This window comes from Syngnathus floridae, chromosome 1 (genome assembly GCF_059516105.1).
Source record: "Syngnathus floridae isolate MCC-2025c chromosome 1, RoL_Sflo_1.0, whole genome shotgun sequence".
NCBI lineage: Eukaryota > Metazoa > Chordata > Actinopteri > Syngnathiformes > Syngnathidae > Syngnathus > Syngnathus floridae.
In genome coordinates this window covers 4,507,005-4,795,362 of record NC_142413.1, presented here as the reverse complement: position 1 = coordinate 4,795,362, position 288,358 = coordinate 4,507,005, and the positions used below count along the sequence as shown (strand labels likewise).

At 42.3% G+C, this 288,358-nt stretch overlaps 8 protein-coding genes and 3 long non-coding RNA genes across 42 annotated transcripts in view; 2 read left to right on the top strand and 9 right to left on the bottom strand.

The window, feature by feature from the left end:
- Window positions 1-13,070, bottom strand: part of elavl2 (ELAV like RNA binding protein 2) — a 24,723-nt gene extending 11,653 nt beyond the window's left edge. The window contains exons 1-3 of one of the 5 annotated variants that reach the window (XM_088375432.1): window positions 13,040-13,070; window positions 1,566-1,641; window positions 1,106-1,146 (exon numbers count right to left, since the gene is read on the bottom strand). The gene's annotated coding sequence lies outside the window, so the exon portion shown is untranslated. Of the gene's footprint in view, window positions 1-1,105; window positions 1,147-1,565; window positions 1,642-13,039 lie in introns of those variants that run through there. The other 4 variants (XM_088375387.1, XM_088375370.1, XM_088375379.1 and 1 more) reach the window with 4 other exon arrangements.
- caap1 (caspase activity and apoptosis inhibitor 1) lies at window positions 13,040-36,625 on the bottom strand. Of its 4 annotated transcripts, XM_088375474.1 has the most exons (8): window positions 36,448-36,625; window positions 36,067-36,249; window positions 35,850-35,934; window positions 35,722-35,782; window positions 35,264-35,331; window positions 21,080-21,241; window positions 14,857-14,939; window positions 13,040-13,175 (listed from the first exon to the last, which is right to left on the bottom strand). In XM_088375474.1, the coding sequence occupies exons 1-7, from the start codon at window positions 36,550-36,552 to the stop codon at window positions 14,878-14,880; spliced, it is 726 nt and encodes a 241-aa protein (XP_088231600.1). In that variant the 5' UTR covers window positions 36,553-36,625; the 3' UTR covers window positions 13,040-13,175; window positions 14,857-14,877. The 4 variants fall into 4 exon arrangements, with proteins under 4 accessions (XP_088231600.1, XP_088231582.1, XP_088231591.1 ...); XM_088375456.1 differs by lacking the exons at window positions 13,040-13,175; window positions 14,857-14,939; window positions 21,080-21,241 and adding exons at window positions 34,242-34,425; window positions 34,502-34,687; XM_088375465.1 differs by lacking the exons at window positions 13,040-13,175; window positions 14,857-14,939; window positions 21,080-21,241 and adding exons at window positions 34,242-34,422; window positions 34,502-34,687.
- A 3,495-nt stretch (window positions 36,626-40,120) lies between these two features.
- Window positions 40,121-87,922, bottom strand: LOC148403500 (phospholipid-transporting ATPase ABCA1). 3 transcript variants are annotated; one of them, XM_088373445.1, is made up of 50 exons: window positions 87,587-87,922; window positions 85,851-85,980; window positions 84,076-84,169; window positions 83,859-84,000; window positions 83,642-83,769; window positions 82,885-83,012; window positions 82,592-82,786; window positions 80,931-81,017; window positions 80,664-80,853; window positions 78,853-78,992; window positions 78,661-78,777; window positions 77,063-77,260; window positions 76,480-76,685; window positions 76,093-76,269; window positions 69,442-69,664; window positions 68,759-68,980; window positions 66,092-66,296; window positions 65,907-66,017; window positions 65,309-65,480; window positions 64,657-64,788; window positions 63,875-64,014; window positions 63,324-63,461; window positions 62,192-62,346; window positions 61,643-61,727; window positions 60,929-61,131; window positions 60,798-60,849; window positions 60,616-60,678; window positions 60,466-60,498; window positions 59,613-59,752; window positions 57,607-57,734; window positions 55,220-55,318; window positions 54,637-54,826; window positions 52,441-52,535; window positions 52,217-52,322; window positions 51,424-51,498; window positions 50,774-50,943; window positions 50,539-50,716; window positions 50,355-50,470; window positions 50,117-50,261; window positions 48,482-48,605; window positions 48,144-48,273; window positions 47,954-48,074; window positions 46,366-46,428; window positions 45,151-45,257; window positions 44,801-44,942; window positions 44,123-44,257; window positions 43,923-44,026; window positions 43,761-43,853; window positions 41,556-41,799; window positions 40,121-40,391 (listed from the first exon to the last, which is right to left on the bottom strand). In XM_088373445.1, the coding sequence occupies exons 2-50, from the start codon at window positions 85,914-85,916 to the stop codon at window positions 40,272-40,274; spliced, it is 6,627 nt and encodes a 2,208-aa protein (XP_088229571.1). In that variant the 5' UTR covers window positions 85,917-85,980; window positions 87,587-87,922; the 3' UTR covers window positions 40,121-40,271. The 3 variants fall into 3 exon arrangements, with proteins under 3 accessions (XP_088229571.1, XP_088229579.1, XP_088229587.1); XM_088373453.1 differs by lacking the exon at window positions 69,442-69,664 and adding an exon at window positions 71,357-71,579 and having other exon boundaries at window positions 87,587-87,921; XM_088373461.1 differs by lacking the exons at window positions 84,076-84,169; window positions 85,851-85,980; window positions 87,587-87,922 and having other exon boundaries at window positions 83,882-83,996.
- An 11,774-nt stretch (window positions 87,923-99,696) lies between these two features.
- Window positions 99,697-190,199, bottom strand: LOC148403499 (adhesion G protein-coupled receptor L3-like). Of its 10 annotated transcripts, none has more exons than XM_088372967.1 (28): window positions 189,836-190,192; window positions 175,547-175,614; window positions 168,960-169,025; window positions 159,647-159,817; window positions 154,262-154,475; window positions 145,474-145,583; window positions 142,436-142,450; window positions 140,272-141,072; window positions 133,444-133,788; window positions 132,475-132,578; window positions 131,031-131,216; window positions 130,031-130,069; window positions 124,974-125,157; window positions 123,384-123,506; window positions 121,962-122,167; window positions 121,709-121,885; window positions 118,414-118,623; window positions 117,439-117,659; window positions 114,679-114,745; window positions 112,015-112,106; window positions 110,316-110,357; window positions 108,711-108,737; window positions 107,409-107,577; window positions 107,212-107,334; window positions 105,295-105,391; window positions 103,020-103,145; window positions 102,419-102,436; window positions 99,697-101,344 (listed from the first exon to the last, which is right to left on the bottom strand). In XM_088372967.1, exons 4-28 carry the CDS (start codon window positions 159,699-159,701, stop codon window positions 100,455-100,457), a joined length of 4,641 nt encoding a protein of 1,546 aa, XP_088229093.1. In that variant the 5' UTR covers window positions 159,702-159,817; window positions 168,960-169,025; window positions 175,547-175,614; window positions 189,836-190,192; the 3' UTR covers window positions 99,697-100,454. The 10 variants fall into 10 exon arrangements, with proteins under 10 accessions (XP_088229093.1, XP_088229085.1, XP_088229100.1 ...); XM_088372959.1 differs by having other exon boundaries at window positions 189,892-190,192; XM_088373021.1 differs by having other exon boundaries at window positions 101,129-101,344; window positions 102,385-102,436; window positions 189,892-190,199.
- Window positions 190,200-192,179: 1,980 nt separating this feature from the next.
- Window positions 192,180-214,072, top strand: mpdz (multiple PDZ domain crumbs cell polarity complex component). Of its 2 annotated transcripts, none has more exons than XM_088357468.1 (44): window positions 192,180-192,341; window positions 194,350-194,436; window positions 195,804-195,970; window positions 197,174-197,293; window positions 197,383-197,522; window positions 197,685-197,835; window positions 197,901-198,023; window positions 198,388-198,579; window positions 198,649-198,760; window positions 198,849-198,937; window positions 199,475-199,685; window positions 199,908-199,985; window positions 200,106-200,188; window positions 200,446-200,592; window positions 200,666-200,836; window positions 201,546-201,713; window positions 201,778-201,987; window positions 202,885-203,019; window positions 203,663-203,887; window positions 203,954-204,050; window positions 204,134-204,332; window positions 205,056-205,097; window positions 205,325-205,429; window positions 205,508-205,588; window positions 205,771-205,948; window positions 206,021-206,131; window positions 206,916-206,972; window positions 207,110-207,181; window positions 208,396-208,582; window positions 208,744-208,940; window positions 209,000-209,091; window positions 209,334-209,412; window positions 209,930-210,044; window positions 210,122-210,267; window positions 210,343-210,426; window positions 210,575-210,768; window positions 210,896-210,910; window positions 211,116-211,263; window positions 211,328-211,414; window positions 211,478-211,544; window positions 211,621-211,784; window positions 212,724-212,828; window positions 212,891-212,988; window positions 213,460-214,072. In XM_088357468.1, exons 2-44 carry the CDS (start codon window positions 194,421-194,423, stop codon window positions 213,728-213,730), a joined length of 5,529 nt encoding a protein of 1,842 aa, XP_088213594.1. In that variant the 5' UTR covers window positions 192,180-192,341; window positions 194,350-194,420; the 3' UTR covers window positions 213,731-214,072. The 2 variants fall into 2 exon arrangements, with proteins under 2 accessions (XP_088213594.1, XP_088213510.1); XM_088357384.1 differs by lacking the exon at window positions 210,896-210,910 and adding an exon at window positions 202,642-202,800 and having other exon boundaries at window positions 199,875-199,985.
- LOC148403498 (uncharacterized) lies at window positions 202,926-206,177 on the bottom strand. Its single transcript, XR_015853410.1, has 3 exons — window positions 206,014-206,177; window positions 205,737-205,920; window positions 202,926-203,035 (listed from the first exon to the last, which is right to left on the bottom strand). It is a non-coding gene; the product is annotated as an uncharacterized LOC148403498 (long non-coding RNA).
- Window positions 206,463-221,564, bottom strand: LOC148403495 (uncharacterized). 3 transcript variants are annotated; one of them, XR_015853378.1, is made up of 3 exons: window positions 221,412-221,564; window positions 215,045-215,169; window positions 206,463-206,708 (listed from the first exon to the last, which is right to left on the bottom strand). It is a non-coding gene; the product is annotated as an uncharacterized LOC148403495 (long non-coding RNA). The 3 variants fall into 3 exon arrangements; XR_015853383.1 differs by lacking the exon at window positions 206,463-206,708 and adding an exon at window positions 214,516-214,938; XR_015853395.1 differs by lacking the exon at window positions 206,463-206,708 and adding an exon at window positions 214,516-214,932.
- lurap1l (leucine rich adaptor protein 1 like) lies at window positions 218,367-221,414 on the bottom strand. The gene is made up of 2 exons (XM_088357728.1): window positions 221,058-221,414; window positions 218,367-220,110 (listed from the first exon to the last, which is right to left on the bottom strand). The coding sequence occupies exons 1-2, from the start codon at window positions 221,253-221,255 to the stop codon at window positions 219,718-219,720; spliced, it is 591 nt and encodes a 196-aa protein (XP_088213854.1). The 5' UTR covers window positions 221,256-221,414; the 3' UTR covers window positions 218,367-219,717.
- A 309-nt stretch (window positions 221,565-221,873) lies between the features above and the next one.
- Window positions 221,874-226,081, bottom strand: LOC148403494 (5,6-dihydroxyindole-2-carboxylic acid oxidase-like). The gene is made up of 7 exons (XM_088357598.1): window positions 225,603-226,081; window positions 224,818-225,140; window positions 224,014-224,218; window positions 223,782-223,949; window positions 223,235-223,414; window positions 223,011-223,157; window positions 221,874-222,942 (listed from the first exon to the last, which is right to left on the bottom strand). The coding sequence occupies exons 1-7, from the start codon at window positions 225,958-225,960 to the stop codon at window positions 222,755-222,757; spliced, it is 1,569 nt and encodes a 522-aa protein (XP_088213724.1). The 5' UTR covers window positions 225,961-226,081; the 3' UTR covers window positions 221,874-222,754.
- A 4,482-nt stretch (window positions 226,082-230,563) lies between these two features.
- Window positions 230,564-256,959, bottom strand: LOC148403493 (uncharacterized). 4 transcript variants are annotated; one of them, XR_015862136.1, is made up of 3 exons: window positions 256,814-256,959; window positions 256,428-256,506; window positions 230,564-231,310 (listed from the first exon to the last, which is right to left on the bottom strand). It is a non-coding gene; the product is annotated as an uncharacterized LOC148403493 (long non-coding RNA). The 4 variants fall into 4 exon arrangements; XR_015862132.1 differs by lacking the exon at window positions 230,564-231,310 and adding an exon at window positions 233,524-233,895; XR_015862123.1 differs by lacking the exon at window positions 230,564-231,310 and adding an exon at window positions 236,794-239,753.
- A 620-nt stretch (window positions 256,960-257,579) lies between these two features.
- The window catches only part of ptprda (protein tyrosine phosphatase receptor type Da), a 196,149-nt gene continuing 165,370 nt past the window's right edge, over window positions 257,580-288,358 (top strand). For all 8 annotated transcript variants that reach the window (XM_088394236.1, XM_088394226.1, XM_088394216.1 and 5 more), the window contains exons 1-4: window positions 257,580-257,669; window positions 258,611-258,751; window positions 258,862-258,972; window positions 259,062-259,101. The gene's annotated coding sequence lies outside the window, so the exon portion shown is untranslated. The remainder of the gene's footprint in view (window positions 257,670-258,610; window positions 258,752-258,861; window positions 258,973-259,061; window positions 259,102-288,358) is intronic.

Sequence of the window (288,358 nt, the reverse complement as noted above, 5' to 3'; positions counted from 1 at the left end):
CTTTCCGCGATTGGCTCCGAGCCGCCATAAACCACCATTGGTCGGCGCTGCTGTCACTCAACCTTCGGTGCCCTCCGAGGTGGGCGTTCATGGTGTTCTGTCACCCCCAGGCCCCCGAGCCCCAGATATGTTACAGGCCATAAAATGTGACCGCGAAAGTCAATATAAAATATGCAAAGTGATTTTCTTTTAGGGGGTGGGGGGTGAGTGCACAGAACCATGGTAAAGTAATTTTCTATGTAATTTTTTAAGGGGGGGGGGGGGGGGGTCAGGGTGCACACAACTATGTTCATGCTTGCATCAGTTCAGCGAGCAACAGTAGATAGATATATACTATATATATTTAAATTGTCTGGCTTTGACTAATAAATATGTCTTGCGTTATGATTGACTAACAATGCTAATATTCGATTCATTTAAATGTCCGCATTTTGTTAAAATTTTATCTTGCTTAATTTTCAAATTTTACTTACAGATTCCAAAAGATTATTGGTTGGCTATGAATGACATCAGCATATTTTACGAGACTGTGGTTCAGGTTCTCATCAACGTGCTTTGCTTTGTTAATGGATTAAAAAAAGTAAATAAAATTAATTTGGACAAATACATCACATTTAAATAATATCAATTTATTAATATAATTTTAAAATTACCTTCGATTGATTAATCAAAACAATATTCAATCAGATTAAGCCTAATTTATTATTGACATGCAATAATTCCAAATGAATGTGGTCTGAAACAAAATCCACCCAAAGCACTTTAGTTTAAGTTCAAGAAAAGAGGCAGAAGAAAAGTGAGAATTTCCCCAAAAAGTTCACCTGCAGGGTTTCCATCTTAATGACAGCCCAAATTGAAGTCCCACTGCCCTGAGAATTAGTCATGCCCAAAATGTCAATTAGTTGATTAGCATTTAGCAGAAATTAATCTACAGCAGAAGCTTTTGTGCACATTTCCCATGGCAACATGGACATTTGCTTTAAAGTTTGTCTAAATTCCAGAAAATTATACTGAAATCCAGAAAGAGAGGAAAAAAGCAGAACTTGTTTTGATTTGTGTCATTGTCTGTAAGTGACATCCCAACTGCCAATAAAACTAAGCTTACCTTGGTCCACCATGTTCCTCACGACCGCCACCTGGATTGGGCTAAATAAACAAAAAGGCGAAAGCACGTCAAAAAAAGATTCTCTCTCTCTCTTTTTCCCTCTCTGAGTAATGTTATTTTAAATAACACTGGAGAAAAACATTCAAAATACAGCCTGGCATAATGTTTCACTCATTTCCTCTTCCTGTTAGCAACGTCATTAGCCTAGCCTTGCACGCCTGCTCGCCCCATTGGCTAACAGCCTGCAACATCATGACAGTGTCTGCATGGCACAATCATTTTGGCCTCAGTGCTCTCAAATCAAAGTGTTTTCCCCCACCTTGCATTCACCTTTTCCTTTTTTTTTTCCAATTAATATTATTGATACAAAGACATTTGAGTGCTAGAATGCGACAAGTAAGCAACCATGTAGCAGGTGCACATTTGACATAAGTACAAACAACAAACTAAAGCCTTGCACCTGTCGAGTGTGGAAACTGCTTCCTGTCTTGGAGTGGGCGGGGCCTGAAGGGCGAGGCCTTAAAGGCTCAGCTCTGCTAAAATAAACAAATACAAAAAATATTGAGTATTTTGCATTGATTTTTTTTTTTTGACATTGGAAAACCAGCACATTGAAAATTTACAAAAACTAAATTAACAGAAACTTTGGAGTATAAAATGCTCAACTAGCAATGTGTTGTGCCTGTATTGATTTGGCAGACAAACTAATAATCAAGAAAAAAAATCCTTATTAAAATAATCTTAAAATAAGACAAGAGCTTATGATTCAGACAAGTAACCATGCAGTTGTAGAATCATCTTTTGACACATCCCAAGGTGTTGCTGACCTTGCATGTTACAAACACATTAACTGTGATTTATATGCATTAGGCCAATCAAGAGTCAGAGCAAACGTGCCGGGCAGATGTTTTCCCTCGCGTCAACTCAAAGATTTCCTACAGAGCCAAGGGTAAATGTTTTTTTTTTCCTTTCATGCTCAGGTCAAACAAACAAGTAATGGCAACATTAACTATTCAGTGGTGACTGTTTGCAGAGAAAATGACATTCAATAGCTAATTAACTGCTCTGCATATACAATTGGATTCATCTCTCAGATGTGATTTTAATTTGGATCAAAATTTTGCAAGTTCATAAAAGTAGTTGAGATGTCCACATCTGCCAACAATAACATTGTTTCATTAATTTTTGATCAAGGCAAGTCATTTTTTTGTTACATTTATAGACTTGGGAATGGGTGGCTACAGAAACCAGGATCGATATCGGGCCGATATCAGGAATTGTATCGGGCTGATACCAGCCTTATTGGGTACTTGTGGAGGCTTCCGATACCAGCTACCTAATACTTAAAGCCACCTTCAATTCTGTAAACGCCTAAATTATTTCCACAAATTAGGCTTAATCCTCACGGAATGTTTACAACAAAAAAATTCCCAGACATTTCCAAAAATAAACTGAAAAAAATAGGACGTGTCAGATATTTTGGCACCCTTGACAATGGGTGACCGATAAATTGCGCAGCAGTATGTTTAACGTCGTCTCACACAAAGGAACTTGACTAGTGCGGCCGCAAATAAATACATACTGAAAAGTAGAGCGGAATGAGTCAGATATTTTAGCAGCCACAATGGAAACTTTTCTGATGTTGAGCTCAAAGCGCACAAAGCTTGACAGTTAGTTGCCCGTCACAACGTTGGAGAGGACAAGAGAAAATCGCTTTTCAATTTTCCGCCTGGGAACCTTAACAAGAGACCTTGAGGATAATCCCCACCGGTCTTTTTTTTTCCGCCAGCCAATCATACTTGCTGCGTGCGATTACAGGGAGGACTCAATTAACGTACACCCGACAGGGGGGACACTTCAATCACGGAGGCAAACATTGGCCAACATCGCTTTCGTGACCTGTAACCGCTGGGCCGTCTTAGCTCCATTGATTGTGTTCAACGAGTTTAGGTCCTGTCTGGATTCGTCTGAATCTCCAAAATCGCTTCCACATTTTTAAGACAAGTTCCCTCCTGATTACAAAACAATGAGATTTAAAATCTGCCTTCGTTGTCAAAATTCAAAAGACAATTATTGTGACTTGAATTAATATCGGACAATTCGCTTTAAAGATGACCTTTACCAAGATTTGTGCTTTGGTATTTAAAGTGTAGCCATTGATTTAAATTTGATCAGAAATGCCATGTTTTCTCTGCAGAAAACAAAAAACGGGAGCCCGGAGCTGCTTTCCAGTATTCCGCTCCAGTCAAGTAGGTCAAGGCGACAAGCTTGACTGATTCCCCCACTCGACTGTTCTTTCACCTGTTTGACACAAATTCACCGCAGACTCATGGCGCGGAAACTCGGAAGGTTTATTTGACTCTTCCTGCTCCTTCACATGGCTTCTGAAGAAATCTAATAGCCGTATTTCCCATGAGAGAACAAATACGGAGACCTATATAATACCTCCAATTCATCCCTTACCCTAACCTTTACTAAACAGTGACCCTCACACCTAACCTCCCCAAAGCGCCTTCAAATGGCACTTTCAAAGAGGACGAGTCTCTCGAGAACAACACAATAACCCCTTCCACAAAAAAGAACCGCCTAATGTGAATGGACTGTGCCACTAGGAGGCGCAAGAGCCTACTCTCAGGTGAGTTCAATTCAAAAGGCAAAGCTAATTTTAGCGCGTGAGTCACGTCTGGTTTATGGAGGTGTTTTCACACGACGTAACCTTTCTGACGTGTCGCCGTTAACTTATTTGCCAACTGGCAGAAAAAGAATGAGCTGGAACATGGTTAAAAAAAAACACCTATTAATTATTCAACATTTGAGCAGCTAACCCCTGAAAGCTAAAAGCTGCGTCTAGACACAACATTATTAGTCATGCGTGACTCGATGTATTAGTTATGGTAGCGATACTGTACTGTGCAATCACATCTTCATATCGTTCAACTTTTCTCTACCACAAAATTTGTTCGAAATCCCATTAGAAATATACGATACTGTATAGCAGGGGTGGCAAACTCATTTTTGTCGTGGGCCGCATCGTAGTCAGTTTCCTTCGGAGGGCCATTATGACTGTCAACGCCTTAGACACAACAAACTGATAACTAGTTTTGAAATCACAGACTAATCAAAACAGTTTTTTAAAAAGATGAATAGTAATAAAAAATTGTTAGCAATTTCTCTATTTTTCAAAAGTGAAGGCAATTTGTAATTTTAGTATTGACATAAAGTCCGTGCAAAATTTGTCTTTGCGGGCCACATAAAATGATGTGGCGGGCCGTATCTGGGCCCCGGGCCTTGAGTTTGACACCTATGCTGTATAGTGTGCGGTTTGTGTAATGCCGTAGGTCGTAGCCTCGAACAAGACTGCATGAAGCACGCAATGAACATTTCAGCTGCTCAGGCTGCTGCACTGCGCAGGAACAGGCACTCTCCCTCCAGATGGCGGCAAGAAAGTCAATACCCACTCGTGTCGCAGTCACTAAAACAAGTGGCGCTCATCTCTCTGGCAAACAGACGCTCCCCAGAGAAGATGAAAAATCCCGTGCAGGATTGGAAGAAAAAAGTGTGGGATTTAAAACCAAAACAAAAAAACGGATCAAATAAATTCTTCAGCTAGCTATGTAGTTAGTTTTCGTTTGTTTTTAGAGCTTTTATTTTTAGATCATTTTTTATTTTGTTTATATTAGATTTTGTATTAGTTTTAGTTATTTTATATATGGACAACTACAACACGAAACTAAATTCTAAAAAACTAAAACAACAGTTTGACCTTATTTAGCCATTTCAAAATAACTACATTTAATATGAGCTAACATTAGTTGACAAACAAAAAAATACATTTTTTTTTTTTCTTTTCTATAACTACAATTAGTTTTAGTTAATGTTATAAACGTAAGATATAGTTTCAGTTGGCTTCCCTGTTTTTAAAAGCATTTTTTTTCTTCAATCTTAGTTTGGGTTACTTCATAAGTGTTTCTTTAACTGTAATATGAATAATAACTCATGTTGGCCGATCCCATGGTGCTGCCAGATAGTAATTTCCAAGGATATTTGCTTTAAAGGAAAAAGAACAGGATTTGTTTTTCATACCCTGCGTGTTAAACATCAAACACGCTTCCCTGTATCACTACTCGAGAATGTTAAAATGATCTTAAGGGTTCATTCAGCCTGACTGCATGAAACAGTCGAGCTTAAATGCATTTTTTTTTTTACTCAAAATCTAAGCTAAACTCAATTGAACTTAAGCAGTGATTCATTTGCAAACAACTTAAAGGCTCACGCGTATCCCAAGCGGTATTCGTAGCACACTTTGAAAGTAATTGCCCTCCATGAATCAAATAATTTAAAAATGAATTCATTTTTTTTTAAAAAGTGAGTGTAATTGCAAAAGGGGTGCGGCTGCAAATGACCGTCGATATGTCTGCTCGTAGTGTTGATTGACAACAAAGCTAATTTGCAATAGTCAGAGCACCCCACCCTCTTTATCTCTCCGTCTCACTTCTCCATCATGGTGGAGACGCCATGCACGCACACGCACACCCTCCTCTGGGAGGCTCACTGATCTCTAGTGCACATCCTGAAGAATTAATGACTCCTAATGTAGCAGTTAATGCAGGAAAGGCGGAACATCCATCATAACTGACAATTTAATGGCGCTTTCACAGACGGGACGCTCACAACGCTTCGATATTCCTCTTTCGGCTTTTGCACGCGCATGCCGGGTGAAAACAGCCAGATGCCCCCCCCCTCTTATTTTCGGGTGCCTTAATGTTGTCCATTAAAGATATACATATCATTTAATATATATAATTTGAGCGACCCTAGCCCCACCCCAAACATCAATGTCTTCAATCGATACACATAACTTAAATTATGATGACATTTACCGTCAGGGAGATGCTAGCTTTGTTTAGCTATGTCGTTTTACATTATATGTTAGCATATAGCAGACTTTTTATTCAGTGCCATAGACGACTATAGACGCAAAAATCCGAACTGGGAGTGGCCAGCATATAGCCAATACAAAAAACGACATTTACCATCAGGGAGATGCTAGCTTTGTTTAGCCGGCCTATGTCGTTTTACATTATATGTTAGCATTTTGCAGACTTTTTATTCAGTGCCATAGACAACTATAGACGCCAAATCTCAACTGGGAGTGGCCAGCATACAGCCAAAACCAAAAAAAATAAAATAGTGCAATCTGCATTGAATCAATATTTGATGGCTCTCCCAGCTTGACTGCAGAATTGACTTTGTGTATTCAAAGTGCTTGGACAAGCGTCGATTGCCGCCACGGGACCGAAGGAGGCCGTGCAACATCAATGCAATCTGCGCTAGCTAACTGTAATCATAATAAACAGGTTAAAAATGAAGGATTAGCAACGCCAACATGCTGCAATGTGGCACTCTGTAAACGTGTGCCTGTGGATAATCGTTCAGCAGCGGGAGTCACATTCACAATTTCTCCTTGAACGACCGGCCGGGCTCTCGAGACGCATCTGTGAGTGCACGATCTCCAGCGTGTGGGAGGATCTTATCTAACCTTTCCTGCTTCATGAAAAATTCAGCATCCTGGCCACCAATCTCCTCCGTGTCAGGATGCTGCGTCCAATATAAGGCTTGCAGTGCCTGGAACAAAGGAGGAAATTGCTTTCACCCCCCCAGCCCGTGATCAGTGGCATCACACTAGAGTGCGTTCTACACGCCTCTTGTTGAAAGCGAGCTTTGCTTTGGAAGACTTGTTTTGGCAGCTTAGCTTACGGGAGTGGCAAACCACAAAAACGATACTGCTAAGAAGATGTCCATCATGTGACACTGATACTGTTTTTCTTCATATATTTGGGCTTTCTTTTGGAATTTATGTTCTTTTGTTTCATCTTTTTTTTTGTTGCTAAGTACTTTGCCAACATCAATATTACTTTTTTTTTTTTTTTTGATGATTGTCTTATTTTTTTTAATTTTTGCTTTGAGTATTTTGGGAACCAAAACCACTAGATAACAGTAGCAATGTTTTATTTTTCTTCTATTTTTTTATCCTTATCTTTGTTATTTTTATTTATTTGAATTATAGTATATTTATTTATGGATTACAAATTCAAACAATTATTTTGAAAAATTATAGTAGATTCAGTTATGTTATCTTGTTAGTTATGAGTGTTTTTTCATTTTTTATTTGTGTATTTATAAGCTAACAGTTTTGTCTCATATCTATAATAAAAAAAAATAATAAAAAAAGAAATCAACACATTAGTTGGCAAAATTACCAAGACTTACAATGTCCGTTTTAGAAAGCGCCACTGTTGGCGATTAGAATATTATTTTAAATAAATAAATAAATGCTCATTGAAGCAGCACTGAAGGACATCTTCCAGATAACACCAAATTCATCACAGTCCCACTGTGATGCATTGACAAATTCATCATTTGGAATTGGTGGGAAAGTTATCACTGTTACTATATATCATATCTGTCATATCCATATGGCAACAAAAACCTAACTTTTGGTGGTGGAAATGAATGAGTTCATTTATCTCTCTCTAGCCTGAAAATGAATGGCGGGAAGAAAAAAAAAATTACAACACCACGGGGGCATATTTATTTCATCTTAAGGGGAGCTTTCGGGTCATTCTTCAGTCCTTCCCTGGTGACATTTTCCCAACTTGACATTTTGTGACATTTTCTGTTAAATATTGCTGCTATTCCTGCTGTGGAATTAAAAGCGTGTCTTGAAGGGACAGCGCCTTTAAAGGCGACACAGGGCTTACACATACCGCCGAGCAAGCATGCGTCGCCAGGTATTATGAATAAATCGCTTTTAATCCGTAAAGAATGAGCCCAAATTCGATCGTGAGCGAATCTACAGGAAGAGCCTAACTTCAACTGGCTTCAATTTCAATTCCTTTGAATATTTGGCAGCAAGTCACAGTTGAGTTCAGGAACTGCTATCGTTATCTGTCACGATATGGCAAAATCGGAACATAATGGAAATATTGTCGTTAAAAAGTGGCTTCTGAAAATCCCTCTGAGGACATAGCGATTGATCGCAATGAAAACGCAACGTAAACTGGAGCGCTAATAGACTGAATAGTTTATTCGTCCGGAGAGGTGAATCCATTTTAAAGGATTGACCGAGCTATCCTGAAGGATTACGTCCGGGTCGAGAGGTCAGAGGTTGGTCGTATGCTCGGGCGGGGCTCGTTCTAGCAGTTTAGCATATATAAAGAAAATTAACCTCGGGGAATGTCACAGATTGGCAAGTGTGACGCAGCAGGGCGGAAAAAGTCATTTTCCTTGTGTTGCTCTCAACAAACAAAATAAAGCACACGTATTCAACCTTACACATACTACAATGTAGAATATGAAGACGGCAACCTTAAGTGGACAAAAGTAATACATTAAGTAGAATGCAAAAAGATTAACAAGGTCAAGAAATAATCACATAAATATGCAATCATTATTTTGCGGATTTTAGTTTGAGGCAAATCATTTTTCTTCCTATTCTGTCACGTCTTAACTTAGCGTATCGATACTGAGACAAAGACACCACACATTACATGTGACTGAACCAAAGTGAGGAATAATGACGAAGATAAAATGACTTCAATCTGAAATCCATAATGCTGAAAACTACGAAAATGTGAGAACAGGAGACAATTCCCCCACCCCAACACACACACCTTTCCACTTTTAGCTGCAACAAAAAGATTTTCCGTGGAGACAAAATGATCCACTTATGCCTCATCATGACATAAGGCGGGAATGCAAGGTGTCGGATTGGATTCGCTTTTGCTGCAATGCATCAAAACTGCACTCTGCTTCTCGGATAATCGAGATTCTACGGCCAAATGCACACGATGGCCAGCGAGAACATATATCTTGGTTTCTGTATTGGCACGTAAAAATTTTGTCTCGATTGTTGGTATCATTGGTCGAATATTTCCCCTCCATTGAGTTCTTCAGGTGGCAAACAAAATGAGAAACTTTTCCAACGAAATTAGCCCAATCAATGCGAGCCTTCCGCTCGGCTCATCAAAGTAACGACAATTAATTAAACTGTTCGGTCATGGATGAAACGCCTTCAGTTCCAATGTCAGCAGACAAAAAGGAGGGTCAAGGAGGTGCATTTTAACCCGAGCCGCACTGTCGGGAAATGATTATACTAAAAGTGTGGCGTATATCGCCGCACCTTTACACTGAGGTGAAGAGAAACACTCGATGAGCACTACGTTTTCACATACCTCTTGAAAGCCATCAACAGCGAGAGGTCAAAGGCCCGGGAATACGTGCCGGGATTGCGACCACTCTAAACAAGCACACTCAAAAATAAATGGAGAAGCTACGCTGTCAAATGCATTTGCGGGGGTTGGCCCGTGGTATCGAGGGATATTCCTTTTTTTTTGCCGTTGGATTTGTCATCTAATTACAAAATTGCAAATAAGTTGCATCAGTCCTTCCTGTCAAAGCTGGGAAATTCTCCAATATGATGAGCCAAGATGAACATAAATACAGTCAAGACTTTGTATGTATGGCTTATTCATAAAAAAACAAGCCGAAATGTGACAAAATGGCAAACCAGAAGTTGAGATCTACACAACAATGCATGTCCACCAATCTGACCGGCAAGTGTTTTTTTTTTTCCCCCTCAATGCACCTGCTTCCTGTTCTTTGAAGACTCGGTCACGTCAGGCCACGTCGCATCAAAACCAAGGAAGGATGAAATGCCAAAGATCTTCCTGTCCATGCCCGCTTCCCACGTGTCCCCTCAGGCTCAAGTGCACGGGTCATGAGAACACACGTTAACCTTCAGGATTCTTTCATAACGTCTTTTTTTTTCGAAATAAAAATGAGGGACATCTGCTTCTATTGATTTTTGTCTGTTTCTGAGTAAGTTTGGAGAGCGTTTGCTATGTTGATGGATGAGCATTGTACCGATACAGTGGTGCTTTGTAATATGAGCTAACATACAATGGCAAATCCAATTCATGTGCTAATCGTTAGCATCAATACTCAACAAACAACCAGACAGAATAAAAATTGGCACCTCTGTACTTTAAAAAGTGTGTCAAGGTTAAATATTTTTAAAGCTTTTGAGAGAGGTGAAACTACAGTGTTCGGATTCATGTTCAGAATATAAATTAAACATGAAAACTGTTTTTACCTCAGGGGGTAGCCATTTTGCCACTTGCTGTCGACTGAAAATGACATCACAGGTAACAACCAATCACAGCTCACCAATTTTCTGAAGCTAAACCGTGATCTCATTTTCAGTGGACAGCAAGTGGCAAAATGGCTGCCTCTGAGATAGATAAAAATTTGTGAATTATGCTGCTTAACAATATTAATCATAATGCTGTGTTTAGACTAGTGGGGGCACAGACAACATTTTATTGGGTTGACTTCTTTTTTTAAAAAATACTACGGGATGAATCCAATGCCATTAATGAGACTTTTATTTTGAAGCCCTCGCAGGCTGACCTATGACGACGCACATTCAGTCACAGCACTGATTTGCACTTTAATGACAACTTTGTCCTTCTCCCACATTGTCTGCCTTCATAGACGTTAACTTTAAGTGCAGAATAGCTAGCTTGTGACGCTACACTAAGTCTCCCTTTATGGTTGTTCATAAACATTGTCGGCAAATGCACATTATGATAGACATTTTAAAGGGTAACGATTTATATTAAAAAAAATTGAAAAAAGGCCATTGAGATGGGGAAACCCACCAGTAATAAGTCAGAATTTTAAGAGAACAAAGACACAATTTTAAAAGAATTAAGACGCAATATTATGAATAACCCCTGTTGATGCGGGAACAAAGTTGTATGTTGTTTTATGAGACTTAAGTGACCATAAAGTGGTTAACAGCATGAAAATATTACGAAAATAACGTTGCCTTTGCTCAAATAAGACATATTGATTTTTATGAGAATGACGACTCCATTTCAAGATAATTAAATGACAAGCTGAAATTTGTAATTTTACAAAATAAAGGCACATTTTTATAACCCTGAAGTTAGAATATTAAGAGACAAACAAGTCTTGCTCCTATCATGCTTCTAGTGAGAAAACAATAAAGTGGCAACTGCTCCCGAGAGTAAATTCACAATTTTACAAGAATTGAATGGCATTAGTGGGACAAATTAGTTTGAATATTCAAGTGATAATATTACAATGTGTCCTTTGTTGGAGTTTTGGAAAGCAAAAAAAAGTACATTTGTCCTCATTGCAGTGCGTAAAGCGCTTGTGATTGATGTGTTTTGCTCACTGAACTGGCAGCCGACATGCAAATAAATGCAGAGCGCTCATGTCTGAACGTTTGACGACGCCCCGGCATCAAAGGAGGAAGGAGGGGGGGAGGGGGTGCTCATTTAATCCTTTTAATAAATTATGGAATAAATGCTCATCGGAGACATTTTCAGAGAGAAAAAATATTTTGAAAGTGCAGAAGAGGAACAGCCGTCTCTTTTTATTCGAATTTCAGATTGGAGGTTGATTACAGTACAGGTTAGTTTTAGCTTCAGCTAATTTCGCAACAGCTTCCGCCATAACAAAGCGCTTTACAGAATATAAGATATATTTGTCGTGAATGAATTATTTTCACACAAATTAAGTGGATTTTCTGCGGTACCCCCAAAAAATGGGCCTAAAATAGTCATTTAATTTGGTGAAACTTTCAAATAAAATACACAATCTAATATGAGATACGTACACAACAAATCCAGTGAGTTGTTTGAGCCAAATCAATTCACTGTATTTTTTAATATTCACACTATTGTTTATTTATTCTTATTTTTGTGAATTTTTGTGACTTTTATTTTGTGAAAATACTCAACTTAAAATTAGATCAAAATTTCCTGCCTGGAAAATGTCGACCTCATCCATTTGTTTTGCACTGTATAGGCGAAGCATTTTTTCTGTGTGTTGAAAAAACGAGCACATGGCTTAGCCGTGTGTCGTCGTGACGGTACAAGAGCAGACCACACCTTAACACTATTCAGAAAGGACGTTAGTGTCACGCCATCGGGGGCTCGGAAAACAAGCTGTTAAAAAGCACTCGGGACTCCAACATTCCTAGCCGCAAGAGATACGAGCTACTTTGTCATTGCTGCTTTCCGACTTTACAAAAGTCAAAATCTCGGCATCCCTCGCAAACGGTATTTAAAATCCTTCATAGAGCAACCTTAAAATTTCTTAAAACTCCGCATTGCAACTTTTCTAGGACAAAGGCCGCTGTTCCAATTTTTCACAAGTGATGGATGATGTTCAATTCTCACCTGCAGGTCGGTGAAAACCGCCCCACCCCCACCCACGGGTCACGTCCATTCGCCGGCTAGCTTGCCGCATAGCGCCAGTCCGCGATTAATGACAGATGGCCAGGCGAAGACCACGTCCTTGAGCCGCCAGGCTTATTGGCACCCGGCGCTAATTGTATCACATATAACGCAACTAAAAGCCTCATAAATCTGGGAGCAAACCAAATGCTTTATCCAAGCACCCCCGCCCATTTTTTTTTTTTCTCCCTCCCGAGTGGCAAATTGCCATTTCTCTTGAAATATTGGCAACCTTTTGACACCCGAGTTGCATTAGCTTAATGAGCTTTTTGCAAAGAAATGGCGACGGGAAAAAGGGCTGTATAGGTCTGGCGGGTGATCTTTACGCTGATTGATAATAATCTGATCTGATGGGTGTGGGGTGCGAGAAGGTTTTAAAATCATGATGGGCAGAATCAAAAAATTGAGATGCCTGGTAGGTCAGTCGCTAGGCAGGTGTTGCGAAAAATACAAATTAGTAATTTCATAAACTCCGTGTGAAAATATTGGCAATTTTAAGAGATGTTAACAAATGCTTTGCTAAAATCTGCTAAAACGTTCACAAACATGACAGAAATTCAGATCTAAACATCAAACGTTCATTCATTTGACCACTCCTCTGTACCTGTTCCTGCTGTTCCATTTGTTTCCAATCAAGGAAGACTTTCCTTGGCCTGATTCCTGTTGGTCCTCTCAGAGGGCGTGCGAACCGTTGCGAGCACACGTGCACGGCTCCAGTAAAACTGCAAGCAGGCTTTGCGCTGTAAATACAGAAGATTACCTGAACACCGGAATAAAGACAACGGCCGCAGGAACGGGGGAAAAAAACAGATGGGGAAATCAATATGAGAAATGGTCTGAAGGGCCCCGCATTTCCTCACCGGTCATGAAAAGGTTATTTTACACCCAAAAGCATGTATTGATTGCACGCACTCGGCGAGGCGGAAGCGAATATCTACTGGGGGAATTGATGGGGGTATTTATTTTTTGCATTAGGATTAGGGTGGGCGGCGGGGACAATCAATGCTTGTTTAATGTAGCTGCAGGGACCGAGGCATGAATCACGGGGCTCCGGGGCGAGGACGCATTATTTGCGATTGTCACTGGCGGGAGCATGAGGGACAATTTTACAAATAGCTTGCAAGATATTACCTGATGAGCTTGACTAATTTGAAATGTAGAAAAAAAAATTTGAAAAATGAATTTAACAAAGACATTTAAAAAAAACAAAAACAAAAAAGAATTATGAGGATTTCAGAAAATGGATTGATGGATGAAAATTTCACAACCGCTTGGAATAATAATAATATTTATAATAATAATAATAATAATAATAATAATAATACAAATGGCAATATGGAAACAAATAAATAAATAAATAAATAAATAAATAATCAAACAAACAAATAAACATAACTTTCATAATAATAACTTTCATTTTCTTTGAAATTTAAAAATCACACATCCACTCACTTTCAATCTACCAACAGTTGGCAAAACGTCTCCCATTTCCCTGAAGGACATTTTAAATATTCAACGTCAATTATATGCAGGTCAGTCACATTATACAGTATATGGTGTATATACTTTGCAGTACCACTGCGACAACACAGGAAAACCCAGCCTTGCAAAAAAAATGACCATCGTATTTCTGCTGATGCGGAAGAATCGGCTGCGGTGGATCGCTCTCACTCGTCCATCATCGTGGATTCGGTCGGACCAAGCCCAGAGCGGGCGCCATGTGACACGGGCCGCGGAGCCAAGCAGCGGCCCTGTGCTTCACATGAATAATTCAAACGGAACCAATAAGCCAATGTACCGACGCTCAGGCTGTGACACAAAAACGATTTTGCTCCCCTGCCCCCTCCCACCACTTATGTGAGTTGAAATGACCACGCTTAATGGGAGCACACACATACGTGCCAAAAACACCACCGGGAGCAAGATATTTACCATCAACTAGCAGCTGTGGATGAACCGACTGAACCAAATGAAGATGTTTGTATGTCAGGGGAAAAATAAAATCTTTTTCATTGCTCATCATCAATTCATTCAAAACATACCAATAAAGTGAAAAAGCTTTTCAATACATATTAAAAACTAACCATACAAAAAGTTGTTTATGCGCTGTATAGTCTTTCTAAATTCAGTACTTTTTATTTCTTGACTTTCAATGCCTTTAACTCCATTGATTGTAACTGCTTTTAAATGTTGTACTTTGACTTAAAACATTTGACATTTTGTGAAAATTCCCTGACTCGAAATTTCACCCATGCCGATTGTATAACGATTTGCGAAAATGTACTCAAACCAAAATTTTGGTTTGAAATGTTTTCAGATCGTGATAGTCTAAGCCTTAGACTATCACGATCTGAAAACATTGGGAAAACCATTTGGGGAAATTTTGTTCTCTGGTCATCAGAAGCGGAGTGGTTCTCGTACCTGACTTCCTGGCGCCATATCCTAGTCCAGGATGTACATGGTCAGTCGGATTGGACTCCAGTCCCTGCTTGATCCTAAGCATCCTTTAAACACAAAGTAATGACAACTTCAGTACCGTAGCTCAGAACAGAGCATCCGATCCCTACCGGCCCCAATCAATACGGCTCGCTTTCTTGACAGCGAGTGATTGATCACAGGGCCGGCGTGAAGCCTCAAGATGAGAGCACCAGGTGTCTTCTCTGGAGGAGCAAGTGAGCGACGCAACTCGCCGATGAAACCGACAGGCCAGCGGAGAAAAACCGTACAACCTCCGTTCGCCCACGCAGAATACGTGACTAGAAAGACTTGATTGGGGAGTCTTGTGAAGAAGAAGAAAAAAAAAAGGAGTATGGAGAGGTCTGGTGACTCATTTGTAGAGCAACACACCCTGACCGACCTCTCTGCAAATTTCAAAAACACTAACTTAAACACTCATTAACTGCCATTGACGCCTATAGACGTCAAATATCAATTTTAACTGGGCTTTTATTAAACGGGATAAAAAAAATACACTGCAATGTGAGCAACACTGCCATTGACAAAAATTCACAAACTTTGAAACTCCCGACTTGACATCTCGCAAACCCCTTGCACAAAATCCATTTGGCAGTTATACGAGAACTCAAGCATGTATGAAAATAAATCAGAGCACGGGTGACTAATCCTCTCTCCTGATTACATACAGTCGGCGATGTGCCTGCGGTAAAAATTGTTCCCCCGTGTGTGCTCATTTGCAGGTTTTCCATACGTGTGAACTCCAAGCAACCCTTTGGAAGGGTCAACAGAAACAACCTCGTGAGAGTCTTATAGATCTAATACATTAGAGGAGTCGGGTTGAAGCAGGAGATGAGTCCCCACATTGAGATCCTCCTTCTCCCAGACAGACGGACGGACGGAATGAAGGTTGGGAGGCAATCCAATAAAGCTGATTCGCTGTGTTGCTTTAATAAGTGATCTCAGAGGCGGGAAAACCAGAATTCGCCCTTGATAAACTTGGCTACTAATGATTATGAAGGACTCTGAAGGTAGTGAGGAGATATGCTGATGACATCACTTCAAGGTGGGAATTTCAACAGGCCATTAAGGCACCCCTGAAAACACAACAAGTCTTCTGTCTCGATTGGAAGGAGCCATTTTAGGGTCTTTTCCATTGCTGTAAATTTTTAAACAAGTACAGGTATGTATGCTAATAATACAATTAAAACTAACCGAGCAAAAACTTTTCCATTCAAGGACATTTCAGTTAGTCTGCAAAGATTTTTTTGTAAATACCCCAAATTCTTCAGAAAACACTGATAAATATTCATTACATGTTCCTTTCAGGAGATGGGTGGAAATATAAAAAAAAAACTTCTCGGAAACATTGTAAAATACCCAAAAGTTAATTATCTGGTTTGGCAACTTGGGGGTCCAAGCATATTTCAGGCTGGGTGGCAGTGCCCCCACTGGCCCCCCTTTAGCTCTGTCACTGGTTGGCAAGATAGATGTATGACACTGCAAAACATTCAAATTTTCATCACGGAATTTAATGATTGCATCCAATTCCCTTCTAAATCTGAATTCATTGTTACTCACAGCTTTAATTTATTTTGAAAGCTTCCAAACGGCTTTCCGCTCAGCCGCGCTACGACATCTCCCAGAAGATACAGTTATAGCCCAACTAAAGTGGAAACTTCTGCCCTTTCTCCTGGATAATTTACATGTCGTCCTGAGCTAATCTCGGCTAAATTATGGTCCAAACTCGTAAAGGTCACGGATGCCGCTGCCTTGTGAGCGATGCTACGCGAGGAAGCGCTCGCCTGTCCAAGCTCATCAGCACTTGGCGCACGGGAGGTGACACACAGCAGGGGGGTGGGGGTGGGGGGTTGATCGATGTGCCGACAGCCATTAGGTAAGTGGGGCTGAAAGGGCAAGTGTATTTAAGTGAGCCGCTAGGGGGTTGGGGGGTTGGGGGGGGTTGAAGCGTGCCTTTCAATCACTTAAATGGAACATCAGTGTTGAGATTAGCGGGCGGTTTGGTGTGTTTGCAGCCGCAAGTCAAAAAGTGGAAGGCGACTCGTAAGTTATCTTCAAGGTTGTTCCAAGTATTTTTTCTTTCTGGGTTTGTCATCTCTTTAAGTGCCGCATAATTGTCTTTGAGGTGGGCGAGCCGATCGCTATATTTTAAAAAAGGTCACACGGATGGAAAAGAGTCGTTTGGCCAAGTTGGCGACGGAGGTGAGGTTGTTTGGTGAAGATGGCGGCGTTTAGCATTTTGATAATCTCAAATGGTCATTTCTGACCTCTCACCTCCTTTCCGCTTTTTCTATTTTGTGGCAAATAAGATGTGATCAAATGTGACTTTAGACGGGGTGCGGCGTCGCTGGGAACGGCCGAGCTTTCACTTAATCCGATAATTGGCCTGCCCCAAAGATCGGAAATCACAGCACGTCATAATGAACGGAAATAATTTGACATTTGGCCTTTCCTTTTTTTTGGGCTTCCAATCCATTCAAGAATGAAAACCTGAGCAAGATGATAAATTATTATAGGCTGTCATTTTACTTATTAAAACTGTCCAGTTGGATTTGTGAGCCACCATCATAAAAATGGATGTGGAAAGTGGTACGAAATGGCTAAGGAAAAAAAAAAAAAAATCTTATGACAGCCAATCAATTTAGTGACACCGGATATTGCTCAGACTCCTGTTCTGCTATACTGCAAAAACTTAAATCAAACCATAATTAAGTATCTCCAAACCAAGCAATTATCAGGTAATTTTTTATAAAAATATTTGCTTCAATTTAAATATGCAAACTTATTGAACTGACTAAGTTTAGCTCAAAATAAGAAAATCCTTTCATTTTTGTTTGCAAAACTTGGTCAGAATAAAAAATCTCAACAAGTCAAATTTTCCTGTTCTACTGTCGAGATATTTTTTCTCAATTTAATAATGTATTTTTTAAACCCAATGTTTGCATGTTGTTGCTAGGCAGATTATCACTGACAGCAAGTTCGGTCGTGCTGAGAGAGGCACTTTCCCTCGTTGATTCTTGATCCGACATGAGGCCGGACAACAAACAAGTCAGTTCCGTTGGAGGAGGTGCAGGCTTCCCTAATCCATTCTGACCTTCCCTGGATGCAATTCAGCTTATTTTTAGTCCGGAAGAAGACAAGGAACGCAGACGGCCGGCTGACACTGAAAATATCGGAAAGGCTAGCACGATATTACAGTAAAAGTCTATAATTCATTTGCAAAAACGATTTCATGTCATGTGTAATTGATACGGCGTCATGGCGTGAACGCTAATTTGACCTCCAGCTATGATGCAGTTCTTTTTATTGGTTTAAAAATCATGATAATTAACATCTCTATCACCGTTAGTGTACTTTGTGGCCATCTTGGATTAATATTTAGTGCACGTTCCACTTGGCTGAGTTGCCAAATCGAAATAATTCAATTAATATCAGAATGAAAGCAGCCGCCATAAATATAAAACAGAGGGCTTGTGGTGGTCCTGTTGGACTCATTGGATAATCACCCCCAAAATAAATCAAGTTATAAATATTATAACAATTAAAGCCTCCTCCACGATTTGCACATCGTTTGGAAATGCGGTGCCTTTGTCCTTTTCGAGCGTCTCTGCTGCTTTCAAGTAGAGGAGAAAAGAACCAAAAAACGGCGGGTTGGGTTAGCAGTAAATGTTAAAATTATCATACTGACGGATGTTACAAAAAAAAAAAAGGGGCTTCACAGTTGAGCAGAATTTTAATTATGCATAATCATAACGGTCAATCGGTTTTGTCGACTTTGCACAATGGAATGAAGACGATGTTACGGACTACCTTGTCAGCAATTATTACCGACTGAACACATACATAACAGTGTCAACTCAATTTCATCTATTGCCAAGGAATAACTAGTAGTAAAAGAGCAGACAATTTTTTGGGGTTGATATTTTGCGTTTGCATAAACTACCCACAGATAAGCCGCCACAAGTTCTCAGCTAAGCGTCTCCATAGCAACACCTTGTCACCTGCGCTTAAGTCAGCGTTTTTCCGCAACCTCAGCACCAATCACAATGTACAACTAAACTCCTCCCGAGGATCAATATCGGAAATGTACAACCGGAGTCACGCATTGTTTATCAATCAGCTCCGAGTCAATCTGTCAAGATCGATCGTCGTTTTTGCTTTGTGAACAAAATCGCTAGCATGCCACTTTTGTACATTTAATTCCAAGAAAACGTCTCATCCCAAAAGCAGAACTAATCCAGATCTTCTCATCATGCCAACGACACCAGGCGCAGGGCCGTAATCACACATGCGCGGTAAATTGTCGTAATGGGCCGTGGCATGTAGCTCAGTGAAGGCCGCGTGACCGTGTCCGAACGGATGCCGCTCAAATCATCCCGCAATTACGTCGTTAGACGCCCCAAGGAATAAAATGCCAGTCGCTGAGGATAAACGCGTAAATATGATGGAGGTGAAATCAATCTCACCTTTGGCAAAACATATTTGCTGTGTTATTTAAGGCAGTGTTTCCCCCCCAATCTATGGTGAGTCAAGGGACATACTCGACAGGCCAAAAAACTCACAGCACACCAAAACAAAATGTCAAAATAAATTGTCAAATAGGCATAAATATAAAAGATTTCAGAATTTTTGAAAATGGGGATCAGGACGGAACGCATATGACTACCGTTTTTTTCCCCCTCTATTTCCAAAAAAAAAAATAATAATAATCAACTGAAGCCTGTTAGCATTTGTTCTGCCTGTCACATTACGTTGTTGGAAAGAATAGAAGAACAGACAATCAATTAAAATGAGTCGATTTCCAACCTGATTAGCTCTCAGATTTCTTTGTTGATCTATCTCTGCCAGTTAGTATATACAATGACAGATAAAACAAATAAATTACAATTACAAACGGTACAATTAACCTTTATATTCAACTTTACAGGCCCAAATGTGCCATTAATTTAACAAGATCATCCTCATTTTAGTATCGATACTTTTTGTGACATTTTTCGTTTGGTGGGTGTGCCAGGAGATTTAAAAATAGTTCTTGGCTCAAAAAAGTCTGAGATTTCAAAATCCCGACCATCTTGTCTTTGAACGGGAAAAAAAAGTCAAGTGAAACGAGCTAACACTCATCCAAAATCTACAACTAAATTTGGCAAGAGAACCAAACCAATCTTTCTGTCCGTGTGTTACAAACTATCGTCTGTTATAAAACGACAAGTTGCTTGTTTACTTCCGAGATCAGATGGTGGAAAACCCGAGCGACGCCGTGCATGCTGCGATGGTGTGATTACAATTTCAGAGCTCCGGCTCGCGTCATCTATGATCCCACTACCGACAGACAATCTTGCTTCTCTCCTTCACCTACTCACAACATGAGCAAGAACAGCAAATACAATTCTGTGCTTCCTCCCTAAGTGACCCTTGAGAGGTTTACCGTACTCCAAAACGTCTGTGAGTGACCCCGCAAAGAAATTGGTACAGTCGCAACCCCCCGGAATTAATCTCAAGCTTCCTTTCTGAATATGAAAGACAGGAACACACACATCGAAAACAAAGGCCGTTTGATAATCCTTTGATACCATGCGGTCGGGAGATGACGACGAGGTCCGCCGATAATTCAACCTTTTTGGTGTAAACACATGCGGCGCTCTGCTGTTTGGAAGCAATTGCCGCGCCGTTTATGCTAATTTGCATCACTTGACAGGAGATAAATAGCAATTAAAGCGGAGATAATTGAGATGAGCACGCATACCCGCCCTCACCCTGCGTGTTGGACAAGTGGAAAATGCTTTTGGGACACGTTATTCATTGCGTCTGAGGTGACACTCTTTTCTAAATAATCCGTCGGTTTGTAAATAGGACACGATTACGCGGAAATTTGAAAGCCTCGCAATTAGCTTTGTTTTAATTTACACGCTACGATGAAAAGGAAAATGTTTTGCGTTGCTGCATTGCACATTTGGTAGCAATTTGGTGATAGTCAAATGAATACAAAATGGCTGACTTCCCGTGGAGGTTTTTGATACGAAAAGATAAAATTTTAAATAGATCACAATTCATTGCTGTCCATCTGTTTAGCATATCGATTTAGCAACAATCAGATAAAATCTTGGGTTTGTCTTTGAAGAACAAAAAATGGATGCTCCAATTTATTCTTCCATATTCTTCCCCTACTTACTTGAAAGCACTTGGGACGGATGGATGAGGACGTTATGGAAGGTGGCTGTCGTCATTATGCCGGTGATTTCCTTTTTAATGTTTCTGCCATTTGGAATCGCAGCACTGTTGGACGGGCGACGAGCGTGGGCTGGTGAAAGCCACATCGGCAGGGGGGTGATGACTGATAGGGAGTTAAAAAAACAAAACAAAATAAACCTTGAAAAAAAAGTCCTGCTATGTTGATTTCTAAGCCAGTGCTTGAAATACACAGTATGTAGCCAACCACTCTGAATTAGTATTCTCCTTTTCAGACTGAACATTGCCAAGGACTTGATGTTCTACCCACACACAATGAGGGAAAAAACCCACAAAGGATTTACAATTTTGTGCTGCCAATTGGTCTTTATGGTTCAGGAGAAATCATGCAAAATCTGGAAAAAAATATGAATACAATTTGGAAATGAAAAACACAAACGAAAATTACCACAGTGTGGGTCTGATCACATAAAATGGCCGCTTCTAAACCAAAATGGCCGACTTGCTTCCGGTGAAAAATGGCAAAAATTTGGACGCAAGTCCAAAATTTTGTTTTTGGAATGTTTATATCCAAGTATCTCTTGGTGTTCCCATATTTTAGAAAGTGACATGAGCCTGCAGAGTTTACCAAGTGTATCCAAAGATCCATCTTTCAGTCGCCGCCAGGTCATGAAAACGAACACTTGAAAGTGGCCAATCCACAATTCAAGATGTCTCCCTCTGTGACGGACGTAAACACACACACATGTCCACCGTGGCCCCTCGGTCCACTCAAGAGAAAACAGTATGAGCGAATCATATGAGCGAATTGCCTCGAGGCACAAGCTGGGTAGCGAGCGCGTCAGGTTGCTATATTGCCTGCGGGAAAAATAAAAATGCTTTTTTCAAAATAAATTGTGCCTCCGAAAAAAAAAACCGAGCCCATTTGACTTCTTTCAGATTTTGACGGTCGCCTGGCAGTTAGGGGACGACTGTCTTAAATGCCTCATGGTTTCTCAAATCCACCAAAGACAATATAGCTTGATGCTAACACCTGAAGTGTGAAGTAATGAGAGCTGGCGGTTATCCTGAGGTGGGATGAAAACGACGCTGTCACATTGAATCAAGGTACCCGCGACACCTGGGCGATAGACGGGCGAATGTGTTGAAAGACCCCGAAGCGACATTCCGGCTGTAACCTTTGCAAAGATAGTTTCGCGCTAAGAACGTTTGCCACTCAAGTTCTGTTCAGATCTTGGCGATCAAAGGAACTCTAGTTTTGTTCAGACTATAAAAATACTTTTAAAAGTGGGCGAGTAACATTTCAGCAGACTAAGTTATGCATTCTATATATCAATGTTAAATTTTTTAATCTTTGAGAATGATTGGGCTCAGAAAAATAAAGAATGTGCAGTCAAATAAAGATTATGACGGACAGCGAAATCACTCAATTGGATGCTAGGAATTTATTTTGCTGAGAAGCCGACATTTGTTTGTCCAACACGGCCCGGAATGTTCTTTTCTTTATTTGACTCTAACAAACGTGATAAAATGATGAATAAAAGAATGATCTTTTTTTTTTTAAAGCAAGATTGGATTTCTAGGGGGCAAAAAAAGGAGTGTGCTCGGCGCCTCTTGAGGAACTTCTTGACAGCTGTTTGTTTTCCAGGCAGCGTGGCGGTAATTTATTTATTTCTCTGACAGATTGAGGATATGAAAGACGTTGTTTTTCCCGCTTTATATTGTGGTTTTAGAAACCCCGGCAAGAAGCAAGAAAGGAGCATCCACAGTCATCCAACACTTTTGTTAAAATGACTCCCCTTCTACCGCTTTATCAATTAGCTAAACAAATGAGTTGCGTTGCGACATCATTTTGCTTGATTAGGAATGAACTGATTGTTTACTCCCAAGCCTTGGAGACAATCTGTGACTAATGAAATGTGGGATGGTGGTGGACACATCCTATGGAAAAAACTCAAGAAATCAATCTTTAAATAGAAATCACAGCAGGAGCCTGAAGCACGACCACCAGATTTGCACAAAATTAGCCCAGCCCAACCCAGGACTAAAATGTCAGCTACGCTAACCGCTATGCTAACGTACTCGTTTAACAATCGCCAGTTGGTGGTGTAAAACACAACACAGTGATGGCATCCAGCTCAGGCGTCACATTTGCCATTTGGAATTAGCGGCGTTATCAAAAGGTCTCGTCATAAAATCGCATAATTAGCATCCGGACACAACAACTGCCTCAATGTCACACACCGAAGCGGCCGCGTCCATAAATACCACGTGAAACACAAGCACATTAAAAGCATCGTATCAAATGATAAACCCGGTGCAATAACACAAGCTTGCACATAATAGGAAAAAAAAATCTGATTAATAATACAGCACATGGGTCATTTGTAAATCAATGGAGGGGAGGCGCCGGTCCAGTGAAAAGGATGCGGGATTTATTCAGATTACAGAATAGCATTCAAAGTCAATTTACAACCTGAAAGGGAGAGCGAGTCATAACGAAAGCCAGCCTGTAAAGATGTGCGGTGAAGAATACGAGAGATTGTCATTTTATGCGAAACACAAACAGTACTCGCTAGAAATCCTCATACGCTACAACATCAAGTTAGGAAAGGCTCTTCCCCTCATTTTGTAAAAAAAAAAATAAAAATAACAAATCACACTGGGAAAAAACACAACACTTAGCACAATGACTAGCTAACGGTTAGCCAGTTAGCAAACAGTTGCTATCCTATGCTAACAAAAGACAACGCTAACAATTTACTGGCCGACTCCCACGTCACTCACCAGGCTAGCCCTCACCTTGCAACACAAATTCTGACGTTCCACTTGACGGTGGCCCACATATCGATCACGTTAGCGTCGTAGCGCGTGATCTTCCTTGACAGCATGAAAGATTAGTGACTCCAGTCAGCTGCCTCTTTAATTGGTGTGTCTAAATGTTTTATGAAATCAAGATAAAATTTAATCAAGTCCCGCCGCAAACTGCTGATTCATCCCGAAACCGGCGACAGGCAATTTTGATTTATTGGAATAGCAGCATAGGTGATATGTGCTCGAGTGGCAACAGCTGAAGGTCAAACGACATCATTTTTTTTTTGCCCCATGACAAGGAAAAGCCCCTGTGAATGAATCTGTTCATTCACGACACCATTGAAAGCTTCGATTGAAATCAGCCCAAGATTGTCAAGCATCATTTGTTTTTCTTTCCCGCCTGCTGCGACGATTGCTTATGAAGTGTTGTCCTTGAAAGTGCTTGTAAACGGCGCGGCAGTCGGAAATACGAGAGTTGGGGGCCATATTTGTTTTTCACTACAGATTAATCTACACTGTAATGGCCCAAACCGCCGCTGCTTCCGAATTTGTCAAAGCCGCAGCTGAACTTCCAAAGGCCAATTCTATTTTGAATCCTGCGTAATTTTCCCTGAATTTTGAAGCAATCCACAAAATTGGACAGACCAAAGAAGTCCAAAGAAAACCTAGTTCATAATTTCCGTTGATCGCCGCCACCTCTTAAAAAACAGCCAGAATGAGGATTTAATGATGCTTTAATGGTTTTTTTTTAATTGCAGGTAAATTGCCTGTTTTGATGGATGTTTTGATTCCAATGAGATTGATTTCTTATTAAAAGCTCATTAAACAAAAACGCCAGCAGACGTACAAGTCGGAACGGGTGCGTTTGATCTATTTCGCCGTGAATATTTGTCCACATCTGAAAGGAGGCAACGGCTGTGACACAAAGCCATTTCCTGCTTGTTCCGTCGTCTATTGTACGGCCTCATCGGCGTTATCTGTCAAGGCACCCGGCGTGCACCCTATTATTTCAAGCCATTTGACTGTCCCCGAGCTGGCGCCGCGCTGCACTTCCCGACGCGCCATGTGATCAGTCGCATTCCTTTGACAGGAGTATCGAGTCATCTGTAATGGCGGTAATACTTCCTGTCAGAAAATGGTCTCGGGGAGAGCGAGACAAAGCCGACGCGAGAATAATAGACTGATAACGGCAACCTTCCGGGGGAAATATAGAACCGACTCAGAAGTTACTAGCGGTAAAGCAGGTGGGTGAACTGGTTTAGAGTTTGGGGCATTGGCTACTATGGTTGATAAAAATACCCGCAGTACAGGCAGGTCAGTAAAGTTTCAGGACGGTGGTAAAAAAAAAAAAAAAATTAACCCATTCAGTGCCATTGACGGTTATAGACGTCAAAGATATTAAGAGGGTTAGCAATGAATGAGTTAATGAAGAAAATAGTCCAAGATATTAAATCAGTTCGTTGTCACATAGCATCAATAGAATGCTACTCCTTCTGGTTTGCCCGCCTTGTCCACCAGGCAAAGGTATAAGACGGACGGACGGACGGACGGACAGACAGACAGATGGATGGATATCCTGTCCTTGAGGTATCATTATGAATCTCACTCGAGAACTAAGCTGTCCACCAGCCAGTCATACTGCGATGGGACTCGTAACAATATCTGAACTTTTCAAGCTCGTCAGTACAGCACTAATATTGCATCAAATTTCTGACCTTTTTTGGGGAGGGGACAACAGACCTGAAAATAAAATTGGTTCATCCCGTTCAAAATGTTGGCATGTCATTGGTCCTCGAACGCAACCTCACAAAACTATTATTATTATTTCACCCTTCTGCTGTGATAAAAGGCTGCGAAGTGGGTACGTTCATATTTGCTTACACTACTGTTTTATTGGGGGGGGGAATTAAATAAAAAGCTCTCTTTATTTCTGTCAGGAATAAATATATATATATAGTATATCCCTAATGGGGATCTAATGTGGCTAGATTGAGTTCATTATCGATTAATGCTCCTTTAAGAGCACGGAGCGCGTTCAAAGGAGCCACGAAAAAGGGGGATTAAGGTCAGCCGCTTGGAATCAAAGTTTCATAAGAAGCCGTCTGCCTCCGAGCCACTTTGAAAGTAAAATGACTTGTTTTCATTTAGGTCCGCTTGGCAGCATATTTTCAGATGAAACGCACAAATGATAAACTCCCCCCCCACCACCACCAAAATGTACAATCATCCTCATAATTAGCCACACTAATTCAAAATCCCCACGTTATCTGGAACTTGCCTGTGGATGGAAACACAGAGCAAGCTTGCAGTGATTATTCGCAGTTCATTAAAGAAATACAGATTTTTTTTCCCATCTCTGGAGATGTGACGCCAGTTTGAGTGTTGGATAACGATGCTGAAAACAATCTCCATATCTCAACCATCTGTGCGGCTTTGCTTGAGAGAAATGGAATCAACGATTTGTTCTTCATCCGATGAAAAAAGTGCAATAGTGAGTGAAATTGCAAAAAAAAAAAAAATACGGCAGTGCTGATGAAATGTCATTATCGTGAGCAAAAATGATTTATTAGTTATTAACATTAGTTTCAGTTGTCAGCTCAACATTCGGGCTGAGATTTGCTCAGTGGCATTTAATAAGCAGCAAACAATGAATTTATCATGATATGCAAATATTGAGAGAATTTTTGTATCTGAATATTTGTATGCTTTTCTTAAAAAAAAAAAAAAATCGGTGTCCAATAGTAGATGAAAACTGAACCTCCGAGAAATGGTCCCAATGATTCGCCATGAGCAAAACGACGCTTTAAGAACTTGGTGTGAAGCCGCAGTAACACTATCATCATACCTCCATCAATTCTATTTAAGTGCTCATTCTTGCGTTCCATCATACAAATGGCCTAAATAATGCAACAATTACTCAGGGAGGCAAGGACAATGTTTTTATTTGACATTTACCGTGATTTAATCCACCGGGGGAGGTGTAATTGTGCAATTTCATATTTGTGGTGTATCTCCGTATGCCGGGGCTGTAATAACAGGGCAGTGGTTTGGTTTTGGAGGTCAAAGAGGGGGACCGTCACAATCCGAGCGTCATGAATATTTCATCCGCTCGAGATGGAGGAAAAAAAAAATGAACGGCTGATTCAAAGCTAAGTGAAAGTCAGACGATCGGTTTGAACCGGTTGGGTCATTCATTTTTTCCATTGGTTCTCAGACGTGAGGTTAACCTGGGCAAGCGTGAACATTGATCCAGCCGCGACCTCTCTTCTCGCAGGGTGTCCGACCCTCTGCTGCGACGCAGAGTAAAAACCCCGATGCTGAACATTAATTATTCCACAAGCCGAGGCTCCTTTGACTAATCGGTAGTTAAGGGACCGGAGGGGCTGAAGGGTGTGGGGGGGCGGTCTCCTGAGTGGCAAATGCCAATATCTACTCTGACGGCAAGGACAAAGGGAGGCGTGACTATAGATCAGCGAGCCAATATGGAAGAACTGATCTATCATTTTGTCAGCCTGGCGTCCAGAGGGCGAACTTGCGCGTTTTGCCAATGAGACGACACATCCAGAAAGGGATGGGGGGGGGTAAACAAACCACGGCGCTCAATGTACGACCATGCACACAAATGCCTCTCATGGCTCTTAAGTCAAACGAGGAGGAAGCAAATGTTTCGGATTGACAACCCCAAAAAAAACCCCAGGGAAGGTTTCCTCGGAATTTCAATCATTTTGTCCGTCAATCAGAATTGATTTCCATATAAGAGCATCGGCTAGAGGGAGAAACCAAAAACAATCAATTTGCAGAGCGGTGGCGGGAAGGCCGAGGAAGGAGCCACAAAATTTGACGAGATCAGTCAACCATCATTGTCTCAAAACAGTCCTTTAAATGACGCTCAAATCGTCAAAGACATAAAAAAAGGCGCAAAAACGATTACCCTCTTTCCTAAAAAAAAAAAAAAAGTGATCAATTGCCGCTTTCCATGTCATCTAAGCGTCGAATTCACCAGGAGCTTTTAACCGATTGCATTATTTAAAAAGCCACCCGGATGCACAAAAGCAATTTGAAGCCACGCGGTAAAATATAGCTTTCAGCTTTGAGTCGTGGGCACAAATTGTTTTGCGGATGACAGCTCCTGTCCTCTTGTCAGACGAGCCACCCGCCGCACTCGACGTTCCCGTCGCGCCTCCAATTGCAACCCCGCTCGCATCAGGTGCCCTCGAACGCGTCGACTCCTCACCCGCAGATGGTTCTTTATTTGAATTTAAGTTGACTGAAAAACAGCTTTTCACCCAAAAAAAAAAAACCCTTTATTGTCGGTCTTCTTGAAAAGCGGAGCGCCGAAAGCATTCACTGCTATGTGCGGCTTTTCATTCCAGCAGAGCATAAAATGGTGGAAAAAAAAGAGGACGATTGCGTCAATCGATGGACTTTTTCGATCTGCCTTTCAGCCACCATGTTGCCATGTTTTGGTAGTTCATTTGTTTTGTGGGTTTGCTTGTTGTGTGGTTTGTTGGCTACGTCTCTTGGTCGACGTTGGTCAGTCCATTTGTAATTTGGCTAGCTGGTCTGTTTGTCAGATTTTTTTTCTCTCTTTCGGCAATCAGTTTCGCAGTTTGCCGATTAGTCCGATTGTTAATTAATTGGTTTGTTTGGCTTCTTTGTTTGTATAAGTCATCATAAATGGTAGAAGGGGAAAAACTGCCAAACCCTGCTTGAACCACCCACCTCCCCAAAAAAAAAAAAAAGAAGCGCAACTAATTGAAATGCTGAGACGGTGCAACCTTCAGCGTGAGCGTAGCTTCTTCTTCTTCTTGCACCACCAAATTAAATCAGGGCGGCACGAGAGACGCGCTCAATATCTACTATGATTTATCTCCTCCGACAAATGAAATCACTGTCAGCTCCTACTTGCCAAAAGAGGTTTCACGATCCTTGTGAGCACACACAATTTGGATTCAATTTGATATAGTCCAAAAAAAAAAAGAAAAAAAATCAGCCATGGTAGCAAAAATACATCATCGCCGCAGCATCAAGATGAGATTCAAATATTTAGGCCGCAAGATCAGACTCACCTCCATCAAGTTTGTGTTTAACAGCCCTGTTATACGATTTCACACTAGCTAAACTTGCCGTTATTTGTTAGCGCCGGCGGCGGTGGAAGTTTCAAAAACTGCTGACAAGGAGACTCCGGTTGGGGCTTTCAAGTTTTCCAAATGATGCAACTGTTGGTTTACGGAGAGCTTTAAAAGACTTGAAAGCTTCTTGGATGTAGCTGGCTCCAAAATGTGACGGGAGATAAAGACCTCGTTGGAGCAAACCCGCCTTTGGAAATGAGTCATCTCCGACACATACGAAGCCTTGAAAGATTGACTGACCTTTTGTTCACTGGGAAGCCACAGATGCTAACAGATGGGATTTCAAGTGTGCTCCCATCCAATCCCCGACCCCCCTCCCCCTCCCACCCCTATTTGTGTCCTTTACTGAACAGCATCCTCAGTGGCCCGCATCTTTCGAAAATACTAACAAAGATAAATGCGCCTTGAGTAGTCATTTACTTCCCCCTAAAAAGAATAGTGGCGCATTAAGCTAAGTGGCTGATTTATGAACTTGTCCACTCGTGTTAAATACGGAAAAGGGAAAGGCTAAGTGAGATAATCACCATTTTATCTCTGAAAGTTATTTTAACCTCTGGATAAAAAAAAACTCACTAATATCACCAAAATATATTTTTTTTCTCTCCCCAAGGGCTGTTTTTAGTATACAATGCTTAGTCATGATCACTACTGCGGTTTTTAAAATCTAGACCTCACCACTGGGAAGTCTCCACCGCTTCCGTTCACTTAACTGAATTTTTTATGAGGTTCCGATGCCAGTAAATGCCGTAAGGTTCCGGGAAAGCTGCGGCAATCGTAAAAAGTTGATCCGTGTCGTTCTTTCACTGATTTCGACGGCCTTTCTAGAATATTGATCATTCCCTGCAACAAAATTGTCTCTGCTCAAATCGAGAGCACTTTTACGCCCCCCCTCCAAAGTACTCAAGTTGATCTATGTAAATCAATGCCTCTTAGCTCCTGTGGCGATCCTTAAGGGATAGCGGGAGTCCAAAATAAGGTGGCAGCCTAAACAACTCCTGCAGCGCCCCCTCTTGGCCATTTTGCCAAGCTCAAAATAGCCACAAACATATTGGTCGGAACTTTATAAATCAACTAACCTGTTAATTGATAGAATCGACAAGCTAATGTTAGCACTAGCCTACATAAAACACATCTGTAACGCACGTTGTAGTACAATTGTGTTGACGGGATCAGCTTTATTCATTTTTTTCCTTTTCTCCATGCTGATGTTAGCACATTGGCTTTTCGCCACGGATTGCCTTTCATGTCGACGTCAAACACACGGCGGGACAAACACCGGATGAGCGACTAAGAAAACAATTCCCCTGCTGTTGCGCGCCTTCCTCTCGCTGTACGTGTGCGAGTCTATTCTCTTGACACCATTTCTTGGCGCACAAAAGCACACGTAAAAAAAAGGAAGGGGGGAAAAAAAAGCCTCTTCACGTTGTGCTGTTGGCATCAGCCTGTCTGAATTGTCCGAGGAGGCAGCGGCGCGTGAAATTGAGTTCAGAACTGTACGCCGTGCGAGAAGGCTACACACAAAGAGCGCTTGTTTTTTGTTATTTATCCGTATTGCGGCGGAAGCTTGGCGGGGAAGAGTTGCTTCAAGATGCTCAGAAATTAGATTGGATGCCAAAAGGTTGTTTTCTTCACGGTGACATACATGTATGATCAATAGGTTTTGAGGTGTGTGCCAAAAATCATAATTTGGTTTAGAGGTCACAACAGTAAGGGGACAAAATGATCTTTTGGTGCAAACAAACACGAATTAAACAAGAGCAGTACTTTCTTGATCAAAAAGAGCAAATTCACAATTAAAATACGAGGGAACTGTATTCAAGCGGTAATACTTTAGTGTACCACTAGAGGGTGTCTACATATCACGAGTGCATTTTGAGGATTCACTGTTCCGATTCTGGGTGGGCGTGACTTGGTGGATGCAGTTTTTGGGATTGCCATCGACGCTGCACTCAAAGCAAAAAGGTTCCTTTTGAAAAAATTGAATTCTTCGCAGCACATAAAAGCACCAGCCTGCTTTTATTTGCAAAGAATGAACGATGGCAAACGTTTGAGGCGTTCTCCCGAGATCCAATCAGCGCTATTACCCAACGTATCTTTCTTTTTTTTGCTGCCCTGTGATGAATGTGTTGCTTCTGGATGATGTATGTCTATAGATTGTCGGGGATAACTGCTGTTTGGAGTAATAGCTTCTCCTTTCAAAACCGGACAACGCTTCTTTATGTGAATGTGATTGATCGCGTGGTTGTGCTTTTCAATGCTACTTGCTTTCCAAACTTCTTATTTCAAAATGCGCCACCAAAATGATATCTTCTCAATGTAAACACTAAAAAGGTTTGAATTTTCCCACAGAAACTGAAAGTGGGATTAAAGCCAAAGATTAATATTGTTTTGACATAAATACCAAGCACCAAAGAACATGAGCGGTTAGCGCCCAATGCTAAAAGGAAACGGGAAAACAGTTGAGGCCCATTCTTATCAAAAAGCCTTTTGCGTAATGAGCCCAGACACGTGGAATATAAAAGACATTCCCCAGTAAGCAGGTATGACATTTCAATGGGCTCCTTTATTAAATCTTCCGGCAGGCGCTAATGTGTCGGAAATGAATGTGACATTCCCGATACCAAAGACTTCAGTGAAGACTCCCGGTGGTTATAATTAATGAAGGGTTAATGAAAAGAGCCGGTTGCAAACTTGTGTTTACACTTTTGATTGACAAGGTAGCACATTTATGCGTTACTAACAGCTATAATAGGCACAATTGGATACTAAAGTGCGGCAGCTAACCCGCAAGGGAGCGGGGGGCCGCTAAACAAGATGAATGTCTTCTCCTCCATCTTGCTTTGAGTTGAAATCTGCCCCCCCCCCCCCCCCCCCAATCGTTTTCCGCTAAGCGCCGCTGCTTCGCCGATACTCCCCGGAGAGCGGCATTGAAGCGGTGGCCACGTAACCATGGGAACGCTCCCTTAACATAAGCCCATTTGCAGAAGCAGACACTTGCACATCAATTTGGCGCACCGTGCGGGCAATGATTCCAAGCCAAACCCAATTCAGGCCAATTATGGCTAAAGCTTTTTTTTTTTTTTAATTCAGATATGTATTCCAACCCTAATCGTCACCTTGAATCCAAACACCACATTCTTTTCTCAAACACGACGTTGCTGACTTGTCTCATCTGACATACGGCAAAACTCCAAAAAGGACAAACTTGCTAAAACTCTGCCGATTAACTTCCCAACATGCTGAGCATCATCGGCGCTGCAGTCCATCACTCACCGAGCCTGATTGCGCTCTCTGACGCATCGTTACTCACGCTCCTTAATGAGTCGCTTCCCGATAGTCTGCGGTTAAGGTTATCAATACTGGACCATTGCCACAAATATATCGGGCTTGACACATGATGGATCTTTCGCTTCTCGGATGTCAACTTTCCAAGTGACTCATCACTTTCACGTGACCTTTAACCACTGAAGCGGGGAAAAAAAATAATAATTGTTGAATCTTGCGGCAAATTTGCTGGATTGATTAACGTGAGTGGCTTTGGCTCACCTTGATTAATTCAGCAGAAATTGTTTTACGTGCGGCAAACTATTTAGCCACTGACAAATAGTTCATTTCCCGAGCTCATTAATGCCACTCGCGGCACAGATTAATTTGACACTGAAGATGCTGCGCCAAATGCTTGTTTGTAACGGAGAGCCACACAAATACGAAGCAAACTTAACTCGTCTCCAGAGAAAATATATCGCAAAACATCAGCATACCTCAGGCAAATTTGTCTAATCTCCTCGCCCCCAACTCTAAATTTCAAACTATATTCCCGAACTAAATTTCTGCTAGTTGTATCTCACACTCGTAGCAAATGTTGGTATTTTGTCCAGGTTCCTAAATAGTTGCAAACGGTTTTTTTCTTTCTCAGCGCACAAAAATAAATTTGTAAATAAGAAAAATTATTGAGAACTATTAAAACTTGCCAAATGTCTTCACGACCTTGAACGTAATCTGATTAAACATCAACATTCGGGCAATGCGCAAAACCTCGTTGTTCAGGTTTTGAATCCCTCATAACCTTAACCATCAAAAATTCCTGCACGACAATCTAACTCAAACTGCCTAAAACCAAATCACAATCCAGGTTGAGTCAAGTCAAAACCTGACCACTAAAACCTAAGCCATAAAAAAAAAAAAAAAAAAAAACGGGATGTGAATTCTGAGAATTGTTTGTTGGTCCTGTTGCCAAACAGGAAGTGAGGGTGATTCGTTGCACTACGGCGATATTTCATTTGATTACGTCAATTCGATTGAACGAGCGCATCCGTCCTGCCTGTCGTCTCACTTCAAAAGCATTTTTCCTCACCGGTGTCTCAGCTGCTCGGGTAGAATTTTAATGCTTGTTTGACGATGTAAATGTGCCCGCCATGTCAATGCACAAGTTGAGAGGTGGGAGTTGCGAGAGGAGAATAGATGGAGCTCATTTCTCAAGGGAAAAAATAAAAAATTACATTTGCTTTACTTGGGCTCTGTCGCAGGATTTAATTAAAGCAGTGGGCAAGTGGTCTTAGCCTTGGATAAGAAAAACACCACGTGTCACAAAATGAAATGTGGCCACTGAGTCACTGAGTTATTTATTGCCCGTCAGCACCGTCATTGGGTGCATTCAGTTTTGTGTTGGAGACAAATGACACACAGGAAATTTAAAGACAATTATTTATAAAGCAGAAATAATGGGTATGGCAACAATTCAACAAATTACTCAATTGATCACCGAATCATCAATTTATTCTTGTACATTTTCTGCAATGTCAGTTACAAGTGTCTTATTTTTTGAAAAGGGGATGGACACTTAACTTTTTTTATCTGATATACTGATTATTTTGAAAATAATTGAGATTAGATTAACAAATGGAATAATGGTTACCGCCCTTATTTATTATCATGCTGATTGGTTAGTACGCTACCACAAATAGCCTATTCAAGTATGAATGCAACTTGTACTGTTTAAGTAATGTTAAGCAATATCAACTATTTTTAGTATTGTCAAGAAATAAAATGGAGCGAGACCAATTATTGAAAGCATCACTTGCAAAGCAATATCCAACCAACTATGAATGAAACGCTTCCGAAACAGCAGCAGCATATTGATGACGGAGTAACACTGCCACCTAGCGGACAAGGTGAAAAATACACTTCACACTGTCTGACTTAAGGTTGGCATTCGTTTATTTATTTACAAGACAACACAAGATAAGATGACAATTGTGACATTTGACCTCTCTATGGGTCTTTTCTATGACTGGCCTTCATGAGTGCCTTGATGGCGCGGGCTCTCATCTCCAGCTCCAAAAGTTCCAGCTGCTGAAGGGACGGCTGACATGGTGTGGCGGCGGCAGCGGCAGCAGCAATGGCCCGCTGCTGGACGGCAGCAGCAGCTGCCGCCGCCGCCGCCACCTCGTCTGCCGGCGCCAAGATCTCACTCACGCTTCGGTCGATGTCTCTTTGGATGTCTTTCTTGGCCTCGGTGGGCTTGGGCTGTTGGCCGCCACCGTCATCGGCCGCCATCTTGACCGGGGGCTCCTCTTTTGGGGTGTCGATGTCACTGTCGGCCGCATTGATGCTGAGAACGTCGCTTTCCTCGCTTGAGCTGCCCCCTGTCAAGAAAGCCACGTATAGTCTCAATCGGGTTTAAGTCACAACATCGGCAAAAACAAGCAAACCGCTAAAACGTAACATCATTCTCAAGTGTATTATTAAGTTTAAAATGGAACATTCTGCATTGTCATACAGTATTGCCACCGTAATAAAAAATGAGAAAATCTATAAATCACGCCACAATCAAACAAATATGAAAAGTCTACACACCCCTGTTGAAATGATAGCTTTCACTTCATTTCATTCTGTATCATCAGCTAGCATAACGTTTATCACAAGAACAACAAGAACAAAAAATACATTAAGTGACAATACCTTAACTTTGATACTAAGCGAGGATGTGTACGTTGACACGTAAATTCTTCTCTTGCTCTTCTCCAGGATGAGGATGCTTCTTCTTTGTCAGCGAAAATTGCGTCGCGCATCAAACAAAAACAAATGTATCGCAGATTCCTGGACGACGAGGTCTTGCGTGCCGCGATACGTGAACCTTTTCCGTAGTCGACGGTTTTTATTATATAAAAGGTATTATTGACTTTGAGGGCAAATATCAACATTATTATGAGATAACTTACCTTGCTGGGGTTTGTCCATTTTTTCCAGTCCTTCGTTGCATTCTGTGGAGTCCACACTGTTGTCCTTCCTTCAACAGACGAATGCCAAAAAAGATACTTAGTTGCCGTAATAATAAAAAACAATGGTGAAAATAAAAGTGAGTAACAATAAAACCAGCCAATGCAATTTTCCTTTTGCAATTATGATTTTAAAAAGGCAAATAAAAGTTACTGCCCCAAAACAAGGAAAATATTAAACTGGGGATGAAATTATTAAATGATAGAATTTAAATTCTCCTGTAAAAGGGTATTTAGTTGCCAGAATAATAAAATAATACCATTATATAACCTTTAACGTTGCTGATGGCACCCTCCAATATGCCTTTTTCAGGATGTCAAAAGGACGCAAACATGCAATTTAGTCGTGAGAATTATAAATGAATAAGAATAAAATGTGGGGAAACAGCTGAGGAACTCACTGGTTTTCTGAGGCCTGTTGTGTGCTTTGGCTAGCGTCGTCATCTTTCGTCACTTCTTCCCCTAGAACACAACAACCGTTGTGATCGTCCGGTACAAAGTGCAAAGATGCTCGACGCAGTCTCGCTACCAGACAAGATCTGCATGATGTTTCTCTCCGAGATTGGGTCGAGTTGCTCACAGCACACTTTTCGGATCTCCTCCAAAGTGCAATCCTGCGGGTCAATAGGGTGGTCGAATTTTATGACAATAGTAAAAAATAATAATAATAATTACAGCCCGTAGGGTATTTCCCAGCAATGTATTGCACTACTTGGTTCTGTGGTGCAATCGGTGGGTTCGTTCACCTTGAACATCTCGGGTAGCATCCTCCGGAGCTTCTTCTCGCCCAGCACGCCGAAGCACTGCTCCAGCATCGTCTTTTTGTCGCTCACGTATGCGCTGATGGGCTTGAACGGCACCGAAAGGTCCAGGCCTCCTTCCTCGATATCACTACCGACCCTGTCCAGCTCCGGGTCGGCCAACTCGTCCTGCAAGCGACGCCAATTTTGTCACGCTCAACCGTCCGACGTCGTCACGTTACAAGAGAATTATTAAAGGAATTGAAGACATTTATAATTTACAGATTGTCACAAAGCGCCACCATTTTGACACCAATTATGTCAGAAGTGTCACCACTCCGTTACTTTAGGCCACTATCTTAACGCCAATTATGTCAAAAGTCTCACCACTACGTTAGTTTCAGCGCTTCTCCGCTTACTACTTCGATGCCGCTCCTCCGACGGAGGGTTTTTCCTTTTCTTTCCACTACCACTTGACTTCTTTTTGAGCATTTTAGATTAAGATAAATCAAAATATCTGCCAAACTCCGTTCGAAAAGGCCGCTGAGGCGGAAGCTCGTGTGTCGCTTACTAGTGACGTCGTCAATAGGCAGTTTCTTCTTCGGTTGGTTTTCGGCTGCCTTTGCAAGATCCTTTGCTGCCCTCCAACGGCAGTAGCGTATCACTTACCAAGTTAAGAACAGTTAGGAAATTTATTTACGAGTCATAATAAGATAATTTATTATATTAATAAAAATATATATAAATATTTCAAATAAAATTAACAGATAATTATAAAAAACCAATAATAATGTTATATTGTTAAAAAGTCATCATCATAAAAACCTTTTCTATGACTACATGTTTTGTAGCAACTTAGATAATTTAATTAAAATAAGTGTAAAACAGCCATTTAAACTAATCTAAACAAATGATAAATTTTGAATATTTTAAAAACAAACAAATCGTTGTATACTACTCCTAAATTCAGAAAAAAATGTTTATAATTAAATATATATTGAAAAAATATCGATCCATGTAGCTGGACCAATGAGGACACTCCTAACACTCATCCACTAATTTGATATCCACTAAAATTAGACCTGCCAGGACATCTCTGTTGTCATAGGTGCTCTTGTCATTGCAAAGATTATGCCAATCCCAATGTTAATGGACTATCCAGGATACTTGAAAAGCACATTGCAAAACTGTTTTACCAAAACATGCAGAATAGGAAGGAGGGGCCCCCTGGGTCCGGCGTTGGTGACCCCCGTTACTCTGTAAAACAGCGACGTCTGTTGGCCAAGATGTGCCATTGCTGAAGTAATTTGCCTTGAAACAACCATTCTTGCAAGCACCTACATTAGCAAGTTCATAGCTAGTTAGTCCAACAATATTAATGACTAAAAAAGTAGAGGATTAAGGTAATTTTAGGATTGCCACTAGCACCAACACAATTTAAGGTCCTAATATTGTTGGACCAGCCGGCCCAGGACACCTCTAAATTCTATTAGTTGCTAGCGTCAATGCTTACATTAGATGCAAATATTGTGCTGGACTGTCTCTTTCAATGACATTGTATATCCATTCTACATTGACTTTGTTTTGGTCAATAAGCGAATGACAGCAGCAGATTTTAGCAATAAACCCGCTTGCTATAAACCTTAAGTGCATTGACCGGATTCCAGCTGTCATTAAACATAAAAAGGTAAATAAATGAGCTTTTTATGAGCATCTTAAATCATTCCCAATCATACTGCGCGGGCCTGAATCCTCAGCATGTTGTTGCAAAAGAGGGCCACTGGAGGGCAGCGTCGCAACAGAAGATCAATTCCATACATGGACGTGCACATTGATGAGGTTCTGCAGCGTGGGGTTCCGCGGTGGGATCCTGGCAACGCTGTTGGATATCCGGCAGCTCTTAACCTCTGACTGTGGCTCCACAAGTCTTTGGAAATGTCAATCATGTGCCCCTTGGATACCACGTTGAGAGGGGGGCACTGCAGCGGCTTGCTCTTGACCTTGTCTGTGCCTTAAAATCTTCAAAAAAAAATAGTCAGGCAGACATGTTGGCACTTAACATGGCCGTGAATGAGTATGACCAGAAACATTGTCGTAGGCTACCTTAGCTTAAAATATTGTCTTGTCTTCTGATGATTACATGATACTCTAACTATTTTTCAATTTTTGGCATTTCCTTGGCTGTGTCACATTTTTCCAACCTTTCTGGCTACACGCTAGTCACTTGCGGTGAGTGTAACTATTGTTTTAAAATTTGAAGGTTTCTAGGTCACGACATATTTTCTCACCTTTACCCTTGCTAGTTGGCTACATGGCTTACCCCTAACCTTGTGCCATAATTACACCAAATTGAGACGTTGACCTTGGTGGAGGATATAACAAAAACAATGCCTCCCACTGATAGTGTGGTCCTGCATCTCCATCTTATTGATGGTGGACCTGTCACTCAAGGCACCCGCCACCTGTCCATCGCAGCGCTGCCTGTCCCATGAGTGACCCTCATTATTTGGCGTGGCAATATGGCGCAGAGCTGGAGCCTTCCCTTCAAGCAGATTGCACACACAAAGAGGTCACCTCTCTTTCGATCTCATTGGCTGACCTCACAGGGGAGCGTAATGAACATTTTTGCCTTTAAAATATTACTCAACATCACCAGTAAGTGAAAGAATTCCTAACTCGATGGGGCACACGAGCAAAAATGCCATTCCCACTGTTTTGGGGATTTTGTATCATGAAGTGAAAATCCTGCACTTAAGCTCACTGTCTGTCTTCTGAGCACAGACTTTAGTGAGTTGTGCATCAGAGTGAATCCAAAAGTGCTTGGTGGGACTCGCGAGCTGTGCGGGAGGGTTAGCGGCAGGCCTTTGCCAGTATGGAAGTAATCTTTGAGGGCTTTAATGCGGCTATCTGCTCAGTGTTTACCTCGATCTATGAAAGATTGTCACCAAAGAACAGAACCTTATACACTGGACCTTCATGGACGGAAAATGGCGGTGTCATCATTAGCCGTATTTTCTCTGAGTGTTTACCCATTTTGATTCCCCCCCACCACATGGTGGCGCACCTGGCAGCTGTGCTGTGCCCTCACCTACCTGCTATGGCACAGCCTGGGAGGGCACCCCATTATTCATTTGGACAGGCTTTTTATGAGCCAGCAGGCTTGTTGCAAGGGCCCAAGCAGATGTGTTCGTCTGTCATTGTTAAGAGCTCCATGTGTAAATAAAGACTACGCGGTGTCCCCAAAATTTACTCACTCTTTGACTGCCCATTACTCATGTTTCGTTTTTTGTTGCGGGTACAAACAACCCATAGTAATAATAATAATAATCATAATAATAATAATAATAATAACCAAACCTTTGTTATCAATTGCTATGCAATCTATTAGGATTATGGTAATCGTATTTTTTTTATATCGTCCCTCATTAATCTTTGTCATTAATATTATAATAATTTGACTATCTTTGAAATGCACTTTATTCTCTTGTAAAAATTCTGATGGTAGCTCTTACCCTTATAACCCAAAAGTTTGAGACCCATCCAACTTAAATACAGTCAAATGACCTTTGACCTAAGCACGAGCGGAATGCAAAGCAGGAGTGACAGTTTAAAGCTGGAATTGAGCATCAGCGTATTTCTGCATGTAAGGACAACAACAACTAAAACATTTTTTACTACCCTTTGCTGAATCAGGGGGAACGCGCCCGACATCGAAGAAAAAAAGGCTGACCTTGAAAAATTCTTCAGCTGGGTCGAATCCCTCCAAATAATGCGCTCTCTAAATTGAGCGCACAAGAAATGTATGCATCACCTGCTTTGTGGCATCCAGGCACCGATCGATCAGCGAGGGGCTTAATGGCTTCGGCCAGGGAGCACTTTTTGGAATTTTAATTCTCTCTTAACACTCTCCAGTCCTCCCCAGATGATTCTCAATAGTCCACCGATTTCTCAAGCTGCGGGTGGTCGTTATACGCAGCACTGACCGAAGCTTTTTTTTTTTTTGGGGAATTCCTCGAAAAAGACGTCAACTGGAAACAAGCTTAACAACGCTGTAGTCACGTTATCGTTATCAAATATGTTTAATCAAGAACTAGTCAGCAATAATATTCAAGATGGAGGATAATTGCAGTACAGATTTGTTATGTGAAAATAAATAAAAATATGGTTGAGTGCAATGAGCACAATGTGCGAGAAGTTTCATTTGAACAGTGCTAGACCTTGTAGGAGGTCTCGATCGACTTGATCGGGAGCTCGTCGGAGGTGTCCACCTGGTTGTCGTAGCTCGGGGAGTCATCCTCGCCAAGTTGGCGGCTGGCAAAATTCACAAAGACCTGCGGAAAGAAACAGAAGAGAGAATGAAGGGGTGCGTGTATGCATTTATTTTGGCCCAACCCATCATTCAAAAATTTTAATCACAGTGTGTCGTGTTCAAAGTCCTCTAAAAGAAAATCAGATTACATCATATGGTTGTATTAATTATAATAATAATAATAAAAAATATTAAAGAGAAGTCATAAAAGAACATCGTGGACAATGTAGTTGGGGTTGCAAATGTGTCCACATATAAAAGTGGCTGAAACGACTTGACAAGCTGACACCCCAAAAGTACTTAAGATGGGGCCATTTTCCTTTCAAACGGTCACTTTGCTTTTTGCCGCCAGAGCCTCGGGCCATGTGGATCGATATTAATTGCAGCGTGAGCTCGGCATTCTACACCAGGTCAAGGATCCTAGTGATCAATCACCCGCTGAGAGGTGACTGTCGGGGTCCTCCACGCATCACTTGGAGACGCTTGCGTGTTGTGTAAACAGGAGCTTGCCGACATACGAAATATACAGGAAAAAATTACTGAAACAATTCAAGCAAAAAGAATTGTAGTTTTATAAAATGTATTTATTAGTATTAAGTATGAATGAATAATTTCCCAAAAAGGCATTACATTTTCTATTTATTTACTTATTTATTTATTTATTTATTTATTTATTTATTTATTTATTAAGTATGAATGAATAATTTTTCCATTTATTTATTTATTTATTTATTTATTTATTTAAATGTTAGAAAAATCCATCCATCCATTTATTTATTTATTGGATAATGGAAAGGTTCATGTTTGTTGGTTTCAACATGTTCCTCCAAGAGCCTACTGGGGGTCCGCCAACCTTTGGTGACCCCCACAGCGGTCATCTTGACTTGGTAGCTGCCAATCGTAATCTGCTGCGCAGCTAATAGCAGCCTCCAATGAGTGTGCACACTCGCCGCTGAGCGTCTGATTTGGTTCGGCTATAAAGCCGGCTGCAACCTCGGATCGATTCGGACGGTTGCTGGGTGGACAATGCTGGCTGGTGGGTGGGCAAATGCGTCACTGGTTCTCATTGGTCAGGAGGGGAAAGAACCAGGATGGCGTTTTCAGACAATTCACAGTATTTCAACAAATAAATTGCAAATTCCAATTGGTTATAACAACAACATGGAATTGAGAATGAACCGAGTACCTGGTCCAGGGTGGTCTGAGACACGGAGTAGTCATCCACGCATAGCGTGTGCCGCTGGTCTGTGAAGTGTCGGAAGATGTTCGCCAGCACACCCTGGCCTGCCGGCAGCTGGTACTGCAACGTGTTGTGATGCTTCTCTTTCAGGACGCTTCCCGCGAACGTTCGCTCGATAAAGTCCTCCACGGGCTTCAGGTGCGGAGGATGGCCGCCCACGCGTACCGTCACCGTGTAGCCGTCGCCGAACCTGCCACGGCAAAGCTTCTTTGTAAAATTTGATTCGAGAAGAGGACCCACTAGAATTTTTCAATTTCACAGAAAAACAGTGATGAGATAATGAAGCTTCAAATTTGCTTCATGAACCAGTTATTTTATTTTTAACTCCTCTAGATGACACTGTTGTTTTGGATAAAGAGGTTTAAGTCATGGTAATGTTGAACAGAGTGCCATCTATGGGAGGAAAAAATATACCAACTGGTTCATGAAGCAAATTTGAAGCCTCATTATCCCATCAATACAAAAAATGGACATTTACATGAAACATTTTACAGACTAATGGGCAACGAGAAGGGCCAACATTTTTCGTTTAGCATTCAAAAAAAATGTCCCGGCTCAAAATCTTTTATTGAGACACTTTCAAGTTTTTCAGAACTTGATAATGCGAGTGAAGGTGGTAGAAAACAAGCACATGCTGGAATGAAGAGCATCCAGGGAGAGTGAGCATGCAAGCAGAGCAGCGGGGGTGGGCAAGATGTGAGCGCCGCCCCCCATGGTGATTCGCTACATTGCTGAGGGCAACGAGATGGCGGCATTGAGGTTGGCCCACGTGGATGCACGCAACTGCGGGCAAAAGCTTATTTCATATGGAGCTCATTTTTAAGTTTTGACAAATATCACACACACGTTAGAGCGATGAATAGTTTTTGTTGTTAATGCTACAAATTAACCAGAAAACCACAATAGTGGGTTTTTGATATTACACCGGTAAATATTGTTTCAAAAATTAATTTGGAATATCAGCAATTTTTTTATACCGGTAAATATTGTTTCAAAAATGAATTTGGAATATCAGCTTTTTTTTTTTTAAATCATTACATTTTTTTCTTGTAGCTCTGTCGGATTGAAACTGATTTATTTAGTTTTCCTATCATTGAAAAATTGGCAACAGATGAGGAATTTGAAATGATTCTTGAAAATTGCCCAATTTTAACACAAAATGGGTCAACGAGAGGATCCAATCGGATGGACAAACGCAAGATGGTTGTGACACGGCACGTGGCGAGTGACAACAGACACGACCTCGTCCTTAATTGCCTTTTCCGCTCATTAACGGGCTGCCACGCCTCATGAAACATTAATCACGGCGAGGAGATGCCGACGCTTAATTAGGAATTATTTGCCACGCGGCGGGTTCAAATAAATAAATAAATAGCTAAATGGATCGCGATGACGCTGGCGGAATATCACAAGGGTGGCGTTCAGTTGGGAGGATGGCGGCGGAACAAAAGATGCATTAAGAAACACGTTTACAACCCCCGTATAAAAAAGTGCGCAAAATTGCAGTCATGTCGTAAATGCACTTTACGGCTCCAAATGGACACGATGATGCAAGGCTGAGCCGCTAAAACGTCCGCCTGCCACCACTTTGGCCAGCTCAGTCAAAATGTCGAAACAAATAGCAACATTTATTGCCATGTGAATGGAATGGAGACTTGTCTCCAGTATTTTTGGAGCTTTCAACCGTTGTGTATTGATCGGAATTTTTTACTCAACTGCATCAAGGACAAAAAATATTAGACAGGAGGCATTTAGTGCTTGTTACAATAAATCAGGGAAACGTCATTTACAAACATGGTTTTAGGCAAAGAAAAAAAAAAGTAAGGTTATTTTATCTAAATAAATTATATATATATATGTAAAATTTTAAAGAAAATTAGAAAGAATTTCAGGAAATTTTAAAAGAATTTCTATACATAATTCTCAAAAAAACAAATTATTTGTACTGAGAATAATAACAATGCAGACTCAAAACCTCACAGCAAAAAAAAAACTGAATTTGATTGCATGGCTTGTTTTGAACGAAGTGAGCAGAAATCAAGGGTGGGCTGTTCAAATTCATTTCTTTCATATAGAAAGAAAAGTCCCTTTGTCTTGCTAGGCGAACATATTTGTGCTTTCTGATCTCAGTCTGAACAGAAGGTCACTGACCTGCTCTTCAGATGCTGAATGCTACCGAGGCATTTGAAGTGTCCGTTCACCATGATGGCCATGCGCGTGCACAGCGCTTCACACTCCTCCATACTGTTTATACGACACGAAAATGAGTTCAATGACTTCATTATTCCATTTTAATGACATTAAACGGCGTACCTGTGTGAGGTGAGAATGACAGAGCGTCCCTCCTTGACCACGCTCATGATGCAGTCCCACAGGAAGCGCCGAGCTTTGGGGTCCATCCCGGTGGTGGGCTCATCCTGCCAAAACATAAATGCCAGAGCAGACACACAATCTAGCCTAGTTTCCTTAAAAGAAACTTTTTTTTTTCCCGATTTTATAATATGTGGGCTCACCAAGAAGATGAGCGGAGGACAGCCTATCAAAGCGATGGCGGTGGAAAGTTTACGCTTGTTGCCTCCACTGTAGGTGCCCGCCGGCTTGGTGGCATACTTAATCAGGCCTAGTTTCTGAATGCCCCACTCAGCCACCTTTTGGGGACACACACAAGCACATGCAAACATAGCCTTTGTGACAAAAACTAATTATGCATAATCATGAGGAAAGGTGACTGTCGGCCAATCAAAAACTCTGAAATACAGGACTGTCTCAGAAAATTAGAATATTGTGATAAAGTTCTTTATTTTCTGTAATGCAATTGAAAAACAAAAATTAAATTAATAAAAAGTCTTGCAATATTTCAGTTGATTTGTAATGAATCCAGAATGTATGACATTTTTGTTTTTTTAATTGCATTACAGAAAATAAAAAACTATCACAATATTCTAATTTTCTAAGACAGTCCTGTATACACCAATGTAAATAAGTCATTAGGTGGTGCAATACTAAGTCCCGCCAACAGGGACGCTGTCTATATACAAAATTCATTACATAAAATTCATTTAAATAGGACTTATGGGAACATTTGCTGAAACTACGACATAAACTTAAATTATTACATCTCGACTTAACTAACGTGATCTTTTCTTCGCACTTACTCCATTTGAACAAACAAATTGGCGGCGTTTGTTTACCATGGCGACCTCCTTTTCCGGAACCCCTCGAAGCCTGGCGTAGAACTCCAGATGCTCTCGGCCGGTCAGTAGGTCGTTGATGGCATCAAACTGGGGGCAGTAGCCCATGTTCTGGTGCACGGCCCTCATTTCGGTTCTTATGCTGAGAGAGAGAGCATTTGTAACGTTAGAAATAAGGCGTATTAAGAAATCTCCTCTCCTGCCCCCTCGACTAAGATCAGTGACCTTTTGTTAAATTTACTAAACGAATTAAATTCTTTAATAAATATCCCTTATTCCTTCGTTAATGCTTGTCTTGCAATTAATCTTTTGACATTTTCTAAACTTGATTTTCAAATTTAGTGGCTCACCTGAACCCGTTGAGGAAGGCCTCGCCACTGGAAACCGGGATGTCACCAGTCAGCATCTTAAAGGTGGTCGTCTTCCCGGCCCCGTTGATTCCCAGCAAGCCAAAGCACTGGCGGAGGAAGACATTGTATGATTCACTTACATTGTTAATGACAGCGTGAATAGGCTGAAAAGACAATAAGGGAGTACTGCTCGTTACAAGAATTTTAGAAATATCCTCCAAAAAATTTAAAGATTAGATAAAAATAAAATATCTTCTATTTGTTTTATTTTGTAATTTTTTTTATTAAATATTTGTTCCAGTTGTGATTTTTTAATTGCTTTATAATGTGACCGTTTGCGACCCTGAACAAACTGATGAAAAATCAACATTCAGGCCATGCGCAAACCCTCGCTGACCTTTGCAGCTTTTTGAAAAAATTTACAAAATAGCAGACAATGAACAGCCACCTAAATTTAAATTTCACTACAGTTAGGTAGAATTGTAGAAAGAAATTGAAATAATTGTACGAAACAGAAATGTAAAGAACTTTGAAGAAATATTTAGAATTTTAAACACATTTGAAATTCTTAAGAAAACTTAAGGATAGAAGAATTTGAGGTTGACGAGAAGTCTCACTTTTGAAAGCCGCTTACTTGTAGCATTATGACAAATACACAAACATAACAATAGACTCAAAGTAAACATGGCCGACAGGGGACTATTGCATCTTGAGTGAATCCGCAGGGTCCTAGCGTCTGCCACCGGTATAAATATTTGATTCCCGCCACTCATGAATCTCACGATCGGTCCTTGGGAACGTGTAGGAGATGGGCTAAGCTGCGCGTAAATAATGCATGGAAATGTGTAGCGGCTCGCCGTGAATCCCAATTCCGAGTTGGCATTTACACGGCGCCACTCTGTAAACAGCGGTGGCGGGAATTGATGCGTCCAATCACGGCCGCCTGTCAGCATTTGAGATTACGCGGCATGCTAGTTGAGCGGTCGCTGCTAGTGCTCGCCTTGTGTAATCGTTGATTTCTACAAGCAGAATGTTATTCATGCAGGAGACATATAAGACCCTCTTCTGTCTTTGAAGGGGAACTGAACCCAGAATAAAATTTTCTCGTGCAGCAGGACCGGTCGAAACACAGTAACAGCTTAAGTGGTTGCTAGCCGCCATCGAAACCCTCGTTAATGCAAATGTGATCATGAGATGAAGCAGCATTTGGCTCACCTCTGCCGTAGGAACGCTCACGCATAGCCGGTCCACGGCGGGGATGCGCTTCCCCGGATACACCTGTAGAGAGCACAGCCGGCGAAACAATGAGGTCGCCAATGATAATAGCGTGAAAAAAATAAACAGCAGCGGGGAAGAGTGGAGGCGGGAAAACAGCGGATAGTGTTTGGAACAATTAATGGCAGCCCGGTTGGGGGTAGGGGAGAGAGGCGTCAAGGACACCTTCATCACACATTCACTTGAATAATATTCCAAATATATTTGCGGCATGAGAGGACTCGGCTTCTATTATCCAGACTACTAGCTTAAGCGCTTTATTTGAAAACGTAGCGCAGTGTTGACGTGCCACCGCATCAACCTACAAAGAAGTTTTCCTTTTTTAGTTTAAAATAATTCGCAATTTCTTGCTGTACAGAGGTCAACAGCACAAGCCAGAAAGTTTTTTTTTATGGGCAAAGTTTCAATTAGTGTTGTGTCGTATCAGCTAGCTAGTGCTAACAATATGCTATAATGTTTTTAACGGCCGATATGAATCTCACTTTTGAGTTACCACTGATACATACACAGCTCTAATACAAATATGGGAGGCCTTTACAGAATTAATATTTATCAATAGAATTTATACAAGGCTACTTTTAAAATATTTTTTAAAAAACATTTAGATTTTAGTTAATATTTTTATTTTGTTAATATATTTTTTTCAATATTTTTTGGAGTGGCGACCACAATTGGATAAACTCCAAGAGATGACACAGCAGTTTTCTGACTCCAAACAAACTTTCTCCAGTGCCATCTGGCAGCGCCACTCAATCCGCCTCAGACGGAGCTCTACTTTTTAACGTTAGATCTCGCATCGCTAACGTGCCATCAAAGTGCGACGTATGGCGAGGACGGCAAGCAATTAAAGAATAATCACGCCACGACTGAAGCGTAGCCGCAGCTGTCTCCATCCAAAGGCCGCTCGTTTCATCAGACAAGACAGGTGAAGTGGCGCCGTGCAATTTAGTTGGGAGGTAAAAAAAAAAACAAAAAAAAATAAGACTTCAAACTAGGCCTGTGTATTTCGAGGAGACCCTGAGAAAGTAATTTATTTCTGTCCCAAATTTGTCCAAAACATTTTGTCCAAATACGACTAAATATAAAAGCTTCCATCTTCTTGAACTGAGAGAAAGAAAAAAACAAAAAGACCCAAGAAATCGGCCATTTTGGACTGAAGAGGAAATTGGCCATTTAGGATTGAAGAAAAAAAAAAACAGCCCTCAAAACCAGTTCGTCTTAACAAAACCACATTTGGTAGACGTGTCTATCAAAAATAACATTGGCCTTTAAGTATTTTTCGATGTTTTACGGGATCTTTTTTCCTCATTTTAACCACCCCCGGAGGGAACATATAATGAAACTTCATCCGCATTTTCTGGAATTATTTTAGGGGTTGTAAAACTCTTATTTTACGGACCCCTGAGATATCCTTGCCCTCAAATGGGAAAAATCCTAGCTCCATCAGCGGTAGGGATGTCTATCATTCATAGGGCCACAAAAATGTCTCAAAAACCAAAAGTCAACATTGACATAAAACAAACATCACCTTAGTCAGATCGTAGAGCCTCAAAAGGTCGTTCTGGGCCTTCCCAGCGTACACCCGTTCCCGTTCGCGAGTTACATCCACGTCTTCTTCCTCCGTGGATAACGACTTTGCTGAAATAAACCTGGCGAAAGCAACGAAAAAAAAAAAATTATCTCTTTCTCAGTGGATGGAAAGCTGGTCTGGTTTTCACCTGGGTTTACAGAAGAACTTGTACTGAATGAGAAGGGTGATGGCAAACATGACAGCTCCTTGGATGGACATGGCGCACAGGTACTTTCCCACCATCTCCCAGCTTAGCGGCTCCTTGAAGCGATTCTCGCCTAATAACAGAACAAAAAAAAAAAAAAAAAGGACGGTAAGACGGTAAAGAAAAAGGATCAAAACCGAAAAAGTGTCTTCTTGGCTGCCAAGTCGATTTTCTCAGTTCTTTGAGGTATTTGGGTGTATTGCTTGGCAACAGTTCAACATGCCACTTAGCCTTAAAAATATTTTATGAGCACTATGTGGGTCCTTTTTTGATTTTCTCACCAAAGTTGCTGAAGAGGTTGGCCATAGCCTGGTTCTTCGCCATGTCAATAAGTCCTCGGCCCAGACAGAAGTGAGGGAAGATGAGGAGCACTTGTTTCACGATGTCGTTAATGAGCGTTATGTTCTGGGGGAAAAAAGGAAACACGGGATAGGAATGATATATTTTTTTCTGTTTTTGGAATCGTTCTGCAACGGACAAACCTTAAAACAAAGTCATCGCAACGCAGTGGCGAGAGCTAATGTGAGATCAATAGGTGAAATTACAGCTCTTCTCTTGGCCGGTTATTCATCACGCAGATGTGAGAGATTTCTCCTCAACGATGATGAAACGCTCAACACCTCCCCTTTACGCCCATTAATCATTCACCGAAAGCTTTTCTAGGCGCAGGAGTACGGAGGCTCTTATCTGACCCACCGCCACGTTCCTGTTCCCGTGCCGTGCCTACATTCATAAGCGGGAGGGGGGGAGGGGGTTAGGGTTGTATACATACACACATATATATATATACACACCGTGATTTCCACACTATAAGGCGCACTGGATTATAAGGCGCACCTTCATTGAATGGCCCATTTTAAAACTTTGTCCATATATTAGGCGCACCGGATTATAAGGCGCACCTTTAATGAATGGCCCATTTTAAAACTTTGTCCATATATAAGATATATACATTTGGCCTGCGGGCCGGACTTTGGACACGCCTGCTGTAGTGGCTCCATATTGGTCCATATATAAGGCGCACCTGATTATAAGGCACACTGTCGACTTTTGAGAAAATTGGAGGTTTTTAGGTGCGGAAAATATGGTGTATATATATAAAATTTACTGTATTTTACATATATATATATGTGTGTGTGTGCGCGTATATTGATACACTCTATACAAGGACTACTGTCATGGTCTATTACAAAAAAATCTTGGCGTGATTGACAGACGATGCTTTGGCAGAGATTGAAGCAACTCATGGTTTGCAAATGAACAGCGGCTAAAAGATGGATGCGTGACGACCGAGGCTATCAAAGAGAATGTGGGAAACCGAGTGCCTTTGAGGATGAACTCTGTTAAGACCACCCCCTGCTGGCTTCGCACCATTGTTTGACGCTAACTAGCAATGACGCTTCGCACACGAGCGCTTGCACAAAACCAACTAACACTTCATAGCAGGTCTTCCCTTTTATACATTTATAAGTGTTATGTAAAACTATTTATATACGCTGTGTTGCAGAGGGCTGGTGGCACATTTTATGTACGTGATGCTGTACTATCTTTAAGGTACAATTTACAAATGCTATGCATACATTATCCGGCAGATACTATGTGGCATATTTCCGAAAGCCTCAAAGCAAATGCTATGCGGAAAATATTATATATGATGTGACATTTTATGTACGTTACGTGGCAGGTGCTATGCATTTAGAATTTGCTTTTTAGCAGATGCTATGTGGTACCTTTTATACACGCTACGCGGCATATTCAAATCATGGTTTGGCAAAATATCTATATATATGCCTTGGAGCACACTGCAAACATGCCATGCAACACATTTTATATACAGTACACCTTGCGAAACTGCACATTTCCATTCCCGATGTGTCTCATTTTCTAAGCGCTATGTGGCCGATTGTAGTGCTTACGCTATCATCAAAAAGCTCCATCATGAAGGTGGCCACGCTGCCGTTGATGCCGATGAAGAGGTTGACGCAGGTGAGCACCACGTAGGCGGTGCTGGGCACGCTGAATACGAACGACGCCGGGTACATCATGGGCGTGATCGACCACCTGTGGCAATCGGGCAAGCGTCGCCGTTACCTCACCGCTACATGTTTTTGATTTGCTGTATATCACATTTTCTGACCACCATTGGTAGCATACCCGTAAAAAAGCAGCAGCAGAATCAAAGCGGGCAGGTTGGCCGCCGAGACATATGCTTCTTGTTGAAAGCACAGGAAGATGATGATCACGATGACACAAGGGACGGCGTAGTTGCACTGCAAACACCGCAAACTCATTGTCGTCTTGCCCGATCGTCAAATACTGCAGTGACGGCACCACGTACGGCATCCCAGGCAAAATTGGACAACCAGTAGACGGTCGGGTTGACGCCGCTGACGAACTGCAGGTGCTTGCTTTTGCTCACTCGCTCCTGGATGAGGAAGAGGACAAAGCTGGCGGGGATGAAGGACATGGCGAAGATGACGCAGATGGACAACACAACGTCGGTGGAACTCGAGGCCCTGAGGGGAACGGAGAGTTGAGTGACATCTAAGGAGGCTTATCTATTTGCTACTCACAAGGCCACAAAGGAGAGTTGCTCCTTGGTAAGGTTAAGAGGGTGACTGGACGCCGAGATTCCGTAACGCCGGGCGTCCGCTCCCGCCGGCAGGCCCGCTCTCAAGATGGCATTGTTAGCCACGTTGAGGAAGGACACCAAGCTGTGCCACGCCTGGTTGTAGAACCACACCTGAAGCCAAAAAGCGACCAATCACATCTCCCTCTTTCTTTTAAATTCAAGAATCTTTCTTCTTCCCACTAAAATAATAAATAAAATGATCCCGTCTCAAGGGGGTAATGAGTTAAAGCAACATACACCGTTGCTATACATCCCGATTCCCATTTTGCGTCCACTCACGATTCAAACCGCGTTTAAAAAGTGGGTCAAGAATCTGTTGCGGTTCTGTGAGCCCGCGTGGTGCTTGGGGGTGCAAAGCGACAGAGGAAAAAAAGAGAGAGAATGGATGAAAGACAAAAGGCGGAGGGAGCGGGCGCCCCGCTGATGCCACCACACTAATTAGGAGCGTGCGGCGCTAGGAGTGTCGGCTACAAACACTCGCTGGATGGCTTTTGTCGGCTCGCTCTCGCTTTTTCTCCGACTCTCAAACACAAACGTGTACACACACACGGTTACACACTCTCTCGCACAGGCACGCAAGCAGAAAGCTACCTTCAGATAGTGTTTGGTTTCCAGCCTCTCGAGCAGCGTCTCGGCTGTGTCGAGGAGCTTGTCCGTCACGTTGGCCTAATGAAGACGAAGCAAAACACGACTTAATTGGACACAGTCAGCAAACTCGGACTATAAGGAACCGGAATGCGGCGGCAGAGGAGCAGCCAGGTTAAACATGACCTCGACTCAGTTTGGGGCCTGGCGGGACACCAGGGTCGAGGAAATGACGAGCTGGCGATTTCCGCCGCGACGCCACACTGTTCCGAGACGATGGTGCAACAGAGGCGGCCGACACATTGCATGTGTGATCTAAATGCAAATGAGCCCCCCCCCTCGATGGAGCTCAAATTGATCATCAGCTTGACAGCAATGGCGGCATGGAGTGCGGAGAAAAGCACCAAAGAAAGAGTGCGGGCCCGTCCGTCTTTGCTAACATTTCTCGAAAAACAGCTTTCAAAAAGTCCGAGCCAGTTGATTAACTTCGAATAGTAAACAATTCACCCCAAAAAAGGCTTCATGCTATTTGAAGCCACTAAAGTTTACTGTGAAACTAAATATAAAATTAAAAAAAATCTGTAGCTTTGCCTTGCAAAAGTCTGTTAGCTTAAGGCTAACAAACATTGCAAAATGATATTGACATGAGACCGTTAGCATTGATACTACCAATATCTAAACCTGAGTAACACATGTGGACATATAATCTGACAATTGTCGAGGCAGATATTCTTTATCGTCTACGAAAAATGATGAATAAACCACTTCAATCACCCAAAAACCTGATGGGGTTTCTTACATGGGAGTAATTGAAGATATCTCTCAGGTTCTGGAACGTGGCTTTGATTCCTGCATCGTTCAGGCGGACTTGGGAGTTGACAACACCAACCGAGATCCCACCATACCTTATAAAAAATAAAATAATTATATAAAATAATAAAATAAGTAAGTAAATTAAATGAAAAACACTAACTTACTAACTAACTAACTAACTAACTAACTAACTAAATAAAGACGAGAGACCTGGTTTTGCCGGACCGTTCAAAAGTCTTGACCAGGAAGTCAGTCATATTCCGTCCCGTTAAATTCAGGAGCGTGTCGGTTGTGTTTTGTATCCTCTGTAAAAAGTAAATACATAAAATGAATAAATAAAGCATCTTCATAACAGTCAATTAAGTTCGGCTACAAGGGGGGGGGGGGAGGGGGCGGCTGATGTCAAAGGAGCTTAATTAGATGCCCTTCTGTGAATAAATGGTACATTGAAACCTCCAATTAGGAAGACACTCCGCGATGTGGATTCGCCACGCTGCTTGAACCCGTGTGTGTTTGGAGAGCGCTGGCACGATACTAATTAGAGCCGTGACCAACCGGTCGAGATGCGCCGGACGGAGCAGTATTGTTAAACTTTTCTGTTTCACGGGATCCAACTTTTGCTTAGCTCACAATGAAAATAGTGCAAATTTTCACAATGTGGTATCACTCAATTTTCAGGACCAACTAGAATTGAATATGAATCTCCAAGAAAACATTTCTAAGTGAATAATTTTCGTGAAAGTGAGAAGAACGGCATGAGTGAAGTTCCTTTAAAACATTTTCTTGCTGAATTTTTTGAAATTTAAATTGATGGCTGTTGTTGGGAAATATCTGAATTGGATTATTTATTATTATTATATTTATTTATTATATTTTATTTTTTTATTCTATTTTTGATTATTCTATTATTTTATTATTTTATTTTGTTTAATCGAAGAACATGGTCGCCAGATGTTCTTAGATTAAAACGGGGAAATTAAAAGTTATCCATAATGTTTTATTATGGTCCATTTTTTTCACTCAAGATTTATTCAAGTACATTTTTATTTTTTTCTTGAGTCATATAATTCAACAAGACTCTAATTGACTACAGTTTTTGGCCACTCTCCCCAGCTCTTGTGTCAACTTCTAGCGGATTTTTGCATTTCGCAACAGGTTTCGGCCCCGAGCCCCAAAATATCATGAGGGAACGCCGTAAACGTTGCTTGTCTCTGAATTCAGAATTTCCCAAACTCCTTCCACCGCCACCTGTCTAGTAAGCAGAACAACGCCGGCTTTCATCCATCAGAAGAAGAATATGTCTTATGACGGGACAAAGAAGAAAAAGACAACTAGGCATCTGGTTTAGCAATCAGGCGACAAAGCAACCTTGACTTATCTGAGAACAAACACGCCAACGAATGCAGCGTGCCTCTAATGATATTGGCCGAGCTCCGTGTGACAACATCTGTTGTTACAGAACAGCTTCACGCTTTGCATTCAACTTGTGCAAACTTGCAGGTGTGTGAGGGTAATGCAAAAAAAAAAAAAAAAAAGCCAGCAGTAATCACATCTTCCCCAACCAGATAAGACCACGGCGGCGTATTGCCACGTCGCACCGAGGCAAAATTCAAATGTTATCTACGCAAGGGGAAAGAAAAGTCTTTAACATTTAAACATGTTCTGCTCGGCTTTGTGGTCAAGAGTTCTTGCGCAGATAAGCTTTGTCTCCTGCGTTTGGTAAATTGCTTACGAACGACGGCAGTTTACTGAAGCGTGCAGCTTGGGTTACGTTTCCATGGCAACCGCTCACCTTCAGCGGGGCAATATTTTTGGGGCAATGTAGGAAGTCGATTCTCAATTGAAATTCGTCTGCCTTGATTCGAGCCCTGAAAAAATCCTGCCGGCCCTCCGAAAACTTCACGCACGCAGCGTGGCACGTCCAAGCTCAGCTCAGCAATTTGCGAAGAAATTCTGCAGCTGTCTCTTCATCTACGACGGCAAAGTCAATACCTGGCAATTGATGGCGGGGCTTAGCGCCGCCTGCCATTTCCATGGAAACGATGATTTCACACCTCCTGCGGTGTCTTTGCTTTTTTCTTGTCTTCACTAGAGTTTCTCAAGGACGGCATAGTGAGGACGGGTAGGATTAAAGGAGCCAGTGAAGAAGCGGGCACACTTTGTCATGATTTATTCAACAGGGGGAAGCTTTTTGAAAAAAAAAAAAAAAAAAGTGTGTGTGGGTCAAAGGGAATTCATCTTGGCAATGTGCTTTGCTTTGTGTGGGTGGTCTCTTGTCACTGAAGTACATTCAGTCATGCCCACATTGCTCCCCGTAATCCATTCCTCCTCATTGACCGTCTCGGCGAAAACAAATAGTTGAAGACCAAAGACGAATGATGATTAATGCCCGTCAAATGAACGTACCTGCGGAGGCGGGAGCCCCCCTGCGGCGGGCGGACATTCGGGCAGCATCATTTGGCGTTGAGGAGTGCTACACTGGCAAGAAGGGGAGGGGTTGGACATGCTCCAGTTGCCCTCTAGAAAGACGTCGGTCACCGACTGGTCCACAGATGGCGTGAGCCAATCGGAGAGGCGGGAGACACAAGGTAACCCCCTGCAGGGAAATGTCAATGACACAACATTTTCAGCAAGTATTTATTTTGGTGGCTAAAAGAATTTGATATTGAGCAGCCGGGACGGAAATGTCGATTTTGGTCATTTATGCCAATAAAGACGTACAATTAGAAACGATCCCAGTGAGGCTCGTCCAGTTTCGAATTTGACATTATGGATTCATATGACACACAGCGAGTAGGATACATGAACCAGGATAGTAGTTCATTTTGGCTTAGCGATCAATTTCCGGTTTATTGGCTCATTATTTTTTTCCTACTGCCAATGCTTGAGGCAAGAGTGGCTTTTTACTGCTGCTGCTGCCACACTCATGTTGGATATATACATATCTCACTGATATTAAACATCAACGTGGCACTGAAAGAACACTCACGGGATTGGGTCGCCGTCCATGCAACGTGTTCCGAAGCCGGGATTGTTCACCAGGGTTTCTACCACTTCAGACACCTGAGGATTTCCTGGTGCATCGTTACTGCAAAGAATAGCCATTTAATGTCATCTGGATAAGTATCTCAGCTACAAGCCATAGTCTGGGAAAGGCAGGCAAGTCTTGACTTGGTGGAAAAGGATTCCAGTCTAAGGTCTCATCACTATGAAACCTCTGAGTTCCAGAACTCCAACATTTTTTTCCCAGTTAGCACCCAAGATATTTTCCCGTCTGTCCATTTTACATAACTTTGGGGCTTAACTGTAAATCTGAAAAATGTATTGTGCATCTGCTTTTAAAAATGATCTGTGTAGATTCTGTTCAGGGTGCGAGATTTGCCTGCTGACCAACAGTTTCCCCAACAGAGTTTCCGAATGTCTGTGTACCCAAAGCTTTCCTCAGGGACTTTGTAGAAAAGATTGTAGCCACTGTAGCCTGGGAGTGGCAGAACGTCAACGAATTGACCCCCCCTCCGTTAATCCATCAAAGAAATCCATCAAATGGCCATCGGTCATGATAGAAAGACTCATTATGCGTAAAACCTTTGTCCCTCGTGTTGGCTGGAGCACACACTCTTAAGTACATACCGCAGGTCCATAAAGACCTCAGATATGGCTCTCGGCCAACAATGACCACAAGCAAGTCGGCCGTGTGGATTATTATCATACTCATTGTCTCATTTCGAGGCATCTCCATGAAGGTCGTACGGCCGTTTCCTTAGCCACCAGTGAGAGTAATCGAAGTGGTCCCGTTGTAAAAATGGATTATGTGCAGCCATCTGTTCTGCAATTAACAATGGCTGGGTTACCACAGTGTTCCGAGGTAATAAAAACCGGACTCGGGCATTGCGTATGTACACCGAAAAGGCGGAACTAATGAATCCGGGCACCGAGCGAGAGCTGAGCTATTAGAGGGAAGCTTTAGGAAAGCGCAAGGCTAACATACAGTACTAACACAGGCTAGCTGGGTTCAGAACCTCTTCCATCTTAATCACTCATCGGTGTGAGGTAAACGGGACGGTTTATGAGGCACGCCTCCGTGGAGAGACGTGGCGCGTGGATCGCTTTTAAGTGGGCACTTTCAAGGTCACTCGAGCGAAAAGACAATATTCGGTAATTGTGAGAGCGAAGGTCAATGGAATGTAGTTTGAAAATTACAACTATGGAAAAAGTTATTGGAACAACCGGGCCAGACGGCCATGTCGAAGACAAAAAGGGGAAGGCAGCACGGAACAAATTTATTCGAGCCCCATGTGAGGATTTACTTTCAAATATGAACTCACCTCCAGATGGATTGGTGGGTGTTTTAGAATAGATTAAATAGATGAGATCTATTACTGGACGGACATAGATAGATAGATAGATAGATAGATAGATAGATAGATAGATAGATAGATAGATAGATAGATAGATAGATAGATAGATAGATAGATAGATAGATAGATAGATAGATAGATAGATAGATAGATAGATAGATAGATAGATAGATAGATAGATAGATAGATAGATAGATAGATAGATAGATAGATAGATAGATAGATAGATAGATAGATCACTAGCTAGCTAGCTAGCTAGCTTGATAACCTCTAAGCGATGAAGAAATGCATCAGAAAGACAAGATAGATAGATAGATAGATAGATAGATAGATAGATAGATAGATAGATAGATAGATAGATAGATAGATAGATAGATAGATAGATAGATAGATAGATAGATAGATAGATAGATAGATAGATAGATAGATCACTAGCTAGCTAGCTAGTTAGCTAGCTTGATAACCTCTAAGCGATGAAGAAATGCATCAGAAAGACAAGATCAAGGCTTACTGTGCGGAACAAATAGATTGCAGACACAATTGGCGAGAGATCAACACGTACAATCAACGTCTATTAATCTGACATGCGTCGGTGCTGCTGTCTTGTTTAGCAACTTCTGGGCTCGGCACAACAGAACAGAATGAGCTCTCACTACGCCAGAGAGCTACAATTTTATTATACAATATGAGCCAAGGCCGCAGTTAATTGTGTTAAGGTAACATCAGGGGAAATAAAATACCTGCAGGGTTGGATAGATTATCTTTTAGATAAGAAGTTATTCTTTTAAACAAGTGATTGGCACTGAGTAATGTCGGAATCCTTTGGGGGTAGACCCTGGAGAGTTGAGTGCAATGAGTCGACAGTAATATGCTAATCCAGTCCTCCAAGGATTACGCACGAAGTGTTGGAATTGTGAACTGATTGAGATGTCAACGCAAGTCTCCCAAGGCCTTGTCACTTATTGTGAGATTGCTGATAGAGATGCCATGTAGGAACCAGTGAAGAAACAACGGTTACCTGAAGAAGGTGGTCTGAGGCAAGCCGTACATCCAGGGTTGCAGTTCCAGACTGGGATATTCGGAGAATGGCGGAACGATGAGTGAGACGATCAGGGAGAGGCACACAAAAACGGCAGGCAACACCACCTAAAATACAAAAGCAATTGTTGGAGATGTACGAGATCGTAAATTTGGATAAATCAACACTGGACTGGACTTTTTTTTTCAGCCTCAGCATGTTGGTGAATTGATATTAAATCTTACGAGAAAACGATTCACTACATCAGGATAGTTCATGATAAGTTTTTTATATTCTTTTTTAGGGGGTTCTTTTTGTTTCTTAAAAAAATCCAATTCTCTCAGACGTAATTCGTTTTTCCTCATTTCATTGTTGGGAGCCGGCTTATAGGTCAGATATCTTTAAAGCTTAATCACTTGTATGTTTGGGGGAGAGCCGGCGTACGCATGATTAATTGGCCTTTCGCGCAAGTTTGCAAATTTCCGCCTCTGGAAATACGAAAACTCACGGTACCGCCGAGAAGCAAGATAAAGAGCGAGTGATGACTGAAAAGCTTAATGACAGACGCTCCTCTCTTTCTCTCTCTCGTTCTCTCTTGTTCTCCCTTATTCTCTTATTTGACAGTAATTGCAGGTGACAGCTGGTACTTCTCCTATTGAGAGCGCAGCGAAAAACAAAGTCATTAAGGCTTCGTAAAAGCCAAAGCACTCGCCATGAACAATGCATGAGTTTATCGGGGATTTCAAGACGTGGGTGGCCAAGCTGGACCCGGATTGGCTTTAAACACAAAAACAGATTCATTTTATGATGTGGCTCATCATCATCTCAAGTGTATTTCCAGGATGAATATGCAAAAATGTAATGTCTCTTCGTAAAACAAAGATAACTGCTGATTTTTATGCCAAGTGAAAGAATTTAGAAGCCAGGGAGTGCCTCAGGGCTCTGTTCTAGAACCCTTGCGTTTTCGGTCTTTTAACTGAATTGATACACAAAATTGCACTTTTGATGCAAATGGTGTTGTGACTACATTATGAAATTGTGAGAGGTAAAAATCTTGACCAATCGCCATCTTGGGAGGAATATTAATCACCGTTTTTGTATGCCAGCGGCCTGAGGGTCTCATATTGGAACAAACGTGACACAAGGAAGTTTCAGTGTACCTCAGGGGTCCGTCCTAGAACCACTACTATTCATGTTTCATCCTTCTTTATATGTTACACGTGAATTAATACACAAAGTTGCACTTTTTTTTGATACATTGGGATGTTTACTAAAGCCGCTCCTCATACCCTATTATTATTTTTGAATTAAATCTTCACATGGCAGCTGTCAGAACTGATGACATCTGATGGCTTGCCGCACTTATTCTAATATTTTAAATAATTGCCATACCTTGGTAACCGCTCCTTGTGAAATGAATTCTGACGCTTCGGAAATGTACGCTGTTTATTGGTTTTGACTTTGGAAATTATAGAGAAGAGAAACAATACAGAGGTCCATTTATTGGGCTAATTGCAGCCTGTCATCTGTGCAATTATGGCGTGGTTGTATTTAATATGCGACTAATGAAAACACATGATTAGCATGCGACATGAAATGGAAAAAAAAAAGTTTGCCTTTTGAGTGCCAATCACAGACGCGAGGTGGGCGGGAGCAGTCAGCATGACCATATGAATGCATTGCCAGGGGTGACATCATCGTATCGACATTTACCGATTATTTCCAGTTCAATCAAATTAATGCCCACTTAGATGACCCCATTTTCCCAACCTCTAAAATACACATCCGTGGGCGTTGAACAACATCTCTGTCGATATATATCGCGATACTGATATTTTGTGTGTAATTGAACGGCGTCAGTTTAAGAGCTAGACAAGTATGTGATCTTATGAATGCTGTAGGCTTTTTCCAACACAGACCGATTTTTCTGTATAACACAAGATCCTCCGAAACATCACTCTCGCGTTCCACTTTATTTCATCAATATGACAGACGGAGGCCATTACCTGGGCAATGAGTCCCTTGCGGCTCCTCCTGGCATGGTGGAAGCGCTTGATGAAGAGAGCCAGGAACTGCCTCCTGATCAGCTGCCATCCGACGATGACCGTCGAGCCCCTACCGCCGACAACGGTGTCCCTCTGTAAAACTGATGTGGACACGAACCCCCACCGGGATGTTTATCACGCCCACAATGACAAGCGTGTGGAGAGTAGTGACCTGATCAGGTAATGTGTCAAACGTACCACCTGCTCCTTGTACATTATTTGCCGTGGTCATTTCTGGACTAGTTTTGTTTAAAATTATGATAAATACAACTATGTACCTGTCATAATTTTTTATCATATATATTTTCTTTTACTTTAATAATTAAGGTATGTCAGACTTTTTAAAAGTATTGTACATTTTGTAATTCTGATATTTAACATTAAAATTTTGGCAGAAAATCCCCATTTTATGATGTAAAAGTTTTGTAGCTTTTATTTTTTCACTTAAAATAGATAGACCAAATATTTTATCACATAAAATAAATGATTATGATTTCAGGGGCCATAATGTTCTGACAAAACAACAACAGAAAAAGTCATATGCTTACAAAGGGAATTTTAAGAAAAACAAAAAAATTTAGAGGCAGGGGTGTGCCTCACAGCCCTGTCCTAGAACCACTGCTACTTTGTTTTAAGTCTTATATACTTCATGTGTGAATCAATACACAAAGCCCTGAGCCCATTTTGTCTATTCTCATACAAATCCAGGGAATAATATTTTTTTGATGTGTTTTTACCACTCTTGATCAACATAGCAATTGCTAGCATATTAGCATTTTCAACTAATCAAACATTTTTGGAGGAACAAACTTACCTTCCACTTGACTGCCAAACATTTCCATGTCACCTGCACGGAAGCACAGAAAAGCAAAAGCATGCCAAGTGACTTAGCTGCATTATTAAATGGATCCGCTGCTCTTTTCTTTTTTGGTTCATATTCTGAAATAGATGCAATGAGACTTGCCGCTCGCCTCCTTTTGCTTTTCGGGATGGACGGTGGCGGCCGAGATGCTGTTCCTCTTTGTTGCTGTGGGAATTAAAAATAAAAGATGCTGTTTTGGCCTGACCCAATTTGGGGTTATAAATAACATTTAAAAAGTACATTAAAAAGGCAGCACAATATTTCTGCTAATAAAAGGGACTTACTTGAAATGTCTTCTGCATCCACTCCTGTGTCTTCAGCGACTTTTAAAAAAATCTGAAGGAACAATTGTTTTGTTTCTTTTAATGTAAATTTTGTTTTAAAGTTAATCGTCTGTACTCCCGCTTGGCCGTACCTCTTCCAGAGTGGTGTCAGATATGCCGTAGCTGGTCAAACCCAGGTCGGCCATGGCTAGGTCCAGCTCACGGAAAAGCCGGGCAAACGTTCCATCGTGGGCGCCGTCGTAGGGCAGGATGTAGGTGATTTCATAGCCGATGCGCTCCAAGAAGAGCGCCCGCGGGACGTGGCGATGTACCAGTTGACCCAGCATTGTCAAATCTGCCCAGAAAAAAAAAAACAGAACAAAAAAACACCAATTGTGTTTTTTTTCCTTATCTTTCAACTCAGCATACAAGTCTGTCCTTGTTTTAGTGTGGAATTTGTATTAATTGTTTTGATCTTTGTTCCGATTAGTTTTAGGGTTAATTGTTGTTTATTTCATTTTTATTTATATGCAGTTGCAATTGTACTTGAAATTACTCTAGTTAAGTATGATTGAGTAGCGATTAATTGGAAAAAGATGAAAATGCATTTTTTAGGGAGACAAGTCAATCATATGGGGATTAAATTATTATTGTCATTAATATTATTATTTTAATTGAAATCATACAGAGACAAATACATTTTTAGGTGAAAATAAGTTGTGATCCTACAAAGATCAAGTGCTCGAATTGTAATTTTATGTGCATAGGTAAAAAAAAACTGATGGAAAAAAAATCTGACAGGTAAACAAATCATATTTTGAGGTTGGGAGGAGTGAGCTTGATTTCATACACGATGTTAATCTCACCGGTAGGATGGACTCCTTCGTAGTTTCGGCTCTCCATGGTGGTGTGGTCGTGGGCGCTGCTTCTCCTTGAAGGACGTTCCTGCTCCTGCCAGAGACACAATTGGATTACAAACAGACAGCCTCAGGCACTTAGAATGATGAACAGCCACTCCTCGACAACTCCGGCCTCGCGCTAACTGAATAACGGCAGGCGCGTTTTCCACTTAAGGCCGCTAATTGAAGCGGAATGTGCCAAACAAGCTCGTTTTGATCCCAATTAATGGTGGCGACCGATCAAACAAGAATTCAATTGTTTGTTTCAACTGTCTCTTTTGAGAATTTTTTTGCAGAAAATTTGTAACTGTCTTTTTTTGAGAATTTTTTTTTACAGAAAATTTGTAATTTTATGAGATTTTTTTAGACCACATATTGATTGGCGGGTTTGTCCGCGTGTGAGTGTTTGTGTGTGAGGTGTAGTAAACAGCAGCTTTTTACCATTTTTCTTTCACTTCACCCAAATTTGAGTCCAAAGCAAGCTTCAAGGGTTGTTTGTTTATCAAGGGCATGTACCTTGACCAGCGTGAGGTAGTAGCCCGTGCCGAAGCGTTTCTTCAGGAACAGGGACGACCCGCAGCATCGCATCCTGCCATTGGCGATGATGGCGATGCGGTCGCCCAAGATGTCCGCCTCGTCCATGTGGTGCGTGGACAGGATGATGGTGCGGCCTGAGGAGACGGGGCGGAGGAGGAGGGGGTAGTTTTAGCCACTAATCGCCATGGCAACAAAGCAGCACAGAACACGTGGGCAGGAATTAAAATCTTGATGGAGACCAGGGTTACCATGCAACAGGCTGGATTATTTTTAGCTCCTTTTCTTTTTGGGGAGAATTGAGAGGCATCAAACTGAGTGAGCAAAATCACATTATTAGCTTTGGAGTGGAAGCGTCGCCAATTTGAACGGATTGATGTAATATTTGGTGTAAAAATTAGTTCAGTAATTTAGCCAAGAAACAAATAGGGAAAATGTCTTTATTATTCCACACAAACTGTATGGGAATAAAGATTACATTGAAAAATTTCAAGGATAAATTTCTAATCTTAGATATAAAAAAAAATCTAGGAAAAAAAATATAATCACAAAAAAGATTTAAATTTCCATGCATAATCGTAAGCCAACGAAATTGTAAAAAGAATATTCATATTTTGTTGACAAATAAATAGTTTTTAATTGTACAAAAATTCCTTTGTATTTTTTCAAGAACAGTTGTATGAGGATACCGAAAAATTTTTTTTTCAAGTTGACCTGATTTTTATACAATGAAGCCTTTTATTTTTGTTCAAGTGCATCTTTGCTTCATTTAGAAAACCACACGTGTCCTTCCCCCTCCTTCCCCCGTCCTCAGATTCCCGCCGTATGTGCTAATGAACACGTGTGGCAAGCTACGACGTGATAGGAAACCCACCACCTTTGCCATTGCGCTCACTGTGATGCCTCTTGAATCCAAAAAACCCATGTTTCGCAATATTATCTAAATATTAAATGAAAAATCGTAGAAGTGGAACATGATTCAAATCACCCTGCTGCCTGATCAGAACAGACGTAAGCTTACGCGATGAAATACCCGACGGTACTTTTTATAAAAAAATTTTTTACAGTTGTGAAGTTCAAAGGCCTGGGGCATTTGAGCTTCTGGCGGGCGTACCTTGTTTGTACTTGAGGAGCAGCTCCCAGATCCCCCTGCGGGCGTAGGGGTCGACCCCTGCTGTGGGCTCGTCTAAGATGACAACTTTTGATCCTCCGACAAACGCGATGGCCACCGACAGCTTCCTCTGCATGCCGCCTGGAAACATTCATCTGCATGTCGGTGGATGTATGCGAGAGCGTGTCAACATCAAGTTTCCTTTCATAATAAGAAAGGTGGTCCGCCGTCACCCGCTGTGAGTTATTTCAGTCGGCGCTCATCATAACACTTTCCATCAACCTCCAAAGTAAGATTTCAGCTCGTCTGGCACCCTAGTACTGATTTTATCCAATTCACCAACCCGGCACGTTCAAAACTAACTGAATTTGTGAATGTAATTATGTGAATGAACTTGATTTTAAATTAATTCTTCCACTTATATTAGGAAATATAACCGTGAGTTCCCGCTATGATATTTTGGTATTATTTACATTATTAACATGGTTTTATTTCAACTTCATACTCGTAAATTTAAGAGTAGGAAAATGCTTCTGGTTTGGTTAGCAACACACCTGACAGGTTCTTGGCCAGGTCTCGTCTCTTGTGCGGCAGACCGACATCCCGGATCATCTGCTCCATCTCGGCGTCCACCTCGGCGCGACTCAGTCCCTTCAAACGGCCGTAGAAGTAGATGTGCTCCTCTACCGTCAGCCTGCCGATGGAAAATAGCAAAACAGTCTCCAAATAAAGCTATAAAGTATGATAGAAATGAAGTAGTAAAGAAATGTGACAAGGAATTTTTCCAGGGGATGGTTATAATATTGTGCAAAAACCTTTAATGTTGAAAACCTCAATGATGAAGTTAAATATAATAGTCAAATGATAATTTTTTTGAAAATACATGCAAAAATTTTGCGCTGATTCAGAATCTGCTCTTGTTTTTTCTCTAACACATCTGATTTTCATAATATGATAAAACTAGCTTATAACACGCAATATCATAATATATTTAGTAATATTTATGAATTAAAAGTTATGTTCAGCAACAGGTAGATATTTTTCTGAATGGTCAGAACAATAATATACAATGCATGACAAAATTTGTGTTGCGTAAGCTTTTCGATATTAAAGGTAAAATAAATTTAAAAAAAAACTAAAACACTAGAAAAAAAGTAGATGTATTTTTTTTAATCAGCATCAAAAATATATTTAGGTATATATAATGCCATCTCTGATTAAAATTTGCTGTTGATCAGAGTAATTGTAATCGAGTACAGTTGCAATATTAGAGAAAGAAAAAAAAAAGTCTACCCTCATCTTTACCGGAAAAAAAAGGATTAGGGTTTGCTCTTACTCGTCAAAGAGGACGTTATGCTGGGGGCACATGCCCAAGTGCCGGCGGGCGCCATCGATGTCGGTGCAAATATCGGAGCCGTTGATGACTGCCGTGCCTGACGTGGGCGGGAACAGGCCCGTCAGAATTGACCTGCACGGAAAGACGCGTTTAGCACCGGAGAAAAGAAACGCCAGGCCTTGTTTTTCTTTTCAGGAAAAAAAAAAAACCCATATGCATATTAGTAATTTGTGGTACACCGAGAAAGAAAAATCAGTTCAATTTTTATTTGAGGGAGGCGTTAATTTGCTGCATGCATCATCACAAAAAAATTAACACCTTATTCAAATAAAGGGCCTTAATTTTTCCATTCGAAAAAATAGGTAGGAACGGCAATAACTTCCATTTAATACAATTATTCCGTTTGATGCGCAACACAAAAAGCTGAAAATGTAATTATGTTCCTATACTCATGTCATCCATAAAATAAATACCTCTCTCAAATAAGAGGTCTTCTGTTCCTCAGTCAGGAAGAAAATATTGACATTAACAATTACATCACTCCAATCGACACAGAAGCCCGATTACACTCCGCGTGATCTATAAAAATAAATAAATGCCTCCTTCAAATAAGCTTTCCCTTTCCCCAATCAGAAAATTCTCGTAGACTTGCATGGTGGTGGTTTTCCCGGCTCCGTTGTGGCCCAGGAAGGAGGTAATATGATTTTCGTAGAAGTCGACGCTCAGCCCGTCCACAGCCAGCTTATTTCCTGTTTTGTAGATTTTGACCAGGTTGCGTACCGACACGCCGACTTTTAGACTGGGGTCCGATTTCTCCAGATATTCTTAAAACGAAACAGAAGAATGAGATGGATTAAAATATTGGGTACCGTATTTTCCGCACTATAAGGCGCACCGTATTATAAGGTGCACTGTCGGCTTCTGAGAAAATTTGAGGTTTTTAGGTGCACCTTATAGTGCGGAAAAGACGGTAAATACAGTGTAAACTAATATCACACAAAAAACATCTTTTTCATGATTATTATGAGAGCCAAGTCGGCATAAGGTGAGGGAAAATTGTCCTTTCCTAAGACGCAAGTCTTTTTGTGGCAAAATTACCCGATGGAAAAGGCTAATTGTATGCAGTTGAGGACCCAAAACAGGCCAGAATGTTAATTGGAACAAAAGTGCCATCATCCCCTGACGCAACAAGGAAGGCACTAATGTTAGTCACCTGCACATCTTCAAATGTGTGTGTGGTCACTTCTTACCGTTGTGCAAGGAGCTGGCGGCGTCCTTTTGCAAATCAGGTGCAGAGGGGCTGCCACACCAGTAAGAAGCTGTGAACGGGAAGTACCAAGGCCTGGGGATTCCGTACTGGCCTTGGTTGAAAAAAAAAAAACAACCTCGTGACTGGAAATTCAATGGCGACATGTCTAAACATGAAGTCCTCTACCTGGGAAGACACTTTCGATGTACCAAGTGAGCGTCCAGTAGAGGGCGGCGTCAAATAACATCATGCCGATGGACACGGCGAAAGTGTAGCGCTCGCCCTCCTCGGGACTCCGGCCCATGTTGGACCACTGGATACCGACGCCTTGCACCTCATATTTGGAGAAGCTCTCGCAGCCAAAACCGAATGCCACGCAGGACAATAAACTCTGAGGGAAAACAGAAAGCCGACGCTTGTGTGACTGTTTACAGGCGGCAACGCACACAGGTACATAGTTTGTTTGATGCCGTGTTGCATTGTGGAACACCCATAAAAAAAATATGCTTTTGCATAGCCATTCAAAACAAATCATAAATCCTACACGGAGGGGGAAATTGCCAGTGACGCTTTTGCCCATGAAACATTAGCCGCTACCGCCTATCGCTCTGCATCATCGTGTTGCTTGCCAGCTGCCGCCTCACGCCTCATTTGCTTGCAACATTTGTGCTCCGGAAGAAGCATTTCCTGCGGCTTCCGAAGCAAACCGTCACCGATTCCGACTGCGCTTGGGCGAGCGGCTTCAATGGCTCGTCGTTGCGGCTGTTATACCCTTAACCCTCCTTTTATGTTTGTTTCTTTGGTTGTTGTCAAGTACAACAGAAGAGTTAAGGCCCAGTGATGTCAAACTCTGGCCCGTGGGGCAAATTCGGCCCTTGGTGTAATTCTATTTGGCCCGCGAAGACAAATTGTGCATCAACTTTATGTGTCAATACAAAAATTGCAAATTGTCTTCACTTTTAAAAAATAGATGCTACAAGCAATTTTTTATTCTATTACCGTTCATCAACAGTTTTTACTCGTCTCTGATTTCAAAACTAGTTATCAGTTTGTTGTGTAGTCTATACTGAATAGAATATAAAATGTTCATACATTTATTTGGGCTGACAGTCATAATGGCCCTCAGATAGAAATTATGACTACAATGCCGCCTGCGACAAAAATGAGATTGACACCCCTGGGTTAAGCGGTACAATGGATTATCTCTTGGGAACATACGAAAAACAAACCCTAAATTAATCCCCCAACAACAAACATTGCAAAAGAAGTAATCAATATTTATCCCTATTAACTACTAAATAACGTTAACTCTCGTGAGACTGAAATAGACTCAGGACAGTCCAAGTTTGACCCAGAAAGCAATCCGATCTTTCGAATGTAACCATTTTACTTTAAAGCAACCCGAGGCATTCTGAATAATTGGGTAGAAGTTTCCATATGAAATTGCGAGGAAGATGCATAGAGGGTATTCTTGGACATGAAAGGATTCCTACCTCAGTTGGAAGAAGAACAAATGCAAATATGCCTGGAGCACAGGTTTGGCACACAGCCGCCATCTGGTCGTTGCATTTAGGTGGAGAAAAAAAAAAAAATCCACCCCGATTAAAGTCTTCATTATCAGGGACAATGTAAGGGGAGAGTGTGTATCCCTTGACACGGTGTAATATCTACCACACTCGAGGAGAGAAGAAAAACCTCCGGCCTGATAAAGTGCAGGCATGATCTGGATAGCAGCGCGGTCAGGGAAACATTGCTTATGCTAATTAGCGGGCTAAAAGGCTATCCGTCTTGAAGAACCAGGGGAGAAAATAAGATCTCAGCACTTTTGGGTACTATAAGGCATTTGGTGTTAAGTGAGTAGGAGAGTTTTTGCTAAAGGCTAATGGTGAGGAAGTTAAGCTCCCCTTGTATGCTGCCACTAATAGCAATTAAAAGCTAATCAAGCTTGATTAATGACTGAATTGAGCAGTGGAAACCTTAATGCTAACCCCGAGCATATTTTTCTTCCTACGGAATTCTGCAGCAAATAAAAACCTAACATTGACCTCAAAATTTAACCAGAAATGCAAAGACCAATTTGTAAACCTACCTAAATATAAAAACACAAATACTAACCTTGAACCCTTAACCAAAAACTCCAGTCCACGGTTTGTGAAACCAACAACACCAAACCATGACCTCCAACTCAAATCTCCGAGGCCTCAACCCAAAAATGGAAGAGTAACATAGAACCCTAAACTCGCTAAATCTAAAAATTTGAATCATAACCATCACCTCTAACTTCAAAACCTATCCTACGAAAACCTTAACTTGACCAACGGGACCAATCATGTTTTCCAATCTGGAAACGAGTCCATCCATCCAAATGTTTTTCTCAAATGACCGAAGATTCAACCTAGGAAGTCCTAGGTAGCCCGACTCCAGATGAAGGATGAAAGCTACGTCAGGTGCCAATAAAAAATATTACTGGCTGTCAACACTGATTGCTGCTATTCAATTGACTTATGAGCAAAACGTCCATGTGAGTTGTTGAATCGGGCAGGCAAGGAAAGACGCCTGCACTGACAATCTCTCTCCCTAGCGACAGTAAAGATTGGCAAAGTCATACGTCTTTGCCGACGGAAAGGACATCTTAAGGACAAATGATGGCGGCACTGTCATAAAGGTCACAGAAGAAAGACTGAAAGTTGATCAATGGTTCATCGTACACGACGGGCCCCGTGGGATGGCCGAGAGTAACTTCAAAGCTTTTATCCGAGTGACAATCAACGATTTTGCTTTTTCCGTGTCAAACATATTTTTTTCCATGCGCAAATCCATAGGAACAAGCGACATCACTCCGGAGGGTCTTACCGCCGCAACCTTGGGTCCGAAACCTAGGACATCCCTCCAGGCGTAGCAAAGGATGTGAGGCAGGTAGAGGACAAAGTAGATGAGGCCGCCGCACGCTGCCGCCAAGTTGGCCTTGGAGAAGAAGACGCTGATGAAGAAGCACTGGGTGACGGTGGTCAGGCAGAACACCAACAGGAAGACAAAGATGAGGCTGGGGTCGCTGTACTGCAACACTTTGCCATACTGAGGAAGAAAGAAAGAATTGCCAGACGTGATCGTGGTGAACATGAGGGATCGTCTGGCTCATCAAAAAGAGTTCATTCAAAGGACGAACCCCGTGCCTGATTTTTGAGATTTGTAAGAGAGAAAACTGGCATGATTACAAAGACTGAATGAAACCTGTAGGACGCTTGTCATTTTTTTTGAAGCATGGTCAAAGGGGTCAATTATATTTCCATAAATTGCTGGAAAAGAAAGAATTGGATTATGAAGGTATGGTTCAAATTTGGAAGGATTACCTTGGCATGATCACGACTGGAAAACCCCACGGGACCAAAGACTAAACCGCTGTGTAGCCTTTAGCAATCCCATTTGTCTGTCAGGCTAATTACAAAATGCATTCATTTTCTCTCACTCTGTCCCAGAATGACTCTAAAATGAGGCATTGGCTCCTCCTGGATTCATTTTAAAATCAGCGGGATCACCTTGAGTATAAGAGCAAGGAGCAGCGAGCTGATGGCCAACGGCAGCGCGCTGGACACGGCCCAGCTCAGCCAATAGATGGCGCTTCTCAGGTCCATCATCCTCACCGTCTCCTTCAGTCTGGCTTCTTTCTCGCCCACAATACTTTTAACCACCATTGCCACCGAGTAGATCCAAGCCAGTGTCATGTATAAAGGCAGCGAACGCACCAGAGCCTGAAGGAACCTGAAGGGGGCCACACCAAGACCGGAGGTCAAGCTGGAGGTTGACTTGCGAGTAAAGCGGTGTTGTTCCTAACGTCGGGATGCAGTCGTCTTTCCGGTGGTTACATAAGTCCTTCAATGTTTTTGATAACATTGTGGAGGACGCGGACACGTAGACTTGTGGTTCAAAATAACAGAAAACAAGCAAAGTTTAACTCCCGTGAATTTTTCGGATGGACCCAAAGACTGTCGGTTGTTGACCACCCTTTGTTTGGATCACAGGCGTCAAACTCAAGGCCCGGGGGCCAGATACGGCCCGCCACATCATTTTATGTGGCCCGTGAAGACAAATTGTGCATCAAATTCGTGTCATTACTAGAATTCCAAACTGTCTTCACTTTTTATATCTTTTTTTTAAATATTTGACTAGTTTTTACTCATCTCATTTGAAAACGAGTTATTTTCAGTTTGTTTTGTAGCTTTTACTGTATATAATATGAGGTGCTCATACATTTATTTGGGTTGACAATCATCATGGCCCTCCGAAAGAAGCTATGACTACAATGCTGCCCGCGAAAAAAATTAGTTTGACACCCCTGGTTTAGATACTCAGCAATAAAATCTAACTAGCTCCTGGTTTAAAATTTAGACTTCCGTGACCAAAGAGCAGTTTGTAAAATGGAGGCAAAATCCAAAACATCTATTTTTGTATCCTTCCTGTTTCGTTAACACACACGAACGACACATTTCTAACATTTTCTCCACTATCATCTCACTTCAAATGAAGCCATCACACAGACCCCCTCACAGCTTCTTATTACACCGAGCGACGACACCCTCGTCTCCAACCAGCACCGACCGAAAAATATAAGCACTTAAAAAATGACGACAGGACCGGTTGTTGTCCCACCTAATCCAAAAGCACCCTTAAAATAATGACTGCTTAACTCGCCATTATTATTAATGCACTGAACCGGGCTGTGAAAGGATCATTTAAAACCCGTCATTTGAATACGCATCGCTCCTCCAAGGCACTCAGCTAACTGGATTTATTGTTATTAATGTTTACACATTCCGTCGACGGGAGGGAATTGCATCGCACCCAGCTGTTCAAATACCCGTTTTTATTTACCAGACACATTTCACAATTACCTAGCAAAATAATTGATTAGCCTGACGCCAACAAACAATCATCTTTGAATCATTAACAATGCTTCCCGCAACACAAGGATGGGCTCTACTTTGAACGGGACATAATGACTCTGTCGCCGTGAGCGTTTTGCGCGTCCGTCTTGGCTTTTATTACTCGGAGCGCCGACACCGAGGCCACTGTTGCTGTGCTAACACCGCGCGGTGAAATAGCGGCGAACGACCCGCTGGCCTTCAGATAATCAACTCTAATTGCAATCACGAACGCATGCGGTGCCAAATATCCATGACTCTAATTGCATAACAGGAAGCCTGTTTGAACGCAAAGGTGATGCAACTGTGGGAAATAACAAACGCCACTGCTGTGATCTTAATTTCAATAAATTGCACTTTAGGGTTGCAAGAGAGAAATGGATCATTGGTGGAAAAAATAATCATGGGTAATTATTTGACCCCACAGCCCAATGATTGGTGATTAGCAAGGGTATGCCCAAATCACAACAAAACACAATTTAGGAATTCGGGTTATTTGGAATCCGATCTGATTTGCCTCGTTTCCACTGACCTTGACCATGACACTAAGTAGGGCGCACGGAACGGCGAGCAGAAGCACGTTCTCGGCGAACCTCGTCAGCCAAAGGGCGCTGTCGCGCACGCCCACCGCTCGCAGAACCTCCTTGAGCCGAAGCTCTTTCTCCAGAACCAGACTTTTGATGATCATGCACGTGGTGTACATAAATGCCAGCACCAGGAACATCGGGAGGATCCCGCCGATAGCTTGGATGAAGCTGCAAGAAATTTTTTAACAAGTGTATCGAGAAGTGGGGGTAGCACACGTGATAATATCCCGTGTTGGAGAAGAAGAATAAATCGCTCTGCAGACGGCTGTTATTTACAAGGTAAGACTGATCTAACCTTCATAAACTCAATCAAAGCCATTTGCAAGTTAGTTCATGTTAGCCGGCTGCCATGAGTGACTCGATGCTGTTACAACAGCAATAAGGCCGTTCATAATGCCAGCAAAATGCCATGTCAATATCTTCGGCTCCTGCCTATATAACAAAGAGCTCCCTTGTCTTTATTAGACAGTGACTGAGATGTCAAAGCTACTCCGATAAAAATGATTTAGTTCAGTAGGCGGATAAAACGCCACTATCTTATCACGACAAGAGATGTAACAAATTAAATGAATACCTCAATACCTTCCTCTCCAAAAATCCTCATGCACTCAACTGGGAAATTAGAAAAAGATGAGGCCCCAATGCTAATTTCTCAGATTGACGATACACAAAAATTTCCCACGACGGAAATCGGCCATTTTCTTTCGAAATACACATTTTGCACAAATTCTAGAGTTTATACTTCAATAAAATTCGACATGAGGATTCGTCAAAACGAGCCTGAATGGGAACACCAGTTTCTCTGTGCAAAGAAAAATTGACTTGATGTCAAATTTAACCAATCAGCGGCCCGCGGGCCACATGTGGCCCACACCCAACCTTTTTTCATGGCTTGAAATTGTCAGCTGTTTAGTGGGAGCCTACTGTGCATGGCCCAGCTAGATTCTTGATTTAAAAAATTGACGTTAATGTTGAAAAAGTTTGGGAACCCACGTACTAAAGTGTTTTTTTTTTTTTTTGCACCACTTTCCTTGACAAAGAGCCTTTGTAGGGATTCGACTTAAAGCAGTTACCATATCACATATGCAAAAATTGCCTTTTGGAGCTGGAAAAGTTGAATCCTCAGTGAAGCAAAAGCCGTTTTATAAAAGCGAGGCGAAAGAAGCCACGCAAATGCTAATGCCAGAATCGTCTCTGGAACAGCTGACGGCTTTCCGATTGCGTTAACTCCTTCCACGGCGATTCCTCGCCGGGCTCAGCTCGCCGACACCGACAACCTTGCCACCAGATGCGCTTGAATTATGCATGGGAGGTTCGATCAAAAGGTGCTTAAGTAACAGAACTCTGTTGCGCGGCTCTCATTACAGTGGCGGTCTGACCTAAATTTAGGGATGCTGTGTAAATCAAGAACTAAAACCCTAACCCTAACCCTAACGACTTCCAATTCACAAAGCTAGATACTGGATAACCTATTAAATTAAATTCATAATATTATTTTAATTAATAACTATTTTAACTGACTTCAAGTAACTATATAAGTCAATATTAAAAACACCAGTTTAATGTTTCAACCGTAGTTCATGTTATTCAATGGCTCATGTTATTCATTGACAAAAATTCAAAAATAGTTTCACGGTCAAATTATATCCTGTATGTATCTAACCAAATGTTCATTTGATAAAACGTGTCCTACAAAATTATTACTTTGCTTACATTTTTAACAATCCCAATGAACCAAAAACTATTTAACATATTGAATTGGTAATACAATATAACGTATGCTTTCAGTTTTTTTTAGCTCAATGGTGAGACCACTTAAAAAACACTTATAGTGGTGTACTCTAAAATAATTACAATGAATCCACTATTATTTCATTTAGAGCACCATACACAGAAAGTGTGATTTCATTCTTCAACCTGAATTTGATCCTACCTTTAATACAGTTCAAACGAATGCCAAACTTTTTCCCGAGTGGTAAAATGCTGGCTTGGCAAATAAACATGAATGCATAGTTTACACGCTGATGGCACTCCCCCCCCCGTAATATTAATCACCGAAGGAAAAAAAACATTAATCTAACACAGCTAGCCCAGCATGTAATGGAGAGCATCTTCAGATGTGAAAATGTTTCAAGCCTATTGATGGAGATTGCAGCCTCGGGATCCAAACGAGAGATGCCTGTGATTCCTGAACGTGAGGTGACGCGGGGGCCGCTGATAAAAGACGTGTTTATGTGCTATCAGGCCCCACGGGGGTCAACATTTATCCCGCGGCATCATCACAGGCCTGGCCGTGTGGCGGCTCAATGGGGAAAACAGCGGGAGCTAATACACTTTGGTTATCTCCAGTGCAAAATGTCACCATGGTGTGTGTGTGTGTGTTGACCTCTGATTGGAAGAACAAACAATCTCAAAACAGCCTAACATCAATTTGCACTCTTCTATAATATGATCTTGTTTTAGATTATTTGATTGTTTTTTTTCTATCAATATAACGAAGACTCTCCATAACAACCCAGGCTAAACTCCCCAATATGCAAAGATCCTAAAAATATTGAGATGCACCACTTCATCACTTGAGGACCGTTGCTTTCGTGAAATATAACCCTAAACTATCAGCTTCAAAACAAATTGGCAAATTCCGTTTTGCTTTCCAGGCATGTGTTCTTCTCGAGTTGTACTTTTGAAGGACACCTGGAAATGTGGAACCTGGATCATTTGTGTCGCTCTGATCCACCAGCCTATGTCGCCACGAGTTCCATTTTCAGTTGGGAATTATCCCATCGAAAACAATGCAAACAAGCAGCTGTTTAAATACATCAAGGAGAGCTTTCAGTTCTTGCCATCCGTTTGACAAAAGTGTGTGTGGATGAAATAATTAGCATCACAGTCCTTTGCCATCTCTCTGTTTCAGCGCATCTTCCTTTGTCTCATTCCTCTTTCAATTATTCATGAATGAAATAGCAATTTTCAAGGGTTAATAATTTATCGGATTGCCTGCGTGGCGGCACGGGCGAGGGAGTAAATGGTGTTGGGACTGAGGGTATTGCAGTGCTTTATGGCTTCCATTTATCTTCTGTAATTATTAATCGGTCCTCTCGGGAAGATGGAACGCTGCGACCGGCGGGGCTGGCGAATGTCCGATTTGCGACGGTTTCGAATGTAAAAAAGCCCAATCGAAATGAAACGCAAATCAGAAATTCCTCTGTGATTAGACCAATTGAGCCCATCTGTCAAGTGGTCCAACTTTTTTTAGTTATAAGATCAACTCTCTTGCCCCTGAAAACCAATATGACCCTGACATAACCAATTTTGTGACATTTTGTGGGTTTCTGAGACCGTTTATAACATGTCCATCGATTTTGCATAAGTAATAGCCACTTTGGGAAGAAAAATATGAAATCATTAAACATCAACTAATGAATTTATAAATGGCCGTTTCCAACCGAGAAGATAGACTTGGTCAGTTCTCATGAGCAATGAGTCATCATCAATGCGTTATAATTAAACACCCAAACAAAGTCGTCAAATTCATCCTAGCTACCCAAACACCATCTAAAGATCACTTGATTGAAAACTCTCGGCGTTTTAAAGCACATAATACTCTGAAATTAGATTGCTAATCTCTGGAAATGGCAGTCCCAGTGGAGCTGAATTTTCTGTGTTCTGCTGTACGGTATTGTTAAATCTCCCCTGTAATTATCTTTGGGCTTTTTGTTTTATTAGCAGAGAGCGTAATGTTGTGATGATGGCAGTCGCAAGATTTCCTCCAGCGATACGCCGCTTACACGATGAAACGCGATTACAGTCGGGCTGTGTTATGTACACTGAGCTGTTGGGAATCCAATGCCGACCTGGATAAATAATTCAGCATCCATCAGCTATTAGGGTATTTCCTGTGGTTTGTCTAAAATCGATAGTTTGGACTGACTGCATTCTTGGTCCCTTGTAAGCTTGATTAAATGCATTTTATTTATTTTTTTGGGGGGGGTTTGTTTTGTTAAATTGATGACTCGCATAGATGGCGGTTATTCATTTAGACAAACACAATCGAATCCAGAAGTTTTTCTCAAGGGACTCCCGGTAAGTCACGTAGAGATTTTCAAATATCAGGGAAAGAAAATAGGGGAAGAAACTGCAATGATTGATCGCTCACAGTTAGGCAAAACAAAAGTCTGTTCAAACGCTGTTGCTAACAAAAACAGCAGCACCGATCGGATCACGCTAACAGCTGAAGTGTGGAGATGCTTTTGAAATAAGTTACAGGGGAGGAAATAAGTATTTGATCCACCACGGATTCTTCCGGGCAAGATTTCACCTTGTGGAGTCTCAACCATCATGAGAATGATTAAAAACTACACAGGATGAACCGCTTAATAATCTCAAAGGCAGCTGCATGGTCAAGAAAACATTTTAATACACTGAGACGCAAAATCCCTCTGCTCAAGAAGAACCATATCTAGGCCTGCCTCAAGTTTATGAATGAACATATTGAAATTCATCTCCAAAATTGATCTATTTGGCCGCAACTGGACTTGTTTGGGGAAGGAAATCAAGCATTGAAAGAAATATGAAACAATACCGTGCACCATGAGTCAAAAAGGACCATGATTCAAATCATTCTATGGTATGTATCAAACAAACAAAATGATTTTACTCATCAAAACAAGTTTGTACTCACGTGTCATCCACATAGCAAGGGTAGGGCATCTGTTGAGCGAAAACACCAAGGGGTTGACTGCCGGACGTTTGCGTTCGCACGATGCCGTGCTCGATCATGTCCTGCACGTAGGCGAATCCTCCCCGTATATAGCGTAGGTCGTTAAAAGAGTTGTCTCGAGCCCCCGGAGACCATGACCTTATTAAAAGCAAACACATTGTCATCTGTGCCGGCAAAGGCCAAGTCATCGTCAAGTGTGGCCGTTTTAGACACCAACAAAAAAAGTGACACATTTTTTAGGTGATAACATGATGATTTTGAAAATAAAAAAAAAAAAAATCTAGACCTTTTCAAAAGTACTAGAACAAAAACAGCAGTGACCGTTAAAAGGTGTGGTTCGTTACGTACCGTTCTTTTTTTTTGTTGGTGCGCTCCACTTCCTCGATGTCCATGCGGATGGTGTAACGGATGTGAGGAGGGACTCGGCTGGCGTTGGGTGGCAGGTTGACAAAAACGACGCCGGCCCAGTAATTGTCAGTCATGAGGAGCTCCAATGCTTTACCCACCAGCTGGTCTTCATTGGAAGTGGCTTCAAACTTGTTCAAATCCAAACACTGTCACAGAAGTGAAATCCTCAACTTTCCTAAAATACCCCCAAAAACTCTGAAACCCTAACTTTATCTGAGAACATGACTCCACGAGAAGCAGTAATCAACAAACCTAGCTTTGAATTGTGTGTGAAAATCGTCTTTCCACACGTTTGATCACACTGAGTCGAGAAAATGGGCTCTCGCTGCAAACTGTGGCGCAGATCAATAAATCAACCGCTAGCGTGTGCTTGTGCTGTATTTGACGTCATTAAAACTTGGCAAACAGTGAGGCCTCTCACGAAACAGAAATGAGTGGAAAAAAATCTATTTCGTGCGCTGAATAAACAGAAAAAATATCTCCAACACAAAAGCCACGGAGAGATACTAAAATGGATACGTACACCAAGGACCTTGGATAGAAACTGGAGAATCTCCGTGGTGGTGTTGTAAAGATCCCGCCAGTCGTGGGGCGGCGCCCCATCGGGTCGATCCGCCGGGGGTCCGTTGTAGAGGAAATTGGCGAGCAGAGCGGCGGTCCAGCCACTGCCTTGAAGACGCTGGTCCAGGGCGGCGGCAAAGACCGGATTGGTCAGCAAAGTCTGACAACACAAAAAAGATGGCTGAGGACATAATCACATCTTGAGTGGTTCCTAAGTATGTGTCATACATGAAGACCATTTATGACCCACTCAACTTGGGATCTATGTATTTGAAAGTTTGGTAGCATAGCTACCAAAAAGCCGATTCAGATATCATCTAAAGGGGAAACAGGTTCCTGACCCATGTTCACCCCACTGGCTTTTTAGTGCCTCTGTTTACGGCCTTTCTTTTCCACTGCGGTCCTCAGATGTACTCGTCATCTGCGGTAATTGGTCCATCAAAACTAAAACACATCTGCAACCTTGAACGACCTCCGCCAGTGATGACGTAACGCCTTACGAGCCGGTGGCCCGGGAGGATGCGCCGGCGGCGGCGGAGAAAAAAGCAGAGCGCCGGTGCTGGCGGAGAAAATGAAGACAAAGGAGGAATGCGGGCCCATTTGTGTAAAGGTTAGGGCTAGGGTAATGAATACCGCGGCTATGTGGAGCTCCCGATGTCTGCTTCCCTCCAGCTGCCTATAAGCTCATTTGGAGTGACACTAGAGTAATGTCAGTGTCAAGGAAATACTGCAAGAGAGAGAGAGAAGGAGGGAGGGAAGGAGATAGAGGTGGAGGCAAAGTGTCCATGTCCTCTACTTCTATAGATAATCCCTTCTGCCAGGATGAAAATTATCCCGTACTTATCCATAATTACTTCCATCCCTGGGTTCCCATACTGAACAGGAGACTTGAAAACCGTATGCTCTCCCCTGCCGTGTGTACACATCATGAGTCATTCTTTTTCCGCCAAAGGTTGAACTTCAAATGTCAGCATTCTTTGCTCACCCTTGTCTGGTTTCTGACTATTGATGGATCTGCAAAGTCCCCGTTTGGAACTTGTTGGTTTTGTCCAAGGAATCACTGTTAGACCCAAGAAGCCACTCGAGGACCACTGCTTTGGTGGAATATTATTTTATTTTGCATCGAAGGGGGATCAGGCTATTTATTTATCTATTTTGGGAGTCTCAGCTTCATTTGACATAATTTGGATGGGTAAATGATTCACAAAATTAGCTGGAAAATAAATCAAGTCTCAATAAGAAATCAATTTTATTTTTAAAAATGTTACAATTATTTTTTCCATTTTTGCGGACCACCTGCAATATCGCCGCAGACCACCCATTGACTATCCCTGTGCTAGAAGAATGAGACAAAAGTTTTCCAGCGCATTAGAATCACGTGCTAAACGATACCACGTGTCAAACGGCTAGCTAATGTTGTTAGATTGAGTCTCAGTTATTTGTCTCTCGACACAACATGCTCAAGTGTCAAACATAAAACAGAAAAGCTCACTCAAAGTTTTCTTGCTAGAACTTGTTGATTGATTAACAAGAGGCAGCGTCACAATAAATCAACCTTACCCGTATTACGCTGACTTGCTGGCTGTTCTGAAAGAAATCCCAAACACGTGGACCCAGTTCATCCCAAGCGTCGGCCATTTCTTTTAGCATCGCCAAGGCGTTGAAGGTGCTGTTAGCCTAAATAACACAAAAAGAAGCCGATCAAAATTCGGCCGCATCGAACACGTCGTTCAGCACCAGTGTCTTGTTTACCTCTTTCACGATGAGTCGTGTCGCCGGGCTATCGGGTGTAAAAAGGATTTTTCCTCGGAAAAAGAGCTTGAAGGAGCTCCAGATGTAACGGAGACTCGGGGTTCCCTCAAGCGTGTCAATGAGGGTTTGACAAAAAGAACCTACAGAAGCCAAAATGATAAAAGACAATTCGTGCTTGCAAACAATATAGACATATAAGACCAGGCATTAAATACAAAGTTTCTATGATTCACCGCTAAATACTGTCCAAGGAATTTATTTCCACAAGAGTCCACATATTTAAAAAAAAGTTTTTATCTCTGTGCGAGTAGCAGTGTCATTATTAATTCAAATGCGCTGCCTATGTGAATAGCGTCAGGTTGGGAATGCCGCAAGCGGGTTAAGTGAGGACCAGCTGGATTCCTTTCCAGCTAGCATGTAGCCTAACAAGCTAAACAATCTCACAAGCTCCTGAAAAGGATGCAATCTCGCTTTATAAGTCAACAACATCACAAGTGTACATCCACCCCTAAGGTACAACAATCTCCATTTTTTTTACATCCTTTACGTCTTATTTTCCTTTTGGATTTTTTTCCCCGCCATCGCCCCTGAGGCGAGATGTTAGCAGTCATTTTCAGCGCAATTAAATGTGAGCACTCCTGCCCGCTCGCCGCCTCTCACAGGTGCTGCTGGGAGGTCGGCGCGAGAGGAGAGCTAATGGCCGCCCTCTACTCGGACCCTGGCCAGCTGTTCCCATCAAAGGCGGCAACAGATGCCACTTTGTGTAATGGTGGCCCACCAAGATGAGTTTCTAATCATTAGCTGGCAATGGCAATACGTGATCTATTTTTAGACGAGGAACTACTGCAGAGCTTTTTTGATCCGGTCATAATCTGCTTTAAAAAAAAAAATCTAAGGCTTTAAAATAGCGGTTGAAGTCGGACTGAAACGTTGCGCAATGCCTTGGTGAGCGCTTTTACACTTCCAAAACAATTGTAATTGGCCATTTACAGACACGGCCGCGGTGCATTCCCGGGATTCATTTAAGTGCAAGAAAATGCCAAAACAGCCATTAGCGTGCTAACAGACACGTTAGTGCTTATTTTGTCTGGATGACATCGTGTTTGTGCTCATTTGTGCTGGCACCGACACGCTCGTTGCTCTTTGCCGTGCAACTTTTTATTTCCCAGGGAACGTTGGTGTCTTATTATAATCTAATTGTGCGACGCTTCTTCCTCGTGAGAAGCTTTAATGAAACGTCCAACGAACTAATTCTCCGGGATCTTATAGAATTAAATTGGCCGACCAGAAAGCCGGCGGCACGTTCAACGTTAGGGGCATGAACGTGAAGAAGTGAAAACAGAAAGCGCCCTTGAAATACACTTCGCACCCTCAGGCCTTGGCCGTGCAGCCCGAGGCCGTTTTTACGCTACGGCTATTGCCTCACAAAAAGTCGTCATTCTGTTTGTTGGCATTTTTCCCAGGGCGAAAAACCTCATTGGCCGATAGGGAACGGTTTGCTTCTCACTCCAAATTTGAAAAACTAGCAAACATGGTTGTATTCAATCTTAGAAAGACAACAACTGAGCGCTAAATGAAAATAACCGAGCGTAGCCAAGAAATATTATCCAAGCGTCTCCAGAAGACACAACACACATCCTTACAAGTAAACAGACTCATGTTAGCTAAACAAGTATAAATACTAGAAAAAAAAAAATCGTCGCAATTGAAAAGTGGAATAATACGTTCCGCCTCTCTTGGGTGACACAGCTCTGGCACGGTCAGGCGAAGATGTGGCTACATTATCAAATATTGCGAAGGGGGGGACTCACTGGACGTGTTGCGCTGACTGGAGATTGACTGCTTGCTAACCGCTCGTCTGAGCGACGGGGAGCCCAGGGTCACGTTGCTGGAATTGGAGTCAAGCTGCTTTCCGCACAGAAGCATATTGACGCTGCCAATCATGTCCCCCTGGAAATTCAGCGACCCTGCGAGGCTCACGGAGTTCTGCAAACGGCTCACCTGGTTTAAAAAAAAGAAGAAAAAAAAATCATTTGATCATATAAATAAAAGATCTCGGACCTGAGTGGAATACTAACCTCTTGAAAAATTGGGAGGGCATTTGCCGTGGTTCTCGAGAGTAGTGTCGTCATGTCGACGGCGTCTAAATCCAAAACTGACGGCAGCTGTAGAAATATTATATCGATCGGAATGATGGATCTTCTTGTAATTCACGCAGAACATCAAGTTAATATTTGATAACTGCTCTTATTCATGGCGGCTCAGGTTAATAATACACCGTGGTGAAATTGGGGATTTTATATTCACGGAGTAGGATGGTCAAAAATCTTCCGGGTATATGTTGGTACAAGAAAAGTCCTTCAAGGCAAGTATTTCAAAGGTACAACAAAGTGAAAATACATACAAGTCTGCATCCTTACAAGCAAACAACATCCAGTAAACATTCTAACAACTTTCCAATAAATAAAATAGACGTTCTTAGAAGTTTGCACGCTCATAAGTAAACAACACTACAAGTTGCGGTGGGGAAACCTTCTGGCTGCTAAGCCCACCTTGCAATTGTAAAAACCTCTAAGGAAGGAAGAGTGTTTAAAAAAAAGAAAAAAAAAAAGCCTGGATGATAACCCAAGTCTGCACGGTGGCGGCAGGCCTCGGCCATTCACCAACTCGCTGATAAACTCGCACCCGTTGTCCTTTCATTCACGACGTTGTTGTTGTTATCACCGTCATTCCTCTAAGTGCAATGACCTGATGTTCCATTTGCTGACGGCACCCCGAATGTTTTTTTCCTGCGCCCTATTTTGTCCGAAGCTTCTTTTACTGCGCCTGTGGGCTGGAATTGTTCAAATAATCTCCCCGACAAACTTCCTTGCCTTATCACTTATTTATTGGATTTGCTGGGCCATATATTTCCCCTCCAAGATAAACTCAAAAGAAAAAGTGTGGGGCTTGCATAATCCCAGCAGGGACTCTGGGATTTAAAAAGAATTCAAGAGAACATCGGTTCTAATAAATATTTCCGGTGATGGCATGTATTTTAATAACATCATGGGGAGACATAGAGGTGCGTGGGAAAATGAAGCAAGGAACAAAAAGCTCCAAAATGTAATATACTGCAAGCAATGCATCATGTACAGTACACAGCACTAAGGCAGTTTTAGTGCTTTGACCTTTTGGTAATATTAACAGTTGTTAACATTTGTACATGACAGTTAACTGTAACTTAATAATACGAGGTTGGTCCTGCTGGTGATTTCTTACTGGAAAAAAAATATCGTACCCTAAGGCTAGCTGCAACCTATCCTCTAAGATTTTTATCCGTTACGTATGATAATTTGAAATCCTGGTTGATTGGTTGATGATTTGTGGGCCTCATAAAATGATGTGGCGGGTTGGATTTGTCCCACGGGCCTGAGTTTGCAAACCTAACCTCATTTGCCTCTGCATAAACTGAAACCTGAACCCAGGGGTGCCCATTATGTCGATTGGGGATCGACCGGTCAATCCCCAAGGGAGTTTGGGTCAATCCACATGGCATTCACTCAATCACTGCCAGCCCTCTTGATTTTAATTTATTGCAAGAACGGTCTGTCGGCTGCAGTATAAACAAAAAAGACCTGCCTATCATCCGTCATGAAATTTGTCAAACTTCCATCGTAACAAACCATTTGAGCTAAAGCAATCTCAGGAAAGACATTTTTATGAAAATTTCTTTCTAGCAAATCATAAGAAGGCTGACCTGAGCCAAGACTTTGCTGAAGTCCAGATTCTGCAGGAGCACTCGCTGGCTGTCGCTGAGCTGCTGAGGGTCCAGGGAGCAGCTGGCATTCCGAAAGGCCTCCTTGTCCAATGGACTTCGAAACTGGATATACTGGTCCAGATCTTTTCCGTCACACAGAAAGTTACCAAGGTGACCAGGCACAGGGATCAAGATCTTATGTTTGGAAAAGGGAATTTCCAGGTTGTTTTTAATTCGGATGGTATGCAGCGGGTTCTGCTGTATTTCCTCACAGTTTTTACGGTCATACGCACCGAGTTGACAGAAATATTGGCTACCATGAAACGCTCGACCACCGGAAGCGGCAAGGACAAATTCTCAGTCAAGAAAGCGGAGAACGTTTCGTTGTCTCTCAGAATAGTCGTCAGTTGAACTGGTTGTCCTTGAACGGAAAGAACGAAAATACAGAAGAATTTGTGAAAAGTCAAACACAAATATGTGTGTGGGGGGGGGTCACTGGGTTTTTCGTTCCATCCCAAACTTTTCCACGGTGCCCCACTTGTCGTTCTTGCTAACGACCTTTTTGTAGTCTCACCTCAGACGACGTCTCCCATTAATTATGCTCCTGCTTGGATCTTTGATGGATTTAATCTTGTATATTACAAGCCGGTGACCCCCGAAATGCAAATGTCCCCCCCACCAGTTGTTTGTCGTACGGCGGTGGCACGCCTCCCCTGCTTGCCTATTTGCAAATTAGATAGCGGTGGGGGGGAGGGGGGCAAAAATCTGAATAGCGTCGCGCCAAATGGGCCTAATGCAAAGCAGCAACTTATCAAGACAAATGATCTGTCAGTCTGCATGCAAAATGGCGTCGTAAATAATCACGCCTCGTTGTTTTTGAGGGATAAAGGAGAATGGCAAATCCTCAGAGGTGTCATCTGAACAACAGCGATACTTTTCCTTGGTGGCAAATACTTGACAAAGACATAAGAGGCGGAAGTGTGGCGATTTTCTACGACGCTATTGATGATCTCGCTCGCGTAGCACTTGACATTCAAAAAAAGCTCCCACCGTTCTCAGCGTCAGCCGGCGACATGACCGCGGCCAATCGGGTAACGTCGTCAGCCAGTCGTTGGGCGTTGCCGTGGATGGATTTGTTAAGCAGGAGGCTTTGCAGCTCAATCAGCCCCCTTGAAATTCTGAGCAGACCAGGTCATCATGTTAGCATGACTAGATGCTTTTACGGCTCTTAATGTGTTGTGTGTGTTTTCTTTTTCATTTGGCCTACAGTGAGTTCTCAAAGTTGTTGACCTGTCCCGGCGCCTCCCCTGGCGTCGGATGACTCAGGCAGGGATTGTCCATGTTGCACGCCAGACCTTGAATCCAAGGAATCAGCCCGGCCGACGGCATGGGTTTACTCGGATAGTGGCCTAGAGAAACAGAACACTTGTTTTCAAACCTAGCAGACGATGCAAAACCCGATCAGAGAAGGAGCTTTGACATACATTGGCCTTTGTGGGTCGGCTCGTTGGTGAAGCGTACCCACACCAGAATGAAGAAGAGGAACAGAGGCCAAAGAATTTCCACAACCAAGCGGACCTGCAGAAAAGGCTCAGACGGTCATCTTCACATAGAACAGGGTGAGAAATCCTGACCCTAACCTAAATCCTAACCCTACCCTAAATCCTGAACCTACCCTAAATCCTGATCCTTATCTAAATCCTCACCTTAACCTAAATCTTGACCCTAACCCTAACCCTAACCTAAATCCTATACCTTGTCCTAACCCTCCCATAACTGACTTCCACATCGACACCAAGAACTGTAACCCAAGTTTTGCCCAGACCACAACCTTATCCCCAACCCTCAATGTCAATCCCTAACCATAAACCAAAAGATTCCCATCTTTATGTGATACCGTTACACCCTCCCCCTCCTCGAGACTTTGCAGAGTGGCCTCAAATCATAATTCCAAAGAAACACATTTTTACAACATGCCAATATGAGTGGATTTTTTTTGCGACATGCAGACCACAATCTTTCCACCTTGGCGGAAGCTTGTCACGCTCCACCGAGCGCCTTTCTAGTTCACTGATTTACAGATGAGGCATCCTACTAGATACAAGAAAATTGCAAAAGAAATAGCAGGCGGGGGGGAATTATATGGACTTCCTCAATGTCTCCGGGAATGTGCCAGTGGACACCCGTGCCTTTGTGAATAGATAATCTCCTCCTTAGAAATTATGTGAAAGAGCGGACCATAAAATCAGCGCCGTGCCCGTTATAAAATGTTAAAATGCTTGGCGAGGCATTCATATAATTGGTCATTAACCTCTACAAGCCCTCCGCAAGCACTGTTGTCCTTGCCAACTCCCACTGGTTTCATCTAATAGTCGTTTTTCATGTTGACGTCGCACAAATATCCTACATTCCACGCACAAAACTCACAACTTTCCCATCCCGAAGAATAAGCGGCGTATTTCTTCCTCCGCTTCCCCGTGATACAAAGTTGTAAAAACGCAATTTAATTTTGCCTCAAGTTATTCTGACAAAGTAAGGAAATTAATGAAAGCCGGTCCTGGCGACGATGCCTTTTGTTCTACGGGCGCGCCGCTGCGTTCGGGTATCTTACGAAACGAGTAGGCGGTTGCGACTCCCGCTGACTGCCGAAGTTACAAAAGAAAAATCTGAACACTCAAAGAAGGCGCCACATCCCTTTTGTCGCAAACAATGACCCCGACAATTTGCTCTGGAATACACGTTGTTATCTCCCGGCGGTGCGTGACCTCTCCTCCAATTGTGCTGATGATAAAGTAGCAATAAAATTCTTAATATAACGTCAGGTGATCATGTGACTAGTGCATAGTGCACGTCATGTTTTATCTAAAAGCTCTCAGAGGACTATATTGTCATATTTTGTTACCAAATATCTGAAGTGCCTTTTCTCCAAATTGATTCACCTCTCCAAAATTAATCAAATTGCCAAATGAGAATTTCCGTTTCATTCAAAGTTTCAGAGAACCACAAAGAGACTGCGCCCTTCAAACCAAACACCAGACTTGTGTGGAGTTTGTGACATGGTGCCCACACGGACAAGGTGTCCCAAAATGAAGGGTGACACATTGAATTGCTCGGCATTAAGGTGAGATTGCTCTAGTTCTCAGCGGGGCGGCTTCGGAGGCGGATCCCTCGACTCCCGCCGTTGCAAACACGGTGCAACGACCATGTCTGTCCTCATGGTTGAATTTGGAAAAATAAAACTAAGAGGGTGCGGGGGTACCTTTTGTCTCTTCCGGAGAGTGAAGTTCTTCCACAGGAGCAGAGCGAACTGCGTCAGGAGACCCATTACACCTTATCCCGGCAATATCCTGCCAACACGTCTCTATGGCAACCGGTCCACTTAATAAGCCCTGCAGGGGATAAAACCCAGAGTCTGGTTTTTAATACAGACCAGGGCTGGGGGGCTCGGGGGTTGCCACTAATCATTCACTTCCTCCGGCTTTTGGGGCTTACGGTGCAGCACCTGCGCCGGGAATGATTATTATCACCTACGTTGAGCAAAACGGGAGCTTCCAACTTGCATCGTGCTTACGAGAGCCTTAATTAAACACCTCGTTTGACTTGTAATGCCGCAGATGCTACAAAATATATTTGATGCCGTTTGTTTTAACAAAATATCCGAAGTGCATCTGAGTTTAGTACCGTTGCTTGCTGCAGGAAAATATCATTTCAATAATGTACGGTACGGTAAGTACGATTAAATCAATACGTTGTGTTTATTTTTTACCCCCCATTGGTTCTAGTATCAAATAACCAAACAATATGAAACGTCTCTGAGTCGGGGAAGTTTTTCCTCTTGAGTAAAAAAAGTTGAGGAATTTACGGAACCTTTTCTATATTTTAAATGCAACATTATTTCGTCCCATTTTTTTTAACCAAACTTTTTTGACATGCTTTTGGCAAGTGAAGCTTCACACGAGTGTTATAAACCTTTTGTACGAAATTATCGTTTATATCAGATAGCATTTTGTTCACAGGTCAAAGGTTACTTCATAAGGCAGTGAACAGTTTGCGGAGTGTGGACGCAAGGTGAAGCCGGTGGGGATGAGTGTTTTTTTTTTTTCCTTTGGCCCACGGCGAGTGGGCCACCGCTTAACGCTCCATTTCCTCTTCCTGCAGTTTCTTCCCCTTGGTGCGTTTCCATTATTTACAGCAAAGCCGGCCAATGTTTTATTTACTGTCATTTAGCCTCGTGACACTCTTCGTTCCCAAATGGGCAAATTAGCGCTCGGCTAGCCTACAGCGCGAACGGCTTTCGTATTGTTCTCTGTTGTCTGCGCACATGTTTTTCTATCCGCCAGGGGACTCAAGTGATGAGGGAAAACAGGAGTGTGTGTGACTTGCATTGTAGTTGCCTTGAAAAACATGACACTTCTTTCTGTGGAAGAATAAATTGCCGTTCACTTTAACCAAATGAAAATAATATATAAATATATATATATATATATATATATATGTGATTTTGAGCTTTCTTAAGCTGTAAGCCATAATCAGCAATATTAAAATAATAAAAGGCTTGCAATATTTCAGTTGATTTGTATTGAATCCAGAATGTATGACATTTTTGTTTTTTTTAATTGCATTACGGAAAATAAAGAACTTTATCATAATATTCAAATTTTCTGAGACAGGGTTAGGGTTAGGGAAAAAGAGACCACCCGCGGGGGGTGAGGAGTAGTTTTTTTTTTTTTTTATACACGCAATACAGTACATACTGTATATTTCAAATTGTCTACATTATCCATCAGTAGATAACAGAACAACTTATACTCCCTGGCCGTATAAATGATTAACAGGGAAGTGCTTGCCAGTTAAAGTTCACTTTGACAACAAACACGTGAAACAAGTTGGAAAACATGAGAGGAAATAAAAACCCGCATTGTTTCTTTGAAATGTCTCTATATTAAGTATGAATACCAACTCGCCACCCGTCTGGGTGGTTTGAATGGCGCTTACCTTCAGCCGTTGGGGCGTCAAGGCATCTCCAGACTTCTCTTTGCTTCTGTGCGGCTCTCTCACGGCCACCCCACCTGTATCGTGTCCTTTTACCTCCACTCGTAAAGTATGCAAATGGCCTCGGGTGACGGGAGCCACGGCGATATGCGCACAGCTGGCCTCCAGGGTCTCCGTGGCAACAACAGGTGCTACTCTGCAAATTGTTAGTGTGTGTCAGGTTGAAATACTAGCGCTAACGCTACGCAAACACCAGGTGTCCTGGCTGCACCAGCAATATTAACCATCATCACAGGTGACTTGAGGTCTCTGTGGCAATCACTGATGCCATTGGTCTTTTTTTTTCAAGGCATAATATTTTGTATGTTAGCGCTGATGCTAGATAAGGCAGCTGTTGTAATATAGCGTATTCCATTCACAAGCTAACGGACGCTAAGTTAAAATATAAACAAAAAGAATTTAAAGTCAAAGTAGATAATCAAAAAGTACTATAGTATTATTTTTTTTTTTAGTAAAATGCATCACGCAAGAACATGAATTCACAATTGAAGCCAACTTCAGTTCTGTTGGCGGCTTATTCAATTCGTATGCAGCAGAACAGCTAAATGCTGCTGCACCATGTTTGCTTACAACCCTTGGCTCCACTGACCTGAGTCTGCTGACCTCGGAGCCCGCATATTGGATAAAAACTGAAATAGTGTCGTTCCTCCCCGTAGACGTGGTGACGCGCAAGCACACAGCTGGCGTGCTAGTCCAACAAGGTCACAGCTCGAATTTTTATTCCGTGTCAACCATGTCCCGAGGAAAAAAAAATACAGAAAAGGGAAAAAGAACAGAGAAGTTGAGGAGAAGAAAATGTCAGCCCTCCTCGACAGATGCTCTTGCGATTGTTTTGACTTTGGCCAAACACGGCCCCCACACGGATTGTGCACAAGCGCGTCTGATCTACTTTTCCTTTTTTTTTTTTTTACATCAACTTTTCTATAGTTTGACACAGCTACTCCAGGAGAAAAACAACACCTCAATATTTGGATGCACTCCATTCAACTCATCGGTGCCAGACAAACTTTTTAAGCCGCACACCCCCTGTCAACATCAGACAAAACAAAGCCAAAAAAAGGCATCATGTTAAACACGATCAAATGGAGAACGGTAAATAAATGATTTACATTTTTTTTTATCTTTGCAGAGGGGGGAGACACTGCAAATCCTTACCCAAACTTTTAAAACTGAGCCCTGCCATCAACATCAGAACAAACTTGGTGCACCCCTACAAAGCCACTGGAAAAATTCAAAGGTGTGTTGTCGTACCCCCTCCAAAAAAAAAAGTATAGGTCTCGTTTCCACTGTAAATATATAATGATGGTTTTGGCACACCAGCTCTCCCCGACACCCCACCACAAAAAAAATAAAAATCTGCATTGCATTGTACCACTTCTATCGATTAACCTTTTCCTAGCTTTTAAAAATAAGTGAGTTGGCGCACCCCGTCTTACTCGCACCTCCTCTCAAAAACTTCCATTACAAAGGAAGCCCATTTCTAATTTCTCTCCAAACATGACAAAAAGCCCCCAAGAGGACCGAGTGAAAGCCTTCGCCGCACGCGTGACCTTTCCAACGACGCGATAACGGCGCATCATTTGAGCGCTTCCAAACGACGGCGTTTATTTGAACGGACGGCGAGGTCGCCGAGCTTCATTCGGCATTCAGCTGGCGTAAAGAGTTTCAATCGGACGCACAAAGACGGCCTCGTTGGGGAGTAATGGCGCAAGCTGAATGGCCGTGCGTGTACGGGAACATTTTTGCGACGGTACCCTTGTACAGGAGACGAGCGGTTGCCATGGAGACCCCGCCTCACCAGACTCAACTTGTTGGGGGACAAACGGTGGCCGGGGGTGTCGCTCTTCGCACACTTGGACTGGACTCTTCACCGGCGAGGCCAATAGCAAATTGCAAAGAGTTCTGCGATGCACCACAAATTTCTTTTTTAAGTAGTATCTATGATATATAAAATGAACACAATTTAACACGATAATAAATTGTAAACAAAGACCTTTCTTTCTGATGCAGTCCCATAAACTAAATAGACATAATACATAAACTAAATCAGCACATATTATATATTTATAGGCTGTATTTTACTATCTTAAAAATATGACCAAAAAATCGATTGTAATGCAGTTTTTTTTTTATCTTCATGTATTACTTTACTTTTTTTTTTGCTGTACCGTGAATGGGATTCAATTTTTACATTGGTATCATTGACAATGTATATTGGAAAAGTAATATATGATAGGATTTATGATATTGCGGTGTGTCCCTCAAAGCCTGTTCGGGGATTGCCATGTGATATGCTGTGAGGCATTTCTGCGTCACCCCTCCCCCTCAAAAAAAAAAAAAAAAGAATACACCGATAGCAGTGAGAAAATAACTGATGTGGCCAGAAGTAAGATAATATATGACAGCGTGTTGATAATATATCAGTGTGGCCTTTGTGTATGCAGCAGTGAGTAATGCGGCTGCGCGTAGTATATGGACAACACCTTATTTAGGAAATTTGCATCTTGCTCCTTTGGGGCTGACGTGGGATGTAAAGAAACAACGCCCCCTTCCCCCCCAAAAAAACTGCAGCATTTTTTATGATAAGGCCAATTTTGTCTGGTGATGGTCTTACAGAGTAAACTACATGGGCACAACTTGGATCATGCAAATAATCCCAAAAAGTACAGCGCTGCGCTTTAAACTTGTGATTTACAAGGTGCTAAAAGTACCAATGCTCCCGGGAATTGTAAAAGATACGGTGAGATACGGGCAACTTTGTCATCGTGACAAGGTGCACCACAACACAAATATGCCACAAATGCGTATGCAAGTATTCTCTGCATTAGGGCTACGCAATGCCCTTAGTCTCTTCATAAAGTGTTGGTTCATGATAAAAAAAAACACTAACAAAAACTAACCCTGGTGCAAGATTTTACTGTATACTGCAGTGTTGATATAATGAGAAAAACAAAAGTTTAGTTTAACCCGCTGCCATGCTTTAGCTTGACATGCTACAGTAGCATACTCCACAGTCTCCACTTTTCCACATAGTGCCCTGAGTCATTTCTTGGATAGAAAATATCCCTCCATAATGGCAAAAATAAATGTCTACAAAGATTAGTTTACCTTGTTGTGGTGCTTTAGCTCAGTACGCTGCGGTACCGGAATCCATAGTCTCCACATTGCTGCACAGTGCCCTCAGTCTCTTACTAAATTCAAAAGCAAATATATTGACAAACAAAACATTAATTTTATCTCGCTGATGTGCTTTAGCTCGGTACGCTATAATAGCATATTTCATAGTCTCCACTTTGCTGCACAGTGCCCTTAATCTCCTCTTGGATCAAAAGTATCTGTCCATAATTCCGAAATATAAACACACTCATATTACTTGACGTTGTTGTGCCTGCAGTGCTATTGGCCCCAGTTCCCACTAGGTCTTAGGGTGCCCTGAGTCTTGTCTTGAATAAAAAGTGGCTCCTCAGTTGACAGGTGAGGCCAGGAAGTTGGGAACAATAAGGTGGCGGGTGGGTGAGACGAGCAATTTGGCGAAACACCTCCCACCTGGTGCGCGTGGAGGCAGCGGTAATCCATTCCAGAGCTGTAATAACGCTGCCACTCATAAAATCCCTGAGAAGCTGGGAGTGAGTCGTGCCCGAGGTTAGGGTTTTATGACGGATGTCAGCCATGACGGCCCGGACGACCGATGATTAGGCCGCGCCCGAGGAGGCCCGGCTCACTCCAATATGTCTTCCGAGGCCAGGACGTGATGATGTCATCGGGTTGCCGGGGGGCTGGTAGAGAGGAACGGGATGTGGACTGGATATTTTATCGTTCTCATGATCACCATCCTTATTGTCATTACCAGTGCTGTGATTTATTTATTTGAATGTAAAAATAAACCGATTTTTATGACAACGCTGTCAACGTGTGCGTCAAACGCGGCCCCATAGCCCAAAGCAAAGCAGCAAATGTCTTTTGGCTCCAGTCAGCCTGTCAAAGTGCTCCTTACCCATTCAAGCAAGCACTTGTGACACACAGACAATTTTTATTTATTTATTTTCTCTGAAATGCCCCAAAATTACCCCTTTCACGGTTTTGTCACTGCGACTGGGGCTTTCCGGGAAGACGGTGATTTATTTATTTGATTGTGTCTCTCATATCCCATTGAAAAAAGGTCTGGGGCTTTTCATATCACTCAGCGTGATGGAATGCACCATTTGTACCTCCTTGGAGATTAAGCACCGTGAAATGTCAATTTTGAATAAAGCGGGGGGTGGGGGTGGGCGGGAGCGAGCGAGCGAGCGGCTACTGGAGTGCGAGTGGGGAAAAGGATGCGGTGGGGGAAGAAAATGCAGAAGAAGGAGAAGAGTGAGGCTTTTGTGCGTGCTGCTTTGGGAAACACTTGAAGGGCACAAGAGAATTTTTGGACTCTGTTCCCAAACAAATGTGCTTTCTGTTCACAGTAAAACTCTCCTCAACTTTATTTCTAGAGCTTGCTGCGATTAGGAGCAGTACTGGATATTGTACGTACTGCTAGGACAAGCAGTAGTATAAGTAAATGCTAGTGCAAATACTAACATGGTTATGACATCTATACTGATCTTTTTTTTTTTAATCAAAAATGCAAGTTAATAGTTACAGTTATATTTTTACTCTTGCTGAATCCGAATATGCCCTATTTCTTTCTTTAGACCATCATCTTTTGATAATAATAATAATAATAATAATAATAATAATAAAGATAGAAGCAACAAGTGTATTTTTTTCTGAAAACATGCATGGTTAAAATCTATATAGGTCTAATTTAAAAACAGGAAATGAAAATATATCATAAACCATTTCTGAATCAGCATCAAGAATATGTTTAGGGACAGAAAGCCATCTCTGATAAAGCTATCAAGTTTGTTGACCAGTATTATTAAGAGGACAAGTACAACTAATAGTACTAGTACCAGCAGTAATAACAGAAGTAGGAGTTGTTTTTTTTTAGGACTACTAGGCAAAGTAATATTATAAGTTAAAATTTGCAGTATTAGTAGAAATGTCACTTGTAGTAGTAGTTGGAAGAAATACTTTTGGTGGGTGTAGTAGTAGAAGAATAGATCTCACAAAAAGAAGAAATATGACGTGTAGAAGCATTACTGTGAGTATTTAATTATTTTTATTGCCGGCCTGCGGTGGTTTTCAATGTAGCCTTGGCGGAGGTTGCCTCGTCGGACGCCATGGTGTTGTTTTGTGGGCGGGAGGCGGGCGATAGATGGCAAAGCCTGGCGGGCAGCACGGGAGGTTAATGAAGCCACCTTTCCCCATCATCCCCGCCCGCCCGCCGGGCGTTTTTACGGCACGCGAATTAATTACTTGTGACAAATACGACTCGGACGAGCCTGCCTGCCAGGCGGCCCGTGAACAAAAACATTTTCCCAGCCAACGACGCTATATTAGCCGTGAAGGCGCCACCGGCGATCGGGCAGCCGGCAACTCGCCACCTTAAAATACGCCAAAACATCAACGGCAAGAAAACATTTTTTTTTCTGTAATTACAATTTGTATTTGTGCGATATCAAGAGATTTGCCGAGAATTATGACTATTTGCGGGACGTGATCATTACAGAATTTATTTGTGGATTTGCAAATATTTGGGGGGAAGCTCGGGCCCCCTTCCTCCATTATTTGTTTTTGTGTCGCCTGAGAAAGAAAATCATGGCAATTACAAAGCGCATCAATTAGCCACAGATTTTTGCTATTGCTCGCCAAATAGGCAGATGCTAAAAGTAGCGCGGACTCTAGGGGGCGCCAAAAATCGGGTCAAAGTTTATCTTTAATATAATTATATTTGAATGATGACTAGGAGTTCTTTCGTTCAAGTCAAAAGGAAATAAATCTACTTTGATACAAAGTAAAATAAACAGAAGAAATAAAATGAAATCAGCGATGACTCTTGATTGCCTCCCACTGTGGAGAGACGTGCAAATGCTATTAATGTGACCCCATTCTTTTCATATCATACATCATTTTTTTTCTCAATCTTTCACCAAAACATAACGAGAGAGGAGGAGTCAAGTGAGGACGTGAGCTATTATACTAAGAAAACGGTGTTCTTCATTTCCTAAGTAGGTCTTCTCATTAGTCCCTTACGTACGGTCGAGTATATATAGCGTTAGCATTCGTTGAGATTAACGACGCCGCGCTCCGGGATAAACGCGTTTCCGCTTAGATCGAGCTCGGCTAATACGTGGAAATGTCAGAGAACGAGCGCGATGATTCTGGGTGGACCATTTGTTCGCCGAAATTGCAGTGGAGACAAGGCCATTTTGGAGTTGCGCTATGTGATCTGCTCCGAGGGGTGCCTTGTCAAAACGCCCCAATACTCGTCTTGTTTAGGTCCTCCCAGGAGACAAGAACAGCACAAATGTGCACGATAGAAAAAAAAAAGGAATGATTGGAGATTGTCAGTGGAAATCGGTCTCGGCCATCTGCAGGCTCATTGCTCTGAGTTAGATTGAAGCGAGGCGTGTTTGACTGAAAGCCGAACTTGAAGGTCACGGTGACGTGTTGTCACGGGTTGACACACGAGACTTTCGGAAAGTCTGTTGAGAGTCAAGTGCAATTTGTAAATATATGCCTGAGAAGAGGAGTGACTTTAGTCATGGGGGCATATTTATCAAAAAGAAGCTTTGATGGAATATTCACCGACGGTTAGTGACAAAAGTTAAAAACGAAGAATTAGATCAGTAGATGACCAAGCGCACCGATAACGGCTTGCTGAGCCGCATCCAAACATTGTTTCATGAAGACAAACGGCCATTAAATCTGACATTTGCACAAGCAGACACTTGGCTTGAAAGAAAATCAAAAGCTATTAGATGATATTTCTTTTTTTGGAGGGGGGGTGAGATTTATTTCCACCCCCCTCAATCTGGCTGACACTTCAATTTCCTGTGTAAAGCTTCCATTTGGCGCATCCTCCCCTCCGTATCGGGATTGCGCATCTTACAAGGTCATCGGTCATCTAAAACAAAAGGAAAATACTGTAATAATAATAATAATAATAAATTATTATATATATATATATATCTGTATGTGTAAACTCTTTAAAACATTTTGTCCAAAATGGTACCACAATTATGGTTGGGGCGGGGTCTAATTAAGAAAAAATATGTGCTGAAAAAATATTTTTGGTGTAGAAATATATCAACGTCAGCAATAGCAAAAGAAAGCGATCCGCGGTGTGTATCGATTGAGAATTGCGTTTAAAGTAATAGCCTAAGGTCAATGGAGTGTTTTCTTGCTTCATTAAGGGAGAGGACAACTACTCTCGTGTAGTCATTCAATGGAAATTATTGACCATGAAGCCTGCGATGACATTTCCATACAATGCGGGAGCGCATTTCAGATCAGCTTTTTTTTTTTGATTGGTTCTTGCCCTTTGGCATCTTGCGGCTCTATTTTTCTTTCTTCATGAGCGTCCATAAATCCACTGAAATGGGAAGCAGAATGTTTGGCGGTATGGCACAAGCTGAATAGACAACTCGAGAGTTTCTGCGTGAAAAAAAAAAAAAAGGAAAATAGAGACGTAATCTCCCGGAAAAATATCATTACTTATGTTTTAATTAAGAATGAACAGATTATTTCATCTTTGGAAAAATGCACTTGCAAAAATATACACATGGGGCTAAGACTCTCTATCAACCCAGGCAAAATTTAGCTCCTCCCCCAAAAGATTTTCACACAGTTGAGATGCATCACACAACAAACCTCCTTGACACCAATTACTACTTTCCTTTAAGTTTGGCCTTTGGTGCCATCTAAGGGTGTTAATGACAAAACACACTTTTTTTTTTGTGTGTGATATTTTTAATAATTTTTTCCCACATATCCTGGATTTCAAAATACATTTAAATTTCAGGAATTGTGTCCACTATTTAATGACTCTTCCATCTCCTTTCCTTGTATGACATTTCAATGCGAGCGCTGCTATTTCAACGTGTCGTTTCCTGGCTTCAGTTCATGTAATTGTCGTAAAATTTAGTCGGCGATTTATCACGCTCTAAAAATATGAAGTCTGCGACGAGAACACCATAACTCATCGCTTTTGCCGACGAGATCGTCCGTCGCCTCGCCACGTCAACGCTCGTATTTCTTCATGGCTGTCTGTAATCATTTTTTACTGGCGTGTTTTCCAACGCGCCCGAGCTAATAACGACGGTTGCGCAACAAAGCTTTTGTCGTGGTAACAATCAGCCAAAGGCATTTGCATGCCTTCTTGACCAATCAGAAAGCTTCGCTGCAGTTTTGAGCTCAATGAATATGTGTGTGTGTATATGTATAAATAAATATATAAATATATATGTATAAATATATATATATATATATATATATATATATATATATATATATATATATATATATATATATATATATATATACATATATGTGTATACACACCGTATTTTCCGCACTATAAGGTGCACCTAAAAACCTCCAATTTTCTCAAAAGCCGACAGTACGCCTTATAATCAGGTGCGCCTTATATATGGACCAATATTGAGCCACTACAGCAGGCGTGTCCAAAGTCCGGCCCGTGGGCCAAATGTATATATCTTGTATATGGCCAAAGTTTTAAAATGGGCCATTCATTGAAGGTGCGCCTTATAAGCCGGTGCGCCTTATAGTGCGGAAAATACGGTGTATATATACATCAAATCTTTGCTACCCTCTAATGCAACAACAAGTTGATCCCATAACCTGGTCATATTTCTCTTGAAAGGAGCCAGACTGCAAAGAGGCAAGGTCAAGAGACGAACGGCTGGGAAAAGCTTGGCTCGTTGTAAAGGACATGCGGCTTACATTGTCCACTGTATAGACGTCCGTTGACGTTTTGGTCGTGCCGCTAGGCTATCGCCCGCTTCCATCTGCAATATGCTGATTCTATCATAATAAAGAAAATTGGCTGGTTCCCAGAAGAGAGGAGCCCTAATAGAAAATAATTCTGCCCTTGAAACACTCTGGGGCGATCGGCTGTGGTGGTGGTTGTTTGATGAGATGATGCTATCTTTATTTAGACTCCGGCATCTGGGGCCGCGACCGTGTGTTCGTATATTTAATTAAAATAACATCGCCTGCGTGGACAAAAGGCTGCTTATCACATCAAAAGTGTTCACCCTGCTTTTCTTTCCCCCCCTTTCCTCTTAATTCAAAAGATTATCTTTGTTGATTGGCCGCCAACGGGGAGTCCGGCGACTAGTCAGACCAGCAGTCGGATGTCTGTGAGCTTAAACGTTCGATGTCTGTGATGCCAGGAAAACCGATACCAATGACAACTTCATTCTTAAACGTGACTAATAGTACGAAAATACATCTTTGTGGGAAATTGGATTTTCACAAAACAAAAACAGCTCTTTTGCTTCAAAAAAAATAACATCCGAATTCACATAAAAATTTTTTAGATTTATTTTCTCCATGAACTGTGACTTTATTTCAACTTCTATAAAAAGTATATTTTTAAAAATATATTTCATTTCTCCATGTAATGATTGACATTTTTTCAATTCATTAATTATTTTTATTTTACATTCATCACTTGATTAAGATGGTTAGATTTGTTTATTGATTAAATTATGTCTTTTTCAAAAAAAAAAAACATTTTTCTCCTACATTTTCAACATATAGAAGAAAAATGGACAAAGTCTTACCAGAGCGCTCTGCCCATACGTGCCCTCCATTGCATATTGTTTTGTGTGACCTTGTGGGAAAACTTCACCGCTCTACCTCCAATCAATGCTATCCTGCACCAAATAAATAAATAAAAGACAACGTTATTTAATGTTTTTTTTTCCAGGTTGTCCCAATTCACAAAGGGCAAGATGACATTGATTCACCTTTCATTTGGAATTCTGCCAGACATTCTCAGCTATCGATTGCCCCCCCATCATTTGTTAGGAGGGGGGAGGGGTCACCGCAGACAGTATGACATGTGTCATTTTATTTCTACTACAGTGTGGCCCCATAACAAGCAGGTGCTGCTGGAGATAACTGCTCCAATCGAAACGAGATAATAGCTGCCGTATCTTTCTGTTTTGCACTCTCCTTTTTGTATTTTTAAGGAAACAAAATTCAGAAATATCTGTATGGTTGCTTTTGGTCAAACACATTTTCACAATCATTCACATTGAAATATTCAAAGAAAGCCGCAGCAATGATGATTGGAGTTGTACCTTGAGTCGTAAGAAAGGAATTGCACTGAAATGAAATTCTGGTTTGGCACCCGAAAAAAAACCCACCACAATATTTGGTAACATTTTGCCGTTTCCACCCAATGGCAAAGTTATTTTTGAATGTAATTTAAAAATATACAACAAATAGACGACACATTCATATATAACTAAATTACATTTCATTGTATTATTAATACTTTATGAATATTATTGATACTATAAACATTAAATGTAAACTCAATAAAACTAATCTTTGCACATCATACAGTACAATCCCGCATATTTCTTTCACATTTATTTTGCCATTGACTCTAACAATATAAATAAATACTTCACAAACTCACCCAGGAGGTTTTGTTGACCATTTGCCATGCCATGAGCGTAGCTTCGGAAAAGCTTTGAGGTGGCACGGTGGCTTACCGGCAAGCTAAACAAAACCAAGAAGAAAGCACACGCTGTTAGCAGTTTCATCTAGCTAAAGCTAACAGCTACCGTATTTGCCGGTGTATTGGTCGACCTTTTTCGATCCAAAATCGACCGAAAAAAATCGACCTCGACTTATACACCGAGTCATAAAATTTAACTTCGTATTCATCGCTTCAAATGTGATGGTAACCAAGGCCGTTTCTCATGCATCTCATTGTGCGTTGCACTTAGAAAATTTGAACCGGGCGGCGTGCGCGAGTGCGCGGCCCGCTGGAAGTCGAATGAGGCGCCGCCACCACCTCCGCGGTGCTTATAAACAGCCGATCCGCTCGGCGGGGGCTATTTTCGGCCACTTGGCTCGTGCGCACGGCCTCCCGGATGTGCCGGGCGGGTGCGCGAGCTCGCCGGCCGCTGGAAGTCGAATGAGACGCCGCGACCACCTCCGCGGTGCTTATAAACAGCCGATCCGCTCGGCGGGGGCTATTTTCGGCCACTTGGCTCGTGCTCACGGCCTCCCGGATGTGCCGGGCGGGTGCGCGAGCTCGCCGGCCGCTGGAAGTCCAATGAGGCGCCGCGATCTCCTCCGCGGTGCTTATAAAGTGCCGATCCGCTCGGCTTGGAGCTATTTCCGGCCTCCCGTTGGTGCCGGGTGGCGTGCGCGAGCTCGCCGGCCGCGATCTCCTCCGCGGTGCTTATAAACAGCCGCATGCGCACGGCCTCCCGGAATTTGAACACATTTCGTCAATAAATTTCGCATATTGAATTTTGAAGTTTAATATAATGCAACAATTGAGCTCGACTTATACAAAGGATATATCATAAAATCGTAAATTTCCGTCGAATTTTAGGGGGTCGACTTATACACCGAGTCGACCTGTACACCGGCAAATACGGTAATTCTATGCTAATGCTTCAATCAATAAACTGTGATTTCACAAAATCAATTTCAAATTACTACACGAAATGTCTCATACAGGATAGCACCAAACATCATGACTTAATGTGAACATGAAAGTTATTACTCACATCATTTATGGATTTCTCAGTGGGTTCTTCAGATTGTGTTGAAGCTAGCAGGCAAGCTGGCCTAAAAAACACCTTTGTCAACAAATATTAAAGTGCAAAACAGCGTGTGGTACAGTGCAGAAGAACAACTCCTGGAAAGCTTGAATACTGCGTCCAAATTTGCAAAGTAATTTTTTTTTTTCATGTTTTTTTAAACAACAAGAACAAAAAAATGCGAAGAGGTTTTAGCCTACAGAAGAAAAAAAAAATTGGTTTCATTCAAATAAAGAGACTGGAACTAATTTCATGTTAAGTTAATATCGTGTTTCATTAAATAACTTCTGACCATTATTGCATTTTCTAAATTAACAACCACAAAGAATAATTTTCGGTTTTAAAAAAAAATGGTGTATTCATCTCATGGTAAGTGTACGTCCATTTTATTTTTAAACAAATAAAAGAGGGAGAAAAAAAGCATCTTTTTGTATCACTCCAAAAGCTTTTTCTTTAATAAGTACAACAGCAACTATTGTACAAGAAGTGCCTAAGTGCTCATCAGTGCTCCCGTTCGCTACTCGTTGCACCGTGAAGCTTTTTCTGAGGGACACCTCCATGGCAACCACTGGGACAGAACTCTGCTATCTACACTGGAAAAGAGGGAATCAACCAAAAAAAAAGACCTGAAAACAAAGATTTCACAAATAACGTGATGTCATTCTTTTTTTTTTTTTTTTTATGAGAACAGGGAAACAAAAATCGGTCACAGGAACAGAGACACAGGGTCGATCGTCCGAAAGAAAAGCTTAGCTAGTTATCTGTACATTTACATAGAATCATTTTCCCTCCCTTTTATTATTTCACAAAGAGCAGCTATGCTTTCATGTTTTTTTTGTTTGCTTTGACTTCTTCAGCAAACAAAAATTTGCCAAATAAATCCTCGGGGAAAAAAAACGTCTATGTGTATAATAAAATAGTCTCTTGTCTATAGTTTGGATTTGTTTGGGTCCGACTACAACTTTTCACACAGATGATCCGACGCGAGAGTGTCTTCAGCTGGCCCCTCCCCCTTTGTCAAAGTTTTTCCACAATGGAATCTCATTGTTTCAGAGACACGGCAGTAAAAAGAAAGTGCCGGCGACTGATGGAGAACAGAAAAATGGCGTGACCAAGTGGGAGTCCGTCTATAGGCTGGTCACCAGGTGCGAGGGCTCCTGGGGGGGCTCCTCCGGGGACAGGTCGTCCTTATTGGGGGGCACGATGAAGCCGTCGCTGCTTCCGCGTCCCAGCTGGTAGTAGGACTGCAGCTGGTGGAGGTGGTTCCCGGAGCCCAGGTTGGGCATGCTTTTGTAGTACACGTCGTCCGAGCTGGCTCCGGGACTCTTGGCTTCGCCCCCGTCCTTGGGGCCCGCGGGCAGGCCCGTGAGCATGGGCATGCTGGTGTAGAGCGAGTCTCTCTGGCGCTGAGCGGGCGGCGGCGGCAGCGGCGAGCCCTCGTCTTCCTCGGCGTGCTCGTCGTCGTTGAGCAAGGGGAAGAAGCTCTCGCTGTTCTCCTGCGGGATCCGCCGGCGGGACGACGAGGGCGGGGCGGCCGAGTAGGGGCGATGGGGCAGAGGGAGGGGCGGCGGCCGGTGCAGGCGCTCCAGCGAGCGGTCGAACGAGCGGTCCGACGAGGGTAGCGCTCTCTGGGGCAAGAGAGGCACGTTGGACTCCAAGCCCAGGCCTTCGTCGGGGTGTCCGCCGAAGGTGGCGTGCTCGGAGTTGATGCCCATCGGTGCTCGTAATCCAAACGCGTAGCCGCTCTCCTTGGACCCGTTGCTGACGTTGTTCACCAGCTTATTGACCAGGTTGCGGTTGTGCTCCGCTGAATTGTTCAGGTAGGACGGGATGTAGTTGGAGGCCAACTCTTTGAGGATCTTCTTCTCCAGGGTGGTCTCCTTGTGGTTGTAGCCCCGCTCGATGATCTGGACGCAGTCGCTCATGTAGTCGGCGCTGGCGATGCTGTAGCCGTGGTTACCATTCAGTGGTAGTGTATCCATGACACTTGTATCCCGGGCATTGTTCAGGAGTCCCTCTGGAATGACAGACACGGAGGTGGGGGCAAAGCGGCCGTATTAAAGGCTGATGGGATGTAATTGGTGCGAAAATAACACCCATCAAATTCCGCAGCGCTTTTAGCCTGAAATCTGTCCTCACCAAAAGAGCTCTTTGTACGCTTTTTGGAAAGCAAACAAGGAGCCCACAAAAAATATGGCATCTCTATTAAAAGCCTATACTGATATCCAGTTGAATACAGTGGAACCTCTAATGGTGGACAATGCAGCCAAGTGTTGCCTCAAGACTAAAATTTCAAAACTTTGCATGACACATCGGAGATAATACTTTTTCTTTTTTATTAGAGGAAAAACTTGCACGAAATTGGGAATGCTGGCTTTTCATTTGGGGAAAAAAATTGGAGACATGCTTTCCATTGGAGAACAAAAATTAGAGAACATTTCTCAGGAGAAAAAATATGATGAATGCTTTTGATTGAGGCGAAAGAAAAAAAAGTTTTTCATTGAAGAAAAATGTGTAAAAGAATTGTAGAAAAAAGATAGAAATGCTTATATGTATACGTTGTGGACAGCTTTATAAATCCAATTTCAATTTTTTTATGGCGATTTCTGAATCTGAATGCTCACCTCAGAAGTTCCACTGCATTTTGTATCATTATGTTTGAATGGATGGCAACACAGACATTGCAGCACACAAAGCTCAAGCACAACACAACAGCACACACCACAAACAGATTCAAGAACTAAAAATAAAAGTCAATCTGGGCCCAGCCATATTGTCCCGTACGAGCATTTTAACAGCATTGTTTGACAGAATACAAAGTGCACGAACAAAGGCGACTGTTCAATATCCAGGCGGAAAAAAACCAACAACAACAACAAAAAACAAGTCAATTCATATTGATGTCCCTTTTTTTTTTTCCCAAACGTTGAACCGTGTTGAAATGGCAACCGCCATTAAAAGTGCCGATACGTGTTGTGCAATTATTTTGAAAAGAGCCTTTGTTGCATGACTTTGTCAGCACGGAGTGAAAAGGAAGTAAAAGCCAAAGTCAATTACATTTGATATGCAATGTTTAGTTTGACTCCCATACTTGTCTCTCTGTAGGGCTCTTAAAGGGACAGCATGAGGGGGAAGAAGAGCACAACATAAGCAAAACGGTCACAGCTTCAATAGAAATGCACACAGCAAAAAAACAACAACAAAAAAAACATGATGCTATGCTAATGCTAACAAAACATGAGCGGCATCCCGGCCATTTTAGGCAACAAAAGCAGTGTATGGCAATGGCAGTGAAATTATTCTGTCCATAAACAATTGCCGCATTTAATTGGACAGTGATGCTAAGCTAGCGCTAACACAACATGGAGAGGTGTCGTGGCTCTTACGCCGCCATTTTATACGGCATAGAGTGGATTGCAGTAGTAACAACGATATTTTGGTCATACATGGTATCGTAAACAATCGGAGAAACGTGCATCTTTTTGGACACCATTGCTATGCTAGCGCTAACGCAACATCATTCATACACTGAATTGTATTGGAAACAATGGCCATTGAAATACACTGTGGTCATCTCCAGCCATGCATTTCATTGCATTGTAAAGGCAGAATTAAATCAAACATTTGGAGCAGTGTTTTTTATTATTTTTAACACTGCTCCAACTCCAAAGAATGAAGAGAAGCGAGCGCACCTTGTGCATTGTACATGCCCAGCGGGTTGTTATAGACTGCCGACTCCCCGAGCAATGTATTATACGGATTGTTAGTGCCATGAGGACGTAGGAGTGCATTAGGTATAAGATGGTTAGCCATAGCCCCTGCAGCAGCCAGAGAAGACAGAGTAGGATAGGAGAGGTGGAACAACAGGGGGGGGGGCAGGAACAGGTACAGGTGGGTGGATAAATTGAGACAGAGCGGGAGAAAGAGAAAGAAAACACATATCAGTTGGGCAGATGTAGCCGAGAGCCATCAACATCCAAATGATCACATGATCATTAATGTGACGGGGGGGATGGTGGAATGGGGGGTAGTCGGGGAGAACTGGACTGATAAACGCTAATGCGGCTGATGAAACCCAAGCGCTAATGTTGGCCATTAGTGCATCCGTGCAGCAAAAGTGCGGCGGCCACAGTTAGGGCTTGTGCTAATGAAACTCTTTTCAGACGCGTAACGGGACAAATAGAAAAAAAATAGAGATAACAAATGCGACACCGTAAAACCCGTTGCGATCATCACCATGAACGTTCAAACGCTCCTCGTCATTAATTTAGAGAGGCCACAAATGTAAAGGCAAATGTTGGAACGGGTTTCACAATGCGCAAAATTTGGAGATCCCAGTTTGTGTATAATTGCCTCGAGATGCAACAAGATGGTGGCCAAGCGTGACTTGTGTCGAAACAACGATTTCTTTAATGACTTCAACTCTGTCCATTAGCATCAAGTTGTCACTAGATGGCGCCGATGTAATATTTTTCCAATATCCGATTCGTGAAAAAATATCAGCTCAAACTTAGAAATGTTTTTCATCGGAAGACAACCTGAAGAGGTACCGATTTGTTTTCGATCTCATGGAAGTCAGCGTGCCATGCAGGAAAAATTGTGTTCTTTGAAAACTTCTCTAAATGGATGATTGCAGGCTTTCAGCTTTCACATTCAAAGTTTTTATTAGGCTTCTTGAAAATGCAGATTTTTTTTTTTTGTTTGTTTCTCAAAATCAGTCACCGCTTGGCGGGCGTCAAATTGCGATGCGTTCAACAAACAGTGTGTGTGACACATCCCGCATTTATCCCGTCTCATAAATTGGGCAATCGCGAAAGCGTCGTTTGAAACTCGGCGGTGCCTTGCAGGACTCGTAGGAAATCCGGTGAATAATTCAGACATGGCTTTTATCTTTATGGAGGAGCCGTGTTGACTGGTTAAAAGCCGTTGATGGAGGCGAGAGTTGAGTGGCTAATTATCAAGATCTTGACACGTCCTCCTTGTGTTGTCGTCATCGTCCATTAGTGTAACTGTGCATTAGCACCCAGCGCCAATTGAGCGTGCCAACCATCAAGTCGGGGATGGGGGCTCCAAGATGGATGCCGAACCTGATGTCAAGACTCCTTCAACGGAGGCTGTAAAATTTTAGGGGTCTAGGAAGAATATTTTCTTTTTTTTTTAAATCTCAGTTAATACTTTATTATTGTTTATTATTGCAATGATCATTATTATTATTATCATTATTGTCATAATGACTACAGTAAGAATATGCATTTTACTTCATACACGTCTTTATTTAATCTTATTTTGAAAATACTTTAATTTGGCAAGCATTTTTTAAACACTACAATAATAAGAATTTTATGAAAATTATTTTGCAGATCTACAAGCAACAGATTGTGCACCTTGAGTTGGAGAAGCGCTGCCTTAAATTCATTACAACTTTTTTTTTTCTCTAATGAACATCTTTCCAAGCGAGACTTTCCACTGCGTTGACTTTTAGGTGGCAAATCAGCAGTTTTGAAGTTTGCCAGCCGCAGCTTGGCCATGCTTGATGGGGGGAAAAATTAGGCGCTTATTTAATAATGCATGACGTGCACGACCCGTGCTGTGAAAATAAAACTTGTTGGATACTTAAATGACCCAGCACCAATGACCAACGTACCGTCAAAGCACCTCCAAAAATGTTTTTCATTGGATATGAACGAGCATGCAACATTTGTAGATACATGCACTAGCGGAGCTAGAGGGGGGGGTGTGGGGGCATGAGCCCCCATTAAATAATGCTTGGATCCCGCAGGTGCCAGGGCAGATAAATTGACTGTTTCAGGAATTTTTTTCACATTTTCCCCTGTCCCCTCGTATAGAACATAATTAATTTTCAAAAAAATTTGGCCAGTTTGTAAAAGTAAAAAAAAAAAAATTGCTGATACCTGATTTTCGCCAGAGAAAATCCATAACCTGTAAGAAAAGAAGTGGAGCAAATACCTCTGTTGAGCGACGCCGAACTGTTGATGTCGCCGGTCATGAAAGACGACTCCGACTGTTTTCGGACCGTGTCGTTCCACATCCGGCGGATCCGACTCTGCGGGATCGACAAACAACAGCGTTAAAAGAGTCCCGGCCCGCCGTATGCCGAGGATTCAAAGTCGGGGAGTGTCCGTAGCTAGTCAATAATAAAGTCATCAGTCAGGCTTTCCCAATCTGTGTCTGGGGGAGTGAAGACTCACTCCGAGACGGTCCAATCCAAGTTAATTACGGCGGAGTCCCACGGGCTGTTACCCAAGCTAAGGGTCTCCGCTATCTGACAACTCTGGATCCTGGGCCACGAGGGATCGGGATTAGGCATGTACTGGTGGTATTGCTGAGCTGGCAGGTAAATTCCACTTTGGGTGATCTTTACAGTTTGAGAAATCAATGGTTGGAAAGGAATGTCCTGGCATTGCTGGAAAATGGTTTGGCCCGGGGACACCATGTGACTGCTCAATTGAAGTTCACTGTTGAATACCAAGGTGAGGTGACATGGCCACCATTAAAATAATTCTGTAATTATATACATCAACGCATTTGAAAACAAAAATAAAATATATTTTTTAAAATTTTTCTGGACTCTTATTTTTTTACCAAACTTAACGGTAAATACTCTTATTAAAAATTGAATTAAATTCTGTTCCTTTTGCCCACACAACATATTCGCAGTGCCATCATTAATATGTGAGAGTGCCTTGGCATTGCTGGATTTATTTTTGACAGATTTTTAACGCCAACTGAATTTTCCTGCGATTCCAACATGGCAACAAGACAACCGCAATACGATTTGTGCCTTCTTTTAAAAGGTGAGCTTGGCGTCTACTTCAGTGTTTCCACACCCGTCAGATGAAAACGCCGACGTCCCGTCAAAACTGCGTGTATAATTAAATGCGCTGATCTGCATGCTGAATCCAATCGTGGGTTTGCCGCCGCATGCTCGACTCTAAGGACGATTTATAATTAAGGCCGGCTGCGAGTCCCATGCTTTTGGAAAATGGACATGGTGTTCAATTACAGAGTATCGCGCAATTCATCCAATGTTTTGTCGGCAACGTGGGAGGAATGCGGGAACAATCGAGGCGACAAGGAAAAATGCACCAAATTCCATTTCTGGTGTGCCTCCTTAAAATGTCCCCGTGCTTTTTAAAAGTTAATTATTATGGTTAATGATTGCATCTTCCACTTGGGCATGGTAAATTATTGGAAGGTATCAGCACCAATTTCCACTGGCAGGTAATTAGTCTTCTTTTAATAAACAGACGAGAGCTGTTAAAAAAAACTAATTAGCAATGAGGAAAAACAAACTTAGAAGAAATCTATTGGCATTTTTTGACAATTAATTAAAAGTGAGTGGAAGATGTTGAGATTCAATCAGCGAGGAAATGCGAAAAATTGGACAATCGATTGAGCTGTGTTGACTTCATAAGTCCACTCAAACTAATAGAAAACTAGCAAAGCATGGCAGCAGTTTTTATTGGTAAATTGATGGTACTATCACAAAGAAGCTAATGTCAAGTGCCTCTTTACCGCTCCAATGTAATGTGGTCAGATATTCTGTCGTCAAGTTAATGTATTTATTATTCGATAGAGCGCAGATAAAAGAATGAAGTGAGGCAGGCAGAATTCTGCCTCGCTAAGGCGGTGGACTACTATTAAGCAAAAAAATTAAAGTTTTGTTAGAAATTTTTTTTTTAGTCTTAATTGACACACTTAATTTTCTTTCGTAATCATTTTGACTGCCCTCAAGATATCTAAGCTTAAAACATTTCTCAAAACTGGACCACCAATCAAAAAGTGTGTTTAGGGGGGGCGGAGCTAAGTCTTGTAAATCATTTTAAACACATGCAACTTGTCTGGTAAATGAGATCGGACAACCTGTGAGCCAGCAGAGTAGCGTCCAGGAGCACGAGAAGCATTCCCCTTGGAACCAATGGAGCTTTCCATGCTTTTGCCACTGCAGCAGTGCGTACGCAAGCACTTGCCAAACTCTTTGCGTACCTGAAAAAAACAAAAGTCAGGCAAGCGTTTTGTGGAAATGAGCCATCGTTCGATTGGACGCTCATTCGCCCTACCTTCTTCTGCAGCACGCAGTGGAAGATGAAGATGAACATGCCTTGCAGCGAATTAAAGATGGTGAAGAGGTAGGCCATGACTACCGTGCTCTCGTTGACGTACATCAGGCCGAAGGCCCAGGTGAGGCCCAGTAGGCACAGCAAGGCGATGGCTCCGATCACCCACGATCTTCAAACACAACCCATTTGCTTAAATCAACTCATTCACTGCCATTGACGGCTATAGACGTCAAATATCCATTTTAATCTGGCTGGCAGTGTATTTCCATTATAACTTTTTTTGTGAGTAGTTTAGCTTTCGTTGTTGGTGCTTTTGTACTCGTGACCTTTGGGTCCTGGAAAACTTTGAAGTCACATCTGGGTCCAAAAATGATGCGCGAAATAAAGCAACAAGGTTGTTGAATGAATGGAAGATATGGCACACAAACAAATGAGATGACAAAGGATGTAATGCACTCTTGGCAGTCTTGGCTACGTTTTTTGAAACGCATACTAGACGATCATAAAATTGCGACTTCATATATTGGATAATGGAGGTCCATATAAATGGCAGCAAAAAACAAATATATTTACTTTTACTGCAGGAGATTTACAACCCAATCCATATTTCACTCAGTTTAATTGCCTTAAGTGTCTCGTAATGTTGGGGCAAACCGAGACATGCGGTATTTCGTGTCTGTTTTCGTAAGCTTGTTAGATTCATAAGCGAGTGGCTCAAATTTCAAATGTATTTTTTTTCCCCTGTGGAAGCCAACGTTGAAGTCGCTGAGTTGTTTTTCTAAAGCTCAGACAATGTCTCTACAAGTCGACAAAAAGTTAGAAACTTACAATGAATGTGAGAATTTGACAAGGAAACTGTTGTGAAGTTACCGGGCTACAATTTTCAGCAATTGTGTGGTTGAATGTTTCCAATTACGCTTGACAATTTGGTGAGTATAGCCACAAACGGAGAAAAAAAAAAACCAGGCCTTTGTAAATATCGCAAAAAAAATGACAACAATAGTCAGATCATGTCAAAATAAAAACAAGTTAGAAGATTTTCAAGTTGCCAGATTCTATTTTTTGTGACTAGAATTACAATTTTGCGCTGAGGTTGAAAGCTTTGATGGATTGTTGTAAATTTCCGTGTGATCCCAAAGTTTGCCGCTACTCACAACAAAATTTTTTTTGGTGGCATGTGTCACACTCATAAATCATGTCATCGGGTAGGGATTCGGGTTCTTGGTTTTTCGAGTGGGAGGTCAAATGAAAAATGGCTTTGAGCGGGAAAGGGGGTCGACAATTTTCCCAAATTTGCCTTACTTGATCTTGGGTTCATAATCCTGAGAGCTGGACAAAAAAAAATCAAAAAACGTGAGAACATAAAGAAGAAACGCATTACCCAAATTATGTGGAAAACATTAGGAGGAGGAAGGGGGGAGACATCGGAGATCGAAACGCATCATGAGCGGCATTTCCGTCGTTTCGGACAAAAGGACTGATTTGTGATTTACCGTCCGGCATTATCTCTGCTCACAGGAACATCCAGCCGTCGTCGTAAACACTGGCAGACCTTCGCGTTTAAAGCACTAATAAATGGCTCAGGTGTGCTGTGAAATGTGTGATTTATGAATTCCACATCATTTTCCCGGGGCTGTCTTAATGACCTGGCGGGAACGGGTACTTCATCAAGGCAAGCGCGATGCCAAGAGTGGGCAAATAAGCAGAGCGCTGTCCTCTAACTAGAGGTCATCAAAAATACTGACTCCTGCACAAAAATTGCAAATAAACTAAAGAAAAGGAAAAATGTAAGGGTGACACAACAAAAATAAATAAATGAATAAATAATGTGATTGTTTCCACAGTTTCAAAGATCTTCGCCACTTCTATTCTTCTGCGGGACATAAAAGTTGGGGTTATTGGACTTTTGGGAGAAATCTCAGGATGAACCTAAAATGCACTATAAATGTTCCAGGTGAACTTAATTCAACTTTGGGAAACTTCTGAATGCACAATGTCTGAATTTTGATCCTCAGCAAAAGAAGTTGTGCAAAAAGTACGGGAACATTCTATAGTTGCACATGGCATCCAGAAATTTAGAAAATGTCAAATTTAATTGAATTCCAATATTTCAAAATTGTATTCATCATGTATAAAATGTCAATAAGAACCAACTCTCAGCGTAATGCAGTCGAGAGAAGGCAACCCAGAATAAAACTCGAAAAGTTTCATTGCGCTCATCACCAAACCGAAGCACTAAAAATTGGCAATTTGGTGTCACCAAATTGCTATCAATTTCCTGCAAATTCACTCGAATGAGTGGAGGTGTCAATCACTGCGACATCGTGTGGCTCATTTCCCGTACGAGCCAAAGATAAATGCTTCGCCGGCCTCGAGAGTATGCAAGAATCATGTAAAAAAAAAAAGTATTCAAATGTACACTGATATTGAACTGCAAGACATAATACTCAAAGGTGCTTCAATTTGCAAGACAAAATATTATTCCGTGAAAATATATCCTGTAGAACATTTTCATCAAAGCCACCAAAGCATGATAATCAGAATATTAGGAACACCTCCAGTTGTGGTTCGGCGGGGTCCTTGAGCCATCAATTAGTAATGTGCCTATTTTTCTTTAAAATTGCTCAATCAGCAAATAAATTCAAGAACAATAAAGTCAGGAAAAATTGAAAACTTATTTGAGCAGAACAAAATATTAAAACAGGAGACAAGTAAACTTATATAGCCACAATAATAAACTCACTCTATTATGTAATGTAAATTAAAAAAAAAATAATAATTCAACTTTTGGGGGAGCTTGGGAGCAAAAACATCCAATACCTAATCCGGGAAAATCAGGGAGGGCAAAATCACGTGAAAAACACAACAGCCACTGTAATCTACACTAAAAAAAATACGGCGTCTTACCAGTGCAACTCTACAATAACGCATCCGTCGTAATAACGATGGCTAAAATGAGAAAAGAAACAAAATCAAGGTGAAAATGATAAAAGAAGAACACAAGCGAATGAAGCAAAGCAGCGTGGTGACATTGTGAGACAACAACTTGGCGTGACAGCAAAATCCCTACTCGCATCAAATCAAATAAAAAGATAAAAACAAGCCCAAAGTCCCGACGACAAATAAGCTGCCGTTCATGTTTACACGTAAAGCGGAACAACCTTGACTTGGTCATGATGAAATACAAGCACAGATTGGCGCCACCGTTGCTGTCATTTCTCTGAGTAATGGGCTTTACCTTAAAATAAAAAATAAAAAAATAAAAAAACAACTGTCAGATGAATGAGGGCTGCCAATTTTGTGGCGGTCACGCGGAACGTGGCTGACTGTTTTGAAGTCACGTTAGGAGCGTGGCTTAAGGCGCATTAGGGGAGCTCGGCGTTATCAATCATAACCGCGGGAACGTGACACGATGCGTCGGAGGGGACCGGAGGAAAGCTCCGCCTTCGAAAATAGCAGCTTGAAAGCGACAAAGTGGAAGGGCAGTGACTGTCTGACAGAGCCTCGGTCCGTCCGCAATTTGGGCGGAATGAGCGCTAAATATTTGATAGAAGTGGGACAAAAATATTATACTTTGAAAAACAGGAGAAAAAAAATGTAGACAATGCCACAAAATTAAACGTAATAATTAAAAATTATATATATATATATATATATATATATATATATATATATATATATATATATATATATATCATTTTTAATATATATATATCTTATAATTCTTTTTAAAGAATAATATTTTTGTGGGACAAAAATATTGTTTGAAAAACAGGAGAAAAAAATATATAGACAAAGCCACAAAATTAAATTTAAAAATTAAAAAAGAAAAAAAAATGCATGACAACAAGTCTATTAAGTGTTAAATGCTAGATGGTAGATGTCATAAAACTCCGCCTCCTGCCTTGCTCTATGGGAGCAGTACACATTCTGTCGCGTCAAGATTGAAAGTTTGGATAATCTTTTTTTAAACATTAACAAGTGAAAATAAGGTCAGATTCATTTATGCAAATTACCCGAGGTGGGCAGTCCGTTAAAACTTGTTCAAATACATTTGTAATATGTTTGAATGTACTTGTAGGCCAAATGCTAAAAGCATTTTTTTTTAATAATTTTTTTTACTGACAGTCTTCAAATAGTGGCGACAGGGTGTCAATTAGCCACGATGGAAGAAAAAAACACAATGACGGACTGTTGACGACTCTCTTGAATTAGCCAATGGCGGGCCGGCAAAATGTACTTCCGTATATTAACACAACTTGGTCCACTCATTTGTGCTTTTATGACATGACTCATGTCTCATTACAAAAGCCGATGTCGTTACAGCGGGTGGCTTTTGTAAAGCTTTGCAGGCTTTTTTTTTTTTGGGTCAAGGGCGCTTTGATGTGGATGACTGGTGTGGCGCCATTTTGATCAATGACAGCGTCATAAATTGGCAATTTGATCGTTTTTCCTAGAAATGATCATAAGCAAAGAACACGGCTCGCTTCGGCGAGGCTTCATTAAGCATAAGGGTATAAAAAGGCAGCTCCCTTAGTGCCGTTTCAAAGCGCACGGCATGAAAATAGGTAGGCATGGACGCTAAGTGCAATCCGAGTGCTCTTACTTGATGTTGTCCAGGCAACCGGAATCGGGCTTGAGGATGGCCGTGTGATGGAACATCTTGTAGAGCGCAATGCCCAGGAAGATCACGTTGAGCTGCGGGAAAGAAGCCGAGACGCATCTATTCATTTCAAATCAGACCACTTTGGAGCGTAAAGTCCGCCTGCCCCTCACTTTGCCAAACAGAGCGCAAAATTCTACGAACCCTCCATGATGGTACAAGCGCAAGCCCCCACTCCCCCCCACCCTCACAGACGAACGCGGCCAAGGATGACAGATGCGTACTTGTAGGAGCGAGCCCTTCCACCTGACTTATTCATACGCCTCTCATCTTAGTCACACCAGAAAAAAGAAAAACAGCAGAGTGACGCACTTAAAAACAACAACTTCTTCCTTTCTGGAAATTGGCAAAAGTCCACACAAGCAAACTCATTTGCCCTAAAATGCCTGGAAAGTAAAAATTCGATACTTTTTGTTTTCAACTGGATACTTGCGCCGGCTTGAAATATTCACATCAAATATGAATTATATTCTATTGAATTAATTTTTAATGCAGCGTGTGGACTTCCAAGAGAAAGGATGTACAAAATTGGACACACTTATCATTTCACGAGTGAAGCACCAAGCTGGAAAATGGTAAAAGGGGAAGGAGTTACGTTTAAAATATAAACCTTGAAAACATTAAATAAGAAAAAAAGTTTTTCACTCATTTCAGGTTTTTGGCAGGTTATTAAATCAGGATTTTGAGATTTTTTTTGTTTTGTAGTTTGATCAATAAAAGCTTGCACAATACGGATTTGATTATATACAGCTTTGTATGTCGCTATCGTCTATAAATGTTTTTTTTTTTTTTTTTGAGTTTCTAGAATGTATATTTCATATTTTCTGCAATGGATTAATGACTCAAACAGAGGATCCACCGTATTTATTCATGTAATTCAAAATAGCATTTTCTATGGGTTTCAATATGTCACTCATTCTTTCAATTTTCCAGATTTTTTTTTCCAGGAAAAAACCCCCCGAGACAGATTAAAGAAAAAAAAATGACCAAATCATCAGTCACATTTTACCTTTTGATTGCAAATTGAAAAGAGACAGAACAAAACATCCGATTCAATGGGACATCTCGCTTTGCAAATTTAGGCAATTTTTTTTTAGAACAGAGGTGACAAATTGGAACATAATTCATTCAACAAAGCCAAAACCTCTTGAAAGCGACCAAAAAAAAAAAAAATCACCCATGTTGAGCTAATTTCTAAGGATCCCTGAGCCCATTTTAGGAGCACCTCGAGCTATTTTAATTGGATTTGTGCTCCAGCACACCAACATTGATATTCTTCTTGCTACATTGACGAGAGAAAGGAATGCGTCACGACACGAGGCAACCGCCGGGATATATGCTTTGCTGTTGTCGCGCGATTCCCAAAAGTGGAGCGTGACGAGCGCCGCGTCGTGCATGTCAGGATTTAGCGAGAGGCAGGAAGCCGGGCAGGAAGATTGCTGCTGTAGATCATCCAAGTGGGATGAAGCCAGGATGTTTTCTGACATGTTTGTTAATCCGCATGGCCATGAATAATCTTGAAATCATCGCTTGTCTATTATCAATCCAACCAATGAATAACCTTTGCAGGAACATGGTGAAAAATAATCGCTTTTAGGGTATGGCTAACTGTTGCCGCTAACAGAAGAAAATGGCTTCGGATTTCACATACACCTGAACCTCGATTTTACATCCTTCGATTCCACGCGACTTCCTGTCTAAAGCGGTTTGGTCATGGACCCAATTTTTTTTAAGTAGTATTTTAAATGGATGATATAAGGACTGAAGCTAAATGACTAGCGCGTAAACTTTAGCGCTAGTAGTTTGATGGATTTCCGTGACTAATTTAAAGGTGTTTGATCATAAGAAGTTGGGCTTTTAGATCTTTATTACGGTGTTAGGGACAGCTGGGATTGTTTTTGATTCGGAAAGGGGAAGTCAAAATGACTCGGCAAAAAACTCGCTTCGGCTGCCCATCAACATGCTTTTCTAAAAAAAACGACTTTCTATACAAGACGCTTTCAGGGTTAACGCAATTTCCAAATTCTGCGTAAAATCAAGATTTAGGTGTAGTTCTTACTGATCAATGAATTAAAAATGAGGATTAGATCCCGGGTCTCCTCTCGCCGGTGATTCCATCTTAAAGCTTTGCCGTGACCCGGCTGAAATTGAGCCACAGCTACTGTTTTAAAGCTGCCCGATCAATAAAAGATCTTCAGAAAACTGGAAAAATGTGAGCCATTGTGTTATCTTGGCACAATTGGCCTTCTCGGTGCGTGCCCGCCGGGCAAGGAAACAGGATGATAAAAAAAACAAGGAGGTAGCGAAGTAGGGGAAGGAGGATCAATCACAATCACAGTGTGGATTACTGTAATACCGCGAGTTCACTCGCCTTCCCCGCCTTCTGCCTACGATTGGTCTCCGCCGGCAACTGCGACGGGGTGACAAATTGCAATAAATTCACCGTGCCCCTCATTGGTTTTCCTTGACGGCCATGAGCCCGCCGGTGGGGTCTGCGTTCGACAGGGCAGCGAGGGCAAAGAAAAGGATCTGTGCGGACCGTTTATGCGGCGACCCGCCGGCTAAGTAGGGTTAATGAACACAAGGTTGGGGGTGGGTCGCACTTACCATAATTATCAAGGTTGCCGGTCCGATGAAACTCCAAATGAAGTAGGTGTCAAGGCGAAGCCAGCAACTGCAATGACAAGCGTGGACAAGGATGTTAGCAATGGTGTACGTAAGTGATTCTCAAACCGAGATTCTCAGACCTCCGTCTGTGAAAAAAAATATCAATTAAAAAAGAATGCTTATCTATATAATATTTCACTGGGGTCACCAAGAAAATGAACATCAGGAAGGTTCACCTTGTATTTAGGAAACATACTATATGCTACATGCTAACAACTACTTGCTATATGCTAACTGCTACGTGCTACATGTTGAGCGGGGAAACATATTGGAAAAAAAAAATTTTGATAAGGTGAAATTTGGACAAATGTCTCTTATTTAAAAAAAGCTGAAGGATCCCTGGTGTACAGTTTGCCTCTCTAGCAGCCACTAAGGTTTATTGAATTGTCCGACAAAGTGAAAAAATGGCCAATGGACCAACATAAAGGCTGATGAAGACCAGAGCTCAGCCCGATTTGCTTTCAATTTGCCGGGTTAAGGTAGAAAATTAGCGTCACAGATGATAATTTATGGACGATTCAATTAGTGGCAAATTGAATCCCGACTGTATCACTCCAAAGGAATTGTTTCGACCTCGACCCGGACCCGCAAGCCCCGCCCGTTAAACCTTGGCGACAAAGCGTCTCACAAGCTCTGACGACTGCGCGGGGGGCGCCGCAATCACGACAATAATGAAACCGCGTGTCCCTCTGACCTCATAACGAGACGGAACAAGAAGAAGAACAGGAAGCATGAGAAAGGGAAGCAGCAAGCTGACGGAAGATGGAATGTGACTCATGGCTTGTGGTTGAATTATTAATTGTCTAATCTCCGCTGCTTGCTGCTGATAGACATCTTCATTTTTTTTTTTTTTTTTGGTGAATCAAAAATGACTTTCTTCGCACTTCCCCAAGGGAATAGTCAACATCCTCGGTTTGGAAATTAACCGTAATGTTTATGGTTGCGGTCACCGAGAGTGATCGTGGTTGCGAAAGCTTATGTGCCCTTCTGGAGATGAGTTCAAGGTCATCAGCATTTTGCCAGACACAAATGATCTTAAAATGTCTTTGTTGGTCTCGACAGACTGAATTTGTACAAGGTCACGGTGGGCAAAGTCAAATCCGTAAACGGCACTAGTCATCGTTTCGTCAAGCACAACTGATCTTCGAACTTCCTGCGATGGTTTCTCTAAATTTCAAAGAGACGGTTCTAGAATGTTTACAATGTGACACCATATGACGTCTGATTTTAGAGACTGAGGCAAGTTTTACGGCAAATTAACCCAGAAAGGTTGGCCGAACAATTGGTATGACTCCGTTCGGTCAAGAGACTTTTTCTGGAAATGAGTCTTACGTGTTAGTAGCTGTGCTCACTGACAGTGAAGCTCACTCTGACTGACTTGTCCACAAATAAAAAATGTGATGGTCTGGAAAGAAAATCTGTTGGGGCAACCAAACACATCTAAGTCGAGTCGATAAAATAGACCACCCATTTTGGCTCCGTTCCCACGGAGGGGGCGTCTCCGATTTCCACGAGAAAACAGCCGACGGAATTGAGAACGGTGCAAACAACGTGTTTACGCCGGCTCAACGTTTTGTCTCCTAAAGGCTCGACGGCGCTTTGAAATCGAGAGCGACTACTTTATCTGAAGTGACAGGGCTTGATGCCTTTCCCTGAGACGAGGGCTCGGAGAAAAACACACACGGACGGCGTAACGAAGAGGGAAAAGGCGCAAAACAAAAAGATGCGCTGGCAGCTCTTCAAAGCGTGCCACCGCCTGCACCTTCCCTCATATATCACGCGCAAGGTTGGGTTGTTCATTTTTGCCTCCTTCCTCAGATGGCAGACAGATTTAACGACTCGGTGGGCGGCCGGAGCTGCAGGCGTGTCTTCGGTCTCCACCGGTGTGTCTTTGACTTTTGGAGAGCATCAAGTTTCTCTCCCAAGTTTCTCACCCCCGTGTTACTTTTCTCCAACGCGTATCCCTCTTGAGGAACCGGTGAGAAAAACGTGGGCAGCTCAAAACTGCCTGCTCCTGCTCGAGGGGAAGCGGGCTTTCTACTCGAGATTTCCACATCTGAAGAGAGGCGACTATTCTTTATTGAAGGTAACAAGTCAGTCAAAAGCTACCCTCATCCTTCAAGAGCCCGGTGTAATTGTTCCACCGGTGGCGGGCGTTAATTATTCACGTGAGGGTGGCAAGCAATCGCCGCCATCCATCACCACCGACTGAGATTTTCCGCGTCTCGAAACGTACCAGCTTGTGTGTGACATTAGCGTGACGCTAACTGCATGCTACTTATCAACGGAAATTGGTTGGTATGTCTCACAATAATTAATAAAAGGAGGCTAATTGAAAAAATGATTTGATGGACATAGCAAATAATGCTACCATAGGGTTAATGAAAGAAAATTGGGTAAAGAGGTTAAGAGAGGGATTTATTTGAGGGTGGCAATTATTTATTTGAGAGGGATAACACATCTAGAGACTAACTGGGACATGGTGTGAATTATTTGAGGAAATATTTTTTTTATTTTTCCAAAATAACTGACACACCTGTCAACTAAATGGGGTGCAGCACCAATTAAAGGATTTCCCATAGGCGAGAATGCGATTTAATTCTTTGGATGACACATTTGGCCTATTCCAGGAGAAATTGGGTATTTTGTTCACATATTTGAATCAGGTATTGATTTTCTATGTTCTGCACCAATACTCACGCTCTGTCCGTGCCGTAACTTCGGTAGTCCACCGCGGCCGAGACGGCCACGACGAGGGCCGGGACCCCGTAGCCCACCAGGTAGAAGTAACGTCGACGCGAGTGCTCGCTCTCAAACACTTCCACCAGCAAGATGTAAAGCTGCACGCCCTCCAGGAACATCCACGTGAATGCCGCCAGGAAGAAGAAGTGCAGCAAGGCGGCAAAGACGGCGCAGGCAATCTGAAGGGGAGGGAGGGAGGTTAGGGGTCATTTGATCACGCAATTTGGGAGAAACGTAGAATTGCGGCGGAATAATCAGGTGGCAAATGCACGAGCTGCCACCGCGGTAAGGTGAAATGTTTAAATCGTCACCTTCTTCTCTAACATTATATAGTGCATACACAGCGTTGACTAATTATGTGCGCAGTTGAACATTACTAGCTTATTTTGTCCCTGAAATTGATTCAATTAAACGTGTGAAGGCTTGAGTGGACATTAATTGTGCTCCGTGAGAGAGCCATGAATTGCACCCATAAAATCTTATGGAAGGCAAAAAGCATTTGAATGAATGCACAGGATTGCGTCCTTAAGGCATTAATAGCCACACTGAAATGATTCAAAAAGCTAGCTGATTATACCCAAAATTATTTATATTATTTTTACAAATGAAAAAAATATAGAGAATTTTATCTAATGATTTAAAAAAAACAAGTGGTATCATGATTTGGTAAATTTTGTAAAATTTTAAAATATTTATATCTAATGATGTCAAAATGGTTGTTGAGGCAACATTGACATTAGGATTAATATAAAAACTTAAAGAGTGAAAACATTATTATTATTATTATATTTTTATAGATACATTCATAGGTAATGTATAATTTTACATTCAATTCCAGATAGTATATGTAATTTAATTTATTTATTATTACAGGATGAATAATATTACAATATATATAATATATTATAATATTAGAAGGAAGTGGAGTCGTACCGGCTGGTCGGCCCGATTGATCCCAATGAGGAAGAGTGACTCTGCGATGAAAAGGCAGAGGCACAAGTTCTTGTGGATGGTGTTGCGGTCGCTCTGGAGGCCGCGGAAGAAGCAGAAGGTGAAGAGGCTGACCAGCAGGCACACCAGCGAAAGGAGGATGCCAACCCAAGTGATGACATCCAGAAGCATGTCATGAACTGGGTCTGTGTTCTGGCAAAAAAAAAAAAAAGACTTCCTGTTATGATATTTCTCCCGAAAAGCAAAAATGTTCCCCGGTCGATGCGACCCGGGTTGTGATTAATGCTCCAACGGTGTCAGAAAGGTTGTTTATCTCTTTATTAACTCAACTTGCAAATATAGTATGTGAAATGAAAAAGTACCCCGATAAATTTGGGCGCAGAGGCAGATAATATATATTTCCGTACATAAATCCCGGAAAAATATTTTTCCAGACTCGAGGCGGATTACCTGAGGATTTCCCATCTGGATGCTCCGTCTTTAGCTAACGACTCACCATCACGATGCTAATGACAAAGACTAAAATATTTTAAAAAATCTTGTTCCCCGTGTATGAAGCTTAAGGGAGTGACATCTTGATTTATTAACTAAACATAATTACTGCCTCCAAATACTTGGGTCAGCTTTTGAGGCGCCGTAATTTCCCTGAGGGCGAGTCCTCTTTTTCAGGCTGCTGGGCATTGATTTAAGAAAAAAAAAAAAAAGAAAGTCTTCAAAAGCGAAGCGTACAAAAGCAAACTACTACTAAAGATTCCGTCTCTAAAATTGAAATCTAAACCACGTCGACGAGACTATCGTGGCAAAGTTTGATGCCTCGCTCTAACACACTGGCTTGCAGCGGAAAGTTAAGGCCGCCATGCTTGGCAGGTGCAAGGCTGATGCGTCGGGCGACGTTAGCTTCATAGCATCGTGAGAGCGAGGACCCCGAGGTCCCCGGGCCTAGTGAGCTGTACAAGCTCTATCCATCACACTCTCACCTTCAATCGAATAAAAAAAAAAAAAAAAAAGAATGCATGGGAGAAAGGCTGATGGTGAAACACAGTGAAGGGCAGCGAGTGTATCTACACCTCAGTGATGGATTTACTGTGAAACGATTTCTTTATTCTTGGTGGTGGATGATGGCCGCGAGCCACTATGCCTCTGCTGGGAGGGAGGGAGAAGGGGGTTGAGGTGGGGGCTCAGCTAAGGCGGGTTGCCAAATGATGCAATCTGCAGCTCACCTCACGCAAAAAAAAAAAAAAAAAAAAAAGCCTCCATGATGCGAGTACATCGAAGGTATTGGAGGCGGGCGGCTGTCATTTTCTGGCATTCGCTCACTGTGTGACACAGGCCCCAAAGCTACTTTAGGAAACATATACGGTATGTACAACACGAAGCATTTGGGATTCAGTCGGCATGTCAGGAGGAAAAAGTCTCAAAAACACATCCAGGAACAGATACAAAACAGTTGCCATTTTAACAGGATAGCCCCGAAAAGAAATACGCCAATATGCCAATTAGACGGCATCAAGATATTTGGTAGGTAAGGAAGTCGGCCATTTTGGTTTAAAGTAGCCATTTTGGCTAAGTAGCGTCATCTGGAAATAACGTGCCCCCTGTTCCAGAAAGGATATATGTATTTTATACCCTTTTTATATTTCATCTCAAATTTCAGCGCTCAAATTTCTTTGTACTGTGTACAACAACAATAAAGGCAATTCCGATTCTCTGGTAGGTAAGGAAGTCAGCTATTTTGGTTTGAAGTAGCCATTTTGGCTAAGTAGGGTCATCTGGAAATAACGTGACCCCCGTTCCAAAAAAAAAAAAATGAAATCCAGTTTGTCTTAGCAATGTGTAATTTGGCTGTCTTAAGAAACCGCGAACACAAAGGCACAGAAAATCAGCCATTTTAGTGGCCGTTTTCAGGTGACCTTCAAAAAACATTTTTACTAAATTGTTGAAGCATATCCCTCATGGCTGTGTAAACAAATCCCGTGTAAACATATCTGTGTCGTCTAGATTATATGTCTTTTCTGTTCGGAATGATCCGATTTCGACATGTGCGACGCGAGTGCTTTTGATGTGACGCCGACGGCGATAACCTTGAGACGTCCCGTCGCCGAGCCTCGGGACGCGAGCGCGACGAGATGTTTGAAATTGGTGATAAATAATCACATTTGGCCGTGGGATTTAGAGCTTTTTAACATTGCACATTTCTCGAAGTGCTCCACGGGCATTCGGTGAATGTCAAACAGCAAACCATGCGTTGGAACTTTTCTTTTACATCAGGCACTGCTTTGAACAGCCCTCTTTTTATCCAACCGCAAATATAACCTGGGCGCTGTCTATTGGAGGGAGGAATTTATTTTTCAACGACTACTTGGTGTCTATTCGAGGAACAGACACTATTTGAGGAAGTATACCGATTGTGATTGTCTCTTGCAGGGTGGCGTTTACATTTCAGTGGCCGACTCACATACTCGAGTAAATAAGTTTCCTTGGTTCCGATTCAAATCAATCATGGGTGATGTCATTGGCCTATCCACTATTTTAGGGAAAAACGCTATCAATGTCAAACAGCAGAAGCTTCCTTTTCCCACTCGGCGCCGCTCTGAACAACCTTCTTTAAAACCCTTCTAATACGGCTACTTTTGAAATTCAAATGCTCCATTTGTGACCATTTGTGACAGCGGCTCTTTGAAATTGACTCTCAAGAAATATAGAGTAGGCAGGATGAAGCCCGAGGGGGGGGGAGAGGGGGGGCACGGAGCTAACCACAAAGTGCCACTGTTCTCGACGAACCAGTAAGTCTAAATCAGTGGCACATCCCAGCGGATGATGGAGAGGGTGATATTTGGGGAGCATCCATCAATGTCGTCGCCCGAGTACCTCCACCGCGGCGGCGGTGAAGCGAAGCGGCGACGCCAAAGGACAGTCAAGGTTGCCTTTGTTTGCGCGTACATTGGAGGCGCCGATGACAAGAGGGTGAGGACGGCAAAAGGTGCGCAATGACGGTACGGGACACGGATGCCATCCCGACAGCTGTTCCGACCGTCATAAATCGGTAGCCCGGGTCACATGATACCTGGCTGTATTTCAAGTCCGTACAAGTGGAGTTACGCGTTGAGCTTCATGCTGAGAGATGAAATAAAAGATGATTTCCTTTTCATCGTGCCACACTTTGGTTTATCCCGACATTATGATTAAAATGAGGCCCGAAATAGGTTGGTTGGTTTCCAATCTTTTGTGATGTCAAGAATGAAATCCAAAGCCCGAACAGGTTTTACCAGCGTCCTACCTTAACATCCACGTGGGCCATGAGGACGGCGAAGTTAGTGAGATGGGTGCAGGAGCAGGTGGTGTGCGTCCTGTTGTTGCCTAGCAAGCGACAGTCCTGCGTTGACCAGTAGCCGGTCATGGTTCGCTTGGAGTAGCTCCAGAATGAACAGTTGGGGTTAAAGTTCTCCTCAGATTGCTGTGGGAGTCAGAGAGGACAACTGATGTTTTGTTTTGAATTTTCTTTATGTTAAGTTCTCCTTCTTCTCGCATACCTGCAGGTGTCTTATGGTAAAGATGACCGGGTCGGAGAGGTAGACTTTATTGGCGTCCTTGTTGATGGTAGCCGTGATCACCGGCGAGTTGACTATGACAGAATAATTGGTCGCCATGGCGTCGCTGCCCAACTTCATGCTGGCGTTCTCCGTGGACAAGTACACGCCGATGTGCTTGTAGAGCACGAAAGCGATGCGGATCTCGCCTGTGAGGGAGGCCGAGAACAATCGCGGCAATTACGCACCACACTTTGGGAATAAAGCAGACATTTTCTAAAACTCAACGCCGCCAATTAGCGAGGTCTCGGCGCCACCGCATCCCAGCTGCGGCCGCGCCATAATAGAATGTTAGCAAGATAAAAAAACATACTGCAGGACAAAGATACATTTTTTGTCCTCCACCATTTGCAAAGTAGAATTTGAATCAAAATCCCCTGACAACCGATAACGCGACCCATGAGCTCGTCATGATTCCCATTTGTATCCCTGAAAGGAAGCTTTGTTAACACCAGAATTGAAAGAGATGTATGGTTAAACTGCTCACAATAAGACCAGGGTAACCGAAGCAATTCTATGTGACAACAAAAAAAAATGGAAAACATTCTCGCATCAACAAACAATTGCTGAAAATTGCACGTTGCGGCGGCCACTCATACATTGGCTCAGATGACAAAGAGAGACATTTTCCTTGTTGATCATCGCTTCCCGTGCTCATTCATATTCACTCTCCACCTCCTTCCTACGTCTCACTTTTCAACGGCAAAGTTACCCCCCGCCGTGACTTCGATCGCTCGGCTAGATGAAAGCAAAACAATTTAGGTCATATAACACTGGATGGCGGCAGGAAATATATCCCGCCGGCCCGCGAGAACGCCGGCTACAGACGCGGGCTTTTTTTTTTTTTTTCCCATCCCGCTGAGTGGCGACCGCATTTGCATTGAATGCATTCTAAAAATGCCATTGTTCTTGCTGTATGTAAGCACCTCATTTACACACCATTAGAGGCAGGTGAACCACATGTGTTCAGTGCCGTGCCTCCGTGTACGTTCTGTATAATTACCGGACAACAAAGGTGACTAAAAGGAACGATTGTGTTGGTCTGCTGCTATGCCACGCTATTTATAAATGTAGTTGCTCAAAGTATTATGAATGTGAGTGTAAAGTTTCTTTTTCCATGTGTAAACTGTATGTGCCCTTCACAATCTTAATGGCAAGTGGGGTTCCTCAAGGGTCAATCTTTGAACCCTTTTATTCTGTCTGTGCTGGCTATCATGGCTCAACAGATCTAACTATCAACATCAAGTGAAAAAATTATTTGCCATGATAACATCTATTAGGATTCAGTAAAATAGAGGAGAAGAAAACAATTTGATAGGGCGGGATATAATCGAAAAAAGGATAAAACAGGCTAAAGGTACTTGCCGTTTCTTCCATGCTGCTTTAGCGTGTTGGCCGACAGTTGGATGGAGCTCCCCTGTCCGCCCGTTTGAGGAAATTTCAGGTCGGGCAAATTTCCGTCGGTGCTCATCCGTGCAACCTCCAATTCTATACACACAATTAACCATCAATTATATAAGGCAACCCAGAACATTGATCATCATGAATACCGATAATGAAATCAACTTGAGGGAGGTTGGCGTCTATTTATTACTGCAATATAGGACATTGAGACTTCACAATTTTCTCAAATCTATGCCTTCCACTTGCGACTTTTGGAAGCGTCTCTGTTCGGCACCAGCTCCCTCGCAGTTACGTAAAAATGCTTTAGGGCTAACGCTAATCTGTAGGAATCTGTGGGCGAGATAAGCACACCAAAGAGGCAGACAAAGGACGTCCGTTTCTAAAAAGGGGATCGATAACGAGTCCCAGTCATCACCATGCTTAACTGGGCCACCTTATTCTGGTTATAGAAGGCGCGGTACAGCGCAAACAAGAGAGGCGAGGCCTAGTAAACATGTCGCCGGCGCGTAATTAACAAGCGTACTGCCGCGAGCTGTAAAGTCTCCCCCGGGTTGAGCCGCTGTCGTCTCGTTCACCTTCGGAACGAGCCTGGATTCGCCCTAATACCCAGATGAATTGTGCGGCGGATATAATAAAATCCATTTTATTAATTCGCCTCACTGCCGCTTCCTTACGAGCCACAAGACCTATATTTTATATTTTTAGGTTGCCATGGTAGCGGGGGCTTAAAACTCAGTAGGTGATGCTAATTTACCTTCGCTCGAAGATTCTAGGTTGAAACTTACAAGGTGTATTATTTTCACCGTGGAAATGATCACTCACAGTGAGATATATTCTATTAGACAAAAACGTTTATTCGGCTGGAGTGGAATTAGAAGTAACACCCGGTGACTAATTGGGGCTTGGAACGTTTGAGGAAATATTTTTAGCGTGTACCGGTCCTCATAATAACACCTGATGACGTGACATTTATTTTTTATGAGTGAATGACATACTTGGCGAATAATTTGGACAACGAGACAAATATTTGCGGAAACGCTTGTCCTCATTATCACAATAGTAAATAAAATTGGAGTTTATTTGAGGCAGATGCACTTAATGTTAGCATCAAGGGGTGTCAAATTTTTTTGTCGCGGGCCACATCATAGTCATAGTTTGCTTCGGAGGGCCATTATGACAGTATAGGCTACACAATAAAGAACTAGTTTTGAAATCAGAGACAATTAAAAACTTTTTTAAAATATATTTTAAAAAGATGAATGGTACTAATAATTCCCAGCATTTTTTTCTAAAAGTGAAGACAATTTGCAATTTTAGAACTGACAATTTGTCTTCGCGGGCCCCATAAAATGACGTGATGGGCCGCATCTGGCCCCAGGGCCTTGAGTTTGACACCTATGCACTAGTCGATGAAATACATTAAAGTGCTCGTCGTTACAAACATGGAAAATAATGAGAAAATAATCAGGCGTCTACAAGAAGACCGATAGGAGGTGAAGCATTTACTTTTATGACGCAGATGACAAATTCGCAGGCTAATAATATACTCACGTATGTTGTCGGTGTTCTCCTGCACGATGTCGGTCTTGAGTAGGTTGTCGGCGAGAACGAAGGCTCCCTGCTCGACCGTGTCCAGGAGGGTGGTAGCGGCGCGCAGCTGCTCGCCTGTGCTAAGTTCACGCCACGCCGCCTGAGTCTGCGGCTGGAGCAGATTGTTCACCGTCTCCACCATGGCCTGCGAGTGTGGAATTTCATAAGTTCATACCCGAGAAGCTTTCATATTTAAATAGAAAGAAATAGCAGTGAAGACTGACTTAGACAAGTGACAATTTGATTGTAACTAAATAAACAGTTGAGCATGATTACTTCCTCCCTTGGCCACCGGGGGCAGTATCATTCTACACACTGTTCTGCATTAAATACAAAACAACAAACGCTGCAAATCAAGCAAAGGCCGCTCACAAGAATTCCTGCGAAACACGACTGTAGGTGGGAGTCTTTAATGGCCGTGATGGATTTTCTTCCGTGCCGACATTCCCGTCACATAAAAAGCACTCGGGTGAAAAATGCCGCGACGTTGCTGCGCGGATGTAGCGACTATTTACCACTAGGGTAACTATCCAGCGCGAGCCTCTGCCGCTCGTTAACGTCGGCGAGCGGCCATTACAGCCCGCTTTAATCCGCCGACAACAATGCTGGCGCGGGTAAAGCGGAGGAACACACCGGAACATTTGCAAGACAAGATGAAAAATTAAGAGCCATTAAAGATTGAAAAATGCCAATGGCGATATCCGAGTATTGAATGCTAATTGGTTCGGAGCACGCCGTTGATTCAAATGCGGAGACCGACTGTACGCGATGGGAAGAAAGGACTTTGCCGTTCCCTTTGCTCATCTTCAAAAACGACTTAGTGAACGCTCAAGATGGGAAGGATTCATTTAATGAACTTTTTTTTTTCAAATAAAGATCATTATGAAAGCTACTTTGGGAAACGGCGCTGAAAACGGTGATGAAGTCAAAGGCAATAAGCAGAATAGTCCAAATGATTGCCTGATCAAAACAGTGAACGAAAACAGCCCGGAGTGATTTTGTCACTAAAGTGTTTAAAAAAATCGAAAGTCTGTACAAGACAATTCGCTGCATTTATGGTAGGTAAGATGTTTATTCGAGAGGAGGATTACAGTTTGAATCAGTTTTTTATCAGTATATCATTTCATTTACCTGTCGCATAAAATAAAAGGTAGGCATTTATTATTATCATTTATTATTATTTTACAAGGTCCTCATTTTAAATTAGAATCTTATCAGTATCGAGTTTAATTTACACAGATCACAACATATATTTTTTTTAACAAAATAAAGGGGCATATTCAAGGTTGGAGAATTTATTAAAAAGGAGGCCTTTAAAATCATACATTTCTATGTCTAACAACCTCCTAATTGTATTTTATGCCTCCCTCTCTCTCTTTCTCGCTCTCACCTTTGCAATTCGGATGTAATGATTCATCATTTGCTGCAATCACACCTTCTGTGCGAGAGGCGCAGGTTGAGTTGTTCTCAATTAAAGAAGCTTTTTTTTTTCAATACCGCCCCTTCAGGCAGCTGACATTTGTCTCCCCTTTGTTCTCCGCAAGAGAAAATAGTAAAAATGCCTGAGATGGGAGATGATGTACGCACAGCGCAAGTTTGTGTTGGTTGCCATGCATAAAATTTACCGCAGTGCGTAATGGTTACGGCTATGCAAACAGCGTTTTCATTAAGACCGGACATTGCCAGTTTGATTCAGTAAATTGAATATAAAATAATTTGCTTCAATTGTATTTGCTTCAATTCAAATAAAAAACATTTAAATGAATTAAATATAATACAATAAATAAAATAAATATAAGTTAGTTTGTGTACAATTTTCAAAGTATATATTAAATGTATTGTTTCATTATTTTATAGTTATAATTTTAGAACATTCAGATAAATTAAAACAAAATACAATCCAAATAGGTTTACAATACAGCTGAAATATACAATTAGAATAAGAACAAATAAATACAATAACAATTAGACCTAATGCAGTAAATATGTCAAATGAAATCAATATAAATCCATTTAATAAAGATAACTATAATACAATGACAAAGAACTAATTCTGTTGCATAGCTGTCGCTTCGAATTTGTTATGAATCATCATCATGTCCCTGAAAAGATGCCTGAGCATCATATTTAGTTTGAGCAAATGTTCACGTCGAAGTAAAAGATTGATGAGCTGGTTTGAAGCGCTGCAATGCGCGCCCCATTTAAATGAGACAGACATTAGCCAGTTGCCTGGCGCCGCTCCAGGTTGTCCTGGGCTGTGTTCTCTCCTATCTGCGCCGCGCTGATTGATGAAATGAACTCAGGGGTCTGGGGAATTGATTTCTGATCCTCTTCCCCTTACAACCCCCCTGGAACGCTCCCCCCCCCCCCGCTTTTGGATCCTCGATTTCTGACAGGGACAGGGAACGAGAAGAAGACAAAAAAAGGGGAGGGTAAACGTATTGGCCCTTGTCCTCTCAAATTGGACGAGACACTTTTACCTGTTCTGCTTTACGAGAGGCTGTCTGGATTATCGCCGTGGCAACACCAGAGATGCTCTCGTCTTTAAGATGAGCGAGTGCCGTTGAGGTCAGGTGACTAACTTAGATGCCATATGATGGCAACTCAAACGTTTCGGAATGTTGAAATCTTCTGGAAAAGGTCTTGATTGAAGGACCCCCAGAAAAAAACAAAATGTGCCCAAACTGGCTGTGACTAGCAGACTTCCTGCTGATTTCCCCCCCGAGTGTACTTGTGTTTTTCCAAATGACATGTTACTGAGTGTCGCTAACTATGGGGGGAAAGTTTTCTTAAACGGTGCCCTCAAAATGGCCAAAATTACTTTTAAAATCATGACTTCAAACTAAAATGGCAGACTTGTGACTCTTTGTACAGGATGAATCCTTGAGAGTTGTTTTTTTCCATTTCGGAATTCATTTTAGAGGGCTGATTTATGTCTTTTTATTTTATTTTAAAATGACAGTTTCAAACAGATTTTTTGTGGATCTTTCCATGGACGACATTCTAGCCAAATTTGCTGCTGCTCAGTGACACTTCCCCCCTAACCCTAACCCTAACCCTAACCCCCCCCAGATAAAATTTACCCAGAATTCTCAATTTTGAGTGCGGACGTGATTTCACAATGTCAAGTTATTCAACGCCCCACTAAGAAACAAAACAAAAAGGAGAGAATCCGCTGTCGGAGCTTTTTATTTCCACGCCACATCTTTCATGTGAATATCTCCATTGATATACTGGATAACTATGCTAATGTGGTGTAAAATCCACTGTCAAATAAATACGTTAGGAACGGCGACACCATACCGACGGGAATAAAAAATAATAAAAAAAAAAGACTCCCGCTTTTAAGACTCCGATTAATCAGCCAGAACTCTCACGTTGCAAGCCAGACGAGATTTCTGTTTACGAGGATATCTTCATCTTCCGACAAATTGACTCACGGGAGGTGCGGTGGCGGCGCGTTTCTTTTATCATCGAGCCTCCCTGGAAGGTCACGCCGCCCCGCCGTGACACTCCCCCTGGTCATCCTCGCCAACAAAGGTATCGCTTTAATGAGGGGCTTGAAAATCCTCCCTGGGTCCTACAAAGTCACACTCGCTTGGTTCCTACTAAGGCATGAGATGTTTTTCATCTTCTGCGGCGGAATTTGCCCGCAGCCTCAACTTCCCCGTCAAGGCGACTAAACGGAAGAAAGCTTTCGGAGGTGCTCGCTAAAACACGGACGGACGTAATCGTCGTAATTGGACGCCATTAATATATCCTCCAGGCGCCATTTTCACCGCGTTTGCTAGCAATCAAAGGGGCGCTTTCCTACACAACACGGTGAGGTGATCATTATGTGCTCTGTTGTCAAAGCGTCATGTTCACTGGGATTAAATTGGCTGTGATACACGGCCTGAGAAATCACACGCGGCTTTCTGCAATGGGTTTAAAATTCAGCCCCGGAAGCTAGCTTCATTCAGCACCATGGAATTTGGTAGGCATGTCTATTATGAGTAAGCCCACCAAAAAGAAAAGAGCGAAACACAGAAAATGTCTGCCATTTTGATTCAAAGCGGCCATTTTAGGGTCATTTCCGACATGAATTTGGAGCGCAGAGCTGACTGTTGGTAGCGCATTTTGAGATTTTTTAAAATTTCAGGCCTTGAAGCGGCTTTTACTTGGTAACGTGACATTTGGTGGGCATGTCTGTCATGAGAAGACAACGTTTGACGGCTAGCCATAGAACTGAAAACTCAAAAAATAAGATGGGACCAGATTCAATTAGCTACATAAAATAAAAAAAATTAATATCATAAAAAAAAATCTAACATTTTGGTTAATTAATTATTAATTATTCCCTATTGAATACCAATATGCTGTCATTTTGTTTCACAATAAATAAGCACAACTTTAACTGTAATCTACTAACTAAAATAAAGAAAAAAATAATTAAAAAAAACGATGACAGCAAAAATTTCATCCGCGGGGAGCAAATCACGCAATCTGCCAGCGGCCTTGCAAAATAGCTGAGTGTTGCGATCGAGACGGTTTCCCAAAATTGGGACACTCATTCATTATGTATCAAGACCAATCAAAACATGTCAGGACTTTCGCTGACTTCGGAGTTGACTTACTTACTCAAGTCGTCCCTTTGGTTTTAGAGCGTTACCTTGGACGAATAAATCAATGGCGCTAAAACTCTACAAAAATGAGATCATTTGGACTGATATGAAATTGAAAAGGGAATCCATTCATACCAAATTTATGGAGTTTAGCGAGACATATCAGTCTGTCAAAAAAAAAAACGAACGCATCGATTCCCAACTGCTATGTCACAAGAGATCGTCAAGTATGTCAATTATACAACTGCACTGAAATGGCCGTAAAATATAAATTAGATACTACAAATCAGATCTTATCAATCTATGCCGTATACTTTCGATGACACCGACCAAGAAAACGCATTGGAGGAAAATTCCAGATGAAATTGACCGGCAACACGGATGACAAGGGGAAAAAAACAAAAAAGCACATACCTGAACATAAAAGCGGCAGGAGCGCTCTCTTTTCTGCAGCTGTCAAGCAAAGAAAAAGGCAATTGTAAGCAGAGCAAGTCAAGTCTGTCAGGCGAGCGGAAGAAATTCATCACCATGCATCATGCATCAACTGGTGGAACTTCACAGACGGAACCCAAGTTGCCAACCAGACATCCCCCACTGACTTACGCTCACAAGTCTTTAAGCCTGGAGTGTTTCCATCCGCTAAATAGGTTTGCCAATGAAATGTACAGTGTATGAATCAAAGCCATTCAAAAGCCAATCGACTTTTTTGGGGGTCGTTTGCTCATCATTCCATTAGCAACAGAGCAGAATGAGACTCGGGCTGTGATACAAATCCTCATTCCTGCCTTCGCTGATGCTAAAAATCTCAATCGGGACATCTGTGTCTGGAGTCCGGAACAGGTGTTGTTCCGAGCGAAGCCGCCCAAGCAAATTAACGGCGGACAATTTGAATTTCACTGCCGATTGCAATTCGCTTTTTTTGCCACTCAGCAGCTACGCAGTAATTACGGCCGGGCTCTACGACCAATCGATGCAAAGGATCAACGGGCCATAATGGCAAGCGTGGGCCAACGATACGAACGCTTCGCGACTGCTTCTGGGGTGGAATACCAACGAGGGAGAACAGTCCTGATTTTCTTTGTCATCAATGGGACAGTGGAACTGATCCCACACCGGTTGCGGCATTGTCAGCAATGTGACAGACCACAGACGGAGCTAGAGGGGGGGGCCGCGGGGGAACTGCCTCCCCCCACTAAAATATGTTTCCCAAGATGCCAGGCCAGATATTTTTGGGTATTTTCCAGGAATTTTTTTCCATACTTCCTCCCGTCCCCCGTCGGGAAGATATATTGAATGTTTAGAAGCATTTTCTGTTTTGCAGACCCCCTGAGATATCTGGCCATCCCATGCCCCCCCACCAAGGAAAATAAATCAGAGTGCGTATTAGACATCGAAACAAGACAAGTCGGAATACCTTGTTGAGACTCCGCGCCGCGCTGTCCTTCCCGCCCGGCGTGAGGTTGCGCAACTGGACGTCGAGGAGATCCACCAGCTGCACCATGGCCCTCACCGTGTACACAATGTCGCCGGGCTGCAGGTTGCTCTTGGTTTGCTCGGCCAGTTCGCGGGCAATCACCGCCGCCGTCTCGCCCGCTTTCAACTGAAACGCCAAGCAAGCAGCGGAACAATGAGCGATGGCGGGCAAGCGCGTGTGGCTTCGCACCTGCAGGGGATGAATGGCTATTGCCTGACGGCAGCTGCGGATGACAAATGGCGACATGGAAACGCATGGCCCCGGCAAATGAATGCTGTTTAGCCTTTACGTTTAGCCGACTCGTCGCTTCCGTAAACTCAATTAATGCAGTGTGTACACTGGGGGCAATATCACACGCAATTATGGAGTCGCAAACTATTAGTGAGGGATCTCCCTTGATAGTGCCTTTATGAAAGTAATATACAAAAACCTTGCCGCTTCCGGGAGGAAGGGAGCTATATTTTTTTTCGCTGCGTCCATGCATTTTAAATTTACCGCCATCTGCTTTGAGTGAGCTAAATGATTACAACGTATTCTGCTCCTTTACTAATTCATTCACTGGCGGCCACTTTCTAAGCAGAGTTGCACTTATTGCTCACCGTTTCAGAGAATCTTGGCAGAGTATTTTGTTCTGTGACAGCAACAGAAGCAGAACTCTGATTTGCAATAGAAAAAAAGATTTTTTTTCTTTAGTAATTAGCTGTAGAACGATAACTTCAATTCAACTTTATTTATAGAGCACTTTAAAAACAACCACAGCTGCATGCAAAGTGCTGTAAATAAAGTAAAAATCAGACAAACACAGGTAAAAGTAATATAAAATAAAAACAGCAGACAAATAAAACACAAAATCAATACTGAGTCAAAAAAAACAAAGAATAAAAACTCGGTTTTATAGATAGACCAGGAAGGGACTTAACTAATGTTTCACAGGTCATTCCAATACGTGAGGGTTGCACCAAAAACACTGGTTTCTGACTAAAAAGTGGAGAAAACAAGTTTGTGTGAAAATAAACATGTCAAATAGCTAGCTGTTTCTTCCAAAATTCAGTCTAATATCTTTATATTTTTAGATGTTTGTTATTTGGAGCATTGGTGCTTTGTCTCTGCCATATTTTGTTCGGCAGTATGGCGATAAAGATCATTTTGCTCACTCTGACGGTGATAGTCGACCACGGAGCTGTTTATTAGAAGCTTGAGTGCCCGCACACAATCGCATCCCTTGATATCCCTGCAGGTAATCAATAACATTAATTGACCAATTAAGACCAAACAAAGGAGGAAAAAGGCGAGAAAATCTAAGGTCCTCGGAGTATCTTTGATTTGCATTCTGCTTCGTTTCTTTCTTAAACGGGGCTAACAGCACTTGAGTGTGTTTGGATACCTTGTGGCTGATGATGTTGACCCAAGGGGAGGTGCAGTTGGTGAAGTTGGGCCCCTGAGGGTCCCAGTAGCCCTCGGGACCTACGCACGAATAGGATGCCACGCCTGAGGGAGGAGGAATAACAAGACTGTCATCAAAACCAAACGCTTGAGGCAAGAAGAAGAATAGCAAGACAAGAAGAAGCAAATTTGGAGAAATGAAACTATAAGGAAAGAAAAGTCATAAGAATAAAAAGGAGAAAGCAACAGTGTCGTCATCAAAAAGAGACAAAAAAGTGAACGAAGCAGAAAGGGAAAAAACGAAAATTCTGAAAATAAAAAAGAACCAAAGACAAGTGGTAAGAAAACAAAAACAAATTAACAATAATCAAAGAATGGAAAAACGTTAAAAAAAGACAAAGCAAGTAAAAATTAAAACATCTACAAAAAAAAATCATCATTTTCAATGCTTTCTGTAAGCAATGAATTCAAATGGAGAAGCAAAACAAAAAGAAAACAAAGCGAGCCGAGTCGTGCGACATCTGTGTGTCCTTGCTCGTACTTGGCCGCTCGGGACTCAGCCGCTTGGCTCAGACAAGGCGCGCTAGCGCATCCATTTTGATTGACATATAATTTCCTTCCCCTGTCCACCTTGGGCAGACTTATGTTTGATGGCTTCATGAGATAATGGAGGGGGGGATTGGACGCCAATGCATGAAAGCCAGGGGACGGGAATCTAAGCGCTGTAAGAAAAAACATACAAGGGAGTAAACTAGTTCCTTTCTTAGTACGGTGGGGCACAGCAAACCTCTGCCCCACCATGCTATCGCCACATTTGGTGTTGGATTCCTATTTTTTGGGACATCTGTGTCTTAACCTGACATTGAAATATTGGGAAGGTGACGAGCTAGCTAGTTTGCTATCATTTCGCTAAAGTGTATCATAACCTTAAATTTACGATATGAAGTGTATATAAGAAAATGGACATCACCTATGGTCCCAGGAGGACAGGGCATCTTGGCAACCACACCCTGCGCGGTTTTGGGCCAAGTGATGTCCAACATGACCAGAGGATTACAGTAGTCCGCCCTAATGTTGGGAAGCCGAGAGGAAGCTGGTGACCGTTCGGCGTCTCCGGTTCCCAGGTGTCCCACCGGCGTCTGGGCTCTCGGGGGCGCGCCAGGACCCGTTGATGAGGTGAGTGAAGTGGTGGTGGTCATTTTGGTGGTGCCCGTCCTGGCGGATGTGAAGGTGAAAGTGGTGGTGGTGGGACGAGTCGTGGTCCTTGTGTTGGTGGTTGTGGTGTCCATGTAGATCATCACGGAGGACGAAGACTCTGGATTGGGATATGTAGGGTGATGGGGGTAAATTTTTGTTAGGTATACATTAAATACTTAAAATATTTCAGTGTGAAGAACAAATAACCCAAAAATTATACTACGTGTTAGAGCACCATGAGGCTTCTTAAAACTTTTTTCGTAGGCTTAAACTGATAAAACAGTTGCAGCAAAACAATGAGGCAACTCCACTTTGCCACATCCAACATGGCGGCGACATTGATGTACAATTAAGTGCTCAAATTGGAGTGGGAGTGCTCCTCCAGACCCCCGCTGGCAGAGCTAACACACTTCCAGCTGTGTTGTCTAAACACATCTCGGGATGTGGCTATTTGTGGACATCTAAACTCGAGACAAAGCGAGACCCCCCCCCAATTTCCTGGCTGTGACCGCCACTCCAGGAGGTGCCACCTAATGACGTTGTTTACCCGAGCCAATCTGCCATCTTGTAAACGGCAATAAACGTGTACGGGTGCTACAAACCTATCAAAATGTGCTTAACAAAAGTGCAGTCCATGGACTTAATTATGTAATATTGTTCTAAAATATCATTAGTAATATTAAATTGCATTTTTGTAATCAAAAAAATTAATGCTAACACCATACTTAGGCCAATTAGTAGCATATATCAGCTAACCGGTGTCTAATTAGCCTCATATTTGTTAGCCTATATCTCTTTAATTAAGAAGTTTCCAACAAGTTGACATTGAAGATGAAATTCCTGGTAGAATTCACGTGGACCGACGCAGTGAGACATGCTCCAGCTCTGCACAACGCAAATGGAGCCCCCACACAAAGAAGCTCCATCATCCCACGGGGAGCCTGACAGTACCACCCATCACCGGGACGTTAATAAAAAAGCCCAAACATTTAACATCATTGACGACATCAGCGTGTAGATTCCACAAGCATCCATCTCACCGGCGAGTGCGTGCCCGCCGCCGCCGGCGTCTCTGCAATAAGTCCATTATTCATGAACGGCCATTGCGCATTTACATTTCAGGAGGAGTGATGACGACCTCAAACGGAGCGCATCCGGCTCCCGGTAAATAGCGGCGTCAATTTGGCTGTAATTGAAATGAGCCGGCGGCGCTCACGTACTGTAAATGGGTCATTTCGGAATCGGAGGACATTGAAATGAAATTTCAAATAATCCATGTAGGAAATAGAGAAAAATGTGTTTGTGTTACTTGTGAGACAGAATGTAGGAAAAGTATAATTGCTATTTTTTTGTAATTGTTAAATTTTTTTGTCTCATCGCAAATGTATTTTAAATAGCAGCAAAAAAAAAAAGGGGGACAACATGTAGATGTGAATATAAGCAATAGTAATTAAAAACATGAGCAAACTAAAAGCTAGTTGCCGTTAAGTAAATAAATTGCTGTTGGAATAAATGAAACCTGAAGCCTTTTTGTCCTCCTCCGAGGAGCCCTAAACCGTTGGCCTGAGGGCAAAAGCGGAAACTCATTTTGGAGCGGATGATTTGCCTGTTTAGTATTATAGATAAACGTGAGGCTTTCTTCTCATTAAGAAGAGATTCTTCAAGACATTTATATGTCACAGCCCCCCCCCCCCCAATTATTGTTATTCTCACATTGCCGTGGCATTCGCACATATCGGAGTTTATTTATGATTATTGTTATGAAAATGAGGGTATAAAAAAAGGGAAAGCGTTTTTTTCTTAACACATCTAACAAAAAAAGGAAAAGGCACACCTTGGGAAATCTATGCAAGCTTTCCATAAGGAATGATTATCAACTCACGGCCATCCAGCCCGCCGAGCGATCCAATTCGGCCCATGACTGGATTCCATAATTATGAGGATAAAACAGAAAATATCATGAAAATATAAAGGCTAAAAATGTCTCGTTTTGCAACAAAATAATAACATTATGCCCCAAAGATTTTTATAATTTAATTTAATTGTGTGTGGACCCCATGGTGAGTGTCTGGAGAAATTCTGGCCTTTTGAGAATATAATTGGTGATCCCTGCTATGGCGGAATGGGAAAAATTGGAATGGCATTTTTTTTTTATAATCTTGACAAAATTGAGTTCGACCAGTCGAGGTTCAACCACCGTGGAATTGGATAAAAAGACTCCACATGCTGTCTAATTGTGTCATTGAGAGTCCTCTGATCATTTCTACCCTCCTTTAATGGCAACATTTACAAGAACAATAATTAAAAAAAAAAAAAAAAAACGCACACAAACAAATGAGCTCCATAGCCCGCCTCCACATGGAGCTTTGCGCTTCATTTCAAAGCGAGCTAATTAGCCCCGTCGCTTGCTATCCCAAGGCCCTCGGCTCGCGCAATTAGATAAGCCGGCTCCGGGAGTAAGAGGCGGCATTACCTAACCGATCCGCTATGTGTGACTTGCCGAAAGTTTTGCAGATCAAACGGGGCCCGAAAAGGGCTTTCGGTGCTAGCGAGGAATTAGACTGGAAAAGTGAGCCTTGTGCTGAACCCAATTACCTCCTCATTTGAGTATTTCGACCTTTATGCATAGTTGCACCTGCAACCTGCACTTTCAAACACATCCGAGAAGATTGGATAGTTGATGTGTGATGTCATCCATTAACCTTTTTGGGGTTTTTTTTCTCCTCAATTTGCTTTCTGTTTAACGTCTACTTAATGGGATCTCAGTTTATATGTTCTACTTTGAGTGCACTCCAAGTTAGATTTGCCGGGGTCACACACAATGGTACTAAAATCCATCAGGCTGTTCCCCTGGACATTTTTCGAAGAAACTCCTCGAGCACCATCTGTTCACCAACGCGTGTATTTGAAAAACAGAAACACACACACAAACACGTACATTTTTTATGACCACTTGAAATTCTGTTAAGCAGCCTTTGCTCCTATGAAAGGTGCATTATCTATAAAAATATACGGACTAATGTTGACGAACACTCGCGCAATGCTTAAAGCGCAAACCAAGAGGAAAAAGTGCGTAAAAGAGAAAACGTACAAAGTTTTGGGATCAAGTCCCAAAATAACCAAATTACAAAACAGCATATCTATGAACCCATACAATTCAAGCTAATTTAATATAGCCTAGCATCGCTAGTTAGTTAATAAAGCTGACTTTGACTTTGACTTTTATAACGAGTTGTAGTCTCTTCACAGTTGGGGTCAAGGATGGACACAACTGCGAGTCCACTTTCAATTACTTTACTGAACAAACGGTAAAAAAAAACAAAAAAAAAATGCTCATGGCCATAAGTTACGCCTAGCTAACCTGCGCTAACAACAGCCAACCTGACACTCTCATTCATTACCTCCCACGTCACTCACCAGAATTAATTTATAAGCAATTACTTGAATAATTGATGGATTGATCACTAAGAATAACTGATGCTAAACATATTTGATAAGCCCCCAACACTACACCGGGTTACATTCCAGAACCTCCCGTGATGAACGGGGACCTGCTGCATTATATCTGCAGGCAAGATCAGTCAAGTCATGTCCCGTGGATCCCTGAACCAAGTCGGTTCCCAATTAGATTGCCCTGACACCAAGCCTATGAATTATTATTATTATTTCTTTGTGTTGTTATCCATCAGTTGCTATGGAAGCGGTGGCTCAATTATGCAGCCAGACAACCAGTAATGCTCTGATATCATCTAACATGATGAGAACCATAATAGAGGGGAGCCGTGCATTGTTTGCCAATTAATTTCTCATTGCCAAGCTCTCGTCCCGGGACTTGAGAGGGCATTGAATGGAGGTCAGGCGGCGAGGGGGAGACGTAGGAGAATGAGAAACAAGATAGCGAACCATTTTCTGATAAGACCGTTGTTAAAATGTACATTTTGGTAACTATGCAGATCGAAGTTGTTTACAAATATAGCGTTTGTGGGATGATTTCAAATCGTGGTGTGGTGCATTTATTAGCGCCGACTGGAGTGAGTTGAGCATCTATTAATGTGCAGATGAGCGAGTAGCCTACATTGCTAAGCCTCAGCATCAAACGAGAGGCCTCCATTGGCTTAAGTGATTTAAACTAGCTCTGTCTTGATGCTGTACGGTCAAGGGAAGGGAAAAAAAAATGGCACGTGGGTGGGCGTGAGGACGTTCTTGAAGGGTCTGCAATGACGGCACACACCAGACAACATCAGAGTACTTGAGTCGCGCGCCGATTATCTCCCAAACACACTCTTGCCAAGCCTGGTGTTTTTATCGCTTAGACGCTCTTAATCAGTTTAGTGGGCGGCCGAGCCAAAACATGGAGTGTTTCGGGCAAGCGTTCCCTTCCAAGAGCCTGCGGGGTGCGGCGTCTGGCGTGAGGTTGCTGCCAGATGGCAACATGTGGCAAACGTACAAAAAAGGCCAGACAGTAAATGGATCTTTGACACGGACTGTGCACAAACATCTTGGACCCACGCACTGGGTCGCACATTGCCCAAACAGTTTTGGGATGCGTTCAAAAATACCAATAAAAAATTGCAAAAATACGTCTTATAGTAATAGAAGTGAGAAGACTAGAAACAATTTAGGGTAAAAAAAATATATACATATATAAAATATGTGACAGTCCCTTACTGAATTGACTAGCAACTAAATCAATATGAAATTGAATCAAATCATAATCTGAAATGGAAGTGAATCACAGTTTGCATGAAATGCCTTCAAAAAATTAATTCCATGCTCGTTTACATATATGTCATGAGACAAATACAACCAACCTCGAGCTTGTTTCTCACGCTAACCGCCATCTTGGGAAATACAAGACGTAATCTCCAAAATTGAGAAAGTTGCAGAAATGCAGCGTTAGATAATGAAATGTTGCCTTTTTTTGCCTCTCATGAATCCCAGCAGATTAAAAAGCATACATTTATAGTGTGCTAAATAACTGGCTGCCGTAAAAATATTACACTCAACCAATAAAAGTCAGTAAAAAGCTATAATATGTGAAAGACGAGGACAGAGGGAAACAATAAAATAAGAAAATAAATAAAAGGTTTTTGTTACTGCTCCTTAACGACTCTACTGAAGTAACTTCATAATGCATTTTCTTGCCTTTGCAGATTTGCAACATCCTCATACGTTTTCTTCATGCACGTGGACCTTCTGAACTAAAAATCCAGATTCAATCGTTCCCGCAATCCAAACACGAGTTACCGGGTAGATCCCAGGCTTTAAATGTGCTATGATGAATTAATTAATTCATTAGATTAATAATAAATAAATAATTTTCCCCTTTAAATTAATTGATTAATTAATTAATTAATTAATTGTCATATCTAAAGGTTAAGGAGAATCTTTTCTTGAATAGTACCAGTCCAGTCTACGGAGACAGAGGTGGATTCAGTTTGAGGTTAAACTCGGGGTTAGGATTTTTGTTTGGTCTTAAAATCAGGTTTGGGTTTGGTTAAACTATAGGTTTGGATAACAGTTAGGGTAAAGTTCAACCAAGTAGCTAAAGTTGTGAACACATCCTCGAACCAGTGCAAGGTGCATCAGAAAATCAACACCTCCCTCAAATCGATGCCAAATACAACAAAAATGTTTCGCTGATTACGTTTTTGTTCTCTGCAAGAAAATGTGACGTTTACATGCATGGTCAGGAAGATGATCCAACAGCTGCTTTATTACACTAGAGGGCTTTTTTCATGTACTCTGCCTTTTTTTTTTTTTGTGAGCCCCGCATTTCAATTTGTGCTCCATCTGTCCACAAGCACTGACGTTTTACTACCGCTATTCATGCCGCTTGTCTGGAGGGCGGCCGATTTTGCACAGCAACTCGTATCCAATAAAAGGAGAAACACACAAGCTCCCTCTTATTAAGCACAACAAATTATATTATGGCTGGATGTGTGTCGGCCAAAGCAAACGCGGTTAGCGCGGTCACGGAATATATGAATTGATTACCGCAGCGGGACGCCGTACATCTGGGGGAGGAAGAAAATATTTTGGATGGAGCTCCAAATCAGCAGGTAGCGACTTCACACCGAGGACTGGAGAATATTTAAAAAAAGACCTACTGTTCTGTTTACGAGTCATTCATTCAAGATGGTGTTTTTTGGGCATGGCTAAGCCAACGTGCCAATTACATCATTGGAATACTAACTATGACATCCGTGCAGGGTGTTGGAAATATGGGATGTGGTTTCTGTGTGCAAAAACAACAATTATAATCAACTCAAGTTCATCTTTTCTTCAGTCAGTCAGTCTATAGAAGAGGTTCAGGATTAGGTACTTAAAGTGAGTCCAAAGCCCTGATGAAAAATTGAAGGGTTGGGTCAACAAGGGCATTTGGCATAAAAACTGCCAAACAAGAGGAAAGTTGCAACGACAAAATCTTTTTTTTGTTAGCATCATGGCAGCACTGTTCACAATGATGCTGAACCTGAATTTTAACCCTGCGGCAAACCAAAACAGCAGCACTAACTGAAGCGTTCCTGCAAATAAAGTCAAGTGTGGAGAGTCGCTCCTCAAGCTTTTCAGTGTGACAAAATATGAAAAGTCAACTTACCAAGTCGGTTGTCCAGCACGCCGAAGTCTAGAGAGTACTTGACCACGTGATAATTGTTCCAAACGTAAAGCAGATTGTCTCTGGGGTTATAATCCACGGCAGCGATGTACTGATACGAGTTGGGAAACGGAATATCGAGGAAGCCGTCTTTGCTCAGCTCCGTGTTGTAGATGTAGTCGATCTTGTTCCCTGTGGCTTCGTTGTCGTCGTCCTCGTACACCGACTTGACCACGTAGAGGACTCCGCAGATCATGAAGGCGTTGGACGCCGAGCGCTTATCGTACGCCGTGTCCCAAGTGCCCTCGACGCGCAACGTGTACGGGTTGAGCTGGCTGATGACCATGCGGCCGTTGTTCTGCTCGGTGGCATAGATCACCCACAAGCCGTTCTCGTCCACCGCCAGGTCGATGTCGGATTTCCCGCCCCAGCGGTACGGCGAGGTGTCGTGATAGTTGGCGTTGGCGATGATGGCCTCGCCGCTCTTAATACGAGTCCGCAGGTCGAACTTGACGATGTTGCGCGTGCGCTCCTTATTGAAGAATAGCGCGCCGTCGTACACCACGAAGCCCGTGCCGTCCACGCGATGCGGGAGCTTGTAGGTCGTCGTCGGCCTGCCGGCGACAAAGTCCTCCTTGGAGGAGTATTCGGTCAACGTGTCCGTGCGGTAGGGCGTCCAGGGCATGTAGTAGATCTTATCCGAGGCTTGGAGGGGGTCCTTGCACCACGCTCCGGACTGGTGGTCCGATTCGAAGAGGTGCTCGCTCTGGTATACCCTACGCAGAAGCCCTGGGCACAGGAATACTGAGGAGCCAAAAATGGGGAAAAACAAGTACAGAGTTACATTGGCAGGTAACGGTCCAGCATTCACCCAATCATCCGTCCGTTATTTAAGGTTCGCCAACTTTTTGGCTCCAGGTGAGAGTCGCCCCTTATAATGGTACCAGTTAAACTACCATGTGCACTGATGGACGACTGGATCTGGGTTCCAACGTGAATTGTCATCTCTTTTGCTAAAGCTAATGAAGATTCAAGTATTCAATCAACATTTTGATGGCTTTCCCAAATTCCAAACCATATTTACTGTATTTTCCGAACTATAAGGCGCACCTAAAAATCCAAAATTTTCTCAATGGCCGACAGTGCGCCTTATAGTCCGGTGCTTCTTATATATGGACCAAATTCCTAAATTTAAACTGGCCTGAAGCATTGTGTAATGAAACCAATCATAAGTGGCCCGCTGAAGACTATGAATCATGAATCAAAAAGACTATGGATCATTATTTTGTGATTATAAAGTAATTTGTTGCATATGAAGTTGAAATGAGAATGATTTGATTTGGATTAAAAATCTGACATGATGCATTAATGGTACGCCTTATAGTCCAGTGCGCCTTATATAAGGACAAAGTTTTAAAATGGGCCATTCATTGAAGGTGCGCCTTATAGTCCAGTGCGCCTTATAGTCTGGAAAATGCGGTACTCAAATTAGTCAAAAACAAATATGCTGGAGGAGCTTTACTGAGACTACATAGATTTCTGACAGGGCTCTCGCCACAGCGTAGCAACATGCTAGGCTAATTTGCCATTTCCAACTCGTCCTACAGATTTGGTCCCAACCAGAAGCTAACATTTGCGACTGCTTCGAACATGAGTCGATGGCCCTTTAAGACAACACACAAGAAAAATGTGGAAGCATAGCACGCAATGATCCCATTCATTGGACTCTTGTTTACCCGCTCTGCACTTCTTTCAAGCCGTTTCTGCTGATAAGGTATGAATATGGCGACTATGATCTGTCTCCTCTATTGATTAGCCGGTCCCTGAAGGTTATAGCCATCATCATGTTAGGGCTATAATCAAAAAATGCTGACAGTTTATTGGACAAGCTATTGATCACCCTTATATAGCTGTAGCTTTAATAGTATGCAGCTGATAAGGCTGAGCTTGGATAAACTGAAGAGGGATTCACCCAATGAATGGAATTTTCTTAATATATACAAAAATGACCGAGTATGAAAGCCCAAATATGCAATTAATTAAATAAGAAAATACATAAATAAATAAAATATAATGCGGGTGAAATCCAATGTCATCAAATCACAAAATTCACCCAGAATTGAAGAGGTAGAAAAAAAAAAAAAGACAATTGTTAGCATTTAGTTACCTTTTTGCTCCACTTCTTCATGTCAGCATTAAAGGGGAGAGAAAGAGAGAAGACAGGGACAAAGATTAATGAAGTGATCATCAACAGTCATCAAAAAAAAAAAAGCACTTTGTTAGAGCGGAACAAACGAGCAAAAAAAAAAAAAAAAGGAAGTCATTTCACGCCATTTGCGCACATTTTCAAAGCCACAAGTTGTATTTCAAACTCATGAAAAAGCGGGACTTTAAATAACTGGGGAAAATGTTACGAGAGACACTTTTTTGAAGGAAAAATTACAGTATTATCTTAAAATGAAAACTTTTTCGACAGAATGTATTCTTGTGACTCATTAAAAGCACTATCGACATATTGTGTCATCTCAATCCGGAGGTGGATGGATGTCCTTGGAAATCTTCATGGCTCAAGCACCTGTTGTGATTTTTCCCATTCAGCTCCTTATTCCAGAACAGCAAATCGTGCAAATAGAAAGAAAAGATTGAAGACTTTAACAATTAAATTCTGAGGTGGTCAAATTAATTAAGTGCATCTGAAGATTTCACACGGAAATGTTCAGTATCTACTTCCTTCCCGAGATACAACGGGCTCGAGAGCACCAACCCCGTCGCATTCGCAGTACAGATTTCAGGGTGAATAATTAACGCTAGCCAATTTCACACCCATGACGGCGAAGACGTCAGCACGGCATCATTAGCGGCTAATAGAGATTCATGGCGGGAACGGCGGCCATATTTCTTTTCTTCCAAGCGAGGAGTGGCGAAGGCCTTAACGCCGTCCCATCAGCTTTTTAATTAATGACGCAGATTACGGGGCTTTGAATAGCATGCGCCTTAGGATGAGGATGATGCCATCCATGCTAGTTTCTCATCTCCATCTCGGCGGCCGTTTTATTCTTTCAGCCCTCCCCTCGTCTGATTTCCTTGTGCATTGGCCGAGTATTTTCTCGACGGCTCTACTCCGCTGCTTTTATAACCTTGACAATGCAGAATGCCGCTCTGACGATTTGGCGGTGGCCCAGCTACGGAGCCCATGCTGAGCCCGACGACGGCGGGAAGCAGAACCAAGGACAGTCCAAATTAAAAAAGCATTTGTGCGTGGAGTAATGGGAACCGGAGCAAAAAACGTACAGTAACTGCATTTCAAATACATCAATAAGGCTTCAGTGGAGGAATGCAAATTGCTTTGGCATCATAATATGGGATATATTTAAACTACTAAAATAGGCAAGGATTGAAAACATTTTTTACCGACAAAAAAACTGTACTCTCGGGCTGGGCACAAATCGGTGGTAACCTGAATGGATATGCAAAATAGCAGTGAAAACAAATGCCGTTACTTTGCTGTTGGCTTCTGACGCCTTCCTGACACAGAGGATATTTGCAAACTTGGACGTTGTACCAAAGAGGCAAACCCTTCCAGGTTAGCTTAGCGCTAGCTAGCACGGGTAGATTTAAAATTTTACCAAAAACTAAAAAAACACTGGATTCTGCTGTTGATCAATGTGTGGCGAGGAACCCTGGAGGTTAAAGTTATTTTAAACCAAAAAGCAAAACTTTTTCGTAGATTGACGTGTACAGTTTTGGTAAATTTCGAGGCTTGGTAAAATGCTTTGGAAAACTCCATTTAACGTTCCATTTTTTGGCAAAAGTACAATTAATCCGAGTTTATTTGAGAACTACAGCTTAAAAAATGTGAATGCAGATTTTAGGTCTGAGCTGTACTCTGCCAGTGAAACAAAAAAGAGCAACCCGAGCTGAAGCAGAAAAAAGATTCTTCACACTGAATGAAAAGGCACGTTTGCGATGTTTGTCTTCCGAACACAAGACAGGGGTTACAAATAAGCAAGGAGAAAGACCACCTGTGTCCCCCTCCTGTGTCACGTAGGATTCCGCATTTGGCAAAGGTGTGACTACCGAATCATCGGCTGAGCAAATCCCGTCGCATTAGAGCCCCGGCTGCATTGCAAGCGATCGCCATGTGCGGGGAAATCAATTTTGTGCTTTCACCTGCCAGCACAGAAGGCTAGCAAATGGTAGCAGGTGCCGTCTCGCCCATGCCAACCCAGTACGCTCTTCTTATTGCACTGGAGAGCTACTAGGTGGTTATTATTATTATCATTATTATTATCCTTCTATTTTTATTATTATTATCAAAATGGATTAAAAACTTGGAAATAATGAAGTCGGGGGAAAAAAATAGGAAAATTGTGATTTAACGTCAGACTCCTGATTTCAGGTTTGGTCAGACAAGAACAGGTTGGACGCGGAAACAAGCGAACTAATTATAGGCGTGTCTGTGAAAATAGGGGCGGAGCTTTCTCTCAGCCAATAGTTATGGTGATGCTCTACTGCGTATGGCGATTTGTTGTAACATGAACGAGGCAGCTAAGAAATCCACAGCGGAGCAAGGTTGCGAAAGGCTGACATTTTCCATCCGTAGCGTGTTAGCAGATTTGAAGGCCCGCTGAGGAGATGTTAGAACTTCATTATGGCTGAGCGAGAACACTGAGGAGGTCACTCGCAGAAGCGTTGACCTCTTCCAGGGCTCGGCCTTCGGGAGGAGTAGCTTCGGCGAACGTTAAGCTTTTTAATAAGGCTGGAGGAGAATAGACGGGGGAAGTCAATGTGAGAGGGGCGGACAGGTGCCGTCCGTCGGACATGTTTACGAGGCTTCGTAAAGGGTGGTCGCATCACTTTAGTCGGAAGGGAGTCTTACTAATCTGGAAAAGTGCACTAGGGAGGAACTACGCAACCGACACGGGTTCAAAACAAAAGCACAAAGCTCCATTGGTAAATCAAAACGGAGCAGATCATTTTTCTTTGTTCAGAACCGTCGCTGAGATGAAAACAAGGTACATGTATATTTCTGACCTCCAGAGGATCTAAAAATCCGTCAACAGATTAGCAAATGTTCCTGATAACAGCAAGGGAAGAAGAGAATATCTGTGGGTAACCATTTCCGCTTCCACGGTGATAACGTACGACGCGATTGCGAGCTCATTAAAACTTCTCGTTGTGCAGAGGAAATGAGAGAATACATACTGTATGGCACACATTCATATTGGACTTCCAGATATTTATAAGTTCCCGGGCAGGGGTCTGGAAATACGTCTGGTCCGGCCACCACGGCGCACTGTGTCCGGTTATTGCATCTGAAACACACAACAAGGTCGCACATCAACAATAAACACCAGATAAAGTCATATTATTCCGATGATTCGCTGTGTTCGTCGCATCGCAATCGAGCCTGGATAAAAAAAAAAATGCTAGATGTCCGTTAATCTGTCGGGTATTCTTGATAGAGTCTCAAATCCGATTTTCTCATTGGCGTCACAACGGAAGCATCGAAATCCAAATGGTCCTCTCCATCGATTTTCTGTTTCACAAAATAACGATTTGTACAATTGAAAGATTGTCATCTTTTGCAGGTTCACAATAATTCCTCCTCCTAACCAGAACCGAGCTCATTTCTGTTTGTATCAATCCTCCGAGATGGACCTCTTTCAAATCTATACTCGTTTGCAGCTCGTGATTATCTCGCAACATACAGAACGGTATTTATTTCCCTTCCGAGTGACGGCCGCTTGCGAAGGTCAAGGCGGGGGGTCTGACACAATGATTCATAGCGCACAATTAAAGGATTCTCTACACCTTAATTAACATTGATTGGCTGCCCGCTAATCAATCGAACCGATGAGAGACGTGCAAAAGAAAAGGAGGTGGGGTGAGCCCATCTAATTTCAAGCCAGTAATGAGATATGGTCGGTCAAGTGTCTCAGTTTATGGGTCCGTGAAGCGAAGCTAGAGTCGCCCCCACCGCACCGCACCCCACCCCGCCCCTCGGCCTCGCCTCGGTCCATCCTCCTGAGGAGTTCATTCCCGAGCAGTAAATGCCCGTCAAGTAAACAAGGGCTCAAGCTCATTGTGAGTGAGAGACAATTACAGTTAGTGGTGGCCTCACATCCCATTTGGACTGGAGTGGACTCCAGTTAGACCTTTGACAAACAGAAGCCAATGAAAGCCGAGGGCCATGGAGCTCAGACGATGGTAGCGGGTTGTCATGTCCGTATTTTCTCCTTGTTGCTAAGCTGGGACCAAATGCAATCACAGTTTGTAATAAGTTCCTCTTGAGGGATTAAACAACATGATGTGTATCCGACGGGATGATTGCGCACTTTAATCCAGAAGCCTTCATCTTGACCTACATGCACAATCCCCTTTATCGCCGCCGCCGTAGCGCTTTAGTCGGTACCGACTATGAGATCTGGGCGGAATGGTTTTCTTTTCGGTTGGCTTTGGCCAGCTTTAAAAAGAAGTCATGACGAACAAACGGTTAGCTTTTTGAACGGGATACCTAGCCTAAATTGTCTACGTTTTTTTTTTGTTTTTATTTGTTTTTTAACGAGACACACCTTGGATAGACCGCAATTTTATAATTTTTTTTAATTGTCAGCATCAGGTCTATTTCGAATGAGATCACCGTGTATCACAACAAATGCTTCTAAACATGGCGTACCTCTAAAAATGAGGTGTTTGTCATGTTAAATCGACTACAAAGAGTGTCACAAATGAGAAAACATACCGCCGCCATTTCTTCACGTCATATGGCGTCAGCTCCGGATTACATGGCCATCTTGAATATCCCCCCCAAGGTTTGGCCGCAGTCCATCTCTTTTTCATGTACACACCCGACTAGCTTTTCCCAACCTATTCTGTCGTCGGGCAGATTAGAGCGGAGGCCGCCAGCTGACAAGCGGCAAGGCAGCACCGAGGAGCAGAGCTGCATGTAAGCACAAACTGTAATCGCTGTAATCGCCCAGTGCAGCTCTCCACCAGTGATTCTCAAACGGCTCGTTGCAGACTCATCATGAGTGGGTCGTGCGTTCGTTATGAGTGGGACAATTACGAAGAAAATTTACACGCATGGCCCGGACGAATGATTGTAGTCTGCAACGTGGCAAAAACATTCAAATTACACCAAAGTTGAGCCTCTTACCAAAACCCTACAACTAAAACTTTTTGAGCAATAAAAGGAAGAGAAAAAATAGTGCACTCATGACTCAGTCGAAATGACATCATGGCCTTGCTGTGACCATGTCAAAAGTTGTTCGCTCTTTCATTTTTTTTTTGTATGTAAAGAACGCAAATACAACTTATCTCAAGGTTCCTCTTATTAGACCGCTAACATTGGCGGGTTACCACGGCAACCCGCGCAGCTAGCAAGTACCCTTGAGCAGAAACTCTTGAAGAGTAGCCCCAATTTACAAATCAAACGATGTTGAGAGTGTAATACCGAAATGAAATTAGTATTAAACATAACTTCCCTTTCTGTATTTAATTGTAAATGATTTTTTTCAGAAATATTTGGGAAATGTTTTTCAGGTGCCTGCCGCGTATTTGTAATCGGATTGGGCTAGGCAGGAAAATTTCTGATGTCACTCACTAACTCGTTCACTACCATTGACGGCTATAGATGTCAAAGTTCATTTTGTAACTGGGATGCCAGAGAATGGGTTGAAGAGTTCATAAAAACTTGTACCATTTGATAGTTGAGCAAATTTTATCACGGTTAATCACCTTTTTTTTAAATAAAAATTAAAAATAAATTTTCTAATAAAAATGTAAAAAATAAAAATGTAAAAAATAAAAATAATAAAAAAATAAATAGCCACCGTGGCTCTACGTAAAGCAACAGCCAAACTATATTTACAGCATACAAACAGTTTGATGTTGCTGTCACAGCACGGGTGGTCCCGCCATGTTTGTTTGCCCCTCCGTCAAAAGTGTCGAACTGACGTTTCAAAACGAGTAAACGAAAAGCAGCCTTGCTTGTCTCTTTAGGTTTTCTGTTTGCGTTGTGTCTCCGCTGCGGCGTGCGGACGCCTGTGAGGAATTGTATTTATTTGAAAAGGAGGGAGGGAGGGAGGGAGGGAGGGCGAGCGGAGGGGAAGAAAAGTGACGGACGGGTCAATATCCTCGTCCCTCTGTGGGGAGCCATTACGCTTTTAGTGATGGTCTTCGCCACCCACGGTCTACTTCATTCATTATCTTTCCCAGCTGCAAGCCGCCGCATCCATCTTCTCTCATTCCACCTGTCTCCTGGCGCACCGCACACAGACACACAACTTAGCGTTACAAGTACAACTCTTGCGCAAGGCTTTAAAAGGTTCGCATCAATTACGGAGGTGTTTCTCCAAAAGTTTTACATCAGGGTCAGTTTTTATACTACGTACAAAAATGAGGAAAGATCAGCTACAAATATTTGAGAACATCCAAAACACAGACATGATGACATCATCACTGCAACACAAATATAATATAAACAATAACGATGTCAGTTTCCTATATGCAATGCTATAAAAAATGCACAGGAAGTCAGCCATTTTGGTTTAAAGCAACCATTTTTAGAATAAGCAGCGTGCCGCAAAATCCGACTTGTCTTATAGATTTGCTTTATTTTGTTTGTTTGTATTTTTTTTGGACCGTAGACAAGCCTAATCCTTCTCAACCACTGGTGCAGATTAGTGGCTTTCATAAGATGTTTGCATCCTGCTCTCTAATTTTGTGCGTCAGGAGATAAGCTTGCAGAATTGGAACACGGGCCTCTGGAGGGACTTTGAAATAGGCACAAGTTAATATACTGTAGCATGATATCCATCCATGAAATATAAAACAACACAACTAAAAATGGCGCGTGAGCACTTGATGTGCAACGTATGTCGATATTAACATGCTATCGTTTGGTATCGCTAGCAATGTGCCTCAAATATTCCGTTTTATTTGTAAGATGCTTGTTTCTTTTGTAGTTGTATTGTAGAAGTTCATGGCATTATTATAGTTTGGAAAAGTATAAAAATATTGGCTAAAACTACAGACAGAGAAACTGCTAAATGATTAAAAAACAATTTAAGCAAACAATGTTAGACTAAAATAAAAAATATAATAGAAAATTATAAAAATGAAATATACTTGTTAGGTAATATGCAAATAGTGAAAATAATATTCTACAATTATTGATTATTAATTATATTATATTATGTTATGTTACGTTATGTTATATTATATACAAAATACACTTGTCAGAAATATTGACATATTATTAAAAAATATATGAGACAAAAAAAATATACTAATACTTACATCAAACCAAAAGAAACCTCTACGTTAGCATCTTCTATTCTTTCTCTCGTGTGAGCAAAAATAGCGTACTCTGCTTTCACAGCAACATAATGACAATTTTCCACCGTGCACAAAAATAAAAGAACAACCCGCTGGATCTAATATGCATGGGATCCGCCTCATTTGAATCCTTCGTCGGGACTGCGACTTCCCCGTTATGTGCATGTAAATCCAAACTCTAGGGAGCACCTGTACAGGAAGGAGGCAGCGGAATGCGCAATCGATTTGTTTGCCGGCTGAGGCTTATTCGCTGGGGCTTGCCCATCTAATGATTTACGATTTCCGCGATGAATTTTTCTATTCTTGCCAACAAACCACGCCGCTCCCTATCTGGCCGCTGATGCTTGATTTATCTTCCAAAGCCAAGAAGGGCCCCTTGGGATTCGCCGGTCCGTAGGCCCATTTTAATCTCATTCCGGGGGGAGGAGGGGGATGGGGCGGCTTTAGTGGGCAGCCATATTTTTACAACAACCGCAGTGAGATGAATATTAAGGTGACACATATTGAAAAAAGAAATGATAATTCGACATGCCAGGTGAAGAACCTCGCTTCTGTCCCATCCGGTGACCGAAACGCAACAGAAAGTTGGCTGAACTTGCATGTAATGTTGCGTGTCTTTAAGGGGCGGGGCCTCTGAATGACATCAGTCGGGCTGGCTGCTTCTTTCAGTATAAACGTCTGTACCTTGCCGGTGCTTTAAACCAAGCAGAGCTATGGGGTCTTCAGATTCTGGTCCAAATCCAAGTGAAAACGATGTTTGTTTTTTTTTCCATGCTATTATTTCGATTATCGTCTTTTCGTCATTTTTAAAATCAAAGAAATCACAGAAAGCTACTATTTATTTATCTATTTTAATTGATTAGTTTGTTTGTTTTTAAATATTTTGGTTCTAAACATGCTTAAATGTTCTTTGAGTAAGGTTAATAAGCTCTTTTGTTTTCCCTTTGCTGTGAATGTTTTCAATTGTTTCTTGTCTCTGTGCTGTTGGTTGTGATCAGAATGGTATTAGCACCTTTGTCTCAATTGGAGCCAGGAAAAATCCTGCAAGGTTATCAACTGCTAAGAATAGTGAGCATGGAACGCCACCAAAACTGGCGCTAAAATCCATTTTGGGCAGATGGAGGTGAACTCCATTCACTGTACTGCATTACAATCCACACACAAATCAATAAACGCAGTGTATCACAAAGTCACACAAACACACACACCCAAGTCCAATCTCTGTTTCACATTCACTCCCCTGCCTTTAAGCACCGATCCTTCATCTCCAGCCACGGTCACCATGGAAACTCCCCGTGTCCATCTCGGGGGTCTGCGCTCAAAGCGCTGCGGCGGTGGTGGCGTCTTCGCAAGCTCCCCGAAACGCATCACGAAGCGCACAGAAGCTTAGCTTGCGGGAGGGTGTTAAGCCACTAATTACCGCACACGTACAAAAGGGATGAAGGTGGCTACAATAACAATCCGCTCTATCTCCAGCAGCCATGAGCGACGGATGCAATCCTCCCCCCCCCCCATTCATTCCCTAAATAAATCCAACACGGCCACAATCAAATATTCCCGCCTTGTCCCAATCGATGGGACGTCTCAATAATGAAAGGACAGCAAGGAGGTGGTGAGTGACCTCCATGTTCAATACAGGAAGGCGGGTCCAGGATTACAAAAGCAGTGCGCAAAAGGGATTAAAAAAAAAAGAAAAAGAAACAATATGACAGACATAATTAATTTGACTTTTATCCAGTTTGACCTTATCGGCAATTTGTAGGTTACGAGCTGAGTATTGGCCACGTTTTAAGGTATCTTTCGACCACAGCCATCGATACTCACAAAAAAAAAATCTTCCTCAGCAGTAGTTGGCGCTATACAGCAGCAGACTGACGGATGGGGGAATAGTATTTTTTTTTTCGATTCAGCAATCGATATACGCAGGAAAATTTTGTCGTTTTTGGTGCCATCTGCTGGCGATTTGGGGTCAAGAGACTTAAAAATCAAAAAATAGTTACATATTTGTTTTTATCTAATTTGTCTGACATTATAGTCTTTATCAACTCCGTCTACTCCAGTTGAGCACTTAATGCAGAAGTATTAGTATCGTCTTTTTCTCTGCACTCTTTCTTGACCCATCGTAAGAAAAAAAAAGAAAAAAAAAACCTGGAAATGCAAGCATCGTAACTCTGTCTCACAACTTTGCGGGTTGTAATACAGATCAAGAGAGCGCTTCTAAGAAATAATCAAATGGACCAAGATTCGAGTCTGTCAAAGAACAAATTCCATCAAGTTTTCAAGGTGACAGGCTGATTGCGATGGCGACGGCGGCGGCCTCAGCAGGCATAAAGAGCAGGAAGCGCTGGATTCAGATGAAGCATCTTTGATCTGGGCTTCAAGCCTCTCTCTGGTCCACACAATCCTCACCCGCCACCTCCACTCTCTCCCCCGGTATCCTTCATCATCAAAAACACATCCGACAGCCACGCGTCATTTTTTTTTTTCAATTTATTTTGAGCTGCTCCTATTAGGTTGTATAAGCATCACATCCGGTAACATCGTGTTCCGCATCAACGAGCACGTCACGCCATTTTCAAATCACGCCGTAGAGGTAGCGTGCCCCAAAAAAAAAACTGGCTTCATCGCGTATTCATTTTCAAGAAAAAGTCAAAACAATAATCCTTGAAAGTAAGATCTGTTAGGTTCGGGGATGTCTGTATATTCCACACGATCTTTTTTCAAGGTAAGATAAATCAGCAGAACACCCCTCCCCCATCTACCATACCCCGTCAGCACTCTAAAAGGACACGATATGCGTTAAGGCAGCAATCTTCAACATGTCCAAAGCAAACAGGGAGTGGGAGGGGCCTACAAGTTGCGTCCCTTTATGCCACGACCAGCACTTTTTTTTCTCGACCGCAGCGAAGAACAACCACGGTCCAGTGGTCGCGAAGGCCATTGACGGAATTAAGACTCATGAATAAGAATGCGGCACGGGGTGACGGAGAGCTCTCCCGCTGTGCGATATCGACATGCACGCTCGCTCAGAAAATAGCCTGGCATAATTAGGTCTCACAGGAGAGCGGCAGAGGCCACTCTTGAAACTCTCGAGAGCGTGTCCGAGAGAAATAAGGAGAAAATGCCAGCCACTGATGAAGATGGGGGGGCAGAGGTGTTTATTGATGAAGTCGATCAAGCATTGTTTGGGGTACGCCATGTGTAGACATATGATTTTTAAAAACCTTTTTACGGAAAGGCAGCACGGTCATAAAAGCAATTAGACAATTTGATTACCGATTCGCTGGAATCCAACCATTTATTGCCACCGGCAAATATAAAGTCATCTTGTCATCCAGTTTGTTTGTCGTTCAGATTTGTAAACCACTGTACAAGCATTTGACGCCCCAACGGAGTACCTATGGTGTAAATATTTGTTTTGTATATTATTTTTTGTGACAATTATGTTGTTTTATGTTTTGAGGAGTCACAAAAGAAACTTCCGCGTGACATCTCATTAAAGAAATATGCTAATTTTCTCCGCTTTTGGCTAAGAAACCAGTGTTGTGAGTGAAACCAACCCATGTTCTAATACTTAATGATATAGAATGCAAAAAAGGTAAAACTGAACTTTTTCTGGTGGTAGAAGAGGTGATTTTATTTTGACTTTTTGATGTTACTGACTTGGCAAAGATTCTGCTCTCTGAGTTTCCTTTCGCAATGTAAAAAACTAATTTGTGGTCTACTTATGACAGATGCCTACCACGAATATTTTTTATGTATCCCCTGAAGCCATTTTCTAAAGACAGCATGAAATTTGGTAGGCAAGTCTATAAGGAGTAGACCCACAAAAAAAAGTCTTCTGGAATCATTGATGTTTTATTAACAAAGTATTTTCTTATTGTTTTTTAGCAAGTCCACATGAGGCTAACTGGACAAAACTAGACTTCTACTCAAATATCTAGTGGAGTTTTCTGACGATGACTTTTAGCTTTTTGTTTGGGGATTTCTCATCGCAGATTTTTTTGCCAGTGAACTTATCAAAGTGTTGCGGAAAGAGTATGAACCCAGTTGCTCCAGGGCAGAAGCATTGCGTATGTGCTGTCAACTCTTACCTGCCAATTAAATGCTGGCAGATGAAGAAGAAGAAGAGGAAAAAGAGCAATGGTGGAGAAGCAGCGGATGAAAGAAAAGACGACAAAGTGAGAGGAAAGCAAATATCAGATGGAAGAAAAGGCCAAAAGAAGCGAGCTGGCTCCCCGCATGATGACTAACCACCTGCTCTTGACTGAATTAGCTCTTTCTTTAACGCCCCATCCCAGAGCACATAGCTAGCCTTGTTAGCTTAGCTGGCTAAGCTGGATGCAACACGAGCATAAACAGAATTGCTGTATTATACTGGTACGTTGCTTAGCTTGAAGCAGAAATTCATACTAACCAGGAGCACATAGCTAGCCTTGTTAGCTTAGCTGCTATTTTGCTAAATCGCAAAAAGATAACACCTATTCCCCGTTCAAACCTTAAACATAATGTAAACAAGTCACATGACCTTGGGAAGAATCTCTAAATCTGTGTATGAAACAAAATAGATCCCTACGATCAAGATGTGATTGGTCACGTCAGGCGACCAATCAGATCCGCAACGGAGATGCTAAAGAAAAGCCGCCTTTACCTTTGTGACATGATCTTGTAGGCGTCCGGCAGGTAGCATCTGGTATTCTCCATCTGCGCCGGGTCGGCGTCGCAGATCTTGTCGTCGGTGCGCCCGTAGTTGGCGCTCTCGATCATGATGACGTCGGTGCCCGGGCAGCGCAGCTCGATGGGGTAGCCTTCGCACGACAGCTCGCGACGCACCACCGCCATGGGGATGGGCGCGCGGCTAAAGGCTGCGGGGAGATGAGGTGAAGCAGCATGAGGTTCAACTCAACAATGTTGACAGGATTCACACTTGTTTTCAAACGCGCAAACGAGTTAAACACAAAAGAAGGTGCTCATTATGGTACATTTCATTTTGTTTTCATTCTAAAAAGGCAGTGAAGTGATGCCATGTTTGAAAACATAGTGAATCGCCAATAATAGATTTCAATTGAAAGCCATCAATTATCCGACGCTGAATGGCAATGTTTAATGCTACCCCTTGTTGAAAAAGTTGGGACAAACTTTGATAATGACAAATATGAGCCACCAATCTAAATGGTTTCATGATTTTTCTTTTTTTAAATAACTGAAATTTCAATCAAATTTCTATTTTACATAGATACTTTTCCTCCACTTCTTTTTTTCTACAAAGTAGAAAGCAGTGCAGCTCTCCAGTTCTGCAAATGTCAAAATCGGAACACTTCATAATCCCAATACGATCATTAAAAAAACATCAGAGCGAGAGACTGTCATCATTGACATCATCAGTCGGTGCTCCCGCGGCGGAAGAGGGTAGATGTCTACGATTATCCGGTTAGTCCGCAACTGTCGTGTAATTACATCTTTGATTGATGGCTGTGCACGGATGCATGAACTAGTAGTGACGCTTCGGGTGCCATGTTGCTTGGGGAGAATTCAAATGTTGCACCCTCCCCGAAAAACTGTCCTCTCAAGGGGGACTTTTGATTTCTTTAATAGGGATCATAGGGCTGATTCTGGGCTGATTAACCCCGCAACTAAGTGGAAGCAACAATGACATTTAAAAGACCGTCATTAGGAACAAAATCGGGTCCTTGTACTTCATTTTAACTCACACGGAAACGAATCAAAAAAACGTTAAGGTCAGCCATCATTTGAATCTCTAAAATTGGAAGGTCTGGATGGAGATAGGTAACTGTAAAACACCAAGCCTCGTAATTTGGTTGAAGTAAAAGTAATTGAATTATACACCAATAACATATTCACAGTTTGTTATTCACATTTTTACCTATTTGCATTTTTTATGTACAAAAGCCGATCACTGCCTACTTGGTACAACATCGGTGTCAAGGAAGTATGTTGAAGTGATATATTGTCACCGCCGTGGTTACAGAAGGCCGCAGGGTGTAGACGTAACACAAAAATTAATCGGCGACAAGGTTTGGTTTGACTGGCCCGCATACACACCAGCCGTTCTGGGAAATCATTTTCATGGAATTCCCAATGGCCACCATACGGTTATTTGGGAGCACGGACATTCTCCAAACATTCCAGAATATCTTTTCTGTCTGATGAAAACCATGCAGGTTATTGTTAAATTCCTACGGGGAATACAAACATAGCCAGCTAAGCTAACCTGGTGTGTGTGTGTGTGTGTGTGTGTGTGTGTGTGTGTGTATGTGTGTGCATATGCAACAACTTCATTGAATTAATGGAAGAAAGATGGAAGACAAAGGCAGGGGGGAAGACAGGGGAGCTGATTCAACACGTCAACCGCCCAGACGGGTCCCGCCCCCACGGCGAGTGATTGATCGGATTCGATTAGACCAATGGGAGCCCGTCACACCCACTTCCTGGTTTGCGGCATTATTAACCGAAGTAGCTCATTTGCAAGAGTACTTTGAAAGAAGGGGTCTCTCAATGATACGCTTTTTCAATAATGCATGAGGGATTATTTATCTCCAAGTGAGAAACAGTTCAGGCAAATTGTTCTCCCAAGTAAATGATGTTTACATTTGGCCTCGGGCAACACGACTCTCAAAGGCTTTTACGCCGAGCAGAAAATTAGCCAGCAACTCAAGTGTCAAAAAGAAAGGATGGAAATACTTCATGCCACAACGGGCTGCTACGTGATCACGTCATAATCATTTTCTCCAAATTAATTAAATTAATTAATTTGTTATCATTAGAATTATTTAAACGCAATACTTGGCTCTCGTCAGACATTCTTGCTGAATTATCGATTCTGTATCGTAACAGGTGATACGATAAATACAATTTGAGATCGCCCTTGATATTTTTATCAGTATTTTCCCAACCTTTAGCTGTACGTAGTATTTGGTTCTAAAGTTATAATAAGCCAGATTTGAAACCAATATTGTGGTGGGCCAACTATCGATATAACAATTTCGGTATTGTACAGTGTATATTTGTTTTCCATTGGACAGCAGGAATATTTCACGCCAGAAAATTGTACGATACAAGACGATTCGCAATCTCTCGAAATCGATATTTGTAGTCTGTATTCTCGCACGTATTGATACAAAGCAGAGGACAAGAACGTCTCTTGTTATTGATTTGACGATGACGCTTATGAAGAGGAAAGTCACAAATATCCCAAATTGCACTCTGAAAAACACCTGCCTCGTAGCGCTTGCCTCACCGCCAACCGCGCCGCCGCTTGACCTCGCCGTCGATAGTCGTCCTCATTAAACACCGCTCGGGCCGATACCCGGCGGCAGGAGCGATTTAAACGGCATCACTCAGCGCTTTCTCAGCGGCGGGGAGATGCTAATTCATTTATCCGGGAAGATATATACGCCAGGCGCCTATAAAACACGCAGGTGTTTAACCCCGGCGTGCCACCCGCCACGCTACTGTCAATCATCGCGCGAGACCGGCCACTTCTGACAGCAATTTGGCGATGTAACACGGTGACAACAGATGCCGCCGGCCGCGAGGACCATTTTTTTTTCCCCCCACTCGGAATATCAAGCCGGTATTGATTTTGCATCCATTATAGAAGGGCATAAAAACAGAAGGGATTTGTAGGTGGCATGCCAAATGGAGGTGTTATTGGGAAGTGGGATTTTAATGTACAAGACTGTATTCCTCAAAATAAAGTCTGCCTTCAAAATACTGGAGATGCCTCGATTTCCCCCATCAAAGAAAATGAAAGAGAATGTTGCTAACCAAAACAGCAGCACATATGGCAGATAAAAATACATACTGGCATTGTGGTTTTTCATTTTTATTCATCAGGGTTCTTCGAGGCAGGGGGGATGGGGTAGTGGGAAATCCATAATGATAATCCCACAAAATATTTAAAGACTTTTCTGAGTGAGTCGTCGAAAGGATCAATTGAAGCAGGGCCCGGGATTAAAGTGAATTCCCGTCAAGAAGGGAGCGTCCTCAAAGTGACACCTCTTCAAGGGCAAACTGTCAGCAGCAATACAAGCCTAGACTTTTTCCCCTCTGCCGCTTTGTGTGGCCTTGCCGTGACATTTATTACATCAGCGTGTGGATTTTAGCATATGATGAATCCATCCTGGCGTGGATGAATTGCATGCCTGTGCTTGTAATATTTCCTAGAATGCTGTCATTAAATGCTGGGCGATGGCTTTATTTTCCGTGCGGTCATGGAATACATTTTCAGTAGGATCACCCTGAATGCTCTTCTCTCAGTATTGACAGTACCGTATTTTCCGCACTATAAGGCGCACCGGATTATAAGGCGCACCTTCAATGAATAGCCCATTTGAAAACTTTGTCCATATATAAGATATATACATTTGGCCCGCGGGCTGGACTTTGGACACGCCTGCTGTAGTGGCTCAATATTGGTCCATATATAAGGCGCACCTGATTATAAGGCGCACTGTCAGCTTTTGAAAAAATTGGAGGTTTTTAGGTGCGCCTGATAGTGCGGAAAATACGGTATATGGTGTGATACGTGACATTCCAAGTGTGATCGCTTTTCTCTCAGCACTGGCAGTTTGTGTGAAGGTTTTCTCTTGCGTTCCCGCTTTGATGCTCAATATGGAGGTAAGAATTAATAAGTACGAATTCATTATCTCTCCGCACTTTCTCAATTCATTTTCGAGGCAACATTTATTTGAATGTCTCTCAGCAGTCACATTTTCTGTGATGCTCAAGTCCCAGCACGCTCACTATACAGTTTAGAGTCATAATTACAATAATGCGAATAATAACGATAATGGTAACAACAACAATTAATAATTATGATAACGGCACAATTGTGTCACTCAACATTTGCAAATAATGCAAATGCTGGTCTCTAAACACACTTTTTGTTTCCCCCACTGCCAGGTGCAAATGTAATGTGTAAGTCGCGGTGCTCGGAGAGTCACCTGCTTGTCACCGCACAACACGGCAACGCCTCACTGGGCTCTCCAAACAACTTTGGAGCACCCCCCGCTTTCAAATACCAGCAGGCGGATAAATCATTTGTTTAATTAATTAACTCAATTAGGCAAATCCTAGGACGCCTTTGAGAGGGATGGCGAGGCAGAATTAAAAGTGGATTGTGTGGCTGCAGCTGTGACCGCATACCGTATGCCAGAGTGTAAAATACAAATATGGAATTATAGGACTTGAAAGCAACCATCGCTCGCCATGGCGACGACGGATCAGCCGCTTTACGGCTCCGTGCACGCGTGTATTTTCAATTCGTTGTCATGGTCCTCACGTCAAAACAAGCAGTGTTTTGTCATTGGCAAAGGCACCAATAGGGGGCGCTAATAAGCGGAGGGACCTGATCCATTTACAACCCCACCGTCTCAGATTGCGCCGGCCGGGGCCGTATTAGGCGGAAAGAATATCAAATCTATCCCGGAGCCTTTTACATGGACGCAAACACATGATTAATGTGCCTGCTGTTTGCCGCATTGATTTGTCTATTGTTATTCACTGTGACCAAAAACAATGGCGCAGGGGGAGTAAGGGGGCGGGTGTGTATGCCTTAGGTGTGTGTGTTACAACCTGATGACAATCGTTTTTTTTTTCTTCTCTCTCTCTCTATCTCATCCCTGTATGACTTGTCTTGCTACTCCCGACCTTAAACCCTAACCCCTAACCGAGTACACGCCCCGATGCACGTCCATTCTTGCACACAAAAGGGGGGACTAGAGATCCCAAAGTAGGTCGAGCAATCTCTGGGGAAATGTCAAGGTGGAGAAATTCCCTCTCCAGCTGCACAACGGCTCTACCGCAACAATAAACATCTCTCAGTAAACATTTTGGAGCCAAAATAAGAGAGGGAATTGCTTCTCTCTATTGATAGATACATTTTTTTAACAATAGCATTAGATGCGGAATAACAATTATATCGCAGCCTAGTCGTGATACATTTTGATGCACAATAACAGCGGGAAAGCTTGACTCGGCATTCAGACAAAGGTAAAACCGGATTTGAACATACCCAGAGCGGCTGGAGCAAAGAGGCTGGCAAGGACTAGCAGGCGTGCGGTCCACATGGCCTCCCCCTCGTACCGCCCGCTGCTAACGCTGGAGTTCAGCACTCAGGCCTTCAAGTAAAACACAGAGCGGCGGAGGTTGCTTGTTCTCGTTACACGTCAATGTCCAAACACTCCTGCGGAGAAAAATGCGTGTAAAATGGATGGTATAAATAGACAACAGATAATGGACGGTATGTATAGACAACAGATGGGATTAGGGTTACGTTACGGTTTGGATTGATGGGGAGGGTTTGTGGGGTTAGGTCATTTGAGGGCTACGGTTAACGCATTTTCGGTGCAATTTCAGTCTTCATGTACAGTAAATGTATATTTTCAATGAGGAGGTCGCAATGTCTGATGGTTCATAATCTGATGAGCGAGGCCCCATTAGTGTCGCATGATCTCCAATGATTAGGTCTTCTATTATCCAAAGGCAGACACAATCTGCCGCAAAACCATAATCCCTAAAAAGAGATGCAAGGATCGCTGACAGATCTGACAGCATTGAAGAGAGTCATTTTCCATTGCGGGAGGGGGGAGGTGGGGGGCCTCATATTTGACCCCCCACCCTTCCCCCATTCTAAATACTCAAGACATGTCGGGGCAATGATTGTGCTGGCATGTAACCATTTTCTAATCCTAATCCTGATTATTTCCCAAATCCGAGATTAATGTAATCAGATTGTTTATGTTGGAGATAATAAAGGCTTTATGAGGAGGGCAGCTATTATGAATCCAAGGAACAGCACTTAAACCTGCACCGGTTTGACCGTTGGGGTAGAGGAGGCACTTCATCGAGGACGTGCAACTCCATTTAAGCAACATCAGAGAAGCTGGTTTGGGAAAGAATTGATGCTTTTAGGATTAGTGTGAAAGGATTTAGGGCTAAAGGTTAGTGTTTAAGTAATGGGTTTAAGGTATCGGTTTCGGATCTGGAGTTAGTGCTTAGGGGTCACAGTCAACGGAAGAGAGTTGGGGTATTGGGTATATAGTTAGGGTATGGGTTTAGAAACCATGATGTAAATTAGATCAGGGTTAGGATTTTGGCTTGTGTTAAGTATATCTATAGGTTTTAGCTTTGAGGTAAAGGTTTAAGGACTTGGGTATAGGGTTAGGGTTTAGCGGTAGGATAAAAGAATAGGGTCAATGATTAGGATTTAGGATCAAGTTAAGGATCTAAATACAGAAGGTTTAGGAAAGGTCTTGGGTATAGGAATCTTGTTTTTTTTTCGGCTATCAAGAGTATACAAAACAGACTGTCCGCTGAGAAATGCCAATAAAACAAGACTAGACTATCACAGTAGTTCATTTGCTCCCTAAATAAATGAAAACAAGTACAGGAAGTGGCGCCCGCCGCCAAGTGAGCACATCATAAAATATATATTTATGAGAACAGCTTGGATGAGGTTTAAAAAAGAAAAAGAAAAAAACAAAACAAGATAGTTCAGCAATGCCAGCGTGTCTTGTATTCCAGAAGGAGTCTCGTGTGATACATTACGGCACTGACGTTTCAAGGGTACCTCGAGTGAAGGGATTTAAGATAACTCCCTTAGATACTATGGCCAACGTTTTGCAAGTCCAGTGACGCCTCTTCTTCGCAACATCAAGGAGACTAATTTATCACATTTCACTACTTTGGCAAAGTACTATTAGGGTACCGCAGAGTGCATTTGGCTTTCCCGTTGCTTCGGAGGTACTTAGACCGACTCAATTGGTCCAAACAAGGCCTGATATTTGCACATCGGCCCTCATTTAGGTTTTTAAGGATCAAGACAAGAGATGCGGTCGCTCAGATGGATCACTTGAAACCGAAGCAGTCCAGGCAAGACCAGATGAGCGCCTTGGAATTGCAAGGAATCCTGACCCTGATTAGCTACTTGATCTGGAACTGGGTAAAATTGAACAAAAAAATTAAAAAAAACTGTTCACATAGTACCGTTTGTGTATATTCTACAATTACTTACAATTTAACCCTCAGCGCTATCTGACGGGGTCACTTACACCTAGTCCCGCCTTCTGAACATGTCGTAATGAAGTGGGATCGCATTCCAATGACAGTTCTCTATCTTGCATGGACGTGGGCCAATCGTGTGCATTTATGCAAATGAGGTGTATAATGAAGGTTCATCTGTGGCGGCGTTCTGATTGATGAGCGCTCGCCGAGGGAAATCTTCGGCGGTTGGTGATTAAAACCAAAACGGTCAAATATGAGATTTCGAGGGGGCGGGGCCTGAAGCATCAAACAGTGGAATACACAAAACATTATTTTAAACACAGTTACCCTACAAAATAAATGGCTTCCAGATACACTTAGGAACTTCTGAGTTTTCCCTCAATACAGAATAGGCAAATAGGCATGAATAGATGAGTTTTTCCTTGGCGAAGAGCCGGTGAGGCTCGACGGTATTGGAAATCTGAAGATGAATAGGCTGTGACATCCCAGAAGCTTGAAAACGTGCGCAGCAAGGCATCCACTCGCACAATTGGCTCCCCGCGAGGGACCCCGACGCAGCCAGCCAGTGACAGACAGATAATAGCGCTAACTTTAGCTCGCACGCACGCTGACTGGTCCTCCATGATCATCTCCTTGAGTGTGACTGATGGCTCAGCTTAAGTAATGGGACCGCCCCGCCCCCTCCCCAAAAGTCGACCCTCCTGAGCATAACCTCGATCCATGACACGTATAAAATGACAAGATCCACAGCAGGGATTATCATACACCAGATTGGCTCAAGGTGGGCCCGGGTTACCACGGCAACCCTTACTCGACCGCCGTTTGTCAGACACGAGAAGAAATTACTCTGCCCAAGACTGAGGCGTTGGGGTACGTTAAGACGATAAAACGGGTGTGACCTCAACGCCGATGGATTCCACCGTCGATATATTGCTGAGCCGTTGTGCCGACACCAGCGGTTTTTACGCAGATCCGGGTCAGAAGCATCGGCAGGGTTATTGGTATGATGGATGAGCGGCCTAGCAAAACATGACCTTACCTATGTCAGGACGACTGTCGAGTAATTCTGAAGCGCGGTGAAATCTGTCAGCGAGATAGAGCCCGCTTGAAACCGGAACAGGTTGAAATTTCACGGCGGTTTCAGAATGACTTGGAAGTGACGCAAGGCTTTTTGGCTGTTTCCAAAGTTGAGTTTCACACTTGTTTCTTTTGTAGACTTATTTGTATTTGACTTCAGGTCTCAATTTCCTCCTGACTAACACCACATGCATAATTTTCCACTTCATTCCCAGTCTGATTTCACAAGAAGGCGGAGGAGGAGGAGGAGGAAAAAGCAATGACACACACACACACAAACATCAATTTGAGCTGGGCGTCTCAGCGCTACACCAATGTCAATAGCGCTGATCCCAACAGCGCGTCGCATTTCAATATCATTATCTGATGCCGTGCACAAAATCTAATGAAATCTTTAAAACAGAAATTGCACAACGTCCTCAGCCAGGCGATCTACTCAATCCAGAAGTGATTACCGCGTTAATACCATCTTCCATCTGCTCTCTGGGACTTTTTTTTTGGGGGGGTGGGGACTCATAACAATATCGAAATCAACCTTCAGAACATAGTAGATTGATCTCAATGGCACTGCCCAAACATTTTAAGCCATGTATCATTTCAACACACAGATGGCGTACTCTTTCTCAAATCAAAGCCTATCTGGAGGAAAACAGAGATCCGCCTCTCCCCATTGACCCGGACACAAAATCAAAACAATGTGCATTTAGAGCCAACGTTGTATTTAAGACAATTTAAAAAAGAAAAAAAAAAACATCCCAATTTGGTGCAGACACCACAGGGTTAGGGTTAGGGTTAGGCTTAGGAATCTTGCTTCCACTTGAGTTTTCACAATCCAACTCTTTACCGCCAATGACGTCGATAATCATCACAGTTCCAGGTGTGACGATGGCAAACAGATGGCAACGAGGAAAGCAAAATATGGACGCTGCCGGAGAGGTTCCTTCGCCGCAATTTGTTTAAGACGAGCCTCCCGCAATTTCAAATGACGCGCCTGAAAAAACAACTTCATTTCTGAGGGCTTCCTGGTGGCTAACCCTTCTCCCAAAGGCTCTCCTCCAGATAATCGTCTTTAATGGAGGGGGGTGGGGTGTTTATTTTTTTTTTCTCCCCCCCCCTGAGTCACAGGGAAGAGGCGCCTGCCAAACATGCGAGTGTCAAGAGCTCGCCGTAGTCAGGCGGCGGGTTGTGGCGGTCCTCAGACGAGAAGTGAATGGAGTTTGATTGGTCTGGGCAAACATCCTCATGGGGTACGTCTCGGAACAAAGAGAGCAATACACGCCTCTCTTGTCGAGGCAAATGCTCTCAGGGCTACAAGAACAAAAAGAATCACCGGCGCCGGTCTCGAGGTGCCTGATCTTAGCGAGACCTCAAACACCCGATGATAGATCGCTTTGCTCCTTGAATTCCAAGCAAGTCTTTCTTTTTTTTTTTTTTTTTTAAAAAAAGAAACATTATCCTGCTGTCATCCAGGGTAGCTTATATCTACAGTAATAAGGACACAGTAGGAATTTTTCTTTTTTTTTGTTTTAAATCTGGTTTTGTTGAACAGCCCAATGATGTAATCAAAGCAGCAATTTATTAATGAGAGGAAATGAATATTTATTATTAATTGAAGTAATATGTTTGTTTGTTCAGTCACGTATTAAAGTTATGAGACATATATCTTTATAGATTTAGGTAATAAAATTAGTCTGTTCATTCATTTGATAGTTTTCTTTGTGCCGGGATCTAATTGGGGAAAATGGCTTATTTATTGATTAGATTTTCACCCGACCTCAATTGTTTAGTCAAGGAGGAAGTGTCGAAATGAAACAAACAAAAGAATAAATATTTTGTGTATTTATCTTTTCATTTTGGGGTGTGTCTTGTGCCAGTATTAGATAAATCAAGTAAATAAAATATAAAGTGATATGGTACTTTAATCATCCAGTCATATATTTAACGTTTACTGATCAATTAAGATCATTAAATGTCTTTTTTTTTTTAGTCTGGGTCTACGTCTAAATAATATCTATGACAGAAATTAAAACATTGTGTCATTTCTTGTATTTCAAGTGAAATATAGAGAAATATGAAATGACTCAACGTCCATGTCAATGACTTGACATTTGATTTAATACAAAAGTACTTCACAGAAGCGGCTTGGTGAAAGCACTTGTACTGCTGTGTAGTAATCTAAAGCTGCTCTGGCCCCGGGCTCAAAGCGAACGAGGCGAATTAGGCCCTTCTGCTGCCGTCTCCGCCATTAAAAATGCACAACATGGAATTGGAGAAAAGGATTTGGATTGATACAAACGAGGGCTCAGGGATTAAACTGGAAAGAATAAGAGGTAATCTTGTCCATGAGGGCCGCCGCACATTTGATTCCAACCGAGTTCTCAGTCCAAGTCCCTAATTGCACTCCGGTGTGGTTCTACTGGTCCACTTGTGCCACAAACAAATGTTGGGCCCACTTGAAGCCAGGGAGGCGCTAATTGCATGGGGCCAGCACTGAGGAGCGCAACGCTGACGAAAATGTGCAGTCGTTTATTCCGGTGAGAGCGCGGCCAAATGAATCAATCAACAAAAGAATGCAATTTCGTCATAAATTGCGTGTGAATGCTGAAGAGCTCAACTGAGAAGCTGTGGGATTAATTACGGAAATGTAATTACGTCAAATATCATTCATTGTTGTCGCGTCGGCCCAGGAAGCCCCTTTGTCATTCATTAAAATAAAACAATTATATTATTATGTTACTTAACAGTATCATTGTGACACACACCTGTACATTTTGTTGTCTAGTTTTATTTAGCATGTTTTATTTTTATTTATTATAATTTATTGTTATTTATTTTTAGTATGTTTTATTTTTTTATCTATTGTATTTGTTTTCATTTATTTTACTTATTTTTATTTATTTCTATTTTACGATATTTTATTTATATTTATATTTTACGATATTTTATTTAGATTTCTTTTTCTATTTTTATTCCTTTTGATTTTGGCTTTGGCTCAACTCCACTGTGTTCCGGCAGGTCCATGTGGAAATCCTTTCTAAATTTCCCTTACCTGCCCAAATAAAGTTTAGGTAAATAAATTCTAAAGATTTCCCAGTCCTACGGGCTTCCTTGTAGTCTTTTGTTCTTGAGCTCTGACACGCAGTCATCCCAGCGATAAATTGTCTCAAAACAAGTTCCCAAATTGATGCCGCTCAGGTCGCCGCTCCCCCGTCGGCCGCGACCCATCACTCATTTTCCAATCTCGTTGCGGGAGTATCCATCACACTCGATGGCGCCGCTCAACTTTGGAGATGGTAACAGATTTTTAGCGGGATGGGCTTTAATTCATCTTTTAATGAGACGTGGCTATCATCATTCTCGCAGAGAGAGGCTTTTTTTTCTGATGTCACCGTTCAATTTGTCTGCTGACGAGTCGCCGAACTGTCCAGTCTGGAATTCTCCCCGCACTACCTGCCCCTCCCGATGGAGATATTTGCCTGGCAATACGAGATGATGTTATTCCACTTGCCAGCCTGAGGCATCAGCTGTGTGTGTGTTGGACGTCTGTCAGAGACCCCCCCCCTCCAACAACAACCCCCCTCCCCATTCCAACCAACTGGTTAAGGAATTCCGTGCCAGTCGCTTGGTGAGACCGGTCTCTGCTTCGTGTCCAAATTGATTGAGACTTTGGCACCCCTGAAGTAATCCGAGTGTGTCTTTTCCTCTTCAAATCATTATTTTGTTTTTCTCAAAACACCAAAATCAGTGCCTGAAAGCAATTTCACTTTGCTGACATGAAACTCCGCAGACATATCTATCACGAGTCAAAATCTCAAGAGGCTATGCCTGAAAAGACTTTGAACCAGTCTACATCAGAAATTCATAAAATCAATCCATCCATATTTTGACCCGGGGTCAGGTCTCAAGGGTGGCAACCTAAGCCGAGAATCCCGGACTTCCCACTTCATCTAAAATGCTGCCAGGCCTGCCGAGAAACACCTCACCATGAAGAACGCAGGTCTGGTGAAGTCACGAAATCTGGTCTTCCTAAGACTGTACTTCCTATGAACCCTTTGTAAATTGGAACAGCTGTGTTCACCCCGCCTACTTTGATGCATTTCCAAAATGAATCTTGGCATATTTTCCCAGCCAAGTTCACTAAAAACCAACTGATGAGTAATTGACAAGAACATCATTCGGGTATTCCTTGCTAAAGTATTTGTTGCGGTGACTGATGACAAAAACGGACAAAAGCGCCAATTGAGAATCGGCCACAGTGCGACTTTCGGGTCTGGTCCCAGTGGGACATGTCTGGGAGGTGTCCCGAGGCATCCCAACCACATGATCCAGATCTCGATACCGAGGTGTAGCAGCCGTGCTCCGAGCTGTTCCCGGATGACCGACGATTTGCCCCCTTATCTCTAAGCGAGAGCCACGACATCCCGCGGACGAAACTCATTTCGGCGGCTTGTATCCCAGATCTTGTTCCTTCCGTCACAACCCCGAGCTTCCGATCACATGTGAGAGTGTTAACGTAAATTGACTGATAAATCGAGCGCTTGGTTCCTTCTTCGCAATTATTACGGGCGCTGTATTGCTCCGCCGTGTCAAGGTTCTTTCACGAAGGCGAGATGAAAAATATTTCCTCCGGATTGCGAAAGGTGTCGTCCCTGACATAGAGACCTAAGTCACAGTTAAAAAAGAAGTCGGTGGGATTCTTGTTGACGCAAGCAACGTACGCGTCGTGTAATTTAGGCGAAGTTCTCCACGATGACGTTTCCATTGTGCCATTTGACAGTTAGCTCCCGCAATAGAAATAAACAAGGCAAAGTACATCTCTTGAGGCCTGACTTGACCTGGAAGTAAGTGAGGAGCAATTACGACTCCGATTTCAAGGGCTTGGATGCCACAGAAGCCAGTTTGCTCTTTTCAAAGCAGGAAACCGGAGGATTGTTTGACATTGTGTCACACCGCAACCAGATATGTCCGACATTGTTCCATCGGGAACACCTCAGCGTGGCTGAAACGGCTCGGGGCGATTATGAAAAACCGGATTTACGCCGACACATTTCTACGGACACACCTGAATGCTCCGGGAACAGTTTTATGCGCCTCTCCCCGAGGAAACGTCTGCTTTAGGATTTTAAAAGCCCATTTCACTCCACTGCCAGAGGCGAAATATTGTAGTTGAGCTGATTCGAGCCCAGGCAAAGATTGTGGACTTATTTATTGCTCTTTAGCTTGCGCAAGAATGCATTTAATAATATTATATTTTAAATTGCGTTCCTTTGTAAAGTTAATAATGCTGTATTTGTATCGACATAGCCGGCTTATAATGTCACCTAATGGAAATCGTAGTGGCCGTCTAGCTGCATTCGTAGACTTGAATACAATATGTGCGGTCTTCTCCTCTATTATTTGTTCAATAGAAAAACGATTCTGCTTTTATTATTGCACTGGCCAACACGGTACACTCACACAAGCCATTTGAATGCAGAAGGACAAAGGGCAACTTTCCGAGACGAGCAACGAGACTGAAAGAGACGCCGCGTCAAATTCAGGAACTTGAATCGATTCTACCAGGAGCGGACGAATGAAGTTTTCTCCAGTTATATGTGCGGGCCAGAGTCTGTCTATAGTATTTAGTTAAAAAGCCACATGTCATTTTTCAAACACTCACGACGGCTTTGAATAAATTATGCAGACTTTTTTTTTGTCCTTGTGCCAAACAGTGCATCTGCTGAATAGTAATGACCGGAGCGGCTGCAGAGTGCAGGCCAAGCAGCCTTTGGGACTGATGGACCAAAAAATGATTTTTACAAAAAATATATATAATTGTTTATAATGGAATTCAATTATATTTTATTTCATGAAGTAGCAATTTTTTTTTTAAAAAACACGGCATGAATTTTATTTCTTAAGTTGTACGTATTATTAATCATATGCAGTGATATTAGTTTGTTGACTTAGATTACATTTTATTATATTTTTACTCACAGCACGCATTTTATTTTATTTTCACTTTACAAATATAGTGCACTTTCAATTTAATTTTTATAGATGTTTCCCTAGTCTATTGTTCAGTTAAACGTTTTTAGTTCATAAATCTGCTATAAAAAAAGTCTGATTTTAATCAATATGTTTTAATTCTTTGTCTTTTTGGGGACGGGTGATGACATAGCACTAATATTATTTTTAATTAAATGTATTAAATTTATTTAATTAAATGTATTATATAGATTCGGGATGCAAATGCGATTAATTACCTTATTTGGAAATGCCCAGCCGGACAGTTGGCATCCAGTCAGGTGGCTCCCAGCATTCTTTTTATTCTGGTGAGGCAAAAAAAAAAACTGAATAGAATAGAGCTGAAGAGCGAAAGAATCCATTTTGTGAAACAACACAGGGACATCAGCACATAGAAAAGCACACATTGAAAATCCTGATAGCCATTTGCATTTGGAATTTCCTTTGGGTTCTCCTGATTAGAGTAAAAAAATGTTGCCATTTGAGCACATCTCCCACGACGGCCGTCACTCTGCCAGGAAATTAATGTATTGATTGAGGATTTTTTAGTCAATTCATCTGCCAATCATCTCTATGGCATAACTGAATCTGAGTGCGGAGGAGGGGGGGGGGCTTTGATTTATGCAAATGCTTCCCATCAATGGCAGCACTAATAGAAACAACACAAACTGTTTTGCTTCAGCAAATTACATTAAACCCAAGCCATGAGCCTACCAATGCGCCTTATTGAAACCAAATCTGATTTATCGTATTCATGCCGTGCTTCGAACAAATGTCAGCTCGTCCCCGATTCGTTTCTCTCGGTTTCGATTCAAGACATTTCCAGATTGGTGAAAAACGAGAAGGTAAAGTAAGAACGAATGATGTCGTCGGCGAGCACATCTGCTCGTCAGCGACTCCGCTGGAACCTGTCACATGCCCGGCAGGTTCCGGAAGCCAGGCAGATGGCGCGCGGCGCAATTAAGCCCCCGCCAAAAACCTCTCAATCAATCTCCGGGAGCTCCTGCATTGCGAGCATTTGTCCGTTCAACCAACGCGCCGCTCCGCCTTTTTTGTGTGAACCTTACTGGAGGCCAGCACAAGTGTTTCATTCACACCCAATTATTGTCAAGGGGATGCTATTACACGGCCCAAAGACAAAACGTAACGACAACAACAAAAAACTGAGCGCGAGACGTTCCTCTTTTGTTCTCGGCTTGTCTCGCGTAGCTCGCTTGATAAAAGAGAGGAAACACGATCGGGCATAACGGACAATGCGGACGCCGATTAGACCGGTCCAACTTTCAGTGCTTACTGTGTATTCGGAAACAGCCCATCAGCTGTTAACTCGTTGATATATTTATTATGTGCAGGGAAAAAAATGAGGTTTTTTTTAACTTAGAAAATTTTTAAAAACTGACTGAGTTTTCTTTCTGATATTTTCTTTTTAAAATTGAGAAATTATTTCATTTTCTTTCTTTCTTATTTGACCGGTCCAACTTTCAGTTCTTACTGTGTATTCGGAAACAGCCCATCAGCTGTTAACTAGTTGATATATTTATCATGTGCAGGAAAAAAAATGAGGTTTTTTTTTTTTTTTTTATTTAAAAAAATCTAAAAAAACTGACTGACTTTTCTTTCTGATATTTTCTTTTTAAAATTGAGAAATTATTTCATTTTCTTTCTTTCTTATTTGACCGGTCCAACTTTCAGTTCTTACAGTGTATTCGGAAACAGCCCATCAGCTGTTAACTAGTTGCTATATTTATCAAGTGCAGGAAAAAAAAAAAGAAAAAATTTAAATTTGAAAATATTTAAAAAAAAAAAAAAAAAACTGACTGACTGACGTTTCTTTCTGATATTTTCTTTTTCTTTTTAAAATTGACAAATTATTTCATTTTCTTTCTTATTTGGGGGTAAAATCCCTGATATATTTTATTTTATTTATCGCATAAAAAAACATTTCTTCGAGATTTAATGCCAATATATCGTGTGTATGCAAGTTAAATTCTGAACAAACATGGGAATGATTTTTCGCCGCGCGTCTTTGCAGCCTGAAATAAAGCAGGTGAGCGTTTGACAAAAGCGGAAGAAATTTCGTCTGTCATCACGGGCTCACGTTGCATACCTATCAGCCGAATGTTTTTACACCGTCAATGAGATTAGCCATGTGTACTCTCCACCGAGCGTGTACATATTGAAGGGGGGGTTTAACCGAGCTCGACGGGAACACAAAAGCTGGCGCTGGTGACTAAATGTTTGCACGGGACAGATCAGGCGTGCCCTGCGTACGCCGCAACACCTGCATTCTGGGGAAAACACGTTTTTCCGGGAGGGAATTAGTGGGATTCTGATGAATGAACAAAGACAGACGTGAGTAACCCCGGCACCAATATACAGCTTATCTGCGGACTAAAGTTGCACAAAAGACAACTGATAAGCTCAGCAGAAGGAGGAATGGCGGGGAGAACGAAAAGGCCGGGTCAAGACGGCGCGGGGTCAGTTAAGCATTGACTAGAGCATAGTTGAGGATCTGTGTCATGTTTCTTATTAAGGCTCGGGGCGGTGAACGCAACGCTAAGCAGGGTGAAAGCAAGCCGTTGTGTTTGGTCTTTAAGGAAGGGTGATACTCGCCGGCTTGTGTGCATGTGGCTAAAATTAGCTCATCTGTTAGCTTTTAACTAGGTGGTCTGCTACATTTCACCTCACATCTTACCAACGCTTCTTACGAATAATAAATATAATGTTAAAGTAATTACCTTTGGCAGTTCAGGTTTACTTTCACACTAGATATACAACACAAAGATTTACACGTTATATATCAAAAAAAAAATCCATGTTGCCTTAAAAACAGCCCCTCGCTAACCTTGCATTACGGTTAAATTTGAACACAAACAGTGAAGCAACACATGCAGACAGACAATGCCAAAATACCGACAGCCATGTTTTCTTAACCCTTTATCAAAGACAACTAATATAACAGCAACTTACTGAGTAGTAGTGAAAGAAGTCGAGTCTACTCTTGTTTTTTTTTTTTGCATGACTCTACTGTACTGAACCCCCGGTGGCCAAAAAGGGTACACAAAAGATTTCCAAGTGAGTGTCAACTGAGCACAACAAAGTTTGGAGTGCTATTTTTGCTGATTATAAAACAAAATCCAACATTTATGTAATTGAGGAAGAAAGGCTGGAACAGATTAATGGCATTTCCATTCATTTCAACGAGGAAAAACGATTTGAGATACTGCTATGTGCCTTATTAAGAAACACTATGTGGCTCCATCTTACTGAGGCTATGCTTTTAATTAATGTTATGCATCTTACTAATTTAAGCTTGTAGCCAAAGGAAGAAGTCTCCATTGTGTATTTTTGCTACTTCTCATGATTTTTTTTCAGAAAGTAACGAGCAACTGCCAGCGCGAGTCGAATATGAACAAAATTCCTCCCAGCTTGTCACATCGCATTGCAGCCGATGCGGCGTCAAGAAGTTGTCCTTCTTAAAGCCGCCGCCTCCGCAAAAAGCTTTCATTGAGGTTGCATACTTGCTTAAATACGCCATGACAGGGCAAGCTTGATTCACTCGACAGTGATGACGGAGAAGCGGAGCGAGAAAAGAAAGTCAACAGTGCATATTTCTCCTGAAAGGTAAAGTGTTAAGTTAGGCTACTCGGCGGGGACGTTGATCATCGGCCCGGCTCGCTCTATATATTGATTAAACCATCCATCACTTAAACGCTACAAGACATTATTTCTAATTAAAAAGTAAGTCATAAATTGCACTCTTTATTGCCAGACTGGGCTTGTAAATAAAACTTCAGGGGAGGGTGCAACCACATTGCAGCCTCCCCTGCGTCCTCCCGCGAAAAAAAAAAAAAAAGGAGAAAAGGTTTGCGTACGGGAGAGATAAACAGATGCAAATCAATCATTTCTGCAGGCAGTTGTTTTTACAGCTTTGGGAGCAGTAAAATTTAACAAATATGTAAATCTGATGTAAAAGGATGCCTGTGACTATGAGGTCATGTCAGCCAATCAGAAGCAGAGACATTAGTAAATACAATTTTGCAATTTCAGCACATCTTACTTTGCACCTTTAAAATCAAATATCGCCACTGTAGCGCCTGACGCTCATTTTTAACGTAAAAAATCCAGCGGAGGGTGGAATGAGATTGCAGCCTCCCTCGTTCTCGCCCCGGCTTAGGGATATAATGAAAATAAAATATAAAAAAAAAAGTACAGACGGGTACGTCGGCACCGTCGGGATACTTACGGCAGAGGTAAACAGATGCAAATCAATAATTTCCGCAGGTAGTTGTTTTTACGGCTTTGGGAGCAGGGGATTGAGCAAATATGGAAATTCAATGTTGGTACTGGGGGGGATGTAAAAAGGATCTTGACGGTGATGTATGATGATGAGGGGCTCATGAAACTGCGCCGACGCACTCCAGCAAGCCTCTTTTACCTGACAAACAACCGTTTTGCCAGCCGAGACGGGATTTAACGCAGTCTTTTTTTTTTTTTTTCTGGTAGCCTCTGTCGTGTCCACCTCGCAGTAGAGGACACTTCACACCCGACAGCTTCTGATTACCGCTGCTTGTCAGGTAGCAAATTCAACAATATCCCAACCCACCCCCCCTCCCCCAAAGCCCCCACCACCGCGTTACCCAGTTGTGGCGGAGTGGCAGGCAATTTTTCGAGGGAAAGGATTTGGGATTTCTCACCTTAAAATGGAAACGGGGTGAAGGAAAATGAAAAAGAAGTCACGGGCGAGGCAAAGTATGTGCAATCATTATTCATCTGGCTTTAGTCGGTGGATTTTTTTCCACTTTATACTTGAGCTGGATGAAAAATGCTTTTCACCTGAAAGAAAGGCCTTGGAGTCGTTTTAGGTTTCAAATTGTGGCCATGGACTTAGAAGTGAATTTGTCTACCGCTGCATTATGTTGCTAACCAAAACAGCAGCACCTAACTATCTAGTCAGTCAGGCCTGACTCACAAAAAAAGCTTATGAAATGTATCCTTGGTAGCCAATCGAACGCTGGAAGAAAGTTGATTTTGAAAAAAGCTCAAAATTAAAAAGTTTTTGACAAAGTACAAGCTCTCTGCAGGAATAAAAAAAAAATGCAGACTGAAATTTGGGAGGCTTCTCTGTCATGCATAGACCCACAAAAAAAGTCTAAAGGTCCAAAGCTAAAAAAGAAAAGTTGAAAATATTGCTTTGAAGCTGACATTTTGGTTTACGACCACACTAGTTAATGCAGCAAAATCAGCCAGTTTGAGTTTTCAACAAAAAATTTGGAAAGCTTCTCAGTCATGTGATGTGTAGTAGACCCACAAAACAGGAAGCCCTGCAGCCACTTTGCTCATCTTTGATTTTGAATGGTACAACTTTGCATGACTGCCCATAATACCCTACGAGGAAATTAAAATTTGCCTCATGTTATCTTAAAGCGCCACCATTTGTTTGCACATCGGTATTTCAGCCCAGGTGTCACCAAATCATGCAAAACAGGTCGTTTGCATTGAAAGGGAAACCTTTTCGCGGGCCCCCAAAGCATCAGTGTGCGCTCACCGATTTGAACGGCGTCCAGAGCCGCCGGGTCGCTTTGGTTACCCGGGCAACGGCAGCAGGCGAGGAAGCAGCGGGTCCCGTCGCACGGATACCGAGTCGAGCATCACAAGCCTTCTAAGTGACCATGTTTGTCTGAAGGCACACAGTGCTTAATGAAGAGCCACGCTCATAAAGACACATCAATGCGCAAAGTGGCGTTGCCGTGACAACAGCAGCCAGATGAAATTACGCTCGAGTTTGTCTGTCATTTGATCCCGATGAGCAAACTGTTGGTAATGGCTGTAAACGTGTTGTTAACATTTTGACTCAGGTGTCTTTGGCTACTTAAACTTGGCAGCAACGCCACACTGTGAGGTAATTTCAGCCGGTGAGACGACGGGAGAAAGTCAAGTTTGAAAAAAGCTCAAAGGCAAAAAGGATTTGACAAAGAACAAGCTCCTTGCAGGATTTTTTTTTTTAAAAAAAGCTTTTTTCTGCTGTCAGTACCCATTCATTTGATGTGTACCGTCAAGCAACAACTGTTCATGCTAGGCCCGACGCCGTTGTGTTCGCGTGCCGGCTGACTTGACTCGTGCCAGTATATATTACCGTCACAAACTGTTGCCAACAATATTGACACGTCATCCAGAAATCAATCAAATTAATTAAAGATGCTAACAAAACTAATTAATTACACTGACAACGTGTTATACGGCGTTAGCAGCTAGCAGCTAAGTGAGTGCGGCCTTTTTCAATGGCGGCTGATTTGGACGAGGCGGGAGAACAGCGTCGAGGACGAGACGTTGGCAAAAATTCGAAGCAGATTTACGGTGTCCTACCGCTTTCGCTTTTATTCAAATGTTTTATTTTCACCTTGCGCCTAATGACATTACTCCTTCGTCAGCAACATTTCCCGCCCTTGCGCTTTCTTCTTTTTATTTATTTTTTTGGAAATGCAAATGAATTCACGTGTACTAATATGGGATTACCCCGGAATGCGTCTGCAGCCGAGCGTGGGTAGCCCCCCTCCGAAAGCCGCCAGCCCCCCGCGCTGTCGTGAAAACACAATACGAGCCCCCCGTTGACTTATCAAAAGAGCTGATATGGCATTTTCGCCCCCGGTGCCACTTTTTATGCCTTGTTCCCGTTGAATACGGCATCGTAAAAAAACAGGCATAAAACCTCAATGGAGGGCTCGGGGAGCAATGTAAACAATGTATGCGGCTAAAATATGCACGGCCACTGGGAAGGGAATGCGAAATATGGTATAGTTTGTGCGGGCCCAAGCAAAGTTCCTACCTTGGCACGAGCTCGCCGCGTCAGTTGCCGGTCATCACCTTCCGCATCACCAAGCCACACCATCCATCCTAAAAAGCCCACACACAAAGAACAACTTTTCAAATATTATTCAAACTATATTCACCTAAAAATTAAATTGAAACTGAGAATGTATCAAATGAATGTTATCGATAACTTCATCTGAGGAACAATTTTCAAATTTTGAGGAAGAATTGTTTTTCTAGGGACCTAAATCAAATACAGCGATCCCTCGCTACTTCGCGTTTCGTTTATCACGGATTTTTTTTCCAAAATTAAAAAAAACATTTAGAAGTCAAAATAAAACCTCTAAATTGAGGAAACGTGTCTAACCTTTAGTACAATGTAGTATTGCTCCAAATGTTCCAAATGTTTATTGGTCAAAGTTTCGATCCCAAACAGTTCATGTCACGCATTTGCGATGACCTTTCTGTCGCTGTTCCGAACAAAGTTACGAAAAATGCATGTTTGTCTATTTTTTGGGGGTGGGGTCTTATTTTTTGTCAGCAATTATGAAGTGAGGTCTTCATAAATCTGTGGCGGTTCCCGCAGCGGTGACAAAGCCGCCATGCGCCGCTTTGTAAATCCAGGTCGCATCGGCTTTTTAATGGCTGATTTATTGAGGCTCAACGGGGGTTCGGCGATGGGCCTGAGCGACAAAGAGCCTGTTTTAAAGTGCATTAGCGCCACGCAGTAAATATCCCGTACGGCATATTAGCATTTTAATGGCGGCCATCCACACTCACCTTTCAGGGGCCGTGTTGTTTTCCCCTCACTCTGTCCGCATTAGTGTCGGGCCGTCTCGCTGTTATCACTTATAGTTTCTATGACTAACTGATGTCTTAAAAAAAAGCTCAAGTGGCGTCTGTAAATCTGAGCTCCTGAGTTTTTTAAGAGCGCAAATACTGCAAACAGGCACACAATTTCTTCCCAAAGGGTTTTTTTTTTAGTCATGAACTCAAATGACATTTGTAAAGATGACAGTGGCTGTGTTGATTTTGATTTAACAAAAAAAAGAGAGTAAAAGAGAGTAAAAGTCCAAAGTGCACACACAGTTTCTCAGAAAACTGCTTTGGTGAGTTATATTTGTTTTCCTAAATGTGTAACTTAGTAAATTGAGACCAGATGTGGCATCAGTAAAGCTGAATTTCTAAGCTGTTTGAAAATGTAATTTAAAAAAAAAAAATCACAGCAGGGTTTTTTGAGTCTTGTTTGTTTTACTTGATGTAGTACATTATGTCTACAAGTGAAGCTAAAATATACACTGGCACTTTAAAGTCTCTTCGTACATTTTAAATAAATGCATTACTCATGTCAAATAGACTGAAAATGAAACCTAAAGAAATAATTCAAACTCAAGCGTGAACAATCTTCCAACAAAAGTCGCTATTCAGTGACACGAATAAACAAAAGGTCAACACAGACAAGAAATAAAGTTGTTTTTTTTTTTTTAAAGAAAAGTGTGTATTTATTCTCTGCAGTGTAGCAGAAAATTTACAAAAAGCGCCATTCACGCGCTCAATACTCTAAAAGCCTTTTCCGCATCAAGGACACAACATAGTCAAACTATCAAGATGAAAAGAAGCACGGACTACTCAGGCAAACATTCATATGGCCTCCGGGCAAAAATTGCAAATATTCCTTTTCCGGGGAGCCTCCCATCACGAAGCTCTCGTCAGGAAACTCGGGAAATGTAAAAACATACGAGAACATATGAGAACGCGCCGTGTGGCCGATCCCGGTCGAGAGCCTGCCGTGCGTTTCTCTATAAAAGCATTTACTGAGCCATAAGCACCGCGGGCCTGCCGAAAGCTCATCAAAGTGTGGCTTATTTTATCAGCCGAGTGGAAAATGTGCTGAGAGTCGGGCAGCGGTGGCGGAAGGCGAACGCCAAGCGGGGGGGCATCTCGTCGGTGTGAGCAACAAAGTGAGTATTGGCGGCCGCTTCCGACTAAAGATACAAATGGGCCAAAAGAAACAACCCTGTTGAAGCCACACGGTAATTGACAGGTTGGTTTGATTCAAAGTAAACGCAAAGCATCCTAACAATCCCATAATGCGGGAAAATAGCTTTGAATAGTGGCCATAATGGCCACCTGAATATAGGCCACAACAGCTAACATTCGAGGAAAATCCTGTTTTGTTCATATATAAGTCGCACTGGACTATAAGACGCGAGTGTTTTATTTCAATATGTAAGAGAATATGCACAAATCATACAATATCATAAAAAGTATGAGAGATTCATAGCAGGGTTCAAAGCTTGTGCAAAAAGTAGCGGCTTATAGTACGGAAAATACGGTAGTTCTTGTAAAGATACAACTTGATTTTCATAGTGTGACTATTCTCATATATCCAGAACTTATAACTTCCATCCATCCATCCATCCATCCATTTTCTATAACTTGAAATTTGTTTTTGCAATTTTTCCGGGCATTTTTCTCTTCGCAAACTAGAACAAATTTTTTTTTGCATTTTTTTTTTTCCCACAAAAGTATGACTAATTTTTTTTTGCAAATGTTCTTGCAAATCTATGCCGATTTCTTGGGGCATTTTTCCTCCCCGCAAAATTATGACTAATATTTGTTTTTGCAATTTTTTCCCAGCAAACCTATGGCTACTTTATTTTGCAATTTTTTCCCCGCAAAGCTATGCCATTTTTTTTTTTTTTGCAATTTTCTCCTCGCAAATCTATGACAATTTTGAGAGGCTTATTTTTCTCCTCGCAAATCTATGACCAAATGTGAATCTTGAGTCTTTTGAATTATAAAGCCACAAGTTCATTCTTATTAAATTCCGACTTGCTTCCTATAACTGTTATTCATCTCATAAAATTGAAGTAAAGACTCCTTTTTCCCGCATAAAGCCGCAACTTCATTTTTTCGCCCATGTGTGACACACTCAGTCACCGATGGCTCCTTTCTAAAACAAGATGTCAAAACTGAACACACACGCCGTTTATCGTGGCTGTGGAATATTATTATGCGAGTCACATTTGTCTTTATTTGGAATACGTGCATACCCGAGCACTGTGATCAACCTTGTAGAAGAACATAAAAGTCAATAGAGGGGAAAATTGTACAGGTGACACGAGTGGGGACTTGACACCCGAGGTTCTCCTCGACGTGATGTGGGAGATGGGGAGGAGGTGCACGTCATACGCATGTACAATAAACATTCGACTTTTGGCAGCGTTTGTTCCGTCGGGGGTCAAGGCCGTTCGGTTACGGGCCGAGACGGGGGAGGACGCACTCCACACGAGTACTGCGAGACGAGGATTAGTATCGTCGGGCTGGTGAGTCATGCAAGTGCTCTCCACATGTGTAGTTAGACACACACACACACACACACACACACAAAACTGATTAAGAGCAAATAAAGTCTGGAAGCAAAGACTTTAAGATTAAGCCAGCAAAATGCCAGAAAACACAGACAGGCAGCGATAGACTTGTTATCACTTAAGCACACAATAAAACACTCCTGCAATTAAGTCATAGGAGGGCGAAAATAAAGTTGTTATTGAATGGGAACAAAGTCCAAATGTGAGATTTATAAGAATATAATTGTAATATTAAAAGAAGAATGTTGCCATCCGAGCCCAGAATTTTAGTGTATGTGGTGAAAGGAAATTCTTTTATAATGACATCATCTTCAGGATCGCAATTACAGCCTTGACTTTATTGGTATGATGCCCACAAATGAATTTTTGTTCATGTATAACTTTGTTATGGAAAAATCACGCATTATTTTGATAAAAAAAAACATGATTTTATTGGTGGAAAAGTTCAACTTAATTTGGGTAAAATTTTGATTTTTTTTTCAGCTTGTAAAATTAAGATTTGTACTCGACTTTATTCTTGTTGTCAAAGTATCACTTTCCTTTATCCTCATGAATCTATGACTTTGAATATTTTTTTTTAGAAAAACACTGCAACATTGTTGCAAAAGTATGACTTCATTTTTTTAAAGCCTCCCTCAACTTCCTCCGTGTCAACATTACGACATTATTAAACCACATCTTAATTCTCATAAAAGCCACAGCTTCATGCTTGGCATGGTATGACTTCAATATTGCAAAGCCACAACTTCATTCTTGTAAAAGTACAACTTTTATCTCATAAAATTAATATTTATTAACACAATGCAACAACTTTATTCTTGTAAAGTCTCAACTTCATTGTGGAAAAAAATTATGACTACCATCTAGCAAAAAACGACAATATAAGAAAATTGTAAAATTAGCCCCGCCCCCTCCCCTCAACCCCCACTTTTTCTCCTTCTCACAAGGCTCCTGTGATATCTCGGTTGTCTCCTTCTGCGTCTGAATAGCCGCATTGTGCTTTTGCTTATTCCAAATGTGCGGACCTTTCAGGCCCTCCGCACACCTGTCAAGCCATGTCCTTGCCGCCTCGGACCCCCTCCCCCTCCCACCGGCGAAACACATGCTTATTGAGCCCACGCGTTCCAGCACACACAGGTAAAATCAAATAAACACACGTACACACAGGCTTTATTGGAAACACACGCCGGTGGCACCCTCCCATCGCCAAGGATGTGCCTCCGAACTTGCCTGGGGTCAAATTGCATGCGGGGTGGGGGTCAGGATTGCGGTAGGGGAGGGGGGGGCGAACCAGGGCACACACACGCCAGCGGAAAACACAATTCAGAAGTAAACGACTCGTAACTCGAGCCAGACTTTAAATCGTTTGCAGATTGTCTGCCTCGTGGCGGGCTCATATCGAGTGAGTCATGCCATCAGAAAGCAAATGCCTCCCGCAAAGAAAAGCCGTATCTCCATTCATACCGCCGCACTGAGGCAGATGACTACTGAACTTAAGTCAGTCAAATGAGGCCACAAGAAGATACAATTGTCAGGGAACAAAGTAGGAATATGAGGGAATTGTACTGAATTTACTGGGCTGACGTTGCAGTTTTAAAACTAAAAAAACAGACACCTGAAGAAATCAAGGACCTTAAGCCCTAACACAAACTTGAAGCCACCAAAAATAACACCTAATAGAACCTAACCTAATCCTAACTGGTCAATTAGCATATTTTCCGGACTATAAGGCGCAGCGGACTATAAGGCGCAGCTTCAATGATTGGCCCATTTTAAAACTTTGTCCTTATATAAGGCGCACCGGACTATAAGGCGCACCCTTAATGCATCATGTCCAATCTTTAATCCAAATCAAATCATTCTCCATTTTATTTTTTTTATTTCAACTTCAGACGCAACAAATTACTTTATAATCACAAAATAATGATCCATAGTCTTTTTGATTCATGATTCATAGGCTTCAGCGGGCCACTTATGATTGATTTCATGACACAATGCTTCAGGCCATTTTAAATTTAGGAATTTGGTCCATATATAAGGCGCACCGGACTATAAGGCGCATTGTCGGCTTTTGAGAACATTTTTGGTTTTTAGGTGCGCCTTATAGTCCGGAAAATGCTAATCCTAACTGACCCATGAAATCAACCCTACCCTAACCCACAAACCAAAAACTAATCAAACCCTAAACTGAACCATAACCCTAAACTCAAGCCAAATCAATCTACAGTCCACCACCTCCACAAAAAAAAAAAATCCCAACAAATAACCGCCAAGCACAGTCTGAACTGCGGAGCAATGACTTACCGACAGCATTTAAACCAAAAATACTGCCACCGTGAAGAAAAACGGAGCCTTCCTTTCAGACATAAATCTATCCGGCAGTTCATGTATCAGAGAACAATAGCGCGCCAACGTCTTTGTTGAAATGTAATAAGCAATTGTGGCGAGACCCAAATTAATGATACATGAGTTGTGGATCGTCGTACTTAATGATGTCACCGGTCGGACACTAACCTTTAAACCTCTCGACTTGCTTGCGGGCCGCAATGTCCGTTTCTGCGTGGAGTGCATCGGAGATAACCTTCACCTACATATGCTGGCTGTTTCATACAACACACGGGAGAGCAGCGCCGATGAAACCTCCCGAGGCCTCAAGGCTATCTGTCCACTAAATCATATTTGTAGATTCATATTAAACACGCAGCCCCGAGGAGAAAGTCGGAGGGAGCGGCGGCACGGAATGATAGGCATCGGCGTACCGCGGGAAAGTCCACGCCGCATTACTGCATGCTAGGGCAGCGTTTTGACAGCATCTGCTTTCAAGTAACGAGGAGAATCATGTTGTGTTTGAATAAAACACGAGGCCAAACAACATCCCGGATTGGCTCGACGAAATCTGGATAGCAACAACCGACGGAATTGTCCGTTGAATTGTGATCATTAGATTAGATTCAGTCATGTTTTTGTCAAGGAAAAAATTGTATTTATCGAAAGCGGTTTTATAGTGAAGAACAAAAACTGATGGACGAGCGGCTAAGTGCAAAGTTCCGGACTCTAGTGAACCAACAGCACTCGTGGAATCCTGATCCCAATCCTGACGCTAAACCAAACTCCAGAGTTAAAATAATAATCTTCTATATGGTGGAATTTTGTATTCTTGACTGATTGTAGCCTAGCTTGACTCTAACCGCAGGAATGTTTCTTGAAATATTTAAACCTATTATGGTTTGGTGTGTTGCGTTTCTTAGGGTCAGGACACCTGAGTCAAATTTCACCAGAATCCAGTAAATGAATTCATTCCAACAATCTATTGAAGATAACCCCCCACTGCGCACAACATATGTTGGCAGTCAGCATATTTCCAAGTCTATCTAACCTGCTCGGGAAATGAGATTTCGGAATGAGGTTTACCGGGTCATGGGATGAGTTTGGCATATTTTGCATTCCATTAAAGTTGTATGTGAAAACAAATTGTCGCCGCGCGTTAACAGACGCGACGAGACAGATGGCCACCGGAGTGGGGTTTCTTCTGCATGACCAATTGGCGCATCTGCTGGTGTGACTGCACGGGACTGGCGGTCAGGGGAAGTTCTCAAGAAAACAGTCGGAGATGTCGTCGGAAAACAAACAAACAAAAGCCACGCTGGCGTCTGTTTCTTAAGCGACGGATCGTGTCGAGGAACCTGCAAGGTGGTGAGGACACAATCTGATTAGAGGTTGACAAGAGGTTGAAAGAAATGAAACTTAACCTTACCAACTAACCCATAATGTCAAACTCAAGGCCCGGGGGCCAGATACGGCCCGCCACATTATTTTATGTGGTCGGCAAAGACAAATTTTGCATCGACTTTGCGTCATTACTAAAATTATAAATTATCTTTACTTTAAAAAAATTAGAGACATTGCTTGCAATTTGTATTACCATCCATCCATCCATCCATCCATCCATCCATCCATCCATCCATCCATCCATCTTCTTCCACTTATCCAGGGTCGTGTGGCGGATTTGTCTTTTTAAAATATTTGTCTTTTTAACATATTTCAACAATATTTACTTGTCTCTGATTTCAAAACTAGTTCTTCATCAGTTTGTAGCCTATACTGTAAATACAAGACGTTGACAATCATACTGGCCCTCCGAGGGAAACTATAACTCCAATGCGGCCCGCGACAAAAATGAGTACGACACCCCTGAATTAACCCTAAGTCTAAACATATCCGACTCTACGGTGCCACGGCCCAGAGGCCTTGTCATCGCAGCTTCAGGCAGTCGTGCCAAAGATGTCCGAAACAAAAGACACCAAATTAGTCTCAAGGTGAAGTGTTTGGGTAGCCTCTCTCCAGATGTGCCGGCGTTCCTTTTCATTTCGATGGCATTCCCTAATTGGATGTGAGGGAGGTTTGACGCACATGCTGTCCCCATGTAAACGGGGTTGGGGGATGGAGGGGAGGGCAAAGCCCCCTCGGAGCCCTCCTCCCTGTTTGCCTGCAGTGCAGCGATAGAGAAGGTTACAATAGTCTCTCCCTGCCTGCCTGCAGTATATCCACAAACGCAAAATCAATGCGTAGAAATCGCTTCATTCCTGCTCAATTTCATCCCGCCAGTATAATTAAAAACGTCTTCCGAAGTAGATCTCTCTTGGGGTCGTTATGACATCATGTATGCAGATATTTCCAGCCCTGATCATCGCGTCGGGATAGCTACTGTACGCTAATTAGACGCAATGCTAGCGTCGGAATTGAAAAGTTTCATCCATCAAAAGCCACACGCAAGGCTTGTTAGCATTTTACGTAACTTTCAGCAATGATAACGCAAACCGTCAGGCATAAATTAGCAAATTACCTGTGTTAGGGCAGGAGCAATTATTTCTGCTACGCCGCAATTGCGGAAAAAAGACTCTCCAGCTGTGTTCCGGCGCAAAGCCGGCTGGCCGCGCCGGGGCCCAAAACATAAACAAGATTACAGGAGCCTGGCCTTTAGCGGCGCTCATTAGCGACACCTTGGCTAAATGTAACACTGGTGCCGAGTTGCCAGAAGTGGCGACTTGGGAGACAATTCAGGAAACGCCTGAATAGATAAGGAATAAAAAAGGAACAAAGCAATCCTTGTTGTCTTTGCCAATCAATGACGGGCTGTTCATTAGGCGGGCTCGTTCTGCACTGGGAATTCAAAGAAAACCCAACAATGGAGTTTACAGATAACTCCGGCATTCGACTGGACGCAACGACGCTAACCTTATTAATCATTACGGGCAGAAATTCCATAAAGAGTTGACCTATATTGACCCGCTCATCGTTGTTTGGCATGCATGGCAGTCGATGCGCTAGCCGACGCCTGTTAGCTCTCCGCCGGGCTGACTTTTAACAACATTTATTATGTATGAGAGGGTAAAAGGGGTCCATGAGAAGATTATAAAAGCTTAACATTTTGATGAGATTAATCCCCCTATCAATCGTCGCCTCGCATACAATGGTGAGCTAATTACGGCGCAGCGGTCTGCGAGCAAATAATATTTATATCATCGCTTCTGAGAATCATAAAAAGATATACATTTATATCATGGCTTTCTATGGAGGAGTAAAAGGCTGCCGGGGGACGCGGCTTGAAGATGGAAAAGGGGCGATCAGACAAGTCAAATCTGACCGTTTGTCATTCGGATCTCCGCTGTGATGAATGGACGCCGTATAGAATAGCTCAAACTGTCGGATTTACGCTATGGCGAGTATTCTGAAGACCAGTGTGAGTTTTGAAGCTAAGAAATATCAACTGAACCCCATTCTAACCCCAAATTTAAACACAACTAGCATTAGCTATCTTGATGCTAACCATACAGCACGAGTCAAAGTCAAGGCCCGGGGTCCAGATACATCATTTTATTTGGCCCGTGAAGACAAATTGTGGATCAAATTCGGGTGTCCTTATTAGAATTGCAAATTGTCTTCACTTTTAAAAAAATATATATATTTTTTTAATTTTGACCAGTTTTTACTAGTCTGATTTGAAAACAAGCTATTTGTCGGTTTGTTTTGTAGTTTATACTGTATATAATATGAGGTGCTCATACATTTATTTGTGTTGACAGTCATAATGGCCCTCCGAAAGAAACTATGACTACAATGCGGCCCACGAAAAAAATGACTTTGACACCCCTGCCATACAGTAACCCTAACTTCTGGCTCGAACCAACCGGCAACCCAAACGACTTACCCTAAACCTAATCTTAACCCTAACTCAGTTCTTATGAAATGACAAAACTCTGAACATGAAGGATTAGAAGCCAGTAGCGCAATATTAGAATGCGGAAACCGGCACTAATTGTGATATTGTTGTGCATTCCTGCCAACTTCAAGGTGGATTCTCTGGTACTTTGAAGAACGTTCAAAATCCTCCGACTATGGGAGTAAAATATTGCGCTTTCTCTTTACCTCCACGACTGTGTCGTCGTGTGTGCTGCTTATTATTTGGCTGAACGAGCTGCGGCGGCACTCGTGGGGCAGCGTTTTGACATCATGACTGATTACAGTCTTGCGGCGACCAACTTAAGAAATCCCAACAGTTGCCAGTCGTCATTGCATCGCCCTCATGCTTTTCCTCGTTGAGATTAGTCAATATTACACATTGTGAGGACTGACCATGAATTGAAAAGCAGATATTCGTAATGAGATGTTGTCGCTCAGGTGTCAGGTAGTGAACGAAAACATATCATAAAAATTTCCTGTTGGACCTCAGAGACCTCATGGCTGATTGTGGTTTTTAAACGGGTAGAGGAAGGAGATTATTTTTCTCAGCCTTTGTTATTGTTTTTTGTGAAAGGTAGCAACACTGACCCTGTTCCGACGCAAGGCCCGAACGACAGGCGGCTATAAAGCTCACAGAACAGTCTACGTCCGGCGTGCGCGGACAAACAAAAGACGTCAGCACTTTTCAAAACGCCAGCTCCCAGGCAGTCAATTAGTTCCAAGGTGAGGCGAAACCGTGCGGTCCTTTAAGCGGCTTTGCTCCACTGGGGCGCCGCGTCAATGCCAGCGTCCCCACTATCAAGCTGACAAAGGGCTGGCGGGGGATGTTTATTTTTCGCCGAGAGATCCCGCAGCTCAGCACGTGTGACCAGAACAGCAGGCGTTTGAAATGTTTTTTTTTTTCGTATAATCTTTCGCCCCTTCCCGACGAAAACGGCGCCTCGCACACTCCGGAATCCAATCCGAGGCTATTGATTAGTAGAATCAATTTGCTCCGAGTCAAAAGCGCTGCAATTCATTCGGAAGCTACAAGTGGAATCAGATTCTGATAAACTCGACAAATGCGTCCTCCTTTAATGCATTTCAAACGCAACTGGGTTTAATTAAAGCCAGAAGAAAGGGCGCCACGTAACGCCAGCTCCATTGTGGCGTTATCCACCTGCGTGAAAACCTTTTAATTACCTGCCCGCTGAGACACTCCCGCCTTCGTTAAATCTTCTCAAGTATGAATGGGAGAGCGCTATTTCCATTTAAGGGGACATTCAGCGGCTTGTGTGATCATTTGGAATGCTTTTAAGGTCAGCGAGAACGTCGTCATTTGTCAACGTGGGTGAGAAAAATGTTAGCGTGGGTTCCAACGGGCACGGCCTAACGGTTTGGACTTTTGTAATCACGTTAATGTGATGAAAAAAGGAAATACGGCGTTTGTCACGTCTCTAATTTGCCGATTCCGTAGCTGATATTTACAAATACGGCCGCCCGGCTTCAGCTCTCGTTGCCGGGGCAATTAGTGGTCAGATCAGGAGGTCCCGACGGTTTGGGGAGGGAGGCATAAATACGAAGCAACGTTTCCATTCATTTGTATGCGGCTGCAGGTGCGCCACCTTATTTTGCATTCAGGCCCGAACCTGCCTCCCAAACAGGCCATAAATTAACTTCCCTTAGAGCGCTAGTCGCCGAGAAGCATTGCATCTTTGTTTCATTTCGCCTCTGTGGTCGGAGGTTGGCGATACAAAAAAAAAAAAAGAAGAGAAAAGGTCAGCGATATTGCCCGGAAAAGTAAACATGCGGAAAATGCATGCGGACACATTTATCAGACTTCAAGGCTCATAAAGAGCTTGATGGACGACGGCTTTGTCACTTTGATCGCTTTTGGATACCCTCTAATGCTACCTACGCCGTTAAATGCGACGCTGACATTTTTGGGGGGCTATACCCTCCTGTCATATCGTGAATAACAACCTCTGATGATTTTTGAGCAAAGTTTTTGGCTCATCTAGGGAAAACAAATTAAAACAGCAGCCTGTGACATTCAAAATATATACTTGACCAAAAAAAAAAAAAAAAAAAAAAAAAAAAGCTCAATGACACCATCGACCGAGTCGGTTCCGAGTGACTCGCGAATGTAACAATGGATATTTAATTAGCAGCTCAAGCCGATTTCATGGTCAACCGGCAGTCTCATTCGACAGCATACTAAACGTTGAGCAAGTCAAGAGGTCCTTCAATATCTCTCATACTTGTCATAGTGTGCAGAAGCAGCCGATGCACACGCCGGAAAAAAAACGTTTCTGCCTGTTTCCATCTTGCTTAATATCCGCAGTGAAATGCAGAAATGATGCCGTCATAAAAATGAGTTCAATTAGATTTCTGCAACTCCAGATGTATTTTTTTTATATATAATTTGAATTTCCAACACCTTTGATAAGCCTCGATCAAACATCCCAAAAGCAACATTCGGTATCGTCACAGCCACAAATAAAAACAATCAAACTCGTCACTCTGACGGACTTTTTTAAACCTTCTGGCATCTCACTCAGCGTTGCCAATGATTAGATATAAATAGAAAGGATTTGTCAAAAGCAATGCCAGAAGGGAAATTTGTATCCTAATGATAATTTCAAGGCTATATTTACTTTTTATTACAGACTGACGTTTCCAGATTGGGCTGAGCTAAACAGGCCAATGGGCTCGTTGGGATGTTGCACATTCCCTGCAGGAAAGAGGCTTACTGCGCTGGTTGCCATGGTGACCCACTTGTTTGCTGGAATCCCAAGCTCCTTGGAAAGCTTTTTAGGAGGCCAAACATGCTTGGAGATTTATTTGGTATACTGAAAGGAAAACGTCCTCAAAATGAAAAATCTAAGAGATGGGAGAAAAGAATCTAATGCTGCTTATTTTTGGCTGAAAAGGATGACTCATAGGGAGACGCCTATCATGGGAGCGTGAAAGTTGGGAGGACTGACAGACAGAAGAAAAAAAATTGTGGGGGAGTGGCGGCAATGAAACGCCTCAGAGCAGATGTATGAATTGACTTTTTGGAGCTGATTTATTGGATTGGACACGTTTTTTTAAACACGCCCGGAAATGGCTAACGACTACTACGTCATGTGTTGTCCTCGCACCAAGTTTGAGATCCTCCTTCGAGCTTCAATGCGTTGAATTTAGCAACGCCTCCGAAAGTCAATTGAGGTCAAGATGGGCCTATTAGATCTTCTCTGCTATAGAATCCTGAAGATGAGTTTAGAAAACTACTAACCCAAAACAGGTTGCTTCAAACTTCATGTCATTTTGGGTTTTAAACTTTTTTGGGTGGATCTACTTATGATTGAGATACCGCAAAATCTGTAGTTTGTCTTTGAAGGACCCCTGGAAATACCCAAATTAACCTTTTCAGAACTGGGCTGCTTCAAAAGACAGAATTCCTGAGTGTTTTGAGGGGTATACGTTATTGAATTTTTTTTGGGGGGGGGTCTACTCACAATAGAAATGCCTTGCATTTTTTTTTAAATCAAATCGATATTTGGGGCTGAATTTTTATTGCTAAATTCTAGATAGTGTGATAGATTCAAAATGGCCTCTTCAATCTCAGACCGCCTATCTTTACGTTTATGGCTTCTTGAAACTTTTTTGTGGGTCCACTTGCGATAGACATGCCTACAAAAGTTCCTCTCGTCAAATCAAACTGGAGATGATTATTTTTGTTAGATTCTACAAGCCAAATTGGCTAAACAATAAAGCCAGCATTCTTTGGTGTTTCAGGGCGTGGCTTATTGAGATTTTTTTTGTGGGTCTACCAATTTGGTTTTAATCGTGAAATTACCTTAGGGGTCTGAATTTTTCATCGCAAGTTTTTTTTTTGTTTCATCATCAAACTTCTTCGCTATACTCAGACCACATGCTACAACCACAACTTAAATTTTTGCCGCACATTAATATATACGTGGTTCAAATTTGGTAGCAATAGGACAAAATCACTAGAACGTTTCCTTTGGCAGCATTGAAAAACTCAGAAAATGTCTATTGAGCTACTGCAAATAAACACAACAAACCAATTTCAGGAGAGCCTTCAGACCACAAGCTGCGGGCCTCATCACACGAGACCCAAAAGAACATTTTTCTTTTCTATCAGAGATAGAGCAAAAAAACTATTTACCCGTATTAGTGGTGCTGAACTGTCACTGGGGAGCGACTGAAGTGTTTGAAAGAAATGTTGACAAAATGGATACGCGTGTTGTCTCCTCAAGGAGACGGGTTCACTTTGCCGCTTATCAAATGTTGCCCAATTTTTGCACCAGAAATACATTCTATTCTTCACCTTAATACATAAAGCACATTTCTAATTGTCTTGATCAATGAGTTCCCATTAAGGATTTGATGTGTTGAAACAAATATGACAACATCAGGCCCACATTGCGTTAAAATACAAAAGATGTCACCTCAATTTATGTCAAAGATGTCCTACTGTAAACATTTGAGTCCATTATCAGACTTTTCGCCCTATACAAATAAAGTCAAGGTTTTGCCTTTTAACTGAGCGCTTTACAAGCAACTTGCACTTCATACAGATTATCAGATGTTAACAGATGGTCCTCACTTTCCTCCCGTAAAGCCTCCGTAGTGATGGAACATCAATGAATCCTCACCAATCATCAAATTTGCAAATTTCAGTGAACGCACCGGCGGCCCACCTTAATGGCAATTAGAGGAAGAAGAAGGGCAACGCGTCGTTGGCTGGCACACTCACCGCGTCCTCCCGATTGTAAACGGCGAGCTCCGAGTGGGAATCCAAAACGAGGTCGATATCCAGCTCCGGTGGGGGGTGCGTCGCATCCACGCGCCTTACATCCCACGTGCCTCATAAAATAGTAATTACAATTGGAAAAAGGATATCCGGATTTAATTTTTATTTCTTTATTTTCTCCACAAACCGCGCGTCTTACAGAACGAAGCACATTGTGTGCACCGGCCGAGTCGTACCCAGGATAGACTGAGAGAGAAAGAGAGAGAGCGAGAGAAGTGAATGTGGGAGGGAAGAAACGCGCACATAGTGGTTGTGGATTGCCGCTCTGGCCATATGCGAGGGCGCCACCTAGCAGCAAACATGAGACATGCGCCATCCGCGGCCTCTGCACTGCTCAATTGCACCGTCTGCATTGTTCGTGTTCTTCACGTGACAATGCAAGGACGTGAAAAAAAAAAACCAATATATATATATATATATATATATATATATATTTTTTTTTTTAATTAAAAAAATATATAATAATAATAATATTATTATTATTATATAATTTTTTTTACAGGGCTCAAAAAATTTATATATTTTTTTCAGAATTTGACAAGAATATTAATTTATATCATATATATAACCTGATCATGTGTTTCGTCTCTACCGCTACGAGTGGCACTTGTCTTTGTCCTTGTCTGTTATTTATCCATTTTTACATTTGGCACTTGTCTCTTTATTCTTGCACTCTTGTACGCTGCTGTGACAAGTAAATTTCCCCGCTGTTGGATGGATAAAGTTCTATCATCATTATCATCATACATATATATATTTATTTTTGCATCGCACAATCGTGCAAGTCGTGTCTGCCCACACTGGACGTTACATCACCGCGCCCACCCAACACCAAAATGGAATGAAAGACGCCCATACCGTCACGAACCAGCAGCATCCACCTCAACACCGGGATGCTTTCCAAGAAACCAAATATCAATTTTTATACAGATCTGAAAAATCATTGCTTTTCAAGAGACCCCCCAAAAGAGCATATAACTTTAACATTGCATTTTCAAAGAAAGCAAGACATTGTCATCACTCAACACCCACATGTGTGGACTAGCCATTAATATACGTAGATTTGTGAAAAATATGTAATTTACCAAGTTATGACATAAAAAAAAAAGAGGTTTCTACCAGGCCTGCAATATTATACAGTTTTATTATTTCCATCCACCCATTTTCCGAACCGCTTATCCTCACTAGAGTTGGAGATGTACTGGAACCAGATATAACTTTAAAAAGCAAAGTTTGTGATTCTTACTCAGAAAAACAACATTGATTTGTACGCATTTAAAAAAAAAAATGTATGTGCCAGTAAATGTACCTGTGTAATTGCCAATGACAGTACATGTTGGTGTCAAGGCCTTGCAGCATTGGGACAAATGAGATTTTTAGTGTTAGTGATAGTGATCTAATGCCGTCACAGGGCTTTTATTGCATGTCAGCCTTTTGTGAATATTGACTGATTCGCTGGCGATGAATCAAACGACCAGGCGGACAACCGCGCCGGCGTCGCCACTTTAATTCAATCATCGCCATAGACATATTGAGCTCGCAAACCTCGGGGGCACGTCTTTATTGCATCATATGACTTCATGCACTTAACTGCTAGTCGTTCTCCCGAGGAGGATAGCGTGCGGAATAAGTCATTCACGTGCAAAAGACGGATGTCATTTTGGGAGTATTGATGATACTAAGTAAGCCATTATCAGAGGTGTAGCAAATTGTCTTCAAAGTTGACAGGCGGTGACATTTTGTCAGCGCTCGGGTGATATTTAGGGATTTTAATAGCGTAGAGCAGGCCTCGTTATTCTCCACATCATGACAAGAATCGTTTCATAGGCACACTTGAAATTGCACCAGTTTGGTTTTGGCACGTATAAAGTATGTTTAACAGATAAAGCCACCTTATAAAAGAATCTAAAAAATTTCAACAATGAGAAAAATGCAAAAATAGGAAAAAAACAAACACATTGATCACTGACAAAACCAACAAAAAAAAGATAGGGTCAAAAGTCAATATTGGGGGGGAGGTCAAGATTGACATTTATAAAATTGATGGATGGATTAATAATAAAGCAGTATATTTGAGTAGTACATTTCCTTTGGTGTCACACTAAAAGGGATTGCTAGTGCTTTGAGTCACGAGCGCGGTCGACTCAACTCGTAAGTCAAAGCGCTCCACCACAGACTTTGCAGAGAGCGAAGGCCGCCACTAGGGGGTGCCTTAACCCTAGAAACTCAGCCCTCCGCCCCTGCTGGTGCGCTTTTCTCCTAGTGGAGCGGCCGCGGCAGGATCGGGTTACGCTACGCCCCCTTTGTTTATTAAGACCGGGTCAGTGCGCCGTTAGCCGCGGGACAACACGAACTCGCATTGGATACCGTCCGCTGGGGAAGGGCAGCTTCATGTAAGTAGATATTTGGTGGTTTATCTACAGAATACACATTTCCGATTACGGCTTTCGCTCTGGTGACGCCGCGAGAGTTGATCCGCCAACATGACGAATGAGTTTCAAGTGCGCGTTTACTCGGATTGTGCCAATATTTTTTTTTCTTCGCTTTCTTGGCTTTGTATTGATAATGTTGTCAAAGTTGGCCCCGAGTTTTGTTGCTCGGTAGCCTGTTGCTTTTCTCGCCACGGATCGGATGAGACTCTGGCCCGGGGGAGGTGGAGAAGAAGGAGGAGTCGAGAAAAGCGGATTGTCCTCGCTTACTATGCAACATTTGAGGCGAGCAAATGCCAATTGTCGTACACGTTAGCACACGGCCAAGTACGCACGCATCCGTCATCGTTTATTAGGAAAACAAGAAGAAAAGCACTCAACGTCGTGTTTCGGACTTCAGTCCAGCAGTGCTTTAAACGAGCTAATGAGTAAACCGTTCTCAATGGATAATTGTTAGGATGTCACGCTCAGATCTTAACTGTTTGTTTCACATCAACATCAAACCCATAAAAAAATCACGCAAACGTGGATAAATGTGTAATATTATACTGATTCAGCCCCGTTCTCTTGGGCGGGTCGTAGGGGGCCATTCACCCCTCGCCAAACCAAGATGCTTGTGCCCACCACACTTATATTCTAACTATCAATCATTTAATTTGATTATACAGTAATCCCTCGTTTATAGCGGATAATGGATTCCAAAAACCACCCGCGAAATCCGCGAAGTACGGTCACCAACAAGAAGTACTGGGCAGGCTAAAGAGTTTGCGGAAAGATGCTAATTCGCGATCGCGCTAACACGCAAAAACGGACTTCTAAAGGAATGTAAACGAACTTTTGGATACAATACAACATTGTCCTAAACACGTTTCTTCAATTTAGTTTCATTTTGACTTTTAAATAGTTTTTTAATTTGGACAAAAAAATCCGCGATGTAGCGAAGCCGCGATAAACGAAACGCGAAGTAGCGAGGGATCACTGTATTAGCTGATTTTGTTTTGTTACACATCTTTAATCGTTCATCAATAAGACATTAAAACAAAACAAAAAAATGGGGATTGATGGCCAGTCTAAGCTACATTAGCCAATCACAGCCTTATTGTAAACAATATTGGGGCACTCCTCTTAGTCTTTTATGATAATTGCAGCTTTCAGACACTTTAGGTTTTGTACATTACGCTTTTAGACTTTCCCTGGAAGAATTACAGTACGGCAAGTGAGGAGGGACATATTAGAGTAGAGTCGACAACTAAAAAAAAGTCCTAAAAGCACAAAACCTTTGGACATCTAAAATGAAGATCACATTTTTTTCACTTTCCCTTTTCATTTCTGCTGCAGACCGCTAATTCAAAACAATATGCCAACGCATCCGCCGTAATAAATGTGACCAACGTATTAGCCATAGAAACAGCAAATAATGTTCACAATATTGAATTAGAATTAATAATCAAATTAAAAGCAACAAATCCGATAGGAGCAAATAAAGGCGCCACTTAAGTCTGAGGTCTAGTCTGCTGTGATTGTGCAAAGTATAATACTATAACAACAGAGATGGGATGGGGTTAATGACCGTATAAACAGGAACATGAACAGGGTCTCCAGACAGTATCCAATGTTTGTGTCTATTTCGTAAACAGGAACAGATCATCAATGACTCGACAAGATCTCTTTCAGCCACTGACCTAACGAACACTGCCGCCAAGTGATAAGAAAATGAAGCTTCAAATTTCCTTCATGAACCAGTTATTGTATTTTTGACTCGTCTAGATAGCAGTGTTGTTTTGACTAAAGGGGTTTAAGAAACGGCAAGTCAGTGTTGCACAAAGTGTGCCCGCCCATCTTTAGGAGTGAAAAATTACATCAACTGGTTCATGAAGCAAATTTGAAGCTTCATTAGGACATCACTACTCCTACCGACGCCCTTAGCCGACCTCTCCCATTGTTCCCGCTAACATTCCGTTTTGCTTTCCAGGCCTTGACGAGCAGATCGAGTGTGAAATTGCATTTAATGGGCAGAAATCCCGCCCGACCGGAGCTGTAAAAATGATTGAAACAATGGGTGAGTCGATGCTGTTCTTAATGGAAGCCTAATGCACTCTACGGAGTCATTGCGCCCCAAATGATGATTCTAAGCGTTATGCGTTGCCTTCCATCTATCAAATGTTAACTTTGGCGTGAACACAAAGCAATCTTTCGTCGAAGCCTTTGTCTGCTCGCTCGAGCGTGGCCAATTAATGCGTTTCGAATAAGATTACCTGTGTAGGGAAAACGTGCTGACGCCAGGGTGCTGTCGGCAGCCTTTGTTCAAACAACAAATCCTCACTTTCGACCCCGGCGCATTCCCCTCGAGGTGATAGTCACAGTGGGCAAGCACTGGAAATTGCTTCATTTTTGTCCACATGACAGTGGAGCGTTCTTACTGAGGGGGCTTTCGTTTTGCCAGCTCTGGCAAGCGCACGCAAGATTTGTTTCATTTCCTCCTGATTTTGCCAAAGGGCTGCAAAAGCATTAGAAACTTTGTTTTTATTTCTGCTGAAAAGAAAATCGCATAACCGGTCAAAAGACTGAACAGGGACTCTGGGTGAGGTTAGAAAAATATGTCTTATTTGTAGGGCTGCAAGTAACACTTATTTTGATAATTATTTAAATAAATATTAAGATTTTAGTTAGATTAAAATAGAATTTTAATTTTCATTCATCCTTATATTTAAAAACAGAAAGTTTCAAAATGCCGAAGTGCAAAAATTGACAGTTTACCGGTTTGGTCTTAAAAAAAAAAGAAAATTTAGGATCAAAATTTTACTCGCCAAAAATATAAATGTGTTTTCATAGATGATTAAAGAAATCTGAATGCATTTATTGTTAAGACGCTGAAATTCAAAGGGTTTGGATAATTTTATATAAACAAGAAGCGATTGCCAAATATATTTAAATTGTTCTGGGTAATTTTTACGCCGCTGAGTACAAACATTTAATTAGTTTCTCTGAATCAATTATTTTTTACAATGAATTGATTGATGTGCTTTGACAGTTTACAAAATGTACGTTAATCATTATGAAGAGTATTTTGTTCTTTAAAATCCCCTGTTTTTGCTAATAATCTTCTTAATTGTTGCTTAATTTGATTAGATTAAGTTCATTTGCATATAGAAGGCTATCTGATAAAGATTGCTGATTGTTGAAACTTTGTTGGCACCAAAATCACCGCTGTCCAGTGTAATCGATTAGTCGTCGATTCATCTTTGCACCTCGAGATACGAGTGAGCTACAGACGAACTGTTCAATTTTCTAATGTTGGTATTATTTGAACGGGAAATGTTGCTCTGTCCAACTATTCACATTCCAAATGAATAAACGTGGTACCCCCATGTTCTGTCCTCTTTCTCTCTCGGCCCGTCACCGAAATATGTGACGTACGGCTCTCAGACACGCAGCGTGCCTTGCAGGCGGTGGAGCGACTCCAGGCGAAGTTGAAAGAGCGAGGAGAGGTGCCCACCGAGGAGAAGCTCAGCCTGCTCAAGTCAGTGCTCCAGAGCCCCCTCTTCCACCAGATTCTGGCCTTGCAGAAGTCCGTGCAGCAGCTCAAAGACCAGGTGATCAATTTGTTCGGAATCCGAGACTTCGAGTAGCAATTTATACTTGGGAGGAGTTGCCCCTTCAGCCACCCTTCTACACGCCTCTGCTTCATAGAAAAATTGTATGGGACGGCAGAACATTTTATTCCCCTTGCACAATTGTTGAGTGGCGAATGCTTATCTTGCACAAGTCACAACGCCTCGCGACTGAGAGCCAAACGTTATCGTAAGCCAGGATAGAGTTCTTAAGGGGGCCGCGGGAAGCCGAATGAAAATATGCCAGCAATGCGGTGGGAGACAAGAGGGCGGGCCAGCTCCTGAGATGAGATGAGCAATGTTTAGATTCCTTCAAAGTAACACTCGGAAAACAGTCTGTCGGGCCTCGGTCAATGCGCGTAGCTACGGCGACGACAACAACAACAAAAAGAGGCCGCCGGTTATGTGTGAAGTGGAGCGGAAACAATTGGTTAAATGCGCAAGAACCAGACTGGAACTTTAATCCTCTTAGTTAGCCCGGCCAACAAAGCGCATGCATGTTAGCAGCATGCTACGCTAACGTCAGCCAGGCCCGCAAGGGGGGGGGCTATTTTCGAGGAGCGTGTGGCACTTTGTTAGTCATCTACATGACACACAAATGACCTTAAAGAGGGGTGGGCAACCATTTTCCTGTCAGAAAGAGGAAAAACTACATTTATAGATTTTATGTTACATTTTATGAGCAATTGTGTGTTTTGTTTTTGTAGTTTACGGCCTTCCATCAGTCCTAAGGATGGAATAGTCTGAGCAATGGCCACTTCTGGCCAAGGGCTGAACAAACATTAGTTTGTAAAACTTGTTTATTTGTCTACGCTATTCATTTGGGTCATAAACACAACTCCCCCTTTGGTGGGGAAATAAACATTTTACGTACTATGCCGCATTGGTTCAGTTCATCTGTCACAGCAGTAATTAAAAACAAGCGCATTGAGGCATCCAGATGGCCCGCGACGATAATAGAAATATTATATTTGGAGCCTTAGAGCCATGGTGGGGAAAGCAGCTGATATCTTCTGAAGGATTAGGCGGCTTTTGATGCAGCTAATCACGGCAGATAACGAGTTTCAGAATCCGGAATATTGGACTGGATGATCATAGAGCTCGCCAAGCATCCAGACAAGAACGTTATCACAGTGTTTGCTTGAGATTTATGTCTTTGTGTGTGTCTGTGTGTGTTCCTCACAGGGGGGCGGTGATCGCATCACAGAAGCGCAACACAACGGTAGCCATGTGGCGCCCTCGGAGACCAAAGATGGCAAACCCGGATGTGATCAATTGGATCAGATTATTCAGACTATGGCGCAGGTAGAAGCACTAATTTTTGATTTGGTTTTATATACGCTTCGTTACGTTTTGATAGTGATGCTAAACGTGGGCACACGTGTGCGACGCAGGGACGCTACGTGGCACACGTGGACTTGCAGAAGCCAGCGTCAGGGGGTCTGGGATTCAGTGTGGTGGGTCTGAAGAGCGAGAACCGAGGGGAGCTCGGTATATTCGTTCAAGAGATCCAAGCGGGAAGTGTGGCTCACAGGTATGTGAATGGATTCAAATCGTCACACCATGCTCGGAAAGTTAATCATTTTGGCGGCCATTTTGGATTCCAAAGCCAATGTGACTAATGCGTGAAGCCAAATTGCAAAACAATGTTTTGCTCTTGGTTGCTAAATGTGAGTTTCATTTATCCAAACTGCAGCGATGGCAAGTTGAAGGAAGCCGACCAGATTTTGGCCATCAACGGCCAGACCCTGGACCAGACCGTAACCCACCAACAGGCCATCGGCATCCTACAGAGGGCGTCCGAGAGGGTGCAACTCATCGTGGCTCGAGGGCCCATACCTCAGCTGGCAAGTGGCACCGTGTCCCCCGATTTAACAAACAAGCTTTGTTTAAATAATCCGTAATGATTTAGTGGCAGCATGTGGAGACTATTGAGCTAGTCAACGATGGCACTGGCCTGGGTTTTGGTATCGTCGGAGGGAAGACAACTGGCGTTATCGTGAAAACCATCCTTCCTGGAGGCATCGCCGACCAGGTGATTGCATTTGAATCAAACATTAACCGCATTCACAATTGAAAGAGTTGTGTAAATTGCATTTTCTAAATTAGTTGAATTTTTTTTTATATTTAAATAAACAAATATTGCTACATCTGATTTATTGATATTATTTTATTAAATAATTTCAATTTATTAATTTAAATCAAATTATGAATGTATTTTTATTTATCAAAAATTATTTCTTAGTTTTTGTTATTTTATGGTAAAAAAATTACAATATAAAATTTAACGATTCTATGTTTTTTAACTTTTTTTTTTAACACCTTATCTTAAAAACTTTTGTCCGTCCCTGGTGTACGGTAATTCCCTAATTCGTCTTAACACTCTTTTGGTCGTCAAGGACGGCCGCCTGCGAAGCGGCGACCACATCCTACGAATCGGTGACACCGACCTTTACGGGATGGGCAGCGAGCAGGTAGCGCAGGTGCTACGCCAGTGCGGCAACCGTGTGAAGCTGGTCATCACTCGGGGCCACGTGGACGAGAATCCCTCCGTCTCGGCGTCCACTCCGGTGCCCCTCCCGACAACAGAGGTCGGCGTCCCTCCGAAAGCGTTTGTCGTCGTACGGCCTCCATGCTAAAACTTTCCAACCCTTTCACAGGTTGAGGAGAAGGAGGAAGAAGAAGAAGAAGGCATGTTTGATGTGAGCCTCATCAAGAACACACAAGGACTTGGCATCACAATTGCCGGTTATGTCGGGGATAAAAATTCAGGTGAGCAGAATTAAAAATTTGCATTCACCACTATAGCCGGTTCAAACATGTGCGAGGGGTAAAACTTTTTTGTCTTTCATTTCCTCAGAGCCTTCTGGTATTTTTGTCAAGAGCATAACAAAAGACAGCGCTGTGGATCAAGACGGTCGTATCCACGTGGGGGACCAGATAGTGGCCGTAAGTACGCTGCCCTCTTGAAATGTTTCCAAAATACATCCGCCTTTTGGGGACCCACAACGTAGGCATGGTATCATTATTTTATTTTAGTTTTCTTAATAAATGCGATGAAAATAATAATAAAAGGGCGCCCCCCCCCTCTTGTCAATGCTAATTAATATCATTAATATTATTAACAATATGGGCTGTGCGGGGAAATGTTTTATGTGAGCTATCAACAGGGGGCAATTAATCCATTCGGTCTGTGGATTTGCATAATTTTGAGGAATTAACAATTAATGGCACATTTTTCCTGGGGATATAAAAGATTAAACACAATGATCCATCCCGTTCTTAATGACTATACATTAAAAATGAGCCCTCGGCTGGATGTAACTTCTTCATTTGTGTTCCTTTTTTTTTTCTTCTAGCTCAGAACATCTCCTTGTTTTACTTGGTACTTAAGTGAATTAGCAATTTGGGATGTTTTCATCACAGCTTTGTAGCTAACAGAATCGACCACTCACAATGTTTTTGTTTGGATCGCTGCCCGTCTAGGTGGATAGCGTGGACATCCAGGGATACACCAACCAACAGGCCGTGGAAGTTCTCAGACACACGGGCCAGGCCGTCCACCTCAAGCTAATTCGCCGAGGCTTCCGCCCAGACGAGATCCCGCCCGCCGTGTCCCCCGTCGTCACCATTCTGCCCTCGTCCGCTGCGGACCTGAACGAGCTGGATCTGGAAGGACAGACGGAAGCAGACTTAGGTAGACTCAGGCTGTGTATGCCAATCAAATTTTTTTTGCCTTCTTTTAATCTAAACCACATTTTCGAAGACATTCACAGTTCAGCGATTGTTGATTGATTCTCAAAGGCTTGTGAAACACTGATATAAAGTCATCACACAGCAGTTCCGTTAAGACGTCACTTTGAAGCACAACATTGTTTCTTTCAAGATCCCATCTCCCTTCGTCAATTGTGCCCCTCAGACGAAAAGCAGACGCAGACAATGAATGAAGGACCTGCCGTCACGACGGTTGTAGATCAGCAGACGCAAGATAAACATGGTAGGAGGCCGCAGGAGGGGAGGGGGGGCATCAAACGTCCTAGCAACGCAAATTCCAAACACTCAAACGGTGCCTGTTGTTTGAGATTGGATGGCATCGTTAACTCTTTACTTCCTAAAGGGGCGACGACTCCGACACCCTTCCAGGAAGAGGAACTCGTGAAAAAGTGGCAAGAGATTCTGGGGGCAAATAATGAAGTTGTCGTAAGTTTTTTATTATTATTATTAAAGTTGAATATTCTTTTTGTTTTATTTGGAAAAATGACTAGAATGAGAATGGCTTGGGCAGGTGGCTCAAGTATTTTTTTTTTTAAGCTGAATATTAATTTTGTTTTATTTGGAAAATTTACTAAAATGAGAACGGCTTGGGCAGGTGGCTCAAGTATTTTTATTTTTTTTAAGCTGAATATTATTTTTGTTTTATTTGGAAAAAAATGACTATAATGAGAATGTTTTGGCAGGTGGCTGAAGTGGAGAAATTCAGCGAGAACAGCGGCTTGGGGATCAGTCTGGAAGCCAACAGCGGCCATCACTACATCCGCTCCGTGCTCCCCGAAGGGCCCGTCGGTCGCTGCGGCAAACTATTCAGTGGGGATGAACTCGTTGAGGTAGGGAGGCCCCTGAGCATTTCACGCCGCAACGACGGGTTCCCAGTTTAACATCGATCCCGTTACGTCTCAGGTCAACGGCATATCTCTGATCGGTGAGACCCACAAGGAGGTGGTTCGGATCTTGAAGGAGCTGCCCCTCGGGGTGTACATGACGTGCTGCAGACCCGCCCCCCACCAGCAGCCCGACAATGACACTTTGGAACCACAAGGTCAAGTGTCATCTACCAGATCGCAATTCCAGGTACTTGATTGTCTATTACCATGTTTTGAAACTATGGCAGGAAATGTGTAAAAGCACGGAAACAGGTCTTTTGTCTACGGTGGCCCTAATGGTTCAAAATAGCTTAGGGTTTTTTTTTATGGTGGAGATTTTTTTCTTTTTGGGAGGTTCTTAGGGGATCCGCAATACAAAACAAAAAGAAAAACACTGATAAAGCGTCATTCCCTTGAGGGCATAACTGGAAATGTGTAAAAAAAAAAATTAAAAAATCCTGGAAAAACCTGGGTGGTCTAAGCATATTTCAGTGGGAGGTAGGAAGCCCCCACAGCCCCCCCTCTAGCGCCGCCATTGGAGGCAATTCATCATAATCATTTCAAATGATGATGTGTGTTTTTTTTTTGAATGGCCGTAGGTGCAAATGCCGTGTCATATTAAAGGTTGTCAGCCGCTGCTCGAGTGTCCTTGTCTTCCTTGACAGTGCGGCCTCTCCACATGTGATTAGGTTAGCCTGAGCTGTCAGTCGCTCCATTGGTTCTCCATACTGCCAAGCGTGATGGATTAAGGTTTCACAAAAAAGGCCAGCACGACTCCAGTTACACACTTTAGCGGCAGTCGTTGACAATGCTAGCTGGAAATAGGACACGTCAAAGCCAGCGCCTGGCTTCTTATAATATGAAAGCTGGAGTACCCTAAACAATCGAATTAGGGGCTATGTTTTCCATTCTCGCAGAAACAAATCGACCTGAGTAGCGTGGAAGTGGTGGAAGCAGCGGAAGCAGCAAATGACCTGACTCCAGAGGCGACAGGGTCTCCTTTGGCCATGTGGGAGCTGGACATCCAGAATATTGAGCTGGAGAAAGGAGCAGGGGGACTGGGATTCAGCATACTCGACTACCAGGTAAGAGGATTTGAAACTATCTTTTTAGTTTCCGGTTACGTTAATGATTCCGGCTCTACCGCAGGACCCACTGGACTCGGCCAAGACAGTCATCGTGATCCGCTCGCTGGTTCCTCACGGCGTGGCCGAGCAGGACGGACGACTGCTGCCGGGGGACCGACTTATGTTTGTCAACGACACCAACTTGGAGAGCGCCAGCCTGGAAGATGCCGTCCAAGCGCTCAAAGGAGCCGAGCTGGGCATGGTGCGGATCGGGGTGGCCAAACCTCTTCCCGTAAGTATTCGGAATCAGACTTGATGTCTCGTCTCGTCATAGTTTGTTAGTCAATTTATATTTGAAAATATTCAATTAAATGTGTTGTGTGTGTGTGTGTGTGTGTATATATATGTATATATATTATAATGTTATATGTGTGTGTATTTTTTTATATATTATGTTTTATATTATATATTGTATTTTATATCATATAATATATTATGTTATATATTATATAATATATTACACATATTATATAATATATTACATAATATAATAAAAATAACATAAATGTACACAGGCATTTCCATGATTACTTACAAAAATTTAAGATCTAAATTTGTCCGCCCATTTAGTTTGAAAGGCTATTTTTATTTAGGTTGGTTTTGCAACTAGACTGATGCCATTTGAAAGTCGCCTCAAACCCTTAAACCCCAATGACAAGGTCAAAAGCAGGTGTGAGGGTGCCAGCGGCTGTTCATCGCAGCTCCCGGCTTTCATTTTCGCTTGTATTGCTTTCGGCTTACCAGTGTCGAGGTCACGCGGATTACCGGCCTCTATGGCAGGATGCGGGAACTCACGTTTGGCGGTGTCGCCTCTCAAAATTGAGCCTGACAATCATAATCCTCCAAACACTTGGAGACACTGAAAGAATCTCTCCACTTTTCTTAGGGGATAAGTGGTGATTCCTACTCACCGCAGCTTTATGGTGGGCAGGAAGTCACGCCGCTGTCCACCCTGCATTCGTTTGACTTCAGCCGTAGTTTACTCCAAGACAGAGATGAAGATGAACTGCCTGGCGGGGTTCTTTTCCGAGCAGAGCCGGCATTGGTTAGTTAGCTTAACAAGCAACAGAGGGGACCAAAAAAAAAAGATTTTTAATTTTGGGGGTGAATATCATTTGTGTCATGCTAGGTGGACACCAGTGAAGTGGAGCAAAAGGCACTGGAGCGAGCTTACTACGGCGAGGAGGAAACGTTCCAGGCGTCGATGATTGCGCTTCACGGAAGTAGCTCGGACCTGGATTTCCTGCGTGCGTCCACGCCTGAGGTGAGCAGCTACACACCTGTCAAAATGAGGAAAAAAAGGTCACATCTGAACAAAAACATGTTTGCCCAGCAAGTTTGCTTTTAAGCCTGTCATTGTTTTGACTGTTTCCAAAAAAAAATGGGAGGGGGTTTCAGAAATACTGCTGACCTTTTAGTAATGCAACTCCAAACAAGATTTTGCGACCCAAAACAAGTTTTTGGTGTCATTTTCTGTTCAAGTCAGCAATATTTTTTTGCGTTTGTAGCCCGCTGCCTATTGTTTACAACAGGGGTGTCAAACTCTTTTTTTTCGCGGGCCGTATTGCTTCTTTCGGAGGGCCATTATGACTGTCAACCCAAATAAATGTACGAGCACCTCATATTATATACAGTAAAAGCTACAAAACAAACTGACAAACAACTCATTTTCAAATCAGATGAGTAAAAACTGGTCAAATATTAAAAAAAGAACAGATATTATTAAAAGTGAAGACAATTTGCAATTCTAGAAATGACACACGAATTTGATGCACAATTTGTCTTCCCGGGCCACATAAAATGATGTGGCGGGCCGTATCTGGCCCCCGGGCCTTGACTTTGACACCTGTGGTTTACAAGCATTACAAAAAGTCGATAAAAAATTCCCCCAACCATGCTCAACGCAGACTTCAAGTTACCTCACCTACGGATCGGCACCCATGACTGCTCCTCTCGGCGGTTCTAATGAGGATTTAGCCACCGTTGAGGCAACACCAGAAGCCTTGGACTCCTACAGCCCATTTAATGACCTCCAGATCACACCCGAAATTCAGCCTGAACCGGCGGAATTGATTCCGTGTTACGCCGAAGAGCCCACCGGCACTTTGGTGGAAGAACAAGTCTCCATGAAGGTAAGTTTAGAAGGAAAGTTCTGAACTTTTGTGTCACAGATGAGGAGTCTTGTTGTGGTTTTCAAGGAGGTCGACACGAGACCAGACGCCGGCAACCAAGCGGCAATCCCGGGGAGCAGTTTCGAACGGACCATCACGGTCGTCAAGGGCAACTCCAACCTTGGTTTGTGTTTAGAAATTCAAGTTGTTCAACATCGAAGGAGGATTTTTAGTCCCGATATTTAGAGCCCAAACCCGCTCTCGCAGGGATGACGGTGAGCGCCATGAAAGATGGCCTGGGGATGCTGATCCGGAGCGTGATCCGCGGCGGATCTATCAGTCGGGACGGCCGCCTGGGAGTGGGCGACCTCATCCTGGCCCTTAATGGGGAATCCACCGCCAAGCTGAGCAACGTTCAGGCGCGGGCCATGCTTCGCAGACACTCTCTGATTGGACTGGACATGGGGTAAGATCATGGACGAGACAAAATACAGGGAACCCCTGTTAATTGCCGGCTGATATGTTCAAGACTGCACACAATAGGTCAAATTCAGTCATATACAGAGGCCATATAAATCAAATTTATTTTTAGTTTTTAACTCTAGCACAGTATATTTGTTAAGTGCAGTTTAGGTGTATTTTACTTTTGATTTTTAACATTTTATTTTACTTTTACATTCAATAAACAAAAATAATTTATTAATAAACAGTAATTGGGGGAAATGTTTTAATACAGTAACACAAATAAAATTATATCTGATTATTCAATTAGTAATTAAACAAATATTAATAGATTCATTGATTCTAAAAATATTCAGTAGTTTAAAATTTTTTCTTTTTAAAACATTTCATTTAGTATAATTTTTATTTTACTATTATATGAAATACATTTTAAATAAACCATAACGTATTAAATGCATTTTAACTGCACAATATCTATATTAACATTTAAAAAGAATTGCAAAACCCCCCCAACAGTCACAAGTAGGTATGTTCCGGGAAAAAAGTTCTATTATAGTCCCCCATGACATAATTTTTTTCAAGTTATCCTAAAGTTGGGTGACTTTTTATTCAGCATGAATATTTTTGGTTCAGCCTTAAAACAAACAGAAAGGTTGACGCATGCTTGGCCAACTAAACAAAGGCACAGTCCTGTTCGGTGTATAAACGCCAACTCTTCACGTTCTAGATCTGCTTGCTCACCAGAAGATGATCTGTGCCCGTTTTATGTGTGAGTATGACTAACCGGCCGGCATCATCTCGGCAGTTTTGCTCTTTTTTTTTTCTCTCCTCCTCCGTTTCTCCATCTCTTTGTTCATCTTGCATGCCTTCATCACTAACGACTTCTTCACATCACTAAATAGTCAACCGCCTTTCTCATCCCAGCATGTTTGTGACATCCGTTGTGACCAGTAAGCCAGACCCCACATTATACATATAACTTGTTTTTTTGTCCAGCATCACGTACGTCCCAGCAGAATATTTGGAGGAGTACAAGAGCAGCTTGGAGCAGACTGACAAAGACCAAGTCTTCTCCGAGCCGGTGTCTATTCCGACTCCAAAGTAAGCACCTGAGTCTCATCAAAAATGAAAAAGTGGTGCTTTTGTGAAGCCAGGATTTTTTTTTTTTTTGATGTTCAGGGATGTTCCCAACCTTCCAGAGCGGGAGGATGGCGAGGGCGAGGAGAGCGTGACTTTTAGCAACTGGAACCAACCACGACTGTAAGTGGACTCAAATATTTTTTTTTTAATTTCAATATCAAACATAATAAAATTTCAAATATATTTATAATACCTTTAATTGAATAATGCTACTATAAAAATATTTTTAATATAATTAGTTTTTATTTGTACCACTAAAAGAATGTACCTTGTTTAAAAAGTTGTGGTTCCTCCACCCTCAGAGTGGAGCTCTTCCGACAGCCCGGCAAGTCCCTGGGCATCAGCATCGTGGGAGGCCGCGGGATGGGCAGCCGGCTGAGCAACGGCGAGGTGATGCGGGGTATTTTCATCAAACACATCCTGGAGGACAGTCCCGCCGGACAGAACGGCACCTTGAAGACCGGAGACAGGATTGTGGAGGTAAACTATAATCAAGTGGACCCTTATCTAACAAGATGGGCTAGCGGATAATGAGCGAGCCTCACCCCTCAGGTAGATGGCGTGGACCTAAGAGACGCCACTCACGAGGAGGCGGTGGAGGCCATCCGTAGGGCGGGCAATCCGGTGTCCTTCCTGGTGCAGAGTATCATCCAGAAACCCAGGGTAGGTCTCATGAAAAAAAAATGGCAGACTTTCTGTCACTTTCCCGGTATCAGTTCTTGAGATTGTTTTGTGGGTCTACTCATGATAGACGGGCCTACTAAATGTTATAGTGCTATCAGAAATGAACAGACAGATTGTCCCATTACCACCCCTCCCCAAGTTTGTGTCTAATTATCCCGATCCGGGAAGATTCAGCTTTGAAGGAGGGTGCCGTGTTTAACAAAAGCAAGAAGAGAAGCAGGATGAGATAAGGCAAGCACGAGTGTGATTGATGGTTGATGTAACAGAAAGCAGGGAGACTGAATAGAAGAGAGATGGATTACCTGGCAGAAGCACTGAAGCGTGCATGCCAAAGAGGTGTGAGTGTCCTAGCTAAGCCGTGTCGTGTGTGCGTGTGTCTCTTGTGAGCGTATATTGAATTTACCTGGCTAAAAGGTTTGAAGCAACTTATTTTGTGTTCGGGAAATCACAAGGTCGTTTTGGCTTTGCCAAAGAGAAAATATCGTGTACACACCCGACATGTGAGCTAGGATTTTTCTCTTTTTGTCATGGTGAGGTCAAGGATATGTCAGGGGGTCTGCAAAACAAAAAGGAAAAGTTTTACAAACTGAAAACACGCCTATGGTGGAGATGTGGAAAAAAATCCAAGAATTTTTTTTGAAAAATAGCCAAACATTATCTGAGGGAGGCAGTGCCCTGCAGCCCCCCTTCCCTCCTTAGCTCCGCCAATGCGTATACAGTAAGCTCCATATAATCCAACTTGATGTCTTATTGTGTTGTGTAGTCATCGACAAGTGCAGAGTCCATCGAGGAAAATGTACCGAGTCTACCCAGGGACAAGGTTGGTGATGTTTTTGAGCTTTTTGAACACCTTGGCCTTCTATTTGCTTCGTTTCTATTGAAGACTGTGAGTGAATCGATGTTGTGTCACAAATGTGTCATCGTCTAAAGTTGTCGCCCTTTGTCTCTTCTCTGTAGGAGGGTGACAGTCACAGTAGACTTGTCCTCCGCCTCTCCCCAACTAACCCTTTCACTCCTACCCCGTTTAAGGTTTGTGGGTCTCTCTGTTGTGGCCTTCCTTGCGTCTGACATGTCCCTGCACGTGCTGCGGAACGGCTGACAGCTTTTAGTGTTTTATGGTTTGACAATTTCAACCCTATTTCCTCAAATAGCAGTCAGTCATTAATCATTAAAGTTGTTTCAACTTAAATGAGATGAACTGACTGTAATGATCAGTCAATAGGTGTTTGTCTGTTTTAAATGTAGAATCCATTTTGGTGTGAAGCGGCCATTTTGAAGAGTGTTTCAAAAAGGAACCTGTTCTTAAAATGTTATCCGATTCTTATCAAATTTGAAGCCACTATGAAAAAATACTTTTCCATTTTCTTCATAGTATGTAATCAGAGCAAAGCAGTAAAAAAAAAAAAAAAAAAGCAGGACTCAGCAAATTTGTCCTTTTGCGAGAATATTTCCAGGACGTAAACTGTAATCTTGCCATAAACCCCCCCCCCCCCCCCCCCCCCCCCCCCCCCAAAAAAAATGAGAGCCATTTTAGAGGGCTTTGTGATTTTTCAAGACAAGTATACAAGTAACGTTGCTTTGGATAATACGTGGAATCAGCCCACCTTTAGACAACTGCAGCCACTATTTGCAAAAAGCCAGTATAGCGAACATGCCACATTGGCCATGCATGCACATGTCGGCCGGCGTCTTCAACGTTTGTCTTTGTCCAATCATCATGTTGTTGTTTTGCATTTGTCACTTTATGTTAATTGTGTAGACAGGCTTGTGTGTAGCAAGTGTGAATGACTTCTATTTTTCAGGTAGGTACATAATTGAAGTTTCTCAACATTTGAATGCATATCTCCAACTTTTCAAATTTTCTGTGCTTTTATTATTTTCTTTTTGCGGTGTTTGACCCTTGAATGGAATTCAGTTCACCTGTAGATCATTCAATATTTTTATGTTTGCCCTAACATTTCCGCGGAAAGCCCGTAACATAGTGAGTAGTGTGTATTCATGTGTAACAAAGTTTTATTGAGTTAAATGAGCAAGCTTTATTGCATTAGCTGTCATCTGATTGAGCCACAAGTATCGATGACTGAATCATCCATCAGCCTCAACTAACTTAAACCTTTAAAATCAAGCATATCAGCTTCTGATAATTGATTGCGCTCACCCAGTAAACCTTTGAGCAACTATTGATTTGTAAAAAAAAAAAAGGATTCTCTGCCTTTTACTAATATGAATCCCCCCCCTCGAAGCCAAAGAAGCGTGACACTGCAAAGTTGACAACCGCCAGCATGGCCTTCACCCTGCCGGTGGTGCCCCACGTGGGGGAGACGGACACCGACACTCTGGCAGAGACTCTGGCTCCGCCCCTCCAAGCTGAAGAACGGGACGGGGTAGAGGAGGAGGAGGCGGAGGAAGGGGAGTTTGGGTACAGCTGGGGTGAGTTCCCATTTCACATCATGGTCGAGGTGTTTATTTGACCCCTCCCCCTTAATAAATGCCCTGGTCACCTAAAAAAAAATATAGATTTTTTTTTTCCCCCTCATTGAAGTAGTCCCTCTTGATTAAGACCAAATGTTTCTTCCGTTGGTCCATGTCAGAGAGTATCGTCCAGCGCTACGGAAGCCTCCCGGGCGTCCTGCACGCGATCGAGCTGGAGAAGGGCAAGACGGGCTTGGGCCTCAGCCTGGCCGGCAACCGGGACCGCGCCCGCATGAGTGTCTTTGTGGTGGGCATTGACCCCGCGGGGGCGGCCGGGACCGACGGACGCATGCTTGTCGGGGATGAGCTCCTCGAGGTGAGAAAAGGACATTTGATCAACATCTTGGACGCGGCTGATTTTTTTTTTTCTTCTAGATTAATGGACAGGTCCTCTATGGCCAAAGTCACCAGAATGCATCTTCCATTATCAAAAGCGCCCCATCTAAAGTCCAAATCATCTTTATCAGGTACAAGACACATGTTTTGGTTTCACTGTTGTAACGTTAGATAACCACTAGAGGGAGATGTTTTCACACAAAAGAGAATTCAATCTCTTCAAAAGTTGAAAAAAAAAATTGCGAACCCAAACATCAGCACCAACCAAAACTGTTGTAGTCGCCTCCTGTGAAGAAAATTAACAAACCCTCTAGTTGAGTATAATTTGCTGTCAAGGCGACAGCTCACGTGAGTTATGACTCTTATGGAACAGGAACACAGAAGCCTTGGAGCAGATGGCAGTGGGACCCGTGAAAGAAACCCAGGGAGAAGCAGCCGAGTCGCACGCGGAGGTAACAGCCGGGGCCTGACAAAGTGTCGGAACACATGTTGGTTTGAACAAGTGGTCAGACGGAGTACACCATGACTGTATTTTGGGGGAGAGGGGGGAATTCAGCCCTCGAAAGCAGTGTGTAATACCAACATGACATTTTGGTAGTCGTGTCTAACATGAGTAGACACACCCAAAAAACATAAAGAGCCATCCCTGAGAAAAGACAGGAAGTCTGGCACTTGAAGCAGGTCATTTAACAAGCAAAACAGCCAAAAGATTTCATCCCAATTCGAGCCATGGCGTTTGATGACGTGCCATCAAAAGAAGCAGTCCGAAATTATTTCTCCCACGAGCGACGTTGTGTGGTCAGCGCATCCTTCCCAACTCAAAAGACGGAGAAAAACCACAGACAGGATAGTGTGCATGTCGAACCTCCCATTAAAAGGCCCACACAGGATTGCACCATGAACGTGACATGAGCACAATAAGCCTACGCGGTAACCGAGCAACGAGCGTTCCATTTATGTCACCGTCAGGAAGACGTTGCGGTTGGTGAAGGCACCACAGAGGACAAGGTAACCATCCAGGAAAGCTGCACCGCAGCAGTCAATGGGGAACCGAAGGTCGCCAGTCTACCCGAAACATCTTCAAGTGAGTCAGTTGACTGTTTATTTCTGGCGGTAATGAAAGGAACCACGTAGACGCAGTTGGGTTTTTTTTGTCTTCAGGTCACAGCCGCTCATCCAGCCCGTCGACGCTGGCCTGCGACCCGGCCACGTGCCCCATCATCCCGGGCTGCGAGACCACCATCGACATCTCCAAAGGGCGGACAGGCCTGGGACTCAGCATCGTCGGGGGTTGTGACACTCTGCTGGTGAGGAAGATTTAACATTTCCTGAAACTGCACCATTCCTGGATTCCAGTCGAATTAATCTCCTTTTGGCGACAGGGGGCCATTATCATCCACGAGGTTTACGAAGAAGGTGCGGCTTCCAAGGATGGCAGGCTTTGGGCTGGAGACCAAATCCTCGAGGTTAGGTTTTTAACGGGAGCGCTGTATTGTGTATAAAAAGACAAGGGCAGGCAGAACATCTTAACGATGCTTCTGCAAAAGGGGGACGTCCCTTTAACAAACTTTCCAACCAGTCAAATAGATGCCTTCAATGACTGGTGTCTCGCAGGTGAACGGCATCGACTTGCGAGCGGCGAGCCACGACGAGGCCATCAATGTGCTGCGGCAGACCCCGCAGAGGGTGCGGCTCGTCGTCTACAGGGACGAGGCCCAGTACAAGGAGGAGGAGTTGTGGGACTCGTTCATCGTGGAGCTACGCAAGAGGCCCGCCCAGGGACTGGGACTTAGCATCGTGGGGAGGAGGTAACCAATCAAAGTTGGATTTTGCACTTCTCCTTCCAAGGCAGGATTCAGATTTTCTTGGTCTCTTTACTCTTAATGAAAGCTGATGGGTACTCACAATGCTTATGGTTTTTCTTATGCGCTTCAGATCCAGGGAGCAAAGGTAATTAGCGCTGAATGTAGCATCCGTGGTAGACTTAACTAGATAATCCAGAAAATCATTGCATAGTCTCAGAGTCCACCCTCAAAGGTTTTTTTAAGTGTGTCGCACAAGCTTCTCAATAGGGTTGAGGTCAGGGGATGATGGAGACCACATCATGTCGGCCGAAACAAAAGAAAGCAAATGCCCATTTGTCTTTTTCTGCCAGGAATGACACGGGAGTTTTTGTGTCGGACATCATCAAAGGAGGCTTGGCGGACACCGATGGCCGCCTGATGCAGGGTGACCAGATCCTGTCGGTCAACGGGGAAGACGTCCGCTCTGCCACCCAGGAGACAGTCGCTGCTCTCCTCAAGGTAGTGGCGATATGACAACATATCGTTGTGGCGCATCGGGTATTCAATCGTCATTCTGTTTCAGTGTTGCGTTGGCTCCTTGAAGATGGACATCGGGAGGTTTAAAGCCGGCCCCTTCCACTCGCAGCGAAGGCTTTCCCAAAGCAGTCAGGTAGGCTTGAGACTTTTATAGTGCGTCACTTGGACTACGGCAAACCAGGTTTCTCTCACCCAGGCGAGTGAACCTTCCAGTTCCAAGGTGGCCTCGGGAATCCTTTCTGGTGATGAGAGTCAGCAGCAGGGTCAGTCATTTTTTTTTTAAATTCAGCGAGACATGGCTTCAGGAATGAGACGCTCAAAGGTTTTCTTCTCCCGCAGCACCAGATCACCAGGACATGAGAACAGCCGAGTTCACCAAAGGCCCCGGTGATTCCTTGGGTGTCAGTATTGCTGGCGGGGTGGGCAGCCCCTTGGGCAACATCCCCATCTTTATTGCCATGATGAACCCTGTCGGCCTGGCGGCGCAAACCCAGAAGCTCATGGTACGACATTTTCCATTCACATCCGTTTAGCTTGGGATGAAAAGGAACTGAGATCCACCATCCATAGTGAGAATTCAGTGTAATAGAAGCTTACACAAAAATGTTTGGAATTACCAATAGAGGCCACACGATGGCAGCAAAGTTCCTCTTTTATTAGACAAAGCTATGTCCCAATTAGTAGCGATGGGAAAATGAAGCTTCAAATTTGCTTCATGAACCAGTTATCGTATTTTTGACTCCTGTTGTTTAAGAAATGGCAAGTCGGCGTGCTTTCGGCCCAATGTTGAACCAAGAGTGATCTGATTAAAATAACACCTCGTAGAATGATGGCAGTCACAGATGGGCGGCATAATGATCATTTCTGCCATTTTCAGCTTTCCACAGATGTCCTCCACAAGCAATTTTGTCCTCGAAAATTCCGTACATATACCAGACAGATGGCTGGCGCTATGTTACCAAAGAATTGAATTTTCAGCATAGTTTGATCAGTCGCCATCAAACACAAAACTCAAATAACTCAACATCGAGCGACTCCCTGGGCGTTCGTATCACAGGCGCCTTCATTTGGCGTCCAAATATGCATACCAACCATTCCGGAAAGAGTCTCAAATCCGACGGGAGCCCGCAGCGAGTGAAATGGAAGGGGGGGAGCCACGTTGACAATCGCTGCCCTGTGTGATACAGACTTTTGGAGCCTAATAAATCTCCCACTCTTGAATTCAGACAGCCGTGGCTAACAAAGGACTCCGTTAGGAGACAATTGCGCCGCTTTGTTTTACGAGACAGCGGGCTGCCCTTTGCGAACTGAGTTTGCAAACAGTGCCGTGAGTGCGTTCACGTTCGATTGACAATTGAAACTAGAACAAACAAAACATGCACAGATCAATTCTGATTCGAACCAAATGAATGAATGATTTCTATCAATCGACCTTTCTCCAGGTCGGAGACCGGATTATCAGTATTTGTGGAACTTCTACTGAAGGCATGAGCCACGCGCAAGCCGTCACTTTGCTCAAAAATGCCACGGGGACAATACAGCTGCAAGTAAGTTGATTTATCAATTTGATTGTTTAAGGTTGGTGTCAATAATAACGTGTGACGTTTAGGTGGTGGCAGGTGTCGACAACACCGTGACCGGCGCGGCTCAGGAGCAGGCGGCTGGAGGCCTTCAGCCACCCAGCTGCATCTTCCAGGATGACCTCAGGTTTGAAGCTTTATGAAACTTCTCTTTGCTCTTTTTCAAGATTCAAGAGTTTTTATTCGCCATGTTTGAGCGTGCCAAACAAGGAATTTGATTTCGGTAAATCACAGCCTCTGTTCAACATTTAGGTGACTAACAACACTCAGGACATGGGAAAAATGGCAAAATATTCTCAAACATCTCAAAAATATTCAATACATGGATTGGGAATTGGATCTTATAATTCTAATCAGAGACGGCTTTACGTGACCCTAAAGTTTTTTGATGCTGACTTAAAAAAAAATCTGTTTCTTTTTTTTAAATAGATATTTTCATTATTTATACATAATTTTGACCTATAATATGGAGGTTATCATGCCAATATCAATTATGAACCCATAATTCATAAATGGTACTAAATATATCATTATTATCATTCAGTGACTGCTTTTGTAAGTCCGAATTTTGCAATTGTGTCCCCCGTATTGCCACCAGCCCGCCTCAATACAAGAGCATCACGCTGGAGAGAGGGCCGGACGGGCTGGGCTTTAGCATCGTCGGCGGCTACGGCAGCCCCCACGGCGACCTGCCCATTTACATCAAGACGGTTTTTGGCAAAGGGGCGGCGGCGGAGGACGGTCGCCTGAAGCGGGGCGACCAGATCATGGCGGTCAACGGGCAAGCGCTGGAGGGCGTCACCCACGAGGAGGCCGTGGGCATTTTGAAGAGGACCAAAGGAAGCGTCACGCTCACCGTGCTATCCTAGCCGCCTTGCTAACGCTCCCTTGCCCGCAGTTAAGCCACGGGCTAAATTATCTGGTGTTATCATTCCAATCTCAGTTTTGAGACCGACACCAGCGATGACATTTAGTGCTGCTAAATATTTGTCACGCATTCTATCAGTGTTTGATTTCCCTCTCACTCAAAGTATTAGCGCAGACGACACAACAACGACACTTAAGTGTTTCACTGTGAGTCCCTATAAAGTCAAATCATACTTGTTTCTAAATACACGATAAATGTTTGAAAATAATTGCAGAAAACACACAAAGACTGAGAATTTTGTAGAACTCGATTGTAGAGCATTAAACTGTTTTTCACCATTTCAGTTATCTGGATTTTTTTTGGGGGGGCGAGCACAGCGATGCACTTTGATTCGCATGAATTAGTCGCCCACTTTATGCTAACTTGAAATCCGCATTAGCATCTGGCACAAATGTCACATTTATCAAACTATGCCAAAGATTTTTTTTTTCACTTTCCTTTGAAGGTGTTGTTTCTCTAACAAGGTTGAGTTGGCTCGTAAAAGAGAAGCGACAACAAGAGGTTTGCTTGCTGACTCTTTCACCTCCAAGTCAGACGGGACAGCTGCGAGGGAGCACCTGTTGTTGGTGACCCCCCCTCACCTCCACCCCCACCCCCCCACAGCAAAATGGCACATTCTGTTCACTCAAGTGCAGACGGGCCCTTTTAAACAAGCGCTTTGATTTCACATCCAGGCCTGCGGTAATATTAAAGTCTGAACTTGCAAAATATTCTTCACGTCGCCACTCCATTTTTGGATTTATTTTGTGCTAATTGTAAAAGGTGACATTGTTTCCACCGCTTCATGTTTGCCATACAAACAAGTGCTGTTGTGTAAGGGCAGCTATGACACAATGTGGACATAATGATGAGGTGTCCGAAGTCTTTAGCGCACACCCCATTCCGGAGATCTTTACACACTTTGCGTGTTCATCCTGGTATGTTTGCCTTGCAGTTACAGCTTGGACTGACATCACGGCCGTGGCGCGTTAAGGCTTTTAGTACGCAATCACGGCTTTATGAGCCGTGTGTGAAGTTGAGCCTGCCGGACGATGTTTGCTCTGGGTGGAGGTTGTTCGACCTCTAACGGAGTGTCATTGGTGAACTGGATCATTGGGTTTGTCGTATTGATTTGACAACAAGATGGAAACATGCTGGATGCCTCTGGCCCTCAAAGTGGGAGTTACAATGAAAAATAAAATGGCGGCTTAGCTCGAATCAAGTCATGTGACTTGAACAAAGTAAGGCAATTAGGAAAGCCAAAATATTTTTTTACCTGTGCACGTGATGAGCGTGACAGTTGAACTGCACAACAGATGATGACGGCATCTCCCGACAATTTTTGTGCTGGTGCGGTTGATGACGATTTCGCCTCGAAACCCTCGGGAGCGTTTGATCCGCCTTCGTGAGAAACCGAGAGCAAGCAATCAACAGGAGAGTAAAATACGAGTGAAAACCTTTCAGAAGGCTTGTGACAACATGTTTGCCGTTGCTGTGCGAGTTCCAACAGGTGAACGAGTTCGTTTGTTGACATCCATGATGTCACCTTAAGGCTTTTGAGCAACAGGAGACACAGACAGGCTTGGTAATATTAAAACCAGCTTCTGGTGCAGTGATGCCTTGAGATAAGAATTTAATATAATCCATAATTACACTCGTGACTCACAGCACTAGTATCCCAAATCATCTTCTCCCATTGAAATGAATGGAAGTGCCATTAATCCGTTTTGTATCCTTCCCAAAAATGTTTTAAATATATATTTTTGTCACATTTAAAATGTAAGAGGAAATGTTGAAATCTTAGTTGCTGTTTAATACTTCCATTCAATTTATTGTGCTGCTCCTCCTTGGCTTGGGTCCATCTCAATGCCACAAAGGGATTTTGGTGGCTTACACTGTGTCCAGTCACCTGACAGTTTTATTCAGCGTATGCCGTTTACTCATGTTAAGCACCTCTCGGTTGGTAATCCTATCAAGCTAAGTGATTTTGAGGATTTTCTCCGACACCTTTGTTGGAAAACATTGAGCTTCCTAGATTATTTTTGCACTCAGGTTTCACTGGCATAAATGGCTGTTGGAATTACAACACTGTTGAGGAGCTGCAGTCTTATTAGAATAATGAGAACAAGCCACACAGAAAACGGATGGATGGGTTTCCTCGCATACAAATGAGAATATTGGAAAAATAACAAGATGCCATTTGTGTTTAATGCCTCTCCCGTGTACTTGAATTCAACTCATTGAGTTGAATAAATGAAAACTGTCCCACATGACTGAAACAACACAAGGTTTTTTTTGTCCGCCGTATGCTAGCGCTCGGGCTTCCCGTAAACATTCCCTGTGGGGATCGCCACCTGTCTCGGCCTACTCCTGGGATGCCTCCCTGCGTGGACTAACAGTCGGTTCTTTCTTTGAGTGCAAGGAGGGTGGGTTGGAAGGGAGGGGGGGGGGCAAAGCCTATTAACTGTCTGTTACTGATAGCCCTCAGTGCAGCAGTGCGTCACCGTCACGTGCTTTAGCAACGACAAGCCCGCGATCGATAGTGCAGCGCAAGGGTGTGACATCAGCGTTAGCAATTATTACTTTGCCCCGGCTGCGCCCGGACAGACTGAGAGCTGACCTCGCATTGTTCTAGCCGCCGCCGGCTTGCTCGTTAATGATTGGCGAGAATCACTGGTGCGCCACTCCCAGAGAGCTTTTTAAAACCAGTCTGGGTGGAGACTGCGACAAATTGCTACTATACTGATGATTTATAAAGGGAAGGGGAAGGTTACTTAGTTTGGCCTTTCATAAAAATTATCTGGTGGTCTTCACTGGGGAACATTGTGAATTGTTTTTTGGCGGAATCTGTACCAAGAGAAGTTTGCATAGTACGCACTGACTTATGATTATAATTTTCTGAATGAGTGCGTACCAGGATGAATGTGAGATGGACGCGAAGTCTCTTGGAAGGCCCCGACAGTGAAAATGCAATTATGTTGCGGCAAGACGGCTGCAGAATGGCTTTGCGCATTGAAGTTTCCACATAAAGAGCTTGCGGGATGGTGCAGACATTCAGTTCCTCAGCAGAATTCTTTACGAGTCTATTAAAGCAGACGACAAATCCGAACTTCATGTATTCTCCTTCCAACGTTCCGTTCGAAAAGCCAACGTAGGTTCATACGATTAATAATATCTCGCCCTTTTGTGGTTTCACTCTTGGACTTAAAGGATCAGTCAATTGGAATGGTCCTCCGAGTGACCCCAAGTTGCCTTTTATTTCACATGAATGAGCCCTGAAAGCATTATTCCACGGGGACCCATTTTAGTGAAGCGTGTTTGCTAACCGCCACGCTACTCGCTTTATACGAGCTGCGGCGCGTTGCCAGGAAACCCTCGGAAAAGACTATTGACCTTTTTGGGGCTTTTCACCAGCACCCTCCGTGACCGACAAATCGGCAGCGTGAGAACGGGAATGTTTACGTTCCAAATGGACTGAAGGCACAGTAAAAATAGATGCGGAAACGGAGCTTGAAAAGCCTGCATGACAACGCATTCTCGTCGCTATCTCCGACTCGATCGGCTCACATGCGGATGAAAAGCAAACGGATATTTTCAAAACGCTCCCACAGAGGGGGGGTTGACCTTTTGAATCATGAAATGGACTCCCTTTTTCTTGAATACAGAAAGCAGGGGAATTTTTTTTTTTACTTGGGTATGCTGTGAACGGCAAGATTTTTAAGCATCCGTTGAATTCTCAGGACCAGAAGTTTAAATCTCGGAAAAATCTTTTGACTAAACCATCGACATTAGTTTCGGGAGATTTCTGTTTTTGGCCAACGCACTGGAGCACTTCCAGACTGAACACAAATATCCTTAGGTTTATTTGTTTTTCAAATTATCCTTTGCGGCTTTTACAACTTTGGTATCTTTTGTGCCAAACTACCGTGTTTGTGCCTCAGCCACGAATAGTCGTCCATTTACATACATGAATCTGTTCTTTTCCATTGCATGATGAAAAGACAAAGAGCACTGATTAAATTATAATGAAGTCGTTTGACAGTAGACTTCCCCCTCCCCATTTTTTTGACTCAAATAACCCATATCCTGGATCTTCATTTGTTCGCATGGCGACACTTTCCCAGACTCCAGACGGTGTCATGTTACATTTTTGCTGCACAGGGCCCAGCCGGCCGCTGTGCGTAATTTGCTAATGGCTCCCTGCTGCACGCCACAGTTTCGACGGTAATTAGACTTAGTCACAACGACGAAACCGTGATTGCACACTCGTCATTAAGCCATTGTTGGGAGAACTTTTAAACAAACATCGCACGTCCGGTACGATTACCGTACGGAGAGGTCAGCTATCATCATCATCGTGACAAACTCGTAGAACCTGCTTAGTCGTCTTAACAGTCAAATATCTCTGTTTGGTTCGTCCCATTACGAAGTTTCTATGGTTTGGAGATTAAAGCTTCCCAAAGGCTAAAAGAGATAAAGGGAGTAGAAAAACGTAATTAAGAAGCTTCCTTGTATTTGTAAGACAAACTTACAAGCATGTGTCTGGATTAGGCTGTGCGGAGCTAATAGGGCGAGAAAAAAAAACAGGACTGTAAAGCTTGGGTAACAAATCACAATATATTATCATGTCATTTGCTCGACAACATTACCAATCGTTACAAAAGACGGCGGCGATTGACACAATGTAAAGCCTAAAAAAAAAAACATGTTTATGTACAAAGCGTTAACAAAGGACATTTGGAAAAGCGCTGACATGTGTTTCACACGTGTCGGCCGTCAACAACTCCCCCAACGCTTTGGGCTAATGTTATCTACCAGACAATCAAATTGTTTTGCTTTTCAGTCAAGCTTAGGTTCTTTGTTAAAGACTACCACGTCCTTCTGCTCTTGGTTTAGATTCAAGTTGAAGTGTCTCGTATCACTCAGCAAGCAGCGTCCAATTGTCCAAATGGCTTTTCAATCCTAATCTTCTTCTTTGCTGAAGTTGTCTGAGGGTGACTGATGATTGAAGCTTAGAGAGAAGTAGAGATAACCCGCTTCGACTCGTAACAAATCTACACTAGTGCGCTGGGGTATTTATTGCACTCTTAAATCATGGCTTGTAGCCTTTTCTAAGGACAGAGGCATGACCACAAGCGGGACAGGTCAAGTGGCAAATGTGAAGGTAGCCCTTAAAAAGTACAAAGAAAATTTTTTTGCCGTGCGGGCATCAGAAAACTCGGGGAAAGATTTAAACAGCTTAAGGCTTAAAAGGATTTTGAGGTACCATTTCCGATCCTTAAAAGATACAAGGTATATTCCTAAATGTTAAAGTAACTAAGAGTAGTGACACAACGTTACACGTGAAATTTACGAGTGACTCGGAAAATCATGTCAAATCTCTTTAAGACAACTTTAAAAGGTACCGTTTAAAACCCTAAAAAGGGCATCGGCCGCAAAAAAAAACAATCGTCAAGGTCTGAAAGACCAAAGCAGATAAAAATATTGGCGTCCAAGATACTGGGAGGCACCTGGTAAGAGTTTGTTCCCAGACTCTAAAGGTCAAGTACCAAGGCTACAAAAGCACATTTGATTGGACTCACCAAAAACAAACCCTTTAAAGGGACCAATGCTTTTTTTTTTTTTCAAGTTACCCCCAAAAAACTCCAAGGTACCGTTTCTGTCTAAAAGCAGGTATGTTCCCCAGCTGTAACAGTACTAAACCAGTAACAACAGCACCAAATCTGAGGTAAATAAATAAAATGGTGGTAAATAAATATGACATTTGCACCTGACAGAACCGGAAGACGCAGCTGTAAAAAGAACAAAGAAAATAAGGGCGTGACGGAGAGTGGTTTGGTGAGGTGCGGCAAGTTTCAAAGTAAAACAAAAAGTCACACGGGGGTGAGTCAGCAAAGTTAATTTGAGACCACACACATAAAATGGTAAATATGTCTACGAGAATTATCATTATCCAAAGCAGTAGTATTCATCCGATTCCGCCCTCAGTTTCACTGGGGATTTGCAGAAGGCGTCCCCGTTGATTACGGATTTATCCACCAAGCAGTCCAGGTCGCTGGGCGAAGGGTCATCCGAGAGGTCATCGGCAAGCGTGTCCAGGTAGCTGCCCACCGACAGCGCGTCCAGCTCGTCGCTGTTAACGTCGTTCAGGCTGCTGAGGCTGCCCGGCAACGAGCCGCCGTCCTGGCTATCGGACAAGCTGTACAGGCTGCTGGACAGGCTGCCATCTTGGCTGACCGTATCGTCGCCTTTGTCGTCGATCACCCAGCGGATGGACTCGATACCTTCGTTGATGGATATCAGCTGCTGCATCAGTTTCACGTCGATGGCCCGTAGGTTGGCCTGTGTGACATGGGGAAGGATTTTAAACAGATTTTTCTTTTTTTGCGAAAGACGGCAAAGCCAGGAAATTGTATCTTGGATTTTAAGAAATGTTACGACAAACCGACTGTTTGCCGTGAGATTGACAAAGCCTATCAGCTCAAATCCTAGTCTTCAAAACCATCTGCTTTGGGGGCCTAATACCTTTTGTAACCTTAAATAACACATGGTCTTGAAATTGCCATATTGGCCATTAACAAATCTGAAAATGGGTCTAGGACGGCGACCAAAGTCTTTGTATTACACAGTTGAAACAGATTTTGCAAATTCACAAGTTGGGTGAAACGATATTAGACCGCAGCATTTACGTTTCGTGTTTATTCCATTCATTTTCTGATATGGTGTTATGTCACGGTTTCCCAACTATCAATAATATAAATTAAAATGTTTTACAATTCTCACAGCTCAATGTATCCTGGGTCAAAATGACCTATTTATCCCATATCTCAAAAACGCTGATGCACGGGAAGTAATGCACAAAATATTGTCTGAAACTATCTTATCGTTTATGACACCTGGGTCATTTTGACCCAGGAACATTATTATTGCTGTCCTTAAATTAACCTTGCCTGATATGTTGCAGGTCAAATTCAATCATTGAAGTTAATGACATATAAACGGTGTTCTTGCATTTTCTGACACACGGGTCAATTGCACCCAAGAACATTGCTGTTCTTAAGTTGACTTGATATGCTGCAGGCCAAACATAAAAGTTAATTAAACATTAACAGTGTCCTTGCTTTTCTGACAGCAGGGTCAATTTGACCCGGGAACTATTCGTAAAACAAAAGTGGTACAGTACCAGTTTTAATTTACAATTACCAATGACAATGACAAACTATACTATAATAAAAGTTCATCATTACGCTTTTTTTAAAGCGGGAAAAAAAACAAGTGATTTCACTCACCATTTCTTGTTTGAGGTAGAAAATTTTGCCCTCCAGCCGGTCAAAGTCCGCGGAATTGTGTCCGGGACGCGCCGCCGGGGGTGTCGCCTTGTCGTGTCTGCCCCCCACGAGCGAGCGAACGAGACTTTCGGGAACTTTGCGACCCAACTTGGTCTCCAGGTCCTTCAAATCGGGCAACGCGAAGCCGCCTTCGTCCATGACGGGTCGACGTGTTGGGTGAAACGCTCAAAATTCGTTGTAGAGGAAAAATAAATACTCGTTTGCGTTGCGTCTGGTGTTGTACGCTAGTGTGTCCCGAGTGTGACCTCATTCATCCTCACAGCAACATGTTGAGTGGAAATGTTGGAGTCCTACCATTGAAGCCATCCGCTTGGCTGCTTCCGTCCGTCCGGCGTCCGCCTCCCTCCGGGTTGCCTCCCTCCGTCTCCGAAATCCGACACCGCACAGGTGAACCGTGTTGTGACGTCACACATCGTTAACCAAAACAATAGACACTTCCGTGTTCAGTTCAAGTCAGGCGTGGAAATTTCCCATGACAATCATTTTGGAATGGAACATTTATTTCACTTTTTTTTTTTTTTAAATGTCAAATTTGATTCGCTCAGCTAACCATTCATGAGACTCCTAATAAGTATATTTCATGTTATTGCAATCCACTGTGACACTACACACATTAAATAATGATTTTAAACGGTTTTAATGACACAGTTGCATGTATGCTGAGCGGCCGAATTTAATTACTGCTATTTAAGTCAGTAATAAAATAATAATAATAAAGAAATACAAAGAAGACAAAAATAAATTCTTGCCACCAAAAACTTCTTAAAACACATTTTATTTGTTGTATTTGTAATTTAGTCAGCAAGAGAGAGGGATAAAAATACATTTTAGGGGGAATTCCAGAGCTATTTGGTATTTTAGACACTATCTTATGCTTCAAATCCCGAATGAGCTAGGTAAACATTTAATATACAGATCGTACAAAAGCCTGATTGATACATTCGTGACAGTGACAGGCTGACAAAGAAAAACATACAAAAAACAAAAAAACCCACAATAATTTAGCGTGCATTTGTTAGGGCCATTGAACGCATCCCATTCTTATGTTGGTCTTTATAAGTTGTACTTGCGGGGCTATGGCGGCCCCTGCGGGCTGAAAAGCGCCATTACCAAGGTTTGATAGGTTTGTCGCAAGTTTGCTACACAAAATTAAATCTGCATATATGTTTGTTATTAAAAAACTATCTATGCTTAGCTAAAATGCTTAAAAAAAAATTGCTGGTTTATCACCTAACATGACAAATGTTGTCTTACTTTTGGTTATTATATAAATATTTAATTGTCTTAATTTTGGTGATTATATAAATATTTATTAAAGTAATTATCTAAACCTTTGCACATTCCTTTTGCTATTTTCGTCTACTTGCTTGAATGAGGAAAAATTAAACACGTTACCAGCTATTCATTACTTGAGTAGTTTGTTTTAAAGAATACACTACTCAAGTAATTATTTGGAGGGCTCTTTTTTTATTTTTACTCAAGTCTTGTTATTCTAAGATAACAGTAATCTTGAATTCATGGGAATGACATTATGTTGGAACTTTGGTTCTGCAAAGGCCGAATGAGCCTGCTGCATTCTGAATTGAGTGGTGGTTTTAAAGCTAAAATAAGATTACAATAGAGGCACGCGGGTGAGCTCAGACGACTGACTGGCTTTTGACGTCGTCGTATCGTTGGTACTGATCCCCGAGCAGCGGCTGGAATCCCTCCATCTTGCGGGACCTGGCACGCACAGCACAGGTGGTGGCCACGAAGACGGCACCGACGACCACCAGGCCGACGATGATGCCCATTGTGATCATTTCAGTCAGTGTGAAAGGTTGACCTTGAGAAAAAAAAGATGAATTCATAAACGTATAAAGTGACCGCCTGAACTAGTAAACGATTGCATACCTGGCCATTGGGCTTCGTAAGAGTACCCGAGGTTTTCGGGGGCGGTCACAAACATTTCAGCGTTGGTCACAGGTGGCCAAAACGGAACCATGTTGTAACCCCGGTTGTGACCAATCGGGGCATTTTGGTCAGGATACACAGCTGACCCTGCCAAGAAAGTCCAACATCACCCTCAGTTCTGATGAGGGAGTGCTAACGAAGCATTTACTGTTGCCGAAACTCACCAGGGGTGTGTCTCCGCAGCCACTCATCGAAGATGGCATCGGTGTAGGTGTGGAGCAAAACGAAGATGGGGTCGTTGGGTGAAAGGTGGGTCTGGCCCCCGGTGCCGTTGAGGAACAGGTGGGCAAGGTTATGGAGACTCCTTACTGCGGGGTCGTAGTTCCCCTGGGGGGCACTATAGCCTAGACGCCATAAAACACAGTCTGCATTGAAACCCTAACCATTTTAGTATTTGTGGTCACACATATTGACAGTTCAATATATGTTTTTCTCAAAAATATATTAAACCAAATAAAAATAATACCAAAGATAAAGGCAGTGTTGGTTTTTAATTTTAACCAATCAGAAGCTTGATGGAAATTCATTTGGGGAAAAGGCACACGATTGGTCGTATATGTGTCTGCCAAAAGGTGGCGCCACAACCTGCTATGTGTTACTCGGAAGGCTGAACAAAGTCTTTCGCTACATTCCAAGAATGTCATGGGTGCTCCCTTGGCCTATGTGCCACAAATCATTCAGAACTGATTTGAATCCCGCCAGCAGGCTCACCTTCAATGGTGTTTCTGAAGCTTTCTGAGGAGGTGGAATAGAACGGCGCCGTATCAAAAGTGCTGACTTGCAGACAGTCGGCCACATCCTGGGGTTCTGGGAGACGCTGGACCATCGGCCTGTTGACGTTGCCTGCCGGGTTCCTTCTTATCGGAGACGTCTCGGTGTCTGCAAGGAAACACGTTAGAGCAGACAACCTCACGGTGAGGTCGGCGAGGACCAGCGGCCTTACTGTTGCAGATGGTTCCTAGCGTGTCGTAGTCGGCCACACTCTCGCAGATGACCCTCCACTGGGAGAAGATGGAGTTGGAGCTGAGCGAGTCGGCGTCAAAACTGCTCCGGGCTCCCATCAGGTCGTCCGTGCAGATGTCGCACGTGCTGCCACCGATGGCAAAGTTCCAGTAGGGCAGGGCGAACGTAGGCTCTTGTAGCATGTCCTGGTTGGTTTGCACCAGAATGGAGGTGTATTTTTAAAACATAAAATAGAAATGCAGATATTTTCCAGATATGCGACGGTACAAATTAGAAATATTTACGACTAAAACTATTACACAATTTTGGTTCAAATACAGTTGTGAATAAAGATAAATTAATTTTATCAGCAAAAATGGTTCCTTCCACTTGCACACTGATTTATGGATATTAATAACCCTTAAGTAATTGTTTTAAAAATGGCCACCTAAATACGGTTTCCTCTTGTTTTGATTCCTAACGTAAAGATGGAATTTGTTGCTTTTCAGCGCAGGGGCGGGTCTAGTCTAGTGGGATAAAGGGCCAAGTCCACCCCAAAATCACAAAAATCCTCAACTATTTGCCTTATCACCTTAAAAAAAAGCAGTTACAGAGGAGTTTTTCAAGCCTTGAGAAATCCTTGAGAAAACATCTTATTAGAAACCACTGAGTCTAATTTATTTTGAAGACCAAACCATGAAATTTGCATCCCTAATTCAGATTTCCCAGGGTGGTAAAACTCATTTTCCAAAAGAAACTCCTTCAAAGTGAAACCACCACATGCTAATGTGGCCGCTTGGCTTACTTGCATGTCTCGCTCCAGTTGGAGCAGGTGGTAGCGATGCCAAGTGACAAACCCGGGACCCTCATGGGAGAAATCCACCCCTCCGAAACTGGGCTGGCCAGCGCCCAGGAAGGTCTTGCCGACGGAGTAATAATGGCTCCACACAAAGTAGTTGTAGATGGTGATGTTCTCAAAGCGTGTGCTGTTGCTGTCGGGGTCGAGGATCTCGGCGTAGCGCCGGGTGGCGATCACCAGGTCTGGGTGCACTGTGCGCTTGGCCTGGTCCAGCGCGTTGACAAAAGCTCGCTTCTCTGCGGCACTGAGCTGCATCACGTTTCTCCTCACTGGAGGATTAGCCGGGACGAAGTTAGTTAAATCAACGATTCTCTTTAAGGAACTGAACCTTTTGTACATAATTTCTCCTCTAGGGGGGCAAATCCAAATCTGTGTCATGGTGAAGGGGGTGCGTGGCTTTTTAACATTTCTTGATAGCTATTGGCAAAACATTTGCAATTGCTTATATACGCTACAAGATGATGGCAAATCATTTATTGAGATTAGACAAAGCTATGGCCTAATTAAATGTTGCGCTTCCCTCAGTTCAGTATAGTTCCTTTTGCATTAGCATATATAAAATGTATAAAATTCAAATGTGTATTTATATTCCAAAATGCATAATCATCAAGATTCAATCATGATAATCATCGACAACAGGGAACGTATAACCCGTGAAAAATGAGGGAACGCTGCACTTGATTCTCCATGGAAATTGACCGGGCAGTGTACCTAATGTTGTGTCCACTCACCCACAGACGCTCTCAGGTCACAGTTGACCCCGGTCCAGCCGTGTCTGCATCGTCCGCAGTTGTAGCCGCTGAAATTACCGTTACAGCGGCACGCCTGGGTGAAGAAGCGGACGGGCCAACGCTCTCGGTCGTCCCGCCCGTCGTGCGGGTACTGAGGGCCGTGGGGGCGCGCGTCCGCCGCGACGGACACGCACTGGCCGCGGCCCGCTGCGAAGCCGCACGGGTCGGCATCGAGGCCCGGTGGGGAGGGGCAGCACTGGCCGCTCCGGAGTCCCTCGGGGGTCACGCACTCTCTGGGGAATTGGGCGCCCACCAGAAGCGAGCCCAGCGCGACCAGGAAAAAGCAGCACCGCCACATTGCGTCCGATTGAGTGGCGCCCGGCTGCTCCCGAGATCCTCTTTGCCAGCCCCCCAAACAAGTGAAGCGATTTTAAACTGCGGCAGATTAGCACATGACTACCCGGATTTTTGGTGCCCCAGCCCCCGTGACTCGATCACACATACCAACAACGTACAGTACTCCCTCAAATTCCATTCGTTTTTTTTTTTTTTTTTGGCAGTGAAAGGAAGCAAAAGTCACAAGTCTGTTTCAAAGCAATGTATGCAAATACGTGTACTTGTTTCTCTGAAAAAATGAAATTTTAACATTCTACTCCTTTTACCTTTTCCTTTTATACTACATTTCGTAACTGTTACTTTTACTTCAGCAAAAGACAAGACTACTTCTGATTTCCCTTTAAGGCCAGAAGGTTTCAGTAAGTTCCATTCAAGTGTACAATATAAGCACATTTCGTTTTAGAAAATAGAAACTGCTCATGGAAAAGATTCTTTTACTATTGTACATATTATTTACAAAGTAGTTTAAAGCTACAATGCTCTTTAAATTCCCTTTTAATATGTACTGCAAGTGGACTCTTAGCATGAAGGTTATTTTAAGTTGAAAATTACTAAGAGGCTTTTGAATAGCGTTTCTTCCAAAGAGACATAACTTGGGTGGAATAAAAAAAGGGTCATATGAAGCACTGCACTCAAACTGGGCCGTTTTTTTTTTCTTTTTAACAATCAAAGGCAAGGATTATCCACAAAGGCCGAGTCACATCGCCTCACATGACTACCCCAACCCACCGCCTCAGGTTTCTTGGCACACATGGATGGGCCAAAGCACACATGTGATGAAAGCGTGGATGGCCGAGAGTGCGTCACAGATCGCATGGATGGGAAGCAAAAAGAATGAAATGAAACCTGTATATCAATATTATCAAATAATGGAATTGGAAAGTTAAATCAAAATATAAATAAATAAATGGATATGGTTTGCTCAAAGAATTGAAGGTCTGGGGGTGTGTATGTGCGTAAGGCACCACATTCTTTTACTTTTTATGGATTTTATTTCTATACAAAAATTACATAAACACTTGAAATCACATTTGAGGATGAGAAGATTATCAGGTAAAATCAGGTTGAACTTTTTAGGGCCTTATTTTAGGAAAGGAAAAGCAAAAATCCAGAGACAATAAATAAATAAATAAATAAATAAATAAATAAATAAATAAATAAATAAATAAATAAATAAATAAATAAATAAATAAATAAATAGATAAATAGATAGATAAATAGGAATATTCCCCACGAGCAACTGAATTTTTCCCTGGGGTTATCGTATGCATCTTGAAATGATGGCAAGTATGCTGACTCCCATTCATGAGTTTGTGTAACTAGTTAATTCCAAAAACAGCCACATCACGAGTCACAAGAGGGTGTCCGTCCATACGCAACCAGGTCTCTGATTTGCTTACTTTTATTCCTCCTTATGAAAAAATCATGAGTTATAAAAGTTGGTAGTTGTCACTTTTTCATTATCAAACACACACACGTATTTTATTTTTTATACTGTCATCTTTTGTATTTGCTGCATCTTACGTAATTGTACCAGCGTCCGTATTTTGATTTATCAATGCATTGTTGTATGATGACCAGCAGATGGCAATGACGTCCTTCATTTTCCTTTTTTTACGGGCACCCCATGTATTTCCATTCATCTTCTTATAATTAGGCAACCGGCTTGCCTCCATCACGGGAAGTGGATTAAAAAAGTGCGTCTCCCACCAACATGCACCTGGGCGCCATGCATGCTTATGTGCCCTCACTGACTCAACTTTGCCTAATTGGCGCATGCGCGACTTCCCGGTGGAGGAAATTAATTGGCTTCCCAATATAGACGGGCATTGATCTGTGCGCCGTGGCGCGTCTGCGCTCCGGATGGAAAACTTTGATAAGACTCCCGTCCTGAGAACACAAAAGAAACGCCAGCGCTAACGATGTCACCGCCACACACGCAGGACTTCTTTTATGGAAGACATTTTTTTTTTCTCCCTGAGGCGCCTGCTCAAAATAGGTGACGCGCTTCCCTAATGAGAACTAGTATGGTAAACAACTTCGCATATTGGAACCGCAGCAGACGTTTTAGGCAAATAACTGGTCAAACAACTTAGTCATGACCTATTTATTTGACTTCGCCTGAATCTCGTCCACTCTACTGCAACCCTTTCAGGCAGTAATCTTGCCAGCCCTGGCCAGGTTGTGCCTCTGGTGTAATTAAGGACTCATATTTAATGACAAAGACAGCGGTAATAATCCGCGAATGAGGCCAGCAAAGGGGCAAAGTAAGGCATCTCAGGACCGTCGATTGTTTCCGCTGACTTGTGCATAAGTGACAGGCTGCAGTGTGGATGGATGCATGCATGGCTAATGCGCTGGCTCAGCACGAGCACCAGCTAAGTAGCGGCAAGAAGAGATCGGGGAAGGGCGCGCTTCTTTTGTTGCTCGCTGACAGGAACGTGGCACTCCACCTGCGTTTTTAATACGATCATAATCATAATCAGACGTCCCGTGAACGTTTTACAACCGGGCTGGGAGACGTTTCGGAGGAGACAATAGTCAGTCTGACTACCATTAGGAACGCTTGCGTAACAAAGCGCCATCAATTATGCAAGCCACTCCGCTTGTTATCCATTTTTAAAGCGCACCCTCTTTTGATGCAACTACAATTGGACATTTGTGCCACCACGTTTGCTTTTGTGCCTCTCGTGAGGACTGAACTTTGCTTCAAAAGAAAATGTGATGTGACAAGCGAGCGTTAAAGTATTAAAGCTGTCGGAGGGCCGCGTGACGTCATCAAATGGCGTCATTGACGAGCCTGCGGGGTGTGTTTGCTAACTCATTATAAAATGATGGAAATGATTATGGTTGGTACTATAGAAGTAAGGGCAGATTTTATTCTATTTATTTATTTAATAAATGTGATGATAAAAATATATTGTTACACTTCAAAAGCAAACAAATTCAAATATTTGTATTGAATAGAACCATCACAACAAAAAAGTTTTTTCCTGATTATAATACGACTTTATTCTCGCAACATTCTGACTTTTTAGTTTTTTTTTTTTGCAGCTGGCCCAATTCTCGTACACTTCTCCACATTCCGAGAGCATAAACGCAGAGCTATGAAGCGCTCGTCCCAAAGTGCAAGTGCGTTTTAACGGAGGAAGTCCTCCATCTTACCATCATGCCCTTAAGCCTAATTAAATATTAAACCTTTTATTGGATCTCGCGGAGGTATTTGTAAATACATTTCATGCCAGGAAAGGCACTGAAGATTCCAAATTCGTCTCCTGACACAAAGTTGAGGTTATTGCCATCGCACCCCCACCATCTCCGGCAGCCTCCAGTCCATTTAGGAGCATTTAGAGTGATGAAAGACAAAGAGAATTGCTGCAGAAAAGCTTCCAGGGGGAAAAAAAAAAGGCAAGTCAGACCAGTAATAAACTATTCCTCGACAGGATTGGACATGTTAACGGCAGATTTAACGATACAGGGCGAGTGACAAAACAAAAACAACAACTAAGAAAAAGCAAGGAGACCTTTTCAGTTGATTTCTTGACAAAAAAATGAGGGCTGAACAAAATGAGAACGGCTGCGGGAAAGCAATTTTAAAGTGCAGAAAACAACATGACTGATGTGGATGCGACCCTCGGCTAACAGCTACATTCTTTAAACTGTTCATTGGATAAAAAGTTTCAAAGAAAATACTGTTCATTCATAAATGCGTTTTTTACGTTGACTTTTAAGTATTCTTTAAAAAAAAGTCCATCCATCCATCCAATTTAATTTGATATCTTGCGAGTTAGCTATCTAGCTAGCCATATACTCTGCGGCATTAGCCGGGGCCTCCGGGGGAAACTCGATTACAAAACAACGGGGCAAAAGTTCGCCTTGGCTCATCCTTTGCTGTCCCGTCTCATCAAGGCAGCTCAATTGATGACCTCATCCGAGAATAAATCAGGGTGGCTATCATCAATAGCACAACGGTGCAATTGGGTCATAACCCCAGTTCGAATAAATGTTGTAAAACACACAACGGCCTTCACTTTGGTCCGTCCACCATTGCCAGTTGGAAATGAGAGGAGGACTCATAAGGTGACGCCACTGCAGTGCTAAAAGTCACCAACTGATGACGCACTTTCACTAGAATAAATGGATGCTGTGTGCGTGCGCGTGTGTAATTCGTCATGGGGACGAGTAGATGCCAATTAGTAGTGTTTGTCAAACCATATTTGTACGGATGTTTCTGACTTTCAACTCCTATCTATTTGCCATTAGTTTCAAGACTTGACATATGTTATACAACAGCCACATTTTTGGGGGAAAGACGCTGACCTGGTTTTGAAACAAAAAAGGCTCACGTCATAGTCCATTTCCTCTGGATGAAATCGTAATATGTTATCAAAATTAAAGTTTAACAAGAGGAAAAAGTCATACAACGGTATTATATTATTCAAACAATACTCCTAAAACTGCCTCATTTGTTAATTAAAAATGAGGGACTGAATTCACGCAAGGATGTCATAACAGTACTGTTAATTTTCCTGAAGTTAAAATAAGATTAATTAGTTTTCCCACATGTAGCTAAGCACTTTTTTATTAAACGATATGACAATTTACTGCAAATTATTTCATGGCTCCCCAAGCTAAAGCTGGCAGAGAAATGCTTGAGGTGCGCTAAATTACTCACAGGCAGGCCATACACATCTGCAAATACAGCCCAAGCCAGATCGGTGTGGCCGCGGCGCCGTGGCGGGAGTCATCAATCATGAGACGCCTCCTTCTGGTCAAATCAAGCGCACCCTGCCGAGAACCGAACGCCAGTGCCAAAGCCGAGACGCGAGGCAGGGTGAGGCTCTTCCTGGCTGATGAGCATGAGGGGCATGTTGAGGCATTTTGTGACATCCAAGGGCACTCATCTCCAAGCAGATGGATGGGGAAGGCTCCCTTACCCCAACTGGGACCATTTTTTTCTTTTTGTTTGACTGGATGGATGTTGTGTTAGAGACGGAGGTGAAGAAAATATTCTGGTACTGTACAAGCTGAGGAGCTGTGATAAATAGTCACAGAACGCTGTCCAGCTTCAACACATGTTCCAAAATGTCTTCTTTATTTGATCCCTCTTTCTTTTATTTTTCCACTTTATGGCTGACACCTAATCAAACCTGAAGAGTAGCCCTGATATGGGGAAACAGTTACCGAGATAATGTCAAACATTTGATTTACCAACAGCTGGATTTCTTATCCACATCCAAACTCCAGATTTGTGTCTTTGGACTGAATCGGGAATCACAAGTTCTGGGTCCTACGAGTCCTCTGGCTGGATCCTGACTCAAGTGAAGAGACTCAATCAGACTATTTGGTTCACTGAGTATTGTTGGCAGACTCAGACACATTGATTCACTGACTCAAATGAACAAACTCAACGAAAACTTTAGACTCAGATGACTTGGCTCACTAAGTGGAGTTAGCAGACTCTGATTCAATGGCTCAAGTGAACAGACTCATTGGAAACAATTTACGTTTGCGGCTGGACCAAACACGCAGCGGCTTACGTCAATTTGACTGAATGACTTGAGTCTAAAGACTCAGATAATTTGACTCGCCCCAAGATCGCAGACTTAGATGATTCACTGAGCCATGGAGAAAACATGGCCGACTCATATGAGTCGTTTCACTGAGATTCCACCTTTCAAGCCTTATAATCCCATCAACGCAAACTCCAAGCATTAGCGATAGCTTGAATAGTCGAAATTTCACTCTTTCCGCAGCTCGGAGCTGCAGACAACTTGAGGTACTCCTCGTGCTGTTTGCATACGACCAATTCTACCCAGGTCAAGGTCAGCTATTCCACAGGAGAGGAATCTGAGCTATCACCATATCTGAGCAGCAGGATTCACGGAAAGTACTAAAGTATAGCGCACATTTGTAATTGGCCTCCTGGCATCTTCACGCTGCCGCCCCATTAAAATGCCTTTGAAGCATGCCCGCCACATTTACCCCGAGAACAAAGAACAGAGATACGACGATGATGAATTAAATCCCGCCTTCGCTCTGCGGCTCACCATCTCCGCCGTTATTGACAGGTCAGATATGCAAACGAGTTGTCTGATGTGGACTGATATGTATGCACGGTTCCTTTAAAGGTACGTTTATCTTCAAAAAGACAGGATTGCAACGCGCAAATGGTAGCATTTCGGGTGAGTAACATTTCAAGCAAGGTCAAATATTGGTTTTCAACCACCAGCATTTCTCTACCAAGCGGGTAGACAAGAATAATTCCTCATTGAGCTCAGACTTTTAAAAAGTACTGTCAAATGTATGGCAAATTTCACTTTGATTCTCAAAGTGCGGCATGTGGGCTCCCTCTAGTGGTAGGCTAAGTGTCACTGGATATTTATTTGGCTTCTTTGTTTTTTTTAATACAATACAGTAAATTAGCGAAACACAGATCAGTTATATTTAATGATTATATGGAGTGCATTTATTTTCAAACATTCATTTCGGTACAATTTGAATTCTGCCTAGTAACAAGCAGTTTGCTTCCCTATCAATTACGCCCCTCCATACACCAACCCACCAATTACCAATGACTTTCTATGACAGAGGCATTTTTCATGTAGAGTAAGGGGGCATGGGGGGGGTTGTAGCCCACCTCACAACAGATCAATCACTTGTTATATAGGGCAATATATTATTCAAAAAATCATGGTTGTCGCCAGGTGGAACTGGAACACATCATTAAAGTGTATTTGTTTTGCGTTCTTTACCTTCCCGTCGACGAGTTGGGAATCAGATCAAGGAGAGGAAAACAAGGCTAACGCCGCTGGCAGCATCATCCAGCCTAAGCCCGGCGATGTTTTGATCCGAAAATTCTCGCGGTGTCTATCCTTGGGAGCTTCATAGCACAAATAAAAAAAAAAAACTTCCCAAACAAACAGATGAACAATTAAAGGGACTGATTTGAATTGTAATTAGTGAACTTTTTAGGACAATGAAGAGGCGAGAGTGTTTTTCTTAAATTACAATAAAAACAAGAAAACACTGGAATTTTGACTGGAGTCAAAAATGACTTAGATTTTTTTGGTTTCAGCTTTTGTCGGTTGTGCTTTGCTCAAGGGCTATAACCATAACTTTTTTTTTTTTTGCATTAGCAGCAAGTAAAGCAGAGCTGAACCGTGTTTAATATATTTAATGCAAAAAAAGGTAACTTCCCCTTTATGATTATGGAAAATGTGGGGTAGTAAATTCAATCATGGATATTTGAGGCTTCATGATTGTCGCGACTAACTAAATATTTCATGAAGCCAAAGCTTGGCTTGTTGTCCCACGGTCGCTACGTACAAAACATATATCAAACAATTGCTTTGTCAAACATGAAGCCAATTCCACCCATGTTTTACCGGAGCTTTTTTTTGGGGGTGCCGTTGATCAAAGCCCGTCTTGTTTTTTTTATGATGAAGCATGGAAGATCACAGCGTAATAAATCCACCTAAAAAGTAAAAGTTCGAGCGATACAAGCATCAGCGTCGTTCTTTTTTTTTTTTTTGTTAGACACATGAACACAACGATGACAGAATTGCAGTAAGAATTCATTATTATTAATTCCATTATTTTTTTGGGGTAGTGTTTGACACACTTAAAGAACTGGGTGGAAGAGGAATGGAGGGAAAAACATTGCAATACAATATTTGACAATAGTGGATAGCTAATGAGTTTGCGGTCCCAGTTTTTGAGTAGCACTGCTTTAAGTAGTTAACAGAAGGCCGATCCTCCGCCTGCTTTCACTCTTTCTTTTTGTTTGTGAAGCTTGTGAGCTGCTCGTGTTGCTTGCAAACACAGCGGGGTCCTAATTCCACTCCGGTAACGCTCACAGACCCGTGACTAATCCTCCGAAGGCCACAGCAACACACTGAAAATATACATAACCGTCAAGAGCCCGAACACCCACATGCTTTGCTTTATGCCGCGTTGGAGAAGAATAGCATCAAACAACGGAAGGCCATCTGGAGGTATTAACAATGAGCCAAACATTGACTTTTTCTTCACACTGAAAAGCGTGACTGATAAATGAAATACCTCGATTGTTATGTCGAGCGGGAGCACCGGGTCAAGGCTTAATATAAGCATTCAGTCAAAATTTGCATCATCAAAACACAGTGAACAGCAAAACAAAAACTAAACCGTCCCAAAAAGTTTCGCTGAAGCGGCCGTGCTCACACCGCCTACAAGCTAGTAGTTGGAAGCCGAGGAAAACTCAGCGCTACTTACGTAGCGTCAGCTAGCTAGCGACGAGAGGCGGCTTGCCAACTAAATGATCAAATCATCAATCGGAACCTCCATGTTGGTCAATAAGATAATGCTGACAAGTATTGTCCTCATGAAAAGATTACAAGGAATCGGGCCAATTGGCAAGCTAACCTTAGCTTGACATTTAGCACTGGAATTAAGCGCTTGGGTGATCTGATACACTTCAAAGAAGCCTGGCTTGAATCACGTTGAAACGAAGCATATTAAACTTTAAGCAGCAAAATTGCAGGCGATAATATCGGAGTATCTGAGTAGAACTTCATACGAGCTAAACAGAACTGGAAAGCAGATATGAATTTAGTTCTGCTTCGGTATATTTCACCCAGGATTGGTCTATTGGCTTTAAATTACATTAATTTTGTAAAAAAAAACATTTATATCAGAAATGTTGTTTGAGTTTTTAACAGTCGAGTCCTGAGTTTTGATTTTGAGTTGAACACAATTAATGTTGTCAGAATTAGATTATACTAGATGTCGTTTTTTAGATCAATGTAGCTTTTCTGAGAAACAATACAACTCATTCGGAAATGCTAAGTTTGTATTAGTTCTTCAAATTGCCCTTCTAAAAATGTTTCTGGACAATAAAATACAGTTTTCTGCTAGACACAATGTGACAATTTAAGAAATGAGTTGCTAGGCAGAATTCATAGGGTTCAATTTCAATTCTTGCGAAAATTGCTCGAGGCCATGCACACATCGGGATTGTCCGAGTCGAAGTGTAAATAGGATCTTTCCCTCGGAGCTCGCGATCCATAAGACAGGTGTCGGATTGCTCCAATGAATATCGAAAGGCAGAGAGAGCAATCAGCCAACCTTCGCATGTTCAAGATGGAGGGCCCGGCGCCATTCGCTCACCCACACACAAACAACCAATCACCCTCGTGACATTGATTGATGCGTTGGCCCACTTTGAAATCTATCACCCTCGCCAGCACACTGGTTGCCACGTTATGTTACAGCTTAGTATGCAACACGGGAAAATAATAATAATAAAATAAATAAATAATGGAACTTGGATTCAATCGGAATTTCATCGGCACCGGGTGCCATTTCGAGTCTCGTTCCAACGACGTCGGCCAATCAGCTTCTTTTCCCATCTCTTATCCCTCGAATGTTATGTAACCGTACAGACTTGTGATGATAATAAAATTCCATCCTGGGAGATTTTTCCATTTCCAAATATGACGCAAAGTACAAATACTTGATGAGTGCGTGAAAGTAGATTTTTCAGGTGTTTCTATCTGAGCCGTCTTTGCTTTCCAGAGACGCACACGTTGTCATCAGAGCTCCTCAGGGTGATGTCTCGCTCCTGAATGATGAACGCCAACGTGACGCCGCTCGTATTCATCACTCATATTACCGATATGGTCGAATCACTTCCACAGCCGACCCAATCGTTTGTCAGCCGCCAGCTCTGGGAAGTGCTGAGGGTTATTTTTCTTTCCTCTTGGGTCTCCTGCCCGATAAGTGCTCTTTGGCATCTTGATGGAGAGAGGGCAGAACGGACGCAGTGTGAAAAAAGGCGGAGTTACGGAAGTCTGGCAATTTGATTGACGAGGCTGACTGACGCCGGAATTAATTGATGATGATCAAGCGGTCAGATATTATGTCAGCGCTTATATTTGCACATTAGGGTCGGTGTTTTGCCAGTGGTGGGCAGACTTTTTGTGTTCACATTTTCTTTTTGCACAGATTGACAAGCGGGCCAGATAAAGTTTATTTTATTAGTGGTATAATATTTCATTCTTTTTTAAATGAATTTGTAAAATTAATTTAATCAGGACCCAGCCACATTCATTATCGAAGTTGTTTACTCCCCGCAACAAAGTCAGGGAAAAGAACCGCTGTGCCATGAGTGATTTTTTATTTATGACTATTAGACAGGTCAATAGCAATTTTTAATCAGAGATGGCTTTGTTATCATTAATGTAATTTGGATGCTTCTTTTAAAAATATATTTACTTTTTTTTTCTAGTACGTCAGCCTTTGGAGATATTTTCTTTTTTGTTGTTTTGAAGTTTAAGCTGTAAAAGTTTGCGCAATACAGATTTTATTATGTGTTGGTTTATAGCTATGAAAAATACCACCTGTTATTAAACCCAACAGTTGATTCATAAATATGTCTAAAATATTATCATATTATATTGCATTTATTATTATACTATTTTTATGAAAATATGATGCGCTGGAGAACAAAATGAGGGCAGTTTTGTAATCAGCACACAGAAAAATAATAAAAATTGACTTGGATTTCTGATTACAAAAAGTAAAAATAAATACAAAATTATATATTTTTGGTTTTCGTAGTTAACTAAAAAAAAATTATTAACAACAAAATTAAAATACTTTAAGACATTTTAATAATGAATGACAATGAGTTTTAACAACAAAATAGAATATCTTCATATGGTATCATTTATAATTTATTTGCAATTGTGCAACCAATCATTGTATATGTTCGTACCATTTATTCTAACAAATATCCAAATCCATCCAAATCAAAGTGAATTCTTATACTTGCTCATTGAGGTCAAACCACTAATTTCTCTTTTTTTGTCCCACAAGGTCAAAAGCAGATCATTGAATGCAATGAATTATACCACATGACTCTGATTAATTGTATAATTAAGTACTGTGTGTCTGTGTGTGTGTGTGTGAGAGAAGGTAAGCGAGACCAGCGCAACCCTGAGCGTGGCGTATCGGTGACGGGCGAAGAAGGAGAGCAGACGCTAATTTACCATTTCAAAGCCATTCTGCTATTCACATCTGACTTTATACCTGTAATATATTTTTAGGCACAGCGATTGTGGCTGCTTCTTCCCGAGGGGGAAATAACCATTCCCTGTGCTGACATCTCCGTTGCATTCTCTATAGATCAAACAGGGCCAGGTCCTGAAGTGCCACCACCCGCCCCCGTCCCACACATACACACACATACACACATGCACACACCCTGAGGGTCCATGCTGCCAAACACATGAAGTGTCTTTGTTAGTGCCTGCAAGTCACCTCACAAAGGTGTTATTTCCCGTATAACACGATCTCCTGCAAGTCACTTTGAGCCTCGTGTTGTGTTCATTTATGGCAAATGTTCAGGGGTCATTTTGACCCGAGGCCAGACTGTCTCAGGACATGGTTAGTGCATGTCAATTGAGTGTAAAAAAAACAAAATAACCACACAATTTTAATCAGCACAGTATGTGACGCACTAGATTGCTTTTTAACATTGTATTCATTTTAAAATGGGTCATTTTGACCCGCAACCTAATAGAAAGTGCTTCGTGCCGCCAAGTTGGGCCAAGTTTAACTTTGTTAGTGCTCCATCTTTGTCCCAAATTAATACGTAGTGAGGGTTCAAACAAAGACCTAGAGCAGCACTGGCATTGTGGTGAAGGGAAAAAAAAAAGGAAAAACAAAAGCGTCCATGCTTGGCAGAGACTGGTAAAGCGTTGGCCTGGATTTAGAGGGAAAAGTTTGTTCCACTTTCTCCACACTTTTCACTCGTCTCACTGCACTTTGTGCTACCGCAAATCAGCTCTCAGCAAATTTGTGGAAATTAACTTCCGCACTGTCTAATTAAATTTAACGTCGTACAAAAAACCTTTTTGGCATGCGGGGGTTGTATACTTCATCTCTGTGGAATACTACTTTTCTGTTTTTTTTTTTTTTTGATGCAAGAATGCAACCACTAAACATGTCGGATTGTTCAGGCCAACAAAAAGCTTTGAGCAGGCCATCATCAAATCTTTATGATGTTTTGACTTCATCAATGAGCCTTTTTGTGTTTGGTTTCTAAAAACTATAGGATGATGATGATTAAAATTATGAGCTCATGATTATCAAAATTCATGCATTCCCTTTCCAAGTGGCCTTCTCACGAATCTAGGCTAATTATAGCCGTAACGCATCGGAGACTGGGTTGAGGGAAACTCACACAAGACAACAACAACCCAGGCGATGTAATTTACAGCATGTTGGCCTAATTTTTTTTTTTTTTTTTAAGCAGCTTTTTTTTTTGCATCAAGGCATAGAAGTCAAGCACTTGGTTTACTTTACAACTCCTCAGTTTGGGTGTGGCTCACCCGTCAGTACCCAGAATTCAATTTTGTAGGCACGTCAGTCGTGAGTAGACCCACAGAAAAAAATACCAAGAACTCATTCAAAGACACAGGAGGTCTGACATTTTGGTAATTCATTATTGAGGGAACTTTCAGATATCCTTCAAAGACAAGCAAAGACCGACAGAGAGAGACGCTTTAACTGGCCACAAAGGCTACCAAATAGTGAGACAAGAAATTTCAGAGAAAGCCGAACAGTTCTTTGTGAGTGCTATCAATTAGTGCAAAAAGAACCAAAATCCAGGTTGTGACCACGTAAAAAAAAAAATCGAATGTAAAAAACTAAGTAGGGTACCTCATTAAATTTTCATCTCAACTCAACTTGATTTATAGAGCGCTTTAAATACAACCATAGCTGTAAACAATGGGTCTTAAAGTAAAAATCCTATAAAAACAAAGACCGAAATTTCACCAGCCTATAAGAGGCAGCAAATACAACAAAAACAACAGGGGCCCCAAAATTGAACTCTGTGGAACACCATATGCATTTAGATTCAGAGCAACCAAGGTTAAGAGAAAAAGTTGTTTAAAATATTAAAGTAGCTAAGTGTAGTTGTCAAAAAACATACAGCGCACCTTAAACTAATTGTCTGTGCGGTCATGCCAGCATTACGTCGACATTAGTCAGTTTACATGTCAACTGTAGTACTCTAGTGATTAGCTGTCGTTTACAAAATCTTTAGTCAGAAGTTAGTCCTTTAATTAGCAGTCATTACATCCCACATTTCCTTCACGTATCAATCCCAAAGCCTGACCAGCATGAAATGTTTCAATGTTGCGATGCGTTGAGTTGAAAAACATTCCTAATCAATATCAGCATTTCTATAATTAGACTAGGATGAAAGGCTGAGACAATGTGTGCTTCGTTAACTCCAGTCAAAATTCCCATCGGTACTCGGCGCTCGTTGACTACCCTTGTGCAACGCATAGTAATTACATAAAATTAGAATACTAATTACATTGGTGCGGGTGGCTTGGAATGAATAGTTTGGATGTCATTTCATAGTACATCCAAGAGCTTTCAATATGGGATGTGTCGGAATAATTGCCAACTGTGCGCTGATTGTTTCTGTGCACCTCTTTAGAAATTGATTACGAAAAGTGCTTGTTGTGTTTGCGTTGCGGATAAGCAGATCATCCATGTGCAATGACGTTAACGGCTGAACTGTTTGTTCATCCATCGCAAATAAAGACGGGTAGTCGGAGAGTTGAGGGGCGGGGGGTCGTTTTCGCTTTCATTTTCCGCAGTGAGGGTCTTTATTATTCCGGTTCTGCTGCATGACACTTTTGGGTTGCGTCCCGGTGGAGATCCTCGCAGAAACTGGGTCGAATGTTAAATCGGCTGTTGAATCAAGAACAGAGCGGGAGAGTCTCAAAAGGAGGCTTCATGTTTTCCAAGCGTTAAAAAAAAAAAAAAAAAAGACATGGAAACAGCATTTCCTCCTCTTTTATTGAAGCAGTAGAGTTGCCTTATGGCCACAGCTGACTTTTAAAATGTGCTTATGTAAGAGCATGCATCTTTAAATAATCCAGTTTACAAATTTGATGATTTGCTTATCGTAAAACTTGCTGGTATTATTTCGAAGGTGCTTTAATGATTTGATTGTTGACGGTAAATTAGCAAGGTCATATCAAAGTTGAAATATATTCATTTGGATGAATGTTTAACTTTAAGTTCAGTTTATTCCTATGTTGTTTGTTTAGCTAGCTAGCAAGCTAGCTCGTTGATAAATTCAGTTTATTCCCATGTTGTTTGTTTAGCTAGTTAGCAAGCTAGCTGGTTGATTAGTTCAGTTCATTCCCATGTTGTTTGTCTAGCTAGCTAGCGAAATAGATAGATAGATAACCTCTAAGCAACTAACCATGTTGCTTGTCTAGCTAGCAAAATAGATAGATAGATAGATAGATAGATAGATAGATAGATAGATAGATAGATAGATAGATAGATAGATAGATAGATAGATAGATAGATAGATAGATAGATAGATTTGTAAAATCATTTTAGTTCTATGTCCAGTACCAAGTTGGGTTTCCAAGCGAGTGTTTGATCATGAAAGCCCGCGTTGAACCAGGGAATTAGCAGGAGAGTACAGATCAAAGATTTCTGCTTGGATCCATCGGCCATTAGCCGGGAATATTCCTCCCTTCCCAACTCATTTGGTGCACGCCTGCTGACGGAAGCACTTACGCAGGGCTTTATCGTACTTTGGTGGGCTACAAAAACAACCCAAAATAGAACTTCGTCAGAGAAAAACAAGCGCCGTTTCTTTGACAGTACCTTTTTAGCCATGCAAGCGAATCCCAGTTTGACGCATGCAAAGACAGCCCCAGGGATTCGCCGTTTTTTTTTCTACAGCCACTTCAGTGGGATCGTTTGGAATTTTGCCTGGGTCGCAGCGGTCTACTGATTGCGCAAATGCAATCGGGTCGCATACCTCGCAACTCAGTATGTTGATATTTATTCATAATAATAGTCACATTGCGCTCACATCGGCATCTGTCTCATGTTGCATATGCTTCAGCTTCAAAGCGAGAAGTCGATTCGGAATTCACACTTCATTCTTGCTTACGGCGTTTTGACACTCATGTTGCATAAACAATAGAAAATAGCATCTTCGCCATGCTTCGCTGGGGCTGATTGTGATAGTTGACGGGGAGATATTTACAACAACAAAAGTTGACGATGCAAAAATAATAATGACAGACACATTTTAAGAAGAGATTTGCTTCTAAATAAATGAAACTGTCCATGTTTGACGAGAATTTCAGTACATTTGGTTTTGGGATATTTATGGAATTTTTTGAAAATCACGGAATCAACACTCCAAAGGCCTCTAGAATTCTTATGAACAAATACATTCGGGAAAAAAAAAAAAGATTACCACAACAAAATTCACCCATTTTTATCCATCTCAGGGGGGCAGCCATTTTGCCACTTGCTGTCACCTGGAAATGACATCACAGTTGCCAGGTCTCAGGTCACAACCAATTACGGCTCAGCTTCAGAAAATTGCTGATCTATGATTGGGTGTGACCTGGCAAATGTGATTTTATTTTCAGTCGACAGAAGGTGCCAAAATGGCCGCCCCATGAGATGGCTAAAAACAGGTGGATTTTGCCCGTTTCATTCATATTCAACAAACGAAACGTTGATCGGAACATTGTGCTTCGACTAGTTGGGCTGCACAGAACGTATGATTATGAAGAAAATTTGGGGGTTGACTTCCCCCTTGAAAACTCCAAAGTCTCGGTGCGTATTTTTACGACCCAGCTCAGCTTTGGAATGACAAAGATAGATACTTTGCAGCGGATGTGTTCTGTACTCTGAAACTCGCTCGTTCTCCATTTCCCCACTCACACAGCGACTGAAAAGCAGCAATGTCAGCAAAAAAAAAGGACCAACTCCAGGTGGGATAGTGGGTGGGAGGGGGGGGGGTTTCGGGCGGGGGATGCAAACGCTAAGAAAAGACAGTGGTGGAAAGTGCTAATGAATGGCTATCGCAAAGTCAAGGCGGACTCCGCGTTGAAATACGCGCTCGTCGGTGATTAATGACTACTCGGCTGCTGTAATGGGGACCACTGGGACCTCATTCACTGGAACCTTTAATAGAATAGTCCCCAACAGAAAGAAAAAAGATGAAGTCGCCATTACCGTGCGGTTTCTGGCTTGGGAAGTATCACAATGGAGCTTTTCTTAGCGCGGCAAAGACTTTTGTCAAAGCAATGGAAGAGATGACGCTTGTGTCATTTGTGTCACCCTCTTAAGCCTCCTCTTTTTGCTTGTTTCTTTGATACACCAAATGTACATGGGTCAATGTGACCCGCTGCAAAATTAGACTTTTATGCCCTCTTGTATCTCGTGTGTCACTGCCAGGTCAATAATTTTAATATGCCGTATAAATAAAAAAAAAAAAAAAGCATCTTCTCTTTTAAAATGTTAACATCTCCCTGTTTTTGAATCATTCCCAAAATAATATTATAACTATTTTCCTTATATGCAATTGTATTATTTAAAATCATATATGTATAGCTTTATTTTTGTGAACACAACTTTATTCATAACACTTTATTTGATGGAGGATTTTTTTAACCTAAAATATATCATACATTTTTCTTTAAATAAATATGAAAAAGCAAATTTGCCTTAGGTACAAATTTATTTAATTCCTTTGTAATCATAGGATTTCCTTTGTGATAAAAACCTAACTATTTTTTAAAACAAATTAAATCAGTCAGTCAAGAAAATTCTACAATATTTTTATATTTTTTTACAATCAGTTGCAAGACGTAATCGGCACTAACAGATCGCAGAATTCCGATTACAATCTGTTTGACTTTTAAACAACTTTGACCCTCTTCTTTGAGCGTGAGCAGTTATATCACCGCCGTTACGTTTTTTTTTTTTTTTTTTTCAAAACAAACATTCATCTTTGCACTTCTGCAAAATTTATAATTAATCTCCCAACTGTTTTCCACATGCAGTCAGGCAAAGAAATGAATTAATCATATGCGTACGTTTGCCTTGTGTACGTCTGCCAAGGTCATTTTCAGCTGAGGACCAGGTCCTTTGAGAGCTCTTCAAAATATTAGAAAACAAAAAGGATCAAACCAAACCAGCTCATTAGGCAATCCGAACAAAACCGTACACATCACGAGCGCATTAACGCGAGCGCTTTTAATTTTAGCACATATGCACAACTACTTCCTGGTGTGCGCTGAAAGTAGCGGCCGCATGTTTACTCCTTACGTAGATACAACATTTTGAATTTTGTTAGTTTTCTTTGACCAATTAGCAATTCAATTTGCGTCACCACACATTCACACACAGCATTATTCATTACCAAAATGCATTTTTCCTCATCTCAAAACATGTGATATTTTAAAATTCATAAATGTCAAAATTTATAATTCCCATCTTAACATGGAGGGCCTTATGTAGACATAATCAAGTCCCATTGTGCCTCACACAGATAAGTCTCCATAAAGACCTTTTCATCCTTGGCTAGCAATGAAAGGAACCTTGTTAGCAAGCTTTTTTCGAACCGCTTTTCATGAGCTCCACACAGGTGGAGAAAAAAAAAAAAAAGACTTCCCTCCAAGATTAATTGGAAAGGAACTTTTGCAAGAAATGAGCGAGTCGCTCTGCGATTGTCCCCAATCGGAGACCGTTAATGGCATCTCGGCCGCCGGGATCCTCTGGAGGTGTCGCTAAGCCGCAAACAATGGGAGAGGAATCATCTAGCGTCGCTCCGTCTTGACATGGGGCCCACCCAACATAGATTGCTGCCATTGTGCCGCCGAGGCTATTTTCATTTGTTTGGGTGTCACCATCCAGACCGTTGTATTGATCTCGCTCTTTCTGTCTGTCGACTGCCGGTTAAGAAAACACCCTGTCGGAGGTCTCCCCAGCCATGAAAACCAATACTTTTTTAGCAGAATTCTACCTGCCTGTGCAACAATAGTTAGCCCGCTGCATAGTCGCACTCCAGCATTCGCTATTTTGCTCGCTCACAATTTCGTATTTTGGAATCCTTGCTTGTGTGCTGAAAAACTGCCTTATTTGAATAAGCTTTGAAGCAGTGTCTCGAAGAAATTAGTAATTTGGCGTCACCTGGTGGCAGCTTGGTGAAATGCAGCAATAATGAACTGACGAGAGGTGCTTCAGTTAATTAGAGTCAAGCTTTACAAAATGTTGCTGGGGACGCAGGTATGATCCGTATGATGGTTTTGTTTCGTAATTTCAGACACGGCGGACTGGATTTGCACTGCGACTGCTGGAAAAAATTCTCCTTCCATCCCACAACGGCGCAAACGTCCTGATTATACCAAATTCTGCTCGGGCAATGTCTAGCAAAATATCAAAAGAAACAAACCACCATCTTCGCTAGATTTGAGCCCGGAACAAAAGTAGGCCCCAAAGTAGCGTTTAAAAAAAATGAGTTTGACTTCCAAGCATTGATCTCCACTTTTAGCATTTCATGCAAAATTCAATTCAAAACCTCAATTTTGAAAATGTCACGATTGGATTGCGACAACCTTGTTACCAAAGTCCCTGAGACACTAATCGTCCCTCTGCCATTTTCCACTTTCCATGTCCATTTCATCCCTTGTGCAAACCACTTCACCGCTACCATGACAACCATTTCCCTCTACGTAAAGTGACTTTCCCCGAGTTCTTCCTTGAGCGTTTCACTTTTTCCACTTCTCAAGAAGCGTCTCGCTCGGAGATTTCAAGGTGGCCGTGTAATACGGACTCAAGGCCGTAAGTTACGCCGCCGTGCATTTATTCCGTCCGCGCCGGCCCTCGCTGCTCCGGCGAAGCCATCCCTCACGCCTCGCGGGGTCCTGTCATACATTCTTTATGACGACGCTCTGATAACCCGGCGCGGGATTGGCCAGAAAATTGGGCTCTGCCGAGACAAACGCCGTCGATACATCACGGGGGCGGCGGGGACGGATTTGACGAGGGGGGGGGGGGCCTTAGTGAGAGCACGTTAAGCGGCGGCATCAGCAACCTGTTTGCGCTTATGGTGACAGATAAGCAATCCGCCCGCAGCCTCAATGTGATTCGGCCTCAACGACACGTCAAACGACAAAACGGCAGCGGGGGCAAGATAAAATCCGCAAGCGTTTTTGGCTGTTGAGTGAGAGTTTTTTTCCCCCCCACAATAAAGTCATATTATTACGTTATTGAATTTGGTATTTTTAACCATGTAACAGTGATATTAAGACTTGACCTCTTTAGAGTTGTCAAATGAAATCCATGGAGAACAATGGGGAGCTCTTGTTGTAGCCTGCCCCGTTTCCCGTTTCCCGCTTCCCACGTTGGCAGCTGCAGCCTGGCTAGTGGCAGCTGTATGCTAATGAGCGCTTCTGAGTCAGCAACAGGCGCCCCGGTCCTTTTGTCGTCGTCCGAGAATCGGGATAGCTGGCGAGATTCCAACTGAATTGGGGATGGAGCTATTTTCAGTTCAAAAATGCTTCTCATTATCGGAAAGTTTCTGTCAAATCTGGAAAAATACGGACAGTAGAGATGTGTTTTGTCAGGTGTTATTGTGAGCTAATATGATTTTTTTGTTTTGTTGTCGGGTCACAATGTCGGAACATATTGTTTGGACAACGGAGGAGTTTAACAGTATAGCAGATGGATGGAAGAAGATAAGTCATGAAATTCGAAGAAAAAAAATGATACAAGAAAATACTTGTTTTCACATTTTCCAATATTAGAACTGTAATATTTTAAAGATAAGGAAAAAAGGCATTTTGTTTCTTTAGGAGAAAAACTGAAATTTTTTGAGAATTGACTTTTATTAGCTGTTAAAGTAAATTGTAAAATTACAATTCAAAAGAAAGATTGTAAATAAAATATTTTTTTTCAAACAACCATAAATTTGTAATATCACAAGAAAAAAATTACTTTTTTTTTTGAAGGTGGTGGGCATATTTTGACTCTTATCAGTATTTTCCAAGAATAAATCTGTAATGTTATGAGAGGGGGAAAAAAAATCATGTATTATTACTTTGACGAACTGCAGTTGGATGAAATTAAATCGGTGAAATGTCTTTTCCTTAACTTTTTTCATATTGAATTGCATTTTCACTAAGTTTATTATAATTTTTTGGGTAAAAAAAAAAAAAAAAGTTCATCATCCAAATGTAGCAAAGACTTGATTTTGTACGCTTGCCTGTCAACGCCGCGATATGTAAATGCTGACAGCTGCCGTTGTGTAACAAGCGAACGTCACTCTCGAAAACGAGCCGCGGATCATCTCATGATATGAGATTGTTGTGAGCGGTAATTAAGGCAGGGAACTCGTCGGCACGATCCTATGTTTTTTTCCCCCCTCGGCGTCTACCTCGAGACCTCGAGTTGTGACGGCGTGTCAATCAGGAGGTCCTTCAGATGCCAGCGAGCGCTTGCTTGTTAGCTCACGCGGGGAAAAGTAGCACATCTTATCTGTTTGCAGAGAAATGCTAAGTGCGTATAAAGACGTCAAGCAAAGAATATGCCGCTTTTGTCTTTGCCGCTACGTTGTCTACATTGGCGGCTAAACCGATTAGCTGAGGATAATGTTATTGTCATCGATCCCTTTCGATGCTAATTACAGATCCACGAATCATTACGGGCGGATTTACTTTTATGTCTCATGGATTTTGTCAAGCTAATGATGGATTTAGAGGTTGTTACAGGAATGGCGTTCTAGAAACCATTTCCTTCAGGCTGCCGTTTTATAATCCCAGGATGTTCAAATGTTATTTTGCGATTAGCTAACTTTTCTGGTTTGCTAATGGCTCATTTCAGAGTACTACTTTTCATTACCGTAAATCCATTGAGGACTAAATTCTATTTTGGAATTCGACAATAGAATTGGAAATGATCTTAATGCTCAACTCAACAGGAGGCCCAAAACATTTGGACCTTCAATGGCAGCACCCCAAGGACTATTCCCCGAAAATATTTTTGTTTTTCCATTTTTTCGCAGTATAAGTTGGCGCTAGGGATGGTGTTGGGGGATGTGAGGGGGGCGGGGGGGGGGGACTCTGGTATGGAACGCGCATCTATTTTTCATCATGGCGGGCACCCTGCAGTGGTTTTGGCATGCAAAGCATGGCGGGTTGGTCGCATTATTCAGTCATGAAGCAGCTAAATATAAACAGTTTAAATTTTGAATGTTTGTCAGAGCCGTGTACGGCAGGGGAACTTTTCCGCCGCTAGCTGGTGTGGGATTGTGCAATGACTCCATCTCATTACAAAATGGAGACTGTCACATCCAAGGCTTATGGAAGAACAAGACTTGATGATCCTACAGCGGGTAAACTGACACAGACGACACTCTGCTTCCTTTTGTTCCCTTTTCCAGACATAGCTTCAAATTGAGCTTAATGGCTAAAATTGGAAGAAGCCAAGATTGAGCCAAAAAAAATCCCAATTGTTGGCCTACTCACGCCAAATCCAAACTGACGTGGCTATTGGGTGTCGTATTGACAACGGAATCTTAAAAAAACCATGAAATCCGGCAAAAGAAATCCTCTGTGCACAATTGTCCTGCGGTGTTTCACGCTGCGGCGTATTAGCTCAACAATTAGTCATATCCAACAACGATCTGTGTACATTTTGTCTCCATAATTGAATGAGCTCTAATAGAGCGTGCTAAAATTATGCCTCTCTTCTGCTTGTCCTCAGGCAAACAAGAACGCTGTGTATCCGAATAACAAGGACGCCCATGCAACTTTTACATGGCCCTGCTTGAACAAAGTAAACTTTCTTGTCCTTTGGTCCTTGCACAACCACAAAAGCGCCAGAACAAAAAGACACTCAGTGAAGCGTAGTTTGGAGCAGTTTTGAGAGATTTCCAAAGTTTAGGTTACATTTTTCAAGGTCTAATCTTGATTAAACCATTTAAAACAACCGTACATATATAAAGAACCTGGAAGATTTTGTATTTTGTTTGATGGTATTTTAAATGTACTCATAATAATACATGTTAATGGTGTGATAATTATTTTTTGGTAAATTCTACATTTTCTCACACATTTGTGCTCCTGGTCTAGGCAAGTCTAGTTTGGGAATCTGGCAGTCTCACTATTTTCTATTTGATGCTCCTGATGCATTTGACAATTTGGAATTTCAACCAGCTATAAGTGATGTAGACTGAATTTAAAGGCAATTAGCCACCTTAGCTGACATACAAGTCGGCTGTGCTCCCTCCCACAACGGCACACACTCCCCTTTCCGGCTGCGTCCATCTAACAAAATACCAGCAGAAAAAATACTTTAGATTGTCTTTTGATTTGACCTCATTCTGATAATCGATATTACAATATTTGGCTAATTTTCTTTTACGCACGCGTCCTGACTGCTCCACCAATTTCATAGATGCTGTGTAAACCCAGCATTTTGTATCGGTATCCGATTCCACACCGCATCTCCAAACAGAAGCAAGCTCAGCAGCTGGCAAAAAAACAAACAGACAGTCTAATAAATCCTCACTTTGTTTTAAAAAAAGACTCGCTCCGCTCTATCCTGATACACGAGGCGTGAAGTCAGCTGCGCGTTGAAGGTCACAACATGGGAAGCGAGCGTCTGCGGGGAGTTGAAAACGGCCACCGGTTGGGTTCATTTGCCACAAACATGAGAGGCCATGTTGATGGCCTTCGCTCGTCGGCGCCGGCCGAGAGCAACACGAAAATCAATAAACTACCTCAAACCTCCAGAGCGCGCAGTGGCGGGGAGGTGCTATAATGTTTACTACGCTGCAATGAAAACAAAATCCATCATGGATTGTTCTGGGTGTCCCTTTCCATGGCTTGTTTTAAAGCTGCATTAAGGAACTTGAAACGCAGAAATAGAAAAATATAAAATTCAAGTCAAGGCTTAATTCTTACATTACTGTTTGAAAGGCAACAAAAGATAGTTTAACGGCTTCATTTTGCTAGAAAAAAAAAACGTTTTGTCGCTCAGGCAATTGACCTCCGAGGTCAATTTTTAAAGACAAGATTTCATAATGGCGCAGATGCCACACCTCAATTTAAAGCAATGACGCATCCCATTTAAGGAAGATGTTCGTAAAGTTTGTTAGTGAGTGCCGTGGAGGTTCGTGTATGTGTGGTGCCCGGGTTGCGGAGGAAGAAGAAGAGAAACTTGAGGGGTGGGGTGGGGTGGGGGTTCGGTTGAAACGTAAGGAACTGGAGTGGTGGCGCCACCGTGATCTGAGGGGTACCATGGAGACGCCTGTCATGAGGGCGGCGGGGAGGGTGGCGAGGGGCGGCAAGACTCAAGTGATGCCGATGCCGTGCTTCTGTCTATTTGAGAAATCATCTGACGGGATGAATAGCTTATGCACGACCTTGTTTATGCGTTTTTTTTTTTGGGGGGGGGGAGGGGGGCGGGGGTTAATTTGATGTGAGTCATACAAAGAAGCTTTACACCGCAGTGACTGGTTCAAAGACATTCTACCCAATTAGGACAGGAAATAAAAAGTTCTCGAAAAAAGGTCTTCCAAAGCATGAGCACAGTCAGTTTGCTGCTTGCTCGAAAACAGTAAGACATTTGGAAAAGACACTTTTTACAGTCTAGCGAGCGGCCAAACCGCAAATTCTGCAGTGTTGTGATTTGCGCATCGCTGCAATGATGACATCCGGCCACTAGATGGCAGTTACTTTTTACAAATCAGCCAACTACTGAGTCTATTGCGAACCAAAACAGCAGCACCTATCGAAACTGAAAAGAGGGGTTACAGTATTGACTGAGTCTTTGAAAATAAAAACAAACACACCATTAAAACTATGAAATTAAAAGCAACGGTAAACAGGAGCGCCAACTGAAACTTAACTCAAACGTACGGGTGCTATACTTTGCAGCGCCTCAAAATTAGCTCAAACATGAACAGGGTGTCAGTGAAGCCAATACTGTTATTAAAGTTTAGGCTATTTAATTTTTTAAAATCATTCTTGGCTGAATTATTCAAGAGCTCACCCTTAAGACTACATGCTTATTTTTAAAACTTTACTTTCCCGATTCCTATGACACCCGTCCAATCCCTTCTCGCCCAGTCACTGCTAAATATTGAAACAGCCGGCGATGGCATATTTATGAATGCAGTGTAGCATCTCGTTTTTTTGATTGTAGCACCAGATAACATCTGACAGCTCAATGCGGCCCGCCGGTGACTTGCTGGCGTCACACATTTTTGAATAAGCTGCTATCGCCTGGCAAATACAAAAGTGCGGCATGTTTCTATTATTCTGCACTTGTAGACCAATTTGCAATGTTGGCCTTGCCAATTCTGGAAATAGCGAGAGTTGAAATGACAGCGGAGTACACGTGTTTGCGTCGTATGGGGTAAACAATGCAAACCTCGTATGAACGTTCCCATTAAAAAAGCGACAAAGCAATCAATCCATCCGAATTTCCGAAGACAACTCTATACGGCTCGGATGTGCAAGCGGCGTCTCCGCAAATAAACTCCAGACGGGTTCTTGGCGGCACGGTGTCAAACGCTCGCGAACTGTGAGAGGCCTGACAAATCTGTACATCTTGCTGGTGACACAACTCATCTGCATCTGTCAAGCCTCGTGTTTACACGTCCCGCGGCCATGTCACACCGTCGTGTGAAATGTCGCCGAGAAAAAAAACAAAAAAAACGCCAACCTGGTGATGGATTGAAAAGAAGGTGGGGAGGGCGGGTAAACAAGGGAGCAAAACAAAGAGAACAAAAAAAATCAGGTGGGGAGGCTGGAAAACAGAAGCGAGGAAGGAAGGTCGCGTAACTCGATCCGCTCGAGTGAATCATTGTAGCTTGATAGCATGTACTTCACGCCAGGGCTGTCTAACAAATCGTTTTAAAATCGATTACCATATCGATTACACATGTAACCCCCCCCACCACCTTCCACCTCGCAATAATAACGAGCAGACCCATCTTAGAGCATGGAAGGAATCAAGCAAGTTGCAGAGAGAAATTTTCCCCGTGTCTAAAAAGTTCCTGCTAAGCATCCTGTCACATAGATCAGTGCATCCAGCCCCCAAGGAGGGATAAAAACGGGGGCAAAATAAATTCTAATAAATCTCAGTATGTGACAGGATACCCAGGGAACGAAAAAAAAAAGGCATGCAAACACAGATAATGATGCTTTCCCTAGTGTGAAGCATTTCCAAAATAAGTCCCCGCTCCTCCCTGTAGTCTCGCTCCGCCGATAAAAGCAGATTATATAGAATTTTACTGACACGGTCTTTGGCTAATGAGACCATTACGTCACTGCTTCAAATGTGTGCACTCGGGAGAGTATTTTTTATTTTTTTTCCCCCAAGGTAGGACAGAGACAAATCCTTGCTCTGGTATTTAAGGACAGAACTTTGCGAGCGACATCGTACAAGTTCTGTATCAATTATGTTGTGGGTCGAAGAGATCTGGGTCTCTATTCCTGTTTCAGTATTCCGGAATGTGTAATTTAGAGCAGCGAGCGATCAGGATTTTGATCTGCACCAGGATTATTGAAGAGTTCAAAGATGTCCTCACTGACATCTTCAACAGTTCCAAAAGCTAAATTGTTTTTTCCCCCCAAATGTTTCAAAGTGGGAAAAATTAAGCAAGTTCCCGACATGCTCGTTATAAAACCATCAAAACACATGATTAAAAACGTGCTTTAAAAAATGCATCATACTCAGCAGAGATGCTGATTATTACATAGATGTACAGTGCATAGATATATTTTGCATAGTACCATGTTCTGCTCGGTAAAATTCATTCAGAAAATTGAAAAATGTGAATGTAATTGCAGGACGTGAATTTATAGCAACACTCCCAGCGTTAATATAGTTTTTTTGGTAATATATAACTAGTTAATTGAAAAAAAAATTCAATTAAAAAAAATCCAACATACACCCATTGGAAACATATGAAGAAAATGGACATTTAAATAATTATGATGTCAAAATTAAAAATCAGTTTGTAAAAAAGGAGGCTATGCCAGGAAAATATTGCGCAACATCTGATTTGTGAAATGTTTCGTGAACTACAGAGAACCCTTAAAGAATGCTAATATTCAACCCTGACGCGCATATGCATATAAAATGTTAATTTAACACATGTTTTTATTTCTATTTTTCATAATGGAGCTCTGTTGTGCATACATAAAGAGTCGGGAGCTTAAGGTCAGACGGAGCCGGTAGAACGAAGCAGCATGGGCGCGCTAAACTTAATCCGATTGCACAGCTAAACGCAGCGAGATAGTTTCGATGCTGTATCGGTGCGTATTTAGCTCACTGACATCCACATCAACTTCAAATTAGCTATTTCAAAACTATCCATTTGCTCCTAACTGCAGAGGCTAAAGGACAAAGAAATAAAAGGCAGAGGATCTAGAAATATGCTGTTTGTTAAAAATAGCCTCAAGCTGAGCACACAAGTATTCTCCTACTTGAAGAAATGCACTGTACATGCAGCAAAAAAATAATGAAAATAGAATCCAATAAAACTGCGCATGGATGTTATGTTTAGTTTTAATATTTCAGGTGGTATACTCCAATGTAATATAATGTTCTATCGATGGGCAAGTGCAAGGTCATTTTGATTGGTTAACCTTATAGAACATTAAATTGAGCAGTCGCCGTGGCAACATTGTGTACGTCTGCTTTTATGACCTCCATCAACTTCTACGCGTTTGCCTCCAAACTTTCTTTCCAAGTTTCCAACTGTCAAATCTGCAGTTTCCTCCAACACACATGCACACAGACGCAGGTCTTCTGGAAGCTAACATTTTGTCTCATAGTTCAGTGCGCGCTGTTCCCGAAGGGATCTATTAAGTCGCGGTAGTCGGCTTTCCGGGGCGAACAGAGCATAAGCTTCCAAACGGATCGGTTTATCAATAAAACGGGGAGGAAGGACCGGACTTGGGCATTGTGATGTCATTTTTAGGCGACAAGATAAAATGGCCGCCCCGGAGATGGATACATTTTTCTGTCTCATTCATATTTCAAGAAATGGGAAATCCAGGTCCAGAAAGTAAAAACCAAAAAAATAAGACAACTAAAATAACCTACATCCCCCAACTACAAAAAGAGGCAACATGCTTGTGACTCTTGTGAGCCCTGTTTAAAAAAAAAAAAAAAAAATGGATAAAACACCAAACCTCTAAAAGCAAAGAAAACACAAACGCGTTCGTGGCCTCTGTGGTTGTTTGTTCTTCTTTGTGTCCGAGCTATTTTGTACTCTCCACCTATCAAGAGATTCAATAAAAAGATGTGAGAAGATGTCGTTCGATAAAAGAAAAGTGGTTACTCAGAACTCTCAAATAAAACTCCCGAATAAAACCAAGAGCGCTTTGAAATCCCCCCATCTGTCAAAGCGTACTTGCTTTCCTCCTCTCTCCGGAGTCATGGTGACGCATGGCGAACGGCGCCGACGACAAATATTTGTATGCTAATGCCCGTGTTCATCTGCCGCTTGAATGAAAGGTTGTCTTCTCGCAAGGAAAATAATTGAGCGCATTATTTCAGAAACAGATTTCACTCCTCACCGGATGCAAACATAACCTGTCAACGGGAAACAAACCCCATCAGAGCCGTAGGCTATTGTATTTTGATTTTATTTATTTATTTTTTATAAAATATCCATGCTAGTCACTAGAAGGGCCTACTAGCCCGAAGTTGGAGATGATATTAAGACATTTATAATTTAGTTCACACTTGAAGTGTGCCCTGTGGAGTATATGTTTAGACACACACATACAAGTACACACAAAGGAGGGAAAAAAAAAAGAGGAATAATACGATCACTAATCGAGGAAATTGTTCATATTTCAACGCTTCGTGAAACCCGACACTTCCGACAGAGTGGGATGTTATTGAATTTTGGAAGAGTGCGCGGGAGATATCGGCACGGCGAAGCAACGGAGAGGCGGAAGACGGAACGGCTCTTGTCCGACAGGAAAGGAAATCAAATGAAAGTAGCTAGCACGCCGAGGACATTTTGGGATTTATGAAACAACAACAACTGCGATGGTTTTCAATTTTTTTTTCAGTGGGGACTTGTTAAAACGGAAGTACGGTTCTTGTGTGCTTATACACGGTTGGGAGGAGTCGCGCCACTTGTGTGTCAATATGAGGGTCAAGGCTTCCAAACAACATTCGGACGCTAACGCTAAAGGACAACATGGCCGCTGCTATCGACACTGTAAATTAGCCGAGTGTCTGCGCTCGTCTCCGGGGAATCCATAATGTCGACAGAAAAAGGCCTGGTTGTTGTTGTTAGGCCGGATCAATCGCACACAGAAAAAAAAAATCATTACAAACTTTCAAACTCTAAAAATATGGTTTCATACATTATCATTAGATATTCCGTTTAAGAACTCCTTTTTTTTTTTTTTTTTTTTTAAATATGACTCATAAACCCTTATACAGTTGGGATTTCTTGATGTGCTTGGATTTTTTTTTCAGCAAGCCTTCAAAAATGTTCTGACATTTTTTTTAAGGTTCTGCTTACATTTTTCTTAAGAGCAACTTAAAAAGGGACACAGCTTCAGATCTTTTTTGACTTTTCTAAAAGAAGTCTCACAGATCCGGGATTTTTTTTTTTGACATTGTGCTCAGATTTTGAGGACTTTCACAACTTTTTGATGCTATCATATCTATCCCAGGCAACCCTTTACAATTAAATAATACCTCTAAAAACGGGTATGACTTCACAAGTCTGACTTTACCCTTAGAATTTTTTATTCTTTATTTTTAGATTTTTGAAATAGGGCACAAATTCATGAATTTCTGATGTGAACTTCTTTAAAGATTTTTTTTCCATCATGTTTTGATTCTGTCAAGAAGAATTCAATTCAATACAGCAATGCTCCAAGTAACATTTAGCAATATCTTTAAACCCGTCTGTTTAACCAGCAGCCCAATTTTGTCTCAGTCTGACCACTAGGTGGCACACCTGTAACGAATGACACGACTTGGAAGAAAACCACAAAGAAGAAGTCTGACGTCATACACTGAGCTGAATAAATAAATCTAAGACTGATTGGTGAGAACCCTACACAGACCTAATCTGAGTCTCCGATAGACATCGATAACAGTATCGACTTCCTCCGCGAGTACCCGATACATTAAATTAAGACCGGAATCGGCCCAATATCGATACCCGGTATCGGTAATCGATACCGATTCCTCCCACCGCAGCGCAACAAAGGTCATGGCTAATTCTGCAGTTTCTTGCGACCGCTCAAATGAGATCCCATTAGATTCTGCCGTCATTTTTTAACGAAGTATTTATCTATGTACGTAATTCATCCGGGTGAGCTAATCAATTTAAAATCCCCTTCACCTCACATGGTCTTGTGTGAAATTTAAAGGTACAGTCAGTCGCCAACATGCTTGCATCCAAGCTGAGGCTTGGAGGGCTTTGGAGCCATTCGAGTTCTGTTGCCAGTCACTTTCAGCGAGGATCTCTCGGGATAGAAATCCTTCCGACCAACGTAATTGTTTCTGACAGGCTGCTCGGTGAAAACAACGTACTGTAAGGAGGGATTTGCGCTGTGTTGCTCCAGCATGCGAGCTATGTAATCTCTACGCTTCTCTTTCTCACTTTTGGCTTCAGGCAAGGTCCACACGAGGTTAGCCCACCAATCTAAAGATAGCTTCCATCCCGGACCTCCTACTCCGTTCGCTCGCTCATGCTACAGCTAGCGCTGTTTATCATTTGAGTCCAGTCCGACTCCTCGTTGATTATGTAACGGCTTAAGAAGTGGGTCGCAATACTTTTTGGGAGCAAGTCCTCCAACCGCTCCCCTCCCTAAAAAAAAAAAGTGACTCACAAATATCACCTCATCTCCAGTTTTATTTCAATTGCTCACTTGGCAGTTATCCAGCGATGCTTTCGCTCAATTGAGGATGAGGAGTTAAGAATAACCGTGGTAGAGTTCCTGCAGTCACGAAGCAGCAACCCCAAAAGGTAGCTTGTCAAAAAAAGATGTCAATCCTTACAGCAGCACCAACATTTTTTTCCCCTATGTTTTTTTTCCCTAGATTCAAACATCCAAAAACAGGATAGGATTCTTAAAAGGGTTAGGGTTTGCATTGATTATATAAAAGAAAATAATTTGTCTTATTTGTTAAAATAGATCAGTATAAAATTGATGAGGTTTTAAGAGAAAACACCCCACCCAAGGAAAATCAAACAGTCAGAAAATTTGACTGACAAGGTTTCAAGCCTTTGCACGAATCAAAAGAACAACAAAACATTAAATGATCCCTTCAAAATGGGCTCATTTTATTGATATTTTATATGATGCTATTTTTTACCTTTAAAAATGACAGCAGGTCTGTGTAGATTTTCCATAAAAGGGGCCATTGAAAACTTTAAAAATCATTTTTTATGCGTTTGAAGCGCAAAACACAAATTTTGCCTTGCAAATGGCTTATTCAGGTTCTTGCATATAAAAATAGTAGAACATTCTGTATCTTTTTAAAAATCCTGTTTCATCCTCCTCATTTTTCTAAGAATCCTTTTAAAATGTAACTTACCTTTTGGAAATGTCATTTCTTTGCTTTGTTTCAGCAGTTGTGCTTGTCTGTCATTTGCCTCGTGCTTCAGCCTCCCCTCCTGCATAAATAAAAATTGGTCAAAGTCACTTTCTTGACTTCCTAACATCATGTTCCAAATAGAAATTGATCACATGTGTGGGTGTGGCGGTCATTATCTCATTACCCATCAGGGAACTAAGTGGACAGCTGCTTGTGGTCCAAAAATGACACGATTACGGGTACAAATGGAACATTTTGCAACAATATTAAAGGCCCAACCGCGGCACAGAGGTTGCGTTAAATGTTGGACCACCCCGCCATTGATAGGGCTGGGACTTGGCGGCATGTCCGTGGTAGATGTTGAAATGTGTTTGCCATTTTCTCACTTGTCATGCAAAGCAAGTCTGGAAGCTCTTCGTTTGTTGATTTCCAATGGGTGAAGATTGCAAAACCCAATTTGGCGGAGACACAAAAAGCTTCTTCAGCTTAATTTGCTGGAGTAGAAGTGCGGCATCGTTAGCGGTGGTTCCCACAATGGGTATCAAAAATAAGATGAAAATATATAAAATGTAATAATGTGTAGCCATACAAACATTAAACAGGCTACATTAAAACAATGTTATGTTAAATGCAGAAGGCAAATCTTGTCTCGTTTCCCTCCACCAAACAGAAAATAAGAACCTCGCTAACATTACAACCACTGTTGTTACTTTTGCTAATAATTGCTAAACAGAAATCATATAGCGCTTGCGTACTTGCTACATTGCTAATACTAGCATCCACACATGTTCACATTGAAAGCACAACTTCCAGTATAAAAACATTGCTTTTTTTTTTTACGTCATACTTTTACATCAGTTTTCTTTGACTTCATGGTCACTGTGAGGGCCAGTTAGAGATTGTGGGTGGTCCGCAAGTGGCCCCCAGCCCGCAATTTGCTTACCATTATTTGCTGTAAAGCAACAGCAAGACTAAGTTATGTTCCCCCCCCCCTCAGAACAGTGCCAAAAAGTGAGCATGTTGACAAATAAGGTCACAATACAATATTAAATATAAGAACATTCGACAATAAAGAACAACCTACGACATGATAGCAAGAAAACGGAAAGATAGTATGCCCCACCTTTGAGATGAAACTCCGGATCCAAGATTCCGTGCCGGTGCTTCCCTCCGATTTGGTGTTAGCGTGACACCTGTTGCAAATTAGCATGACGTAGGAGCTCTTCCGCTCGTTCGCTGTAGGTAAGTGAGATAAAACCAATTTTGGCCAAATATTGAATTAAATTACATTTATATTAACATTGTTCGGTGCGCGCTTTAGTCACAGCCAATCTTTTTTTGGTTACTCACCAAACTAGTCGGTAACGTTCAATACAAATGAAGACAGCGCATATTTGGCAGGCCTTGATAAAGCCGCCAAGCGAAACTATTTCACGTAGCTTATGTTTATTATATTCCACCTTTATGTGAATATGTGTATTAAATTGCGCATCTTTGTTTAATAGGATTTTCGTTTAATTAATTAGTTTTTCAACTTAGTGTCGTTCAAAATTTAAGCTGCAGGTGGCAGTAATGTTCCGGAAGTCGCTCCGCCAACACGGCGCACGGACGTCGACGGTAAGCTGTAGGAGACAAAAATGATCGAATATCGCGATTGTGATGATAATCGATCGTGGTCAAAATGAAGAACAATAATGACAGTAGATGTTTATGTACCTGTGAATTCTTGAATCCTTTCAGACATTTTGTTCAAAATTACCGATCTTTTAAATTTGTTTTGAGAAGATTTTTTAAATGACCCTACACATTAACGGTGCACAATGGAACAATCCATAACATTGTGGCAAACAGTTATGTTTCAGTGCATCTGAATTTAGAGTCTGCATTATTATTATTATTATCATCAGTAATATTTTTTTTTTACCATGTATGTCAATATGGTGCCATTGTTCAAGCTCCAAAAATAAATGGCACCCACTTCAATGTCCATAGACCAGCACGCAGCCTGCTAACTCATACACACATGAATTTTAATATTCACTTGAAAGCATCCATAAAAATTAATAGACTGTTTTGAGTTTACCGTTCTAGCTTGCCCCCTTGCGGCGAGAGTGGGAATCCCTCCCTCTCTCACTTTCTCTCCTCCCGCTCACACACGAATTCTGGTTCTCTCTTCCTCCAAGCCCGTGAGCTGTATGAGTGTGCGCGCGTGCTGGTGTAAATCTGACAGCGCGCAGCGGCTGCATTTCCTCGGGAAAAGCGCGTTTTGCGCCCTGCCTGTCCTCTTCTTGGCGCTCTCATCCAGACAGTGCCGAAGAGAGCAGGTACCATGTGCCCGATCCACCTTCACAATTTGAAACATTTTGACTTTTTTTCCCTGCTCATCCCAGATGTTGGACTTTTGATGATGGCTAATGGAATTCTTCTCTTACAGTTTCAAAAAACAACAACAACCTTTTTGGAATAAGAAACGCATTGCTGTTTTCTGACTTGGATGAAAGGGACTCCTCTGGAATTTCTTCCGGAATGAAACCTCCAAGCCCTGGTAAGTAAGATGTTGGGATGAGAGAATTTCAACCTTGACTGTGGCGACCACATCTCCCTAAACCTCTCTGTCTTTTTTTCCCCATGCAGTTACCGGGTGCTTTACCGCTCAACCGCTTCGGCGCGTATAGTAAGTGAACACTTTTCCTCTGCATCTTTTTATGTGCGGTGAAGTTGGGATGCGTGATGTTCCGCCACGTACATCCCTCATCATTTATACATTGCTTATGCCACTCGCTGTGCACCGTTAACCGCTGATGGGAAAAAAAAAAAGCGGGATGCAGCAACAGCAGCATTTTAATGGGGGCATGCTCTGAAAAAAAGTTTTTGGGACACCTGGAGAGTATTTTTTGGGGTGGAGTGGCAATGACCTGTTATTTGAACCTTCAGAAAGGTAGAGGTGGTGTTGAAAGCTGAGATTGTGATGGAAAAGTTTAGAAAAGTTGATAAGGAAAGTGGTAAATGGGGGAAGGTGTTTGTCATGGGAGGCCGAATGAGCACCACTGACCGTACTTCCGAGCTGTCGCAAGGAAGTGGGCTCCACTGGCCAACACTCAACCCCCCCCAACATCTGAGTAGGCCTTGGTGTGAAAATTACTGAGGTCGACAAAATCAATTTTTTCCCCCTGCTTATTCCAAATGTGGTTTTCAAGGTGTTTTTTGACACTGGGGGGGAAAGTACCTTCATGCAAGACTTGGCAGTTGCAATATATGGCAGGTCAAGAAATGTGTGACATCATCACAACGATCAATCAATCTTATCATTTTTCTCTTAAGGGTTGAATCATAAAAAAAAGTTAGACCCTGTAATGTAAACTGAGATTTTTTTCCCAGAATATATTACATTGAAGATAACTATGTGCACTATGTCTAAAACTGAGTTGTTGAGCTTTTAAATGTTTTTCAGATTTTTTTTCGAGGGGGCGTGGTGTCTCAAAATAGGCTCATTGACGCACTTACGTTGCAGCCTCCCACACGATATCGTCACGCTAATAACGTTAACTGCCTAATTCATCTTTTTCTTTATTTATTTTGAAATTGGGTAAAAGTGGCTGACTCACCAACTCGAACTACATCATCGTATGTAGCAGTAAGTCTGATTGGCTGTTTGAGATTTGGACATTTTTGCATTTTTTTTGCATCTTTTTTTTTTTTTTTAGAAATCTGACTTTGGCCAAAAATATGTCAGTTCTCTTATTAGCCTGACGAATGATGATATCTGTTGTATGGTGCAAGTGATGTTTGATTGACAGTTGACACATGAGTGGGGGCGTGGTTTCATCATATTCAGCCGACAAAGGCTTGATATTTTTGTCTTCATGAGTTTCAAACCTCGTTTTTGAAAGCATTCACTTTTAGCAATATTATGAACACTCTACTCTGTGGCGTGTCAAATTTTCCTTTTTATGGGGAGTGTAAGTGAATTATTGGCTTTACTAAATCCGTTCCAGTGTCAAACCATGACTGATATTTTGACATTCCTCACGTCACACATACAAAATCTCAAGCCCTTATTTTGAGCAACGTACCCGTGAGAACCACCTCCATGGAGGTCCACGGTTTCGGGCTCCAAGCAATCCAGTCCCATTGGGAAGTTTTTATAATGAGGTTGCACTGTCAGATCATTAGATAAACCTGCCACATTTTTTTTTTCCTTCACAAAACTGCTGAGCTGCCCTAAAATAATGTGTCTGCGCCTAATGTGAACACAGAAAAGATCTAAACGGAAAAAAAACTCCCCGGTCGTTCATCTTATGGTGTTTATTTATTTCTTTACTCACCAGCATGTTTGGCTGATGCCTCCCTTGTTTTCTTTTTTAAAACAAAAAACAACAACAAAAAAAAGTCAGTGTCCCATAAAGTCTACCTAGGAACAACTTACGATGGAAAGGGTTTGGCCAGGCAGAGTGTTTTTTTTTTTTGGTTTAAAAGTTCTGGCCTTGTGCCTGTCTGTCTTAAGTTTGTGTGGTATAGCCCACAGTTTGCCCCAAGTTTTATATTTGTGTGTTCAAATAATTACAGTGACTAAATTTGTTCTAATCATGACCTGCTCGCAATCCCCTTTGGCCATCTGCCCAGCAATAATCCTACTGGCACTTTTAGTGTGAGAAATGTGCCCCTGCCACGAATCTCTAAAAATGCTGCGCCGGACGAAAAGCGGATCACCTGCGCTGTTTACTTGTGCGAATGGCTCCGCTCGTAAATCAGACGCTTGTTAAGTTGCGCTACGACAATGTTTGCCTTCCGCGGGAGACGTGAACGCTATTAAGCTTGATCTATGCGATCCAGCCGCTGACTTCCCCCCCAATTAAAGGATTCTTTCTTGTATTCCGGCCAGTGAACGCGCTTGCATATGCAGCTTCTCTCTCTCTCGCCATATAAATTCCGACGCTACTCTTGACGGGTATGAAGGCAACCAGCAGTAAGCACAGCTCCAAGCCCGGAACCCAACAAGAGAAATCAATTTGACCCTACTCAGTTAGCATCGAAAGGGAATTCCAGGATGGAAAATGATTGCGGAGACGCCGAGCATTCTGTGGAAAGAAAAGAGACGTAAGCAGACGGGAAAGTGAAAGCGGGATCTGGAACGGCCATTTTAAATCAATACGCAGACTCTCTTCCTTGGAGAATCGTGGCTAAACGTATAACCGGGAAATTAGGCCATTGTTGCTTATGGCAGTAATCTCCCGCTATTTGTAAGATGTAGGGCCACATCGTCCCTATTGTTTGCTCTCTTTTTTTTTTTTTTTTTTTACTCACTTGGGTTTGAGCACAGGAAACACCAGCTGAGGCTGGAAATAATGGAAAGATCCTCATTTTCATTGTGAATCATGGATGTAATTTAAATGACGGAAGAAGATAAAGCATACGCTTAAAATTTGAAAATACATTTTGTAGCGGCTGTGTCGTCGACCAGTCAGGCCGCTATGGCTACTCTTTCAACAGAAGATTTTTTTTTTTCGCTCTGGCTGAATTAAATCCTATTAAAGGGATTTAATCTGAATATTGCGCATATAAGTGAATGCATTTTTAGAGGACTTGCTTTAGGGCGTGCTCCAGATCAGGGGTCCCACAACTTTTTTGCACCACCAATCACGACTCACCAGTTTTCTGAAGCTGAGACGTGATTGGTTGTCACCAAAGACCTGGCAACTGTGATGTCATTTTCAGTTGACAGGAAGTGACAAAATGGCTGCCCCCTTGAAATGGATAAGAATGGATGAATTTCGTTGCTTAACTCATACTCCACAAACATAATATTAATCTGAATTTCTGGTTTTGACTAGTGGGGTCACAAATATTGTTGTCAAGAAAACTTTTGAGTTGACTTCCCCTATAACTGACTGTCCATCGCATCTCAAATTATTAGTATTGACCACTTTAGCGTCAGTTTTATTCTGGTTGTCAATGTTTTCCTCTGCAATGCTGATAAACCCTAAAATTGTCATGAATCACAAATCTAGGGATTAATGATGATAATGAACCTTTTCCACCATCTCGGAATATGACGGAAAATGTAAAGACTGCTCGTGGAGTGACAGTAATGGGAGATGGCATTTCTATTTTTTTAAGGCTTAGAACATCGCAATCCCTCCGTAATCCTGTGTGTACAGTGATCTGAAAGGGAGCACACATGTAAACACCACCATCTCACTCTCAGACAGCCCTGCCGGAGCTTGGCCGCTCGGCATCATGGGGGAATAACAATGAGGGATTGAGGGAGAGCGGGGATCAGTCTCCCTCGCGACGCTCGGGCCATACTGGGCTCGTCTTTATCTAAGACCCCGGCTTCCGGAGCTCAGTTCTGCTCGTTTGGAGATGACAAACCAAGGGTAGTGAGGAGGAGCGTTTTGGTTCTCCAAACACCCTCCCCCTCTCTTTGCTCTTGTTACATGGCAGGGCCTTGTGATCTCATTTTCGCACCACTTGGCCAATTCGCAGCATGGCCCTCTTCCGCTTCATGTTCCAACAAGGGGCAAGCTGGGATCTGTCGAAACCTTTGAACACACCGTGTAAAGTCCTTCTTGAAATCGTTTCGTTTCGTCTTCTAGCTCTTATTCCGACGAGTGAATCCACTTTTTGAGGTCTTGACACCTTACCAAATGTCTCAGGCATGTGTAGCCGAGTATAATGATGTCTTTTTTACTGTCCTGGGCAAGAATCGCTCAATAACCTACTTGGCCTGGTCATTTCCAGACTTTCTTTAAAAGCAAACTTATCCTAGAGCAAACTCTTGGGTATACTTTGGTCCTCAAAGGCTCCTATCCTGCATGTTTTATACGTTTCCCTCCTCAAACACACCCAAATGATCAGGATTGTTGTCCTCTTCAGATCTGGCTGAAAAACACTGGTGTCAAAATCTGGTCCTCGAGGGCTCCTATCTTGCTTTAGATGTTTCCCTTCCTCTCACACCCAATTCAGCTCATCAGCAAGCTCTGAAGAAGCCTGATAACGATCCAAAACATTTGAGTTACATGGATCAGAGGATGGAAACATCCACAACATACAGGATAGTGGCCTTTGAAGACCTAACTTGATACTTGTGATCTAGAACATGCAGGATAGTGGACCTCGAGAACCAGAGTTGGACACCTGCGTCCTATAGTATTCTTCTGAATAATTCATAACTTGACTTACATACCCACGACAGATATTAATGACCCTAACCCTAAAAACAAAACCCTACACAGAAGCAATGAATAGTTGTGTAACAGTTTGTACAAACCACAGGTATCTTCAAGGGGGTACAAAATTGTTATTCTGGATGAAAACTCCTAAAATACTCCCTAAAGACTTGTGTATTGTAGGTTTAAACAAAGCGAGTATCCTTCGATTTTAAGTCTTGTAGTTAAATCTTACCGTAACATCACACAGCCCTGGAAAAAGGCCTTGAAAGAGTCTGGAAAGATCAAACTCCCTCCAAGGGATACCGTTCAAAAGAGAATTTGGGAATACCCAAGATGATAGCAACAGAATACTTAAATAAACTGACAGGGAAAAGAAAGGGGGGCAAAGAAGATAAATGTGCTGTAGCATTCCACTACAAATAACTTGGATCGATGTTCAAATTTAATTCGAGGCCAAGGGCCTTTAGGCAAAGTGCAATTCACGTCTTTTAGTTCCCCTCTGGGCCTGCCATTTGGGTTGGCAGGAGATGGACGGACGATCAAGCGCTATGGAAAAAGTTAGCGGTCGGAACGCCTCCGGGTAAGGGGAATACCTTCCTTTCACTCCTAATGTGCCTCCCCCCTTTGATTGGCTAATATGGTTAGCGCCATGTGTCCCTTATTGGATCATATCAAAGGTCACCGGAGTCCTGCAGACAAATCAATCTCTCCGTCTGAGGAAGCGTGGAATTGAGGCTGAGACGATCCATCTAGTCGGAATGAAAGTGGGTGAGGTGATGGGCGGCGGGGGAGAGTGGTGGTGGGGGGGAGTGATGGCAATGCGCGAGGAAGGTGAGATTGAGCTGTTGACTTGGGGAATGTGATATCCTTTCGAGAGTTGGTGTTATTTCTTGCAAGTCCAGGGAAGAGCTGCCTTATTAACATGGTGCCAGGCAGACGTCATCTGTTAATGTGGTGGATTGAAGCCCCCTACCCCCCCCGAAAAACGTCCAACTTTCATTCCGTATGTTAACACAGAACCAAATTGGTTCCGAAGGTTGTCTCAAAGGTGTGATTCTAGCCTAGATCCATACAGCAAGAACCCCCATTGCGGTTCTATTTTTCTTCCTCCTCTGAATTTTTTCAAGGGTAACTGTCCATTTCAGCCATTTCCAGGTTGCCTTGAGTCTTTGTCCCAGTGCTGCCAATATGTGTTTATGAACCATATAGAGACAGGCAGAACAATTAAATGGCCTTCCACCAGATAACAGAGCAGTTGACAAAAAGCCTCTGCGTTTTTTTTTTTAAATTCCTCAGAGTATATCGTCTTTGCTGTTAATGGCTCCAGATTGTAGTAGTATTTCGACATTGTGACATTTGTCTTTGGTGGTTTGCCGGGAGATTTTTCTGACGTGAAATGCTTTGGTTCAGTAAAGTTTGAGAAAAATTGTAAGACAGATAACATCCCCCAACAAAAGTTTCATCATCCTGTTTGGCCTTGGTAGTGTGGTTAAGACCACAACATCCGAGACTATTGAGACTAGAAGTATATAGACTGAGACAAGACCAAGATTTGGAAATCAAGACCAAGAAAAGACCAAGACGGTTGATACCAAAGAAAAATCACCCTCTCACCAATAAAATCAGCTTTTGACAATGCTACATAAGCTAGCTTGGCTGTAATAGAAATTCACTGTTTGTTCTGAATGTTAGAAAACAACGATTGAGGGGAAAAAAAACGGTTTTTTTTGTTTTTTTTATCACATTGTCTATGACTGCGGTGTTCTGAGGGATTTTTTGGGTTTTTCATTGATGACAATAGTACTCGAAACGTCTCGATCAAAAATCCAGAGACTGAGACAAGACCAAATACAAATGAATTTGATTATGAGACCGAGACCCTTAAAAGAGTGGTCTCGAGCCAATTCATGGTTTCAAGACCGATCTAGAAAACTTCAACACTTGGCCTTGGCATAGTAACAAAATTAGCTTGGACAAAGTACCACAAAAATTAGCAACAAGAAAAACCCGGCGACAGCGGCGTTAATTTCCAGTACTGCGCGGCCGACGTTTAGCGGTGGCTAAATCATCTGGCAAGCCATTTAATATGGTCCCTCTGAGTGTGCAATTAGTTCAATTAGCATTGACCTCTCAGGTCACCCGGCATTAAATAAAACCCACCAGTATATTTACTTCATTAAGCTTATAAGTCACTGTTTTAACAACTCACCGGTGGCCTCCCCTGCAGGCACGGTTGCAAAGGTTAAGCGTGAGCTAATGTTTGCTTAAGCAATGAGATCCGGTGGCACCATCACGCCGGGCTTGTCACGCCGGGCAAGAAAAAGCGAGAGAGCGCTTCTTCATATGGACAATGAGCTCACGCTTCATTTGTAGATGATCAAAAGGTGTTTCGACGTGAACATCCGCCCTCCCGTTCCAGACAGCCGTGCTAATTGCAGTCAGGCAGTGAAACGTATCTGGCTTGGGTAGAATGAGAAGGGGAAAAAAAAAAAAAAGCCTGCAGTGGGAGTCAAAGCCGCCTTAGGCCTGAGCCAAAGTGTTTTAAATGGATTACACCAGTGTGTCATTGCGATTACACGCTCCTCGCAGGGACCACCGCGGCATGAATTGAAGTTGATGGCGTTACGGTGCGTCTTTCTTTTCAGTTGTTCTTTCTTACCCTCTAATCTCCAAGAAGTAAAAAAAAAAAAAAAAAAAAGGCGGTGAAATCAACAGTGTATATAATCTCGGCGGTAAAGATGGCCGCTCTAATTGAATATGCAAAATTAGATGTGGATCGATTTTGTTTTAAATTGATATTATCATCCAGAGCCACTGTTATTTCCCGTTTCAACCGGTTTGGCTTCAGTTCCTTTTACGTATGCCTCGACTCATCCATTTAAGTATCTTCTAACCAGGTCCGCTTTCTGGGCGGAGCAACCTTAAAATGTAGGTGTTCCCTGTCAAATCCTTCTCTCACCAGCTAAAATACTTGTCCAAGTCACTTGAAACGATAAATAATAAATACATAAATAGCGATGAGGCAGTGACAAATTGCTACTCCTGCTGACCTTTTATTACACAAGACTCCGCCCACTTATGAATACCACGGAGATTAGGAGAGAAACAAAAACACATTAAAAGTGAAAGGGTAGCCAAAGCGGTTCCTAAGTCCAAATTGGCCTTCCACATATCTCACACGAGTCTTTTGAAACTCAAAGTGTGCTTTATCTTTTTCCTTAATTGGACATTCACAAGTCTCAGAAAAGATATAAGTGCCCCCCCCCCCACACACACACACAAAAAAAAGCCACTTATCCACAATCAGGTGGCCCAAATGTGCCACCCTCGGCCTCTCCTCCTCGAGAGCCAGCCGGGTCTTAAAGGCTTTCCCGGGTTTCCATACCAGCGGACACAAGACTAATCACTGCACTTGTGCTGATGAGAATATGATCTTAACACAATGACCATTGTGATCGCAGCTCAAATTAGCCATAGCTCGTGGCCAACGTATTTGCGCTCTTTTTATCCCGACCAGCCTCGGGCTGCTATTAATCTCGCAGTGCGAAAGAAATGAATTCATGCACGGAGGGATTTGTCGGGCTATGGATATGGATTACATTGTTTTACGTTTGAATTGGACTCTGAATGTAATTCCAGCCGAGTGAGATTAAATTTATCAGATGAGCGTGTCTTGATTGCCCGTGCCTACCCGTACGTATATACCCAGAGGAACCCAATAAATTTGTGCAAATTCCAATATCTCATGCGTATAAGTCACGATGGAACTTTGACTCCAATGTCGGGACAACAATATCTTGTATCGTTTATCATCAATTGGGTGGAATAGACACCTTTACAAATTCTTTGGGAGATGCTGGATTTTGTGGTGAGATTTGGTTGTGGGTTAGTTAGTTATCTAGTAATGGAGCGATTAGGGTTAGGGTTAGGGTTAGGGTTCCTTTTAACGAATGTTCCAAAACCTCGAAAGCAGGGGTGTCAAACTTTTTTCACGGGCCGCATTGTACTCATCGTTTCCTTTGGAGGGCCATTATGACTGTCGACTCATATACAGTTTAGGCTACACAACAAACTGATGAATAATGAACTTTGAAATCAGACACTAGTAAAAAATGTTTCAAATATTTTAAAAAGATGCATGGTAATAAAAATTGCTAGTAATATCTGTCGTTTTTAAAAGTGAAGACAATTTGCAATTTTAGCATTGACACTTGAAGTCAAAGCACAATTTGTCTTCAGGGACCACATAAAATAATGTGGCGGGTCGTATCTGGCCCCCGGGCCTTGAGTTTGACACCAATCTTCATTTGGATACTTATTTGAGTTCCTTCATCCTACCAGATGTATGGACACTGAATATTTGTGTCATTTTATTTTTTATTAATCTTTAGTAGTCGTAGGTAAAATACTATATCGAGATATATATCATGATTTTTTTCCCCCCACATTTTTTCTAAAAATGTATTCCTACGAATTTTCTGGCAAGACCTAGCAGTGTCCTACATGTGCCAACAATTTCCCGTTTTTTATTTTCTTATTTTAGCTAGAATTCGCGTATTCCCTGAGCATTGTTCCGTAGCATACCACATGACTACGGGAACAGAAATACCGCACTTGTCTTCTTTCTGCTGACGACTTTATTTCCTCCCAAAGTGGTCTAACTTTGAAAATGTAAAAGCTGCGTTCCTTGTCGCATCAGAGAAAATCTCTCGCTGCATTTTCACGCCACGTCGCTTTCCACATTCGTCTTCCTCCCCGAAGCTGCTCCAGCGCATGACGTACGGCAAGCGTCGTTTCGTACGGAGCGGGGCGGGACGTAACATCCGCCGTTCGGCGTGCGGCTCGCTGTTTATCCCACCGGGCGAATGAATTTTTCATAAACTGGCCCCGAGAGCTTCATAAACGGCGAGTGAAAACGAGTCAGGCGATGACTTGAAAGTGTTTTGTGCCGCCGAGGACGCGTAGACACCTGGCGGACGGCGAGCCGCTGCCGCCCTGCCTCATTCACGTCTGACCCCGATATCCATTTAGCCCTACTTTATGATTACCATAAAACGTGGCCTGTGTTTAAAAAAAAATAAAACAAAAAAAAAGCTACATGGGTCTCCACTTCCATTAGTGTCTGTTTTTACTGGAAGGGGCCAAGCGTGTCCCACGGGTGGCTCTGAAACGTTCTCCCTGTCCTCCGCAGTCTCTCTGCAATCAAGGACTGTGCTTAAGTGGATGGCTACGCTGATGCTGATGTTAGCCAAATGGTTATTCATGCTGGCGTTGGAGAGATAATACAAGTTGAGTGTTTCCTCACAGAGAGAGCATCCTTGAGAGATAAAAGCTTTTATAACACTCGCGCCGGTGCCCATGCAGGGCCACGGAGAAAGCAAGTTAGGCTCGCTACAGTGAAGATGCCGCAGTACTTCCCCCGTACTACGAATACCCGAATTCCTCGTGGATAGATTGAAAGCAAGATCGAAACACAAACCAATACCCCGTTCCGGAAGAGGTGACCACATCGTGGTTTACCCAATATTCGGGTTGGAAAAGGGGTGAGCCGGGAGTCTTAGACTTTCAAAAACAATATTCAAGTCAAGTTAAGGCAAGTCAAGTCGAGTCAAGTCAGGTTTTTTTATATAGCCCTAAATCACAGACAAGTCTCAAAGGGCTTCACATGTAAAAAAATTAACAATTATTCTCAACATCCCCTATATTCAGTTTTTACGTGCATTTACATGACCTTTAAAAACCTGACTATTGACAATAATCTGGTATTTAAAGATTTATTGGTTGGACGTAAATTTCGTCACTGATATTCCTGTTAATTGGAAAATTGTGACAGTGTGCTTGAGGGTCTAAACTAGGCTACATGTAGTTAAGTACTGTAAGAGATTGTACTAAAATGTCTTCAAGATATCTTTTTGTTTGTTTTTTGTAGATTTCAACTTACCTTAAGATGAAAATGAGTCATTATTTTCCCTTCAAAATTCTCAACTCATTTTTATGGATAGAATATGGAAAAGTAATGTCATTCTGTCAGTTGCTAAACTTTTGCTGTGGAATTTATTAATCAAACACTGTCTTACTCTGAGGAATTTTTGAATCCATTTGAGCCCATCTTATCTGGAGAAACCTTTTCAGGATAACGCAAATACCAGAAACCCCAATGGAATAAATTGTCGGCGATCAACGACTCAGCTGGTTTATTTAAGCTGCCATCCTGATTAGCTGCCTGCGCAAAACTGTCTTCAAGTGAGGAGATTAGAATGTAAAAGCGAGTCCCTCAGGAATTTGGGGGAAGGTGGGGCGGTTGTCATAATATATGCAGTTGGGGCGTAAAATCTATTAGGAGCATGATGACAAGCGATCAATGTTGCTTCTTTATTCCCGATGACGAAACCAATACACTCGTTAGCCGCCCTGATATGAATTGAAAGCTTTATTTTTAGCCGTGCCGCACGGCGACTCGATAAAGTGGGAGGAAAAAAGAACTATGTGGGATTTGGGGGAGGGGCAGGACTATTTCATCAATTACCACCTTGACATTCCGGCCGCGTCATCGGTGGGAATTGGACTCGCAGGAGATGCTTTTCCACCGGCCGACAATAATTGAACTACTGCGCGACGACAAATGAGAAAGAGCACCTAGACCCAAAAAAAAAAAAAAAAAACTCGCTCGGCTCCCGTGACAAATGACGCCACACCTTCCGACTGTGGGAGGAAAGAAAAGCACGGGACAACATTCTGCTGCCGGTTGGGTTACACGGAGCATCTTTCCAGATCGATATCGGTCTGCCAATGACCATGTCTTTGTTCAGGCCTCAAGCGCCTGCTGCATTCTCGCGCCGCCAAATCCGTCGCCCTAATTGGGGAAACGCAAAGACAAGAGAAGAGTGGGCTGGAGAATTGCTCATGCGCTTTAGTTATCATTTCTTCCCCTGATATATGTACGGTCGATTTTTTTTAATGGTGGATTTGAGTTTTTAGAGTTATATTTATCCTCGTGTGAATGCTGAGGCATTCACAGAACATTTTGAAAGGATTTTTTGCGGTTTTACATTCTTCGCCCACCCCTCGTCATTTCCGGCAGCACCGTTATACAAATGCTTTTGGCCGCTAAGAGTCATGCTAATGTTAGCGTTATTCTTGTGCGCTCGACGTCACGCGCCATCAGAGGCCGGTCGAGGATGCGGAGGCTGAAATTAAGCAGAAAGAAAGAGCCATTAGTCGAGAAACGGGAGCAAAGAGGAAGGAATATATTTCAGCCCCGGTATGAATTATTCAGCTCTCTCCCAAGACGAGAATGCAAACACATTATTGATGCTTTTGTGCTCGTGTATCCTCAGTCTAGACATTTTCTCCCAATGTCTCACTGGCATTTGCGAGGTGATTATCTACTTTTTTTTTTTTTTTAAACCGACTTCTGATGACCTGGAACACAGAACCTCGGATGCGGCGATCAAAAAGGAAATGTATAAAACTTTAATGGTTCAGCTTAACATTTAAAATGTGAACTCCTCGGCATGGAGAATTGTTGTGAACTGTACCCGTACTTGGAATCGGGCAGATTTTTAATTATATGTTATACATGTTATCACCGAAGGGAAACTGGTGAACTAAACAAAATGATTATATTGAATCAAGCTGATTTTCCCATGATTATTAGCTCCTGTAACTCATATGTTTCACAGTTTCCGAGTCCAAATTAGCATTTTGCGCCTCGGCACAACACACTGAATAGCAAAACCAAGAATCACAGACATAAGATTTTCTGATAATTAAATCGGCGAGATGTTTTTAAAAAGCTTTGCACTCGTGACATACCCGCTAATAATCACAGGTTGAGGCAAGCCTGGTGTTATTTACGCTGCATTAGCTAGCCAGCAACAAGATTTAACTGGGTTGGTGGCGAAACAAGTGGAGTGTAGCTAAACACGTTACAGACTTGCTATTAAGTCAGTAATTATTGGCTTCATGGCCTGCATATAAGTTTCGTTCTCAAGAAGAGATGACAAGGTGAGACTGAGATGTATTGCTAATTGCTAAGCTAACCTTAGCTTGACATTAAATCGTTTAATAATGTAATCAAACACGTTACAGAATTGCTATTAAGTCAGTAATCATTGGCTCCATGGCCTGCATTCAAGTTTCGTTGTCAAGAAGCAACGACAAGGAGAGACTGAGAAGTATTGCTAATTGCTAAGCTAACCTTGGCTTGACATTAAATCGTTTAATAATGGAATCAAGTGGCTTGGGTGAACGAATACATGTCACAGAAATCTGGAAAGTCTGAAATTTATGTTTGAGCATGATTCTAGACAACATTTTTTTTTTAAATAAAATAGATTATATTAGTTACATTGTTTAATATAAATCTTCATACAGGTCCGTGAGACTAACCTGCAAAAGAATTGCTCCTCAAAATTTGAAAACTGCTCCTCATTGATTGATTCAAAGAAATAAAAAAAAAATCACTTCAAGCCTTGTCATGCATTGGCCAACTAGTACTAGTGGGTCAGTAGGTCATGTGACCCCTTTGTTTAAACATTGATCGGTCTGGAGGTCTGTCACTAAACGCAGCACGGGTGGCTGAACGGTCAAGTACTCATTAGTCACGCAAATAGTGCTGAGTGGAAATATCAGAGACTAAATCTAGATGGATTGTTGAAATTGTTATTCATTCAAACGATCAGTCTACATGTCCGTCAACAAACGCATCGTCAGTGATTGGTCGGTCGTGACTCTTTCACGCTGGCGTTGGTCAGTCAATTATTCTAATGCCAGTATTCCCTCGGGAGAATATTTGCATATATTACAGCTAATAAAATAAAATGGGCTTTTGAGAAATGCATAATTCAGCAGTACAAATAGCCAAGTTAATCAGGCAAAAAAAAACAAATTGTTTCCCCTCACTGAAGAATCGTAATCATTCGAATTTTTTAGAGAGCGCCTGCAAAGTGCCGTATAATCCAATCAAGACCAAATATATGTACAGGCCAGAAGGTTTTTACACTCCTGTGACTGTTTTCCCCCTTCTTTTTCATATTCCTCCTCATAATAAACGTAACCACAAAACGGTGAGTTCCGGCCCGCTTCTGGCGCAGAATCTAAATTTTTACCCGATTTCAGCGGCAGTTGAGGTTATTGCACCAGGAGAAACGCCGGTGGCGCTGTGATCACAAGCTTTAATGCTGCGCCTCTGCCTGCTGAGCCCTTTGGGGTCCCAATTTCATCAGCTATATTACATCCCTCATTACCTTGGCTAGAAAGGGGAAAAATAATGTTGCTCTTTATGAACTTGGTTGGCCCCGAGCATGAATATGTGGCTTTTTATTTTTTATTTTTTTATACTGTCCATCCCATTCATGTGAATGGGAAGCTTGGAACATTAATGGCTTATTGGATATGTGAGTATGAATTAATAATGTTGTTTCACTTGGCAAAACTACTGTTTTTTTTTTAATTATCTCCCTACATGCTGGAAGTGTGTTGGCAATGGACTTTAAAGATGAGCTCATCTTTGAAACTTCTTCATTATGTTGACCTAGTGGGACTTCATTTCATTTTTGTTTTTAGATAACATATTTTTCACGATATGACGCCTCATTTCATTTCCTGCCAGCTTTTTTTTTCAGCGTAAGGTTCCTCATTTTAAACCAATTAAGACCAATAGAATGTCGTACCTACCGAAATATTTTTTGAAACATTTTTATTTGATTGTTTTCATCTCAGCTTGAGACTCTGCATTGTTTAGTGTTTGATTGTCGTTACTGTGTTTTCAGTTAATTCATTGTTGAAACTGTCTTTGTTCTAATGTCTGAGTCTTACTTTAGATGTAGCTGTGGTTGTTTTTGAAGTTGAGTTGAGATTATTTAGTAATCAGCATTCGACTGTAGCTTGGGCTACCAAAGGTTTCTGACCAAAATGCGGAGAAAATAACCAATTTGTGAAAAAAAAGCATGGAAAGTTTCTGACACTAACATTTTTTTTCTAATACCTCAAACTAAAAAAAGAACTAAATCAAGACTGAGAGCGCGCTTTTGTTGGCAATGATGATGCAATAGTCGGTCTATGGCTGTCATTACACTTGATACTCGTGAAAGCTCACAAAACCATGCTAGTCACTTTGTCTTTATCATCATCCTCAAAACGTTCAATGTCTCCTGATCATGCCAAACATTGTTCAATCAACATTTCACATCAGCCATTTCATAATCCATCACATGCCCGACACGATCGTAATCGTCACAGCCCCTTCGCTTCGTCACTGCGCTCATTAGGCACTGACACGCAGTCGAACACGTTAGGTGGATTTTGCACAGAGCCCATTTTTTTGCACCTAGCGATTGTGCTCCGCAGGCCGCAAAAAAAAAAAAAAAAGTGCTGAATGGACAGCGGGCTAATCCTCTCACACTCCAGAGCGAACTGCTCTCAGCGTTCCCGCTCACTTCTCATTCCCGCGGAGCTACAAACCGATCAATGCGCGGGCGCTACGGCCTGACTGAGGCAAAATATCCCCGCCTTGCTTCATTATGCATTGGATTCTTGACTATCCCCCGCTAGGATTAGGTGCATGTGTGACAGTGATGGTGTAAGCAGGAAAACGCAGCTGGAAATATTGCAAGGTCCCATGTCTACATATTTTATGTTTCACCATCCAGCCAACATACTCAATCATGTATTCAACTTCAAGCACCATCACAGCTTAGGCATGTTGGACTCAGCGATAAAGCCTTGGGGATTTTATTTATATATAAATGCGTCATTTGCTTTTCTTGTGCCGTAACCCTCGTTGTGCTTCTCTAAAGGTGTCTGAAAGTATTTGGCCCACTGATTCACAGTGGATAAATAGTCTCTGGAATTAATTTTAAGAATTTTCAATGTCATTCAGGTATTGACTTTTGGCCCACTGATTCACAGTGGATATTCTCTTGAATTCATTTAAAAAATGTTCAATGTCATTCAGGTATCGACTTATATATATATATAAGGTATATATATATATATATATATATGTATATATATTTAAAAAATATATATTTAAAATAAATAAAATGTATTAAAATTCAAAGTGTAATTTTGCTAGTACAAAAGCCCCTTGAACGTATTTATTTATTTATTTATTTATTTATTTATTTATTTATTTATTTATTTATTTATTTATGTGTTTGCTTACTGTAAGCTACAAGCACAGTATGGTAACATATGACTCAACTTACTTGCGGCAGTAACGAAAGTAAACTAATTGTTACCCGCAACGTGATACTGTATGTAATATGCATATTAACCCCCCCTCTCAAAAAGAAAAAAACAAAAACAAACTTGAGAATGAAGCCAACAGCTTTTTGGAAAACTGCACAGAGCTTTAACATTTTCTCGCTCATTATCACCGCATACATGGCATCTCACCCACCCTGCCCACCTTCTTGTGACCGCGAATGCTGTGATATTTCCGGATAAGTTGCCGCCTAGTTCCCAAAGTGTCGGAATTTAATTAACGCTGAAAGACGTGGAAGAAAAAAAGAGTAGAGGAGCGAGAAACGGAAGTTAGCGTTTATGGTGAACTTATGGAGATGCTTGTTAGCTTGTTATAGTTGGCACGAATACAGTCAGGGGTCAATATGACCCGCTGTGTTTAACCATGAAAAAATGTCTTTGCCCTAAGACCTCTTTGGATTTGATTTGTCACAATATAGATCAAATTGAAAACTGAGTTCGAACAAGGCCAGCATTCACATTTTTATCTCTTTTTCAAAGTTTTCAATTTTTCAAGGGGTCATTTTAACCCGCCAACATAACAGGAGGGTTCAGCTCAGGAAAAGTTGCTGAAATCTTTGCCGCCGGCACCCAGGTGGCCGGCATAGGCGACGAATCCATCCAAGAAAAGCTTGTGCAATGATTGGCCCCCCTCTCCGGTGCACGTTGCACAAAACCTTGAGGGGTCGGCATTCGGAACGAAGATGACACACTCGGGTGGCTAAAGCGAGATTTTTGCCGCTAACCCGTCGATGGGCCCCGTAGTTCATGCGAAGCGCGGCGCTCGCCTTTGAAGTTTCCGAGGAAGCACAAATGGGAGCGAGAGGGAGGGAAACGGACCCACTCGCAGCTGCTCTAGCCTCCCCACTGAGGCAGCTGACACAGAGTTCCAAAAACGAGCCATTCAAAATGGATCGTTCTGCCTTTACAAAGAGTCGCCTTTAGAGCGAGAGACTTATTCCTCATGCAAACGTTGGTCAGGCTACGTTTCCATTAGGGACATGCGATAATGAAAAAAAAAAAAAACCCCAAAAACTCTATTTTGAATGATATTGAAATCACGATTAATAAAACGATTATTCATTGATTTCAAAACTTGGTGTTTAGTCAAAACATCACCTTTATTTTTTTTTCTCAAGTACAAAATAACCTCTCGAATTTTCATGCTTTGCACACCTTCAAACCGTGAATAAGCATTTCCCTTTTATCTTTAATTTGTTGCTCTGTTTTTATTATCACAAGTCTCGGGATTTACTAGGCTAACCTGGGACCTATAAAGAAATAAATACTAGCTTTTGTTACTTTAGGCTAAATGATTCCATCCACTGGAATCTTAAAGATGGATCTCTTAGGTTTGCCCAGTGAAAATTGGTACACATCATAACGTGACCCCTCGCTCCGCGGCGCCTCGGCATCCGATCGATTCCACTTTGATGTGATGGGATGCTCTCGGAGCGCTTTCCTCCTCTGTACAGTGTTGAGACGCCGTGCTGCTACCTCGGTATTCAGGCCAAGATTCCCTCCATCTGCCATCCCACGCAGAAACTCATGCATAATAGATTAATTGTTCCTCACATCCACACGGGGGCCCCCCCCAAACAGGTTAGTATTCCTGGAGTCAACAACGCTCAATAGGTCACTCGATTCGCCTGGAAATGAACGGCTCCACAACGGACGCTTATATTTTAGTAATGGACATCGTGTTTCACAAATGCACCTCCGTGTACGGAAGTCAGCGGTGCCGATCTGACGTCTCGCTGACAGGCAATCGCGTCAGGAACCGAATCTGGAGGGGGACAAGACGATTCGCGAAGACGACCCGAGTCGAATATGGGCTGGCGTCTACTTTGCGGTGACATTCCGAGGACGGCTGACAGTCTTTGAGAAAAGCTGCCCTCGCCGTCGAAAATTTATCCCCCGCCTTTCCATTGACAGCGTCTCCCGTGTGGACGTCTTGGGGATATTGCTTCCTGTCTGAGAGAGACTTTCCGTGTAATGGCCGTGTTCTTGGCATATGGCATTTATTTGCAGCAGCACTCGGCGAGTCTAAAAGCTGTGTTTAAACAACGCCAAATCTTTCACATCCTGACTGGTGGGCGGAAAACATCTGCAGCTGAGATATCACTCGCAATCAACGGAGATTTTCCGGGAGACTAATAATTGAGTAGCTTCGAGAGCAATGGCCGAAAAATGGCTACCTAGCCGCTGAAAGGCGACATGTGGAGTTTTGTAATCGAGGTGTCCTGATTTCACTTTTCAATTTCAACCACTTCAGACACTTTAGATAACGTTCAAATTTACAGACGTTCTTGATTTTTCAACTTATTTGAGGTGCAATTGTTGGAAAAAAAAAAGGCTTGAAATTGAAGTGTCCCAATTTCACTTGGGCTACCTCGTTGGGTTTTAAAGGTTGTAGTTATGCAAGGATGAATCCCGCAGCCAAATCGTAAGAAAATTAACAAGCTTATTTTTTTTCCAGTGGCTCAACCAAGTGAGCAACATTGGGAAGATCAAAGATGGCTTAGTTTCTGGCAAGGACATCTTATTACAGTTATCCCTTTTTGGAATCTTTTAATTGCTGAAGACCCGACAACACGAGGGAATCCTTTGCGAAATATTCGGCTTATGCATTCTTTTTTTTTTTGGTCATTTTCAAACTTTTTTTTCCTCCCAATCTTGGTTCCATCCTCTCTCCAATCCATCAGTCAATATCACTTAGATGTCAAAATTTAAGTGAGATCTTAACATAGTTTGATGTTTGCGAATCAATCGTTCTTTTGAACGGCTCTTTTGAGTCGATGCGAATTGATTCGTAGCTGTGAATTAGGTCGTTTGCTTTTTTGGGCCGATTTCTTATGAAATATGGTAGCAATCTGGTTCGATATCCAAAATATATGATACAGTTTCAGAAAATATCTTTTCTCCAAAGATTGGGCATGGAATGTATTAGTTGTACTGTTGTGTTAACATGACCGGTAACGTAGCGGGTGAAATAGTCCTGGAAAATAATTTCAACAAAATAATGTGGACCCGATTGTTCATTTTCAGCCCTTAGAGGAGCAATGGTTGAAAACGGAGAGAAACAAATGCGGGCGGATTTCATTTTGTCTGCGGCTTTACCTCGGCTATCCTTACAAAACAGACAAATCAATTCTTGGTGTTGGTGGTTCTTGTTGAGGCAAGGCTGTGGTTTGTTACCATTTGAGTGCCCCACTTTCCTCCCCTTTTCAGCAGGGACAATTTGTGTCCGTCCAACATATCACCGGCCTGGCCCCGGTGCTCGGGCTGCATACGCAATCAGTTCCGATATGAAGCGGCGCTCGCCTCCAACACGGGTGCAGTTTGAGTGACATAGCTTGACGTATTTAGCTCGTAGGCTGTCAGATGGCTCTTCCGCTTAGGAGTTTTGACACAATGAAAGATGTTATATTTCCTTGTCAGCACGGGTATTAGAGACGGGACGTCATGATGGTGAACTGATAGGAACAAGACATCTGCAAATGTTACACTCACTTGCTGCGTCGCTGACAGACAGGCTTTCGGTATGATCTCCAATTTGTAGTCGGATGGATACATGGATACAGTCAACTGCTGTCTAGTCTGTCTGCTATTCACAAAATGACTTTTTTGGGGGGTTCTGGAAGCTGTAATCAACTATTCGCTAAAAGATATATCCCCTATTCAGAGTAATAGTAACATTAATCGGTGTCAAGGAAGTACGAGGGGTCTTGTTTTGCTATACAAAAGCGGGACACATTGATCCGTGGAGTTTTTCGGAAACACCATGTTAAGTTACGTTCACGTCACAACTTCTCCTTCACTTCTAAGACAAACCCGCAAAGTAGTCCCTGCTCCAAAATGAGTTCCTGCCAACACAAAGTACTTAGAACACTTGAACCCATCCGACTCTAAACGCTTGCTGTTTGTTCCTCTGCCCTTCCGAGTGTTTTGTAGAACGGCGCACCGGGGGCGTCCCTCGAGCCGACCGTTCTCGTGTTTCCCTACGGAACATAACGAGACTCGACACGCTATTTACAGGCCAGGAGCCGACAAGCGATAAGTGCGCTCGAAACCTGCGTGGTAACCAAACCACGCTCCCTCAACACCCAAACTGTTCTAGGGGGGAAACTTAAAACTGGAGCACCTCTAAAGCCTCATTAAATTTTAACCCGTGGACTTGAAGTGACAGCACCCAGTAGAGGCGGCAAGTCTCCGGTATTTTTCTCCGCAGGATCACGGCGTCTTTGCAGAGACAGATGGGATTTGCCAGTCTACGTTTGAAGGAAAATACTTCTAAAACTGAACAAAAGTGCTCATGTTTGGGTTGTGTTTTTCAGTGGTGGTCAAACCACATAAAATAAAGTAGAATATAATTTAATATTATATAATATAATATTGTAATACAATATTGTGACTTACTTACGTCTGAGGTATTCCAAATCTTAATGGGTGTAATCATTTGCCTCCCGATTGCCACTAATTGCCTTCAGCTATATTTTTGCACAGGCAGCATAGCAGACACCTCAAGGAAATAGATCTTGGGAAATATCACAATTTAATTTACAAACTGCACACTGACAATTGTCATTCTTCACATTTTCGGGGAAGAGAGGAGGGGGGGGGCAAAGAAAATGATAAAATTGACTTCATAGTTGATTATTCTCGGTTTTCCCCAGGACTACAGCTCGGTTTTCTCATGCCGGTGCGTAATTTGACACTTGACAAAGTGCGGTGAGCTTCATGGATGGATGACTATATCTATTGGGTCTGCCAGCAGGGGTTTTCATTGAACCCCCCCTCACACACACACACACACACACACACACCAATATGCTGTCTTTCTCCTTCAGTTATAAACCATTTTCCAAAATGAAAGTCCTTCCAGGCCAGTGAGAGTTAGAAAATACTTAAATGTCATACAAAATTTGCTTGGACTGATTGCCTCGTTTGGAATCACACTCTTAGTTTTACAGGCTTTAGCAATCATCTTGTCATGGCTGCTTTAAGAAACAAACTGGCCAATGTGCTTTTGATGGAATCGACTATTTATTAAACCCAATTGCGCCATTCCATCTCTGGCGGAAAATATCCTGTCCCTCCCTCTTTCTTCTTAATATCTTGTATCATCAAGTTCAAGTCAGTCCGCATTCCTGTTGACATTTGAAACAAATCAGCTGCGGCAGGTCGAGATCCCCTTGGAATTGTCACCCCCACAAAGAGGTCAATCACAGGGATGAATGATTTGCTTTAGGTGGGATGAACCGTTTGCTAGCTGCTACGCTAAGCTAATCCAAGCGTTAACTATCACTCTGTGGTTTGTCAAGGGTATTTGTAGAGGGTCATCCCACTTGTACCCCGACATCCCAAAGGCTAAACATTGACACTTGAATGTGCCAATGCGCTCCCTGACGGAAAAAAAAACTTGTCATCGAGCTAATCTTTTCCCCCTCCGAGCATTTTATGTTCTAACCTGCTCGTCTGGCAAGGCTCCACGCCACCTGTTGACCAAAAAAAAGCTGTGTGTATTCACAGCTCATTTAGCATCGTATGATAACATGCACAGTTTTTTGGTCCATTATGTGTCATCTGGCAGGGGAATTCTCCGAGTACAGCTTGTAGCATTTAGTGAGTTCATGCTTTCTTTGCCATCTGTCTTTATACGCCGGTCTGTTACCTTAACCCTGTTTGTACGGCGACTTGACATCTGCTCTGACCGTTTCATATCATACCTGGACAGATGGGAAGCTTTGCACATGCATCAGTAGAATTATCTTATCAGGAGGCTAGGAATCCATCCAGGCTAAGGCAATTTTATCATTTTTTATTATAGTCCGGAAGTAGCAACCAAAAATCATCTGGTTGGGCTTTTGGGTGAGTTATCATTTATCTAGCTAACCAACCAAATACCTTGCCGGGAAAACTCTACCTTCCCAGCCCCTGATGCCGTGTCACGGGTATTACAAGCAGTATCGCAGACATACTTATTTTGTAGATAATACGATTTTATTAAGTATTTTTGATTGGGAACCGTTCAAAAAACAAAAACAGACGGTGCATCGCTTTGTCTTTTCAGTAGGTGACAGCGGGTTTTTATCCTCAACTAAAATATTTAAACGGGCGGCCTGCATAAACTGATGCGAGACCTTTTCTGGTTGGCACATCATAAACCTCATCTGACAACAATCTGAACATCGTAAACCTCATCTGACAACAATCTGTCGCCAATAAAAGCTTGACAAGCCGCGGACTGGTCAGGTCAAAACCACCCTCGGTTGCAATAACAGAAGGTGAAGCATGTCATCGTCCCCCCCTCCTCCTCCTCCTTCTCCTCCTCCTCCTCCTCCTCCTCCTCCTCCTCCATGTCCTCTCACCACAAGTGTTTCTGAAAGAAAGCAATCAATAGAGCGTTTGCACCTAAAAGGCCGTTATTCTGTAATAGCTGTCGTGACGAGCCCTTGCAGGTAATAGGTCAGCTCTATTGATTTGATCGGTTCATAAACACACGTTCCGACAGCTCCCGACCACATATTAAGATTTTAATAACTCCTTGGCTTTAATTCTACAGGAAATGTAGCTCTGAGAGCTTTGCTGGCTGCGGAAATAGCTCTCGCATAAATCTTGTTCAGCCCACTTCAAGTGTCTGGAGTCATAAAATGCCTCCTCAGCCAAACTGCCATGCCAGGAACTTGATCAAACCGCCACAGCACATGCTACTTGCATTGTCTCGCCAGAGCTGTCACCACGTCGGCGAGTATTTTTTGGAACATGAAGCATCACCTCTCGTTGCACGGTAATATTGAAACGTCGGCGGTATAACACAAACTGACGTGGACTCCTCTTTTAGTGTCGCCAACGGTCAGTGGTTTGTTGGTGAATGAGCAAGGCCATATGCGATGCCGTTAAAAAGTTTAGCCAACCAACCAGCTCATGATTGATGGAGAATAAAATCGACGCATCGGATATTCTCCGTACGGAATTCTCATCATGAGGAGACGGTGCCCTTCATCAAACCGATATTGAGACGATGCAATCGTGCGCTCTCGGTCTCTCTCTCTTACTAATAAGCAGCGCTGTCTTTTTCATGCATGAGGGACCAGCGAGTTCCCCCCCCCCCCCCCCCCCCCCCCTCAGTCAGACAGACTGCAGTGAAGATGGATGTGTCAGTCATCTCATCTCATCTTGGAGCAGAGTCACGGGCTCCCCTTAAAATTGTTCCCACAAAGGTGGACGCCTGGAACAGTCCAAAATACCTTGAAGATTTAAGATTTCTGGGTTACTAAAGGGTAAAGCCCAACTTCTGATTAGTCAAGTCATTTATCCTTTTGACCCAAAGGTGGAGTTGAAATCTTTCAGCCTTACCTTATCCCTAAACTGTAACTGAAATCCTAACCCTACCCCCTAACTTGATACCTAACCCTAACCCAGACTCTAAAACTGAAATCTAATTATAACCCAACCCAGAACTCTTGAAATTGAACAGTATGACGGCTGCCCGTGGTGTCGCGCCACGACACCCCTTCCCCGACTGTCGATTGGAACCAGCCCTGGAGAAACACAGAAACCAGAACAGTTGGTTCGGCTCATCTCCATCTGCCCCTCCTGTGGTGTCATGTCAATGAATAACAAGCAACCCAAGTCCCGATATCCAATTATGCTAATCAGCACCAGGATGCAGATATAGTAGTACTCGCGGCAGGTCGGAATATACGCTAATACTCGTGGCGCTCGCTCCATCGCATTCCGGTCATGGATGAAGGACAAAGTGTCCAAGACGCGTCTGTCAGAGCTGACAGAATCTATTCCGCAGTGACGTTGTAAGAGTCGCAAAGGGTCTGACACGTTTCTTTCTGTCCCCTGATTTCCATGGAATTACCTCACCTGATCATGATTCTGATTGGACGTAGTATCCATCCAAACATTCAAATGACATAACGTCTTTCTCGTCGGGTTCACCGATTTTTGGTGCTCATCGATGGTGTCGTTGGGGTCGGTCAATCATCTCATAAATAAATGGCTGGTTCACAAAATGCAAGGCAGGCAAACAGCATTTTTTTTTTTTTTTAGTTTTTACAATCACACCCAAGCGTCAGACTCTTTCAATTCAGGTCAGAGCTCTTCTGCAATCACAGGCAGAATGATAAAGTGATCCCACTTAAGACAGCCTCGCCTCAAGTGCCCTATGGATCTACAAAGGAGTTAGGGAGCTGAGCGCACTGTGGACTGGAGGCTAAACACAGCCTGTGCTTTCCTAAAGAGCGCTACAATAAGAGACAAAGCAGCCCCATCTGCTCATCTTATTTCTTCTCGCATTTGGGTCGCAATAATAGCCGCGTTCCGCTCCCTTTGTAGTTCATTTAATTGGTGAGGGGTTCATCGTGCCGCATAATTCTAGACTTTGTGTTCAAAGTAGGCCCGGCTTTAACTTAATCGGTCCGGGCGGCGGCTGTCAAAAAAAAAAAAAAAAAAAGCCGATCAATGCTCATAGTTTGTATTAGGTGCCGCAATTTTGTGCAACCAACTGAAGACAAATTTTGGCTTTGGTGCGGTGAGCTGCTCTACTCTTGCTAACATGGCTAGTTTCAATGTAAATGTAAATAGCATTTTAATAGCATTTCTTACTTACGTTATCTTTAAAAAAATAAATGACTCACTGACTGATTTATTGCTTTCAGAATTCAAAAAAATTAATTGAACACGCGTCAGCGTCGTAAAAGTCTTTTTGGAGCCGTATGCTAAATCTAACTGGAAGTCGGCCATTTTGAGTTACCATTTTGTTTTTAGCCTTTTATCCAATCAACATCAAAATGGTTTTATCTGAAGACCTTTGCGATGAAAACTAAAATCAACCCCTGCAGGTACAATTTGTCTGGAGAGTGAGTGCTAGAAAAACAAATGTGTTTGTCACCATCCTTCACGCCTACCTGCCTCACTTCTTCTCGACTCCTCCTCCCTGGCTATATATAGACCCTGTCTGATTAAACACCAAGGCTGTTACCGCGTGAGAGGTGGCGAGCGAGAAATAACAGCCATGTGCGTGGAAGTTAAACGCCGCATCAAACACCTTGAACACATGCTCCGGCAAGATGGAGGGGGGAGTGGGGGGAGTCACGGTTACTAGCAGCTGTTTGGGATACGGGGAACCTGGCAGGTACAGATCACTGGGGAGCTCACCGCGGCACCCAAGTCTCCCCCTACTCTGTTGGCCTCATTTATTTGCCTCCTCCTACCTTTTCCACTCCAGACACATCTTTGTCTAACACCCTTTTGTTTTGATTCACTCCAGTCTTGTAACGATAACACCATCGAATATCTTGCTATTGTTATGACAACACTGCTGGTATCTTGGTGTCAAGAAAAATGAGGCAATTAAGTTAGAACCTTGCACGTGGGCAAAGAGAATCCCAGTTTTTCCAGTTTTAGTTGATTAAAAAATATATTGAGATGTGAACAATCCAGTTGCTTCCTGTCTGAACATAAGTGGGGGATGGAGGAGCTGGGCAGGTGTTTGGCAACACGTTGGGGGAATAGAGCGGCTCAACAGCACGTTGGCGGATCACAGGCGGTATCAGATGCAACCTGGTTGTGCGCCAAAGCCCCGCATAACAATCTGGCCCATTCTGTCCCCCAACCCACCAACTCCCCCAAAGCCAGTGCCAGACGCGCTGGTGACGAACGGTCGTTTGCTCCTTCCCACGCACAATGATCATGAATCGAGATTCACCACTTTGGCCGTGCTTTGCTGGCACGTGCGTACCAGCTTCGTCGACTGGCATGAAAATTGCCTGTTAAATGCACGAGTAATTCCGAAGGTGAGATGAATGCAGTTTTTTCATGCACCGGCTACGGTGTTATGTAAACTTTCAGCATGTTATCTGATCCACCACAAGTAATTCTTGCCTCTGGCACCCTCAAAAAGCAATTTCTCTTGTTGCTTTTTATGTCATGACAGTGTGTTTTTGACTCTGTTGATATTTTGTAAAAAAAAAGAAAAACTGATTTTGGGTCTTTTGAGGGTGGAAGATTTATTCTTCCATACCTCTAACCAACCAACCAACCAACCAACCAACCAACCAACCAACCAACCAACCAACCAACCAACCAACCAACCAACCAACCAACCAACCAACCAACCAACCAACCAACCAACCAACCAACCAACCAACCAACCAACCAACCAACCAACCAACCAACCAACCAACTAACTAAAATTATTAAATTACACTAACTAACTAACTAACTAACTAACTAACTAACTAACTAACTAACTGACTGACTGACTGACTGACTGACTGACTGACTGACTGACTGACTGACTGACTCCTCTTACATCCAACTGACTCCAACTAACCCCAACTAACTCCCGCCGGCACCGACTAACTCCCGCTAACTCCAACTAACTCCCGCTAACTCCAACTAACTCCCGCTAACTCAAATAGACTCCCACTAACTCAAACAGACTCCCGCTAACTCCAACCAACTCTGACCAACCCCAACTAACTCCAACTAACTCCCGCCAACTTGCTCTAACTCCCACATAATCCAACTACTCCTACTAACAAACCCCCACAGACCCAAACTAACTCCAACTAACTCTAACTCTAACTCACTAACTAACTTAGTGACTGACTGACTGACTGACTGACTGACTGACTGACTAACTAACATTTAATTCAGTAATTGGCGCAGTTAATCTGAATCTTTGACGTCTATAGCCAAATGAGACAAATGTGGTCACGTAACAAATTAAATTTATATCTCAAGGCACCGGCGTACCTCTTTGACACGAGTTACAACTTTCCAATTACCAGTCAAAGCTTTGTTGTCGTCCTGTGGCAAATTAGGGCAGTTTCGAAAGTTGGATTTGTAAATAGCGAACCGCTACGAGACGGGAGTGCAGTCATTTTAGAAGTGTTACTATTTTCTTGAAGTGTTCATTATCTCAAATTTGAACTTCTCACTGGCGAAGAGAAACCACTTAAGTCTTAAATATTTATATACAAGCAATCCAAAAGTCACTTATGCATAATATGTCCACTAGAATGTCTACGGGTGAACAATAGTGTCCATGAAATTCAGTAATTAGTTACATCCTTACTCAGGGAGGCATTTATTGTTGATGACGCACCGGGCGACGATAAAACGCCGGCGTATACGGCAATAATCCCGGCAAATGTTTATTATTTTATAGATTTTATTGTGTATTCTCAACCCAAAGAGAGCTGTTTACTGTATTTTGCTGGTCCGGGGGAAAAAAAAAAGATTTAAAGTCCGCCTTCTGACATCAGTAAAAAATCTGCAGTCTCCTTCAATGTCCTTCCATGTCCAGCTGTGACCTTGCAGGGGTTGATAAAGTTGTGGGATGCTCTCGATCCTCACTGTGATGTATGTTCGTAACGATCACCCCACTCCCGGAGCGACACGTTAAAAAAAAGCCAGTGATCTGAATAATCAAAGGGAAAAAAAAAAGTAAACGCAAAAGGGACTGTTTCATTGTAAAATTCGATTCTCAAATAAATAAATAAATAAATAAATACAATGGAGCCCTGGTGTAAAGCAAACTTAAGTTATTGCCATAAATAAATCAAATCAAATCAAATAAATAAATAAATAAATAAATAAAAAAGACGACTGATTTGATTATCATTGTAATGTGAGCCCACGGAGCAAGGACAGCAACTGCAATTACTTGACACATGCGTTTAATTAAAGGGGTATTAACCAAAAAAAATAAATCCCTCACTCACACGGAATGAGGATTTAGCGAGGGTGGGGTAGGGGGGGGGGGGGGGGGGGGAAGATATGATTATCCCCTATAGCCATAAAATTGGGGGAGGGTCGCAATTATGTCTCAAATGGCTTGTTTAACAAACCTCCAATTGCACGCATAATTTTACACTCTATTAGCAGAGCTCATTAGGGCACGAGGAGTGCTTTTAGGATTCAACGCTGATTGGATTGTGTCGTGTTCTTTTGCGCCTCTAAATGGAACAACAATGCAAATGACACATCCGCCGATGTAGAACGAGGCCACGGTAATTGCTGCGCGCGAAAAATTGTTCTCTCTCTACACCACAATGATTTTGGAAAAACATTATGCTGACGTGCATTTTAATACAAGTGTGAGTAATTCACGGCCCCTAAAATGTGCAATTATGTTTATTAATATGTTTATTATTAGTCTGAACCATTTTATAAGACCAATCGTGATGTCATCATCTTTGACGTAAATGATTCACATATATGTATTTCTTGAACGCAATTACTCTTCTGTTTTTATCAGACCATTTCCGAAGAACCCAACTAAAGATGATTTTTTTTCAGTGAATTTTGGAGGGAAGCGGCAAATTTACGAACCCCAGAACGCAAATATCCAGGCCAGTTAATTTCTGAAGACTGAAGAAGATGAATGTACTTAAGTCACCATACTCAAAACTGGCCATTTGTCAGAAAAAAACAAGTCCTGGCTGGTCCACCTGTCTCAATAACACTCTTGATCGACCGGTTGCCATGGCAACAACAGACAAGTTATGCCATCCTGTTGTAGAAAATATACGTCCGAACATATTCCGAAGATACTTCACCCGGCGACTCGCTTCGTCCTCTCGCTTTTTCACGCTGATAACATGTGACATCACACACAACACAGGGGTGCCACGCAGCGTGCGGCCACCGAGAACTTCGATGTGGCCTTTGGTCTACTGCTGACCTTGTAAGAGACACGCGCACACGTGTAGATAGCAACCACCCGGCGCGTCGGGCGTGACGGCTAAGCAACGAACGGAGCTTGTCCAACACGCTGAGTCGACATCTAGGAAATAGAGGACAGGATCCTCGGGGTTATAAGCAGTTGAACATTAAACGGACACCATACTAGACGCAGCCATTTTCAGGTTTCCTGGACTGAAGATTTTGATCGCTGTGAAATTTCCTTTCTGACATTAGTTAATTGGTTGTTGTGATTTTGTCTATCGGCTAAAGAACATTAGCAAAAAGTGGACGTGTGACGCCGACTGCAGGCTTTTCCATTAGAGCAGGGGTGTTGAACTCATTTTTGTCACGGGCCGCATTGTAGTCATCGTTTCCCTCCGAGGGCCATTATAACTTCTATATACAGGCTACACAACAAACTGATGAATAACTAATTTTGAAATCAGACACTCGTTAAAACTGTTCAAATAGTTTAAAAAGATGGATTGTATTAAAAATTGCTAGCAATATCTGTATTTTGTAATTTTAGTAAATTTGTCTTCTTGTCTTTCACGTAAAATGATGTGGCGGGCCATATCTGGCCCCCGGGCCTTGGGTTTGACACCCATGCATTAGAGCAAGTTCAGTGACATGAAATTTAGTCGGTAAGCATTTTATATCATGAGTAGACCTGCAAATAAAAATTTCAACTCCGTTTTGCCACAAAAAAAATCAGGAAATAGTGGAAAAATACTTCAACGCTTAATCTCCAGTTGAGTACTATTCAGTCCTCAGTCTTTGCAGATGTTTTCACCAATTATCTAA

Bases quoted from the DNA above. Each gene is read 5' to 3' on its own strand.
- caap1 (XM_088375446.1), bottom strand. From the start codon at position 36,552: ATGCTCAAAAAGAAGTCAAGTGGTAGTGGAAAGAAAAGGAAAAACCCT. The intron at 35,332-35,721 runs GTGAGTTCCTCA...CGTCTGTTGAAG, and splicing joins CAACAGGCCTCAGAAAACCA to GAAGGACAACAGTGTGGACT. The intron at 34,688-35,263 runs GTAAGTTATCTC...CTTTCTTGACAG, and splicing joins AATGGACAAACCCCAGCAAG to GGGGCAGCTCAAGCGAGGAA.
- LOC148403500 (XM_088373445.1), bottom strand. From the start codon at position 85,916: ATGGGTCTCCTGACGCAGTTCGCTCTGCTCCTGTGGAAGAACTTCACT. The intron at 83,013-83,641 runs GTGGGAGCTTTT...TTTCCGTTCAAG, and splicing joins GCCGGCTGACGCTGAGAACG to GACAACCAGTTCAACTGACG. The intron at 61,728-62,191 runs GTACATGCCCTT...TGTCTCTGGCAG, and splicing joins ACTACCTCACGCTGGTCAAG to GAGCAGGAACGTCCTTCAAG.
- LOC148403499 (XM_088372967.1), bottom strand. From the start codon at position 159,701: ATGTGGACCGCACGCCTGCTAGTCCTTGCCAGCCTCTTTGCTCCAGCC. The intron at 132,579-133,443 runs GTGATGTCCATT...CTCCTCCCTCAG, and splicing joins CTGTCCTCCTGGGACCATAG to GCGTGGCATCCTATTCGTGC. The intron at 108,738-110,315 runs GTAAGACGCCGT...TTTTTTGTCCAG, and splicing joins GTTATTGTAGAGTTGCACTG to CTCTCAGGATTATGAACCCA.
- mpdz (XM_088357384.1), top strand. The intron at 200,837-201,545 runs GTACTTGATTGT...CCATTCTCGCAG, and splicing joins CTACCAGATCGCAATTCCAG to AAACAAATCGACCTGAGTAG. The intron at 209,413-209,929 runs GTAACAGCCGGG...TGTCACCGTCAG, and splicing joins CAGCCGAGTCGCACGCGGAG to GAAGACGTTGCGGTTGGTGA.
- lurap1l (XM_088357728.1), bottom strand. From the start codon at position 221,255: ATGGACGAAGGCGGCTTCGCGTTGCCCGATTTGAAGGACCTGGAGACC. The intron at 220,111-221,057 runs GTGAGTGAAATC...CATGTCACACAG, and splicing joins TCTACCTCAAACAAGAAATG to GCCAACCTACGGGCCATCGA.
- LOC148403494 (XM_088357598.1), bottom strand. From the start codon at position 225,960: ATGTGGCGGTGCTGCTTTTTCCTGGTCGCGCTGGGCTCGCTTCTGGTG. The intron at 224,219-224,817 runs GTAAGCCAAGCG...CAAACCAACCAG, and splicing joins AACTGGAGCGAGACATGCAA to GACATGCTACAAGAGCCTAC. The intron at 222,943-223,010 runs GTATGCAATCGT...TTTTTTCTCAAG, and splicing joins TTACGAAGCCCAATGGCCAG to GTCAACCTTTCACACTGACT.